The sequence below is a fragment of the Bos mutus genome, chromosome 2 (genome assembly GCF_027580195.1).
Source record: "Bos mutus isolate GX-2022 chromosome 2, NWIPB_WYAK_1.1, whole genome shotgun sequence".
NCBI classification, from domain to species: domain Eukaryota; kingdom Metazoa; phylum Chordata; class Mammalia; order Artiodactyla; family Bovidae; genus Bos; species Bos mutus.
The window spans coordinates 64,112,781-64,371,587 of record NC_091618.1 but is presented as its reverse complement, the minus strand read 5'-3'; the positions used below and the strand labels follow the sequence as shown (position 1 = coordinate 64,371,587).

Here is a 258,807-nt window from a genome sequence, read left to right as displayed (position 1 = left end):
GAGAACAAAGAGGGGGCAGCAATTCCTTGGTGGCTTAGACGATAAAGAGTCCCCTTGCAATGCAGGAGACCCGGGTTCAATCCCTGGGTCAGGGAGATCCCTGAGAGAAGGCAATGGCAACCCACTCCAGTGTTCTTGTCTGGAGAATCCCACGGATAGAGGAGCCTGGAGGGCCACAGTCCATCGGGTTGCAAAGAATTGAACATGACTGACTTAACACTTTCACTTTCTTTCCTGCCACTTTGTCAGAGTGACCTTGAACAAGTGACTTCACACTTGTGATCCTGAGTTGCCTATCTGTAAAATGGGGACATTAATATGTATCCTACAGGATTCTCCTGACAGTGAAAGTAAAACTTGCAAAATGTGAATCAGTTTTTAGTAAGCTTTAAGAGAAGATTGGTTCCTAAATGTTAGGGGTACGGATAGTAGGGTGTTCAGGTCTTGGGGTTGCTGTTCAGATAAGAAGTTTCTTGAGGCTGGAACCCCTTCAGGGACACTGCCTCACACAGGGCTTCACTCACAGCTCTCAGAGCCCGGATGGGGGCATGTCCTTACATGGCTCTCAGTTGACACCTTTTGGGAAATTAATTGGCAGCAGCTGAAAGCAAAGGCCCCAGGTGGCCCTGGGGGAAACACCAACTAGAGAAGAAGTCATTAAAATAGGAGATGGTCTTTTACCGCTGCTGTACAGGTAATTTCTAAATCCTAGAACATTCTGGGTGGTTGAGGTTGTGGTGAAGTTGGAGCAATGTGTCCTGGGGCAGCCTCCAGGATGGCCCCCAGTTATCCCTGCTCCTGGTGTTCTCAGCCTGTGTCATCTTCTCCCCTTACTTCTCTTGGTTCAATACAACAGAATAAGGCAATTGTGATTATTACACAAGACTTTGACTTGTATCTTACCAGCAGACTGCTCTCTTCTCAGATGCATGCTTCGATGAAGCATCCTACCTTGTTGGAGAGGCCGACAAGGCAGGGAACTAAGTGCAGCCTCTGACTCACAGCCAGCTGAGCACCAAGGCCCCTAGCCCCACAGCCCGCAGGGAACTGACTCTTGACAGCACATGTGAACTTGGGAGAAAATCCCTCCCCAGTCAGGTCTCAGATGAGACCCCAGCCTCAGCCGACACCTTCCCTGCAGCCTGTGATACCCTGAAGCAGAGGACACAGATGAACCATGCCTGGGTCACCAGCCCACAGACACAGTGAGACAGGAATTGTAGGTTATTTTAAGCCACTTCATTTTATGATAATTTTTATGCAGCAATTGATAACATACACATAATGTAACTGACATAATATTTTTAGAAAGCAATGGAGCAAAATTTGACACAATCACAAAACTATATCTTTTGATCCAGTAACTTCAAACCTAGAAGCTTATCCTAGAGCTGTAATCCAGCAGAAATTAAAGTCATGTATGTCCAAAGATATACATGCAAGTGTTACCTATAATACAGAAGAAAATAAGGATAATGGAAATACTGGAAAACAGTGAGTTAGGAAATTTTGGTACATCCATTATGAATATTTTTCAGTTACTGAAAAGCATAATTATGAAAGCTGTGGTAGAAATGAGGAAATATTCTAAATATTGAATATTTTAAAACATATGAAGTATAATATGCATGAGAATTGCAATAATGTAGTTATGGTAAGACCTGGAAGGAAATTTGCAAAATTTCTGAAATTCAGAATTTCATAACAGAAAATAATTCTATAATGGTGAAATTTTGAATGACTATTCATTCAGTATATATAAGGACTTACCACTATATATATATATATATATATATATATATGTATGTATATATATATATATATATATGGATGTGTATGCAGTCTCACTCAGAGGGGTCCATGGGCCCACCCCGCTCTCCCTGCATCAAGGTGACAGATCCTGGCATCCCTGCTTTTGGCCTATATCCTTGGGGTGTGGCCGACCTTCTGCCTGTCAGTTACTGTGGCAACCATGATGCTCAGATCTGCTTTGGAAGCAAAACTGACTGACAGTCCCAGCTGTTGTTTGTCTAGATCCACCACCATGCTTTCACTGAAGCCAGGCCTCTTGTAGGCTCCCTTCAGGAAGGGATTGATCATCATGCAGTACTCACACAGGCCCATTCTGATGAACTGTGGGACTCCTCTAGTCAAGGACTGGCTCAAGGATGCCCCAGCAGGCTGGGCAGATCTATCTTAGGGCAGGTCTGAGGCCTGAGATGCCAAAGAATGCTCAAACTACCACACAATTGCACTCATCTCACACACTAGTAAAGTAATGCTCAAAATTCTCCAAGCCGGGCTTCAGTTCGTGAACCATGAACTTCCAGATGTTCAAGCTGGATTTAGAAAAGGCAGAGGAACCAGAGATCAAATTGCCAACATCCGTCGGATCATCCAAAAAGCAAGAAAGTTCCAGAAAAACATCTGCTTTATTGACTATACCAAAGCCTTTTACTGTGTGGATCACAACGATCACAACAAACTGTGGAAAATTCTTAAAGAGATGGGAATACCAACGACTTGACCTGCCTCTTGAGAAATCTGTATGCAGGTCAGGAAGCAACAGTTAGAACTGGACACGGAACAATAGACTGGTTTCAAATAGGGAAAGGAGTTCGTCAAGGCTGTATATTGTCACCCTCCTTATTTAACTTACATGCAGAGTACATCATGAGAAACACTGGACTGGATGAAGCACAAGCTGGAATCAAGATTGCTGGGAGAAATATCAGTAACCTCAGATATGCAGATGACATCACACTTATGGCAGAAAGTGAAGAAGAACTAAACAGTCCCTTGATGAAAGTGAAAGAGGAGCATGAAGAAGTTGGCTTAGAACTCAACATTCAGAAAACGAAGATCATGGCATCTGGTCCCATCACTTCATGGCATGGGGAAACAGTGGAAACAGTGACAGACTTTATTTGGGGGGCTCCAAAATCACTACAGATGGTGATTGCAGCCATGAAATTAAAAGACGCCTGCTCCTTGGAAGAAAACCTATGACCAACCTAGACAGCATATTACAAAGCAGAGACATTACTTTGCCAACAAAGGTCCATCTAATCAAAGCTATGGTTTTTCCAGTAGTCATGTATGGATGTGAGAGTTGGACTATAAAGAAAGCTGAGCACTGAAGAATTGATGCTTTTGAACTGTGGTGTTGGAGAAGACTCTGGAGAGTCCATTGGACTGCATGGAGATCCAACCAGTCAATCCTAATGGAAATCAGTCCTGAATATTCATTGGAAGGACTGATGCCAGAGCTGAAACTCCAGCACTTTGGCCACCTGATGCAAAGAGCTGACTCATTTGAAAAACCCCTGATACTGGGAAAGATTGAAGGTGAGAGGAGAAGGGGATGACAGAGGATGAGATGGTTGGATGGCATCACCGATTCAATGGACGTGAGTTTGAGTAAAATCCGGGAGTTGATGATGGACAGGGAGGCCTGGTGTGCTGCGGTTCATGAGGTCGCAAAAGTCGGACACGACTGAGCGGCTGAACTGAACTGAGGTCTGAGATCCTTCTACCCAGACCTCCTTCCTTCCCCACCTCCTTCACACATGTCAGACCTACCTTACCTTGTGGTTTGAAGGCTCTCCCCACATTCTTCTATTCCCGCCTGCTTTGACCTCATAGGCATGTCCCTTAGCACACCTCTTACTCAAGTAATCGTATTTCCAGAGCATCTTAACTCACCCCTCCCTCAGTAAGGTGCTGTGTGAGGCCCTGGGGACACGCCCTGCCCTCATCAAGATCTGCAGAATTAAACCTGCAGTGACAACAGGGTGACATCAGTGCAGTGAGGGTGTGAGGGCCGGATCAGTGTGGAAGCACAGGGGAGGGAGCCTAACTCAGCCTGGGCTGGGAAGTAGCCAGATACCTTCTCAAAGAGGTCCTGGTGCTGAAACCCTCAGTGTGAGTCAAAAGAACCTAATCCTGATAATATAAAATACTTACATAACGCTGATGTGCCAAATCCTTTACATATGTTAATTCACATAATCCCGCCCACAGTCCTGTTGTCCCCATTTCAAGATGGTTAGATCCAGGCATAGAGAGATGAAGTAGTTTCCACCAGCCAATGCTAGACCTGGTCTCTGAACACAGGCAGTCTGGCCCTAGAGTTTGTGCTCTTAGCCACTGAACCCTGTTAGCCAGATGAGACAGGCTGTGGGACTGGCTTATACAAAAGCCAGAAACAGGATAATTTGTGTGGTTTTCGTGTCAGTCACGGCCCAACTGGGAGTCTGAAACCACATAGTGATTTAACAGGGAAAGCTTAATATGAAGAACTGTTATCCTGTAAGGAATTATTACAGCCATAATGGGTTTGGCATGATGAGGGAATTGCTTGTAGGAAGTCGGGAGAACTCTGATAATAGTTGAAGGCAGCTATGAGGAGCAGCCAACATCCCTGCCCAAGTAAGACCTGGTCTCGCTGCAGAAGGTGTCAGCATGGCTCCCTGGTGCAGAGAAGTGGCTCCGTTAGGTGCCACATGGCAGAACTGCCTGGAAATGCACCCTCTGGGGTAACAGGGAAGCCACGCTTGTTAGGTTCACCACCCCAAAATTTGATGCACACCCACCTGAGGAGATGCTGAGAAAGTGGTCTGTGAGCAGGGTCCTCCCTGGCAGCCTCTGTGACAAAACAACCAGAAGGAAGGGGGGCTGCAGAAGCCTGACAACAGGGGGTCACCCTGGAGGAGCCCATCTCAGAGAACCTGCCCCGCAAGAACCTCTCCTCCTCCAGTGTCCTTCCAGGGCCTCAGCCAATGAAGTTCAACATTGTGATGGCTGCAGAGAAGTGTTGCCAGGGTCATGTCTATTCTCTCAAAACAGTGTCTGATTGTGCCACCTTGAAAAGGCAGTTGTTATTACTGATGGTGGTGGTGGTGTGATGGTGATATTGGCGGTGATGGTGATGATGGTTATGGTGGTAATGGTGATTGTGATGGTGATGATAGTGATGGTGATTGAAGCCTATCAATGCACTGGGAACTTGAGAGTTCCAGATTGGGGCAGAATGAATAAGAAGAACTGAAACATGATCCTTAAAGCACCCACAGATTGTTCAGAGCAAAGGCCAATGGGGTAAGTACCTCTGCCCACAGGCTTGATCTTGGCAACTCCTTCCTCAGCTATGCCCCTCCCTCTGCCCCCTGCTCCTCACACCCCTGACTCAGCCACACTGAACTCCAACAGGCTAGGGAACACAAGTTTATCTTTTGCAGTGCTTGGAGCCACCTGGACTCCAGGCTGTCCTGGTTCTGGGCTTCTTCCAGTCCCAGCCTCCTAGAGCCTTTATTCTCCAGAAGGCCTTGCTCCCTGCTGCAAGTCAGAGGTAAACTGCATCAGTGGGCTAGACTCATGCCATCACCCTCCTCCATGTACCTGTCCTCCACCTGCTGCAGTGGGGGAAGGCGCTCAGCTGATGCCAGAACCCACGTTGAGGGAGGGCTAGGGCCGGGCACGACTGAAGCGACTTAGCAGCAGCAGCAGGGCCAGGCATCCGTACACAGAAGCAGTGTTGTTACTTTATAGTCAGACCCTCTGTATTGATAGACTTTACTACTGTCCCCAAACAAGACCTGCCAAGGCTGATACCTTAGCGCTGAGCCACTGACCACTTAGTTCAATGGCCATAATTATGCTTTCTCTGTGTGTGTGTGTGTATTAGTCACTCAATTGTGTCCAACTCTGCGACCCCATAGACTGCAGCCTGCCAGGCTCCTCTGTCCATAGGATTCTCCAGGCATGAATACTAGAGTGGGTTGCCATTTCCTTCTCCAGGGGATATTCTTGACCTAGGGATCAAACCCAGGTCTCCTGCATTGCAGGTGGATTCTTTACCACCAGGGAAGTCATGCTTGCTCTCATACAGCACAATTCTGTGGACACTCTTGCTCTGTGGCTCAGTTTTCGAAGAACTAAAATCAGTATCAGCAGTGCATTTTCCCTAACATTATCCACACATGAAAAGACCCAGATCCTGAGCCTTTTCCTAGGTAGAGGGTCTCCCTCACTTTACTGGGTCGCTGAGATTCTGCGCCCTGAGCTGGTCCCCTTCAGAACTAAACACAGTGATTCGAGGTCCCTTCTGGTTCCCACTGCTTGTGCGCAGCCCTGCAGCCTGAAGTATGTGTGTCTTTGTGGATGTGCTAAGGGAAGGAAAAAATGGGATTTAGGGTCCCGGGAGACTGGGGTCCACTGGGGGCCCTCAGCCAGGAGCTGACTGCAGGTGAACTTTGGCCTCAGAACCAGACTGGTTCCTGGTTGTACAGCTTACCACCCCAGGCACAGGACTCACCTTGTCTGTACTTCAGCTTCCTGTCTGTAAATGACAGTGCCCATCTCCTGGAGGTGATTTAGAGGGTTAATAAGTTGATATTTGTAAAGCACTTAGAACAGTGTTAAAGCCTGTGGAAGTCGATAACCTGTATTCACCAAAGCGTGGTTGTGGGGCAGTGGTGCTGTGCAGGCACCTCTCGGGCAGTTGTGATGGGAATCAGGACTGTGGTACTGCTCTGTGCAGACTCCTTAACCCCCTGCCCCTGCCCCATTCCTGCATCTGACTCGTCCTCCAGCCTGGGGCCTCCTGGGGCAGCCACAGGGCCAGCCCCATCCTCTTACTCCCAGGACATGATGCCGTTGGGGTTCAGGAAGTGTTGACTGAATCCATGATGAAGTCGTGATGTGAGAGGCCTGTGACATGCAGGCAAACCCCAAAGGTGCAGGCCTGTGAAGGTCTGCTCAGCTCACGTTTTTCAGGGGTTTGCACGGAGGAGAGGCTGCCGTAGCAAGGCCTCTGAACCCCAGTCTTGTCCCCTCTGGATAAAACACCTCAAAAGGGGCCCCCAGCACCTCTGATATGGCTCCCAGTAACAGCTGGAGACCACCTGGGCATCAGTCCACAGGTCTGGACCAGTCTACTGGCACACTGGCTGTCCCTGGGGAGGAAGGGTGTCCCAGCCTTCAGACCTGGACTTGGCCCCTGTGGAGGAGGAAGCATGCACAGACGCCCCAGGCAGCAGAGGGGCACAGCATCTCAGAGCCCCAGTGGGAATCAAGCCATGGCTGCCCCCCACCCCACCCCACCCCACCCCTCCCCTCCCCTCTGGCCTGTTGGTGCCTCCTTCTCCCAGTCATAGTGACTGCAGACCCAGAGCTTCCTGTCTCTACCTCCTGTTCGACCTGCTTTGGATGCAGGCCCTGAGGCTCTCCCTGCCAGCCAAGTGAGTGTCAGGAGCCATCTGCTGCCTAAGCCAGCGGCAGCTGCTTAGAAAATGCTTGCATACATATGAATTGATTTTGTTGTGCCTCGTGATGAGCTCTTCAGTTGAGCAAGGGAGAATTTGCCAAATTATTCAGAGGTTACATTAACCTAGGGAAGGCAGAGCTGACAGCCCATGCAAAGGTCAGGGGTGACAAGCCCAGAGACAACTGAGGAGGCCCAGCAGGCAGGAAAAGACTCATGCTGGGAAAGGTTGAGGGCAGGAGGAGAAGGGGGCGGCAGAGGGTGAGATGGTTGGATGGCATCACCAACTCAATGGATGTGAGTTTAAGCAAACTCCAGGAGATGGTGAGGGACAGGGAAGCCTGCTATGCTGTAGTCCATGGGATCACAAAGAGTCGGACACAGACACGGCTGAGTGACTGAACAACAAAGCCGGCGGGAGGCCCTACGAGCCAGGGAGAAGGCTTCAGCGGGGGTTGTAGCCCCAGGCAGGAGGCTTGCGAGGCCTGTGGCCCCCTGCCTGACTGACCTTGGTCTGTCCCTCCACAGAGCTGGTAGAGATGGCTGTTATGCTCACGGGCTGGGCCAGGCAGAGCCCTCACAGTCCCTCAGGCCCTGGTGGGGAGTCACCCCCTTGGCCTTCCTTGCTTGGTCCCAGGTGGACCTCCCTCCACTCAACAGTAGGGAGCAGTGCAGGCAATTTCCTTATATTATTTTCTTAAATTACAGCAAGCCCCTGTCAATTAAAAAAAATGAGAGTTGCAAATTAAGTTTTATTTGGGGGAAAAGGGCTATAGCCCAGGCTTCCCCAGTGGCTCTGCAGTAAAGAATCTGCCTGCAATGCAGGAGACACCAGTTTAATCCCTGGGTCACAAAGATCCCCTGGAAGAGGGCATGACTACCCACTCCAGTATTCTTGCCTGGAGAATCCCATGGACAGAGGAGCCTGGCGGGCTGCAGTCCCTGGGGTCACAGAGAGTTGGACACGACTGACGCGACTGAGCATGCAGGCACTCAAGGACTACAGCCCAGGAGACAGCACCTCACACAGCTCTGAGAAACGGCTCCAAAGAAGTAGGGGGAAAGGTCAATATATATGTGATTTAGGTGGAGGCGGAATACATGCAATCAAGCACATTTTATTTTTCATTTGCCCCAATATTTGTTAAGTAACTACTACTTCCTGAGAAACACATATATTTTTCCAGAAGGCTTCTGTTGGTCATGGGGAGCAGACATCACCATGAAGAATTTTAATGCTTTTCTAAATGTGAAGAAATACCAGAATTGAGCTCATAAAATTGGTTCCTGAAAATACTTATTTTGCCAGTCCCCTTCTCCCCCAACGCAGAGCACCTCACTTCTGCTCTCCATCCTGAGCTCCTTTCAAGGGGTATTGAAAGTCAGCAACTGTAGCAGCACGTGATTTAATTCTTGTAGAGGCAGAGAGCCAGTGCCCACGACAAGTGCCAGTGGATTATGCCCTTGGTCCAGATGGGAAGCAGCAGCTCAGAGAGTAACTTGCCCACGGACACACAACTGTTGCAGATGGGGCCAAGATGGGACCCCTGGAAGCCGCAAGGTGAGACCTGTGCTGTTTCCTCTGGCGAGGCTGCAGCCTCCCTGGGAAGCAGGGAGCACCCTGGGTTTCCACTGCTGGGACAGCAGCAAAGCCTCCTGCAGACCCCAGGGAGCCCCAACCACTTCTGGCATATTCTTGGTGAACAGACTTGAAGCAGTAGCCTGGGGGCCACCCAGGAGCCCCAACTGGAGCATTTCAGTCACCAAGTCACTGTTTTGTCCTCTGAGGATGTGATGCTGGCCTGAGGTCTCACTTTGAGACCAAGTCCCCCCAAAAGTGAGTTCCTCTGCCGAGCTTATGAGTAATCTCTCTGTCCAGAACCTTTCTCGTCCCCTCTGACCTCGGTCCTGTGCTCACTGAACACTGATCAACCAGAGTCAGCTGATGTCAGTTGCTGTTGTCTGAAGTGTGGAAACAAATATAGTGAACTAAAGTAGTGTCCCTCGTGTAGACGTCATCCCTGATGTACACACAGGTGGTTTCTCCAGGTCAGCTCACACACCCGTCCCTGCGGGGTGGCTTGTGCTCTGTGCTCTCGTGTAATGTGCCATGTAACGTTGGGCCGAGGCTCTGCCCCTGCCTGCTCCCTCCCACGTGGAGGGCAGGTGTGCGCTCAGACCTGCTCACTTTCCCGGAAAAGTATCTGACAGCCTGGGGTCTCCATCCCCCCTTCCTCTAAAGGGACACATACAACAGCAAAAAATAAACCCATGTGGTTTTATAACACAGATTTGGGGCTTACTTGTTACCATCGAATTAGTTCCTTCCTGCCACTGGACCACATGCCGGAGCCAAACTGCAAGAGTCAGACTCCCTCAGCTTAGTTCATGTCATTCGGTTGTGAGGGACTCATTCAAAGGAGTGAGACTTCATAAATATATATATACATGTATGTGTGTGTGTGTGTGTGTGTGTATAAAATTACAAGTTTAATGTTTCATACTTAGTGAGTTCATGGAGTAACAACTCCTTATGTTGGATTAATAACAAGCTCATATATAAAATTATCTAGTAAACTTTGTTTTCACTTTTAAAAAAATTTATTTATTTCTCATTGGAGGACAATTGCTGTACAGAATTGTGTTGATTTCTGCCATACATCAACATGAATGTGCCATAGGTAGACACACGTCCCCTTCCTCTTAACCTCCCTCCCACCTCCCACCCCATCGCACCCCTCTAGGTTGTCACAGAGCACCAGGCTGAGCTCCCTGAGCTATACGGCAACTTCCCATTAGCCATCTGTGATACACATGGTGATACATACATTACCAGGAGTGAAGCTTCTGCTCTCCGAGGCAGCCCTGCAAATTCTTCCTGCTCAGCCCTCCGCAGCGTGGTGTCAGCTGACCCCGCAAAGCCATTCTGAAAACAAACATCAAGAAGTGATTGTGCAAGACACCGCTGCTAGAAATGCTTCTTGTATGGGTGTGTAAGAATGTCTTTGTGTCTTTTTTCCCCCCCACTAAGAAAGATTAAGCTCAACTAAGCTGACAGCCCTGGAATGCCAACAAAACGGGCCTGGAAAACACCATTCCTTGATTTTCTGTCCCCCACCCCACCCCCGCCCTTCACACCACCTCTGAAAAGCTGAAAGCAACACGCAGATGTAAGGGGCTGTTTTCCTGCTTGCAGCTCGACCCCTCTGTTCCCATGGCAGCCTGGCACACTCATGCGCTGTTCACACCACATCTCGTCTGGTCTCTTGTCAGCCTCTCCCAACTGGGCTGTGAACGCCGGGCGGATGGGGTGGGCCTTCTTGCCTCTTGGCCACCTGGCTGAGCACCTGGCAGCCTCTAGGTGAGGGGGTGGGGCCGGGCAAAAGTGGAGAGGCTGGGAGAAGCCCCACAAGGCGGGGGCTGAGGGCCAGGTGACCCAAAAGCGTTTACTGAGCACCTCCTGGGCACAGTCACGTGCATGGCTCTGGGGAAAAGACCAGATTTGTAAGATGCACTTTCATATCCATTATTTTCTCTTTAACGTCCATTGTTTTTTAATTTCACATGCTATGATAAGTAACCTGTACACAGTCAACCTTTTACCTGAGAAGAGGGTGGGTCTACAGGGTTCACATGAGATATAACAGAGGGACAGTGGCCTTGGTCACACATGCAACGTGTTTTGAGTCCTCAATCAGCCTGGGACCTCGGGGAGCTTCATCTCCTGGTTTATAATGGGGAGCAGGCTCTGCAGCCACACCTTCTTACAATACCCCAGCCTGGCCTGAAACCTCTGACTGCAGCATTGTTGTTTTGGCAAACAAGATGTGTGTGCAGGTGCCTTGAGTCTGAGGGCAGGCTCAGGCCTCCACCACCTCATCCCCATGTCCATAGAGCATCCTACAGGGCCTAGCCAGAGTCAGGCAGTGAAGAAATGCAGGAGCAGGACAGCCTGGATGGGGACAGTGTCCTGGGAGCGTGTGGCTGGGTGGTCAGTGGTTGAGGTCAAAACAGGGAACCACAGCCTTGAAGGGACTGAGGTCACAGAGGGGCTCTGCCCTGGCTCCATCCCCTGACCTGGCTTTGGCCTGCCAGCTCTATGGAACCCCAGCCTGGTCTTCATCTCCAGGGGTTTTTGTTCTGCCTGGAGCCCCACAACCCAGCATCCACTTCTTTAGGCCTGCTCTCTGTCCCCTGCCACACGCTGCAGTTCCCTTCTCTCCCCTGCCATCCTGGGGGGCTCCTCTAAAGGCAATTTCCTGGTTTCTCTCTCTCCTCCTGGTATGTCTGTTTCGTTCCCCATACGCAAGCACCCAGCATTGTTACACTGCAGGAGAGAATCTGGAAATTCTGAATGAACAGCAGTGGAGAAAAGAAGCTGCTGGTGGCTCCATGTTTCTGCTGACCTGACCTCAGGAGATGGGGACACAGGCCACGGAAGTGATGCAGGAGGGAGATGGACACCCTACCCCACCCCACCCCCAGCCCAGGGAAAGCTATTTGAGTTCCTTCCCTGTGGACAGAAACTCCAAAATATCAATAGCCAGGAAAATCAAGAGAGGATTTTCTCTTGATTTTTTTACCTGGGCCCAGTCTAGGTAAAAGATAAGAAACCACATATTTCTCATTTTCAAAGTCAAGGAAACCATCTCAACCAGAAAGTTTCTTGGAAGTCAAAAAGGGAGGGGGCGCCACCCCATAGTAAGTGATGTCAACAACCCATAGGCCTCTTCAGTGAAATCCATCTTGACAGAGATGTGCACGCACACATGGGAGGATATTGAGATAAACTAAATACTGATTCAGAACCAGGAAAATCAAAATGATTGGCCAAAGGAAACCCAGAAGAAATGCTGCATATAAGTGATTCAAACTACCATGAGGGCGCAACTCTCTCTGAGCTTGATCATATATGTGTCTCTCAACAAGTACTGTCCTCTTTTTCCTCCTAATAAACAATAAACACTTTACTTGCTTCACTACTTTCTGTCCTTGTGGGAATTCTTTCCTGCAAAGTCAAAGGGCCAAGCCTCACTGACCACTGGTCTAGTGGCTAGGATTTGGTACTCTCCCTGCCATGACCTGACCTCGATCTCTGGCTGAGAACCAAAGCCCTGCTTTCAAGCCACTGCAAGCTGAGGCCACCTGAGATGAGAAAGAGGGAGGGGACAGGAGGGGCCTGTCTGCAGGCTTCCAAAGTGACACATCCCAGGGTCCAGTGTTTCCCTGCACTGGCCCAGGCATCCCCAGACATCTAAACTATGGCTTGTCCACCTGGCGGGGTGCACATCTCCATCTGCCAGCAGGTAGCCTGTGGTCCCTGATCATCTGTCCTACTTAATCCTCTCAACCACATGCGATGCGGAGATTCTGATCTTCGCTTTGCAGATGAAGAAATGAGACTTCTAGAAAGGTTCAGTGCTTGCTTACATCACACTACCACCAAGCCAAGTCTCACGGGACAAGGTCAGCTGCAAAGACGAGAATTTCTTCTGTCTCCTGCCTCCTGGATTCAGTCGCCAGACCTGGCCCCGAGTATGACTGAAGCACTATATTCAAGGTCTCACTGAACGCAGGTCCCCAGCTCCTGGCAGCTTTTTCTCTCTGCCCTTCACTCTCAGTCCTTGCATTTTCTGGCTGTCTGATCATTCCTGGTGGCATGCATTGCCCCCACCCCTCAGTGCCTCCTCTCCCCTCTGGGAGGGGAAGTTCCGACTGCCCCCTCCATCCCAGCCCCCGACAGGAGGGGTGAGGATGGGTGAGGAGAGCAGGAATGTGGGTGCTGTTTTGGAAACAGAAAGGCTTTCTCTTCCACCCCCTCCTTTTCTCTCCTTCCTTTCTTTTCCCCATTTAGCCGCTGTGCACCCACCCCTCCACCCCCAGCCTCTGGGAAGACAGGAAGATGCACAGAGCAGAAAGCAGAATAAAAGCAGGCGCTTCCTGGCTTTTGTTTTTCAAAAGCTCTCCCTGACCATTAGGGGAAGAGAGTCACTGGCTGTGAACAAAAGATCTGGGAGGAAACCGCCAGGGAATGGAAGCTGATTCCCTGGGCTGGGCCAGGCCCAGGTAGGAGGGGGAGGTGCAAGGTGGACCCTGGGCCTGGCTTCCAAGCTGAGCCCTGCGGTGTGGCAGGATCAGGTGGCGCCCTCATAACCCGGAAGGTACTGAATGTGGGGAGGGAAGGAGTGGGAAAGAGCTGAGCTTTCTCTTTCCTTAGCTGTCCTTGCAGAAAACCTGGTGCCCCTGGAAAGTGTTGGGGCCACCGACAGAATCCAAATGTAACCAGGCAAGAAGTCAGCCAGCGGGAATGTGGGGCCTCTTGGTGGGGACTCCCTGGGTGCTGTCTGCAAGGACAGAGTGAGGCAGAAGGTAGAAGCTATTGGAGATTCTTGACCAATACTTAAAGGCAAGAATAGCAGAACAATTGAGAGAGGGGGCTTGGCCCTGCCCAGATATAAGATGAGACTACATATTGCTTCTTCTCGAAGTCTGGAGACCTCCGCGACTACACATGCACAGAAAGACTCCTTAGCAGTCAAAGGGGAATGATGCTAAGTGATGCCAAGCTACCCATAGGCCTCTTCGGTAGAATTCATCATGGCTAAGAGATGTTTGTGCACACATGGGAAGATCCTGAGCTATACCAAATACAGACTCTTAACTAGGCAAATAAAAATGGTTGGCCAAAGGAAACCCAGAAGAAATGGCCCATAAAAGTAATTCAAGCTACCACCAGGGCGTGACTCAGGGTTTCTCCCTCTTGATTCTGCCTTTGTGTCTATCCACACCTGCTGTACTCTTTTTTTTTCTCCTAATAAATAATTTGTTTCACTACTTTCTATCTTTGTGAGAATTGTTTTTCTGCAAAGCCAAGGGGCCAGGGCTTTGTCACTGTCCCCTGGTCTAAAGGCTAGATTGGGTGCTCTCACTGCCATGACCCCATCTCAATTTCTGGCTGGGAGCCGAAGCCCCACTTCAAGCCGAGGCCCCCCTGAAATCAAGATGATTAAGAGGCAGCCTGGTAGCTGTGCATTGCCTGTCTTGGCTTCATAAACATTCCTTCTTCCCTCCACCTGCCTCCAGGACGTAATCCCAAAGACAGGGCACAGAGAAACCCTGAAATAATTAAAATCAAGTTACTACAAATAGTTGGTGAAGTTGGGGTTCAAAATGAAAATGTAAACAATTAGAGAAAAATAAAGTTACTTTTCTTATTCAGCTGAGTCAGAGACAAGCAAAAATGCTACGGGGAAAAGAGAAATACAGATTAAAACTGGGATGTTGAGGCATGTGGTCATGGAAGTCTTCCTGGAGGAGGTGAGGCTGAATCAAAAATTTGAAGGTTCTTGATATGTATGCATATTTACATTTCCACCAGTGTCCAGGAGATCCTGTTCCAACCAATTCAGTTGTCTACCCCAGGGAGATGATCCCTCAGATGCTCAGAACCCTGTGAGAACTCTTCAGGGGGCTAGTTCCAGAGCTGATGACTGTGCTCAGGATGGCTGATGCTGAGGACTGTTTCTTGCAGATGCTTCGCTGACCGGCAGGGGGCGCAAGCTTGCCACATCCTGGGGCCCGGGAGCCCCAGGGAGGAAACCAGCGGGTGGAAGCCAGGATGCTGAGTCTCCCTGCGGCGTTTAATAGTCTTCGAGGGAGTGAGCACTTTGGGGAGCGTCAGCCCCTCCCGCCCCTACCCCCCGACCCCAGGCTTCCACCCGCCCTCCCCCAGCCCTGAATCCAGCCCTTATTTTATGAACAGTTCATCCAAGTGCTACCCAGGCCTCATCCTGACTCGTAACTGCGCTAGAAAGGTAGGAGGTGATGGCCCAGCATGATTTCCAGGGATCCCAGGATGGCTGGAGAGTGGGCCGAGCCAGTGGTGTTCCCACCGGGACTCCTCAAGCCTGAGGACTGTGGAGAGACCTCCATGACTAAGTTCCTTAACATGGCAAATGTAGAAAAATAATTATGGGCAAAGATGTCCATTGTAGTAATTGAACAGAGACCGGTCTAAGTATTGGTTAATGTTACTGCTGCTGCTGCTACCAATGCTGCTACTACTAAATAATAATAACAAATAATACACCTACCAAATGATGAAATAACCCTTAGCCATTGAGAACACTGTCTTCCATGGAAGCAACCTAAAAGTCCAACAGAGAAATGCATAAAGCAGTGGTACATACACACAATGGAATACTAGTCAGTTGTGAACAAGAGTGAAATAGTGCCATTTGCAGCAACATGAATGGACCTAGAGATTATCACACTAAGTGAAATAAGTCAAAGACAAATAATATGATATCACTTATATGTGGAATCTTAAATATGACTAAAACATATTTACAAAACAACAACAGACTCACAGAAGGAAATGGCAACCCACTCCAGTACTCTTGCCTGGAAAATGCCATGGACAGAGGAGCCTGGTAGGCTACAGTCCATGGGGTCACAAAGAGTTGGACATGACTGAGCGACTTCACTTTCACTTTCAACAGACTCACAGACATAGAAAACAAGCTTATGATTACCAAAGGGGAGAGGGAATGGAGGATGGATAAATCAGAGGAATTTAAGATTAGCTGATGCAAACTGCTGCTGCTACTGCTAAGTCACTTCAGTCATGTCCGACTCTGTGTGACCCCATAGACGGCAGCCCACCAGGCTCCCTTGTCCCTGGGATTCTCCAGGCAAAAACACTGGAGTGGGTTGCCATTTCCTTCTCCAATGCATGAAAGTAAAAAGTGAAAGTGAAGTTGCTCAGTCATGTTCGACTCTTAGCGACCCCATGGACTGCAGCCTACCAGGCTCCTCTGTCCATGGGGTTTTCCAGGCAAGAGTACTGGAGTGGGGTGCCATTGCCTTCTCCATGATGCAAACTACTATATATAAAATAAACAACAAGGTCCTACTGTATAGCACAGGGAACTATATTCAATATCCTGTGATAAACCATAATGGGAAAAGAGTATGAAAAAGAATATATATATATATATATATATATATATATATATATATATATATAACTGAATAACTTTGCTGTGCACCTGAAACTAACATGGCATTGTAAACTCTGTATGTCAACTATACTATAAGAACAGTGTCTTCAAGAACTGTCTGATAACATGGGATAATTCTCATAATATAATGCACTAATTCTCCACTTGTCCTTCAAGAATCACTTTCTGCACTGCTCTGCACCCCAGGATATAGACCCCAGGACAAGATGTCATCCCAAGTCCCTTTGCTTCTGGCCACAAGTTGGATACGCCAGTGGGAGATGGCAGCAGGAGGTAGAAGGTGGGTAGGAGAAAAGCTAGGATGAGTCTTCCACTACCCTCTCTTGCCTTGGTGCCTCTAGACAAGCGATCTCCCAGTGGGCAGCCCCCCTCTACATCTGCACCCTCTTTGGGCTGTGTTACCACCATTTTCTCCCCTTGCCCTTTTGGCTCTGAAAGTAGTAAGAGCTTCTTGCTCTGGGCAGCTCCTGGGTGCCTGGGCATCCTTCGCTGGTTCCCTTAGACTTGTCCACATCTCTGTATTGTCATTCACTATGTGGCTTTTCCTTTGAACCATCAGAGTGAATGCTTTTCCGGTCAGGTCTCTGGGTGACACACATGTGAAGTGAAGAGAGACAAATACAAAGCTTTGTGCAGAAAAAGAGGTCCAGTGCTCTGTCTGCATCGTTTCATTGAACCTTCACAGCGGCACGGCAGAATGCAGTCAAAAGGAGTGTTGATACCAGATTCAAATTTAGAAAGCATTGGAAGGAACATTCTAATCATGTCTTTATGGAAAGGAAGAAGATGCTGACAAGGGAAAAGTGAAAAATGCACACTGGATATTTATTTCGTTTTTAAATTGACATAAGTGTCTCCTAGAATGTAATTTTTCATGCTTAATACTTACCAGAATGTGCTTCTGAGAGGAGGAGGAGGACGAGGCCATGTGAGCGCAGATAACCTTATTTTTCCTGACGCCAAATTCTAAGCCAACTTGGAACAGGAGGAGCTGACTTAATTTCTTAGAATCCCAGCTCTTCCACTGTGTGATGTTAGTCTTTTAAATGCGTACGGTGATTAATACCTACCTCCAGGGTCATTGTGATGGCTGATGAGTCAGTGATGTGAAGCGTCTGGCCCTAGGCCAAGTCACTGTGGGGACTCAGCCGCTTTGTCTAGAGTGGACGTACTGCTGCAGCCGCGTGGTGATGAAGAAATGGGGTATAGGAGGCAAAAACTTCGTGCTGTGAGTTATGCCTGGCATGTGGCAGTGGCCCTTAATAAGCAGCTGACAAATCCGTGAATGAACAAACAGATGCTCTGCCCAGATCTGCCCTCCCCAGGCTGACTCCCAAGAACGCTGTGCAGCCTCCAATCTTTCTTTCTTTCTTTCTTTCTTTTTTTTTTTTTTTGCTATGCAGACCCTTTGTTGAGGCACTCAGGCTTCTCTGGTTGCAGCGAGCCAGCTTAGTTCCCTAACCACGGTTTGAACTTGCATCCCCCTGCATTAGAAGACAGATCCATAAGCACTGGACCACCAGGGACGTCCTCCTCCGCCGTCTCACAGAAGGTCGTTCTCTATCCTGCTTCGTTTGTTTTAATTACCGTGTGTGCAGGTTCCTTACCACTAGTGCCACCTGGGAAGCCCGAGGAATTTCCACAAACAGTGGCTTGAAACAGCACACATTTATTATCTGAGGTTTCTGGGGGCGGTCTCACTGGGTCTGCTACTCAGGGACTCGCAGGCTGTGTTCAAGGAGCAGGCAGGGGTGTGTTCTTATCTGAAGGCTTGACTGAGGCTAGGCTCAGAGCCTTGGCCCACGCTGTCAACTGGCCTCAGGGTCTCACAGACTCATTCTGGTTGCTGGCAGAGCTCAGCTCCTTAGTTGTAGGACTAAGGTCCTTGTTTTCATGCTGGCTGGCTGAAAGCATTCCTCTAGGCTCCTCAAGGTTGCCCCCACTTCCTTGCCAATGACCCCCTCACCACATGGCAGCTTCCTTCCTCAGAGTCAGCATTACTCACTGTGCCATAGAATGTAATTTATCAAAGGAGTGACAGCCTGTCACCATTGCCATATCCTATTGATTAGAGGCAAGCCCCAGGTTCTGTCCACACCCAGTGAATGAGTGGGTGACTGGGTGGGTAGGATTGTACAGTCTGTGATTCACTGGGGGTCACCTTAGGGTATCTGTGCCACACCTGTCCCCTCACAGTTCCATATTCTGTTGGGTGATAAGTACATTTATATCTTTTCCTCTTATGCATGCTATTTGCGTTTTCCCCTGGATGCTCAGGAAGTGTTCGCTTGTCACCAGATTATTCCATAATATTATGGCAGTGTTTGCAGCTGCTTTCCTTTCAGGCAGTGGAAGAGATGGACTCACTACCAGAAGCCTTTAAACTCTTCAGATTCCCTGCTCAGGTGGTCATGCACTTACCATATCAATTCACCCATTTATTGGCTTATATTTCTTGAGCACCTGCTGTGTGCTTAGCATTGTTCATAAAGATAATGCTAGTCTCTATCTAGGGAGCCAATTTCTTTACTTCTTTCTTTTCCTTCTGTTGAGTAAAAGCCAATTTCTTCATTTTCAGTCGAGATATCTCTTTAACCTCAGACCACAGAAAACCCAAAAAACAGTGACTTAAATAAGTAAGGGGTATATTTTAATCACCCAACAAAAAGCCCAGGGCTAGAAAGTCTTAAGGTTAATGCAGTTGCTCAAAGCAACTCCTTGCTCCAGCATTTAACTTCAGTCCTCATGGTCACAAGACTGCTACCACAGCACCAGCCATTGCATCCGTATTTCACACAGGAAGAAGCAGGTGAAAGAAGGAGACATGCCTTTTTTTCTGGAAGGATCACCCTTCCTCAGGATTTCCACTTCCATCACGTTGACCAGAATTTGACCACGTGGTCACCACTAACTCTGAGAGATCTGGGGGAGGTGCATTTTTTAGCTGGGCACATTGTTATGAGGAACAAAATTAAAGTTCCATTAGTAGAAAGATGGGAAATGGATTGGGGGTTGATCATCTGCAGAACCACTTAGGGCCCCAGACCAAATCTCCATGGCCTCTCAAAGCTCAGGAAACACGTCTACAGTTTCCTGCAATGACAGAGGCCAATTCCTTCTGGTTCTTCATCAACAGCCTATGTTGACCCAGGGGTTCCTACTTTATTTGCCAGGAGAGCATTATCCTAGCAACAGTTGTTGTTCGGTTGCTAAGTCATGTCTGACTCTTTGCAACCCCGTGAACTGCAGCATGCCAGTCTTCTCTGTTCTTCACTGTCCCCCTGAGTTTTCTCAGACTCATGTCCATTGAGTCAGTGATGCCATCCAACTCCCTCATCCTCTGTCGCTTCCTTCTCCTCCTGCCCTCAATCTTTCCCAGCATCAGGGTCTTTTCCAATGAGTCGGCTCTTCACATCATGTGACCAAAGTATTGGAGCTTCAGCTTCAACATCAGTCCTTCCAATGGATATTCAGGGTTAATTTCCTTTAGGATTGATTAGTTTGATCTCCTTGGTGTCCAAGGAACTCTGAAGAGTCTTGTCCAACACCGCAGTTTGAAAGCGTCAGTTCTTCGGCCCTCAGCCTTCTTTATGGCCCAAATCTCACATCCATAGATGACTACTGGAAAAACCATATCTTTAACTGTATGGACCTTTGTTGCCAAAATGGTGTCTCTGCTTTTTAATACACTGCCTAGACTTGTCATAGCTCTTCTTCCAAGGAGCAAGTGTCTTTTAATTTCATGGCTGCAGTCAGCAGCCACATTAATTTTAGAGACCAAGAAAATGAAATTTGACACTGTTTCCACATTTTCCCCCATCTATTTGCCGTGAAGTGATAGGACCGGATGCCATGATCTTTTTTTGAATGTTGAGTTTTAAGCCAGCTTTTTCACTCTCCTCTTTCATCTTCATCAATAGGCTCTTTACTTCCTCTTCACTTTCTGCTATTAAAATGGTATCGTCTGCATATCTGAGGTTGTTGATCTTTGGCAATCTTGATCCTGACAACAGCTGCCATAAAATGGAGCTCATGGCTCTTCTGCCCCAGGAGTCCTGCCATCCATGCTTTCTGGAGGCAGAAGAGGTCTCTGTGTCAGCAGTGCTTAGAGGGGAGGTCTCTTTTCCTTCTCTTTTGAAAAACATGCAGAATGTAAGGGGATTCCATGCAGGCCCAGTCTGTCCCCAGAGCAGACTTGCCCACCTCGCTCTGCCCTGTGTCCCCGAGGGTGACCCCAATGGCTTCATTGTGATCACAGCTTGGGCAGCAGGGTGACGGGTAGGAGGAAGAGTCTTTCTCTTCCCTTTCTACCTCAGGTGCTGTCCCCACCATAGCTCCACCGCCCCCCAAAAGGCCTGCTGATTTTCTACTTTGCTAAGTGATCCCAGCCTCTGGGCCCAGTGACACCACCTTCTTGTGTCACTCTCCAGGCTGCAGCTGTCCACACTGATTTTGGTTCTCTGTCGGCTTCCATCGCCTGTGTGACCAACACTCAGCCTCAAAGTCCCACTGCTTTAAATATTCAAGTGGTTCTCGCCTCCTGGCTAGATCTTGATGCAGATAACCAGTACAGTAAACACCCAAATAACCATCACTTAGGTTTGACAAAGATTGCAGTTCTGCCATACTTGTTTCATCTATTTTTGGTTTTGTGGGGAAAAAAAATCCCAGTCCTGCTGATGTTGCTTAAATGAGTTCAGTGTGTATCTCTAAAGAATAAGGATGTTTTCTTACATAACAAGTATATTTAAACAGCTCCTACCTGTATTCACATGTTAACATGCTCAGTCACTCAGTCGTGTCTGACTCTTTGCAACCTCATGGACTCTAGCCTGCCAGGCTGTCCTGTCCATGGGATTTGCCAGGCAAGAATACTGGAGCAGTTGCCATTTCCTTCTCCAAGGGATCTTCCAGACCCAGAGATCAAACCCGAGTCTCCTGCAATAGCAGGCAGATTCTTTACCACTGATCCTCCTGGAAAGTCCAACATACCTAACAAAACGAGCGAAAGTTCCTTGTGGTCATGTACCACCCAATCCACAGTCATATTCTCCCAGTTCTGAAGTTGACTATTTTACCACTGGGCTTGTTTGAATTAATGTTTAAACAAGGCCCACACATTGCATTTGGTACATGTGTTTCCCGAGTGTCTTTTTTTCTGAGTGTCTTTTGATCTGATCCGTCCTCCGGTCACAAGATGCACACACAGAGACTTTCCTGGCGGTCCAGTGGTTAGGACTTGGCGCTTCCATTGACAGGGTCCTGGTTCAATCCCTAGTTGGCGAACTAAGATCCCACATGCCATGCAACATGGCCAAAAACAAAAACCTGTCATACACACTCAGGGGGGCACTGCCACACTTAGCCCCCAACTTACCCTAGTTCTACCCTCTCTCCCTCACAGAGTCCCTTACACAGATGCTTTCTTTCCCAGGACATCTCAGGATGCCACAGCTAGGTATTGAACTCTGTCCCCATCCTGCCAACCTGCTGCAGGCAGTAAGGAGTGCGTTGTCTGTAAAGGATTTAGAAACAAATAGTAAAACCATTTGCTATGGACTGAATTGTGTCCCTCCCCACCAGATTCCTAAGTTGAAGCCCTAATCTCCAATATGATGGTACTTGGAGGTGGAGCCTTTGGGTGATTATGTTTTGATGAGGTCACGAGGGTGGGAAACCCAAATGGGATGAGTGTCCTCCTAAGAAGAGGTGGCAGAGAGCTTATTTCCCTCTCTCTGTCTCTGTCTCTCCCCTTCCCCTGCGGTCATCTGCAAGCCAGAAAAGGAACTGAATCTGACGGCACCTCGACCTTGGACTTCCGGCCTCCAGCACTATGAGAAGTAAATGTCTTTACTTAAGCCCCCCAACCTGTGGTATTTTGTTACAGCAGCCCGAGCTAAGATACCACTAAAAGTCAGTCAGCTCTGTTACCAGCATGCACCAGCAGTTCTAAGGAACGTCAGTGATAAAATGCTCCTTCCTGCAGCCTAGAGCACTCCCATCAACCACTCCATGTCTTGTCATTATGACAAAAAGATTTTACTGGGATCATCAAGGAAGCAGGGTTAGTGTGTTGAATAAGTGACTAAAATGTCAGTAGGTAGATCTGATGAGGATAGGTACCACAGGCTTCCCTGGTGACTCAGCTGGTAATGAGTCAGCCTGCAGTGCAGGAGACCCCGGTGAGATTCCTGGGTGGGGAAGAGCCCCTGGAGAAGGGAAAGGCTACCGCTCCAGTATTCTGACCTGGAGAATTCCATGGACTGCATTGTCCATGGGGTCACAAAGAGTTGGACACGATTGAGTGGCTTTCACTTTCTTTCACCACTTTATGTAAAGTCTAAAACACAAAATAATACTACATATTATTAATATTACATATTAATAATACATATGTAACCAAAGTGTTAAGACTTTCCTAGAAATACCAGACACCAAATTTAAGATAGTGGTTTTCTCTGGGAGAGATCGTAGGAGAAAGAAATAAAAGAGATCCAGAGACATAAAGGTAGATTGGGCTTCCCTGGTTGCCAGATTGTAAAGACTGTGCCTGCAACGCAGGAGACCCGGATCCAATCCCTGGGTCAGGACGATGCCCTGGAGAAGGGAATGGCAACCCATTCCAGTATTCTTTCCTGTAGATTTCCATGGACAGAGGAGCCTGGTGGGCTGTAATCCATGGGGTCACAGAGTGGGACATGACTGTGTGACTAACACATTCACTTTCATAGTTGATATATATATACACATATATCTGTTCTTTTTCAGATTCTTTTCCCTTATAGTTTATTACAAGATATTGAATATAGTTCCCTATGCTATACAGTAGGTCCTTATTTATCTATGTTACACATAGTGGTATGTATATGTTAATCCCAGTCTCCTAATTTATCCCTCCCCCTACCCCTTTTTCTGCTTTGGTAACCATATGTTTGTTTTCTGTATATGTGAGTCTTTTTCCATTTTGGATAAAAGCTCATTTGTATCTTTTTTTTTTAATTCCACATGTAAGCGGTATATTTGTCTTCCCATACAGTTTTTCTATGATTTAAATATTTTATTCAAAAAATGTCCAATGATTAGTCACATGCTGGGCAGGCCCACCAGCAGACTCAGTTTCCATTTCCTTTGACCTAGCTTCTCTCCTGGCGTGGAGGTGTGACCGAGCCTGGGGCCTCTGAGTCCAGAGTTGGACACCAGGCAGGGGTGTGGCTGAGCAGGTGAGCAGCTCCCAGAGCTGGAGGGCACTGGGCACCATACTGGAGAAGCCGGGAGTCACTGGGGTAGATCAGTGGCTGGGCATCAAGGAGACAGGTGACCCTGTGAGCACACAGGGGATGGTAAAGGTGGGTCTGAGGTAGAGGAAGACATGTGAGAAGAAGGGCGAGAGGGTAGATCCAGCCCCTCGCCCAGTCTGCTGTAGGAGGGTAGCCACGGTAAAAATGGAAGCAGCCAGTGATCACTGTTTATAAAAATAGCTACAAAGTCTTGACAACCCAGAGAGAGTTCTGGGAAAGTTAAATTGAGGGCTGTGGGGAAATGTTCAGGGCGTCTCATCTTCAAAGCATTTCTGAGACATGAGCTCATGAATCCTCCTTCCAGAGCCCTGAGTGAAGTATAGGGACGAGGAAAGGTGGGGACGACATGTGGATGACCTCCTCAAAGAGGAGTAGCCGGCAGCCGGAGGGTTCCTCGTGGGATGCCACTCGAATGTGCCCTCCTCCAGTCTGCTTCTCTGCCCAGTTCCTCAGACCCAGCCTGGGGACGGGCCTGGCTTTGCAGCCCCACAGGGTGGGGCAGCCACAGGACAGGCCATGCGGGACACTGGGCTGGGTCACTCCAAGCTGCTAAGATCGGGGTCCCGGTGATAAAGACCAGCCTGTGATGCTGGTTGGGGGTCGTGCTGGGCGGAGGTCCAGGTAGAGCCCTGGTTGAGACCCATGGGATTCAATACAGGCAAGATCTGATGCACAGACCCCAGGCAGGCAGAGGGTTTGGAGCAGATGAAGCAATAGGGAGGGAACGAGGGCAGAGGGAAGCCAGGATGGGTGTGCCCCCTACGCTTGGAATGGGGTTACCTAGGACTGAAAGCCAGGAGCCAGGTCCTTCAACTCCACTGCTGGGGATTCTAGGAGCCTAAAGTATGGAGGCTATGATCAAACTTACATAGACGGAGAAACCAAGAGTATGAGTGTCACACGGTGGCAGTGATGGGATTCGAACCCATGTCCCTTGGCACAAATCACCTTGCTCCTGGCCATCTCCTGCTCATTCCTCAAGTTTCCACTCAAGAACCTCTCCTCTAGAGGCCTTCCCGGCTGCCCCAGGGTGTCTCAAGCACTTAGAGCTGGCTCTCCCAGGGTGTCTCAAGCACTTAGAGCTGGCTCTCCGAGAGCACCCACCACACTGATCTGGAGGCGGCTCTTTGCGTGTCATCTTCTACCAGATGAAGGGTTCTCCCTCGCTGACTCCCAGCCCTGGCAGCGCCAGCCCTCTCTGCTCCCCTGTGATCTGCTTGCCCCAGATTCTTGCAGGGTGACCTCCAACTGGCAAAGCCTTTCCCTGGGTCTTAGGTCAAGAGGAGAAGATGGGGGTCAGAAGTGACTGCCCTGCAGCTGAGGGGCTGGGCGGCCTGACAGTCAGGAGCTCTAAGTGATAGTCCAGAGTTAAGACATGTGGTCCTCACAGTCAGGCCTGTCCTAGTGTGGATGGAACATCCAGGTCCTAGATGCCGGGTACAGGAGTCATGAACCCATGAACAAAACAGTCATGTTAATAAGAACCTTTACTCCAGGAAAAACTGTACCCAGACCCAAAAGCATTACTTCAATTTCATGGTTCAGCACACTCTCCTCCAGTCTCCGTGGTGAACGATGATTTCATTGCCTTCAACAGAAGGCGTATTTGTGTGTGTACATATGCTTGAGAGAAATTTACTGAAAAGATATGGGTACGAGACCAGCTGGCAACAGTTTCCAAGCCAGGATCCTCTTTGAGCAATCTGCTCAAAGTTCTTGTTTGCAATGCTCAAAACCCAGCAGGGGGAGAAGGCAGTGTGAGGAATATACAGGGGCAAATTTACACTCACCCCCCTCAAAGAAGGGAGGTCCTGACCTTGGAGGTAGGAATGGAATGGAGACTTTCCAGGGAACTTTAAGAGTCTTGAGTAATTCATTTGGTCCAGACCATAGACTTCACAATCAGAAGTGAAAGGCAGAAATGCAGTTATTCACAAGGACCTACTGTATAGCACAGGAAACTATACTCAATATTTTGTAATAACCTATATGGGATAAGAATCTGAAAAAGAATATACATGACAAATATCATATGGTATTACTCATGTGGAATCTAATTTTTTAAAAAGATGAAACAAATGAGCTTGTTTGCCAAACAAACAGACTTATAGATATTGAAAACAAACTTATAGTTACTAAAAAGGAAACGTGGAGGGGAGGGATAAATTAGGAGCTTGAGATGAACATACACACAGTTCTTTACATAAGATAGACAACCAACCAGGACCTACTGTATAATACAGAGGACTCTACTCAATTTTCTTTGATACCCTATGTGAGAAAAGGATCTGAAAAAGAATACAAATATGTATATGTATAACTGCATCACTGTGCTATATTCCTGAAACTAACACAACATTGTAAATCAACTATACTCCAGTAAAATTAAAATTTTTAAAAAGAATACATTTATGGTTCGTCCCAGGTTGTGCAGTGGTAAAGAATCTACCACCAGTGGAGGAGACGCAAGAGACACATGTTTGATCCCTGGGTCAGAAAGATACCCTAGAGTAGGGAATGGCAACCCACTCCATTGTTCTTGCCTGGAAAATCTCACAGGCAGAGGAGCCTGGCAGGCTCCAGTCTGTGGGTCTGCAAAGAGTCCGACACAACTGAGCACACACACACATAACTGAATCACTTCCTATATACCTGACATTAACACAATGTTGTAAATCAACTATACTTCAATTTAAAAATTGTCACATTAAAGAAGAAAAGAAATGCAATTATTCAAGGATCTTTCTTATATTCTCTTTCTAAAAGGCTTTTTCTAGGGCCTTGGTTCTTTGGCCTGCTCAATGGCTATAATTCCTATTACCTTCTCATAAGTAATTTTTTTAACTTTAAAATGTTGTTGATCTTAGAATATGTCAGAAACAGGAGTGCTGAAGGGAAATGGAGGTGGTAAAGGGAGTATGAAAATGTAAAATCATAAATTGAGAGGCTATCAAAATGTTTACCTCTTCCTTCCCCTCCCTCCCCTAGTTTTTTTTTTTTTTAATTATTATTTAAGCACAGTTGATTCACAAATTTTATGTTAGTTTCTGGTATAAGCTAAGTGATTCAGTTATATATATATATAACTGAATGTATACATATGTATGTATATATATATTAATATATATATTCTTTTCATATTCTTTCCCAATATAGAGTATTACAAGACACTGAGTATAGTTTCTGTGCTCTACAGTAGGTCCTTGCTGTTTATCTATTTTATATGGTACTCTGTATATGTTCCCTCTATTTGTCTCCTTCCATTTTGCATCAGTTTCTCCTTAAGGTTCATATGAAGGAGATTTATGAAGGAAAAAAAAATAGCCCCGAGCAAAAACCTGCCAAGGGACAAGATAAACTGGGGCCTCAGGTTGAAGAAAAAAGGACAAAGATACAGTAATGCTGCAGAACAGTAACACCCCCAGCCCCCCACCACTGCCAAAGTTGTCTATGTCCCAATCCCCAGAAGTGCTAATGTGTTAGGCTACACAAAGGGGAGTTATGGTCACTCATCAGTTGATCTTAAGTAGGGAGGTTATGCAGGAGAGCTGGACATATTCCTAGTGGTCCTTAAAAGTGGAAGAGGGAGGCCTGTGAGAAGGGCTCCCACCACCCCAACTTTGAAGATGAAGGAAGAGGCTGGAAACCCAGGTTTATATGGCTGATCTCTCAAGCTGGAAAAGGCAAAGATGCAAATTCTCCCCTCAGAGCCTTTAGAAGACTCTTTTAGCCCAGTGAGACCTATGTGCTGTGCTGTGCTTAGTCGCTCAGACGTGACTCTTTGTGACCCCATAGACTGTAGCCCACCAGGCTCCTCTGTCCATGGGGATTCTCCAGGCACGAATAGTGAAGTGGGTAGCCTATCCCTTTTCCAGGGGATCTTCCCAACCCAGGGATCAAACCCAGGTCTCCCGCTTTGCAGGCGGATTCTTTACCATCTGAACCACCAGGGAAGCCCAGCAAGACCCATATGGGATTTCTGACGTAGGGAAGGCCTGAAGCAGGGAGCTGGGAAACCTAAAGGCAGTTCTAGGGGCAGGAAGACAGAGGACCAATTGGACTGAATTCTTCACGGGCCACCAGGACCTCGGGGCAGGGAGGAGGCATAAGGCACCTCCCCCCGCTGGCCCTTCTCATTCCCAGGACTGGCTGCTGAGAGTGTGGAGCTCAGTGCAAAGTGAAAATGCAGGGCCCCTGTTCAGAGTTATGAAGAATCTTGAGAGTGGCAGGGCTGTTCTGAGCCTGGGGCCCCGTGTGCCTACACACATCACATGCCCACTCTGCTTGTAATTACTGGGAACCACACTGTCATCTGGCTGATGGAGTCCAGTTATTCAGAAGCTCTTTCTTGAGCCTCTGGCTGTTGACAAGCTATGTGCCTGGTCACAAGCCACAGCTTCCTGAACCTCTCCTAGTTCTCCCATGGTTGGCCTTTGCCCCTGACCAGAGACTTTAAAAGGAGGATGTGCCTGATAGATTCATATTAACAGAAGCTCCTCTCTTTGCTTCTGCCTGCCTGGCCACCCCTGAGCTGTTTCCTTCTGCTGTTGCTAAGGATGCTTCAGCACAGGTTGGGGCCCACCTAGTCTGAGAGAGCTCAGCTTGGCAGCAGGAATCATTGGCACAATTTGTACCTGAAATTAGAGCAAAAGGAATAAATGCCCATGCTTCTGGAGTTTAGGACCCTGTTTATATTCCTTCCATAAAAACCTATATGGTTACCAAACTCACATAAACTATAGCCATGTGTGACCCCATACACCCACCTGCCCAGGCTCCCCTGTTTTTGCCCACCCAGCAACTGGGGCTCTGTGTTCAGTCTGCTGGCCCAGCTGATGTGGGCCCAAGAAAATCTTGGTTTTCTTTTTTTTTTCCTTCTTTATTTACTTAGCTTTCCCAGGTCTTAGTTGTGACATGCGGGATCTTCAGGCCTCCTTGTGGCAGGTGGGATCTTTAGTTGTGGCATGTGAACACTTAATTGCAGCATGTGGGACCTAGTTCCCTGACCAGGGGTTGAACCCAGGCCCCCTACATTGGCAGCATGGAGTCTTAGCCACTGGTCCACCGGGGAAGTCTCTTATTTTGATTTTCTATTGCTGTTTTCCTTGTGCCTATATTTCTATTTATGTTTTTTTGTTCTTCCCAGGAGCAGTTTGCTGTGTCCCTGATATAAGCCATTTTTTTGGTTGTTGTTAAAAGAGATAGGGTAAAAACAAACAGACAAACCAAATTCTAGCTTTCTTTTTTTTTTTTAAGCCATTGAAGACGTATCAAGGCCTCCCTGCCACTATTGAGCAAATTCTTTCCCAGGCTGGTCTGAGTTGCACCCAGACTTTACATTAGGCTTTGTTCCAAGGGGGTGGAGGTGCCAGAGGGGAGACTGCAGCCTGAAAGACATCCAAGGAAAAAGGCTTCATTTACAAGCACCCGCATCACACAGTTGGCAGTGCTGAGCTGAGCTGTCTCCCAGCTTCCAGGGGAAAATGAGAGACATTTCCCCAGAGCTTCCCTTTCAAGCTCTCACAGCTGGAAGGGTCGCACAGCCAAGTTCCACCCTCTTCAATGCAGGTTGTCACTTGGATGCCGGGGTCTGCTGATCTATTAGTCAAATACCTAATGTGAGAAAAAGAGCCATCACACATCTTTCTGCTTATCCATCATTCAATGCTCCATTTAGCACAAAAGAACCTCTCTCCCCTTTTTCTCTTCTGCTGCAGCTAAAAGGCCCCTCCCAAGAGATAAAAATTACAAAGGAAATAAAAGAAAAAAACACGATTTCTGAGCCGATGCTCATTCGTAATTCCGTACCTGAGGCTGTTTGTTTCCTTGAATCTGAGAACAGGAAGGGGGCTTGGGGACCCTCTCATGTAACCCCTTATTTTACAGATGGAGAAGCAGTTGCCTGGTGAGGTCAAGTGACTCACCCAACACCATACAACTAGCAAGGGCACGGGCAGCATCAGACCCACATCACCTGATCCTAAGCTAGACTTTACCCGCTGCACCACTGATGATTTCTTATGACCACAGTCACAGACTCTTGTAAGATTTCATGATTCAACTAGACGCCGCCCTTGCAGAAGGACAACGTGAGAGGCAGCCCGGTGGCTTCTAGGCTATTTTAAACCAACAACCCAAACAGTCAAATTTAAGAACCCAGCTTATTTTTCTTGTCATGCGGAATCAAATGGTTTCAGGCAGACTTTCCCTAACTCACAAATAAGCTGTGTTCTAACAGTGTGTTTGGAATTTGCTATTTAGGACGCAGGATGTGTTTTCTTCCCAGGAAATCATGTGATCTGATGTGGTGAGAACCCCAGGCCAGGTCACAAAGGCTGACTTAACCAAGAAGTAACCACAGTGGAGTCAAAACAACCCTCCATCCTATTGTTTCCAAGCAGAAGCACATTCTAAGTTTCAAGTGGGACTAGTGGAACCAGCAGGACTTCCCTGCTGGCTCAGCAGTAAAGAATCCGCCTGCAATGCAGGAGACGCAGGTTCGATCCCTGGTTCGGGAAGATTCCCTGGAGAAGGGAAAGGCTACCCACTCCAGTATTCTTGCCTGGGAAATCCCTTGGACAGAAGAGGCTGGCAGGCTGCAGTCCATGGTGTTGCAAAGAGTCAGACATGACTTAGTGGCTAATCAACAACAGCAGGTGGAACCAGCAAGCTTACCAGGGCCCCCGGCAGGAAGAGGTCTGGCCCAGATAGCTAAGAGGCCCCACAAACCTATGAACTGGGCATGCGCTTTGGATGAAGATGGAGCTGGTTTTGAGTCACCTCTGCTAATTAATAACTGGGCTAATTCCTTAACTTCTCTGAGCCTCTGAAAAATGAGGATGATTCTAATACCCCACAGGTGACATACAAGCATGAAAGAAGACAATGCATTAGAAGGACCTAGTAAAGAATCTTGTGTCTGTAGCAAGCCATCATTTATTACTGTCGCAGCTCAGGAGAGGGGGCAGGGGTGGCCCTAGCAGTTTGAGGAACTGGGGTGCTCCACTGGGGGAGGGACTCTGAACTCTGAGGAAGAGTCCAGCCACAGCCTGCAGTGAGGGGGCCCTGGGCTCTCAGCCCCACCCCTGTCTCTTAGGCAGCAGCAGTGGCAGCTGCTGGGGCTCCACCCCTCACCGAGGGGAGCAGGGCCCTAGGGGGGCCCTCCACGGCCACTGCAGGTAACCCCATTATTGAAAGGGCTAGACTCAGCAGTGTGCAACTGTAACGCAGGCTGCCCTCCGCAATCATCTTTGCATCCCTGGGGACCATCTCCTGAACCTGCCATTGTGTGTCTGGGCCTTTTCAAGTCTCATTTCAGTGACTAAAATGTACCAACTAGTGTGATAACCAAACTCAAAACTGCATTAGATTTAAGCTCTGTGCTGTCCTGCTGCTGCAGGCTGAGGCCTACTTCGGGCTTAGAAGCTGCTGTGGCGAGGGTAGGGGGTCTGTGTCATCTGCTTCTTCTCTCTCCCAGCTCCATCTCAACCCCAGAGTCCTTCACTGGGTTTCAGACCACCTGAGGTCAGATTCCACAGACAAAGGGCCTGGGAGCTCTGGCCGAGTCTTCCGGGTGTCTGATTCACTGGACCTCCCTCTGGCTCAGGACTATGGCTCCAGAGTGGAACCCCAAAGCCTTTTGCCCATGTCTGGAGGGGAAAGAAAAGTGCCAGAACCCTCTCCTAAGAATCTGGTACCCGATTGTCCTTATCTGCCTGGGGCTGCAGAATTTCCAGTATGCAGGCTTTCAGCACTAGAACTGGGACAGCCCCAGGCAAACCAGGAGGCACTGGTCACCTTACTCAGGGGGGTGCACATGCCATCCTCCTCAGCTCCCTCCAAAGGAACCATTTCCTTGTGACTCTTCAGCCTGGGGTGACCAGTGGGTTAGAACTGGCAGACCAACTTTATGGTCTCTCAGCAGGTTCAGTATAGAGGGTCTACCTCGCTCTAAAGTGTAGATCCTTGGCATTTTCTAAGTGGTTGCCTCGGAGACCTCTGCCTAAATGGGAACCCATCCTCCCAAATGGATCAGAGAAATTTCCAGTGCTGCAGTGAGTCCTGAACTAAAGAGATCCACCCCCCTCCTCCCAGGTGCTTAAGGACATTTCAGTAGGGATTTTCAAGAGAGAAATTGTGCAACTGGATGTAGATCATGACCTGGCTCAAATTTTAGCTCATCCTTTCATTACCTCGAGCAAGTTATTTAGCATCTCTGTGCCTCAATTTCTTCACCTGTGAAATGGGTTGACAATGGTCCGTACCTCCTAGAAGACCTTAAGGATGATGAGTTAACCCACGTAGCACAGTGTCTGGGACCTAGAAATTGCATAATAAATGTTAGTTTTATCAACATTATTACAGCAATCTGGGATTGGGTAATAAAAACTATTAAAAGTTTCAATCTGTTGCAGGCGTATTTTCCTAAGCTATTTTCTCTACTTGAAAGCAGATTAATGAGTCAGTGTTGCAGAGGCTCCAGGGAAAGGGCACATATGCATCCACTGCTTGGGAGAGTTTAACAGTCTCTTTGGAAGATCGTTTAGCAATAAGTTTCCAAAGCCCTAAAAATGCCTTTGACCCAACAATTCTGCTTCTAGGAATTTATTCTGAGGAAACAAAGAACTGGCTAAAGATTAATGTGTGTTGTTATTCACTGCAAATATACTTAACATAGGAAACGCTTGAAAACAATCCAAACATTTTTTCAAATTGGGTTATAGCTGCTTTACCATGTTGTGTTAGTTTCTGCTGTACAAGGAAGTGAATCAGCTGTTCGTATCCATCTATCCCCTCCCTCGTGGACCTCCCGCCCCCAACCCCCACCCCCTCTATCTAGGTCGTCACGGAGCACAGAGCTCAGCTTCCTGTGCTCTATAGCAGGTTCCCACTAGTTATCTATTTCACACGTGGCAGGGTACGTACGTCAATCCCACCTCCCCTTTTCCCGGCCCCGTGTCTGCATGTCTGTTCTCCACATTGGCATTTCTATTCCTGCTCTGCAAATAATTTCCTCTGTACCATATTTTTAGGTTCCACATGTATGTGTTAATATACAATATTTGTTTTTCTCTTTCTGACTTACTTCACTGTGTATGACAGATTCTAGGTCCATTCATGTCTCTACAAATGACCCAATTTCATCCCTTTTTATGGCAAAGTAATTCCATTGTATATATGTACCACATCTTCTTTATCCATTCATCTGTTGATGGACTATTAAAAGTGATATCATAGATCTATATATATTAATATAAATATATATATGTTCACAATATGTATAGTGTATATATTTATAGAGTATACATTTTAAAATGTATTTTATACAATATAAAATAGTGTATATTCCAAGGTTTTTCAGAGCATAGGTATTATTAAAGTCCACCTGAAATGAGAATGTATACATAATTTTATAACTTGCTTTTTTTTGGCTTAACACTATATAAGCACTATTTTGCACCATATAACAAAGCTTCTACAACCTCTGATGCTGGGAGGGATTGGGGGCAAGAGGAGAAGGGGACGACAGAGGATGAGATGGCTGGATGGCATCACTGACTCAATGGACATGAGTCTGAGTGAACTGTGGGAGTTGGTGATGGACAGGGAGGCCTGGTGTGCTGCGATTCATGGGGTCGCAGAGTCGGACACGACTGAGCGACTGATCTGATCTGATACTCATCAAATTGATGTTTCATGATTTAGATAATCAGTCATTTATTATTAGAGCAAGTTATTCCAAATGTTTTTTTGTTAGGTATGTATTGTTAACATATGGGGCATAATATTTTTTGTTCATTTTCAGAAGTAGTATTTTCTTAAGAGCAACACCCCAAAGTCAAAGCAAAGTGTGTTTGAGAGGCATATAAATATTTTTAAGGTTTCCAATATATACTGCTTTCCAACTCCTTTATCCCAATTCACACCAAGCCTTGGTCTGAAGTCTATGTTTTCCATTTAATATAGCTTTACCACTCTTCTCTGTAAAGAAAGGAGATTGCGCTTCACACATAAAGCTTTCCAAAGCTTTCCTTTGAGCAGATCACCCTGAGAGTGATGCTTCTGTCATGATGAGCTCTGGTAGTTCACGATGAAGCTGTGCACCAAGTTACCACGGATACAGAAAAGAAAAAAAAAAAAGGAAAAGAATATTTCATGGTAACCAAACCCCTACACATACTCACCAACAGATCAGTCTATATAGAAGAGTAATTGATTAGGCAGTATTAACTCAATAGAAATTTCAGCAAGTTTTAAGTGCTTTAAAAATTTTTTTTTTCAGTTCAAACTATCTTAAGTGCTTTTGAATTGTTCTTGAGGAAGCCTTTATTTCTGATTAATTTTGTATATTTTTTTCAGAATTCTGTAAAAAATTTTTAAAAATCTATCCTTTTAATTTATTATTGTATTATTCTTTTTATTTTATTTTAAATTTTCTTTATTTTATTATCCTTTTTATTGATTTATTGATTGGCCATACTAAACGGCTCGTGGGATCTTAGTTTCCCAACCAAGGACTGAACCCATGCCCTTGGCAAGTGAAAGTGCTGTCTTAAACACTGAACAGCCAGGGAATTTTCTCAGATTTCTTGATTATACAAAACTCAAATGTATTTAGAAAAAATCTTAGTGGAAGCCTCAGACAAAAACTGACTGGAAGAAGCTCCAAAATGTCAAAAACTCTCTTGTTCTATCACAACAGAAGCTAAAAGAGTCTACTTGATAAAAGCATGAAATTAAGGGAAGGAGTCATAAAAAATCACAACTAAGAATATATAAATCATGAAAATGACAAGTTTATAAGAATCAGATCAGGTCAGAAGCAGTACTTCATTAAGAGGAAGAGATATGTTTTGACCATAAAAAATGATTTGAATAAATCCCAATCTAATGAACAAAAATGAATCATATGAATATATTTTTTAAAGATTTGCATTCTTTGTGATTTGACCACAAAATATTGACATCAACAGACTCATAACAGGCTGCTACTAAAAGTACGTTGCTCAGCTGGTCAAGAATCCTCCTGCAATGTGGGAGACCCCAGTTCGATCCCTGGGTTGGGAAGAGTCCCTGAAGAAGGAAATGGAAACCCACTCCAGTATTCTTGTCTAGAGAATCCCCATGAACTATGCAAAGAGTTGGACACAACTGAGAAAGTTTCACCTAAAAGGACATTGGCCAAACAGTGTAGAAAAATAATCTAGCAAAAAAAGTAAATTATATATAATGTATTATAGCAATTTGTCGTTCAGTTAAACACTACAAATACTGTTATTTTCCTGGATTTTGTGATTTTGGGGGGGTATCTATTAGCTTTTAATAAATAAATTTAATAAAATTTTAATTAAAAAAATTTGTAATCTGTTTTGATTTCCCCAAAATTAATGTTCATGTTTATGCCTAATTTTGACTTCACCATTTGATATTCTTTTCTCAGAAGGGTTCCAGTTTATATAAGCCTCAGGTTCCCTAAACCATGGTTCTGCCCCGGATGAGAGTATATGTGCGTGTGTGCTAAGTCATTTCAGTCTTGTCTGACTCTGCGACCCCATGGATTATAGCCTGCCAGACTCCTCTGTCCATGGGATTCTCCAGGCAAGAATATCAGAATGGGTTGCCATGCCCTCCTCCAGGGGATCTTCCCCACCCAGGAATTAAACTCATGTCTCTTTTGTCTCCTGCATTGGCAGGCAGGTTTTTACCCCTAGCTCCACCTGGGAAGCCCTGGCTGAGAGCATATGCCTTGGAAACATTCTCAGAGACGATCTCAGATCCAGAGCTCACCTCTATCATCGCACCTGGTGTGTTTTGTAACAAGAAGGCTTAGCACAGCCAAATAACCTTTGGGAAGGAGTATACAACCCCAGGAAAACCCTCTATAGCTTCTATGGGTGAAAAAAATGGGTCAATTCACTGAATTTTTTACATTCAACACTCAAACATTTACTGAAGATCTTCTATATACACCAGGCACTGGGATGCAGATGAATAAGAGGACACAAGAGAGAGAGATGGATGCAAACGAGAAATCCATTTAGAGCCAGCACCCCCAGCAAGGCACACCACAAGGCAACGCTAGTCTTTCAGTCACTGTCATTCAGTCTGGCTCCGGGGTCCACTTCCTTCCCCTTCCCTGCATGATGTCTCAGGCAGGCAGCATCTCTAGGTCCCTTTAAATCACAGGAACAGTGACTGGAAGTCTGATCCAGGTAATAATCCAAATGCTCAATTTCACTCCAAGTGTTTCTGTCCACTAGTTCTGCGGGGGTGGAAGGGAGAGGTTGGGAGTTATCTCCAGGGACTCTCCCTCCCTTCTTCCATCTCCCACTCATCAGCCGGGGTAACTGATGAGAAATTTGGAAGGGGAGGGGTAAGGAACAAGGATGAAGGAGCAACAAGAATCTTATTTGATTGCTTCAGTAGTTATCTGACATTAGGGTCCAATAGCTGACTACCATTTGGGCCACTTCTGTGGATTTCTTTGAAAACCCACAAGGATTTCTGCTGCAAAGCTTCTGACTTAGGGTTGCCAGGTAAAATGCAAAATGCCTAATTAAATTTGAAGCTCGGATAAACAATAAATACTTTTTTTAAAGTGTATCTATTTGAGATATTACATGTGACACACTGAAAACGTACGAGAACCCATTCATTGTTTACCTGAAATTCAAATTTAAATGTCCACCTTGTATTTGTATTTGTTAATTCTGGTAGTTTTCACTGTGAGGTTAGGGTATGTGTGTTGGGGAAGGGGTTGCAGTAGCCCTCAGCCTCTGGTTTTCCAGCGGTCCATTTCTTTCTGCTGGGTCCCTTTGTCAGCCGTCCCCAGGCAGCTCTCTTGGGTGGGGTCCCTTTCAAGGAAGTCTCCCCAGCTCATGAGCCTCATCAGGTCCCTGGAAACCACACACCTTTGTCTCACTGCCTTCGGGAACAGGGTTGCATTGGCCCCCACTTCTCCAACCCATCCTTACATTTCCCCAGACACTTACAGGTACAAGAAACGCTCTCCTTGAAGTCCTTCTGGTTCACCTGGAGGTGAGGGGAGGCTGCTGTTCCCCCTCCCCAATGGAAGGGCAACAGGGATATATGGACCTAGCCTCCAGCCAACCCTCTCTCTCCAGAGAAACCCTCTGACTTGTCCTTTGGAGGCTAGAAGTGGGGAAGGACTGAAGCTGACAGAGGAAGTTTCACTTTCTCCAAGCTTGACCTACGTGGGGTCTTGGCACCTCACTTGGAAACGGGGCTTCTCTGACTTTGAGGCCTCTGCTGAAACTTCTGTGTCACAGGGAAAAAGTCCCTGTTAACATCCAGTTATATGACCTTCTTATGAGTGACGGGCAAATGGGGTACAGTGGGAGCTGGGGAAGAACTCATTTAGCTAAGTCTGGAGCAATCAGGAAGGGCGTCCTGGAAGAGGAGCCCCCCAGCAAGCCCTCATCCAGTGCTGCTCAAACTTTAAAGTGCCTGTGATCCCCGGGACTGAAAAAAAAAAAAGCAGATTTGAACAGATATACACCCTATATATAAAATAAATAAACAACAGGATTCACTGTTGTTTTACTGTAGCACAGGGAACTACGTTCAATATCTTGTAACAACCTATAATAGGAAACAACCTGAAGCTGTACAGCTGAAACTAACACAGTATTGTAAATCAAAAAAAATTTTAAAGAGCAGATCTGACTTGAATAGGTCTGGGGTGGGGCCTGAGACTCTACATTTCCTGCAACTCAGACCCACTCTGAGCAGAGAGGGGATTGCTCAGCTCCTGACGGGGAGGGCTGGCACTGCAGGCAGGATGGCAAGTGTGAACACGGAGGAGGAGTTTAGGGTGGGTCAACGTGCCTTTGTAGATCCAGCCTGCAGGTCAGAGGCTGAAAGGGACCCAACCACACTGGTGAGAGGGGGATGCTGGGAAGGTCCAGAAGGGTCCCGACTATACCTGGCAAGGCTAGAACAGGACAAGCAGGCTGAGAGGGTTCTATCTGTCAGATCCTGTAAAAAACCACTTTATGAGCAAGCCTACATAACTGCATTTCCCAAAGCTGTGTGAGCATTAATTATGCAGTGAATCTGATGGCTTGACCACAAAGTGCCTGGGACACATGCATTCAAGTCTTTGCCCAATGCCAGCTGGCCCTGGCTCACTGTAGCTCACATACATCTGTACCTCTCAACTCGCATAGGAGATGTGAGTCACCTGCTAAAGGTCTACCATCGTAGTGTGACTTCTAGCAGAGGGTCAGCAAATCATATTGCCTCACCTTGACTGTGGGAGGCAGAATGTGGGTCCCTCACCAATGCAATGCAAGAGATATAAGAGTCGTGGTTTCGATCCCTGGGTTGGGAAGATCCCCTGAAGGAGGGCATGGCAACCCACGTGAGTATTCTTGCCTGGAGAATCCCATGGACAGAGGAGACTGGCGGGCTACAGCCCATGGGTTTGCTAAGAGTCGGACATGACTGAAGCGACTTAGCACACACCTACAGATGTCCATGCCCTAATCTCCAGAACCTATGAGTGTTACCTCACATGGCAAAAGGGACTCTGCCAGTGTGATTAAGTTAAAGCTTTGAGGTGAGGGGAGTCACCTGGGTTATCCAGCTGAGCCCAATCTAATCACATGTGTCCTTAAAGGTGAATAACCATTCCCAGCTGTGGACAAGGGGAGAGAAGTCAGGGAGATGGCAGGAGGAGGGGCCCTGACACTGGCTTTGAGATGCAGTGGATCAGGTGTAAGAACCAGAGAGAAGCCTCGAATTGCTAAGGACAGCTCCCAGCTGACAGCCAGCCGGGAAGTGGACATTCAGTCGTACAACCCCAGGGAACTGAGTTCTGCTCACAGCATGGCTAGGAAAACAGAGGCTCCTCTAGAGCCTCCGCAAAGGAACACGATTCATGTCAGTCTCCTGACCTACAGAACTGTATGTAAACTGTGTTGTTTGAAGCACCAGATTTGCTGCAATGGCCTGGGAAAACTAAGGCCCTGCCAGGAGACTTCTCCCCTTCCTGGTGAGGGGAGAGCCTCTGGCCTGATGCTAGGAAGAGCTTCCCTGTGCTGTCACACCCAAATGCTAAAACTCCCCAGATGCAGCTGTTTTCTGAGAACAATGAGTTGCTTGTCAGCCTGAGGGAATGGGATGACAAATCCACTTTGCAAAAGCCCTGAGTGCCATGGGCAGGCCCTCCTCCCTACATGGCACAATGATCCTTGAAAACCGGCCTTCAGTCCTGCTCCCCATCTGGCTCCTGTGTCTTCTAGCTTTGTCCAGAAAGCCCTCTCAGTTCTGCGTAGGGAGCAAAGCTGTGTGGACACAGCGTATGGAGTACCCACCCATCTCCGTCAGTGGTTTTGGAGAGGGACCCCTGCCTGGGTATGTCCATGGCGCCTTCATTAAACCCATGGGCCAGTTAGAACAGCAAGGATTTGGAGCTGATCCAGCCCAATCGTGTCATTTTACATGAAAGGAAGGAAGGGGGAGAAGGAGGAAGCTGGAGTGAACAGCCAGAAAAATCCCTCTTCCAGTGGCAGGATTCCAAGGGATGGCGTGACATGAAAATTAGAAGGCGAGGAATGTTGAGAGCTACCGGACGCCCGCGGTGCCATCATCCAGGAGGGCATCCCTGAGGGCTAACGAAACCACAGAGCCCCAGGACCCCCCAGGGCTCAGAGAGTGCAGCAGCCCGGATGGGCACTTAGTGAGCGGGGGTGGGCTGGAACAGGGCTTCAGTGGCCTCTGTCACCTCCCCAGCAAGAGACCATGTGACCAAGGTCACCCGCCAGATAAACAGAGCTGCCTGCACCTCAGAGTCCAGCTTCCGAGAATCATCAATCTGTACAAGTTACTAAATGGACACACTGTTTCTTCCACACTGCTGATTGTTTTCTAAAGGTTGACTTAACCTAAAATAATTACTTCAACCAACAGTGACTGTCAGTCTCCCTTCTGCCAGGCACAGAGCATTCTGACTCTCCCCCTTGAACCCTGTCCCCATGGGCTCAGGATGCCGTCCCCCTGGACCTCAGTTCCACAACCTCCCAGCCTGACACAGGAAGCGGCCTCTCTTGGCCTCTGACCTCTTCTTTCTTCCAGGATCTATTTTTGATTGTCCTCCTTGGCTCAGTAAATACGTGGAGAATTCCAGGCCGGCCTCATAGGCAGACACCACCCCTCCCCCACCTTGGCCTGGGATGAGGCCGGATCTTGGCCCCGGAATAAAGCTGCAGGCCAGGCTCTGTAGGGGAGGGCAGCAGACGGTGAGATCCACGAAGACTGAGCGCAAGCACTGCTCTCTGGAGCAGTCAGCCCCCAACTAGACTGGGATGACAACCTTGACCTCTCATCATGAGGGTCCCCAGTTTTCCTAAAGTAGCCTCCGGCCCCTGCAGGCCACTCCCTGCCACCCGGTGATGATTCATGCCATTAGTGCCGGAGCTCCTCTGACATGCTTTTTCACGGTGTGTTCAGAGCAAGGCCTCTGCCACCTGCAACGGGCCTGTGCGGAAATTCGGGGAAACCGCAGAGAGTTTATTTCTGTCACCCATTGTTAGCTAAGAATATCCAGGTGTTCTAATAACGGAGGGACCAGCACAGGAAAGCCTATCAGATGGTGGAAAGGATGCTGAGCTCGGGATAAGGAAAACAAGCCCCTGGACCGAGCTCAATGGTCTCAGCAAATCTCTTGTACGCAGTTCATTGGCCTCACTTTCCCCCTTTAGGGAGAAAAATGAGCCTGTGCGTAGTTGCTCTGCAGACCTCAGAGGGCTGCGAGGACAACCCAAGAGGAGAGAGTGTATGTGTCCCACCTTCTCTCAGGCCCCAGCGGCCAGAGGACAGACGAATTCACGGTACAGGTATGGCAGCTCATGCCTCCAGCAAACCCCCCGCCCCCCACCCCATCATGGGAGTTTCAACAGAGATATTTGGGGAGCTCCTGGTGGCTCAGATGGTAAAGAATTTGCCTGTAATGCAGAAGATACAGGTTCAATCCCTGGGTGAGGAAGAGCCCCTGGAGGAGGGCATGGCCACTTACTCCAGTATTCTTACCTGGAGAATCCCATGGACAGAGGAACCTGGCAGGGTGCAGTCCACAGGGTCACACACAGTCAGGCACGGCTGAGGCGACTAAGCAAGCACGCATGTGCCAGGCCATTAGTTTAGGCATGCAGAATGCTTATCTGCAGCATTTGGGATCTAGTTCTCTGACCAGGGATGGAACCTGGGCTGCACTGGAAGTACAGAGTCAGCCATTGGACCAGGGAAATCCATTGGATATATTTAATACTTATTCTATGCTTTCTTCTATAAGTTTTATAGTTCTCTTTTTAAATTTATACTGTTGAGGTATATTAGTTTACAATGTTGTATTCATTTATGCTATACAGCAAAGTGATTCGGTTATATATTGTATACATATATACATTCTTTTTCATATTCTTTTCCATGATGGTTTATCACAGGGAACTATTGAATATAGTTCCCTTTGCTGTACTGTAGGACTTTGTTGTTTATCCATTATAAATATAATAGTTTGTATTTGTTCACCCCATACTCCCAATCATTTCTTTCCCTACCCTCTCCTCCTTGACAACCACAGATCTGGTCTCTACCTCTGTGAGTCTATTGTGTTTCATAGATAAGTTCATTTTTCTCTTTTGTTGGCTGCCCTGTGTGGCTTGTGAGATCTTAGTCTCCAACCAGGGATTGAACCCAGGTCCTTAGCAGTGAAAGCCCAGAGTCCTAACCGCTTAACTGCCAGGGGATTTCCTGCGTCATATTTTAGATTTCATATATAATGATATCATGTTATATTTTTTCTTTCTCTATCTGATTTATTTCACTTACTATAATAATCTCTAGATCCATCCATGTTGCTGCAAATGACATTATTTCATTCTTTTTATGGCTGAGTAGTATTCCATTGTATATGTGTACCATATATTTACTCGTTCTTCAGTTAGTGGACATTTAGATTGTATTCATGTCTTGTCTATTGTAAATAGCACTGCTATGAACATAGGAGTGCATGTATCTTTTGTTGTTGTTGTTGTTTTTTGGCTGGACTGGGTCTTTATTGCTGCAAGAGGGCTTTCTCTAGTTGCTATGCAGAGGCTTCTCATTTTGGTGATTGTCTGTGAGCACAGGCTCTAGGTTTGTGGGCTTCAGTAGTTGTGGCACAAGGGCTTACTTGCTCTGTGGTTTGTGAAATCTTCCCAGACCAGCGATCGAACCCATGTTTCCTGCTTTGGCAGGTGGGCTCCTATCCACTGTACTACCAAGGAAGTCCTATATTTTTTGAATTATTGTTTTGTCTGGATATATGCCCAGGAGTGAGATTGCTAGGTCATATGATAGTTCTATTTTTAGTTTTTTTGACGCACCTCCTTACTGTTCTCTATAGTGGCTGTACTAGTTTACATTCCCACCAAGAGATAAGAGGGTTCTCTTTTCTCCACACGCTCTCCAGTATTTATTATCTGTAGACTTTTTAATGATGACCATGCTGACTGGTGTAAGGTGGTATCTCACTGTAGTTTTGATTTGCATTTCTCTAATGATTAGCGATGATGAGCATCTTTTCATGTGCCTGCTGGCCATCTGTATGTCTCCTTTGGAGAACTGTCTTTTTAGGTTTTCTGCTCATTTTTCAATTGGGTTGTTTTTTGCTATTGAATTATATAAGCTATTTGTATATTTTAGAGATTAGGCCCTTGTCAGTTGTATCATTTTCGTTGTTCAAAACTTTGACCCTTGAGGAAGACAAGCCAGGACACAAGGTCCATAAGAGGTTCTATGAAGTGGCTTGAAGTGCTGCGACAAGCACGTCTCCCTCCCCCACCAGGTAGCTGGTCCCCAGGCCACCTCTTGAGGTGCCTCTCCGTCTCTGGTCCTGGCCCAGCCAGCACCTCCCAGCACCCAGTGATTCTGTGAATTACCCATTGATCCTCATGTAAATTCCCTCCTGCTTACCTTAACCAGAAAAGTTTCTATTTGCATCTAAATCCCAGACTGCTACAATGCTGAATTCAAACCCTGGTATCTCTTCCTGAAAATCCCATGTACTTTCTAAAATACCATTCATGATATCCTACTAAAGATCATACAAATAAGACATCACTGTTATTACAGTGCTTTACACTGGACAATATTCTCATGAAATAAGTGATAGGGTGGTGGTAACTCTGGGAAAAAGCAAGCTCAAACCAATTACAGCAAGTTTTGAAAGGGAAAGAGCTACTCAGGTCAGGAAAGCAACAGTGTAAATAGGAACCACCCAGCTGGGTGGTGGGATTCTACCGTCTGAATTCAGCTGTAGTTTTTAAAAACTTCCTTTTTGGTTTGTGTATGGTCATTGTTATGGAACCTTGAATTTGTAAGCCAGAAAAGACCTTAAAAATCATTTAACTTATTCACATCATTTCATAGTTAAGGAAGCTGGTACCGAATCAAGTTACAAGACTTATGTCACCTTATACACCAAGGTAGTGACAGAACCAGAACTACAAGGCAGGGCAGCGGGGTGGGGTGGGGTGAGTTCTCTCCTCCTTGACACATCACCGTACTGGAAAGGGTGATGAAAATAACCCTGAAATTCAGAAGGTAATCCCCATAAAGAGTGGAAAATAGAGTATTAGTTTAATTATCTAAGAAACCAAATTGGACATTTGAGCACATTACATTTACAATAAAAAATGAAACAATTTTTTTTTTAAGGTCTGGTTTCTGAGGTATTATCCCCAGATCTGGGATTGGTGTGGCTTGGAAAATACTTTTTATGAAGTATAGTCGATTTACAATGTTGTGTTAGTTTCAGATGTAGGGCAAAATGATTCAGTTATATGTATATAACTGTATACATATATGTAACTGAGCATATTTATATTCTTTTCCAGATTCTTTTCCCTTATAGGTTATTACAAAATATTAAGTATGTTCCCTATGTTATATAGTAGGTCCTTTTTAAAATCTATTTTGTACATAGTGGTGTGTATCTGTTAATCCTGAACTCCTGATTTATCCCTCCCCTCACCTTTCCCCTTTGTTAACTACAAGTTTGTTCTCTGTCTGTTGAGTCTCTTTCTGTTTTGTGAATAAGTTCATTCCTATTATTTTTTCAGATTCCCATACAAATAAAATCTTTTAAATAAGTTCTCCGTATGATTCTCATATGAAACCAGAATGGAGAACCCCGGGTTAAAGCCTTAAGGGTCCCCACCAGTGTATTAACTGGGAGAAGTGGTGTGATTTGCTGTTATTGTTGGATGAGTCACTCTCTCAGATTAGCTCCTGGGGGACAAGGAGGCTGACAAAATTCAACAGAAGACCTACTTGGTGTGTTTTAGGGGACAGAAGTGAGTATCTCAAGAAGGGTGCCTCAGGGACAGCCAGAGGGCCTGTATTAGTTAGCGAGGGCTGCCAGAGCAAACCATCGCAGACTGCTGTGGCCTGAACAACAGAAGCTTATCTTGTCACAGTTGTGGAGGTTGGAAGGCCCAGATTAAGATCCAACAGGGTTTGGTTTCTGCTAAGAGCTCTCTTCCTGGCTGGCGGATGGCTACTTCATTGTCACATGGCCTTTCCTCTGAGTGTGTGTGGACAGATAGAGAACTCTCTGCTGTCTCTTCCTATGAGGACCCGAATCTTATGGGATCAGGCCCTCACCCTTAGCACCTCATTTTGCCCTAATTACTGCCTTAGAGGACCCATCTCCAAATACATTCCCATGGGAGATTAGAGGTCTAACATGTGAATTCAGGTATTGAGGGACACGAAATTCAGCCCTTAACAACACCCAAGAAGTGGAAAAGAGAGAAGAGGAAAACAGGCCAGCCCAGGGACAGCCTCGGAGGCCTCACTTCGTCTCCAGAGCTGGCCCTATTTGTTCTATGTCTTCTTTTCTCCCCACCACCAAGCAAGGACTTGTAACTTAGGAACCCGCAGGCAGTTAGGATATTTGTTTTATTTGGAAGCCCCCAAATTATGTTTAAAAATAATTCTGGGTTTCTTAAGAAAGACAGGTTGGGGAAAAACATCTGGAATGAAATACATCCACAGACCGTTTACATAGACCAAAAGAGAAAAAAAAAAACCCACTCCAAATTATGCTATTCTTAGCAGTGCCAGGAAAAGCATGAACCCAAGGAGGTGGGCAGGAGATGGGCAGGGGAAGCAAACTAACCAGCTGTAAGAGAACGTGGAGGAAACTGGTGTGTGGGTGAGTCTGGGAGTCTTTGCTCTCACATTATGGAAAGAAAGAAGTTTCATTTAAGTAATTTTGAGCCTTTCTCAAAAAGGTAATTTTTATGTGTGGTTCTAAATTACAGACTTGAGTCAACTCGGAGGAACTTCACACAAGTTTGGTATCCAAGTTTGCCTCCTCCCCAAAGACGGTCTTTGTCCATGGTCTTTGTCCTGTCCCAACTAATACTGGTTGTCCTCTAAGAATACGTGTGTTTCTGGAAGATGTTTTTCTCAACAACTGTGTCACTGTGTGATGCTGTGATATAATAAGGAATATATATCTGGTCTTTGTCCCTAGTTCCTGGCACAAGAGCATCTAAAACCCTTGGAATTTCCTGAATGATGGGTGGTGCCTTAGGTAAACTAATGAGTTACTCTTGGATGAGGGTGTCATAGACAGCTTCAGGATGGACCAGCCATGGATTAGAGGGTTGGAACTTGCAGTCCAGCCTGGCACCTCCAGGAAGGGGAAAGGAGATGAGGGTTAAGATAATCACCCCTAGTCAATGATTTAATCAATCATACCTATGTAATGAAACCTTCATAAAAACCCCTAAACCACAAGGCTCGGAGAACTTCCAGGTTGGTAACCACATTTAGGTCCTCAGAGGGTGGTGTGCCCAGAGAAGGCAGGGGAGCCCCATGCCTCACCCCATATCTTATTCTATGCACCTCTTCTATTTGGCTCTTCCTGAGTTGTATGTAGCCTTTGTACTAAACTAGTAACAGTAAATAAACTGTTTTCCTGAGTTCTGTGAGCCATTCTAGCAAACTATCGAGCTGAAGGACAGAGTCATGGGACCCCTCTTTATGACCAGTGGATCATAAATACAGGAGGCTGGTGACTTTGGATTTGCAACTGAGTGTAGTCACTTCCCTGGTGGCTCAGACAGTAAAGTGTCTGCCTATAATGCGGGAGACCCAGGTTCAACCCCTGGGTCAGTAAGACCTCCTGGAGAAGGAAATGGCAACCCATTCCAGTATCCTTGCCTGGAAAATCCCATGGGCGGAGGAACCTAGTACAGTCCATCAGGTCGCAGAGTCAGACGCTACTTAGCAACTTCACTTTCACTTTGTGTGACTGAGTCCTTAACCTGTGGGGTCAGACACTAACTCTTGGTAATAAGTGTCAGGACTGATTTAAATGGTGGGACACTCAGTTGGTGTCCAGGAAAGCACAGAACAGAGTTTTGTCGGTGTCTGAGTAATGGAATGTGAAGACAGTCTTTACTGTTTCTGCATGTCCAATGTACTGAATTGAGGACCGAAACCTGCAAGAACTCTTTCAAAAGGACCGATGAAGGACCTGCAAGATGACAATAGTGATTCCTCGTTGCAAATCAGTTCACCAGGAAATGGCCTTGGGGATAAATCCTCACTGAGAGCCATTGCCCTAACAGTCTGTATAGATTCCTTTAGAAGCGAAGACAGCAGGAGGGAACCTGTGTTGCCAGGCATCTATTAGGGGCCTCATAGAAGTTATGTCTCATTCTAGATCAGTTCCATGAGGTTGTTATCATTGTGCACGTTCCACACATAAAGAAGTTGAGTCTCAAAGAGTCTGGACTCCAGAATCAAGCCAATCCAGCTCCTCCACCCACTGGTTGTAATTTTGAGAAGTTACTTAACAATCTATGTCTTGGGCTCTTCATCTGTAAAATGGCGAGAACAACACATTCGCCATTATAGGGTACCCCAGGGGATAGAAGGAATACATTGTGTTTAGCAGAGAAATAAGCAATCAATAAATACTAGTTACCACTACTGTCATTGCTATGATTAAAAAGATGACACGGTTTGTTCAAATTCAAGTTGCTATTAAGAGTTGAAGCTGGGATTTGCATCATTGCCTTGATCCAAAGTATACATTCTCTTCATGACTCAGCACCGTCTTCCTAAACTAAGGGTGAAAGACAGACGGAGACGCCTTCCCCCAAGGAGTGTCACAGTAGCTAAGGGTGTGGATTTGGTTGATGTTACCTTCTGGCCACAGGGTTTATTCTGTGGTTTTTGGTCGGATATGGGGGCTGGTTCCCTGGCACCTGCTGTAACATAGGAAGAGGACTGGGAAAACCTGGCTGACTGTGCAGTGGGCAGGGCCAGTAGATGGGAACCAGGGCTGGGGACGCTGGCTTGCCCAGTGCTGGAGGGGGTACAAGGTCTGAGCACTGTGTCTGTGAGCTCAGTGGGCCAGCAGCCCAGGACAGTTGGGGGAATGTAGTCAGAAAGGCAGGCCAACAACCCTACAGGCTGCTCCAGACTCACTGCGGAGCTGGTGAAGCACGGATTATTCATTTACCAAAAGGTTACCTTGGGTTAGGGTTTATTAACTGTGATTTTTTTAAAAGAGCATATTCATTGACTCTCATGAAAACTTGAACCTCATGACATAACGTTGTTGGCACAATGTTCTAATCAAAGTTTCCCCTCACTCCTGTCCCCCGCCTTTTATTCCTGTCGCTTCCCTTATTCAGCGAAGCTCCTTGCAACCTATCTTCTTTCTCTCTCCTTCCCACTCCTTCTTCACTGACATCTGCCTTCCACCCCCACCTCTTCCTTGAAACTGTCTGGCAAAGGTCATGATTGAATATTGAATTCTCAATTCCGGGCATCCTTTCCTACCCACCGCTTACTCAGTCAGCTCCAGGGCACTTGGCGCCGTCAACCTCTATGGCAGTCTGGAGGGGTTCTCTTCCCTTGGAGCATGGGACCCTCCTCTCTCCCCACCCCAACTGGGCCACCATGGGGGCCTATTCCCAAATGATGGTGCTCATTCCCCAGGATTCTTTCCTTTCCTCCTTCTCTTCCTCCTCCAGACACTGTCCTTATGACCTGTGTTACCATCACAAACCGCTAACTCCAGAGCAAGTTGGAGACCTGGGTTGCAGATCCATGTCTTTAATTGAATTCTGGGTAGTTCTACCTGGAATCTCACAGGTACCTCTAGTTCAATTTCTTCTAAACTGGATTCATCCTCATCATTTTCAAACCCACCCTCTTTTCTCTTGTGCTGCTGATCCTGGTGACTGATTGTGCCACCCGTCCAGCCACCTGGGCAAGTGAGAAACCTGGGTCTCACCTGGATCACGTAATAAATGATTGAGTTATGTTCCTTAATATCTCAAGGATCTGTGTTCTCTTTTATATCCACAATTTCCACCCTGGCTCAAGCACTTATAATAAACTTCTGGGTTATTACAATGGTCTGAAACTGATCCCTCATTCCACCCCCAGTCTATGCTCCCCTATCATCACAATGGACTTTATAAAACATGAAGGCAATCACATCTCCTTCTGTGGTTCTCCTCTGCTGCCAACACCATCTACGGCACAAAAATGCAAAGGTGATACACCTCTCCATTCTAATTCCTGTTCTTTCTTCTAGATTATACCCTCCCTATGCTGGTTGCAAACAACACACTGCTGTAGCTTTGATGACGTGGGTGGCTTGCATTTATGTATAACACTTTCAATCTTTATAGCTCCATGGTGGGAGGCCAATATTAAATGTGGCTGGGCTTGCTGAAACCTCCAAATTCAAATTTCCATATCTGCAAAATGGAGACATATGACTTATTCAGAAGGAAGATGGGGGGAGTAAATTAATAGACATGGCACATGTTCAGTGTCCAGTCAGTGGTAATAATTCTAAGTGCTTCATATTTGCTAGTTCTCTTCATTTTCATAATAATCCTTTGAGGTAAGTACATATTATTAGTCCCATTTTGTGGAGGCAGCAGAAAGCACAGGGGGTTTGAGTAGCATAATGGTAAGCTAGGACCACAGACTCAGTGGCCTAAACAACATAAGTTTATTTTCCCACCACTCTGGAGGCTATCTGGGCAAGATCAAAGTGCAAGCATTTTGTTTTCTCTTGAGGTCTCCCTCCTTGGTTTGCAGATGGCCACTCCTGCAGTGTGTTCATGTGGTCCTCTCTGTGTGCATGTGTCTACATTTCTTCATCTTGAAAGAACTTCAAGAAAGAACCGGGGACTTCCCTGGTGGTCCAGTGGTTAAGACTCCACTCTTCCAAAGCAGGGGGTGTAGACTGAATCTTTGGTTGAGGAATTAAGATCCCATGTGCCATGCAGTACAGTCAAACATAAAAATTAAAGAAGAAGGCAGTGCCGGCAGCAGTCATGGCGGCTTGGTGCGTGCATCTGGCCCGGGGCAGCCTCCCGGCTTTCGCGTTGTCTCTCAGGTCTTCTCCTCGGCTGCTGTGCACAGCTGCAAAACAGAAGAACAACGGCCAGAAAAAAGAAAAAAAAAAAAAATTAAAGAAGAAGAACACTAGTCACACTGGATGAGAGCCCCTCCTTAATAATCTTATTTTAATTTACTGTTTAGAGATCTCCATCTCCAAATACAGTCACATTCCGAGGTATTATGGATTAGGATTTCAACATACGAATTTGGGGGAAGACGTAATTCGGCTCAGAACAAGTACCTCATCTAATAACACCCCGATTGTTTCAAGGACGGGAGAAGAATCCTGGCAGGGCAGCACAGGACACCCTGCCCTTAACTGTGGTGCAAACCTACCTCCTCCTGACTGCAGGTCTTTCACATTAATCCATTTGCTCTAACTATATGCACCAGAGTTTCTAATAAGCATGTTACAAATTACTTTGCGGCAGACACAAAAATCTAAGAACTAATTTCTAGAATTTTAGTATAAGGTCAATAACATGTCCTCAACCATACCAGAATACCTCCACTTCTTCTTCTTCTTCTTCTTCTTCTTCTTCTTTTTTTTTTTTAAAAAAAGGCTCTCTTTCTCCACTGAATTGATCCAGTAACTAATTGGTTTGACATCACTGATACCCAAATAATTCAGAGCAAAGTTAAATCTCTTACCTTGTACATGAAGGGGTTTGGAAAGAGCTTCAAAGACATTTTGACAGTTTTTGCTCTTTCCAAAACTGCCATTTTATGTTGTCTTCACTTCACAGGAGCTTTAAAACAGGACCACTTGTGGCTGCCCATTTGGTTAAACTTGGCTTTCATCTGGAGCAACGTGCTCCACACTCACAGGATTTATCTAGTTTTTTTCCCCCATTGGGTTCGATTTTAGCCAACCTGTCAACAATCCAGGGGCAGCTTTAAAGGTATATCCCAAGAACTGGAGTGTGTACCTTATGTCAACACTCACAGGTCTCCCATACTTGGTCTCAACTGTATGAATACCTACAGATTTTCTCCTCATAGAGGAAGAATGAGTGTACAGGCTTTTAGGTCAACCCTTTCTTCACTGGTCTGAGAAGTTTTTGGGGGCAGGTGCTGTGTTGTCTTCATCTCTGCAAACCCCAATCCTAGCATGATGCCCAGTACACAGGCACCAGAAGGCATTGAACTAAGTCAAGTCCTCAGTCCTGCTGATGGGGTTAGAGGTCCTTGGATCCCTTCTGCTTCAACCAGGATTTAGAATAGGGGTGGGGTGGCAGAATAGCCCCAAAGGACCGGTCAAAGCATCCTCTCGTAAAGGAAGTTGGGTGGTAGAGATGAACTTAGATGAGGGTTGATGGTATTTGAGAAATAGTCAAATTGTTGGAAAACATATAGCTTCCCCGAATGACTGAGTTGGAGGGTGGTACCAGTTTAAATGTGTAGATTCTGATATATACTTGTAAAAGAAAGATCACCTTACAGTTATGCTTTATAGTGATATCTGCTCCCTCTTCATACACCAAATGAAGATACAATTGCAATTGTCTCCTGTTGGGTTTGTTTCTCCTCTTTTCCCCCAATGATCGGATCAGTGTTCCTGTAAAACCCTTCCTTCCCTTCTGCATCCCCTAAGCATAAACATTCATATATGGGAAGATTCTGATACGTATGATCACTCCAAACGTCATATGCCCAAAACAGAAACAAGGCACAGCCTTGGAAAAATTCTCAATTTACTACTGTGATTAAATTGGGATATCTTAAAGCATTAAGAAAAAAAAAGCTTAGGACAAAGACCCAGGTGTAGAAGAAGTGGTAACAATCTAGGGTGTTGAGCCTGCCTGCAGGAGGTGGGGAAGGACAGAGGTACAGCTAGAAGTGTGACAGCTGTCAGTCTGATGGTGGTTATTTATTACTGTCTAAGAGAGAGACACCTGCATGGGGTGGGTGTGAGCATCACATTGCTGGACGGAATGCTCCATCACAGGGCAGGGCTTCACCCCCTGTTCCCTAAATAATCGTCTCGGGCCTGAAGACCTTCAATCTGGAAGGAGGTTATCCTTATAACAAACATCAGTGTCTGGCTCCTGGAAAGGGGAGTGATTTGCTTTTAAATTTGTTTTAAAAGGAGAGTGATATTTGCTTTATAAACCAGTTTGCAAAAAAACATTTAACTCATAGGTGGTACCAAGTGCCTGATCATGTGGATGTTCTGATAAGATCAGAGTTTAGCTCTGGAGAGCTGAGGCCTGGGACCCTGGCCCTGTGGCCCCACAGGGCTGTGACTGAGGGGGCAGAGGTGTCCACAGGCCTCCTGCTCAAATACACAAGAACAACCTGTGTGTTCTGTCACTACTGCACTGGTGTGTTTTTGGATCTCCTGTCTTCTTCATGCCCCCACCTTCATCCAGAGCATGACAAAGTGCTGCCCTGCAGAGGGTGTGTCACTAGCTCACAAGTACAGAAATTCAGATTAAGCAGTTAAAACCTTTAAGAGAAATAAAACAGAGAAAATCATTTCTGCTGAACAGTGGGGCTTGGATTTTATTATATGTCTTTGTCTCATTTAATTTTCTCAGAATTTCTTTTTATTTGTATTTAAAAAAAACGTGGGTCCATGAAGACTAGTCCTTCCACCCCAGGCAGTTTGAGAAGCGCTGATTCAGGGAGTCCCATTTTCCACCGATGTTCTGTTACTTCCAGTGCCTGTCCAAATGGGAGCTGTGGGTCTCAACCCTGTTGCACTGTAGGATCACCCTGGGAGCTGAAAAAAATACCTACATCCATATCTAAAGAGAAGTCTGGGATCCACCCCAATCAATTAAGTAAGCATGCAGGAGGGGTCAGGGTAGGGCAAGGCTCCTATATTTATTAAAAAATGCCCTTGATGTTTCTAATGTGTGACCGGGGATGAGAATCCTTAATGTAGGCCATAGCTGATCAAGGAGCGCAGGTTGAATGAATGTTTAAACGTGTCGGCCAGCCACCAGCAGGCATTTATTACACACCTGAACCACACCTGAAAGTGCTGTCCCAGGTGCTGAGTAACAGACTACAAACGCACAAATGTTAACCCAGATTTTCTAATGTGATGTGAAAGCCTCTTTGGACAAAGCCAGCATATATTAAAAAAAAAAAAAAAAAGATAAACCTAGTAAACCCACAGGATTCATCTACAAATTCATCTACACTCCATGCAGGAATGGAGTCCCTTTTCCCCCCATTAAGGCAGTTTATGCAATAATACTCCACCTAATGGGAGATCACTGAGGCTGGGGCTGCCATTTGGTCCAAAATGCCACTAGATGTCACTCAAGGTCCCTCAGGCTTCCCGCTGCCCAGCCTTCAATTCCTCACTGGATCATTTTCCTCTCCGGCCCTGTGCCTGTAGCCCACAGCTCTCAGAGTGAGCCATGGACAGGTAAGGACAAAATGTTCTCATCCTCCGATCTGCTTTCCTGCTGTCCCTGGCACCCTAGGCCCACCTCGTTCATTAATTGACTCAAGAAGAATAACCAAGGGCTGATTATATCTCAGACATTAGGTCAGGCTATGATGAAATAATGGTGACACAGCCAGGGTGCCCCCCCTCATAGGGTTTAATCTGAAAGCACGCCTCAGACTAATTAGTATTGTTGGTGTGCTTATTCATTCTCCCTCAACTAGAGGATCTCATACCTTTTTGACCACCACATCCAAAATAGGAAAGAGATTTCACATCAAAATTCACATACATACAAGCATAAACTGAAAGTTTCACAGTCCCATGTTTATCTTCAGTTTGTGTGATACATTCTGTTTTCTTGTCTACGCTAGTTCATTTGTCTTTTCAAAATCCACTAAATTGATTTCAAAACCCTCTGATAAGTCACAATCTAAGAATGAAAAATTCTTGCCTTGAGGGCAAGGGCCACCTTTTACCAGTGCCTCTCAAATAGTATGTGAGCAATGCATGTGTTTTTAAATAAATGAAAATTATGAGAACTAATTTGCTTTAATATTTCATTAAAAAGACTTATAGGTTAAGCGACTTATGGATGATCAGTGTCCTATGAATGTACCTATAAAGATTATATTCACCTACATCTACTATACATCTACAAATAATTTTTTTCAGATAATATATAGATCTTAAATTAGACACACCCAATATGCTATTAATACAATTTAATATTTTAGTCATGATCTGGGGCTTGTATATTTTATTATTTTTCTTTTAAAAAAATTATTTTATTGAAGTATAGTTGATTTATAATGTGTTCATTTCTGTTGTACAGCAAAGTGATTCAGTTATACATACATACATCCTTTTTTATATTCTTTTCCACTATGGTTTATTGCAGGATATTGAATAAAGTTCCCTGGGCTATACAGCAGGGACTTTGTTGTTTATCCATTGTATACATACTAGTTTGCACCTGCTGGTCTCAAACTCCCCATCTTTCCCTTCCCCATACCCTCTCCCCCTCAGCAAACACAAGTTTGTTCTTTATGTCTATGAGTCTGTTTCATAGATAAGTTCATTTGTGTCATATTTTAGATTTCACATATAAGTGATGTCATATGATATTTGTCTTTCTCTGTCTGACTTACTTCACTTAGTATGATGACCTCTAGGTCCATCCATGTTGTTGCAAATGGCATTATCTCATTCTTTTTTATGGCTAAGTAGTATTCCATGGTATATATGTACCACATCTTCTTTATCCATTCACCTGTCAATGGACACTCAAGTTTCTTCCATGTCTTAGCTTCTGTGAATAGTCCTGCTATGAACATGGAGGTGCATGATGCCCATAATGGGATTGCCAGATCATATAGTGACTCTATTTTTATTTTGCTTTTAGAAACCTCCATACTGTACTCCATAGTGGCTGCACCGGTTTACATTTCCACCAACAGTGTAGGAGGTTTCCCTTTCCTCCACATCCTTTCTGGCATTTATTGTCTGTAGACTTTTTAATGATGGCTGTTCTGACTGGTGTGAGGCAGTATCTTCATTGTAATTTTGATTTGCATTTCTCTAATAATTAGTGACATTGAGCATCTTTTCACCTGTATGTCTTCTTTGAAGAAATGTCTATTTAGGTCTTCTAGGGGGCTCAAATATTTTAAAATCATACAAGTAAAAGTATGTTCATTTTGGAGAAAAGTTAGAAGAAATTCATGCTTTCAGATATTATAACTTATTAGAAACTTTAATAGCTTAAAAGTTTGATATTAGACATGGTGACTCATAGAGTAATAGTTTTCAAAGATGATCACAACCTCATGCACAGGGTCACTGTCTCAATACATAGCTGACATGGTGAAAGAGACTTTGCCAATGTGATTAAATGAAGGCTCTTGAGATGGGGAGATGGTCTTGTGTTGTGTGGGTGGATCCAATGTAATCACAAGGGTCTCTATAAGAGACTTTATCAAGGGCTTTAGAAGACAGAGAAGGTAACAAGACACAGAGATCTGAAGATGTTAGGCTGCTGCTTGTGAAGATGGACCAAGGGGCCATGTGACTTCTGGAAAAGAAGCTGGAAAAGACAAGAAAAGATTCTCCCCTGGACCCTCCAGAGGCACAGAGCATGTTGATCCATTTTAGATAATTCTTATGTCCAGAACTTCCCTGGTGGCTCAGACGGTAAAGCATCTGTCTACAATGCGGGAGACCTGGGTTCGATCCCTGGGTTGGGAAGATCCCCTGGAGAAGGAAATGGCAATCCACTCCAGGACTATTGCCTGGAAAATCCCATGGACAGAGGAGCCTGGTATGCTATAGCCCATAGGGTCACAAAGAGTTGGACATGACTGAGCGACTTCACTTTCACTTTCAGTTTAATAACTTTGTGTTTTAAGTCACTAAAGTTGCAGTAATTTGTTATAGTATCAAGAGGAAACTTATACGGAGGAAAGATAGTTAGCTCTGTGCAGTAAACTAAAAAAATCACCAATTCAAAATTTTTAATTTAGTATCTGAAAAGAAATTTACTGTTTGTGTGTGTGTGTGTAACGGATTATTCAACAAGGTAATAGTGAGACAGCTAGAAAACCATTAAAAAATTAAGCAGGATGCCCCACCTCACCCCCCAAAATTAAGCAGGATCCCTATTTCCTTACACCAGAATTATTTCTGGATGGGTCAATACTTAAGTATTAAAAAAAAAAAACCTAAAAGTAGTAGAAGAAAATGTTTTCTTTTCTTTTGTTGTTGTTTATTTTGGACTGAGGAGAACACAAAACCTAGAAATGATAAAGAGATTAATGATAACTCACACATAGTTGATGGGTGCAACTCGTAATCAAGTTGGCAATACTTGTCAAAATTGAACATACTCAGATACTTCAAGCCAACAATTGTATTTCCAGAAATTTGAAATAAATGCTTTTATTTATGTACAAAGCTTTGTCATGAAAATGTACTTTACAGCATTGTATGTCATAGCAAAGAACCAGAAATGGCCTAAATGCTCCCCACCTTCATTTTTGACTATGCTGGATCCTAGTTCCTTGAACCTGTGCCCCTCTGCATTAGGAGCTTGTAGTCTTAACCACTAGACCACCAGGGAAGTCCCTAAATGCCCAATAGAGAAGATTAAATACACTATGATACAGCCCTTTGAAAGAATGACGTATATCCATATGTTCTATTAAGAACATTTGTAAGTAAAATATAGTAAGTATGGAAAAAAGACATTGATTGTAGTTAGGGGGAAAAGATATTAAGCTTACAAATGCAGAGAAAATTCTGGAAGCACACTCAAGAAGTTGTGAATACTGCTTACCTTTGGACTCTGGAGCTGGAAGTAGGAGGAAGTCTTTGATTTTAAAAATTTTACATTTTTCTGTATAGTTCTTGATCCCAGGGATTGCTAACGTGGATCTTTTCCTGCTATAGAAAGGAAGGAAGGGAGGGAGAAAGAAAGAGAAGGGGAAGAAGGAAGGAAGGAGGGAAAAAGATTGAGAAAGAAAACATGGGGAAAAAAAGGAAGGAAGGAAAGGAGGAAAGAAGAAAAGAAAGAATAAGAAAGAATTTCTGGCAAGTGAAGAGGAAGCAGGTTATATCTAAAGAGTGACCAAACTGGGTCACCTGCCTTAGACATACATGTTATGTAATTTTTAAAAATAAATACCTATTTTTAAAAAGTACATTCAAAGGAGCTCTACGGGTTTTTTTTTTTTTTTTTTTTTTTACTGGAGTATAATTGCTTTACAATGTTGTGTTAGTTTCTGCTGTACAACAAAGTAAATCAGCTATGTGTATACTTATATCCCCTCCCTCTTGAACTTGCCTCCCACTGCCCCCACCCCTACCCCTCATACCACCCATTTAGGTTATCACAGAACACTGAGCTGCAAAGGAGCTACGATTAAAGCAAGCCCAAGCCATAGAATTCTAAACTTCTTGGGAAAATGTATGACACTTCAAAGGTTTAAGTCTGAATTTGTTTGTCTTGTTTTGCTTTGCTTCAAGTTATGTCTGAAGATTCCAGACAGATGAAAGAATGAAATTAATCCAGCTAAGGCAGACAGATATTCAGTTAAGGTCACATGTCAGAAACCAGGTGTTTGAAACCCTGTTTTCCTTGTATGACCCACCTCACCAGCTTAGGTGACAAAACCGGGTCACTTTAAGTCACGTGTTTTTAATGTTAAAATTCATACCACTCTGATTTCCACCCAGCAAGCCCAGTCCAGCTTCCTGAGATGTTGTCCTCCTCAGAAGTCCCCAGTGACCCAAGAGTTTATCATTCTTCCAAAGGGGTCCTCCTAAGTTGGTGATAGGGAGGCTGGGGTCGGGGGAGACAGTGGCTGGTGAGTTGGCCACAGGGCCTGATCAAAGCTCCTTCTCTGCTGCCTTGCAACTGCCAGAGGTCACTGCCTCAGCACAGGCAGCCTGGCTTGGCTGCACAAGCTAGAACGGATGCCTTTTCCATTCTGGCTATAGCTACCCGGGGTTGGGAGTCAGTCACACAGTGCGAGGCCAGTCCCTTCTGCCAACACCCTCCAAGTGTGGACACAACCCTTGCTCTTCACTCCCAAAGCACAGCCAAGAGCAGGCACAGACAAAGGGGAAAAGTCACAGTCAACAGCATTGTCTGCCAATATCTAGGAATGTTTGCTGCCACTTTGAACTGAAAATAAAAACTTGCTAACTCTCAATGTAATATTAAATTATTTAGATTATGTTTCTTTGTTTTGTGTAAACATAATATTAGGTATAAAGTCCTCATTCTCATAGCCCTTCTACATCTATAAAATGACAATTTTGAACCTTTGATTAATAAAGTTAAAAATTCAATTAATGTTAAGTATGTAATGTAAATGATGTTTTGCTGAAATTAATTTTTTTTTGTAATGAGACTATGAAACTCACTGCTGTTATAGGGTCTATTTTTTTTTTAATTTTTTATTTTTATACTGAAGTATAGTTGATTTACAACGTTGTTTTAGTTTCAGGTGTACAGCAAACTGATTTAGTTATACATATTTGCATATCCTTTTCAGGTTCTTTTCCCATATAGGTTATTACAGAGTATTGAGTATAGTTTCTTGTGCCTTACAGTAGGACCTTGTTGTTTATCTCTTATATGTATAGTAGTGTGTATGTGTTAATCCCCACCTCCTAATTTATCCTTCTTCCCCAATGGTATTGGCTTTTTTAGGCATGAATTTCTGTGAAACTTTTGCACAGTGTACCATGAGGAATATGAATAACCTCAGATATGCAGATGACACCACCCTTATGGGAGAAAGCGAAGATAAACTAAAGAGCCTCTTGATGAAAGTGAAAGAGGAGAGTGAAAAAGTTGGCTTAAAACTCAACATTCAGAAAACGAAGATCATGGCATCTGGTCCCATCACTTCATGGGAAATAGATGGGGAAACAGTGGAAACAGTGTCAGACATTATCTTTTTGGGCTCCAGAATCACTGCAGATCTTGACTGCAGCCATGAAATTAAAAGATACTTGCTCCTTGGAAGAGAAGTTATGACCAACTTAGACAGCATATTAAAAAGCAGAGACATTAGTTTGCCAACTAAGGTCCATCTAGTCAAAGCTATGGTTTTTCCAGTAGTCAGGTATGGATGTGAGAGTTGGACTATAAAGAAAGCTGAGAGCCGAGGAATTGATGCTTTTAAACTGTGGTGTTGGAGAAGACTCTTGAGAGTCCCTTGGACTGCATGGAGATCCAACCAGTCCATCCTAAAGGAAATCAGTCCTGAATATTCATTGGAAGGGCTGATGCTGAAGCTGAAACTCCAATACTTTGGCCACCTGATGCAAAAGAACTGACTCATTTGAAAAGACCCTGTTGTTGGGAAAGATTGAAGATGGGAGGAGAAGGGGATGACAGAGGATGAGATGGTTGGATAGCATCACCGACTTGTTGGACATGAGTTTGAGTAAACTCCGGGCATTGATGATGGACAGGGAGGCTTGGTGTGCTGTTGTCCATGGGGTTGCAAAGAGTCAGACACGACTGAACGACTGAATTGAACTGAACTGAACCATGAGGACGTTTGACCACCTCCTAGTTAGAAGGCTGTCGTGTCTACAAAGAGTATTCTATTTTTTTCTCATTAGCTCAAGAAAACGCAAGATATAATTCTTGGTGCCAAATACAAAATCAAATGCCAGCATTTGATGACAAGGTGGTCATCAAAATTATCCAGAATAGGCATTGATTAATTTTTTTAAAGATTATAATTTTAAATATAAACAAACATTTATCCTTTAAAAAAAATTTATTTATTTATTTATTTGGCTGCTCTGGGTCTTAGTTGTAGCATGTGGGATCTAGCTCCCTGACCAGGGATCAAACCTGGGCCCCCTGCACTGAGAGCACAGAGTCTTAGCCACTGGACCACCAGGGAAGTCCCACATTTATCCATTTTGATAGAGAATTTGCAGATGGTATGATTCAATGTATATGAAATGCCCAGAGTAGGTGAATACCTATAGGCAGAAAGTAGATTAGTGGTTGTCAGGGGCTAGGGGAGGAGGGAATGAGGAGTGACTGCTAATGGGTATGGAATTTCATTTGGGGCTGATGAAAATATTCCATAATTAGGTAGAGGTGATGGCTGTACAACTTTGCAGATAAGCACTGTAGTATATGAATTATAACTCAATTTTTAAAAAGTGACTTCACAGTTTTCCTAAAGAATAGTAGATAGATAGTCCATTTACCTAAAGGACTCATCCTGTGGAGTTTTCTAAAACAAAGGGCATCGCCCTCCTGCCTCTCCAATCTTGAGGCTCCAGTTATATTACAATCAAGATTTCTATTTGTATAGAAGGTCACTGTGCTTTATAGATGAGGGTAGGCAGAATGGGCTGAGGGAGAAGGTCTGGAGATATGAAGGTTAGCTGGAGGGCTAGTTACAAAGCTCTACAGGACATTAACAAAGACAAATTCAAATCAGGTGAGTGTCACTCAGAGTCACAGCAATTTACTAGATTTGGAGCTCAGTAAGAGACCAGTCTGTCTCAAGTACCTTCTCCAAATCCCACCAATTAAAGATTTAAGCATTTCATTCTCTTAACAAACTCTTTTGACACCGGGCAATGTCACTGTCTCCCGGCATGAGAGGGGATACAGCGATGACCAAGACAAGATCCTTGACTCCAGTAGCTCCCCATGGATAGTGGCGATAAAACCCGCACAGGGATAAGCATCCTATAATAAAAAGAACACTGTAAGAAAAGGGAGGTATAAACCTAAAAGTATCATGTCAAAGAGGAAGAAATTCTTACTTGTGGTAGAAGTAAGATCCATTATTGGAGGATGACTGAGTGTAGACAGGATGAAGGTGAAGGGAAGAGCATTTCAGCAGAGGGAACAGTATGAATAAAGGCACAGAGAACGGAGACACAGAGGCCGGAGAACCTGTCTGGGAAGGAGGAAGGAACCTGGCTGGAACCAAGCTGTGGGAAGGAAAGTCAGAACAACATGGACTGATGGGTTGTCTTTTTCAAACAGAAAAACTGAGCCAGGTGAAAGGGAGAAGAGAGTCCCTAGAAACTGCAGATTTCATAGATCTGTACAGATCTGCAAGGTTTTAGCTTGCAAAAACCATCCCTGATTAGTAAATAGGCCTTTTGTCGGGTTGGAGGGAAAGTGATTTTTGAAAGAATGTTTCAGAAAGGACAGCTCTGGTGGAGTCCTGAAGCTAAGAGCAAGGAAGAGCAAGAAGGTATCTGATGACAGAAGAGGACTCTGACAAAAATGAATGCAAAAATTCCTCCCGCCATAATTTCCACTATTATCCAGCCCACATATTTGTCTCACCGCCAGTAAGTTTGTATCATCAAAAAGATTTTAGAATACCTGGCTAAAAACCCCAGCCTGGTAATAACCGATTCATACACTTGGTTAGCATGAATTAATTTCATATTTAACAGCACACCGTTCCCGGCACATAGAGGCACTCAAAGGCTATAAATGAACGTTATTTGTTCTTTGTTTCAGGGTCTATATTTGGGGGAGGAAATCATTCAAATCTGCACCCTAAAACCTGTATCCTTTTTCAGCACTGAAGTTGGGACAACCTGGGGCCAAAAGGTCCGGTTTCCCACTTTAAACTGAGGTTTTCCCCCTCTGTGGGGTCCCTCATGTCTCTAGGTCCAGCGGGGGGGACGGTCCCAGTTTCAGTAACCAATCACCGCGGAGCCACAGCGCCCCGCCCCTCCTAGTCCCTCCCACCCGCCCAGGTCCCTCCTCCTTCGCACCTGCGCTTCCCCCGCGCTCCCGCTGGTGGGGCCGCTTCCAGCCCGCGCCGGCGGGGAGGGGGCTTGGCCTCACCTCTCGCGAGATCGCCTCCCGTGGTCGCGGCCCCAGCTCCGGGCGGCTGACTGGCGGCGTCTGCGCAGCCGCCATGTTCGGTTGCTATGCTGTGGCCTGGGAGACGGGGTGTGCTTGAGGGAGGAGGAGACGGAGTAGGAGGAGGAGGAGGAAGAGGAGGAGGCGGCGGCGGCGGGAGGGACTGAGCGCCCATTGCAGTCTCACACACAAACGCTGCTTAGGATTGTCGCCCGTTCGCTCTCGCCGCGCCGTTCCGCTCCTCCTCCTCGCGGCCCCACATTGTTCTCTCAGGACTCCGGGGTCCCCGGGGCTGGATTCTGGGCCCCGTCTGGGGCCCCCACCCCCTCGACACCGCTGCGGGGCTGGATTAGCTCATCTCCGCAGGGAGGTGCGGGAGCGCGCGGCAGCCCCGCAGTATGAGGTGGTGCCGGCGGCTCGGGGCCGTGGCGCGGCCGCTGCGGCGCCGGCTGCTGGGCGGACGCTGACGGAGCCCCGGGGGCGGCGCGGCCGGGCCTCCAGGCTTTTCTTCTCCAGCCCGGAGGACGCGGCTGGGACACGAAGGTAAGAGGCTCCGGGTCCCAGCCGCCTCTCGGCCCTGCGTGGCACGCGAGGCTGTTACCTGCGGCCCGCCAGGTGGGGCCGGCCGAAGGCGTGAGGCTGATTTCAAGTCAGGGGGAAAGGATGCTTTCTGCCTACTCCCTTTCTTCGTGGGACCCCTGCTCTCAGCCTCCTGGTGTTTTAGTTGGAATCTCTGTTCTGGGGGAGTCAGGGGAGAAGGGATGGAATAGGTGCGGAGATGGAATGTTCCACGGCCCCTAAACTCTAGGTGAGGTTTTAGAATATTCAGTTTTCTACTGCTGATGGGATTCCTTTAAAAAAAAATTGGCTCCTTTGAAAGCTTCCTACTTGCTGCTTGGGCATACAGTCCTATCCTTGAAGTTTTAAGCCTTTTATGATTCTGCCTTTGCATGTTTGTGTTTAGGAACCTGTAGTTGAGCCAAAAGAAAAAGTTGAGATGTAGCAAAATAGACGTACGGATGCGCTTCCCAGGGTTTCCTTAACATGGAGTAGTTTACAGTGGCACATACATACGCACGGATGGTTCTGGGAAACTTAGAATGGGAGACTTTATGCCTGGAAGGCATTATACAGTGAACCACAGCGGAGGACGATGTGTATGGGTAGGGTTTTTCAGGCGCTTTTTCTAGGACAGTCTGTGTATCTGCAATGTACCAACTGCTGTTAGAATCAGAGATTGGAGTAATATTCGGTTTATGTAACCAAATCTTGGGCCCAGTTGAAACATTACAGTTTAAACCATGTTTATGGAGAAAAAAATCAAAACGCCAAAGTATCCGACTTGTAAAGAATGGTTTGAGTAAAAAGAAGACTGTGGAACAGTTAGGCCAGGATATTTTTTTATCCTGATTTTTGAACCTTAATCTTTGTTGCCAGAGGGGAAAAAAATACATTTTTAAGGGGAAGGAGATGACCTTAAAATAAATGATTGTTCAGAGCCCAAAATGTGCTTAATGGAATAGAGCTAGATAGTACATCAGTTAAATCTTGAATTTGAGAAATTCAACCTATAGTTTTTTTTTTTTAAAGGCTTTTTGTAAGCAAAAGTTTTTCTCTACAGAGCTTCTTTACTAACTCATAGCAGAAGAACGCAATCATTTTGTGGATCCCACCATTTTTTGTCAGAATAAATTTATGCTCCAATTACCACAGAAGCTATTTTTATGTTTCTCTCTCTCTCTCTCCTTTTTTTTTAATGGCACACATATCTTTGTCACCTCTTTTCTTTGAAACATGTGCATGGTCGCACAATATCATGATCTTGAGTAGTTTTTAAGAAGAGACTCATGACCTTATTTTTGTATATGGAAGTGTTTGTAAAACAGACTTAGCCTATTTTAAACATTTGGCAAGAGATTTTGAAAACAGGGAGCCATCACTGTTTTGCAGTTTTATTAATTGAGTAGGTTAAAATTAGAAAATCATAGGTTCCTCAGAAGTAGTTATGGATGAAGATGTGGCTTTCTTATTGCCTGTTTTCCTAGAACCTGTTTAGATTATAGGCTGTGCGTATTGAATTGTTTAAACTTTGTGGTTTTTTCTGATTTTCTAATTGAATATCTTTAAAAATATCCCTAGTAACTTCGTTACTTTAAATTTGTGGCACCCAATTTCTAATTTAGACTAGGCATAAACCAGCATTGATTGAACACACTTGCTAAAAATACTTTCTGGGTCAGATGTACTTAGAATGCAGCCTCAGGAAAATTCATTTGAACTATTCTCCTGTGACCAGTGTACACTTCATTATTACAGAAGGACTTAAAACATTATAGACTTACGATTAGATTTCATCAGTTCAGGCATAGAAGCCTAACTTTATTAATATAAAATACTTCATGTGGGATAGTAATGAAAACTTTTTACAGTGCCTTTTTTTTTTTAACTTATATGACTCCCGTAGACTTATTAAACTCTGATTTGTATATTTGAGATACTAATATTTTAATTTCATCTACTAAACATAATTTAAATTGTGTGATAGTATAGTGTGCAATGTTATCTAGTTAGTATTATGATTTATTCTGAGCTCTTTAAGGGTAGGTGGTCATGTTTTTAAGTAAATTATCTTTAAGGAACGAAGTAAGAATGACAGATAATTTCAAGGAGACATTCTTACTGTTGCTGAGAGGACTCCCTCCTCTCCTCCCCCCTTCCCTGGATTAATATGGTCAGTTTTAAACAACAAGGAAGCTTTAAAAATATGTAGAAACCTTGTTTGGTGGATGTTTAAAGACATATTTTAAAGCTGTCCTTTAATTGTTAGTTATTAAAAATGTAAAGTTGGAGACCTCACTAGAAATGGCAAGTCTGTGTGACTTAATGTGGCTAAGTATGATTTGTTGCTTCTAAATAAAATTTAGTATTGGCAGAAATTCACTGGTTCCAAGCTGAGTTGAATTTTGTTGTTTTTCTGGGTAATAACATGCATGTTATGAAGTTTTTTATATTCAGTAGTCTAGATTTGTCAAATTAGTTTACTACGCTAAGCTGTGAAGCTTTGAAGATTGGCTTAGTATTCTGGAAATCTTTTTATTGTTTGCCAGAAAAGTACTGTAGGAGGAAGGTGTTATTTCTTCATTTAATATTCGATTAGCACAGATGGTGAGAAGGAGTATAGTGAACAAGTATTGTAGAATCTTCTCTTAATGTGGAAGTATGGTACCTAGGAGGAATATAATTTATTTCTTTTTTTGTGTGTGATCAGTCAGTACAGTCGTATTTAAAATGGAATGGGAAACTAGAGGGGAAATTTATTACATTCTCCTCCATTTCATTAGAGGTGATTTCCCCCACGTTCATTCTTCATTCTTCCTAAGCAGAAACACTGTAAGAGAGGTGCAAGTGCTTGAAGGAATTGAGGGGAACAGAATGAAAATTAGGCACTGTGGATTATCTTGTGGGAAAGATACTAATTTGGGTGAGTTATTGCATTATTGTGAGTTATTGTATCTCTTAAGAAGGAGGTTTTTATAGAGGAATATAAAGGGAAAAAGGATCCAAAATGGACGTGTTTATTGTCTGTTACATGCCAGACAATGTAAAGGGGCTTTTCATGCTATCCCACATAAGCATCAAGTATACTTTGGAAGGTAGGAATTATTAATCCTCTACTTCTCCTCCCCTCTTCCAAATGGGAGCATGAATAACTTGTCAAGGGTCATACTGCTAGTAAGTAGAATTTGACTGGGTTTGTCTGATTCTGAAGCTTATTCTTTAGATCATGTTGTTCAGTTAAACTTTTTGCAGTGGTGGCAGAATTCTTATTCTGCACTGTCAGATGTGGTAGCCATTAGCCGTGTATGGCACAGATCGAACACTTAAAATGTGATTGTTGTGCCCGAGGACCTAAGTTTTAAATTGTATTTAATTTTAATCAGCTTAAATATAAATAATCAGATTTCACTAGTAACTATAGTATTGGGCAGGACAACTTTAGATCTTGCTACCTAGAAAATCTGAAGTTTTGTTTGTTTTTGGTTTGGGTGTTCTTTTCTTTTTTTTTTTTTTCTTTGCCAAGCCTCACTATTCATCTTGCAGGCTATTAGTTCCCCTACCAGGGATTGAACCCTTGCCTCCTGCAGTGAAAGCCTGGAGTCCTAACCACTGGAAAGTGAAAGTGAAAGTCGCTCAGTGGTGTCTGACTTATTGAGACCCCATGGACTACACATTCCCTGGAATTCTCTAGGCCAGAATAGAGAATACCCACTGGAGTGGGTAGCCCATTCCTTTCTCCAGGGGATCTTCCCAACCCAGGGACTGAACCCAGGTCTGCTGCATTGCAGGTGGATTCTTTACTGGCTGAGTCACAAGGGAAGCCCAAGAATACTGGAGTGGGTAGCCTATCCCTTCTCCAGGGGCTCTTCCTGACCCAGGAATTGAACCAGGGTCTCATGCATTGCAGGCAGATTCTTTACCATCTGAGCTATCACGGAAGCTCCTAACCACTGGACCACCAGGGAATACCCGAAAATCTGAGTTTTGATATTGAATCTACCACTAGCTTATATATGATGTTAGTTAAGTTACTTAGTTCATGAGCTTCAATTTAATCCCTTGTGAAAATGAAGATGTTATCACTAAAAGATTATCTCTAGTATCCCTTCTTGCTCTAAAGTTCTTTGATTCTTACTAAAATATGCTATAGCATTTCATATTTGCAAGCATTATATCTGAACGAATCCCTTCCTCATATACTCACTCCTTATATAAAAACTTTTGTTTGTTTAGTCACTTTCTCTTTGGGAAAAGAGTTATGTTTAAAGCACATAAAAGATAATGGATTATTTTACCCTCAGTTGTTTGGTGAAAACACTGTGTAACCAAAGACAGTACTTACTTTGAAACAAATTTTGAATCTTTAAAGATCTTATTTTCAGCATGCCACTTGGTGGTGGTTTAGTTGCTAAGTTGTGTCCACCTCATGGACTCTTGGAACCCCATGGACTTTAGCCTGCCAGGCTCCTCTGTCCATGGGATTCTTCAGACAAGAATATTGGAGTGGGTTGCCATTTCCTTCTCCAGGGGTTCTTCCCAACCTAGGGATCGAACCCAGGTTTCCTGCATTGCAGGCAGATTTCTTTACCAACTGAGCTATGAGGGAAGCCCAATGCCACTTACCATTTGAGAATATATTACAGTTCTTGTTGCTTATCAGGTTAATTCCAAACTTTGGAATTAATTTGCTTGGCCTTACAGGTTTCCTGCCAACTTCATCTCACTAACCCTGTTTCTCATTTTTGCTTAAAAAGAAAGTGTTCTTTTTTCCTCCCCCTGCCCTCGTTTCTTCAGTTTAAACATTCCTGTCTCCAGTCCACGGGGCTTCCCAGGTAGCATTAGTGGTAAAGAACCTGCCTGCTAATGCAGGAGACGTAAGAGATGCAGGTTTGATCCCTGGGTTGGGAAGATCCCCTCGAGGTGGGCGTGGCAACCCACTCCAGTATTCTTGCTTGGAGAATCCCCATGGACAGAAGAGCCTGGCAAGCTACAGTCCATAGGGTCGCACAGAGTTGGACACTACTGAAATGACTTACTAGCACACATGCGCATCTCTAGTCCACAAGTCTTTCACAGAATTCACCTTTTAAGAATGGTGCTTAATCCTAGTAATGAGTACCCTGGTGTTACTATATGATTATTTATATATAGTTTCTTGAGTTCTTCCTTCTCTTTAAAAAAAAATAGTTTTATTATATTTTTGCTGTGCTGGGTCTTTGGTTGCTGTGGGGCCTTTTCTCTAGTTGCGGTGCTCGGGCTTCTTCTTGTGGTTTCTTGTTGTGGATATGACTCTAGGGTGCAATGGCTTCAGTAGTTGTGGCACATGGGCTTGGTAGTTGTGGCTCCCAGGCTTTAGAGCACAGGCTCAATAGTTGTGGTACATGGGCTTAGTTGCTCTGTGGCATGTGGAATCTTCCTGGATCAGGGATGCGTGTTTGATGTGTCTTTCCTACATTGGCAGGCAGATTCTTTACCACTGAGCCACCAAGGAGGGCCCTAGAGTTCTTCCTTCTTAAGTTTTTATATGTTACCTACTGTGTGTCCTTAATAAACATGTTAGAAAATAAAAAATAGGGGTTGTTTTGTCTGTATTGCTTTATGAGTTTAGACCATTTCTCAGCAATTATGCTTTTAAAAAGTTGCTAATAAAAAAATTATAAATACTATAACAACATTCACCCATAATCACTACTCTAAAAGATATTTTTGTTTCCTTCCAGGCCACTGTCTTATTATATTTTTTTATACAGTTGTAGAGATAACAGTTTTGGAGTTTAATATATTGGAAACGTTGCATTGGAATGTTGTAAAGGAAGAACAATACAGGGAAAAGGTGACAGACTTTGGAGTGAGGGAGATATGGGTAGGAATCTGGTCTTATACACCTTGGAAAAACTATGTAACCTCTGTGCTTACTTTCTTGTCTGTGAATTTAGGATAATGGTACTTGCCCTTGAATTGTTGGGAGGATTAGGATAATATATATAAAGCATCCAGCATTATTCTTTAAATAGAAGAGATGATCAGTAAATGGTAACATTATTTCCCGTTTTCCCATTCCCATCTTCATGAATATAAACAATTGCTTAGACATTCAGGTGATTTATCAATCAGGTGGTTTAGTCTTTTACCTTTTGTTGAATATTTTGGTTGTTCCTAAAGTTTCCACTGTTAGAATCTGCAGTGAAGATTTTTGTGCTTATAGCTTGTTTGTAGGTTTGTTTCCTCAGTCTAAAACTTAAAACTCTAGGACTAGGATAATGGTTTGAATATCTCTCTCTGCCAAATCTCTTATAGAACAATGGGTGTTCTTGTTTTGGGAAAAATACTAATTTTATTATAAAATTATACTTTGTTTTTTAATTAATGTAGTTTGAAAATTTTGGCTTATTGGGAAATGATATAGTGAACATTTATTTGTGTGTAATTAAACAGACATTTGAATGTCTGTTATAGAGATCACTGGTATACCAGTAAATAAGACATGATTTTTGTCCTTGAGCTCAAATTCTAGGGTGGTAACATATGTCAACAATTACAATTCAGAGTGACAAGTGTAATAAGATCTGTGGAATGGAGAGTGGCATTTGAGCAGTGTCTTGAAGGATGAGTAGGGATTGATCTCTGGGTAGAGAGAACAGCATGTACAAAAAGGCATGCATGAGAGGATCCATGCGTTTAGAGAAGTGGTCTATTAGATGGGCGTTGGTGTCTGATTTTATGTGTGAATCCATGTGCTTATATATGTTTGTTGACTGTGGTAGGAGATAAAACCTTGTGAGGGTCCTTGTTTGGGCTGTGAGTGCAATCATATTAAGACCTTTAGAATGGAGCTTCCCAACTGGGGTGCCCTGAATGGCTTACTATTGTGCCAGAGAATAAGATGGCTGTCAGTGTATGTGACCAAAGCACATTGGACTCACCAGGGTGGTTTCTTTTGACCTAGAATAATCTCCTTGGCTTGTCCCAGAGAGCTAAAAATTATTTTCTTTGGTGCAAGTTGTGAAAAGCATTGGGAACAGCACTGTTAGTATTGGAAAATTTATGGTACCCACACTTCTCCTGGCATTCTCAGTGTATGTAATAAAAAATAAAACCAACACTAAACCTTAATATAAAAATGAAGGAAGTCCTGTCAAAGTCCTCATCTTTTCTCTCCTCTCTCCTCCTCCTCCCCCCAGGGATTACTAGTTGATTATTTTATGTGTGTATCTGAAATATCTTTTTGGTGCTTCTGCATTGCTAGTGCCCTACAGGAGTCTTTTGTCTGCCTGTTGGGAAATCAGCATTTACATTGGGAGCAATTACAGGTATTTAAATAAGGGAAGATAAACCTTGACTTCTAAACAATGATGCAAAGATATAAGGATGGTGCAAAGATAAGGTTAGAAGGAGCAGGGAAACCGGTTAGGATGCTCTTGCAGTAGCCCAGGTGAGAGGTGATAAGAGCCAGAAATGAGGAAATAAAGATGAGGGTGTCAGCCTGGAACTGAAAACTGATGCAGCAGTTTCCTGAGAACTGAGAGTCCATTTGGTTGTAGTGGAAGAGGAAGAGTTGGTGCTGCTGCTAAGACTTCTCTTTGGGCAACTGGAAAGGGAAGGCCAAATAATTTTTATTGAGTGCCTATAGTGAACCAGGTGTTTTGCTAGGCACCGGCGTTTGTCATGAGTTCTCACTGAATGTTTAAAATTAATTTATTTTGAAATAATTTCAAACGTACAGAAAAATTGCAAAAATAGCACAAAGAGCTCCAGAATCCCCTTCAACCAACTTCCTTTTCCTTGAACTATTCTTGCCTCTTAAAAAAATACTTTTTGTAAGACTTGACTCTTTATAGCACTTTTAGTTTCACAGCAAGATTGAGGGGAAGGTACAGAGATGACCCATAAGCTCTCATCTCTCCACATGAACCTCAACCAGTTTTGGACACAGTACTACATATATATTGTGTGTAAACAGAATATAAACCCGCACATCTTATACTTGGCTCACTCTAGGGGTTGCAGTGAAGCCTTCCCTTTCAGGTGCCCAGAGAAGGAACCTTGAGATTGTCGTCAACCCTTTCCTTCTCTGTTATTGAATTCTCAAATTTCAGTGAAACTACCTAATCATCTTATTTTTGGTTCCTCATTTTCATCTCTGCTTATAACCATTCCAGAGGAATGTACCATTTCTCATCTAAATAGACTTTCCTGAACCATCTCAGAGCAAGTTGCAGACGTGATGCCTATCATTCCTTAATAATCTAGTGTGTTTTTACCAGAACATGGGCAGTCTCTTACAAAACTCCCAAATCAGGAGATCAGCATTGACACATAGTACCTTCAAAATCCCAGATGCCTACAACTCAATATTTTTTAAAAAGCCCAATCAAAAATTGGGCAAAAGACCTGCATAGACCTTCTTCTTCAAAGAAGACATAGAGATGACTGACAGGCATGTGAAAAGATGCTCAGCATTACCAGTTATTAGGTAATGTGAATCAAAACAACTGAATACAATGAGATACTACCTTTCACCAGTCAGAATGGCCATCATCAAAAGGTCCATAAATAATAAATGCTGGAGAGAATGTGGACAGAAAGGATCCCTGCTCCATTGTGAAAATGTAAATTGGTACAGCCACTATGGAGAACAGTATGGAGGTTCCTTTAAAGGACTGAAAATAGAGCTACCATATGATCCAGCAATCCAACTCCTGGGCGTATATTGTGGAGAAAACCATAATTCGAAAAGATACATGCACTTCAATGTTCATTGCAGCACTATTTACCATAGCCTGGCCATGGAAGCAGCCTAAATGTCCATTGACTGATGAATGGAAAAAGAAGATGTGGTACATATATATGATAGGATATTACTCAGCCATAGAAAATAAATAAATTAATGCCATTGGTAGCAATATGGATGGACCTAGAGATGGTCATACTAAGTAAAGTAAGCCAGACCGAGAAAGACAAATATCATTCAGTATCACTTATGTGTGGTTAGTGTTATCAAAAGGGAAAAGGAGGCAGGGAGAGGGATAAATTAGAAGTTACACACTGTAGCACTTGTTCAGTCTTAAGTTGTGTCCTTTGCAACCTCATGGACTGTAGCACACCAAGCTCCTCTGTCCTTTACTATCTCCTGGATTTTGCTTAAATTCATGTCTGTTGAGACGGTGATGCTATCTAACCATCTCATCCTCTGCCTCCCTCTTCTCCTTTCCCTCAGTCTTTCCCAGCATCAGGGTCTTTTCCACTGAGTTAGCTCATCTCATCAGGTGGCCAAAAGTATTGGAGCTTCAGCTTTAGCATCAGTCCTTCCAGTGAATATTCAGAGTTGATTTCCTTTAGGATTGACTGGTTTGATCTGCTTGCAGTCCAAGGGATTCTCAGGAGTCTTCTCCAGCACCACAGTTCTAAAGCATCAACTCTTCTGTGCTCAGTCTTCTTTACGGTCCAATTCTCACAGCCGTACATGACTACTGGAAAAACTATAGCTTTGACTATATGGACCTTTGTCGGGAAAGTGATGTCTTTGCTTTTTAATACGCTGTCTAGGTTTTGCATCTAGGTCATCTGATGTGAAGAGCTGACTCATTGGAAAAGACCCTGAGCTGGGAAAGATTGAAGGCAGGAGGAGAAAGGGGCGGCAGAGGATGAGATGGTTGGATGGCATCACTGACTCAATGGGCATGAGTTTGAGCAAACTCCAGGAGTTAGTGAAGGACAGGGAGGCCTGGCCTTCTGCAGTCCATGGGGTCACAAAGTGCTGGACATGACTTAGAGACTGAACAGTGGCAAGGTTTGTAATAGGTTTCTTTTCAAGGAGCAAGCGTCTTTGAATTTCATGGCTAGGGTCACTGTCAGCAGTGATTTTGGAGGCCACGAAAATAAAATCTATCACTGCTTCCACTTTTTCCCGTTCTGTAGGCCATGAAGCAGTGGGACTGGATGACATGATCTTAGTTTTTTTAATGCTGAGTTTCATGCCATCTTTTTCACCTCTCCTGTTTTGCCTTCATCAAAAGGCTATTTAGTGGTATCATCTGCATATCTGAGATTATTAATATTTCTTCTGGTAATCTTGATTCCCACTTGTGATTCATCTTGCCTGGCATTTCGCATGATAGACTCTGCATAGAAGTTACATAAGCAGAGTTTCAATATACAGCCTTGTCATACTCCTTTCCCAATTTTGAACCAGTCAGTTATTCTGTGTCTGTTGCTTCTTTATCCACATACAGATTTTCTTAGGAGACACGTAAGGTGGTCTGTTATTCCCATCTCTTTAAAAAATTTCCACAGTTTGTTGTAATCCACACAGTCAAAGGCTTTAGCAGTCAGTGAAGCAGAAGTAGATGTTTTTCTCAAATTACCTTTCTTTCTTCATAATCCAATGAATGTTGGCAATTTGATCTCTGGTTCCTCTGCCTGTTCAAAATCCAGCTTGTATACCCAGCTTGTATATCTGGAAGTTCTTGGTTCACGTATTGCTGATGCCAGCTTGAAGGATTTTGAGCACAACCTTGCTACCATGTGAAATGAGTGCAATTGTACAGTAGTTTGAACATTCTTTGGCATTGCCCTTCTTTGAGATTGGAATGTAAACTGACTTTTAAAAAAGTCCTGTGGCCACTGTTGCATTTTCCAAATTAGTTGATGTATTGAATGTAGCACTTTAGCAGCATCATCTTTTAGGATTTTAAATGGCTCAGCTGGAATTCCATCACCTCCACTATCTTTGTTCATAGTAATGTTTCCTAAGGCCTACTTGACTTCACACTCAAGGATGTCTGCCCCTAGATGAGTGACCACACCATTGTGGTTATCCAGGTCGTTAACACCTTTTTGTATAGTTCTTCTTTGTATTATTGCCACCTCTTCTTAATTTCTTCTGCTTCAGTTAGGTCCTTACCGTTTCTGTCATTTATTGTGCCCGTGTTTGCATGAAATGGTCATTTGATATCTCCAGTTTTCTTGAAGAAATCTCTATAGTCTTTCCCATTCTCTTATTTTCCTCTATAACTTTGCATTGTTCATTTAAGAAGGTCCTATCTCTCCTTGCTATTCTCTGAAACTCTGGTGGAGTGAGTTGCCATTCCCTTCTCCAAGGAATCTTCCCCACCCAGTGATTGAACTTGGGTCTCCTGCTTTGCAGTCAGTTCTTTACTGATTGAGCCACCAGAAAAACCCCTTTGTATAAACTACTGTGTATAAAGTAGGTAACTAACATGGACCTACTGTGTAGCACAGGGAACTATACTCAATATTATGTAATAATCTGTAAGCGAAAAGAATCTGAAAAAGAACAAAGGGACTTCCCTGGTAGCTCAGAGAGTAAAGAATCGTCTTGCAATGCAGGAGACCCGGGTTTGATCCCTGGTCGGGAAGATCCCCTGAAGAAGGAAATGGCTACCCACTTCAGTATTCTTGCCTGGAGAATTCTATGGACAGAGGAGCTCTAGCAAGCTACAGTTCATGGGGTCACAAAGATTTGGCACAACTGAGCGACTAACACACACACATATATAAAACTGAATCACTGTATTGTACACTTGAAACTTACACTACATTGTAAATCAGTTGTCAGTTCAGTTTAGTTGCTCAGTTGTGTCTGACTCTTTGTGACCCCATGGACTGCAGCACGCCAGGCTTCCCTGTCCATCATCAACTCCTGGAACTTGCTCAAACTTATGTCCCTCGAGTTGGTGATGCCATCTACCCATCTCATCCTCTGTCGTCCCCTTCTCCAGACTTCAGTCTGTCCCAGCATCAGGGTCTTTTCTGGTGAGTCAGTTCTTCTCATCAAGTGGCCAAAGTATTGGAGCTTCAGCTTTAGCAGCAGTTCTTTCAGTGAATATTCAGGACTGATTTCCTTTAGGATTGACTGGTTTGATCTCCTTACAGTCTGAGGGACTCTCAAGGGTCTTCTCCAACACCACAGCTCAAAAGCATCAATTCTTTGGTGCTTAGCTTTCTTGATGGTCCAACTCTCACATCCATACATACTACTGGAAAAACCATAGCCTTGACTATATGGACCTGAGTTGGCAAAGTAATGTCTCTGCTTTTTAATATGCTGTCTAGGTTTGTTATAGCTTTTCTTGCAAGGAGCAAGTGTCTTTTAATTTCATGGCTGCAGTCACCATCTGCGGTGATTTTGGATCCCAAGAAAATAAAGGCTGTCACCGTTTCCACTGTTTCCCCATCTATTTTCCATGAAGTGATGGAACTGGATGCCATGATCTTCGTTTTTTGAATGTTGAGTTTTAAGCCAGCTTTTTCACTCTCCTCTTTCACTTTCATCAAGAGGCTCTTTAGTTTCTCTTTGCTTTCTGCCATAAGGGTGATGTCATCTGCATATCTGAGGTTATTGATATTTCTCCTGGCAATCTTGATTCCACCTTATGCTTCTTCCAGCCCGGCATTTCGCATGATGTACTCTGCATATAAGTTAAATAAGCAGGGTGACAGTATATAGCCTTGATGTACTCCTTTCCCAATTTGGAACCAGTCCATTGTTCCATGTCCAGTTCTAACTGTTGCTTCTTGACCTGCATACAGGTTTCTCAGGAGGCAGGTAAGGTGGTCTGTTATTCCCACCTCTTTAAGAATTTTCTGCAATTTGTTATGATCCACACAAAGGCATTAGCATAGTCAGTGAGGCAGAAATACATGTTTTTCTGACATTCTTTTGCTTTTTCTATGATCCAGCTGATGTTGGAAATTTGATCTCTGGTTCCTCTGCCTTTTCTAAGTTCAGCTTGAACATCAGGAAGTTCTTGGTTCACATACTGTTGAAGCCTAGCTTGGAGAATTTTGAGCATTACCTTGCTAGTGTGTGAGATGGTGTGCAATTGTGCGGTAGTTTGAAAATTCTTTGGCATTGCCTTTCTTTGGGATTGGAATAAAAACTGACCTTTTCCAGTCCTGTGGCTGGAAAATCAGCTATACTTCAATAAAAAAAAATTAAAAAACAACCCAGAGGCCATTCAGTGTTTTCCAACTCCCTGAATAGTGTCTTTCTTTCCCTTCTGGTCCAAGGTCCAGTTCAGGATCATATGCTGTGTTTAGTTGTCATGTCTCTTTAGTGCCCTTTAGTTTGGAATGACACTGAATATTTGGGGCCCTTGATATTTCCCTGTCTTTTGATGGCCTTGACTCTTGTTCTTTGAGATGTTCCTTAACTTCTGTTCTTTCAGTAGTTGCTTGTGTGGGGAAGGAATACCATGGAAATGGTGTGTTCTTAGTGTGTCTCTAGGAGGCACAGTGTGTTGTCCCACCACCGACTGTTTTTAACCTTGAACACCTTGTTAAGTTCATTTCTGCTGAGTTTATTATACAATCATTATTTTCCCTTTTGTAACTGGTAAGCCTTTTGTGGGAAGATTTCCAAGACTTTGTTGATGTCCTGTTCCTCCTGAGATCTCCGCCCACCAGCCTTTGGGTCCACTGATGACTTGCTTGGATCAACCACTACTATGAAGGCTGCCACCTGCATTATTAATTTTTTTTTTACCAAAAATTTCCTTTCTTTCATGTATTCATTCACTTGTAAATAAATGAATTTATTTATTTACATCAACATACCTATGGATTTATATTCCTATTCAGTAGATTTTATTAGTTATTAAAATTTCAGATTTTATTTTGATGCTTAAATTGTCTTATATTTGAATAGCGGGAGCCCCTTCAAGATGGCTCCCATCTTTTTGACACATCCCACCCTTTGAGTATTTCCTTACTTTCTGGCACATTAATGAGTTTTAAACTCACTTTGTACTTTTCCTGACCCAACTCTGGAATCATTCATTTTCCCTAGGAATCCTGATTTCTTTTAATGGAGGTGGTATCAGAAACCAAGATTTCGGTACTTAATATACTCATTTCTGCTGGAGTATCATCACATTTAAAGCAGACAGAGCTAGAAAATACATATATATATGCATTTGAATATACATATACATATTTGTATACACATTTGAATCTCTTTCATCATCTAACTATGTATATATATTTAAAAGAAGAACTGACTCATTTGAAAAGACCCTGATGCTGGGACATACTGAAGTCTGGAGAAGGGGACAACAGAGGATGAGATGGTTGGATGGCATCACTGACTCAATGGGCATGAGTTTGAGTAAACTCCGGGAGTTGGTGATGGACAGGGAGGCCTGGCGTGCTGCAGTCCATGGGCTCACAAAGAGTTGGACACGGCTGAGCAACTGAACTGAACTGATATTCAAAAGTTCACACTGATAATCCATTTCCAGTCCAACACTCCAGAGTTCTTTCCAGTTGTCCCTTTTCTATATTTTTAAGTCTTGTCTTCAGCAATGAGAGATTGGCTCCATTATCCTTAGTACATATACTTATTTGCTCAATCCCCTTGTAGGTGCCAGTTTCTCTGCTCCAGGCTGGTTGTTTCCTGCCCGCCACCTCAGGCCCATGGCATGGGGTCCACAGGGCATGCTGTCAAGTCTGAGCTAGGAAGGGAAGGAAAATTCTCATTTAATCTTTTTATTTCCCTTATTTAATTCAAACAAAAATTGTCAGAAAGGTGTTATCTCTAGTTTTAAAGGTGTTATCCCATACGATAACAATGATGAAATTCAGAAAGATGTGTGACTTTGGATGTATTACCATGTGAATAACAGATATTTTGGATTCAAATGTGCATGATGTTGAAGCATCTTCTTTCTCCTGTACTGACTGCATAACCTCCAACTTCCTGAAAATTCTTGGGAAATCAAAGTGTCAGAATTTAGTGTTATACAGATGGTAGTTGAAGCAGTGGATGTGACTTGTACTGCTTATGAAGTGTGTGTAAAGTTAGGACGAAGGCCACTGTGAGAGCCCCTCCAACATCATGTAAAGGATAAGGGCTCTCAGAAAAGAGAGGAGAGTGCAGTTGTGTGGGGGAAGGTGATGGAAGAAAAAGTTAGTGTAAGGTGTCAGATGCTACAGAGAGAGAGATGAGATCCAAAGGGCTTTGAATTTGGGGGAAGGTTGTTATGACCCTAGACTTCCCTGGTGACTCAGTGGTAAAGAACCCACCTCCCAGTGCAGGAGATGCAAGTTTGATCCCTGGGTTGGAAAGATCTGGAGAAGGAAATGGCAATCTACTCTAGTATTCTTGCCTGGGAAATCCCATGGACACAAGAGCCTGTTGTGCTGAGATCCATGGTGTTGCAAAATAATTGTACATGACTTAGTGACTAAACAACAGCATATTATGCCCTAAGCTAATTGGTTTTCAGGTGTTCAGGCAGACCACCTGTATCAGAATCAAGTGAGCTACTGAATAAAAATATCAATTCTGCAGGTTTCTTTTCAGACTGCATAGAGTTTTTAAAGGGTGGGTGAAGAATGTGGAGGTTACCGCACAGGAAACCTGCTTAAATGCCGTGCTGCTGCCACTGCTACAGTTATTCTAAGGTACAGTAAAGTTCGAGATTCATTGTAGCAGAAGAGTTACAATAGAAGGGTGTGATGAGAAAGTAAATAGAGGAAACTAGACATAGCAGTGAATGTAGACTAGATGACACTAAGAAATTTGGTCATGAGGGGAAGAAGGAAGAGCTCTTAGGTCATAGAGGAATCGGGAACAGAATCAAGAAAAATATCTTATTTTTTGGCCGTGCCACTTGTCTTGCAGGATCTTAGTTCTCCAGTCAGGGATCAAACCCAGGTCCTGGCAGTGAAAGTGCCAAATCCTAACCACTGGATGCCGTGGAATCCTGAAAAAATACCTTTTTTTTAAGATTACATGCACCTTAATATTTTGGGAGGATTAAAAGAAAGAAACTGTAGTAATTATTTGAAAGATAGGTAAGAGAAACTATATAGCAACAGCTACTATCAAAAAAATGTCCTGAATGAACTTTGGTAGACATCTGAGCCAACTCCCTACACCCATTTCAAATGATTGCCATCTTATAGTGAGTTCTGGAGTTATTCAGGGATCATTGTTAGTTTTGCTATTAATTAAATACGTGTACTGCCCTTTTGTTAGACAATTGTTAAGTATGGCTACTTCATTCAAATTTCAAAATAATATAAAAAAGCATATAATTAGAAGTCTCAGTACTACTCTTATCTCTGTCTCTCCCAACCCTGCTCTCTATAGGTAACCACTTTTGTTTTTGTATATTTTACCAGTATTTTTGCAAAGAGAAATAAAATACAAATGTAAATTATTATTTTCCCCTACCTTTGTATGTAGATGGTAGCCCACTATATTAATGTTTTCTGTAGTAATTCTTTCATTTAAAACATACCTTGGAGAGCCTTTGACTCAGTATTCAGAGAGCTTCCCACGTTTTTCCTTCCTAATTTAAATACAGTGACATGTTCTATTGTGTGGGTATACTCTTAGGCTGCTAAGTTGCTTTAGTCGTGTCCGACTCTGTGCAACCCCATAGACAGTAGCCCACAAGGCTCCCCCGTCCCTGAGATTCTCCAGGCAAGAACACTGGAGTGGGTTGCCATTTCCTTCTCCAATGCATGAAAGTGAGAAGTGAAAGTGAAGTCGCTCAGTTGTGTCCGACTCTTAGTGACCCCGTGGACTGCAGCCCACCAGGCTCCTCCGTCCATGGGATTTTCCAGGCAAGAGTACTGGAGTGGGGTGCCATCGCCTTCTCCCACTCTTAGGCTAGCTAATCCTAATTATTTAAACTTTTACTCTACTCTAGTTTTTTAGATTCTTTTACTTGTGTAACTCATTTACTTTCACCTCAGTATGGACTGGAGCTCCTGTGAGGCATTTTGCATCAGTGACCAACCTTACTTTCTTTACCTGAATGAAGTCCTCTAATGCCTCCTTGGGCTTCCTTGGTAGCTCAGCTGGTAATGAATCAGCCTGCAGTACAGGAGACCACAGCTCAATTCCTGGCTTTGGAAGATCCCCGGGAGAAGGGATCAACTACCCGATCCAGTATTCTTGGGCTTCCCTGGTGGCTCAGATGGTAAAGAATCCATCTGCATTTTGGGAGACCTGGGTTCAGGCGCTGAGTTGGGAAGATCCCCTGGAGGAGGACATGGCAACCCACTCTAGTGTTCTTGCCTGGAGAATCCCCAGGGACAGAGGAGCCTGGAGGGCTCCAGTCCGTGGGATTGCAAAGAGTTGGACCTGACTGAACGGCTAAGCACAGCACAGTGCCCCTTTGGGTAAGCTTTCAGACCTTGTGGCCAAGCAAAAGACTTCCTTATTTCTGTATCTTAGATGAAAAAAACTCAGTAATGTATCTTCTTATAAGAAGAAAAGGACAAAACTAGTATTCCTTGAACTCTACCAGATGTTTTAATGTATGAGGTCACATTTCGTTCTCCTACCAACCCTGTGCAATAGGTAGTGTTATCTGCTTTTTATAGATAGAGAAGCTGAGGCTCAAAAAGCTGAGTTGTCTAGACCTTCACAGCTAGAAAATAACAGATTTAGGTTTTGAAAGTAGGTTAATTTGAGTACTGAACCTGTGTCTTTTCTGCTGCTGTCCTATTTTCTGTCTCCTGTTCTTGAATTCGTGAACTCCAGTATTATAACTGGAGCTCTGTACTGTGCTGTAAGCCTTTTCTCAAGAACCATGAAATAAGACACGTTTCCCTAATGTGTCTTCTGACGGCTGGGGTACCACCTGCTTATCTGCTCTCTGCAGCTTGGGCTCCGCTTGCCTGGGTCACTGCCTATTGCCTGGCACTCTAAAATGGATATCTTTCTTATCGCCTGTCTGGATTGCCTTTCATCATCACTGTTCAGTTTCCCTTTCTGCCCTCATGGTGCTGTCTTATAGCCCTATCACCACTTGGCAGGATGATGCTTGGGCACAACTTACGGGTGATCTTTTTTGAAAGGTCATTGTATCTTATCTGGACTTTTTTAATAGTCTACTTAAGGTGCATTCCACTATTGGTGTTGCCCTTTTAATCCATCCTCTGTATTACTACCAGAGTGATTTGACATGCACATCTGACCACTTGATACCTCTGCTCAGAATTTTGTTATTTCCTTTCCATCTGCTTGTAAAGTAAAATCTAAACCCATAGTCAGCCCCTTGTCTAACTATTTAAGCCTCTCTACTGGTATTACGTGGTACTTACAAAGCCTTGAATGTGATACGTGCTCGTTAATATAGACTACTGATGGCTCAGACGGTAAAGAATCTGCCTCCAGTGTGGAGACGGAGGTTCGATCCCTGGGTCGGGAAGATCCCCTGGAGAACGGAGTGTCCATCCTCTCTAGTATTCTTGCCTGGAGAATTTCGTGGACAGAGGAGCTACATAGTCCTGGTGGGCTACATAGTCCATGGGGTTGCAAAGAGTCAGACACAACTGAGTGGCTAACATTTTCACTTTCAGTTTTCACTCTTTGAGTGAATAGAATTTTCCAAGGAGATTAGTATTTGGGAAATTTCAGTCTTTAATATAAGTTGGTATTCTTTTTTTTTTTTTTTCTGTTTTCTTTTTAAGATACTTCTTATTGAATGGAAGTATTATAAAATATTTCACAAACTTCAAGAATTTCCAAATTGTGTAGTATGCCCAATCCATACTCATGTCAGTCCCAGTGACTTACTACACAATCTAATAGGGAAATGGGGAATCTTCAGTGGAAAGGGTTTTGTAGTTTGGAAAAGTTCCCCCAAGTGATCTGATATTGTGACCCACCTTGCATCTGGTTATTTTTATGGTTTTTGAACTACAAAAGTTTTTGTAATTAATTTGGCAGTCATACTTGACCTGTACTAATGTTAGGGTGTTTATACATTATTTATTCCCCATAGAGTGAACATTCTCTTTTAAAAAAATATTTGTTTCACTGTGACGGGTCTTAGCTGTGGCTCATGAGCTCCTCGTTGTGGTGTGTCCGCCTCTTTAGTTGCAGCGTGCAGGCTTCTCGCTAGTTGTGGCGCATGGGCCCAGATGCCCACCCTGTGGCATGTGGGATATTAGTTCCTTGACCAGGTATTGAACCTGCATTGGAAGGCGAGTTCCTAATCACTGGACACCAAGGAAGTCCTTAGAGTGAACATTCTTAAGGTTTTCCAAAGAAATTTTAATAGCAGTGTGGCTAATACAGCCAGACCCAACCAAGAATGTTACTTAATCTAAGGTAGCTGTGCAATATCACCTCTTTATAATTTAACTATTCTGAAATTCAAAACACTTTTGAAAGTGTTTTGAAACCAGAGGTTTCGGATACAGGATTGTAGACCTGAAGCAGTTTTTATTACTACCAGTTTCCCTGGCAGACAGTGATAAATGACAGTTTGTTTTATTTTGTTTTAATAGTTAAACAATATTTAACTAATTTAAGTATTTAAAATAATTTTCTATTTACACTTTACCTAATTAAGATATCTTTAATTAGAATATCTTTTTAGTGATAGTGTAGCTAGGCTTTTAAAAAAAATTACTGATTTCATTTCTTATTGGAAACATTAAGTTTTTTGTTCATTTTTCTGATAGGGTCTTAATTTTTTTTTCTTGCCCATTTGTAATATTACAGACATTAACTGATTTTTCTGTTAGTGCAGTAGCATGCTTATGACATAGTCTAAGGTTTTTGTATCCAACACATCAGTAGGAAAAGAAGCAAGGTGAAAATTCATGAACTTGTCGTGTAAGAGAGGTGACTATGTTCTTTTGCCTAATGTCCTGTCTTAGAAGTAAAAAAGCTGAGGTTTTTTACCACGGCCACCAAAGCCCTACAGTGCCTGTAGCTCCTGCTCTCTCTCTGACTACTCTCCTTGTCTACTTTTCGCAGCGTGCACTGGCCTCTTTGCTCTTCCGGGGACAGGCCTGTGTGCTTCTACATCAGGTCTTCGTGCTGTTCTTCCTTCTGCCTGGAACACATTTCAAGGCACGTGCTCCAAGCAGAGTATTCATATGACTGACTCACTCTTGCACTGCCTTTCAAGTCTGCCAAAAATGACCTTCTCAGTCATGCCTCCCCTGAGTACTGCATCTAAAATTGCTCTCTGCTCGCTCGAACATTCTCTGCTTTCTACCATGTAACTTTTTTCTTTCCTTATTAGAAAGAAGCTTCATAAGGGCAGGAGTTTTTACCTTCTTATTTGTTGATATAGTCATGTTGCTTCTCTGTATCTGGCAAATTATGGGACATTCAGTAGATAATATGAATAGGGAAGGGTTGGGGAAAGTAAAGAGTAACATTAATTAACATATAGATATTTAATTTGAGACTTTTATTTTTTATAAATTTCACAAAGTTTTATTGGTGAAATCAAAATACAGTAATTGAATATAATATTTTGTTGTATTTGGTCTAATAATGAGAAGAATATAATTCTTCTTTATAGGATAATATTTACCTTCGGTAGAGTTCAAAGTTAGTGTCCCCTGTCATTGGATCAATTGAGAATGTTCATCTGTAAAAATCATTCCTACCTTGTGACCCCAAAACAGTGAACAGGTTTGGTCTGTGGGCCATAGTTTGCTGACCTCTGGACTATGTGACCTTTGCCCAAATTAATGCAGATTCCTCCACAGTAGTCTTTAGTATCTTTTCACCTTCAGTGGTTGCTGTTCCTCTGATGAATTGTGTTCCATTCAACTGGATTACTGTTGTTTCTTGGATATTGGTTTCTGAGGCTTTTAATAATACTGTTTTAATTCTGGTGTAACTAGAATATTTTAATAAAAGCATGTGCGTTTCCAAATTTCTTCTTAAAAGTCAGTTTTTAGTATTTAGAGAGTTATTACCTAATAATGATGATGATAATATGGCTAACACTTATTAGATACTTCTGAATGTCAGGTACTGTGCTAAAAGCTTCTTGTTATCTCATTTAATCCTCATAGCAGCTCATTTTATAAATGAGGAAACTGAGGCACAGCAGTTTGGCAGCTATCAAGGTCATAAAAGTAATAGGGATTTGAGCCTTGAAACATTCTGATTTCTGAGCCCACAGTCTTACCTGTTAATCAGTGTTACTTCCCATAGTTAGTATTTTTTAGTCTTGAACTCTTTGCAGGTGACTTTCTCTTTTAATCTAACTTTATTTGTGAAAGACTAATAATCAGTTCTTTACAACAAACAGAAAGGACCCATGAAAACATGAGAGAATAAATAGGATTGTATGGTGGTATTAGGAGATGTAAAGTCAATAGTTTTCTAACTATTTGCACTTTACCTAATTAAGAGGTACCTTTTATATCATGCTCTTGATAGCTTCTCTTTTATGCTATTCTATTTCATTAAAAACATTGGTGTTTGGTCCACTAATTTGATTTCATAGCCAGTGAGTTTCAAATTATACTTTGAAAGATTTCATTAAACATTTATATGCTATCAACTCTATTGTTTGTGGTCAGTTACAAAGAAAACTACTTTCCTGAAGTAGTTGCTTTCTAAAGGAAGGATCAAAAGTCTAGAGCGCAGCATTCTCTCTTTTTTCCATCTAAAAATGCTCTACATTAAACCCCTATTCATTCATTTTGCTGAATGAATAAGAGGGGAACACCAGAGCCTCCAAAATGATACCACGTAGGCTACATGACTGGCCCTTTTTAGACAAGAAAATTTTTTTTTTCATTGACTGTTGGTACTTAGGAAGGATTGGCTTTATTTTTGGAAATTTACAAAATGAAGACGGGAAGAGAGGGAGAGAACTAGTGGCTGTTGAAGTTGTTTCTGGTACTTAGGTAATGAGCTACAGACAGAAGAGAAGTAGTTCTTGGAGTCACTGGGACAGCTTGTTTATATCTTTTTTTAGTATTACTGTTTCACTGAGTTATTTAAAGTCTTTTTCCCAACTGGACTGTGAGCTCATTGAGGGCAGAGATCTAGATATATATGTGTGTGTGTGTGTGTGTGTATCTAGCATCTAATGCTGTGTCTAGTAACTGGGGCTGCTGACATGTTTACATGAGTAAACAGGTGTATTGAAGACACAGGATTAGGGAACTCTTTAGGGGCCTTAGTCCCTTATGTGCTTGTATCTCACAGACACACAGGCACATAGTACTTTAAATGCTACAATGTATAAATAGGATAATGAGATGTAAAATATTAAGTAGCAGAAAATGAAAAGCCTCAGAGAAGTAAATTTGATACACAGAATGGTTCCAATTCAATTCCTGTGTTCATAGTTCACAATGATATCATATTGTAATTCAGTCTTCTTAGCAGGTCAGTAGCAGTTGAATAAAGGATATACAAAGCATGTGTGCATGCTAAGTCGCTTTAGTCATGTCTGACTCTTTGCAACCCTATGGGCTGTAGCCTGCCAGGCTCCTCAGTCCATGGGATTCTCCAGGCAAGAATACTGGAGTGAGTTGCCATGCTCTCCTCCAAGGGATCTTCCTGACCCAGGGATTGAACCCGTGTCTCTTGCGTCTCTTGCGTCTCTTGCATTGTTAGGCAGGCTCTTTACCACTAGTGCCACCTGGAAAGCCCAGCTACGCAAAGGACATTTGGAAAATGCTGCCTGTACATCAGTGAATCAGTGTGCATGTCCAGTGCTCACGTCTTGGGTCATTGGTTTGTACATGGTTATCTGGGATACTTTTTTGCTGTACTATATACCATTTCTTAAATAAGCTTCCTGTGTAAGTTACTATGTAATAATTACTGTGCAGATATGTTTGGTATATTAAATATAGAGAGAAATTTTAGATCAAAACTATTGTTAAATTTGATTTTTTTTCTCCTACAGAATATCAGTATTTTAGCTCATAGTTTTGATAGCACTGTCCTAAGGTAATCAGTTTTATATTACCAGCTTCAGTTCAGAGGACTGAGTGAGCCTTCACTGAATACAGTATTACAGCAGTAAGCTAAGTTATTCCAGTCCAGTACTTACAACACCAACATTTTAATTTATAGTTATATCCAGAGCATCATATATAAGAAATTAAGATTGTAATAAAGCATATGGTTCATTGGAGAACATTCTGTAGAAAATGATAACTGTAAGGGATTGTCAGCTATCCAGATAACTTTTTGTGAGTGGTTAATTGCTTCATAATTTTGGATAGCAAAGGTGTTAGTGTATCTGCTTCTTTTTATAAGTGTGAAAACAGAATTTGGAAGGCATTTCCTTTTACTTTTTCCTCACAACTTTTTATTTTGGAATATTTCAAACTTAGGGAAAAGTAGCAAGAATAGTATATTGAGTACCCATGTACCATTCATATAGATTCACCAATTGCTAACAATTTGCTACTTTGCTTCTGTATTTATATATTAAAAATTTATGAATTATTTGAAGGTTGCAGATATCATGATCATAACACTTTACTTCTAAAAATTCTATAGCGTGCAAACATTGATCTTCTAGAAATCAACACATTCTATATAACCACATGATCACACTTAAGGAATTTAGCACTGACACAATACTATAGTCTGAAATACATTCCACATTCAGATTTCTTCAATTATGTGCATATGTAATATGTGTGTGTGTGTATGTCTATATACACACACATATATGACTTTTTTTTTCTAATTCATATTTGGATCAAGGACTGCACATTGCATTTGGTTGTTACATCTCTTAATCTACAGTGCTTCCCCACCCTTCTTCTACATCCTCTCTTTCTTCTCCCTTTTTCCTCACCCTCTTCACAGTTTTGAAGACTCTAGCGGGTTGTTTTGTAGAGTGTCCTCAATTTGGATTTGTCTGATTGTTTTAATTTTTTTCATAAGTAGATTCAGCTTAAACATTTTTTGCAGGAATATTACATAGGCGCTGTGTTTTCAGTGTGTAACATCATGATGCCTGTGACAGTAATTTTGGTGAGGATAAATTTGATCATTTGATGAAGGTGGGATTTGACAGATTTCTCCATGGTAAAGGTACCTTTTCCCTATTGTAATTAATAAGGAATCAATGGGAAAATACTTTGCGATTGTATGTGTATCTTGTTCCTCAATACACCCAGTGATTTTAATATTCATTGATGATTCTTGCCTGAATCAGTTATGGTAGTTGTAAATGGCAGTTTTCTTTTTGCATTATTCAACATTTATCATTTGACATTATTTTACTAAGAACAGTTTTTTCCTCCCTCACTTAAAAAAATTAGTATCAGTTTAGACCTGTGTGTTCTTTTGTTATTCAGAGTATTATCTATTCATATTATTTATTTTGAAACTTATGTTGTCTCATTTGACTGGTGGCAGCCCCTTTTAATTTCCTCTCATGGTTTTTCATTTTTTCCCATCAGATTTTGAGGACTTCTTTACTTACTGGCACCAAATATTGATATTTTAGCCTGATATTGTATTTTCTTTGCTCCAGTTCTGGAATCAGCCATTTCTCCCAAGAAAGCCTGGTTTCTTTTAGTGGGAGTAGTACATAGGGCAGTATGTATGTTCAGTGTTATTGGAATATTTTTGCTTCTAGGTTCTAATAGTAGACAGAGATAGCAAATATATGTAAATTAATTTTTTGGGAAAAAATTTAATGGAAGTATAATTGATTTACAGTATTGTGTTTCAAGTGTACAGCAGAGTGATTCAGTATATTTGCAGAGTATACTCCATTATAGGTTATTACAAGATTATAATTATCTATCCTTGTTGCCTATCTATTTATATACAGTAGTTGGTATCTCTTAATCCCAGAATCCTCATCGTTGAATTTGTAAGCTATGGTTTGTCATAATAGCCTTTATTATGTTGAAGTGTGTTCCCTCTATACCAACTTTGATTAGTTTTTATCATAAATGGACATTGAATTTTGTCGGATGCTCTTTCTGTATCTGTAGATGATCATGTGATTCCCCCTTCTTTTTGTTAATGTATTACACTGATTGATTTGTGGGAATTGAGCCATCATTGCATCCCGGGAGTGAGTCTCACTTGATCATGGTATATGATCCTTTTTATGTATTGTTGAATTCTGTTTGCTAATATTTTGTTGAAGATTCTTATATCCATATTCACCAAAGATATTGGCCTGTAATTATTATTATTTTTTTTGGTAGTATCTTTGTCTGGTTTTGGTATCAGGGTAATGGTATCCTCATGGAATAAATTTAGGAGTAGTCTCTTCTCTTCAGTTTTTTGGAATATTTTGAGATGGCTAGGGATTAGTTGTTCTTATATGTTTGGTAGAGTTCCTGTGAATCCATTCAGTCCCGGGCTTTTGTTTGCTGGGAGTTTTTAAACTAATTGTTTCACTATTAGTGATTGGTATGTTTGCATTGATTCAGTCTTGGAAGATTGTATGTTTTAGAGATTGTATTGTATTTAGATTGTATTGTATTTAGAAATTTATCCATTTCTTCTAGGTTGTCCAGTTTGTTGGCATATAAATATCTGCAGTGTTTTCTTATGGTTTTTTGGTATCTCTGAGGTCAGTTGTAATTTTTCCTATTTCAGTTCTTATTTATTTAGGCTCTCTTTTTCTTGGTGAGCCTGACTAAAGACTTATCAATTTTATCTTTTCAAAAAATTAAAAAACGTGGCTCTTGGTGTCATTGATGTTTTCTATTGATTTTTATTTTGCTATTTCCTGTGATCCTTATTATTTCCTTCCTTCTGCTATCTTTGGATTTTGCTCTTTTTATAAGTAACTTAGGTTGTTTATTTGAGGGTTTTTTTTTGTTTGTTTCTTGAGGTGTTTGCCCTAAACTTCCTTCTTAGAATTGCTTTTCCTGTGTGCTGTAGATTTTGGAAAGTTGTGTTTTTATTTTTATTCATCTGCAGGTATTTTCTGATTTCCTCTTTGACTTCTTCATTGACTCAGTAGTTTTTTTTAATAGCATGTTGTTTAGTCTCCACATGTTTGTGTTTTCCCATTTTTTTCCCCCTCTAATTGATTTGTAGTTTAATACTGTTTTGCTCAGAAAAAATGCTTTCTCTAATTTCTGTCCTTTTAAATTTGTTGGGACTTATTTTGTGGCCTAGAATGTGATCTCTCATGGAGAATGTTCCATGTGTACTTGAAAATAATATGTATTCCACTATTTTCAGATGAAATATCCTATAGATATCTATTAAGTCTGGTCTAATGTGTCATTTAAGATGACTGTTTACTTACTGATTTTCTGACTGGTTGATCTGTCCATTGATGCAAGTTGGGTATTAATGTTCCCTACTATTATTGTATTATATTGTCAGTTTCTCCATTTATATCTGTTAATATTTGCTTTTAGGTGTTCCTATATCAGTGGATATATGTTTACAAATGTTCCATCCACTTACATTGATCTGTTATTGGTATATAATACCCTTCTTTGTCTTTTGTTATAGATTATTTTAAAGTCTAGTTCCCCCAGCTTTCTTTTCATTTTGTTTGCTTGGGATACGTTTTTCCATTCCCTCACTTTCAGTCTTTGTGTGAGTACTCTTGCCCGGAAACTCCCATGGACGGAGGAGCTTAGGCTGCAGTCCATGGGGTCTCCAAAAGTCAGACACGACTGAGCGACTTCACTTTCACTTTTCACTTTCATGCATTGGAGAAGGAAATGGCAACCCACTCCAGTGTTCTTGCCTGGAGAATCCCAGGGACGGGGGAGCCTGTTGGGCTGCCGTCTATGGGGTTACACAGAGTCGGACATGACTGAAGTGACTTAGCAGCAGCAGCAGCAAGTCTCTTATAAGCAGCACGTAGATGGGTCAGTTTAATCTAATCAGTCACCTCATCTTTTTTTCCTTTTTTTTTTTTTAAATTTAAAGTAGTTTGTATTGCATTATAGTTGCTTTGCAATGTCGTGTTAGCATCAACTATATAGCAGAATGAATTAGCTATACATATACATATATCAACTCCCTTTTGGATTTCCCTCCCATTTAGGGCACTGCGGTGCATTAAGTAGAGTTTCCTGTGCTATGCAGTATGTTCCCATCAGTTATCTATTTTATACATAGTATTGATAGTGTATATGTGTCAGTCCCAATCTCCCAATTCCTCCCATCTCACCCCTTTCCCCCTTGGCATTTGTTCTCTATGTCTGTGAGTTTGTTTCTAATTTGCAACCAAGGTCATCTATACCATTTTTATAGATTCCACATATATGCCTTAATATACTATATTTGTTTTTCTCTTTCTGACTTATCAGTGACCTTCACTCTGTAGGTCACTTTCTGCCTTACTTCACTGTCTAGGTCTATCCAACACCTTATGTCTTTTGATTGGAGTTTTGGTCAGTTGACGTTTAAAATGATTATTGTTAGATAAATACTTCTTGACATTTTTGTTGTTTTCTGCAAGTTGTTATTCTCTGTTCTTCTTAGTATAATTTCTTCCATTGTGATTTTATTTTATTCAGTGGTATGCTTGTGTTCCTTTCATTCTGATTTCCTGTGTCTATTGTAGGTTTTTGATTTATGGTTACCATGGGATTCATATGTGTTGACATATAACTATCTACTTGTTTTAAACTGATAGTTACAGAAGTTCAAACACATTTTAGAAGATCTACATTTTTAACTCCCTTTCCCTACATTTTGTGTTTTTTTTTTTCATTTTGTGTTTTTGAATTCATATTTTACATCATCATATTTATCCCTGAACAGTTCTTTGCAGTTATGATTGATTTTATAATTTTTGTCTTTTAATCTTCATAATAGCTTATTTAAATAGTTGATCCACAACCTTTACTATATATTTGGCTTTTCTAGTGGGGTTTTTCCTCTCCTATAAATTCTTCTTGTAGCTTTATCTTTTTTCACTTAGAGAAGGCCCTTTACTACTTCTTTTATAATTGATTTAGTGTTGATGAATTCTTTTAGTTTTTGCTTCTCTCTTCTTCAATTCTCAATGATAATCTTGCTGGGTAGAGTATCCTAGGTTGTATTTATTCCCCTTTCTGCACTTTAAATATATCATGCTACTCTCTCCTGGCATGCAAAATTTCTGCTGAAAAATCAACTTAAAACCTTATTGGGGGTTCCTTTGTATGTGACTCTTTTTCTCTAGCTGCCTTTAGAATCCTCTTTGTCTTTAACTTTTGCCATTTTACTTACGATATGTCTTGGTCTCTTTGGTTTTCTCTTTTTGGGATTCTGTGCTTCCTGTACCTAGATATTTGTTTCCTTCTTTAGGTTCAAGAATTCTTCAACCATAACTTCATCAAATATTTTCAACCCTTTTTTCTCTTTCTTCTTCAGGACCTCTATAATGTGGATAGCATATGCTTAATATTATCTTAGAAGTTCCTTCCTCATTTTTGAAAAAATTGTTTTTGTTTTGCTCCTCTGATTGAGTAATTTCCATTATTGTATCTTTCAGAGTGCTTATGGTTTTTCCTGTATCACCTGGTCTGCTGTTAATTTCCTTCTAGTCTATTTTTCATTTCAGTTATTGTATTCTTCAGCTCTGATTGATTCTTTATATTTTCTGGTTCCTTGTAAGATTTCTTACTGTGTTCATTTGTTCTTTTCCCAGTTTCAAGCATCATTCTTACTATGAATGCTTTATCCAGTAAATTATTTCTTTCATTAGTTTTTTTTTTTTCCCCCTTCTTCTTTTCCAGGGTTTTCTCTCATGTTCTTTGATTTGAGGCAAATTTCTCTCTTCTCATTTTGGTAAACTCTCTGTGTCTATGAAATTGGGTGAAGCACATTTATCTGTCCTGGTCTTGAAGGTATATTTACATGGGAGTGTCCCTATACACTCTGCAGATGCCCTGTGACTTTGTTAGGAGATCTGGATCTGAAGTGAGCACGGGTCACATGTTTGCTCAAGGTGGACTCACAGCTATCATCTTGGTAGGAGGTGAGACTGGAGATGAAGGTGCTGGAGCTATTCTCAGGTTTGAGCCAGAGCTGTGCTTAGTGGTTGTCACTGCCCTCTTGGGCACAGAGTCATGTCCTAACATGCTGGAGCAAAAGCCTTGAAGTCTGGGTCCAAGGTGGTTCTGTTCCCTTTAAGTGTGTTCTCTCTCCCCTCTCAGCAATGGAACTATCGTCCCAAAGGGGAACAACACTAAAACAAGAGGAGCTGGTACAGGCCAAGTCGTTTGCATGGATGGTCACAGCATGCCGCCCAGAGCTCAATACAGCTCCTCATCAGTTGTCTCCGTTAGTATCAGCAGTGGTTGCAGTCTCCCTATTCAAGTGCAGTGTCTTGTCCAAGCCAACTCTGTCCCCTCCAAGTGTGCACTATCCTTGACAATGCACACTAGCCTTCACACTGCTGCTGGAGCTGTATCTCACAATATTGTGTGAGTCCTGGTATGACTGCCCCCCACCCCCACCTCCTGAAGTTTTTAACTTTTAAAATTATCTACATTGAGCCTCAAGCAATTTATCAGCTGAATTCAGTCTTTCCTACCTGAGTGCTGGTTTCTGTGGCAGTTTCTGCTTCAGATCTCTGCTCCCATAAGCTGTGATTCTTTGTTTTTACCTGTCTCTTCAATCTTTGCAGTTTGCCCTGTGTCCTCTCTTATGGATCTAGGAACGGTTGCTGATTTTCCAGTCTGTTCTGCCTTTTTTTTTTTTTTTTTGCTTGTTAGGACAGAATGAGGACTTCTGAGCTCTTTACATGTGGAACTGGAAATCACTGCCAGCCACTGTCTTTTTTTTTTTTTTTAATTCTTCCACTTCATTTTTCATATTTATTTACTTACTTATTTTTGGTTGTGTTGGGTCTTAGTTGGGGTGAGTGGACTTAGTTGCCCTGAGTCATGTGGGATCTAGCTCCCTGACTGGATATCAAACCCACCTTCTCTGCACTGGAAGGCAGGTGCTTAACCACTGGACCACCAGGGAAGGCCCAGTCAGTCCCTGTCTTTTAATTGTGAATTTTACTTGGCTAGCCCCTCTCTGTCAACGTGCCAAAGCTATTTTCTTCTATACAATTTTTTATCCATATATAACATTGACATTTACTCCTAGCTTTAATCATTTTGACATAAGCAGTATGATGTCAACAGCAGTTATTGAATACCATCGATTTGAATTGCAATTTCTTTTTATTATTAATTTTTACTTATTAAATTTCTTAGTACTTATTGCTTACTCATATTTAAGAATTTTATAGAGTTGTGTTTATTTGTAGTGTAGTTTGTTTCGTTTATCCATTTGTCTTTTGAAAGAGGGAAGTTTTATGGATTTTAAAATGCAAATTTTTGAATGTCTGAAAATGGCTTTAGCTTTATTCTTTCACATGAATGCTCATTTTGAGGGAATATAATTCTGTTTCATATGATTTTCTTTCAGAACTTCAAAGCTACATTTCATTGTCTTTTAACATCATAACATGCCAAAAATGATACGATACCAGTTTTGGGGGGGATTTTTTGGTAGGCAGTTTTTGTTCCCTGTTAACTTAAAAAGTTGAGAAGCAAAGGTCTGTAGTCTTAAGATTTCTAATTTGCTTTTGTTTTCCTAAGAATAGTTCTATTAGAATTAGTTTGAATTTGAAGATAGGTAAGATGAAGGGTATAGTTATATTTAAAAAAATCCCAACTAATAAACTCCCATTTTCCCCCCCATATCTTAAGCTTGAATAAAAGGAAAGACCCTCAGAGTCAAATAACCTTCCCTCCTGTGGTCATCCTACAATATCTTTTTAATGCTTGTGTCAGTGAGTAATGCCCAGTTGCCTGGGGTAGCATATTCTCCTTCCTTCTTTTTGACTACGCCTGAATTTATGTATTTTGAGTTGGAATATAGCTTCCTCAACAATTTGTTTATTGTCTTCTTAATGGACAGTTCAAAATAAAGCTCCTCCTCCAGGCAGTTGTAATTTTAGTTTAGATGATGAGCTAAAGATGGTGTCTTCTTTTATACCTACAATTCCTATCCAGGTGTTGCAAAATTTGTAACTGCTTTTTAACTGATTGTTGAAAAGTATGTAATAACTTTGTATCTTTTTATATAAATAATTTGTATCTTCAACTGTCCCTTTATTTAATTTTTTTTTTCAACTTAGACCTTGTGTGGACAGTAATGACCTCACGTTTCCGATTGCCTGCTGGCAGAACCTACAATGTACGTGCATCAGAGTTGGCCCGAGATAGACAGCATACAGAGGTGGTTTGCAACATCCTTCTTCTGGATAACACTGTACAGGCTTTCAAAGTTAATGTAAGTATTTTATGTCTTTTTAAATTTTGATATTTTTGTTATGAATCTGAATTTATACTAAGTTTTAAAGCTAAAATTGTTTAATTATATTACAGTTTGAAAAGCCTTATTCAGTGAGGAAAGTCTTGTTAGTTTGGGTTTGTAACTGTCAAATACACATTCTAAATTCAAATTGGGTCTATTAAGAGGTTGACAAGCCAGCAGTGGATTATTAGTAGAGCACATCAATAGTATGTGGGTGCATGCGTGTGTGTACTCAGTTGTGTCTGACTGTAGCCTTTGAAGCTCCTTTGTCCATGAAATTTTTCCAGCAAAAATACTGGAGTGGGTTGCCTTTTCCTCTTCCAGGGCATTTTCCCGACCCATGGATTGAACCTGCGTCTCCTGTGTCTCTTGCATTGGACGCGGATTCTTTACCACTGAGGTTTTTGTAAATGTGTTTGAAAGTATGAACAATGGCATTCCTCTTTTTTTTTTTTTAATTTAAAATGATTTCAAACCTACAGAAAGGTGAAAGAATAATATTATGAATACCCACCTACCCTTTTCCTGGATTGACCTGTTGTTAACATTTTGCTTGTTTCTTTTATCTTTCTTTTTCTGTCTGTATTTTCCTAGCTTTCTGAAAGTAGGTGATACACTTTACCTGTGTTTCAAGAGCCTATTGTGTCTGTCATTCAGTCGAGTCCTACTCTGTGACCCCATGGACTACATACAGCCCATCAGGCTCACCAGGCTCCTCTGTCCGTGAAATTCTCCAGGCAGAACACTGGAGTGGGTTGCCACTCCCTTCTTCAGGGGATCTTCCTGACCCAGGGATGGAACCCGGGTCTCCTACATGGCAGGCAGATCCTTTACCATCTGAGCCACCAAGAAAGGCAGCCTAAGAATCTCATAGATGACTGCTATGCCATTATCACATCCCCAAATTTAACATTATGAAAACAGTAGTACCTAGTACATAGTCCATATTGAAACTGGAATTCCTCATTTCCACATCTCCAGGATAACACTTTGGTCTGCTTCCTGCTGTGTTAGCCAGGTATTTCTAGACTTTTAAATCTTTACATAATATAGAATATTAATCTTCAGAATTCCTCCCTTTTGTAACAGCATGGATAGATGTCACACTAAGTGAAATCAGTCAGACAGAGAAAGGCAAATATGGTATGATTTCACTTATATGTGGAATGTGAAAAAAACCTGAACTCAGAGAGTAGAATAGTTTTGGCAGGGCCAAGAAATGGGCAAGATGGGGAGATTGGGTTAAGCTTTCAGTTATCAGATAAGTAAGTTTTGGGGAGCTAATGTACAACATGGAGTCTAATGGCAACAGTACTGTGTTACGTGGTTGAAAGTTGCTAAGAGAATGAATCGTTAATTGTTCTCACCACATACTATGCCTATGTTACATTTCCTATCTGACATAATTTTCTTGTTGTGTACTTTAGTTGATAATAGTTCTATATTTTTCAGTGTAGTAATCAGCATGCTATCTACTTATTCTTTCAGGAAGATATATGTTTACTATATTTATTTTATATATGTTTATATTTATATCTTTTAATATGTTTTGTATAGTTAAATATCATTTCTAATAGAGTTGAGTATATTACTAGGAACTTTCTCTATCATTACTTTAGGATACCAGCAAACTTATGGGAAACAATATGAGAAACTGACTGTTGGATATGTAATATATTTATTCCTCTTGGTGTCAGGTCTGGAATCATTCAGAGTCAGAGTTGCTTTGCACTTCTGTTATTGATGCTGCATATTTTAATCTATGTGAACAGTTCCCTATTTATGCAGCTTACAGTCTGTGCAGTGGTTCATGGTAGCCTGCATACTAGTAGAGGAGCTTAAACTTTACTAGTTGTTCTTTCATGTCCATTAAGTACCTGTAAGTCTCAGAAATCCCCATTGTGGACAGTTCCTAGATTCTCCAGCATCTCTTCACTGGGAAGGAGAACCACTCAGTTTCATTTGGAGATTACCAATGAGTGATTTGTAACACCTTAGTTGTTGGAGCCATTACTCTCCCTAAAGATTTTTGTATCATAGGTAAAATATTCATTGTTGCCAAAGCCTGCTTTTTTTTCCATCTGATATTCATCTCATCAAAGTTTTTCCTTTATATTTTTCTGAGAGAAAATGTTGTGTTAAAGGAGTTGATAGAACTTTATTAGTTCTCTCTCTGTGTGGACATAGGAGTGACATAAGCTCATTACTGTTACTTCAGTTTCAAGTTCTTTTTTCATGGCCGTTCATTTTACTGTAGTCGGCCTATAGATCTGTCTCTGTCATGGCCTAAATTATCATCAGTTTACCAAAAACATGTTTCTACTAGAAACTTTAAAATACATAGTATCTGTACTATAAAAGCAGAGACAACTTTACCGACCAAGCTATGGTTTTTCCAGTAGTCATGTATGGATGTGAGAGTTGGACCATAAAAAAGCTGAGCACCTTAGAATTGATGCTTTTGAACTGTGGTGTTGGAGAAGACTCTTGAGAGTCCCTTGGACTGCAAGGAGATCCAACCAGTCAATCCTAAAGGAAATTAGTCCTGAATACTCTTTGGAAGGACTGATGCTGAAGCTCCAATACGTTGGCCATCTGATGCGAAGCCCTGACTCTTTAGAAAAGACCCTGATGCTGGGAAAGACTGAAGGCAGGATGAGAAGGGGATGATAGAGGATGACATGGTTGATGATGAGTCGGTTGCATCACCGACTTGATGGACATGAGTTTAAACAAGCTTCAGAAGCAGTCCATGGGGTCGCAAAGAGTTGAAATATGGCTGAGTGACTGAACTGAACTGAATTCGTATTATACATGGATTGATTTCAGTCTATGATCATTTTCCCCTAATTTTTGTTTTTATTTTCACTTTGGTTAGAGCTGTTTAGCAGTAGCCTGTGTGACAAGGAAGGGTTTTATAGAACCAGCCTGTTGCAATTATTAGGGCTGTGCAAGAAATTACCCCAAAACTTCATGGCGTGTTTATTATCCTCAGGGATTCTGTGAGTCAAGGGTCCAACAGAGATGATTTATACCCGCTGCTGCATATGTTGGACCTCAGCTGGAAGACTCAAAGTCTGGAGGCTAAAATTCTTTGAAGTCTAGCTCACTCGTATGACAGTTACCTGAGACCTTAGATGGTCACCTGTATGTGACCTCTTATGGAAAAAAAAGCAGCACCAGGATGTGGCCACATTACCTTTTCTCATCTGGCTTTGAAAGGCACGTAATGTCAGCTCCACCATATTCCATTTGTCAAGACTATCACAAAGTCATACGTGGGATCAAGGAAAGGGGAATAGACTGTCTGTTGATGGAAAGTAGCAAGGTTCTAAAAGATCATGTGGGGTCAGACAACTGCTGTAGACTCTGGGGAAAGTATAATCTGCCAGTGTGTCCTCTGGTGGGAGGCTTCCATCTAACACATTCTCTTCACACAACTAAACCTATGTTCGCCTTCATATGTTCTTAAGAATGTTCTCCCACAATTGTCTCCCTTGCTACTTGAAAGATGGCTTACATATCAGAGGTCAGAGATAAGAGGGAGATTTAATTTTTACTGTCTACCTACCTTTTATATCATTTAAATTGTTTTTCTGGGTTTTATATATTTATTTTATATGTGAATGTATGTAAAATTGACATATATAGTTATATTTGGAAAAACTGAAACAATACTCAAAATATATGATCATTTATTTAGCACACATGATTCAATGCACAGTTCTGAGGCACTTCATAGGTAGCAGTACTTAAAGACAAAACAAGAGTCATGCAGTGAGGATTTATGTTTGTTTCTTTTCATTTTTGTCCACATAGCATTATTCCCTCAGTTTCCTTTTTGTTCTCTTTGTTATGTATCTCTGATGTACTCAATAAAGAATAACTGATAATTTTTTAATTGAAGTATTGATACAATTAATTTATAAAATTATGTTGTTTCTGGTATACAGCGTAGTGATTCATTTTTGTTGTTGTTGATTATATTCTACTATAGTTTATTATAAGATACTGGGTATAATTCCCTATGCTGTACTGTAAGTTCTTGTGGCTTATCTATTCTATGTATAGTAGTTTGTTAATTCCATACCCCTAATTTGTCTTTCCGTTTGGTAACCATGTCTGTTTTCTGTACCTGTGAGTCTGTTTCTGTTTGCATATGTATTCATTTGTATTATTTTTCAGATTCCACAGAAGAGTGATGTATAGCATTTTTCTTTCTGCTTACTTGGTATGATAATACCTAGGTACATCCTAGGTAATATGGTAAATGGCAATAATGCAGTCTTTTTTATGGCTGAGTAATATTCCATTATGTATATATACCACATCTTCTTTATTCATTCATCTGTTGATAGGCACTTGGCTGAGTTCCCCCTGGAACTCCTCGAGCATCTACCCCCATAACCAGAGCCTGCCTACTTTACTACTTTGTGCTCACCTACACCTCTGATTTTACGGGGAGCTGTCCCCCACCACCTCTTTCGGAGAAGGAGTTAACTTAGAGCTCCAGTTAATAATAATTCCTGGGCGTGATAAGAGTGTTTTAACCTACAAACTCCTCTGAAGGTTCTCTGGCCTGCCTGACAGGCTTGTCCGGCCACATGTGATCGCTCACAGCCTCCCAACCGTGAGAGGCACAAGATGCTTTAAACCTTCTAAAAATAGGTTCCTTAGAAAAGTTAGAAAACTATAAGTATAGTGGGCTGATTAGAAATTGTATTGGTGAAGGGTTTTTCATTTGTTGAGTCAATGTTTGTTGCTAAGTCTCCACATCCCCTGCCCTTACACACATTAATGAATATATAGAAGGAATAAGTATTAACCTTTGATATTAATCACGTTAGACCTTAGGCTAAGTAAATTCTTTCCTTAACTAAAACCCACTACACCCTCACCCTGTAGGAATGTAACTTTATTTGGGTGGCGTCTGTTTTGAGAATAATCAGCCCTGGAGAAATAAGTGTCCTGGTTGACTGACTGCTGTCACAAGGAGAGGGTCATAAATTGTCAGCAGGCCCCCCTGGCCAGAAGATGATGTAACACTCCTAAGACCTCTGTATACATTTGTATGAAGCACCTGACTTTGATAAAAGTCAGGACTGCTGACCCCGTGTGACTTTTGCATAACATCTCAGTGTATAAAAGTAGACCATGGAAAATAAAGAATTGGGATCAGTTTCTCAAAATACTGGTCTCCCCATGTTTCTCTCTCTTTCACTCTGGCTGAGTCTCCATCTGGAGCGCGGAACCCACCATGCTTACTAATTATGCCTGGGCTTCTAAGATCCGACCGGGGAGGCCTCAGTGTCTCCTCTCCTTCGGGAGAACGGAAGGACGCCTGTGGCCTACGTAAGTGGTGCAAACTTCTTGTTTTGAAGTTTTATTGGTCTCCCTGTAAACCAAGCCACTCAGCCTCTTTTCTCCACTGAATTTTCCTACTGAGCTATCCTCATTCTATTACTCTTTATATCTTTAATTAATATCTAATTGAAGCTATTGTATCCTGATCCTCGCCTATGCCGTCTCTCCTTCGAATACCCTGGATCAGCCAGGGCTGGACCCCGGCATGATATGACTGAAAAGGGGTTAATATGTAAAATATACAAACAGCTCTTATAACTCAATATCATAAAAACAAACATTCCAATAAACAAATGGGCAAAAGACTTGAACAGACATTTTCCCAAAGAAGATATACAGATGACTAATAAGCACATGAAAAGATGCTCTGCTGCTGCTGCTGCTAAGTCGCTTCAGTCATGTGCGACTCTGTGTGACCCCATAGATGGCAGCCCACCAGGCTCCGCCTTCCCTGGGATTCTCTAGGCAAGAACACTGGAGGGGGTTACCATTTCCTTCTCCAATGCATGAAAGTGAAAAGTGCAACTGAAGTCGCTCAGTCGTGTCCGACTCTTAGCAACCCCATGGACTGCAGCAGGCTAGGCTTCATTGTCCATCACCAACTCCCAGAGCTTACTCAAACTCATGTCCATAGAGTTGGTGATGTCATCCACCCATCTCACCTTCTGTTGTCCCCTTCTCCCCGCCTTCTGTCTTTCCCGGCATCAGGGTCTTTTCCAATGAGTCAGTTCTTTGCATCAGGTGGCCAAAGTATTGGAGTTTCAGCTTCAGCATCAGTCCTTCCAATGAATATTCAGGACTGATTTCTTTTACGGTGGACTAGTTGGATCTCCTTGCAGTCATCAATATCAGTTCAGTATCAGTTCATTTGTTCACTTGTGTCCGACTCTTTGCGACCCCATGAACCGCAGCACTCCAGGCCTCCCTGTCCATCACCAACTCCCGGAGTTTACCCAAACTCATGTCCATTGAGTCAGTGATGCCATCCAACCATCTCATCCTCTTTTATCCCCTTCTCCTCCTGCCTTCAATCTTTCCCAACATCAGGGTCTTTTCCAATGAGTCAGTTCTTTGCATCAGGTGGCCAAAGTATTGGAGTTTCAGCTTCAACATCAGTCCTTCCAATGAACACCCAGGACCAGTTTCCCTTCGGATGGACTGGTTGGATCTCCTTGCGGTCCAAGGGACTGTCAAGAGCCTTCTCCAGCACCACAGTTCAAAAGCATCAATTCTTCAGCACTCAGCTTTCTTTATAGTTCAACTCTCACATCCATACATGACTACTGGAAAAACCATAGCCTTGACTACATGGACCTTTGTTGACAAAGTAATGTCTCTGCTTTTTAATATGCTATCTAGGTTGGTCATAACTTTCCTTCCAAGGAGTAAGCATCTTTTAATTTCATGGCTGCAGTCACCATCTGTAGTGATTTTGGAGCCCAAAAAAATAAAGTTAGCCACTATTCCCACTGTTTCCCCATTTATTTGCCATGAAGTGAAGGGACCGGATGCCCTGATCTTAGTTTTCTGAATGTTGAGCTTTAAACCAACTTTTTCACTCTCCTCTTTCATTTTCATCACGAGGTTCTTTATTTATTCTTTACTTTCTGCCATAAAGGTGGTGTCATCTGCATATCTGAGATTATCGATATTTCTCCCAACAGTCTGGATTCCAGCTTGTGCTTCATCCAGCCTAGCGTTTCTCATGATGTACTCTGCATATAAGTTAAATAAGCAGGGTGACAATATGCAGCCTTGATATACTCCTTTTCCTATTTGGAACCAGTCTGTTGTTCCATGTCATAGTGTTTGAAATTTCCAACATTGTAGTATGTGATAGATCATTAAATCTTTTCTTTAATTTGAATGTTTTTTCTCTAAGCTATATAATATTAGGCACTAGAAAAGTATCAATTAGATTTGTAGTTGTGCATAAAGTCACCATATTTCTTGGTTTATTCTTTGATTGTTTTTTATTTTTATCAGGAATGTGTAGTTCTTAGGTCTTGTATCACATTTGTCATGTATAAGTCTTTACTGATAAAGACATTTACTTCTTTTTTAAAAATAAATTATAGATACTATTTTAAAAATGTATTCTTTTAATTTGTGTCAGGTCTTAGTTGCAGTAAATGGGCTTCTCTGTATTTGTGGCATGCAGACTCAGTGGTTGTGATGCATGGGTTTGCTCCACGGCATATAGGATCTTAGTTCGCCAACCAGGGATCAAACATGAGTACCCTGCATTGAAAGGCAGATTCTTAATCACTGGTCCATTAGGGAAGTCTCAAGACAGTTACGTCTGTTTTAAAGATTTCCTCGGCAGTTATGCAGTGATGAATTTAAAAGTTTTTATTTTGATGATTTACTAGTTCTATGATTATATACAAGTTGTTCCTGAAAGATGATGCTGTGAAAGTGCTGCACTCAATATGCCAGCAAATTTGGGAAACTCAGCAATGGCCACAGGACTGGAAAAGGTCAGTTTTCATTCCAATCCCAAAGAAAGGGAATGCCAAAGAATGCTCAAACTACTGCACAATTGCACTCATCTCACACACTAGTAAAGTAATGCTCAAAATTCTCCAAGCCAGGCTTCAGCAATATGTGAACCGTGAACTTCCAGATGTTAAAGCTGGTTTTAGAAAAGGCAGAGGAACCAGAGATCAAATTGCCAACATCCGCTGGATCATGGAAAAAGCAAGAGAGTTCCAGAAAAACATCTATTTCTGCTTGATTGACTATGCCAAAGCCTTTGACTGTGTGGATCACAATAAACTGTGGAAAATTCTGAAAGAGATGGGAATACCAGACCACCTGATCTGCCTCTTGAGAAATCTGTATGCAGGTCAGGAAGCAACAGTTAGAACTGGACATGGAACAACAGACTGCTTCCAAATAGGGAAAGGAGCACGTCAAGGCTGTATATTGTCATCCTGTTTATTTAACTTCTATGCAGAGTACATCATGAGAAACACTGGACTGGAAGAAACACAAGCTGGAATCAAGGTTGCCGGGAGAAATATCAGTAACCTCAGATATGCAGATGACACCACCCTTATGGCAGAAAGTGAAGAGGAACTAAAAAGCCTCTTGATGAAAGTGAAAGAGGAGAGTGAAAAAGTGGGCTTAAAGCTCAACATTGAGAAAACTAAGATCATGGCATCTGGTCCCATCACTTCATGGGAAATAGATGGGGAAACAGTGGAAACAGTGTCAGACTTTATTTTTCTGGGCTCCAAAATGACTACAGATGGTGACTGCAGCCATGAAATTAAAAGACGCTTACTCCTTGGAAGGAAAGTTATGTCCAACCTAGAGAGCATATTGAAAAGCAGAGACATTACTTTGCCAGCAAAGGTTCGTCTAGTCAAGGCTATGTATGGTTTTTCCTGTGGTCATGTATGGATGTGAGAGTTGGATCGTAAAGAAGGCTGAGCGCCGAAGAATTGATGCTTTTGAACTGTGGTGTTGGAGAAGACTCTTGAGAGTCCCTTTCTAAGGGAGATCAGCCCTGGGATTTCTTTGGAAGGAATGATGCTGAAGCTGAAATTCCAGTACTTGGACCACATCATGTGAAGAGTTGACTCATTGGAAAAGACTCTGATGCTGGGAGGGATGGAGGGCAGGAGGAGAAGGGGATGACAGAGGATGAGATGGCTGGATGGCATCACGGACTCGATGGACGTGAGTCTCAGTGAACTCCGGGAGTTGGTGATAGACAGGGAGGCCTGGCGTGCTTCGATTCATGGGGTCGCAAAGAGTCGGACACGACTGAGTGACTGATCTGATCTGATCTGATACATGATGGGAAAAAGTTTCAGAAAACAGCTGTAGGCCATTAAATTTTTGGTGAATATGATGGATTCTATTTAGAAAGATTCTGTAACTTAGTGCCCTCTACTTTAGAAATAATGTATAATTTTCTTGTTTATTTATTATAATATGTATAATACATGTTATACAGTGTGGTGCACAGATCTTTACAACTCAATGAATGCTTATCTCTGTATGTATCTGTGGAACTACCATGCAGAGATTAGATACCAAATACTTCCCTCAGCAAGAAAGATTCTTGTGTTAAGTATTTCTTACTCCATTTTATCTTTGCTAGGTTAATTTTTGGTTAACCTTTTAATGTTATGCTTTCAGTTATTCCCTTAGAAATTGCAAAGTTTGTCAACTTACAAAAGCCTACCTTTATTTATACAGTTGACTCTTTAACATAACATGTTTGAAATGTGTGGTTCCACTTGTACATGGATATTTTTAATGAATGCATACTGCAGTACTACACAATTCACATTTGGTTAACACTGCAATCATGGATATGGATATGGATATGGAATTCCATGGATATGGAATCATGGATATGGAGACTGTTACACACAAATTCTCTACTATGCAGAGTATCTGTACTCCTAATCCCCAGGTTGTTCAAGGGTCAACTGTACTTATACCATGTTTACCCCAAGTGGAAAAACTTAAAGCATTTTGAATCTATTTACTTGTGTCCTGTTTTTTTGTTTGTTTTTTTTTTGCTATCATTCTTATGTTTACCATTCTCTTCATATGTTTTGGGGCTTCCTCCTCGTGTTTTCGGGCTTCCCCGTTGGCTCAGACAGTAAAGAATCTGCCTGCAAGGCAGGAGACCTGGGTTTGAACCCTGGGTCAGGAAGATCCCCTGAAGAAGGAAATGGCAACCCACTCCAGTATTCTTGCCTGAAGAATTCTGTGGACAGAGGAACCTGGTAGGCTATAGTCCATGGGATTGCAAAGAGAGAGGCAGGACTGAGCATTGGATCAAAGTGGTCCACTACCAATTTAACTGGCTGTCAGAATAAAATCCAATACTATTTAGAGGAAGATAATACTCCAGAGCTTCTACACTAGGGTTAAATAGGGGTCAGCAAACCTTTCTCATAAGAAGCCAGCCCTATAAGACATCACTTTAAACTGTCAATATTCTGTTTATAAATATGAACACTATATAAATATAGTGTTTATATTTACACTATTTGCATCTATTCACTTCTTATATATCCGTGCTTTTATTTAGAATCTTTCCCTTCCTAAAGAATCTCTTTTATTATTTTTTGAAATAGAGTCTATTAATAACAGTCTTTCAACTTTTTGTTTGTCTGAAAATGCATTTAGTTACTCCTTATTTTGGAGGATAGTTTTTCTGGGTATAGAATTCTACATTGATAGGCTTTTTTCTTTGTAGTTTAAAGGTATCATTTCATTGGCTTTCATAGTTTCCCTCGAGAAGTAATTTTTTATTATTGTTTTCAAGCAGGATGAGACATAAGTCCTTTCTTCCTCTGTTTTTGAGTTCTCTCACTTTATTTTTGATTCTAGTCTCTTGTCTGTAATATACATAGATATGGTTTTGTGTTTGTGCATTTGCCTTGCTTGGTATTCACTGAGTTTCTTGAATCCATAGGTTGATAACCTTATAAAATTTGAAAATTTCTTATTCTTTACAGATTTAAATATTGCTTCTGGCCCATTTTTACTTCTCTCCTTCTTGACTCTAGTTACATCTGTTAGACTGTTTGACTATATCCCACATCTGACATATGTTCTGTTTTGTTGTTTAATAATTTCTTTCTGTGTTTTGAATAGCTACTAACTTGTTCTTGAATATGCTGATTTCATTTTTTGCTGTGGTTATTCTGCTGTTAAAACCATCCAACCAATTCCTGTTTCACATACTGTATTCTGCAGTTTGAGAATGTCTACATGATCATTTTTATAGATTATAACTCTCTTTTGAGGTATTTCATATTTTAATATATTTTGTCTATTCTGCCTCTGTTGTCCATATGTTAATCATAATTTTTTTGAAGCCCTTACTGACCGAGACCAACATATAGATCCCTCATAAGTCTGTGTATTTTTGTTGACTGCTTTGTCTCTTGATTATTAGTCACTTTCCCTGCTTCATCTATATGATTGATATTGTGAGGGTAATGTAGAGTGTGTTTGTGTGTGCACGCGCGTGTGCTCAGCTGTGTCCAACTCTTTGCAGCCACATACATTGTAGCCCTCCAGGCTCCTCTGTCCATGGAATTTTCCAGGCAAGAGTACTGGTGTGGGTTGCCATTTCCTACTCCAGGAGATCTTCCCAGCCCAGGGATTGAACTCCATCTCTTGCATCTCCTGCATTGGCAGGCAGATTCTTTACCACTGTGCCACCTGGGAAACCATAATGTGGAGCACCAGATAGCAGATTGACCACTGGGCTAAATCCAGTCTAGGGACAATTATTATGTGGCCCATGAAGCTAGGAATGGGTTTTACATTTTTAAAGAGAATGAGCAACAGAGATTATTTATGGCCCTCAAAGCCTGAACATATCTACCTGCTGGCCTCTTATGAGAAAGGTTTGCTGACCCCTATTCAGCCCTAGTGTAGAAGCTCTGGAGTGTTATCTTCCTCTAAATAGTATTGAATTTTATTTTGACAGCCAGTTAAATTGGTAGTGGACTACTTTGATCCTGTGGAAACTTAGTTTTAGCTGTTGGTAAGTAAGACAGATCTGTTTTAACTTTGTTTTCTTTCAGAATTTGGGCGTGGGTTGTCTAGAGTCTCAGCTCAATGCTGGGCTGTTCATCAAGGTTCTTCTTTTCTGATGAAGGCTGAGCTCCATTTCTTTGGAAGTGTGCGACCTTTTAAATTTTCATTTAGCTAACAACCTCCTAACAGCTGTTCTCTCTTAGGCCTCTAGGAGCCTCACCCTGCGTGTGTGCAGTCTAGGAGGCAGATGAGGACCTGGAGGGGATTTTTATATAGATTTCTATAGCTTTTTTCCCCCACTCTTTCCTCTAATAACCTGCCCCCACCCCAATCTAGCTATCTTAGCAGTCCCAAACTTTTTTCATCCCAGCAAGACAGCTACTCTGCTTAGGCTCTGTTTCTCTATATCATAATTTGGAAAATGCCATTAAGGAGAAAGCTAGTGTGAATGTAGGATTTGATTAATCTGGATCTCTTCTATCTAGGATAATAGTGTTGTGTTGGTTGTCATCTAATGCTTACAAATAGTATTCTCTCTGTTTCTCCATATTTGATCCAGTTTCTGTAGATGGTTTATAGCAGAAGGGTATTCTAACACTAGCTGCTCCATCACGACAAGACCAGAATTCTGATTGTTTTGAAATGGGAACTATATCTCATAATAGTGGACTTTGATTTGAGAACACTTAACATACTGCTATCAAGACAATATAGCAATCAAGATTGCTGGGAGAAATATCAATAACCTCAGATATGCAGATGACACCACCAGTATGGCAGAAAGTAAAGAAGAACTAAAGAGCCTCTTGATGAAAATGAAAGAGGAGAGTGAAAATGCTGGCTTAAAACTCAACATTCAGAAAACTAAGATCATGGCATCTGGTCCCATCACTTCATGGCAAATTGATGGCGAAACAATGGAAACAGTGACAGACTTTATTTTTTGGGGCTTCAAAATCACTGAAGATGGTGACTGCAGCCATGAAATTAAAAAACTCTTGCTCCTTGGAAGGAAAGTTATGACCAACCTAGACAGCATATTACAAAGCAGAGACATTACTTTGCCAACAAAGTTCCGTCTAGTCAAAGCTATGATTTTTCCAGTAGTCATGTATGGATGTGAGAGTTGGACTGTAAAGAAAGCTGAGTGCCGAAGAATTGATGCTTTTGAACTGTGGTGTTGAAGAAGACTCTTGAGAATCCCTAGGACTGCAAGGAGATCCAACCAGTCCATCCTAAAGGAAATCAGTCCTGAATATTCATTGGAAGGACTGATGCTGAAGCTGAAACTCCAATACTTTGGCCACCTGATGCAAAGAATTGACTTATTGGAAAAGACCCTGATGCTGGGGAAGATTGAAGGCAGGAGGAGAAGGGGACCACAGAGGATGAGATGGTTGGATGGCATCACCGACTCAATGGGCATGAGTTTGAGTAAACTCCTGGAGTTGGTGATGGACGGGGAGGCCTGGCGTGCTGCGGTTTATGGGGTCACAAAGAATTGGACATGATTGAGTGACTGAACTGAACATACTGCTTTCTCTGTTCCTTCATTCGTTGTTTACTTGAGCCAAATAGAAGGACTTGGATCTCAGTGTACAATGGTAAATATGTGCATCTTACAAAATCAGGTCATTCTAAGATACATAGATTTGGGAAAGGGTATAAAATGATACTAGGACATTCTGTTGGCCCAGTGGTTAAGAATCTGCCTGCCAGTGCAGGGGACATGGATTTGATCACTGGTCCAGGAAGATCCCATGTCTATGGAGCAGCTAAGCCCATGCACCACAACTACTAAGCCCATGCATCTAGAGCCTGTGCTCCAGAACAGGAGAAGCCACCGCAATGAGAAACTTAAGTACCACAACAAAGAGTAGCCCCTGCTCGCTACAAATAGAGAAAGCCTGCACGCAGCAACGAAGACACAGTGCAGCCAAAAATAAATAACTAAAATTAATTAATTTTAAGAAATAAAATGGCACTTGCTTTCCAAAGAATGTGGCCCTAACCAGGTGAGCCAACAGCTTGCTCTTTTAGAATATTTCAACTCACAAATTATTTGCCACATTTAAGGTACACCTTAACCCTAGATGAGCTGGGCTCAGCATCAGAGAAACTTTCTTTGGCTGATCAATTCTTAATGATTATTTAACAATTTTGTGTTTGTCATTTACATGTCCAGCATCTTTAAAACAATTTATTAATATTTTAACCCATAGTTTGTCTCTTAACTGCCATATTCACAGTGTGCATGGAATACAGGGCTGGTATGTACTACTGTATGGCTTGTTTAATATTCTTTGAGGGAATAGTCATTTAAGTGTTTTTGCCATCATATGGAGTTTTTATATTGTACTGCATGTAAGGACTGTCTGTCTAGGCACTGGTTGCCAAGATTAATTTGATGAACCTCAGTGGTTAGCTGGGAGTCTGCTTTCTTCCTCTTGTTCTATGTGTGTCTCTTTTGAAGTTGAATGGCATGCCCTTCTCAGATGTGACCTGTTCTTTGGAAAAAGATATATGTCATAGCTTTGTTTCTCTACTAGAATTAGCAAACAACCTGTCAGTATTCTTTGGAGTGGTGCTGGTGACCACAGAAAGAGATGGAGTTTTTTGTCACATAAGAGAGCTACAGGACTCTCTGAGGCCCCACTGCCTGTGATACCTGTGAGAGCACCTTCCCTGGGAAATTCTGTCTTGAGTCCTTTTTGGAGCTAACATTCCCCCAGAGGAAGCCCAGTGTGACCTTTTGCACAGAGGCTGATGTTGGTGCTTGTGGTTGGAGTCTCCTGAGTACTGTACTATAGAAAGGAAATTCCTTTTCAGCTTTGTACCCATTTAGGAGGTTAGGTAGTTAAATATTTGTATATTAGAAATTTGGTTTTATATTAGAGATAGCATCTGTTTAGCCTTATTGGAGTCTTTGCCTTTATTTAACATTATTTTTAATTAAAAAAGACTTAAAATAATTTTGCTTCCAAAAGTTTAAAATAAAACAACACTGGGAGTGCATTGCATGTACACATGCAGCAAAATTGATCACTTTCAAAAACTTTTACTTATCCTGAAACTCTTTTCTCCTCCTGTTTGGGAATTCAGTATAGTAATATGTCTTCCTCTTAAATATTTTTCCTAATAGCTGATTTTTTGACTTTTTTGTTCATCTTTTGAATTCTACACGTAATTTTTAATGTAACAGTTTGTTTAGTTTCCACAAAGAAAAGCAACAGCTGTAACATATGAGGAATTAGTAGTACTGTTATGACAGACATTTTTCTGAATGTGCATATACTCCCTTTTGATGCTTCCTTTGATTTGTGTAAACTAAACTTGAAAGTGTATAGTTTTTGCTGTTTCTTTTGCAGTTGTTTAACTTTTTTCCCACGATAAGGAAATCTGGAGGAGATAAGGCCCTTAATTACATTGACTAGGTAGGTACTCAAATTTAGTATTCGATTAATTTACAACTTTGGATTCACTATGTATTCTTTTGATATCACTTTACTTTGAATTGCTATGAGGTGACTTTTATTTTCCTTCATCAAAAATAACTTGGGTGGGAACTATGATAGTTCTACAAAGAACATACTACATAAATCTGGTCCTGGATTCTAGGTATTGGACTATCACAGACAGATCATTTAAGCATATAGTGATGTCAAAATTAAGATCCTAAGCCCTGTATGAATTGTTACAGGAAGCATTGTGGTATGCTGTATTACAAGGAAAAGTGCACAGGCCTGGGAATCCCAAAGACTGGAGTTGTATCCTGGACATACTGAGTACTTGCTCCGTGGCATCGTTCCACTAAGTTGACTTTTATATATAATTTCCTTATATTTGAAGTAGAAAGATTATCTTTAATACTAGGGTTGTCAGGGTTAAATGAATGTGTATCATGCACCCAATAAAGATTCTAGTAGATGCTCTAGAAATATGACACCGTCCTCACCCTTTTCCTTTGTTTTCTCTTCTCTTGTTCTTCCTTATTTGCTCAGAGTTAGCCAAGGCACAGCTCAGAGGAGGGCACAGTGATCCCCAAAGTGCCTGCATTTCCGACAGCAGTTGCACGCTTGGGAGATTCTTTTTTTTTTTAATATCTCTAAGATTATTCCTCATTTTATTTTATTTTAAAAATATTTATATATTTACTTGGCTGTGTCAGGTCTTAGTTGCATACACGGGATCTTTTTGCTACAGCGGCACACAGACTCTCCAGCTGCGGCATGCAGGCTTAGTTGCTTCTCAGCATGTGGGATCTTACTTCCCTGACCAGGGATCAAACTCACATCCCCTGTATTGCAAGGCAGATTCTTTTTTTTTTTTTTTTTAATTGCAAGGCAGATTCTTAACCACTAGACCACCAGGGAAGTTCTGGGAGATTCTTAAAGTCACCCTGAGTTGCAATAATTTGTTAGATGGACTCAACAGAACTCATCACAAGCTTTAATACTTATATGTTAGATGGGCTCAACAAAACTCATTGCAAGCTTTAATACTTATATGTTATGGCTTACTACAGGGAATGGATACAAATGAAAACCAATCCAAAGAACTCCAAAGTCAGAAGGAGTCTGAATGGAGAGGTTCTTCTAGTCCTCCTCTCCCTGTGGAGTCAAGAATGACATTGCCACTTCCTGGTCACTGCGTGTGGCACTTACACTCAGAGCATTTCCAGCCAGTGAAGCTGCCCTGAGCCTTTGGGTCCAAACTTTTTACTGGGACTCAGTAACGTACTTCTTGTGTGAGTTATCCAGTCTCTGTCCTTTCGCAGAGGTCAGGCTAATACCCTTAATCTCCATTCCTCTGAAATCAGAACTGATGTGATGTGGTCCAAAGCCTCCATCATAAATCATATTGTCCATTGACCAAAGTCCCCAGGCCAGACAAAGACAGCCCTATCAGGTAGGGCATTCTGGAGGCCTAGAGATCACCTCCTTCAGTAGCTGAGGACAAAGGCCAGATCTCTCTTTGGAAAAGGTTGTTTCTTCACTGTACATTAGTGCTGTATTTTTGTAGTGGTTAATTAAATTGTTCAGTACTTAATGTTTTGGTTGTTAATTCCTATCTAAATAACAGTTGGCTCAGTTGGTAAAGAATCCACTTGCAATGCAGGAGACTGCCTGCAATATAGGAGGCCTGGGTTTGATCCATGGGTCAGGAAGATCCCCTGGAGAAGGAAATGGCAGCCCACTCCAGTATTATTGCCTTAAAAATCCCTTGGACAGAGGGATTTTTATCTAAATAATAGTGTATAATAAATACTAAGTAGTTTTTTAAAAGCCAAGAAGATAAATCAAACTGTAAAAGCCTAATGAAACACGCCCTCCCTTTTCTTTCAGTACTAGCTTCCAAATAGGTTTGGAGATTTCCTTTACACATTCGCTACTAGTTTTCTATGCTGGTTTATATTTTCTGTTTGGGGCATTAGCTATTGACTACCTATTACGTGGGTTGAGAATTTCATATTAGTACATTTTACGCCCTCACTCCCTCTCCTAAAATTCTTAGGTCATAATTTTTAGTTAAATCTCTGTTTAGAATTGCATTTGGCTCTAGTAAAAGAAACTGGAAATAGCAGTAACATAAATGAGTGATGTTCATTTTCTTCTCACATAGAATTCTAGAGACTGACAGTCCAAGGAATGGGATAGCAATTTCATGGTTATCAGGGAACCAGGCTCCCTGTTTTTCCTTCACTTTGCTGAGAGCATTGCTGTACATAAGATCGCTTCATGATCCAAGATAGTTATTAGACCTCTAGCAATAATGTCAGTTTTCAGGCAAGTAGGGCAGGAGGGGAGGGGTGATGGAGGGTGGAGAGGGGAAGGATGGAGAATCAAAAAGGGCATATGTGCCAATTTCTTTCCCAGTCTTAAGAAACTTTGCTTAAAAGTTATACCCTGTAGCTTCTAGTTATACTTTATTGACCTAAATTTAGTCACAGGCCCTCATTTGGTCGGCACATTGGGTATTTTATGTTCTGTTGCTATCTCAAACAATATTGAAATTTTATTTAAAAGAAATAATAGAAAATGGATATGACAGAAGCAGTTAGTGCTTTCTCCCTTAATTGGCTTCATTGATTACCTTTTTGTGACTATGTAAGTTAATTCACTGCTAAGCCATGTAGTGTAGTATGGTTACATGATATTTTGTTCTTCTAGAATTATTCATTGCATCTTTTTAAAAGTATGATTAATTTTCTTTTTTTAGTTTTTTTCCTTTTCCATTTGTATTTAAAGAGTTAGCTAGTCCTACCTCTGTTACAAGTCCTATCTCTGTGTTACAAAGTAGCAGTCATCTGCCCCTGTCCTTACAGTGTGCCTGCTTGAGTGTGTGCTGAGTTGCTTCAGTTGTGTCCAACTCTTTTTGACCCTATGGACGGTAGCCCACCAGGCTCCTTTGTCCATGGGATTCTCCAGGTCAGAATACTGGAGTGGGTTACCATGCCCTCCTCCAGGGGATCTTCCTGACTCAGGGATTGATCCTGAATCTCTTACGTCTCCTGCTTTGGCAGACGGATTATTTACCACTAGTGCCACCTCTGAAACAACCAGCTTAATCTTTTCAGTAGATTCTTTTGATACTTGCTTATATATCTCTAAATACCATGTTTGTGTTACTAATACTTAATTTTTCAGTTTTAGGCATCATATATTGATTCCCCGTTTAAAAAGATGAGAATTTGATTCTTTACCCCTAACCCTTCTCATTTTATCAATATAATTGACTTTTATAATGTGTTTGTTAGTATTCAGTAGGTAGTATTATGTCATGAAAATGCTGTTCATAGTTGAGCCACATAGCACGTTATCCTTTTCTTTTGTACTAAACTTCTTGGTTTTCACAGTTGGTACTTGTCGTTTCTCTTCGTCTCTCCCTCCCTCCTTCCTTCTTTCTTACCTTACTACCTTTTCCTTTCTCTCTCCCCTCTTAGATTCCTGTATATATTATTAATTAACCCAGACTCTCTAATAGTTGTCTGAATCTTCTCTTAATATGTTCTTTGTGTCAGATACTCTATCAAATTCACTTTCTTGGAGAAAACTAAGAGCCTTCTGTTATGCCCCTTTTTGGCTTGGTTGCTCTATACACTTGGTGTATAACTAGAATCACCCATTGCTATCATCTTGTTTTGAAGGTTCATGTAGATTATTCACAAAATCCACTGGTTCCCATTATGACACTCCTCCCTATCCTCCACTATGCCCAGTGTCCCTAGGTTTGCAGCCACTTGTGTTTATCTTGGAATGTCTCGGGAATTGTATAGTCACTTAGCTTTAGCAAATGGAGTTGGAAGTTGAGGGATGTTACAGTTCCTGACAAAATTTTTTTTTTTACCACTTTCTTCCAGATTTTAGCCTCATGCTTTCTTCTCGCCTTTTCTGATACACATGCCTTCAATTTCCAAGCTTTTGCATGCCTTTGACTTCCTTTTTGTTGGATCCTTCTATCTCTGGTATTTGGTGTTTAGCTCTACCATCTCTGCCTTATGCTCTCATTTTTATAAACATGTTCATATTTCTTTAACTGATGTCTACTCTCTGCTGTGTCTTTGTGATGTTTATGTTTTCAATGCCTATCCTTTTTTTTTTTACTTTTATTTATTTTATTTTTGGCTGCACTGTGTCTTTGTTGCTGCTTTCTCTGGTTGAGAAAAAGCCCATGTCTGTCTTATTTTTTCCCTTCAATATAATGAGTTTTTCAGGAAGAAGCAAAGGTAAACACATGTTCAGTTATCACATTTATAGTAAGCCTAAACATTTTTTAGAAGACCTTTTTTGGAGCAGTCTTAGATTCACAGCAAAATTGGGCAGAAAGTACAGGGATTTCCCATATATCCCTGCTCTCACACATGCGTGGCCTCCCCCATTTTCAATCTCCCCACCAGAGTGGTATACATGATGATGTACACATTATTACTGTAAGTCCATAGTTTGCATTAGGGTTGACTCTTGATATTGTGCGTTCTGTGGGTTTAAGCATATGTAAAATGACATGTATTCACCGTTTAAAGTATCATACAGAGTAATTTCACTGCCCCCCAAATCTTCTGTGCTCTGTTTGTTCAGCCCATTTCCTCTCCTATAAGCCCTGTAACCACTGAGCTTTTTACCCTCTTCATAGTTTTGCATTTTCCAGAATGTCATACACTTGGAATTATACAGTATGTAGCCTTTTCAGATAGACTTCTTTCACTTAATAATATGTACTTAAAGTTTTTTTCATCTTTTCATGGCTTGATAGCTCATTTCTTTTTAGTGCTGGGTTATTATTGTTGATTGTTCATTCTGTTTTTTGAATGTATCAATACTCAGTTTAATCTCTTCACCTACTGAAGGGGATCTTGTTGCTTCCAAGTTGTGGCAACTGTGAATAAACCTGCTGTAATCATTGTGTGTGGGTTTTTGTGTAGACATACATTTCTGTTCTCTTTGGGCAGGTACCAAGGAGCATGATTCTGGATCTTATGGTGGGAGTCTTTCTTTTTGTAAGAAACTGCTGAAGTGTCTTCCAAAGTGGCTGTTCCATTTTGCATTCCCATAAGCCTTGAAAGAGAATTTCTGTTGCTCCCCATCCAGCATTTGGTGTTCTCAGTGTTACGGATTTTGTCAGTTTTATTGATGTGTTGTGGTATCTTACTGTTTTAACTTGCATCTGCCTAATGCCATATGATGTACAACATCTTTTTCTATGTGCATTTGCTGTCTGTATATCTTTTATTTATTTATTTTTGGCTGTGCTATATCTTAGTTGTTGCGCAAAGGCTTTCTCTGGTTAAGGTGAGTGGGGGCTACTCTCTGGTTGCGTTGTGTGGGCTTCTCATTGTGGTAGTTTTTCTTGTTGTGGAGCATGGGCTCAGTAGTTGTGGTGTATGGGCTTAGTTGCCCTGCAGCATGTGGAATCTTCACAGAGCAGGGTATAAGGATACATTATTGATTTAGGATATTTTTTGTTTTTTAATGTAAACATCTCAAAGCACTGATTTAGCTGTATCCTACAAAGTGTCAAATGTCATTTTTCTTCATATTCAGTTCAGTTCAAAATAGTTACTAATTTCCCATAAGACTTTCTCTTTGCTCTATGGGTTGTTTACATGTATATTAGTTTTCAGATATTTGAAGATTTTTCAAATATCTTTCTCTTACTAATTTCTATTTTAATTCTTTTATGGCTACTAAACATACTTTATATGACTTTAGTTCTCTTGAATTTGATAATGTTTGCTTTTATAAGGTTTATTTTAAATTTGGTAAGGTTTATGGCATATTTTGGTGAATGTTACATGTACACTTGAAAGTGTATTCTGCTCTTTTTGTGTGGAGAGTTCCAGGACTGGGGCTAGCACTGGGGCAGTGGACAGCCTTCCCTCCCCTCCCCCAACCCACTCCAGTTGATAGAGCTCCTTTTCTGGTCTTCTTACCAGAAAATAGCATTTCCCTTGTCTCTCTTGCTACCTATGCCTGCTGTGCTGTTCTTCAGTGTAACCCACCTTGGAGTCACAGTAGAGGGACAGAAAGTTAAAAAAAAAGGTAACAGAAAACTCATCATACTTCAATCTGTAATTTTTTTTTCTCTATAATATATGGCTTTCTATAATTTGCTGCTTGGATTTCTCATATAACTGCTTTCTGTAATCTTATCTGGAGTCTTAGCTGTAATCAGCGGGAAAAGCAGCCTCTGGTATGCTTATGTCATATTGGTCTACACCAAAATTTAAAGATAAATCTTTTTTTAGCTACAGTATACTAAAGTAAGTTTATCTTTGGCAGTTGCTCACAACCCTTCCTTTAGTATTTTGGATATGTTTCTGCAGAAACAGGTTTTTTTTAATGTATCCTAGTTAGTAGTACATTGGATAATTGTACTGGAATCTGTCTCTCAGTTGTACCTTTGTATTCATATCTGTCCAGTGATACTAATCTTTCATATAGGTGCTGTGCTATTTCCTCAGAGCTTTCATATCTGTATTTGGTTCTTTATATCAATATTAATGTGGTACAGCAATTTTTTCGTTTTTACAAATAGAGACTTCAAACCCAGGGGTTTTGTGCCTTGCTCATAAATACATGCTGTTAAGTGACAGAACTGAGGCTAGAATCCTGGACTTTGTTCACACTAGTGTTTTATTTTTCATACTATCTGCTATCAATTGAACAGTCTATTGCTTCTTTGTATATTTAAATTTGTGGTCAGTGACACCAATTTGAAACGTATTACCAATGTGGTCTGGAAGAAGCACAAGCTGGAATCAAGATTGCCAGGAGAAATATCAATAACCTCAGATATGCAGATGACACCACCCTTATGGCAGAAAGTGAAGAGGAACTAAAAAGCCTCTTGATGAGAGTGAAAGAGGAAAGTGAAAAAGTTGGCTTAAAGCTCAACATTCAGAAAACGAAGATCATGGCATCTGGTCCCATCACTTCATGGGAAATAGATGGGGAAACAGTGGAAACAGTGTCAGACTTTATTTTTTGGGCTCCAAAATCACTGCAGATGGTGACTGCAGCCATGAAATTAAAAGATGCTTACTCCTTGGAAGGAAAGTTATGACCAACCTAGATAGCATATTCTAGACATAGCAGAGACATTACTTTGCCAACAAAGGTCCATCTAGTCAAGGCTATGGTTTTTCCTATGGTCATGTATGGATGTGAGAGTTGGACTGTGAAGAAGACTGAGCGCCAAAGAATTGATGCTTTTGAACTGTGGTGTTGGAGAAGACTCTTGAGAGTCCCTTGGACTGCAAGGAGATCCAACCAGTCCATTCTAAAGGAGATCAGTCCTGGGTGTTCTTTGGAAGGACTGATGCTGGGGCTGGAACTTTAATACTTCAGCCACCTCATGCGAAGAGTTGACTCATTGGAAAAGACTCTGATGCTGGGAGGGATTGAGGGCAGGAGGAGAAGGGGACGACAGAGGATGAGATGGTTTGATGGCATCACCGACTTGATGGACGTGAGTTTGAGTGAACTCCGGGAGTTGGTGATGGACAGGGAGGCCTGTTGTGCTTGATTCATGGGGTCGCAAAGAGTCAGACACGACTGAATGACTGAACTGAACTGAACCAATGTGGTCATGGGAACTTCCCTGGTGGTTCAGTGGTTAAGAATCTGCCTTCCAATCCTGGGGATGTGGGTTCTATCCCTGAGCAGGAAACTAAGATTCCATATACCTCTGGGTAACTCAGCCCATGCACCACAACTACTGAGCTCTAGTGCCCATGCTTCACAACAAAGAGAAGCTCATGCACCTCAAGGAAGATCTATAGCACAGCCAAAAAAAAGTGTGATCATGAAAGATTGGAAATAAGTAGTCTCTTGTGCTGTTTTTCTTACATTTTTATATTTTGTAAGGATTTAATGGTGAGATCTTAAGGAAGACTTACTGGAAGTTCACATTGCTGCCCCCACACCTCAATTTCATAGATCCACTGGGGCTCAAGAGTCTGTATTTTAAATGTGAACACAAGATGGTTACTGATGCATGTAGTCTCTAGCCTTGCAGAGAAACAGTTGGGAGGGATGGAGACTGCCGTGGCCTCATTAACATTCTATTATTAGCCATTATTTATAGAGCACATTTTCCTGTTTGTTCATTGAATATACTCAATGGGACAAAATCAAAATCCATGTTAAATCCCAGCTGTATTATACTTCTCGTTGCTATCACTCATAGAGTAGAATTTTCTGTTTAGTGTTTTTCTAAAACTGAATGAGAAAGTAATCTTATTTTACTAGGGTAATCTCTAGCAGGAGGTTTTGTGCCCCTCTGCAGAACTGTGAATATACCTCTACAGCAGGGATACTGAAATAGGACTGAGTTGGCAATGTCATAACATTCCTGGTTGTTAAAGTCCATGCAAGCTACTGGCATCTAGTGGGTAGAAACCAGGAATGCTGTGTAAAATCCTAAAATACACAGAACGGTTCCCCCATACCTTTACTCCCTGCATGGAGATTTATCTGAAAAAAATTGTCAACAATGCCAAGATTGGTTGAGAAACTGTACTCTATAAAGTTAGTGTTCAATAAATATTTTTTGATGAATAAATTAATTTTTAAAAGAATCTTCTATTAGTTGCAGTTTTCTGCCAGTTAGGAGTTTTTACTTTTGAAAGTTGAAAGAGTTAAAACATTTAGTTTTATCCCCTTCGCACCCCTATACACAAATATTTTCTTCCTAAGTTGATAGTTTGCATTGTATATTTGTATATTAATCATGCTCTATAAATAAAAGTGGCTAAATTAAGACAGATCAATGTACAAATCTGTCTTCTTCCTGTGAAAAAATCGATTTGAGTTCAGCTTTAAAAGAAGGCAAAATGGGAAAGTAGAATGTTCCCAGTATTAATTTTGAAGTAGGGAGTTTCTAATATGCAAAGAGTAAAATTGCAAGTTTTGTGTGCATCATCAGTAAATGAGAGTTCCCATTTACTTGCTAGTTTTCCTTGGTTAAACAGAAAACTTTTACCAGTTTAAATGAGTATGAGCTGGTATTTCATTGAGGGTTTTGATAGTAGATTTTGGGTGAAAGTAACTTTTTATTTGAAGTATAGTATGCATACAGTAGAAATCAAATCTTAAATATATGTAAGATTGGGACTTCTCTGGCAGTCCAGTTGTTAAGACTCTGTGCTTCCTATGCAGGGGATATGAGTTCTACCTGTGATTGGGGAACTAAGATCCCACATGCTGCACAGCATGACCAAAAATAAATAAATAAACATAAGATTGATAAGAATTGCAAAGCATAATACTTTGTGAAAACACCATTAGCTCAAGATGAAGAATATTACCAGTATCTTAGAAGGATAGGGGCTTCCCTCATAGCTCAGTTGGTAAAGAATCTGCCTGCAATGTAGGAGACCCCGGTTCAATTCCTGAGTTGGGAAGATCCGCTGGAGAAAGGATAGGCTACCCACTCCAGTAGAAGGATAGCTGTACTTTCTCCTTTTTAGTATGTGTTCCTGGCCTAAAGTAGTTAGCATTCTACTTCATCTATCACCATAGATGAGTTTTGCTTGTCTTTTTAACATTATTAGAATAAACTGTATAATTGTTATTTATATAGGTCATAATATTAACAGTTTCACGTATGGCTCAATGCAAACATTTCTTTGTTTCTTCATTGCTGTATAGTATTACATTTGTGGTAGCTAGTCTCCAAAGGTGGCCTCCCTCCACACCTCTGCTACTAACACCCATGCAGAGTCCCTCTCCCCTGAAGCTTGGTCTTTGTGACGCCTAGTAAAGTAAGAAGTCTTCCTTCCACCTTCTAGTTGGGTCTCTTAGGACACTCACTCTGGAACAGTTCAGCTCAGACTCCTAGTTGTCATTCTGTAAGAAGTCCATCCCATATGGAGAGACTGTGTACATAGGTTCTTTGGTTAACAACCACAGCTGATTGTCCAGCCAGCAGTCCACATTGGTTGTCAGCTACACCAGTGAGCTATCTTGTGTGTCAGGTCCAGTCAAACTTCAAGGACTCTAATCACTGCCATCTAACTGCAGTCAAAAGTGAGAACTGAAGCTAGGCTTAGTCAAGCCACTGAAACATGAGATATATTAATACTTCAAAAAAATTCTTTTGCGGTGTGTTTACCATATTAGCAATGGATAGTGAGACGTTCTTGCATGAGTATATCAAAATTTATCAAATTTACCCTTGGTTTCTTTATAGTTTTGGGGTTTCTATGAATACTGCAGCTCTAAACAAGTCTTATACATGTGTATATTGATGTGTATATCAATATATACTTCCCTAGCGGCTCAGCAGTAAAAAATCTGCCTGCAGTGCTAGAGACGTGGGTTCATTTGCTAGGATGGGAAGGTCCCCTGGAGAAGGGCATGGCAACCCACTCCAGTATTCTTTGCCAGAAAAACCCCATGGACAGAGTTGCCTGGCAGGCTGCGTTCCATAGGGTTACAGAGTTGGACACAACTGAAGCGACTGAGCATACGCATAGTTCTGTTGAACAGATATCTAAGGGTGGAAATGCTGAATCAAGTGTTATGAAAGTTTTCTGAATTGCTTATTTGTACGTATATTTTCACCAGCAGTTTATGAGATTTACATTTGTTCTACATCCTCATCAACACTTAGTATATAACATATTTTGGCCATTCTGATGCTTGTGTTGTAGTGTCTCTTTGTGACTTTTTCTTCTACTAATGAATTTTTCAAACGTTTGAAAATAATGTTATTCTCACAGCTCTTCCAGAGAATAGGAGGATGCATAACTCATTTTATGATGACCAGCATAACCTTCATACTAACAGCTAATAATATCATTATACAAAAAAGAAATATTATAGACCAGTTTTTTGTGAACAAGAATTATAAAATTTCCAAACAGATTATTAGCAAATTAAATCTGTAATACACACACACACACACTTACTCATATAAATGTGTTAATACCAGGTTAGGTTTGTTCAAAGAATGTGAGATGTAAAATAAAGGGGAAAAACCATATAATCTTTTCTTCAGTGTATTAAAAACAAACAAAAACTTAGTGCAGTGGAAATAGAGAAGAATTTCTGTTAACTTATGAAGAGTATTTACAAATACCCTAAAGCAAACATTATACCTAGAAATGAAATACTGAAAATTTCTGCCTGTAGACTGGAAACAAGAATGTTCACTATCACCACTTCATTTTGATGTTTTTGTTATTTATATTTGTATCATTCTTCCATATAATTATTGGTCATTTAGGTTTCTAGCTCTTAACCTCACTCTGTAGTTTGTCAGTAATTTGGTTCCCCTTTGCTAAAATCAGGATTTATCAGTTTATTCTTACAGGACCTTTCAGCTTTTTATGCTGTGTATTTTTTAATATTTTTATTGAGATGTAATTTACATTTAAAATGTACAGTTCATCCTTTTTAAGTGTATAATTCAGTGGATTTGGAGGTATATTTTTGTGTGTTCACATTAATTTTTCACTGTTGTACATACAAAACAAAATTTATTACTAATTTCACCATTTTTACATGTAGTTAAGTGGCATCAATTACATTCACACAGTTGTTCAGTCATTACAATCACTGTCTATTCTAAAACTTTTTCATCACTCCAAACTAAAATTTTGTAAATATTACGCAATAACTCCCTATTTTCCCTGCTCCCCAAATTTTATGATTTTACCTGTTCTAAATATCTCAGAAAAGTAGAACTATATAATATTTGCTCTCTTTGGAAGAATGTCTGTTCAAACCCCTTGCCCATTTTGTAATTATTTGCCTTTTATTGTTGAATTATAAGAATTCTTTTTATATTCTGATTCAGATTACTTATTAGATACACCATTTGCAAATATCAGTCCATAAGTTGTCTTTTCACTTGCTTGATGGTATCCTTCAAAGCACAAGTTTTACTCTTTGATGAATTCTAATTTATCCTTTTTTCGTTTATCACATGTGCTTGTGGTATCATATCTAAAATATCATTCCCTGGTCTATGATCACAAAGATATTTTTTCTGTAAGACTTTTATAGTTCTAGCTATTAATTTTAGGGCTTGATTCATTTGGAGTTCATTTTTTTTAAATAGGGGTTCAGTTTCCTTCTTTTGCAGGTAGATATCCAGTTTTCCTATAGATTTCTGCTCTTACCTGTATTACTCCCTTCCTTCTGTTTATTTTGCTCTTTTTCTGGTTTTTATTAGGAGGGAGCTTAGACCTTAGACTACTGATGTGTGAGATCTATCCCTTTTTTTTCCTTAAATTTTCCTGAATCTTCTTTATCCCATAGATTATTTGGAACTGTGTCCCCGCCCTTGCCCCCTACCCCCCACCAGGTGATTAGTTTCTAAATTTTTCTTCTTATCTCTCTGCAGTTTTCTATTTTCAATTAATTACGATTATAGAACATGCTCTGTATGATACCAGTTTTCAATTTGGTAAGGTTTGTTTTATGACCATAGACACTTGAAATGAATGGGTATTCTGTTGTTGAGTAGCATGTCCTTTAAATGTCAGATCCTGTTTGTTGATGTATCATTGAGTTCTATATTCTTGCTAATTTTCTGTTTAATAATTCTAGCAATTACTTAATTGTTGACATCTTTAGTTATACTTTTGCCTTTAATTTTTTCTAATTTTCTTCTCATTCTTTTAATTTTTGGTTCATTAATTTTCCAACTATATTCTTTTGTGTAGAAATATTTTTTAATGTCTTTTTTACCCTTGGTAAAGTTACTTTCTCTCAAACCTACTTTTTAAAATTAATGTTTATAGGATATATCTTTTTCTTATCCCTTTCCTTTCAAAAGGGATAAGAAACAAAACAGTATTTGAAATTTTCTGTCCATTTGCTTACATATATGTTATTGATATTATATTTGAAGTAAATTTCTTTTAGGTAGTATGTAGTTGGATTATGGTTTTTCCCCTACTTTGTCAATCTCTGCCTTTTAGGATAAACAAGGTCCTGCTGTATAGCATAGAGAGCTATATTCAACATCCTGTGATAGACCATAATGGAAAATAATATTAAATAAATACATACGAAATTAACATAACATTGTAAATCAGCTATATTTTAGTATAAATCTCTGCCTTTTAATTAGTGTATTTAGACCGTGTACTTTCCTATAATTATTATGTTAGAGTTTAAGTTTGCCATTTTTTACTTGCTTTCTGTTTTTTATGTTTTTCATTTCTTTTTCCTGCCTTTCTAATGGATTATGTGAGCATTCAAAAGAATTTTCATTTTTTTTATTTCAATATTTTTTAGTATCTCTGGGTAGGTTTTTTTGTTTGTTTTTGGTGGTGGTTGCTCTTGTTACTACATTTTACATATATAAATTATCATAGAATATTGGTAATACCATTTTACCACCTTGAGTGGAGTGTAGAAGACTTATCTCCCTTTAGGTGTACTTTTACCTTCCCCCCCTTTATAATTGTCTAGGTTTTTTTTTCTGTACATTTGGGAGCATATCAGATAAAGTTAAATGTTTTGCTTTAACCATCAAACATAATTTAATACTGAAGAGGATAGGCTTTTATGTATTTCTCAGTTTCTCCTAGTCATTGCTTTTTTATTTTTCTGCATTTCTTCATGTTATTATTTCCTTTCTGGCTAGAGAGCTTCTTTTAGGCATTCTTTTAGTGGTAGTCTATTGATGATAAATTACTTTAACTTTTTGTTTTTCCTGAGAATGTCATTATTTACCCTTCATCTATTGTTGTTCAGTTGCTAAGTCCTGTCTGACTCTGCAACCCCATGAACTACAACATACCAGGCTCCTCTGTCCTACCCTATCTCCTGGAATTTGCTTAAATTCATGTCCACTGAGTAAGTGATGCTATCTAACCATCTCATCCTCTGCTGCCCTCTTCTTTTGCCTTCAATCTTTTCTAGCATCAGGGTCTTTGCCAGTGAGTCTGCTCTTCACATCAGGTGGCCAAAGTATTGGAGCTTCAACTTCGGCATCAGTCCTTCCAGTGAATATTCAGGGTTAATTTCCTTTAGCATTGACTGCTTTGATCTTCTTATAGTCCAGAGGACTCTCAGGAGTCTTCTGCAGCACCACCATTTGAAAGCATCAATTCTTTGGTGCTCAGCCTTCTTTATGGTCCAGCTTTCACATCTGTACATGACTACTGGAAAAACCATAGCTTTGTCTATTCAGACATTTGTTGGCAAAGTAGTCTCTCTGCTTTTTAATACGCTGTCTAGGTTAGTCATAGCTTTTCTTCCAAGGAGCAAAGCGTCTTTTAATTTCATGGTTGCAGTCACCATCTGCAATGGCTTTGGAGCTCAAGAAAATGAAATCTGTCACTGCTTCTACTTTTCCCCCTTCTATTTGCCGTGGAGTTATGGACCTGGATGCCATGATACTTGCTTTTTTAATGCTGAGTTTCAAGCCAGCGTTTTTACTCTCCTCTTTCATGCTCATCAAGAGGTTCTTTAGTTCCTCTTGACTTTCTGCCATTAGAGTGGTATCATCTACATATCTGAGGTTGTTGATACTGCTCCTGGGTGTCTTGATTCTAGCTTGTGATTCGTCCAGCCTGCCTTTTTGCATGATGTATTCTGCAAGTAAGTTAAATAAGCAAGATGACAATATACAGCTTTGTCATACTCCTTTCCCAATTTTGAATCAGTCAGTTGTTCCATGTCCGATCCTAACTATTGCTTCTTGACCTGCATATGGGCTTCACAGGAGGCAGGTAAGGTGGTCTGGTATTCCCATCTCTTTAAGAATTTTCCACAATTTGTTGTCATCCACTCAGTCAAAGGCTTTAGTTCAGTTCAGTTCAGTTGCTCAGTCGTGTCCGACTCTTTGCGACCCCATGAATCGCAGCAAGCCAGGCCTCCCTGTCCATTACCAACTCCCAGAGTTTACTCAAACTCACGTCCATCGAGTTGGTGATGCCATCCAGCCATCTCATCCTCTGTCGTCCCCTTTTCCTCGTGCCCCCAATCCCTCCCAGCATCAGAGTCTTTTCCAATGAGTCAGCTCTTCGCATGAGGTGGCCCAAGTACTGGAGTTTCAGCTTTAGCATCATTCTTTCCAAAGAACACTCAGGACTGATCTCCTTTAGAATGGACTGGTTGGATCTCCTTGCAGTCCAAGGGACTCTCAAGTGTCTTCTCCAACACCACAGTTCAAAAGCATCAATTCTTCAGTGCTCAGCTTTAGCGTAGTAGGCAATGAAAAGAAAGTAGATATTTTTCTGAAATTCTCTTGCTTTCTCCATGATCTTGTGAATGTTGGCAGTTTATCTCCTGTTGCTCTGCCTGTTCAAAACCCAGCTTCGATACCCATTTTGTATATCCGGAAGTTCTTGGTTCACATACTGCTTAACCTGAGCTTGAAGGATTTTGAGCATAAACTTACTAGGATATGAAATGAGCACAATTGTACGGTAGTTTGAACATTCTTTGCCATTGCCCTTGTTTTGGATTGGAATGAAGACTAACTTTTCCAGTCCTGTAACTTCTGTTGAGTTTTCCAAATTTGCTGACATATTGAGTTACAGCACTTTAACAGCATCATCTTTAGGATTTAAAATAGCTCAGCTGGAATTCTGTCACCTCCACTAGCTTTGTTTTTACTAATGCTTCCTAAGGCCCACTCGACTTCACACTCCAGGATGTCTGACTCTAGGTGAGTGGCCACACCATCATTGTTATCCCATCATTAAGACATTTTTTTGTATAGTTCTTCTGTGTATTATGCCATCTCTTCTTAATCTCTTCTGCTTCTGTTTGACCCTTACAGTTTCTGTCTGTTATTGTGACCATCCTTGCATGAAATGTACCCTTGATATCCTCAATTTTCTTGAAGAAATCTCTAGTCTTTCCCATTCTGTTGTTTTCCTCTGTATCTTTGCGTTGTTCATTCAAGAAGGCCTTCTCTCTCCTTGCTATTCTCTAGAACTCTGCATTCAGTTGGGTATATCTTTCCCTTTCTCCCCTGCCTTTCACTTCTCTTCTTTCCTCAGCTATTTGTAAAGCCTCCTCAGATAACCACTTGCCTTCTTGCATTTCTTTCCTTTGGGATGGTTTTGGTCACTGCCTCCTGTACAGTGTTACAAACTTCTGTCCATAGTTCTTCAGGTATTCTGTGTACCAGATCTAATCCCTTGAATTAATTCGTCACCTTCACTGTATAATCCTAAGGTATTTGATTTAGGTCATACCTAAATGGCCTAGGGATTTTCCCTACTTTCTTCAGTTATTCTTCTTTGCTGTGCAGTATTTTCGCTTAATAACAAATTCTGGGTTGATAGTTCTTTTCTTTCAGTACCTAGAGAATGCTGTGCCATTTTTTCTGGTCTTATGGTTGCAGATGATAAACCTATTCTAATTGAGCTGTCATTCCCTATAGGTAAATTCTTACTGCCTTAAAGATTTTTCCTCTTCATTTTGTTTTCAGTAGTTTGATCATAATGTGTCTTGGGTAGATTTGTTTGGATTCAGTTTGATTAAAGTTTAAAGTAATTTTATTCATTTGGCTGTGCCAGTTCTTCACTGCTGCATGGGGCTTTTCTCTAGATGTAGTGAGCAGGGACTACTCTCTAGTTGCAGTGAGCAGGCTTCTCGTTGTGGTGGCTTCTCTAGTTGCAGGGCACGGGCTCTGGGGCTCGCAGGATTCAGTAGTTGTGGCACATGTGCTCAGTAGTTGTGGCTCCTGGGCTCTAGAGCACAGGCTCAGTATTTGCAGTGCCTGCACTTAGCTGCTCCACGGCATGTGGGATCTTCCTGGATCAGGGACTGAACCTGTGTCTCCTTCACTGGCAGGTGGATTCTTTACCAGTGAACCACCAGGGAAACCCTCACTTGGATTCTTAGTTCTGTGTTTTTACTTTTTGCCAAATTTGTGAAAATTTTAGTGAATTTCTTCTCAAATATTTTATCATCCTGAAGCTCTTTCTCTTCTAAGTACTCTAGTGCCATGACTGTTATATCTTTTCTTGTCCCATAGGTCTCTAAGGATGTGTTTTGGTTTTTTTTTTTTTTGTAATCTATCTTCTCTGTGTTGTTTAGATTGAGTAATTTTTAATCGATTTGTCTTGAAATTCATTGATTATTTTCTTTCTCATCTTCATTCTTCTATTGAGCACATCCAGTCAGTTTTCATTTCATTACTGTATTCTTTAGTTATATAATTTCCGTATGGTTCTTTTATACCTTATGTTTCTTTGCGGAAATGTTCTATTTTTTAAACAACATTGTAATGGCTCATTGCAACATTTTTATGATAGCTGCTTCAAAACACTTGTTAGATAATTCCAACATCTGAGTCATGTCAGTGTTGGCATCTGTTGATTTTTTTCCTTATTCTAGTTGCCATTTTCCTGGTTATGATTACTGAGTTTAGTTAGTAAATTTTCCTGGACATTTGGGGCAATATATTATGAGATTGCAGATTATATTTAATCTTCTTTGTAGCAGAGAGTCAACCCGGTAGTAAACAGGTCCTGGCCTGCTCTTTTGAGTTATGTTTCTAATGACAATCTAGTTTCCAGATCCTTTGCAATACTGTTTCGGTGTAGTTTTGTGTGTGTGTGTGTGTGTGTGTGTTTTATCTAGAGATGTTACTCAAAATTATACATGTATTCCACACTGTGAGTTTTAAACGTTTGCTGTTTTAATTTTGGTTAGTTTTACATATGGTTCATTATTTGAATTTTTATTTCAGGATTTAACTTTCTCTTTTTCTAGCAACCTCCCCTCCCAGATCGTCCTGTTTGTTTTTGTTTGGCAGATGCTACCTACTGCAGCTGGGTGGAGGTGGGAGTAGAAGTCTAGGCTTCCCTCTCAGCTCCTGCTGTCACCACCCCGATGGGGGAATCTGAGCACTGCCTATTACCACTAGTCAGAGGTTTAGCCTGTGTCCTCAGCTTCGGCTGATACCATGGCTGGGGAGAGACTATGTATTGCAGCTTGCTATTGATTGGGAAAGAGTAGAAGACCAGGCTTCCCACTTGATGCGGCAGTACCAGTAGGCAGATAGAACTCCAGGCTCCTTACTTGATTTCCATGGTGCTGTTGGAGACAGGCGCTGTGTTTGCTGTGTTTTTCCATTGGGTTTGGCAGGATTTGAGTCAGAGTTAGCAGTAAGGTTTCTGTCTTGCTTTAGGTATCCTTTTCTTGGTCATTTGCTGGAGAAAACAGGTTTACATGGCCTCTTTCCTATTGGTGGTGTTTCTGGGTTATAAGAGTCTCTAGTACCAAGTCTTTGGTATGTGGGAGGTAAAAAGAAAACTTGAGAGTCTAGAAATAAACTCATATATCTGTGGTCAGCAGATTTTCAACAAAGTTATCAGGAGTATTCAGTGAGGAAAGAATAGTTTCTTCAACAAATGATGCTTGGACAGTTGGATATCCACATGCAAAAAATGAAATTTCATTCCTAGGTATATGCCTACCATAAACAAAAATAAACTCAAAAAGGCTAAAGGAACTACATGTAAGATTTAAAACTTTAAGAAGAACATATATAGATAATTGTTTATGATGTTGGGTTTAGCGATAAGTACTTAGATATGACACGACACTGAAAGCACAAGCATAAAAAAATGAATAAATTTGGTTTCACAAAAGTTTAAAACTTCTGTGTATACAAATATGATCAAGAAAGTGGAAAAACACCTATGGGAAGGAATAAAATATTCACAAATTATGTATCTGATAAGGGTCTAGCATCTACAATATAAAAAGAACTTAACAACAGAAAGATTATCAATCCAGTTTTGAAAATGGGCTAAGGATTTGATTAGACCTTTCTCCAAAGATATACAAATGTCCAACAAGCACATGAAAAAAAATGCTCAACATTATTAGTTACTATAAAAATACAAATCATATCAAAACCACAGTGAAGTACCACTTCATACCCAGTAGGATGGCTATAATCAAAAGAATAGAAAAAACATTGGCAAGGCTGAGGAGCAATTGGAGCCCTCAGGCATTGCTGGTAGGAATGTAAAATGGTTCGGCTGCTGTGGAAAAGTGTTTGGTGGTTCCTGAAAAAGACAAACAATTTCCATATGACCCATTGATTCCATTTCTGCCTGTGAACCTAAAAGGGTTGGAAGTAGACACTCAGATACTTATCATTCAGTTCAGTCGCTCAGTCGTGTCCGACACTTTGTGACCCCATGGACTGCAACACGCCAGGCTTCCCTGTCCATCACCAACTCCTAGAGTTTACTCAAACTCATGTCCATTGAGTTGGTGATGCCATCCAACCATTTCATCCTCTGTCATCCCCTTCTCCCGCCTTCAATCTTCCCCAGCATCAGGGTGTTTTTTCTAGTGGGTCAGCTCTTTGCATCAGGTGGCCAAAGTATTGGAGTTTCAGCTTCAGCATCAGTCCTTCCAATAAATATTCAGGACTGATTTCCTTTAGGATGGACTTATTGGGTCTCCTTGCAGTCCAGGGGGACTCTCAAGAGTCTTCTCCAACACCACAGTTCAAAAGCATCAATTCTTCAGCACTCAGCTTTCTTTATAGTCCAACTCTCACATCCATACATGACTACTGGAAAAACCATAGTCTTGACTAGATAGACCTTTGTTGGCAAAGGAATGTCTCTGCTTTTGAATATGCTGTCTAGGTTGGTAATAACTTCTCTTCCAAGGAGCATGTGTCTTTTAATTTCATGGCTGCAGACACCATTGCAGTGATTTTGGAGCCCAGAAAAATAAAATCTACCACTTGTACATAATGCCAGTACACAGAAGGTGGAAACAACCCAAATGTCCACTGACTGATAAACAAACTGTTATGTATCCATATAATGGGATATTATTTAACCATAAGAAGGATTTAAATGTGATTATGTAGTACAGCATGGAACCTTGAAAACATTAGTGCTGAGTGAAAGGAACCAGATAAAAAAGGTCACATATTGTTCAGTTCCATTTATATGAAATATTCACAATAAATAAATCCATAGAGACAGAAAGCAGATGAGTGGTTGCCAGGGCTAGGATAAGAGATACTCTTTAATGGATATGGTATTCTTTCGGTGTTGATGGAAATGTTTTGATACTAGGTAGAAATGGTGGTTGTACAATACTGTGAATATAGTAATGCAACAAATTGCACACTTTTATTTATTTGTAATTTAACTAAAAAGCCTCTTGATGAAAGTGAAAGAGGAGAGTGAAAAAGTTGGCTTAAAGCTCAACATTCAGAAAACGAAGATCATGGCATCCAGTCCCATCACTTCATGGGAAATAGATGGGGAAGCAGTGGAAACAGTGTCAGACATTATCTTTTTGGGCTCCAGAATCACTGCAGATCTTGACTGCAGCCATGAAATTAAAAGACGCTTACTCCTTGGAAGAAAAGTTATGACCAACCTAGATAGCATATTCAAAAGCAGAGACATTACTTTGCTAACAAAGGTCCGTTTAGTCAAGGCTATAGTTTTTCTAGTGGTCGTGTATGGATGCGAGAATTGGACTGTGAAGAAAGCTGAGCGCCGAAGAATTAATGCTTTTGAACTGTGGTGTTGGAGAAGACGCTTGAGAGTCCCTTGGACTGCAAGGAGATCCAACCAGTCCATTCTAAAGGAGACCAGCCCTGGGTGTTCTTTGGAAGGAATGATGCTGAAGCTGAAACTCCTGTACTTTGGCCACCTCATGCGAAGAGTTGACTCATTGGAAAAGACTCTGATGCTGGGAGGGATTGGGGGCAGGAGGAAAAGGGGACGACAGAGGATGCGATGGCTGGATGGCATCACCGACTTGATGGACGTGAGTTTGAGTGAACTCCGGGAGTTGGTGATGGACAGGGAGGCCTGGCGTGCTGCGATTCATGGGGTCGCAAAGAGTCGGACACAACTGAGCAACTGAACTGAACTGAACTGAGCTATTTACTTGTTTGTTTATTTTTGGCTGCGCTGGGTCTTTGTTGCTGCATGCAGGCTTTCTCTAGTTGTGGTGAGCAGAGGCTACTCTTCATTGAGGTGCACAGGCTTGTTATTGCGGTCGCTTTTCTAATTGCACAGCCCAGGTTCTAGAGCCTGTGGGCTCAGTAGTTATCATGGGTAGGCTTAGTTGTCCCATGGTATTTGGAAGCTTTGCGGACCAGAAATTGAACCTGTTCAGTTCAGTTCAGTTCAGTTGCTCAGTCGTGTCTGACTCTTTGTGACCCCATGAACCAAAGCATGCCAGGCTTCCCTGTCCATCACCAACTCCTGGAGTTCACCCAAACCCACATCTATCGAGTTGGTGATGCCACCCTACCATCTCATCTTCTTTCATCCCCTTCTCCTCCTGCCCTCAATCTTTCCCAGCATCAGGGTCTTTTCAAATGAGTCAGCTCTTCATATCAGGTGACCAAAGTATTGGAGTTTCAGCTTCAACATCAGTCCCTCCAGTATCCCCTGCCTTATCAGGCAGATTTTAAATAACAGAACCATCAGGGAATTCCCAAAAGTGCATACTCATAAATGGTTACTTTTGCATTGTGTGAATGTTATTTCAGTAAAAAGAAACAGAAAGAAAACACTAGGAGTTCCCTGGCCCTGCTGCTTGCTACTTCTTTTCTTTCAGAGTTAAAAAAAAATTTTATGTTTTGTTGTTGTTGTTTGTTGATTTCACTCAGGTGGCCGGGAAAAATGCATCTACTCTTTTTTCTAGACAAGCGCATTAGACTCACCTTATTAGCTTTTTAAAAACAGTAATGTTCAATTAGTCTTAAAGACTAACCACAATGACAGAAAACTAACCAAACTGTTTACTTGGATCTAACTCAGTGAAACTATGAGCCATGGCATGTAGGGTCACCTGAGACAGATGGGTCATGGTGAAGAGTTCTGACAAAACATGGTCTACTGGAGAAGGGAATGGCAAACCACTTTGATATTCTTGACTTAAGAATCTCATGAAGAGTATGAAAAGGCAAAAAGATATGACACTGAAACATGAACTCCCCAGGTGCAGAATATGCTACTGGAGAAGAGTAGAGAAATAGCTCCAGAAAGAATAAAGAGGCTGAGCCAAAGCAAAACCAATACCCAGTTGTGGATATAGTTGGTGATGTAAGTAAAGTCTGATGCTGTAAAGAACAATATTGTATAGGAACCTGGAATGCTAGGTCCATGAATCAAGGTAAATTAGAAGTGGTCAAACAGGAGATTGAAAGAGTGAACATTGACATTTTAGGAATCAGTGGACTAAAATGGACTGGAATGGGTGAATTTAATTCAGATGACCATTATATCTACTCCTGTGGGCCATAATCCCTTAGAAGAAATGGAGTAGCCCTCATAATAAATGAGAGAGTCCAAAATGCAGTACTTGGGTGCAGTCTCAAAATGACAGAATGATCTCTCCTTGTTTCCAAGGCAAACCATTCAGTGTCACAGTAATCCAGGTCTGTACCCCAACCACTAATGCTGAAGAAGTGGAAGTTGAACGGTTCTATGAAGACCTACAAGACCTTCTAGAACACCAAAAAAAATGTCTTCTTCATCATAGAGGGCTAGAATGCAAAAGTAGGAAGTCAAAAGATACCTGGAGTAACAGGCAAATTTGGCTTTGGAGTACAAAATGAAGCAGGGGAAAGGCTAATAGAGTTTTGCCAAGAGAATGCATTGGTCATAGCAAGCGCCCTCTTCTAACAACACAAGAGCTGACTCTACACATGGACATCACCAGATGGTCAATACTGAAATCAGATTGATTATATTCTTTGCAGCAAAGATGGTGAAGCACTATACAGTCAGCAAAAACAAGACAAGGAACTGATTGTGGCTCAGATCATGAACTCCTTACTGCAAAATTCAGAATTGAAGAAAATAGGGAAAACCAGTAGGCCATTCAGGTATGACCTAAATCAAATCCCTTGTGATTATACAGTGGAAGTGACCAATAGATTCAAGGTATTAGATCTGATAGACAGACTGAAGAACTATGGACGGAGGTTCATGACATTGTACAGGAGGCATGATCAAAACCATCCCCAAGAAGAAGAAATGCAAAAAAGCCAAATGGTTGTCTGAGGAGGCCTTACAAATAGCTGAGAAAAGAAGAGAACTGAAAGGCAAAGGAGAATAGGAAAGATATATCTATCTAAATGCAGAGTTTTGAAGAATAGCAAGGAGAAATTAGAAAGCCTTCCTAATTGATCAATGCAGAAAAGTAAAGGAAAATAGAATGGGAAACACTAGAGATCTGTTCAAGAAAATTAGAGATACCAAGGAAACATTTCATGCAAAGATGAGCACAATAAAGGACAGAAACGGTATGGACCTAACAGAAGTAGAAGATATTAAGAGATGGCAAGAATACACAGAAGAATTATACAAAAAAGATCTTCATGACCCAGATAATCACGATGGTGCGATCACTCACCTAGAGCCAGACATCCTGGAATGTGAAGTCAAGTGGGCCTTTGAAAGCATCACTATGAACAAAGCTAGTGGAGGTGATGGAATTCCAGTTGAGCTATTTCAAATCCTAAAAGATGATTTTGTGTAAGTGTTGCACTCAATTTGCGAGCAAATTTGGAAAACCTAGCAGTGACTATAGAACTGGAAAAGGTCAGTTTTCATTCCAATCCCAAAGAAAGGCAAAGCCAAAGAATGTTCAAACTACTGCACAAATGCACTCATCTCACATGCTAGCAAAGTAATGCTCAAAATTCTCCAAGCCAGGCTTTAATAGTATGTGAACTGGGAACTTCTGCATTTTCAAGCTGGATTTAGAAAAGGCAGAGGAACCAGAGATCAGGTTGTCAGCATCCGTTGGATCATTGAAAAATCAGGAGAATGCCAGAAAAACATCTCCTTCATTGACTACACTAAAACCTTTGAGTGTGTGGATCACAACAAACTGGAAAATTCTTCAAGAGATGGGAATACCTGACCACGTTACCTGCCTTCTGAGAAATCTGTATGCAGGTCAAGAAGTAACAGAACCGGACATGGAACAATGAACTGCTTCCAAATTGGGAAAGGAGTAAGTCAAGGCTGTATATTGTCATCCTGCTTATTTAACTTACATGCAGAGTACATCTTGTGAAATGCTGGACTGGATGAAGCACAAACTGGAATCAAGATTGCAGGGAGAAATATCAGTAACCTCAAATATGCAGATGATACCACCCTTATGGCAGACAGCAAAGAGGAACTAAAGAGCCTCTTGATTCAAGTGAAAGAGGAGAGTGAAAATGCTGGCTTAAAACTCAACATTCAAAAAACAAAGATCATGGCATCTGGTCCCATCATTTCATGACAAATAGATGGGGAAACAATGGAAACTGTGAGAGACTTTATTTTCTTGGGCTCTAAAATCACTGCAGATGGTGGCTGCAGACATGAAATTAAAAGACTCTTGCTCCTTGGAAGAAAAACTATGACCAACTTAGACATCATATTAAAAAACAGAGACATTATTCTGGTGACAAAGGTTCATCTAAAAAGGTATGGCTTTTCTGGAAGTCATGTATGGATGTGAGAGTTGGACCATAAAGAAAGCTGAGCGCTGAAGAATTGATGCTTTTGAACTGTGAAGTTGGAGAAGACTCTTGAGTATCCCTTGGATTGCAAAGAGATCCAACCAGTCCATCTTAAAGGAAATCAGTCCTGAATATTCATTGGAAGGACTAATGCTGAAGCTCTAATACTTTGGGGACCTGATAGGAAGAACTGACTTATTTGAAAAGCCCCTGATCTTGGGAAAGATTGAAGGCAGGAGGAGAAGGGGATGACAGAGGATGAGATGGTTGGATGGCATCACCGACTTGATGGACATGAGTTTGAGCAAGCTCCAGGAGTTGGTGATGAACTGGCATGCTGTAGTCCTTGGCGTCACAAAGCGTTGAACATGACTGAATGACTGAACTGAACTGTCTGCTCCCCTCGCCATCCTGGGCCAGTTTTATGAGAATGGTAGAGGGGTCAAGGAGCTGAGTTGCATTAATGTAGAAAATGTATACAGGTTATTCAGTTGGGTCCTTCATTGTGAAGCACTGTTTGAAGCACATGCTTCCTACCATTGATGAAACTATATGAGGCCCTGAAACAGGAAGGGAAGCTCTTTACAAGGAAGATTCTCCTTTTGAACATTGTTACCTGTGGGTTTTAATTTTAAAATTGCTCTGACCATCTTACTTACAGCCTATAAATGCAACATCAGGAATGCAGATTAGAGAGATGAAGAGAAACTTGGTGCTTGATGACCCTTCTCGTCTGCTGTTGCTTTTGCTAATGTTTCCAAAGTGCTTTCCGGACAGATATACCTGTCTACAAGGTTAACAGCATCAAGTGACTTTTACCTTGCTCCTTGTATTTTACTTTTTGGTTGATTGTGGGAAACCTGGGCTTGATCCCTGGTTTGGGAAAATCCCCTGGAGAATGGAAAGGGCTACCCACTCCAATATTCTGGCCTGGAGAATTCCATGGACTGTATAGTCCATGGGTTACAAAGAGTCGGACACGACTGAGTGACTTTCACTTTTCGCTTTGCTCATAATGTGTCATTATGCTTTTCCACTTTGATTCTTTTATTGCTGAACGTGTTAGTAGTTTCTCCATGTTTTATTGATTAGTTACACTTTTCTTTAGAGAGTTATCATTCTGTTTGTTCCACAGCTTAGTAGCTATGGGACTTTGGAAAGTTGGAATTAACTATTACATTACTACAACAGTAGTAATGCCTACATGATAAAATTGGTGTGAGGTTAAAATGAGATATTTTTCTAAAGTTTCCTGTGTACTTGTATAATTAGAATAGTATCAGTTTGCTACAAATCAGTTTCTCTGTTTTTATTTCCCTTTTTGTGACATTATTTATTCTACACATGCAAATTTTAAATTGTATTTAGTCAAATATGTTACTTTCCTGTCATAATTTAAAGGTAAGACTAGGACAATAAGACATGGATTAAATACAGGAGTTAATGTAGCAACAGGTCAAGAAGCAGCAGTTAGAACCGGACATGGAACGACAGATTGGTTCCATATCGGGAAAGGAGTACGTCAAGGCTGCATATTGTCACCCCGCTTATTTAACTTCCATGCAGAGTACATCATGCAAAATGCTGGGCTGGATGAAGCACAAGCTGGAATCAAGATTGCTGGGAGAAATGTCAATAACCTCAGATATGCAGATGATACCACTCTTACGGCAGGAAGCGAAGAACTAAAGAGCCTCTTGATGAAGGTGAAAGAGGAGAGTGAAAAAGTTGGCTTAAAACTCAACATTCAGAAAACTAAGATCATGGCATCCAATCCCATCACTTCATGGCAAATAGATGGGGAAATGATGGAAACCATGAGAGACTTTATTTTCTTCGGCTCTGAAATCACTGCAGATGGTAACTGCAGACATGAAATTAAAAGACGCTTGCTCCTTGAAAGAAAAGCCGTGACCAACCTAGATAGCATATTAAAAAGCAGAGACATTACTTTGCCAACAAAGGTCCGTCTAGTCAAAGTTATAGTTTTTCCAGTAGTCATGTATGGATATGAGAGCTGGCCTATAAAGAAAGCTGAGCATTGAAGAATTGTGCTTTGAACTGTGGTTTTGGAGAAGACTCTTGAGAGTCCCTTGGACTGCAAGGAGATCCAACCAGTCAATCTTAAAGGAAATCAGTCCTGGGTGTTTATTGGAAGGAGTGATGTTGAAGCTGAAACTCTAATAGTTTGGCCACCTGATGTGAATAGCTGACTCATTTGAAAAGAACTTGATCCTGGGAAAGATTGAAGGCAGGAGGAGAAGGGGACGACAGAGGATGAGATCGTTGGATGGCATCACTGACACGATTGACGTGAGTTTGAGTATGCTACAGTAGTTGGTGATGGACAGGGAAGCCTGGCATGCTGCAGTCCATGGGGTTGCAAAGAGTCGGACACAACTGAGCAACTGAACTGAATAACCTGAAAGCAGAAGACATTTGCAAAGTTCTCCTAATATCTTCTATCTTCATTTTAATTATATACTCTTTGAACCAATTTGCCCCGAGTCAGACTTTTTAAATTACTGTATGATGTGTGGAGTTCTTATGCTCAACCAAGTCATTGACATGAAAATAGTTGCAAACTTACTATGAGAGAAGAGTCCAAGAGTTTTAACAATCTGTAAGTATATAGCCTGTGAGTTTGATTTCCTTTTTGTTTTTCTTCCAGAAACATGATCAGGGGCAAGTTCTGTTGGATATAGTCTTCAAGCATCTTGATTTGACTGAGCGTGACTATTTTGGTTTGCAGTTGACTGATGATTCCACAGATAACCCAGTAAGTTTAAGCTGTTGTCTTTCATTGTCATTGCAGTTTTTCTGTCTTTATACTAGGTCCTTTCTGATTTACATTGTTCACTGATTTTGTGAGTTTTTTAAAAAATTTTAATTTGAATGATTAGAGGTAATTTGTTAGCCTCAAACTTCAGTTTCTTATGTTTTAATCTGTTAGGTTATTTCCTTGGCTTTCATGATCATAAGTCATTCTTCTAATCAAATGCCTGTTTCTCTCTCTATATGTCTTAGACAACTGAATGGCAAACCTAATTCATACTTTTTTGAGAGAAATATTGGGCATAAAAGTTATAATGTTAACATTAAAATTTTGAAGTAAATACTTTTAAAATATTGATGTATCTTGAGTCTTTCATAAATCAGGCTGTATTAAGAGGAAATCCGTTTTTTGTGGCATTCATGGCAAGCTATTTCTCACCAAAATTCTTAATATGTTAATTGTAAATTTTCCAAGTACAGAGATTTACAGGAGATGCTTCCAAATGACAGAGGTTAAATTTCAGAGGTCTACAATTCTTGGGCATTAAGTTCCTTAGATTATTAACTAATTACTTAGTAAGTGCAGTAAGGATTGTTTTTATTAGAAAGATCACATGATAGAAATAGAAGATACCATGTGATGAATAACAGAAATAGTGAATTCTTTGTAAATTTATATGGTTATACAGTGGGGGTTTTTCACAAAAGAATATGATATCTTTTTCATTAGTAAAGGAGAATGACTAGAAGGAAATGTTTTGTATACAGGGGTGGCTGAACTTTAGAAATCAGTTTGTGAGGCCTTATTAATAGAAGGACTATGGAAAATATGAATAACTCTTGTGAGAAAAGTAGAGTTTCTTTCTATCTCTTGTTCTCATTTGCTCTCATGGTTAGGTCCTGGATGTCTGAATGAATGGTTAGTGGGAAGTAAATATGAAATGTTAAATATTACTTTTTCTTGGCTTTGCTTACTGATTTTGTGTGAAAAACTTGAAGAAAATGTGGATGAAATAAAGCAAGATCCAGTTAGTCTCAGTGGAAATAAATCGTTTTGTACTGAACTGAAATGAGAAAAGTATGAGAAAAACAAACTTTTCTCATACTTTCTTGACTTCAACAGATGACTTGGGCTGCTCCAAGGGCCTGGAAGAAACAATGTTATTTCTTGATAAATAAATGCATGTGAGAATAGAAGTGAGGAGAAATGACAGTAATGCTACCTTTCACTGAAAGATAAATTGTTAACCAGGCAAACACCTGAAAGGTATCTACTACAATGTGCAATATTGAGATTTAAAAAAATAGATAATTCTTACTTGATCTTACTGACACTCATAGGTCAGACTTTCTAAATATAAGCCTGTCTTCAGATAGATTGAAGAAGTGATTAGTAAACAGAGGAGAAAGAGATAAACTATCAATACTTAACCAGCATGGTCACTAAGAAAGTGTTCCAGAAGGACTTGTATGTGAGACCACATGTATTACAGGAAGTTAAAATTCTGTCACATAAATTTATACACAAGAAGACATTTGTACTGTAAAACAATTACAGCAGGATGAATGTGAGGAAGCAGAAATATTTTGAGCTAGGTTGGTCTTTTTGCTGTCTCCTACTTTTTGGTGGCTTAGTTGTAAAGAATCTGCCTGCAATACAGGAGACTTGGTTTTGATCCCTGGATTTGGAAGATCCCCTGGAGAAGGGAATGGTAACCCACTCCAGTATTCTTGCCTGGAGAATTCCATGGACAGAGGAGCCTGGTGGGCTACAGTCCATGGGGTCGCAAAGAGTCAGACACGACTGAGCATTAACACACACACTTTTTCTTAATTTGTTTTACTTTTCTATCTTGAGCATTCCTTCTGAAATAAGATACATTCCCAGGGGCCAGTTGCTGATGATCCAAAAGAATTCTACCACTCCCTGTGGACCCCCCCACCCCCACCCCGCACCCTACCAGCTTAGAATCATACAGTTTCAAAGAAGAGAACAAATTATTTTGTCTACCACCTTTAATTTTCATGAGAAATACCCCAATCCAAGGACATAAAAGAGATAAAGCCCAAGCTGAAAAAGAACATTAGTCGCTCAGTTGTGTCTGACTTTTTTGCGAGCCCACAGACTGTAGCCCACCAGGCTCCTCTCTGCATGGGATTTTCCAGTCAGATTACTGGAGTGGGTTGCAATTTCCTTTTCCAGCAGATCTTCCCCACGCAGGGATTGAACCTGTGTCTCTCAGATTTCAGGCAAATTCTTTATTGTCTGAGCCATCAGGGAAGCCCTAAAGCCCAAGCTACATGAAATTAGACTTGAATCTCCTAACTCCCCCTGCAGGTCTTTTCACAGCACTACAACTTCAGTATTTAAATATTCAGAGGAATCCGTGTAATGGGAAAACATGCCTGAGGAGGAGCCTTTAGAGTACAAATCTCATTATTGTCCCATTTCTGATTGTCAGTATGAAGTGTATCAAGCCTTTAAGGATAATTAACGGACTGAAGGAGAAAAATGCCATTTTTAAAAAGAGAAGGAGTAAGGGCGTAACATTTATGAAACATCTATTGTGGACTTGTTAGTAAACCAAATTCTCACAATAATCTTATGAAACTGTTATTAAAATTTTCCCGAAGATGAAAAACTGAGGCTTACAAAACTTGTTTATTTACAGAGATAATTAAGTAGCTGAGAAAGGATTTGAAGTCATATTTATCTGACTCCAAAGCCTTTGTTTCTCTACTGAAAAGTATTGCTTCCCAAGAGACAATGATATAGATACACAGGACTTATAAAAATGAACATACTGAGGAGAGGGGGTGATCATGCCATAAAATTACCAGCAGTGATCAAAAGGAATTTGGTAATATTCCTAAAAAATGAATTGTTGTCAATTCTTATTAGTTAACAGCTTTTTTCATCTTAAAGCTTATATATGTTATTTATACATGTACGTGTATAAATGTATGTTGCGTGTGTATATATATATATATATATACACACACACACATATATACACACTATATACTCACTTTACGGGATCAGAATTAATATTGTCTAGGCACATAGCTACTGATATCAGTTTAACTGATAAACTAAAAAAGCACTTAGCATTTGATTTTAGAGTTATATGTGGAAATACAGAATCATAATTGACTATCCTTTGCTTTAGAATCTCCCCTGGCAACGAGTTCCAGTGCAGCAAACAAAATTACTTAAAGGCTTTGAATTTTGAAATTTCTTCTGCTTTGATTTAAAACTTATTTATCAGAGCTTTAGCTGTCAGCATAATGTCTTATATAATAATTTTGTTCAGTAAATATGTATTGAATGAGAGGGCAAAATAATGAGTAAATGGCTATAATTCATTATCCATGATTTCTTTAATTTCATACACACTTAATGGTGATGTACCTTGGTGGCCTTTAGCAGCATGATTTCAATAGAGCCTTGATCCTTATATTACTTGTGTGCATCAAGGGTAATGTATTTACTTTTTTGTTTCCCCCCAGAGTGAATTATAGTGCCTTTCAGTGAGACAAAGAGTGGACTAAATTGATTATTCTTACACTTATTCTTTCTTCAGTTTCATCCTTCTGATGATAGTTTTGTTATGGTTATGATATTTTACTGGTTTATTACTATTTCCATATCCCCTAACCTTGTGACTTTGAAATTTGAACCTATATCAGAAACACCTGAAGGCTTTTCACAGTTCAGGATTTCTGGACCCTATGCTTAGAATTTCTGATTCAAAAAGTGTGGGGTGGAGCTCAGTAATTCACACTTCAAACAAATTCCGCCATAATGCTAGTGCTGCCAGTTCAAGGAACCACATTTTGAAAACCACTGCTCTAACCCAGTGGGCTGTTAATTAAGTAAGAAATGATTCATAGAAAATAATTTAGTGTACTATTTGAGTTAATTTTACCATAACTCAGTATTCTTGAATTATTTTATCCAGTTTGAGGAAATATAGCAGTTACATTGAGGATGATTTATTTTGACACACCACATTTTAGTACGACATGATTGCTGAAATGCTTTTATTTTCTGTCATGTTCTTATAGTATTTCTCTCACGTTCCATCTGTTTCTACTGTGTACCTCAATTCAACTCTTACTACCTTTTGTATAAGCCTCTTCAGTAGTCTGCCAAATGGTAGATCTTTTTTTTTTGTTCTCTCCTGGTTTCATTTGCGGAGGGAATGGCAGAGGGATCTGGGGTGCAGAGAAGTATTTCACAGAGAATCAGTAACATATACAGAGTTCCACAGTGAAGAGAGAGGATTGATTTTTCTTTTTCAGTTACCAACTATTTATTGAAATGGTTTATTTTTTATTGTGCAACCTTCCTAAACTCACTTACTGATTCTAGTCACTGTTCGTAAATTCCCTAGAATTTTCTACAGAGATTGTCATGTAAACATATGGTCAATTACGTTTATTTAAAAATTTTTAACCAACTCTGTATTCAAGAAAGAAACCAGGATACACGATTGTGTATCAACCTGGTATCATAAGGCCTTCCTAAATTCACTTATTACTTCTGGTATCTTTTTCTTCATTGATTCCTTAGAATTTTCTGTGTAAATCATGTCATATGTGAATAGCAACAGTTTTACTTCTTCCTTCCCAGTCTTTATTTATTTATTTTTTTGCCCATTATTTTTTCATTCTTTGTTTCATGAAAGCTGAGACTATGAGGATACTGATGAATAGAGGTGAAGGGAACAAACTGCCTCGCCTGTTCTCTGTCAGAGGAAAGTACTCAGTGTCTCACCATTAAGGATGCTTTTACCTGCTGGGTTTGTTTTTTTTAAAAAACAGTATAATTAAGGCATAATTGGGTAGTTTAGTTGCTAAGTTGTGTCTGACTGTTGCAACTCCATGGACTGTGCAGCCTGCCAGGCTCCTCTGGCCAAGGGATTCTCCAGCAAGAGTACTGGAGTGGGTTGCCATTTCCTTCTCCAGGGGATATTCCCAACCCAGGGATTGAACCCAGGTCTCCTGCATTGCAGGCAGATTCTTTATCACCTGAGCTACAAGGGAAGCCCAAAGGCATAATTTACATAGGATAAAATCCAACATCCGTTCATAATGAAAACTATCAGCAAACTTGGAAAGGAACATTACCGCTGTGATAAAGGACGTATACTAAGCACAGGTGCATCAGGTAACTGTAGAGTAAAAGCACAATGATATGTCACTGCACATCCATTGGAATAGTTAAAAGATGAGAGTCTCACAGTACCAGGTTTTGGCTAGGATGTGGAGCCACTGGGACTTTAAAAGGATACAACCACTTTGGAAAGTATAGTTTGGCAGTTTCTTATAAACTTGAACATAGGTTTAATACATATCTCCAAGCAGTCCTACCTTTGGGGTATTTATCCAGGAGAAAATGAAAACACATTCTGTGAAACTTTGTATACAAATGATCATAGTAGCTTTATTCATAATAGCTCATTCCTGAATTAATTTCAGCATCTATCAGTAAGTGAATGGATGAAAAATAATTGTTATGTTTTTACATAGTGGAATATTATATGGTATATACTCGATTATTCTATTCATAGTAAATTGTAGAGCAAGCAAAACTTGTCCATAGTGACTGAAAGCAGATCAGTGATTGCCTGGGGGGTTGAGGGGCTGATTGCGAAAGGATACAGGGAACTTCTCAGCGTTGTAGAAAGAGGTCGGTAGTGAGGCCCTGCATGACTTGGACTGTGGATGGAGAATGAGTGCCGTCTGGCTGGACCCACATCCGTATTCTGCTTCCCTTTGGGTGAACGGTTATCTCAGTTATCGGAAATGAATATCATTTCCTTATATTTCCAACTGCTTCTTTTTCCTGGGGTTTTGGGATCTTCCTGTGCATGCACAAGCTGAACCGTCAACCAGAGTTGTGATGGCTTTTATATCTAGACTTGAGTTAAATGCTTCTACTGTTTCCTGTCTATCAGGATTTCCTCCTCAAGGATTTCCTCCGCCTGAACTCTGTCCATTGACACCTCAAGTTAGTGAGACTGTCCCCTACCTTGTGCTGGATTTGAGGTTGCCCTCAGGGAAAAAACTGCAAATGTATAAATCTCACCCATTGCAGTTTTTCTGTTTTTCAAGATTAAACTTGGGTACTGTTTCTTCTGCCTGATTTTGGTTGCTTTCTAATGTCAAATATTGTACATACACACAGAATAAAAATGAGTGCCATGAGCAGACAAGAAATTTTAAGGACTTCTTAGATTCTGTGCTTACAAGGATTAGTGGAAGAATCAAATAGAGGGAATCAAAAAGAGAATGTAGAAGAGAAATATGGGGGAAGTGGGAGAGTTTTCAGGGTGATGCAGTACAGTTTGTCAAACAGTTCACTGAGAAACTGTTTGAAACATCTAGGCTCTTAACCCCTCAGGCAGCGTGTACTGTTCTTTGTAGAATAAATATATTTGTATGTTTGGCATGAAGGTGCAGAGAACTATCTTCTTAGCGATATGATTAATCTGCCTTGAGAGTCCAAATGAATCTTTTGGAAAACGTTTTACAACTAGTAGGACTTAAAACTGAACAAACAAGTGTCGATCACTTTCTATGTACTGATTAGGGAACATAATCCAACAAAATAGCAAATTAAATAGATTTTCTTTTGAAAACCCAAATCCATTAAATATCTATGAATAAACTTTTGATATTACAGGTATCAGAACTTATAGGAAGAAAACCATAAAACTTAACAGGAAGAGATACTAGACGACATGAGTAAATGAAGAAATAGCCTGTTCAGGATGAGAAAGAATGTTATGAAGATTTCACTAACAATTGCTAGTTAGAATCTGAACTGAATTTTTGGGGTGGAGTGAGTGAAGTTGACCCCATCACCCTCAAGTTCATCTTGCTCCATCTTCATGGTTTAAGTCAAGAGTATACCTTCTGTCTAATTGCCATCACTGAGGAAATCTGTGATATTTCCCAGTGCTTGTTAGTGTACTTCTCTAAGCTGTGCCAGCCTCACATATCTTGTATATTTAAACATGTGGATCTATGATATCAGAATGTTTTGAAGGGGAACTAAGTGAGGAAGGCAGGCTATGGGGAATTAAATGGTCCCAAATTTTGATTTTAGACAGACAGTAAAATAAATATAATTTATGCTTTTTTTCTAGAAAATGTGCAGGAAAAAAATCACTAGATTAATAAATACATGGGTTAGAATGTGGATAAATGGGTGGATACCTAGGGGGAACAGATGTGTTAAGTAGGGATAAAACCATCTGATTATTGGCACAGAAATAAAAACTGCTGAGTCATTCAACAGGGTTAGTTAGCCCTTCACCAGATAATTTTAGTAGATGTTATATGCTATATTTTGTGCCGGGTACTCACCCTTTCAGCTTTGAATAAATCAGATATTATTCCTTACCTTAACGAGTTCATAATCTACAAAAGGAGATAGGCAATAAAAAGTAAAACAAACACATTGCAATTAAAATGTTACAAAGGAATTTAATGTTCCTTACCAGAAGGAAAATAACTAAGTAGATAGGAGCTTTGTGATATATTTTTGATAGGGCAGTCAATGAAGGCCTTTCTAATGAAGTGAAATTTAAGTTGAGACAGATAACAAAAGACATCAACCATGGTAAAAGCTGGGAAAGGACATTCTTTGCATCAGGATGCTTGGAATTGAGGCATCTTGGAGAAACAAAAAGGAGGCCATTATGACTGAAGCTAGGAAAACTTCAGTGGAAGAAGTTAAGGAGACAAATATATCATTTAAATATGAAATCTAAAAAAAGGATACAAAGGAACTCATCTACAAAACAGAAATAGAATCACAGATGTAGAAAACAAACAAGAGTTACAGGGCAGGGAAGGAAGGGGGATAAATTGGGAGATTGGGACTGACATATACACACTACAGTATATAAAATAATTAACCAATGAGGACCTCCTGTATAGCAGGGGAACTCTACTCAATACTCTGTATTGGCTTATTTGGGAAAAGTATCTAAAAGAGAGTAGATATGTGGATATGTAAAAAAAAATTTGACAGCCACAGATCTGGAATTGTCAAATCTGAACTGGACACCTATTTTGATGGGTATTGTAAGGCTTCTAAAACTTAGCAGGAGTCTAGAATTGCCTCTTTGAAATATACATTTTTTAAATTAACTGAGGCAAATAAAACATTAAAGAAATAAAAAAAGAAGAGGTAAGGAGAGACCATGTAAGCCATAGTAAGGCCTTTGGATCTTACATTAAGAAATTATCAACAGATACCAAGCAAAGGAGTGACACTTTTAAAAGACTATGCTAGGGACTTCTCTGGTGATCTGGGGTTTGGGATCTTCCTGTGCATTCAAAAGCTGAACCGTCAACCAGAGTTGATCCAGGAGGCCTGGGTTCAATCCTTGGTAAATTAGATCCCATGTGCTGCAACTAAGAGTTTGCATGCCACAACGAAGGTCAGAGATCCCAAGGGCCACAACTAAGACCCAAAAAGAAAAAAAAGTAGGACTAGCTTCTGGAGGATGAAGGATGAGAGGAAGAGAAGAGACAGACTACGATTATTAAGAGGCTAAAGGATGGTAGCAGAGTAGGTGGAGAAGAATTGTTAAGTTCTAGGGATGATTTGGAGGTAGAATTACTTGGATTTGATGTGTTGGATGTTTTGGACAGTGGAAAGAAAAGACTTGTGGATTACTCTCAGCCACTTGTTGTGTGCACTTTATTGGGTCAACTGTGGGTGGTAGCAGGATACTTTATAAGTAACAATATATAAGCTTATATTTTTCTAGTGCTTTGAAAATACTGCTGTATCTATGACCTCGTTTTGTGTTTAATTTTTTTAACTGAAACATTGGCTGTTGAAATGTTTTCTGAATTTATAGTTTTCCTGAAATAGAGCTTAAGTGGTATTCAGAAGTGTTTAGACTATTTGAAATTTTCATATACAAAAAAGCAGTCTTTCTCTAAACATTGTCTCTTAAAAAAATTAGTGTGGGATGTTTTTAGGGGGAGTGTTTTGTTTTCTTTTTTGAGGAATAGAGAAGGAGTTAACTTTTTTTCATAAGAGTAGATTTTCATGATTTGTAAATTTTGTCTGAATGAGAGCATAAAGCCAAGAGTATTTTTATGAGAGATAAAGAGAATTTTTAAAAATTGATAGGCTGTTAATACTTAACAGAATCAATTCATATTGTAGTGATGAAGCATTTTTATTTTTGGAATAGAGGTTATTACACACTATAACTTAATGAGAAATTTAAATCAAAATCTTAAATCACAAATATATTCAGTACTTTCTTGTAGAATTTTGTTACATTTGATATGAGTGTGTAATTTAGTGATTTTTTCCCCCCTCACCTAGTAGGCCTTTTCAAAAAATGCAATTTTTAGCATTAATCTTCAAATGGAATAGATTTGCAAGAATTGATGTATTAGTTCCTCAAGGAAAAAACAAATCAGTCTTACTTATTTATCTTTCAGAGGTGGCTGGATCCAAACAAACCAATAAGGAAGCAGCTAAAGAGTGAGCAAACATATTTACTTGATGTTATACAAATATACTTTATAAAGATAAAGGATTAATATAATCTGATTAATTAGAACTGCTTTTATTAATTCTAGGAGGATCTCCTTACAGTTTGAACTTTAGAGTCAAATTTTTTGTAAGTGACCCCAACAAGTTACAAGAAGAATATACAAGGTGGGTTTATGGAGCATATTTTTACTTGAAAATATTGTCAAAACTCTTACAAAATTTTGAAATTAGGCAAAAATACATGACCATGACATAGTTCTGAGCTTCCCTGCCAGCACACAGAATAGGTTGTGGATGTTTTAAGATAAATTTCCTCCTCCACTTTTAGATGGCTGGGAGAGATTTAGGAGGTTGTAACCCTAGGGCCAGCTCATCCAGCCGTAAGCAGCTTCCTGAACCATGTAAATACTAACTTTGTGAAAAATGGTTCAGAAGCACTGCTGTCACTAATTGTAGTAATTAGATGATGCTGCAGTTGTATTCCAGGGATTCTGCATAGTGACAGTTATCCAGTTTTTTTTCTCCCCCTTGTGAAAGCATATTCTGTATTTTACTTCCGTTGAAGAGAGCATAGACTTTATTAAATGCATAACCATTGTGTGTAGGAGTGATGGTCAGGAGGTGTCTTTGTAGAGCATGCTGGCAGAGAGTTCACTAGCACATTCAGGCTGAAAATCCCCACATCACTGGCCATTTTAAGTTTGATCTTCATTTACAATTAATCCTGTTGTCCCTTCTACTTGACATAATGTACACAAGAATGACCCAGATAAGCATTTTGACATCACATAAATGTTAGGTGAACTGTTTAAGGTAGAAATCATGGGGAATAATCGCAGTGTGGTAACTGTCATTATTAAAATAACTTGAATGATAACCTTACATATTGCTTGAAAGACAGAATTAGTAGTTTTTGTTTTTAAAGACAGAATTAAAAATTAGTATATTATACCTTCCACATGATATAAGAATATAGGTCATTGACTATATTCAGAATTACTCTAAAAGATAGGTGACAAATTAAATATCTGAATCCCATGGACAGAGGAGTCTGCTGGGCTACAGTGCATGATGTTGCAATTAGTCTGAAAACACTGAAGCGATTTAGCACGCACACACACCCCTAAAGCTATCTGTAGGTAGGCTGTTAGATGTTAATGTTTTCATTATCCTTTAGAATACTTTGGTAAAGTGGAGAAGCAAAGCACTGTTGAGAGTCCTTTGCTATGTGTTTGTTGTGGGGCAGGGTGTTACCGTTTTTATAACAACTCAGGAATATAGATCCAGGATTAGGTAGTCCTAACCTTTGACACTAATAATGTCCAACATAATTTATCTTGAAAGGCAAAGTTGTATCATATGAAAGCCTTAGTTTAATATTGTAACTCTTAATCAGTCAGATTTTGTTGTTGTTAAATAATTAAAATAATAGGATCTTTTGTCTTAATAAATAGTTCTCAGTATAATAAAACTTTCCCAAATTTTGGATGAACTTCAAGGAAACTGCTCTGAATTACTGAAAATTGGGAATTATAAAGCATTTTAAAATGCATTTTTTACTGGTACATGGAACTTGAAATCAAATAACCAAGTATTCCATAATATGTATTTATGTAACTAGTTTTTAAATGTATATGAAAAATAAAAGACCAGTAATTTTTAATTGGATTTCTAATGTGTTTAATGTTTATGAAAACATTGTTAGCATAAACAATTAAAATGTCAATTTTAGCTATATTCATAATTTACTTCACTCAAAACAGTGTCTTTAAATTTCTTAATAAGCTTGATGTGTTGGTTCTTTTATAGCCTGTGTTGAAACATAACCAGGGAATAAATGTTTCACTGATAATTAAAGTCAAACTATCTTCATGAAGTAGAATAAAGTAAAATCACGTTTGGTAGTAGTAGTGGAATTGTGCTAAAGTTTATCAGTCTAAAATATGTTTTCCCTAGAAATAATGCATTATTTTAAAAATCCTTTATAATGTAATGTCCTGGAATCTTGTAACTGGTGCTTTTTGGTAAAATGAGTAAATGGCAAATTTTAATTTTATTACCATTTGTACATCAAGGATTTTCTACCCTATTTACAAGTTAGAATCACCATAGGGGAGCTTTAAAACATGCTGATACCATGGCCAGACCCCTAGATATTCTGATTTAATAGGTATCAGATGAGACCTGGCTTCCAGGTGGTTCTATTAATAATATGCAGCCAGGGTTTAAAAAAAAAAGACTCCTTTAAAACTTTAGTGGTTATGGTCATGAGTAGGGTAGGACACCCTTAGCCACAGTTGCTCAGTTTTAAGGACTGCTTTAAACCCCACAAAAAGGAAGTCTGCTGTGCTTCCTTGCCTTGAGATTCTTTTTTGTATTAGTGGTTAAAAAAAGAAAAAAGAATTACAGACCTTTCATCAGGTTAAATGTCATTTGTATTAATAGGTGCTGGCATAACTAGAGTTGGCATTTTCTTAGGAGTCATTACAGTACACTGGAGAAGGCAATGGCAACCCACTCCAGTGCTCTTGCCTGGAAAATCCCATGGATGGAGGAGCCTGGTGGGCTACAGTCCGTGGGGTCGCGAAGAGTTGGACACGACGGAGTGACTTCACTTTCACTTTTCACTTTCACACATTGGAGAAGGAAATGGCAACCCACTCCAGTGTTCTTGCCTGGAGAATCCCAGGGACAGGGGAGCCTGGTAGGCTGCCGTGTATGGGGTCGCATGGAGTTGGACACGACTAAAGCGACTTAGCAGCAGCAGCAGCATTACGATACAAACGACATTTCTTTCATACCTTTTTAGTGCTTAGTATATTCAGTACATAGTAGGTGTTTAGTGCATGATATGTTATTATATTATTTTTACAACTTAAACAGATTGTCTCTACGTTTAGGTCAGTCATTATTAATCTATCTTAAAGGTCTTTAATTGTCTTTAAAAATTGGACTTTTATCACCATATTTAGGGCCCCTCGGATACATATACTAGGCAAGTGATATTACTTCCTTTTTACAAATAGAGAAACTAAGGCTCCACCAAATTTTAAGTAATTTGCCAAAGATCATAGGCTGGTTTAACTTAGGACTTTAATTCTGGTTTCCACTCCATCAGTTCTTACTGTTCAGTGTGTAAATCAAAATTCAGGAAGCATAGATGTTATTTGTATAGGATTTACAGTATTATATCAAGGATATACACATTTCAGTCTTAACTATAAGACTGTTTGCCACCAGAGATCTTTAACTTTTAATTATGAAATTAAGTAAACCAGATAGAAATATGTTGTCTTGGGTTGAGTACATGGATAATATTGTAATACTATATATTAAGCCTCACAAGGAGTTTATGTACTTCATTAATATATGAAGCCAGGATATTTGTATCAGCTGTTTTATATCTGATTCTCTGAAAAATCTTAATTACATTCTTTGGTAATTTGATTGTCATGGAACTCTTTAATAACTGGAATAGCCAAACAACTAAAATTTTAAATAATTTTGAGTCTGTGGTGTACTTTTTTTAGTGGGGTGAAATGAAAGTCTTAATTCTCTGTTTAAACATTAAAAGCCACACAATTTTATCTTCTGCCCACATGATACAGCACAGGTGCCTTTACCCAGGCACCAATAAACCCAGTGAGGGAATGACTGTACCCACCAGAAGGGACAGAAGGGCAAGGCCATCTTGTGAGCAACCTTGGTATTCTTAGTATAGGATACTTAAATTTTTGTTGGTTTTAAAGGAAATTGGCTACTTGGCAATTTTAATAGTAGAGCAACAGTAAGGAAGGGAACTCCACCCCCCCCCCCACCCCCGCTGCCCCCGATCAAAGAGAACTGTCTTAACTCAAATGAAGATGGAAAAGTGCTTTTCTACAGTTAGCAACTTCTTGTTGCCTGATGCTGTAGTGAGCAACATAGGCTCACTATGTTGAGCTGGCCTCCTGGCTCAGCAGAAAGAGTGACTTTCTTCAGTTGATCGCTAGTATGTTGCTACTGTCAGTTCTCTGTGTCTCTTGACTTACATTTCCTGTGCTTTCCAGTTCTACTTTTGGCAAACACCAATCTTCAGAGTATTTCTCCCTCATCTTCTTCAGTCATGTAATTCTTAAAATCATGAGAGTTTTATAATAGAAGCTAGGAAACAAAATATTTGAAGTATAAAATTTCATTTATCAAAGAATTCTAAATATTTGGATTCATGAATTTATGAAAGTTTATTTTAAAATATCTTTACATGTGCTAATATGTTCATTATAAAAGCAAATATTTCAGTTTTATTTGTTAATGTAAATATACAGTTTTTAAAACTCTAAATTTTGTAATTCCAATAAATACTAATTTTCTTTTTTTCCCCAAGGTACCAGTATTTTTTGCAAATCAAACAAGACATTCTTACTGGAAGGTGGGCTATTTTAAATTTTTAGTAATGGGCTTTAAAAATACTTTTAATTCTGCATTTAGTAGTTTGTGATCATTGCAAACAGATTATCTATTGAAAGATGGCTCTATGTAGCATGAATTCCTTTCATCAGATAAGTTCATTACTTAATAGTTAAACATGTAAATCACCTGGAAACTTCAAGTGTGAATAATATAATTTAAATTATAGTGCTTTTAAAATTATTGTGTTTAACCTTGGGTTATTTTCTGTTTTATTTTATTAGATTGCCCTGTCCTTATAATACTGCTGCTCTTTTGGCTTCATTTGCTGTTCAGTGTAAGTATCAGCCCAGTTTTTGGCCAAATAGCATATGATTGCATGGTTTCTGTTGATAGAGCATTACCTTTAATGTATGAGTTATTCAGACGTATGTTACCATACAGAAAAAAGTGACTGCACAGAAAACATAATAAAACATCCAATTAGCAATTACTTTAGTTCCTGGAAAGACTTTTCCTGAAGTTGTTTCAGACCTAGAAAAATGTTAAATGTGTCATTATAACTTGCTTAAATGGTAACAGTAGAAACAGATATTTTACTTCCAGAAATATAATGGAATTCATGACATTGTTGATTTGGCAGTAAAACTTGAATATTTGTTTATAAAGTGTTAATATTTTTTCCATTTATTAGCTGAACTTGGAGACTACAATCAATCAGAAAACTTGTCAGGCTACCTCTCAGATTATTCTTTCATTCCTAATCAACCTCAAGATTTTGAAAAAGAAATTACAAAATTACATCAGCAACATATGTAAGAATTTATTTACTTTTCTGCTTACTTAGTAAACTTCTTGATGATATCTCTTCTAGAGAAATGTTTTAAATTATTTCTAATGTGGTTTTATTTACTTTATATAGAACAGTTACTATTATATAAAATAGTATGATTACTATAAAGAAATGTAGGTAATTTATACTAAAAAATATCACTTATTTCATAGAATGCATGCATGCTCAGTCATGTCCAACTTTTTGCAACCCTGTGGACTATAGCCTGCCAGGCTGCTCTGTCTGTGGGATTATCCCAGCAGGAATACTAGGGTAGGTTGCCATTTCCTTCTCCAGGGGATCTTCCTGACCCAGGGATTGAACCCACCAGTCCTGTGTCTCCTGCATTGCAGGCAGATTATTTACCTGCTGAGCCATCAGCGAAGCCCATTTCATAGAATATATGAGGCTTATTTTCATGTCTGTTAAGAAACATAAAGCTATATGTAAATAGACATAGCATTTGCTATTCTACAAAGTTGCCAGTTCTTTAAAAAGGAATTTTAGAATATTAATAATGTACTCATAATATACAGATCAATCTACTTAGCATTCTTTTCTAGTTTTTAGCTGTGTGAAAGAAATCCATTCTGTTCGGTAATGACTCTATGTTAGTCCAACTCTTTGCAACCCCATGGACTGTATAGCCCACCAGGCTCCTCTGTCCATGGAATTTTAAATGAATAAAAAACATTCTTTTGAAATAGTAACATTTTTCATTCATAACAATATTCAGCATTGATATTTTGTGAGTCTAATTTTCTGTGACATGAGTTTTCAAGAAGAGATTCATTGCTTTGAATAGAAAGTTGTATTGTTTATTGGTTCAGAGTTCAGTTTTGCTTTACCACACTTTTCAAAATACTCCTGGAGTATTTTGCAGTGTTAAGTATTGATTGAAAGACTAGATTCTAAGAGCCTGAATCAGACTCATTCAATCTGGTTTGAAATTCTAATGAGGCAGCTTACTATCTTAAAACCTTGGCCCAATCACTCTATTTCTCTGTTTCCTTATATGTAAATTGGGGATGATAAAGTGATCTACCTCTGGTGTTATTTTACGGATCAAGTGAGTTTATATATACAAAATACCCAGAATAGTGCTTGGCACATAGTAAGCACTGAAGAAATATTAACTCTTAGTAAAAAGAAACTTACTTTCATTGAGTAATGGCCCATGTGTCAAAAACAGGTTAGCAAACTATGACCCCCTGCCGCCTTTTGTATGGCCTACAGGTTAATAAAAATGGTCTGTACATTTGAAATGGTTGAAGAAAATCAAAAGAAAAATAACATTTCATGGCACATGAAAGCTTGAGAAATTTCACTTTTCCATGTCCATAAATGAACATTGGCACACAGATTCCCTCATTGTTCTACATTGTTAACAGCAGAGCTGAGTTGTTGAAACAGAGACCTCAATGGCCTGAAAGCCTGAAGTACTAGCTGTCCAGCTCTTTCCAGCAAAGGTTTGCTGACCCCTAATCTAAAATAAGACTGATGACTGAAAATTTTAATAGATTGGCTTCATGAGGTGTGGGGGCTGTTTTGTTCTAAAAGTAAATGTCATTTATTATAAAAGTTCTACACATAGCATATCTGAACTAAGGGTTTGAAGATAAATCAGATTTTTAAAAAATTTACCAATAATGAAAAGCCTCTTCTGTTAGAAGAATGTTTGTACATTTTACAAAGTGTTGGTTATTTTGCCTTTAAGAAATGATTCTGCAAACTTTTAAAGAAAAAAAAAATGGAATCAACCAGTTTAACTGTGGGGCTTGGAGAAAAAGTAGAGTATTTACTTAACTTAATTGAATTTTATAGAAAACTGAAGTATATCTGCTTTTTTTTTTTTTTTTTTTTGAGGAGTCCTATTTTTATGTTCATACATTGGCAAGCTGCTTACTCCCTTTTCTGGTATCATTAATGAATGGTTATCTTTGCATTTTTAATTTGGTGCTTTTGCTCTGCTAGAGCCTGATATCAGATAACCAAAGTTGTTAGAACTATATATAATAGAACCTTTTTAAAGGCTTTGCATTTACAGTAGTAGTTCTCACACTTATGTTCATAAGAATCACTGGAATATGTCTTAAAATATAAACGATTTGAACCCCTTTTATTCTAATACTGGGTTGTATAGAACAGTACTTCTGAAACTATCTGTGACGGAAGGCCAGTTTTCCCCACAGTCTCTCATGGAACAGTACTTCTGAAAAATATAATAAAAATGAATCACTCGAAAAACAAAATGGAGAAATAAACAAAGGCTTTAAAAATTACAGTTGCTTTTTGTTGTCGTTAGATGCAACAGATGTAAAATAACTCTGCCAAAGTGCTACGAAAGGCTTTGACGCTCTTAATTTCTGTCCTTGTTACGAGTCAACACCTGTCTGGGCACCACACCCTGAGAAACCCTGCTCTGGAGCTCGCCCCAAAGACTGCATATGTCAGAAGTACCTTGTGTGATTAAAATGCACATGTGGAGTGTAGACCAAATTTTGAAGAATACTTGTTTTGGTCTGAGAGTGACTTTGTAACATACATAAGTATAGCTTGGAACTTTAAAAACTTGACCCATTCTTGTGTTTCTGGAAAATAAGAACATATTCTACAAAATAGTTAGCATTACTGAAAATGTACCCTCCAGAAAAGGTAGCTGTTACTGTACATAACTAAGAGGAATAGTCGTACATTTTGTATTTTGTAAAAGATTTAATTAGAATGCTGAAAATTTTCTAAATAACCTTTATGTAACTTGGTCATATTGTGATTGTTACAGTTTTTAACCTAGTGATGTTTTTACAGAGGCTTATCTCCTGCAGAAGCAGAATTTAGTTACCTGAACACAGCACGTACCTTAGAACTCTATGGAGTTGAATTCCACTATGCAAGGGTAAGTGAAGAAAACATTCTGATGTTGAGTTAAGCATAAATATTCAGTAAAAAAAAAGTTTTTAATTCCCTGATAGGATTAGGCAACAAATGGAATAGTGAGTGCCACCAACATTGCAGTGACAATGTCCTTTGAATATAAGTAATTTTACTAACCCAGTCACTCAAGATTCATTACCTGACAAGAACCATGAATTTTACATATTATTTTTCTTCAAGGTAGTGTGTTACAAGGATAATTTTTGCTGACCATAAGAGACAGTGCCTTTAGAATTTTTATTTTGCAAACTAAAAATTGTTACAATAAAAGTAGTTATTTGTAGTTTTCATTTTTATGGAAATCATTATTATAAAAGATGATTCCACCTCACTGAGGCCTGTGTTACTACATTCTTTTCATCATCTAGTGATATCATTATAAATTTTTACTTATAAAGCACAAAATCAATTGTATTTGCATATTTTGGTTTTCCCCCTACACCATCCCTTTGTTAACACGAAATTTTATAATTACTGGTTTTTCCTGTATAACACCCTAACTTCTTGTTCACTGTGTCAATTTGATGCTTCCAGAAGACTGTTATCCTCCTACTGTAAGCATACATGTATGTAGCTGTCCTTTGTTTGTGTGCCTCGTCACCTCGATTCCTTTTTATGATTGTTTTATCAAGAGGTTATATTCCTTTAGAAGTAATTATCAAGAGGTTATATTCCTTTAGAAGTACCTGAAGTACAGCTGTTCTCTATACCTGATGAAAAGTGGGATTATAGGTAATCATCAGTTGAATTGGTAAATAGGTTTATGTTTTCTTGGGACAACTACTAAGCCTCATAAGGATACCAGCTTGAAAGGAAGTTAAGTTTTCCTTAGGTAATTGTTCTGAATTTATTTTTGTATACAGACATACACATACCCACAGACAGATAGTAGTTTGAGAACTCAGAGTCCTACTCCATGTAATGGTTTTATATAGGGCTTCTTTTGGCCATTTTCTCGGAAAGGAGGATTGATTAGTTCTTACTTTTCGCAAAGCTTGTGTCAGTCATTCCTTTAAAAAAAATCAAATGACTTGCTTTAGTCACATGACTGTATTTGGTAATTCTGAGCATTTGTGACTTGAAAACCTGTCTGGTTTTCAGACAGGTTTACCTTGAAGTGTTTAAGTAAGTTCCTCTTGAACTTTTTATATTCTTTAAAATGGGCCCTTCACCCTTCCTCTCTCTTTGTGGCTATTACTTTTGGACACAAGTTGTCACTAGATTTTGTTTTTTTATTATAATACAGCTTAAAACAAATGGAATTGTAAATATGTATACTAGTCTGTGGTTAACAGTAAAAAGACCACTAAAGTCAGTCATTTTAGTCCTGAACAGTTTTCTAAAGGTAGTTTAGACTGCTGTCTGCTTTCTTTGACTGCTGTCAGTGAAGTACAAAGAATGTTTGTTGTTATTCTTCAGTCTCTAAGTCGTGTCTGACTCTGTGCCACTCCTATGGACTGTAACCCACCAGGTTCCTCTGTCCATGGGATTTACCAGGCAAGAATACTGGAGTGCCAGTTTCTTCTCCAGGGGATCTTCCTGACCTGGGGATTGAACCTACATCTCCTGCATTGGCAGGCAGATTCTTTACCACTGAGCCTACCAAAGAATGTTAGATACTCCTTTTTTAAATTAAGTGACATGGTTGGATCTCATACATAATTAACTTTTATTTTTTATTGATTTGTTTTTTTGTTGTTTAAATTATTACATTGTAAAAAAAAACTCAGAAAACCATAAATGTGGAGTACCAAATTAAAGGAATTTTTAAGTATTTTGTACAGACTCCAAAAAAAATGAGCTAGGAAAAGGTGTTTCTATTGTATATGGATATGGAGAACTTAAGAAGATGTGCAGATGTTAAGTGAACATGAAGGGAAATTTTCAGCATCAGGAACAAAAAGGGACAAAGGGAAGAGGGAAGAGGACACATAAAGAAAATACTTGTTTTAACTGAATAACAATATTTAATTGAATATAAAATAATACTTTATTTTGAAAAGCAAGGTAAGATCTTTTCTCTCTGCCTCTAGACTGTAGGCTGAAAAAAGATCAGGGTGGAACCAAGTTATATATAGCAATCTGCAAGATATGAAACATCTTAGAACCTTCTTTGTGGTGCATCTGTTACATGCCTTGTACATTGTAGGCACTGAGGATGACTCAGTGAACAAAATATCAGTCATCCATGCCCTCGTGAAGCACACTAGACAGTGAGGGGAAAAAGTTAGACCTGTACAAACAATTAAACATTTGAGAACATGAAAGGGAAAGTACAGAATACTGTGGGATCCTATGGCAGGAACTTCTAATTGAGCTTGGGAGCAGAGCATAGGGAAGGCTTCTTAGGAGTAATTCACTGAAGCCAGAAAAATGAGTAAGAATTAATTAGCTAAGATAGTAGTTCCCATCATAGACCCATCAAGATGAAGGAAAACCTGAAATCAAGAGGGAACATGGCTTGGTTGAAAACATGAAGACATTTGGTATGCCTAGAGGATTATATGAATAAGAGAAGTGTAGAAAAGTAAAGAATGAATGACAACTTCACGATTAAAGGGAAGGAAAAAAGATTTGAGGGGAGGGAGCATGGGAATATTTGTTTCTTAAAGTAACACAGTAAATACAGTTTTTCTTGGTGTTCAGTTGTATGAATTTTAACATGTGTAGATTTGTGTAACCACTGCCACAAGCAGAATACAGAACGATTCCATCACCACCACCCCTGCCTTGCCCCTAAAAAACTGCACTCCTGCTCCGCCTAAGTAGTCCAGCCTCATTCTTACCCGCAGTTTCTAGCCACAACTGGCCTATTCCCTGACTCCATAGTTTGTCTTTTCCAGAATGTCTTATAAATGGAATCATACTATAGTATGTAACCTTTTGATACTGGTTTCTTTTACTTAGGGACTTCCCTGATCACTCAGTTGGTAAAGAATCCACTTGCAATATTGGGAGACTTGGGTTCGATCCCTGGGTTGGGAAGATCCCCTGGAGAAGGGATAGGCTACCCACTCCAGTATTCTGGCCTGGAGAATTCCATGAACTATGTATGGTCCATGGGGTTGCAGAGTCGGACACAACTAAGTGACTTTCACTTCACTGCACTTCACTTCACTTATTTTAATTAGAGTAATGCATTTGGGATCGATCTGACATACTGTGCTTCAATAGTTTATGCCTTTTATTGCTGAAGTGTATTCCGTTGTGTGGATGTACCATGGTTTGTTTCTCCATTTACCCATTGAAGGATATCCTGGGTTGCTTCCCTAATTTTTGTTTCTTTTTTTTTAATAGGCCTACTGCAAAAAATCATTTATAATTTCTATATGGGTTTAAATTCTCATTTATGTAGAGTGCAAATCCCAGAAAGGTCTTTCTAGATCATGCAGCAAGTGTATCAGTTCAGATCAGTCGCTCAGTCGTGTCCGACTCTTTGCAACCCCATGAATCGCAGCACACCAGGCCTCCGTGTCCATCACCAACTCTCGGAGTTCACTCAGACTCACGTCCATTGAGTCAGGGATGCCATCCAGCCATCTTATCCTCTGTCGTCCCCTTCTCCTCCTGCCCCCAATCCCTCCCAGCATCAGAGTCTTTTCCAATGAGCCAACTCTTCGCATGAGGTGGCCAAAGTACTGAAGTTTCAGCTTTAGCATCATTCCTTCCAAAGAAATCCAGGGCTGATCTCCTTCAGAATGGACTGGATGGATCTCCTTGCAGTCCAAGGGACTCTCAAGAGTCTTCTCCAACACCACAGTTCAAAAGCATCAATTCTTCAGTGCTCAGCCTTCTTCACAGTCCAACTCTCACATCCATACATGACCACAGGAAAAACCATAGCCTTGACTAGATGGACCTTTGTAGCTTTATATGAAATTACCAAATTGTTTTCTAGAGTACCTGAGCCTCATTGCATCCCCACCAGCTTATTTACAAGTTCCAATAGTTTTTTTTTTTTTTTTTTTTTTTTAGGTTACTTTTTATTTTTATTTTTATTTATTTATTTTTATTTTTTTTTTTTTTTTTTTTTTTTTTTTTTTTAATTTTATTTTAAAAAAATATCACATGCTCCCCATCCTGAACCCTCCTCCCTCCCAACCTCCCCATACCATCCCCTGGGCCTTCCCAGCGCACCAGCCCCAAGCATCCAGCATCGCACTGAACCTGGACTGGCATCTCGTTTCATACATGACATTTCACATGTTTCAATGACATTCTCCCAAATCTTCCCACCCTCTCCCACAGAGTCCATAAGACTGTTCTATACATCAGTGTCTCCTTTGCTGTCTCGTACACAGGGTTAACGTTACCATCTTTCTAAATTCCATATACATGCGTTAGTATACTGTATTTATGTTTTTCCTTCTGGCTTACTTCACTCTGTATAATAGTCTCCAGTTTCATCCACCTCATTAGAACTGATTCAAATGTATTCTTTTTAATGGCTGAGTAATACTCCATTGTGTATATGTACCACAGCTTTCCTATCCATTCATCTGCTGATGGACATCTAGGTTGCTTCCATGTCCTAGCTATTATAAACAGTGCTGCGATGAACATTGGGGTACACGTGTCTCTTTCCCTTCTGGTTTCCTCAGTGTGTATGCCCAGCAGTGGGATTGCTGGATCATAAGGCAGTTCTATTTCCAGTTTTTTAAGGAATCTCCACACTGTTCTCCATAGTGGCTGTACTAATTTGCATTCCCACCAACAGTGCAAGAGGGTTCCCTTTTCTCCACACCCTCTCCAGCATTTATTATTTGTAGACTTTCTCTTCTCCGGCAGACCTTCACAACCCAGCAATAGAACGGGGTCTCCTGCACTGCAGGCAGATTCTTTACCAACTGAGCTATCAGGAAAGCCCGTCAACATTAGTTATTAGGAAAATACAAAGTAAATACAAACTTGTATCGTTCCAAGTTCCAATAGTTTTACATCCTTTTTAGCATATGGTACTGCCCGTTTTGTTTTGTTCTTTTTAAGCTTTTCTGATAAGTGTGTTTTATCTCATCATGGTTTTACTTTGTATTTTCCTAATAACTAATGTTGACGGGCTTTCCTGATAGCTCAGTTGGTAAAGAATCTGCCTGCAGTGCAGGAGACCCCGGTTCTATTGCTGGGTTGTGAAGGTCTGCCGGAGAAGAGATAGGCTACCCACTCCAGTATTCTTGGGCTTCCTTTGTGACTTAGCTGCTAAAAATCTGCCTGCAGTGTGGGAGAACTGACTCTACGCTTGTGCATGACCAGATGGTCAATACCAAAATCAGGTTATTGTATTCTTTGTAGCTAAAGATAGTGAAGCTCTATACCGTCAGCAAAAACAAGACCAGGAGCTGACTGTGTCTCAGATCATAAATTCCTTATTGCAAATTTCAGACTTAAATTGAAGACAGTAGGGAAAACCACTAGACCATTCAGGTATGACCCACATCAAATCCCTTACGATTATACAGTGGAAGTGACAAACAGATTGAGGGGACTAGATCTGATGGACAGAGAACATAGTTCTTCAGAACTATGGACAGAGGTTCATGACATTGTACAGGAGGCAGTGATCAAGACCATCCCAAAGAAAAAGAAACACAAAAAGGCCAAATGGTTGTCTGAGGAGGCCTTATAAATAGCTGAGAAAAGAAGTGAAAGGCAAAGGAGAAAAGGAAAGATATGCCCATTTGAACGCAGAGTTCCAAAGAATAGCAAGGAGAGATAAGAAAGTCTTCCTTAGTGATCAATGCAAAGAAATAGAGGAAAACAACAGAATGGGAAAGACTAGAGATCTCTTCAAGAAAACTAGAGATACCAAGGAAACATTTCATGTGAAGATGGACACAATAAAGGACAGAAATGGTATGGACCTAACAGAAGCAGAAGATACTAAGAAGAGGTAGCAAGAATACACAGAAGAACTTTACAAAAAAGATCTTCACGATCCAGATAACCACTATGGTGTGACCACTCACCTAGAGCCAGACATCCTGGAATGCAAAGTCAAGTGGGCCTTAGGAAGCATCACTAGGAACAAAGCTAGTGGAGGTGATGGAATTCCAGTTGAGCTATCAGGTCTGTTCAGTTCAGTTGCTCAGTTGTGTCTGATTCTTTGCGACCCCACGGACAGCAGAATGCCAAGCCTCCCTGTCTTTCCAATGCCCGGAGTTTACTCAAACTCATGTCCCTTGAGTTGGTGATGCCATCCAACCCATCTCATCCTCTGTCATTCTCTTCTCCTCCTGACTTCAATCTTTCCCAGCATCAGGGTATTTTTAAATCAATCAGTTCTTCGCATCAGGTGGCTAAAGGATTGGCATTTCAGCTTCAGCATCAATCCTTCCAGTGAATATTCAGGATTGATTTCCTTTAGGATGGACAGGTTGGATCTCTGTGTTGTCCAAGGGACTTTGAAGAATCTTCTCCAACACCACAGTTGAAAAGCATCAGTTCTTTGGCACTCAGCTTTCTTTATAGTCCAACTCTCACATCCATACACAACTACTAAAAAAACCATAGCTTTGACTAGACGGACGTTTGTTGGCAAAAGTAATGTCTGCTTTTTAATATGCAGTCTGGGTTGGTCATAACTTTCCTTCCAAGGAACAAGCTTCTTTTAATTTCATGGCTGCAATCACCATCTGCAGTGATTTTGGAGCCCAAGAAAATAGTCACTCACTCTTTCTACTCTTTCCCCATCCATTTGCCGTGAAGTGATGGGACCAGATGCCATGATCTTAGTTTTCTGAATGTTGAGTTTTAAGCCAACTTTATCACTCTCCTCTTTCACTTTCATCAAGAGGCATTTAGTTCTTCTTTGCTCTCTGTCACAAGGGTGGTGTCATCTGCATATCTGAGGTTACTGATATTTCTCCTGGCAAACTTGATTCCAGCTTGTTCTTCATCCAGCCCAGCATTTCTCATGATGTACTCTACATATAAGTTAAATAAACAGGGTGACAAAATACAGCCTTGACATATTCCCTTTCCTATATGGAACCAGTCTATTCATGTCCAGTTCTAACTGTTGCTTCTTGATCTGCATACAGATTTCTCAGGAGGCAGGTCAGGTGGTCTGGTATTCTCATCTCTTGAAGAATTTTCCACAGTTTGTTGTGATCCATACAGTAATGGCTTTATCCTAGTCAATAAAGCAGAAATAGATGCTTTTCTGGAACTCTCTTGTTTTTTCAATGATCCAGCGGATGTTGGCAATTTGATCTCTGATTCTTCTGCCTTTTCTAAAATCAGTTTGAACATCAAATATTGTTGATGCCTGGCTTGGAGAATTTTGAGCAGTACTTTGCTAGCGTGTGAAATGAGTGCAGTTGTGCAGTAATTTGAGCATTCTTTGGCATTGCTTTTCTTTGGGATTGGAATGAAAATGGACCTTTTCCCGTCCTGTGGCCACTGCTGAGTTATCCAAATTTGCTCCATATTGAGTGCAGCACTTTCACAGCGTCACCTTTCAGTTGAAATAGCTCAACTGGAATTCCATCACCTCCACTAGCTTTGTTCATAGTGATGCTTTCTAAGGCCCACTTGACTTCGCATTCCAGGATGTCTGGCTCTAGGTGAGAGATCACACCAGTGTGATTATCTGGGTCATGAAGATCCTTTTTGTGTAGTTCTTCTGTGTATTCTTGCCACCTCTTCTTAATATCTGTTTCTGTCAGGTCCCTACCATTTCTGTCCTTATTCTTGCCCATCTTTGCATGAAATGTTCCCTTGGTATCTCTCATTTTCTTGAAGAGATCTCTAGTCTTTCCCATTCTGTTGTTTTCCTCTATTTCTTTGCACTGATCACTGAGGAAGGTTTTCGTATCTCCCCTTGCTCCTCTTTGGAACTCTGCATTCAAATGGGCATATTTTTCCTTTTTTCCTTTGCTTTTCACTTCTTTTCTTTTCACAGCTATTTGTAAGGCCTCCTCAGACAGCCATTTTGCTTTTTTTGTGTTTCTTTTTCTTGGGGATGGTTTTAATCCATGTCTCCTTTACAATGTCATTAACCTCCGTCCATAGTTCATCAGGCACTCTATGAGATCTAGTCCCTTAAATTTATTTCTCATTTCCACTGTATAATCATAAGTGAAAGTGAAAGTCAAGTCACTCAGTTGTGTCCAACTCTTTGTGGTCCCATGGACTGTAGCCCTCCAGGCTCCTCAGTCCATGGAATTTTCCAGGCAAAAGTATTGGAGTGGGTTGCCATTTCTTTCTCCTGGGGATCATCTCAACTCAGGGAACGAACCCGGGTCTTCTGCATTGCAGGCAGATGCTTTACTTTCTGAGCTACCAGGGAAGCAGTGCGGGAGGTATAATCATAAGGGATTTGATTTAGGTCATATGGTTTAGTGGTTTTCCCTACTTTCTTCAATTTAAGTCTGAATTTGGCAATAAGGAGTTCATGATCTGAGCCACAGTCAGCTCCTGGTTTTGTTTTTGCTTACTGTATAGAGCTTCTCCATCTTTGGCTGCAAAGAATATAATCAATCTGATTTCGTGACAATTTTGTAAATACTACCCAGGTCATCCTTAGACTTCTGCCAGCCATTCCAGAAACCTTCTTTACACCCTGTCCCAGCTCCTGCCCACCTTATGTATTTTTTTGTGGTTTTATCACCCAGTGTGTCTTTCTAGATACTATAATTTATTTTGCTTTGTGTTTTGAACTGAATAACTTTAAATGTCTTTTAATGCCTTCTTCCTTTACTGTATAGAATTTTTTTGTTAAAGAACTGGGCCATTTCGCCTTTAGTTTCCCACAGTCTGGACTGTTGATCACATATTCATGGTATAATTCAGTACATTCTGAGGTCTAATGAAGTTTTCACAGAGAAGTTGGACTTGATGTAGACTTTGGTTAGGTTTGATATGATCCATCAGAGAGACATTAAGAAGAGATGCTGCTAAGTCACTTCAGTCGTGTCCGACTCTGTGCGACCCCATAGACGGCAGCCCACCAGGCTCCCCCGTCCCTGGGATTCTCCAGGCAAGAACACTGGAGTGGGTTGCCATTTCCTTCTCCAATGCATGAAAATTGAAAAGTGAAAGTGAAGTCACTCAGTCGTGTCCGACTCTTCACAACCCCATGGACTGCAGCCTACCAGGCTCCTCCATCCATGGGATTTTCCAGGCAAGAGTGCTGGAGTGGGGTGCCTGAGAACAGTATTAATAGAACATATAATTATGGATATACAAAACACATGGAAGTGACCTGATGGGAAACAAGTTTTTACTCTAGTAATTAGAAATTATTGAAACTACATTTTAGACATTTTTTCCTACAGAGACAGTTATAAACTCTTGGTTATATTTTCATCAGTTAGTTCTATCTTCTGATCACATGAATGCTAGGGATAAAAGCATTATTGCTATATTAGTTTGCCTGTAGTATGTCTCAAATTAAGCACTCTTGCATGCATGCACAGTTGTGTCTGAATCTTCACGACCCCATAGACTATAGCCTGCCAGTTTCCTCTGTCTATGGAATTTCCCAGGCAAGAATACCGGAGTGGGTCTCAAGTTAAGCAAAACTATTTCAAGACTTTTTAGCAAGTGAGGAAACTTTTAATTCTACTTAGTTTGTTAATAGTTGCAAGTCAGTTGTTCAAGTTGAATCAGCATGAAAACTCACTCATGAAAGCACAATTCAAATTTTCTTCCACACTCTCCAACAGTGTTCCCCACTCTGTTTTCCTGTGATGTTTTTATTGTATTATGTTAGTTAAAGAATTTCTCCTTATATTGGAAATACTGTTTTATTACAAATTGCCTTTCACTATGCTCTGAACTACAGGTTTTATTCACCTTTGCAATCCTGACACCATATTTACACAGTGATTGGATTGTAATAGTTTTAGAAATGGAAAGATGGATACTAACTTAACATTCTACAAGATGTGGTCTTGGATTTTCTATCCCAAAGAGTCCAGTTATAAACTATGGAAAAGCCTAAGATTATTTTTGCTTTACATTATTAATAAATTTTAATAATGCAACATTTAAATTTGATTTGAAGTATGTCTTATTTTTATGATTGTAATAGTTACCATCTGGGTTTATATATATTGCGCAGTTAACTGCTGCCTTTGATATAATGTCACATTGTGTAAAATAACTAATCATATTTAAAAATTATATCTTTATCAGTTAAAACTCATTATCTTAGATTTCCCATTTTTTTTTGTTTGTTTTTTGAAGGATCAAAGTAACAATGAAATTATGATTGGAGTGATGTCAGGAGGAATTCTGATTTATAAGAACAGAGTACGAATGAATACCTTTCCATGGTAAGAACTTCCGTCAATACTTTTCACTTTTACTATTGTATTACCAAATATAGTTCATATTTTTGTTGAACTATTTAATGTTATCATACAACTTTATCCCACTTACTTGGAATCTACTAGAAGATACAAAAATAGTTGAATTATTTTTTTCAAAAATTTCTTAGCTTAAAGAAAATACTACTTTGCAAGTTTTTCCTCTTAGACAGTCTCTCAATTTGTACTGTAGTACAATAGCTAATATCATCATGTACACTCTGTGTCTTGCACCTTGCCAATTGCTTTGGATACAGTTGTTGTTTAGTTGCTAAGTCGTGTCTGACTCTTTGTGATCCCATGAACTGCATCGTGCTGGGCTTCCCTATCCTTCACTATCTCCCCGAATTTGCTCAAACTCATGTCCATTGAGTCAGTGATGCTATCCAACCATCTCATCCTCTGCCACCCCCTTCTCCTTTTGCCTTCAGTCTTTTGCAGCATCAGGGTCTTTTCCAGTGAGTTGGCTCTTCACATCAGGTGGGCAAAGTATTGGAGCGTTGTACAAAGTATTGAATACAGTACCTCATTTAAATGCATTTGATGGGTGCTAGTTTATTAGTTGGAACACTGGCATGGTTTAGATTGGTGCTGGGAAAGTAAGGTGACTCCATGTGGTTTGAAACTCATGTTTCTTTTGTCTCATTGCTCTACTGCCCTTAGCATTGTTGTCCTTGTCCTAACTGTCCAGTGACTTACCAACCATCACTTTAGCATCCCAGAGTGAGGTAGAAAGAGAAGTAGCATCTACCACTACCCTCTAAGGGGATAGCCTGAAAATTGTAAACACGACATTGATTTTTGTGCATATGTCATATAAATATCTTAGGTTTTTGAAAAGTAAAGACAATGATTTTCACTAAGGGAAGAAAGGAAGAAAGTTAGTCGCTCAGTTGTGTCCAACTGTTTGCAAGCCAATGGACTGTAGCCCACCAGGCCCCTCTGTCCGTGGATTCTCCGGGCAAGGATATTGGAGTGGGTTGCCATTTCCTTCTCCAGTGGATTGCCATTTCCTTCTCCAGTGGATCTTCTCCACCCAGGGATCTAACTTGGGTCTCCTACATTTCAGGAAGATTTTTTACTGTCTGTGCTACCAGGGAAGCCCTAAGGCCAAGCCCAAGCCCTTTCTAAGGAAGAAATAAATACAAAAGAAATATATTGGATCAATCTGTTTATTTATATATCTCTGAAATGAGATGGCCAGGCTTTTCAATATCTGTGATTATTATTAATAGATTTTTGTAATTAGTCACTTATATAACACTTAATAGAAATATGATAACTGACAGAAGCTATTATTTTAGAAAATCACCACAATTATGTTGAGAAAAGAAACATAAATTTCCCTGGTAGGTCACTAGGAAAAAATTAAATATAAAATAAAAAGCTGATGCAGTGAACCTCTTCAAAATTAAATACTTTTGTTCTCCAGAGGACACTGTAAACAAAATGAAAAGGTAAAACTCAGTCTTTTGTAAAGTATATATTTGATAAAGGACTTATCCAAAAAATGTAAAAGACTCTTAGGTACTTTAACTTTTTAACTTAATTTAAAAGAATTGGAAAAATTTGTGAATAGATACTTCCACCAAAGGAGTTATATAAATGACAGATAAGTACAAAAAAATGCTCAGTCATCAGTGAAATGCAAATTAAAACCACAGTGAACTATTTCCATTCACCCACTGGAATAGCTCCAATTAAAAAGAACAACAGTGGGACTTCCCTGGTGGTCCAGTGGCTAGAACTCCATGTTCCCAGTGCAGGGGACTTGAGTTCTATACCTGCTCAGCAAACTAGATCCCACATGCCCAAGTAAGAGTTCGCATGCTGCAACTGAGACCTGGTGCAGCCAAATAAATAAATATTTTAAAAAATGATAGTACCACGTGATGGCAAGGAAGCAGAGCATCTAGAAACCTCATATATTGCTGGTGGGAATGCAAAGTAATAGACCAACTTGGGAAAACCGGCATTTCTTAAAGATTAAATTTAGATTAACCGTATAATCTGGCAATTCTGTTCCTAGATATTTGCCCAAGAGAAATGAAAACGTAAGTTTGTATAAAGATGTGCACACTGTGTTTATAGCTATATTATTCATAATAGCACAAAACAGAATTTCAAATGTCTATCAGTTGGTGACTGCACAAGCAAATTACATCTATGCAATGAAATATTGTTTAGCAGTGAAAGAAATGAACTGTTTGACACACTAAACAATATGGGTGACCCTACCTTCAAAACATGATGTCAAGTGTGAAAAGCCTGACACAAAAGATGACGTACTCTGTTTCTATTTATATGAAATTCTGGAAAACACGTATTATAGAGACAACAGACCACTTGGTTGCCAGGGATTAAAAATGGGAGGAAATTGACTGTAAAAGGGTGCTAAGGGGACATTTTCAGGTGATGCAAATTGCTATATGGTGATTTTGGTGGATGGACATTATATAACTCAATACATTTGTCAAAACTCATTAAATTGTTCATTTAAAATTGGGATATTTCATTTTATATATAGATTATACCTCTCTAAAGTTCATTAAAGAAAGCCAAAGATCATTTAATGTTTCATGTCATATCTTTAAATTCTTCTGTGTAATTCAACTTGTGTTATGGTTAGAGGAAAGTACAAAACAGCTTGAGACATGGTCCTTGCCTAAAAGTGAGCACATAAAAATTAATTACAAAACATAAGAAGAAGATTGGTGAATTAAGTGTTTCAGAAAAAACAGTTATGATTGTTTATTTTCATAATGGTAAATGTGTATCTTTAATTTTAATGCTTTTCTGATTTACTGAAGAGAATTAAACATTTTTTATTAACTTTACATATTATATAAATGTCAAAATCAGAAATTCTTTTCAGATAATATGGGTTAAAATGATAATCTAAATTTTTCTGTATTTTCAAAATTCTTTATGCATATATATATATTTATTATTATAAAATAAAGATTCTGGAAGAGTTTTTGACAAATTACTTTGGAAGTACCAATGATATAATTTTACCAGGGAAAATTTTAGTGTCTTCATGATATTTAAGGTGGTTTTTTGTTTTGTTTTGTTTTGTTTCAGTTGGAGGATAATTGCTTTGCAGTATTGTGTTGGCCTTTGCTGTATTTGAGGTGGTTTTTAAAGGATGAATAGAAATTTCCTCAATGAAGAGGGAGTATGGAAGAGGAATGTGTGTCTGGAAGGTTCAGTCAGAATTTGGGGTAAAGGTACCAAACATTTGCAGAGGCCTCATAGTAAGAATCTGGAGAAGGAAATGGCAACCCACTCCAGTACTCTTGATTGGAGAATCCCATGGAGGGAGGAGCCTGGTGGGCTACAGTCCATGAGGTCGCAAAGAGTTGGACACTACTGAGCGACTTCACTTAATTTCTTTCATAGTAAGAAAGGATGTGGCAAGTTCAAATGATGGGATATGTGGTTTGATTTTTATTTATTTATGTTTGGCTGTGCTGGGTCTTCGTTGCTTTGCAGACTTTTCTCTAGTTGCAGAGAGCTGGGGCTACTCTTCAGTTTCAGTGCATGGGCTTCTCATTGTGGTGGCTTCTCTTGTTGAGGAGCCCAGGCTCTAAAGCACATGGGCTTCAATAGTTGTGACATGTGGGCTCAGTAGTTGCAGCTCACAGGCTTTAGAGCACAGGCTCAATAGTTTTGGTGCTTGGGCCCAGTTGCTCTGTGGATTGTGGGATCTTCTGGATCAGGGATCAAACCCACATCTCCTGCATTGGCAGGTGGGTTTTTTTTACCACTGAGTCACCAAGGAAGCCCCTGATTTTTTTTTTTTTTTTTAAGTTATCTTCACTGAGGACAGAAGCAAGGGAGTAAGATTTTAAGATGATATTGCTTAGAAGAGAAATTGGATTCAGATTTTAAAGGATCTTATATATTCCATCTGCTGTTGTTCAGTTGCTCAGTCATGTCCAACTGCATGATCTCAGCACACCAGGTCTCCCTGTCCTTCACCATCTCCTGGAATTTGCCCAAGTTCATGTCCATTGCATCAGTGATGCCATCCAGCTGTCTCATCCTCTGATGCCCCCTTCTCCTTCTGCCCTTAATCTTTCCCAGCATCAGGGTCTTTTCCAGTAAGTCAGCTCTTCACATCAGGTGACCAAAATATTGGAGCTTCAGCATCAGTCCTTTCAATGAGTATGCAGGGTTGATTTACTTTAAGATTGACTGGTTTGATCTTCTCACTGTCCAAGGGCCTCACAAGAGTCTTCTCTAGCACCACGGTTCCAAGGCATCAATTCTTTGTCATTCTGCCTTCTTTACGGTCTGGCATTCACAGCCGTATATGACCATTGGAAAGACCATAGCCTTGACTGTACAGACCTTTGTTGGTAGAGCGATGTCTTTGTTTTTCAACACACCACCTAGGTTTGTCATAGCTTTCCTGCCAAGAAGCAATCATCTTCTGATTTCATGGCTGCAGTAATCATCTGCAGTGATTTTAGAGCCCCAGAAGAGGAAATCTGTCACTGTTTCCACCTTTTCCTCTTCTATTTTCCATGAAGTGATGGGACTGGATGCTGTGAACTTTCTTTAATATTTAGTTTTATGTCAGCTTTTTCACTCTCCTCCTTCACCCTCATCAAGAGGTTCTTTAGTTTCTCTTTGCTTTCTGCCATTAGAGGGGGGTATCATCTGCATATCTGAGGTTGTTGATGTTTTTCTCCTGCTAATCTTGATTCCATCTTGTAACTCATTCATTCTGGCATTTCTCATGATGTGCTCAGTGTATAAGTTAAATAAACAGGGTGACAACAAACAGCCTTGTTGTACTCCTTTCTCAATTCTGAACCAGTCAGTTGTTCCATACAGGGTTCTCACTGTATGTATACAGGGTTCTTGACCCACATATAGGTTTCTCAGGAGACAGGTAAGATAGTCATGTATTCCCATCTCTTGAAGAGTTTTCCACAGTTTGTTATGATCCACACAGTCAAAGGCTTTAGTGTAGTCGATGAAACAGAGATAGATGTTTTTTTGTGACCCCCACCAAAGACTGAGCCAGACTTGCCAGTCAGTGTCCAGGAGTCTCCAGTGGAGGTGTGGGTCGACAGTGGCCTGTCATGGGGTCAGGGTCACTGACTACAACAGTCCTGGGAGCTGTGGTGGGGTGGCCTAAGTCCTTTCAAAGGAGGTTAAGGCAAGGAAGAAAATCACTCATGGATTTTAATGCATTTTATCTGTACCTTATAACCCTGCAACTTGGATGTCCTTAGCATTGTTTTGTGGATAAGGAATAAGAAATGCCAGAGAAGCTAACTGGGCCAAGGTTAATAAGTTTGATAAATATGAAGTGGAACCTTAAACTTGGGTCTTTCAGATTCTGAAACACAAGCTTCTCATTTAACCTCTTCTTTGAAAAGTAGAGCTATGTGTAGAATAAAATTACTTCCTCATTTCTTTCTATATATGATTAGCCCTAAATTATCCAGTTCAAGTTCATGCTTTAAAATGTTGAGTACTGGATTGGGAATTACTTGGATTCTGTAAATTAGACTTCATTAAAATTACTGCTCATCAAAAAACATCATTAGTAAAATGAAAAGGGAAGGGGACAGTTCTGGTTCCCAGTCTAGCAGGTAAAGATTTTGCAGCTTGTTACTCCTATTCTCAGAAGAAAAAAAAAAAAAAAAAACTCTGAAAAAACTCAAATCAACAACTCTTTTTAGATCTTCTAAAGAATTGAAAACACAGGGCATACTGCATTTCTGAAAACTGAAGAAACAGATGAATACAAGAAATGACAGCTTACCAGGTCTAGAAACCACCGCTACAGCAGTACCTGGCAGGAGTACATAAAGGGTGGTTGACAAATTGCTGGAGACAGAGCAGAGACTAGCTTGTCAGATAAACACTCCCTCAGGCCTTGCTTACTTAGGAAGGGCCCTTTGCTACCAGTGATCTCAGGGCCAAGATTGACAGAAAATCCACTTGTGATTGAAGGGCAGGATATAGGGGTTGAGCAGGAAAGTAGTTTGAAATATGCTCAGAGCCTTCTTTTCTCATTAGCAAAGATCTGTCCTTAAGGAAGTCTATTTATACTTAATCAAAATGGGTATTACCAGGGCCTAACCGAGGTGGAGGAAGGGAAGCCCTCTCTCTGCTTTTTGTTTCAGCTCTGGAAGGGTGAGTTGCAGAGCACTGAAGGGTGCAGCCAAGAGGCCCAGACCACTAACCCACTGAGACCGGATCACAGGATTAGAGACTGGCATCTGCCCAACCCCAGACTTAACTGCCACATCACCAGGGCTCCTGTATAATAACGAAGGTTCAAAATTTAACTATAAAGCTCAGACCAATTAAGAAGGACTCTCTTGGGAAACCCAAAGGCAACAGAGGAGACAAAATCAAGGACAGTAGAAGAGATAGCCTCAAATGCTTACCACAGAAACTGTTCTTCAGAATAGCAACAATTTGAATTGAATTAGTTTCTAAAGGAATTCATGACATAGGGCACTGTTGAAAATAATAGACCAGTGTGTTGGCAGTTAGAGAAGTTCACAGCTGGGTGTGGTTTTTGAAAGGATGGGGTGACTGGTACTACCGTCATTTCAGTATTACTTTGGGCACACCCAGGGCTGTGCCTTCCTGAAGAGCAATAGCAGAAACATAAACTGAAGATTGGGGTGTAGAGTTCATGCAAGTAAACTGCCAAATAATAATAAGCTGGGAAGATGGGATTTTCCAGGCAGGAGTACTGGAGTGTGTTGCCATTTCCTTTTCCAGGGAACTTCCTGACCCAGGGATCAAACCCATGTCTCCTACATTGCATGAGGTTTCTTTAGCACTGAATCTCAGGTTCAGTGGGAAGCTCAGGTGTGTCATGTAGCTAATGCATTACAGTAAGCAAATAACAAGGCTCAAGATCCACTGGAAATCAAAGCTTCCATCATCTTGGATCTAGTTGGTTCTAACCAGTTTTTGTCATGTCCTGTGGCTGTGTCATTCTTTTAAAGGTTGCGCCCTGCCCCCTTCCCTCGTTTCAATACTGTGCCTAGCAATAGCAAAATACATATTCCTTTCAAGGATACATAGCTTATTTATTAGAAGAAGAAATATATTAGCCATAAAACAAGCTTCAACAGTTTTTTTTTAATGAGTTATAATTAGTGTAACATTAGTTTCAGGTATACAGCATAGTAGTTTAGTATTTTGTATACATTATGAAACAATCACTACAATAAGTCCAGTTTTCGTCCGTCACTATATAAAATTATTATGTGTTTTTGACTGTATTCCCTCCGTGTGTATTACACTCCCATGACTTATTTTACACCTGGAAGTTTGTGCTCTTAATTCCTTTCACATATTTGTCTTTATCTGCACTGAAGCCTCCCCTCAGCAACCATTCATTTGCTGTTTATATCTGTAAGTCACTTTTTTGTTTTTTAGATTCTACATATAAATAAAATCATAAGGTATTTGTTTTTCTCTTTCTAGTTATTTCATTTTCATAATACCCTCCTGGTCCATCCATGTTGCCACAATGACAAGATTTCTTTTCAATGACTGAGTAATGATGCTTTTAAACTGTGGTGTTGGAGAAGACTCTTGAGAGTCCCTTGGACTGCAAGGAGATCGAACCAGTCCATCCTAAAGGAAATCAGTCCTGAATATTCATTGGAAGGACTGATGTTGAAGCTGAAACTCCAGTACTTTGGCCACCTGCTGCGAAGAACTGACTCATTTTAAAAGACCCTGATGCTGAGAAAGATTGAATTTGGGACAAGGAGATGACAGGATGAGATGGTTGAATGGCATCACTGACTCGATGGACATGAGTTTGGGTAGACTCTGTGAGTTGGTGATGGACAGGGAGGCCTGGTGTGCTGAGGTTCATGGGGTCGCAAAGAGTCAGACACGACTAACCGACTAAATTGAGTTGAACTGAACATCCATACACATCTACACACATACATCACATCTTTATCCCCTCATATGGACACTTAGATTGTTTCTGTATCTTGGCTGTTATAAATAGTTCTGCAGTGAACATTGGTTGTTCAGTTGCCAAGTTGTGTCTGACTCTTTGCAACCCCATGAACTGCAGCACTCCAGGCTTCCCTGTCCCTCACCATCTCCTGGAGTTTGCCCAGGTTCATGTCTGTTGAATCAGTGATGCCATCTAACCATCTCATCCTCTGTCTCCCCCTTCTCCTCTGCCCTCAATCTTTCCTAGCAGCAGTCTTCTGATGAGTTGGCTGTTCACATCAGGTAGCCAAAATATTGGAGCTTCAGCTTCAGCATCAGTCCTTCCAATGAGTATTCAGGGTTGATTTCCTTTAAGATTGACTGGCTTGATCTCCTTGCTGTCCAGTGGACTCTTAAGTCTTCTTCAGCTCCACAGTTTGAAAGCATTGGTTCTTCAGTGCTCTGCCTTCTTTATGGTCCAGCTCTCACATCCGTACATGACTACTGAAAAGACCATAGCCTTGATTATACGTACCTTTGTCATCAAAGTGGTATCTTTGCTTTTTAATACACTGTCTAGGTTTGTCATAGCTTTTCTTCTAAGAAGCAATCGTCTTTTAATTTCATGGCTGCAGTCATCATCCACAGTGATTTTGGAGCCCAGGAAGAAAAATCCACCTTTTCCCCTTCTACTTGCCATGAAGTGGTGGGACCAGATGCCATGAACTTAATTTTTTTTGAATGTTGAGTCTTAAACCATCTTTTTCACTCTTCTCTTTCACCCTCATCAAGGATTTCTTTAGTTCCTCTTCTCTTTATGCCATTAAAGTGGTATCATTTGCATATCTGAGGTTGTTGATATTTCTCCTAGCAATCTTTATTCCAGCTTGTAACTCATCCAGCCCAGCATTTCGCATGATGTGCTCTGCGTAAAAGTGAATAAATGGAGTGACAATAAACAACCTTGTCATACTCCTTTCCCAATTTTGAATCAGTCAGTTGTTTCATATAAGGTTCTAAATGTTGCTTCTTGCAGTGAACAGAAGGATACATAAATCTTTTTGATTCAGTGTTTTTATTTACTTTGGATAAATACCCAGAAGTGGAACTGCTGGATCATACAGTAGTTCTGTTTTTAGTTTTTTTGGGGCCCCCCATACTGTTTTCCATGATAATGGCACATATTTACATTCCCACCAACTGTGCACAGAGATTCTCTTTTCTTCACATCCTTATCAACATTTGTTATTTCTTGTCATTTTGATAATAGCCATTCTGACAGGTCTGAGATGGTATCTCATTGTGGTTTGCATTTCTCTGATAGTTAGTGATACTGAGCATCTTTTAATGTCACTGTGGGTCATGTGTATATCTTTGTAAAAATGCCTCTTCTGGTCTTCTGCCTAATTTTTTTAATCAAAATTTTTTTGTATTGTGTTATATGTTGTTTATATACTTAGATATCAACCCCTTACTGGGTGTATCATTTGCGAATATCTTCTCTCATTTGGTGGGCTATCTTTTCTTTTTGTTGGTTTCCTTCACTGTGCAAAATCTTTTAATTTGATGCAGTCCCATTGTTTATTTTTGCTTTTGCTTCCCTTACCTGAGGAGACATATCCAAAAAATATTACTAAGACTGATGTCAAAAGGGGTTACTATTTGTGTTTTCTTCTTGGAGTTTTATGTTTTCAGGTATTAACATTTTTGTCTTTAATCCATTTTGAATTTATTTTTGTATATGGTGTGACAAAGTTGTCCAGTTTCATTTTCCTGCACGTAGCATCCAGTTTTCCCAACACCATTTATTGAAGAGACTATCTTTTCTCCATTGTACATTCTTTCCTTGTTGTCATAAATTAATTGACCATGTGAGCATGGGTTTGTTTCTGGGCCCTCTATTCTGTTTCATTGATATTTATATCTATTTCTGTGCCAGTGCCAGACTGTTTTGGTTACTGTAGCTTTGTAATATATAGTCTGATGTCAGGTAGCCTGATACCTCTGGCTTTATTATTTCTGAAGATTGCTTTGGATATTTGGGTCTTTTGTGGTACCATACAAGTTAGATGATTATTTGCTCTAGTTCTGTGAAAAATATCTTTTATACTCCTCCCCTTTCATATTATATGTTTTTAATGTTATATTTTGCATCTTTTAATTTGTATATATCCCTTAACTAGTTGGTGTAGTTTTAGTGTTTTCCACAAGTGGCTGTACTAGTTGACATTCCCATCAACAATGCGTGAGAGTTCTCTTTTCTCCACATTCCCACCCAACATTTATTGTCTTTCTGATGCTAGCCATTCTGACAGATGTGAAGTGGTATCTCTTTGTGGTTTTGATTTGTATTTCTCTGATGATTAGTAGTATTGAGCATATTTTCATATGCATGTTGGCCATCTCCATTTCCTCTTTGGAAGCACATCTGTTCAGTTCTACTTTTTACTTGGGTTGTTTGATTTTTGTTTTGTTTTCATGTTGAATTGTAAGCGCTGTTTATATATGTTGGATGTTAACCCCTTATTGGTCATATCATTTGCAAATATTTTCTCTCATTCAGTAGATTTTCTTTTTGTTGTTGGTTTCCTTTGCTATGCAAAAGCTTTTAAGTTTAGTTAGGTCTCATTTGGAGAAGGCAATGGCACCCCACTCGAGTACTCTTGCCTGGAAAATCCCATGGACGGAGGAGCCTGGTAGGCTCCAGTCCATGGGGTCGCTAAGAGTTGGGCACAACTGAAATGACTTAGCAGCAGCAGCAGGTCTCATTTGTTTGTTTTTATTTCATTTGTTTTAGGATATGGTTCTCAAAAAATGTTGCCATGATTTATGTCAAAGACTATTTGCTTATGTTTTCTTCTAGGAGTTTTATGGTATCCAGTCTTATATTTAAGTCTTTAATCCATTTTGAGTTTAGTTTTGTTTATGGTGTTAGAGAATTTTCTAACCTCATTTTTTAACATGTAGCTGTCCAGTTTTCCCAGCACCAGTTATTGAAGAGACTGTCTTCATTGTATATTCTTTGTTCCTTTGTCATAGATTCATGACCATAGGTGCATGCATGAGTTTATTTCTGGACTTTCCATCTTCTTCCATTGATTTCTGTGTCTGTTTTTGTGCCAGTACCATACTGTTTTGATTTCTGTAGCTTTGTAGTATAGTTTGAAGTCAGGGAGCATGATTCCTTCTGCTGTTTTTCTTTTTCAAGATTGTTTGGCTGTTTAGAGTCTTTTGTATTTCTATACAAAATTTGAAATTATTTGTTCTAGTTCTGTGAAAAATGCATTGGTATTTTGATAGAGATTGCCTTGAATATGTAGATTTCTTTGGGTAATTGGTCACTTTAACAATAATAATTCTTCCAATCTAAAAATACAGTGTATCTTTCCATATGTTTGCATCATTTTCAGTGTCTTTCATCAGTGTGTTTCAGTTTTCCAAGTACATGTCTTTCATTTTCTTAGGTAGGTTTATTCCCAGGTATTTTATTCTCTTTACTGTGATAGTAAATGGGATTGTTTTAATTTCTCTTTCTGTTAGTTTGTTGTTAGTGTATAGAAGTGGAACTGGTTTCTGAATATTAATTTTATATTTTGGTACCCTTTTTCATGATTTTCATTTCTGTGCTTACATTGCCTATCTTTTCTTGCTCTCTACTTTATCCACTGGAGCTCTTAGCATGTTAAGTAAGTTGTTTTAAACTCTCAGAATGATAATTCCAGCACTCCTTTCACATCTGGTCCTGATACATACTGTGTCTTTATATTGTTTGTTTTGCCTTTTGGTATCCCTTGTCATTTTTTCTTGATGGGCCGATCTGATATCCTGGTAAAAGATTGTTATTCAGTCACTAAGTTGTGTCTGATTCTTTGCGACCCTGTGAACTGCAGCATTCCAGGCTTCCCTATCTTTCACTATGTACTGGAGTTTGTTTTAACTCATGTCCCTTGAGTCAATGATGCCATCTAACCATCTCATCCTCTGTCACCACCTTCTCCTCCTGCCCTCAGTTTTTCCCAGCATCAAAGGTCTTTTCCAGTGAGTTGGGTCTTCACATAGCATAGCCAAAGTGTTGGAGCTTCAGCATCAGTCCTTCCAATGAATATTCAGGGTTGATTGGTAACCTTGGTAAAAGGAACTGCTGTAAATAGGCTCTTAGTAATGTAGCCATGAAATTAAAAGACGCTTACTCCTTGGAAGGAAAGTTATGACCAACCTAGATAGGATATTCAAAAGCAGAGACATTACTTTGCCAACAAAGGTCCGTCTAGTCAAGGCTATGGTTTTTCCAGTGGTCATGTATGCAAGTGAGAGTTGGACTGTGAAGAAGGCTGAGCACCGAAGAATTGATGCTTTTGAACTTTGGTGTTGGAGAAGACTCTTGAGAGTCCCTTGGAAAGCAAGGAGATCCATCCAGTCCATTGTGAAGGAGATCAGCCCTGGGATTTCTTTGGAAGGAATGATGCTAAAGCTGAAACTCCAGTACTTTGGCCGCCTCATGCGAAGAGTTGACTCATTGGAAAAGACTCTGATGCTGGGAGGGATTGGGGGCAGGAGGAGAAGGGGACGACAGAGGATGAGATGGCTGGATGGCATCACTGACTCAATGGACGTGCGTCTGAGTGAACTCCGGGAGTTGGTGATGGACAGGGAGGTCTGGCGTGCTGCGACCCATGGGGTTGCAAAGAGTCAGACACAACTGAGCGACTGAACTGAACTGAATGTAGTGATGAGGTGGGGGTTGGGTTGGGGGGAGTGGGGGGTGTAGTCTTGTGATTAGCTTTGTGTTTTTCTGAGCCTCAACCTCTGGATTGTGAGCTTCACAAGTGTTTCTTAATTTTTTCTCCCTCTTTGGGTGGGACAAGATTTCTAGAGTGGACTGAAATCGGGTATTTTCTTTCCCTGGATCATTTAAGGCTCTTGTTAACTTGTTTCCCCCCTAAATGCAGACCTTGTTAAGAGCAGAGTGCTCTGGCCTATTTCAACATGGTTTCTTTTCCCCTTTCCCTGTTGGAAACCTGAGGGTATTTTCCTCTGATATTTACTGTTGGAATTTGTTTGAGCTTCTGGAGATAAATCTTAGAATTCTGTGAGGGCCTTCCTATGACTGGGTCCTCTTGGAGTTTTTCACTCTCATAGTTAACCATGCTGAGCTTTCAACAATTCATGAAATACAGTTCAGGTTTTCCTACCCTGGCACTGCTTCCTCTGATGGTTTCTGCTCCCAGTTCTCTTCCCTGGGAAGCTCTGATTCCCTGTACTCAGCTGTTCATATCTCAAATCTCAGAGGTAGAGTTTGCTCTGTGCTCTTCTCTTTCTTTCGGATCCAAGAAGAATTGATGATGTTTAAGTCTGTTTAGCTCTTTACTTGTTGCTAGGATGTAGTGGTGATTTCTAAGCTCTTTGCATGCAGAACAAGGAAACTACTTGTAGTTTTAAAGAATAAATAAACTATATTTTTGGTATTCTTGAAATTTTAACTTGTAATATGTGTTTTTATGTAAATTTTGGATACAAAATTGAAAAATGGATAAGTTCTCAGTAAATGTTCTGGTAAAATAGCTCAACTTAGTGTATAAATTCTAATTATTTTTTCATGACACACCAAAAACTTTTGATTTTTTAATGTATATATGTATATATATATTATTTGGTGTATATGTACATATAGTTAAATAGATATTGCTAAACATGCAATTAAAAGATTATTTTTAACTACTCTTTGGTTGATACTTTTATATTTGTTCAATATTTTAAATACTTCAATTCATTCTCTTTTTATCCAGGTTGAAAATTGTGAAAATTTCTTTTAAGTGCAAACAGTTTTTTATTCAGTTAAGAAAAGAATTGGTAAGTATTGTTCTTATTAATATAAATTGTTTATAAAGAAATAAATATTCATTACAGAACTTTTAGTGTAAATAAAAGTGTTATTAATACTATTAATAACTGCCAACTAAGTTAATTTATAGTTTGTGACAAATTATTTCTCCAGTGTTTCTGTGGTTCTGATCTGAGGTTATTCTAGATAGCTGTTCTGCTGTCTCTTGAACATAGAAACTAATTTCAGTTGTGATATTCATTGTCAGTCCCCGTATTCTATTCATAAGGTCAGTAATTGAGGATTTATATGTCCTTTTTCTTTGTACCTTTCTTTTTTTTAAACTAAATCTGTAGCACTTCCTTTTATATGTAAGTTCATTTCATTGTAGGGAATCTGAGTGTTTAGTTTTCTTTGTAGTTCATGAACGTGTAGTACATTTCCTGCCATTGTTAGAAATGGTAATGTCCTTTTTTAATATTATCAATAAATACAACATGTTGAGTTATCGTAGAAAGTACAGTATTGTAAAGAGTGTCATCTTATAAATAGTTTTTATCTATTTCACTGAATTAAATTAGCCTTATCCTTTGACATTATTAGAAGTCTTGACAAATTAACACATATTTTAGGGTGTTTATATGTGTGCAAAATGTATTTGAATCAAATGCATTTTATAGAGGATCTTGATCTATTAAGTATAATTCATCATCATTTATATTCACAAAATATGGAAGTTTTTTGAAGAGAGTTTTTGAAATAAATCAGGCAGAAATTAAGTATAGTGCTTGATAGGTATATAATATACAATGTTATTATATAGAACATTACTACCACCTCAGAAGCTAGTATTATTGCTAACAGAGCTGATGCAGTAACAGTTGTTAACTCTCCCAAAAGCTGAATATTATTCTCATTTGTAGCATCATGAATTAGTTTGTCCTGTTTTGAGCTTTTAAAATATGAAATCACACAGAATGTTTTTGTCTGCCTTCTTTCCCTTAGCATTGGGAGATTCATCTGTGTTGTTACACAGAGCAGTATTTTGCTCCATTGCTATTTGGAATTCTACTGACTGAATATACTATCAATTAGTTATTCATTCTTAATTATTTTAATGGACAGTTTTGCCATTTCTGAATGTGGCTATTATGATTAATGCTGTTAATGAACACTATTGTACATGTTTAAATGTTTAGAGGAATAAAATATATTAAATCATGTCTGGAAACTGGAGAACAGACATTTTATTTTACTTTTGATAATTATATTTGTAGGAGGTGATACTGAAGCCAATTTTTCCATTGGCTTCCTGTGGTACTCTTGTTATTTGTAATAATAATAATATAGTATCTAACATTTCTGGAGATCTTACTATGTGCCTGATAATGTGTATCAACTATTTTCATATCATTTAGTCTTCACAACGATTCTCTGAGGTAGTGTTAGTACATACAAAGCCAACTCTTATGCATAATTAAGAATTCTCTGATGATCAGTAAGTAATATTTTAACATATCATTTTCTAGCATCACTATTTAATATTTATACATGGACATTTTACTGTATTTTAGTTACAGAAAAAAATCTTCATGACCTTTTGATAGGCAAAGATTGCCTTAATAGGATGTAGAAGGAAAATGAACATTAAAGGAGAAGATCGATAATTTGGACTGTGTTAAAATTAAGAACTATGGCAAATAGCATAGAATATGTGTATAATAAACACACACACCATGTCCTTCGTTGTATATCCAAGCCAATCCAGAAATACATTAGTGACTTGAACAGACACTCCAGAGTTGAGAACAGAACTGAGAGTATCTCCTCATCCAGTACCATGAACCTCGTTAAACAGCAGAGAAATACAAATTATAACCAGAATGTGATAATTCCTCACAGCCATCAGAATAGTGTAATGAAAAGATTGGTGAACCCAGTGATTTGGGAGTATGTGGAACATTCATTGCTTGTAGGAAGAAGTGAATATTGAGCTAATCATCTTGGGAAACTGTTGGGTGGTATCTACTAGAGGTGAGCACATGACATCTATGATCCAACAACAAAAATTCACACCTACATGCATTAGACAAAATACAGGAATATACATAGGAGCGATATTTTTACATTACCAAGCTATAAACAGTAAATGTCTGTCAAAAGTGGATAAATAAACTGTGGTCTTGTCATACAATAGAATACTGTGTAGAGTGAAAATGAGTCAATTACTGCTTCACAATTAAATGGAGGAATATAGAAACATAATAATGAACAAAAGAAGTCAAGATACACATGAATGAGTCCATGTATGTAAAATTGAAAACAAACATAACAACCTGTGGTCATAAAGTCAGAAGGGTAGTCACCTTTACAGAGGTAATCTGGTAGAAAGGGAGGATGAAGGATACTCACAGGTGCTGCTAATGACACATTTCTGAATCAGGTTGGGAGGGTCAAAGGTTACAGTCACTGAAAATCAGAGCTCTACATTTATGACGTGTCTGCCTTGCTATAGATTTAAAAAAACTGTTTACTTAAATAGTAAAAAAAAAACTGTTTACTTAAATAGTAATTGGTGCCAAATGTTTTAAAAGTTAAAGGAATGCTTCTGTTCTGTTGCTACTTAGTTTTAAAATGAGTTTCAAAATAGTGTTCTGAAGTGCTGAATGTTTTTATTTACTTATTTACAATCTAGACAGATTTATAAATTTAAAAATATTGTTGAAAGGTATGTTGATGTATCTTAAAGTTTAATTTGTGGGCAAGGATTATATTTTAAAATGATTATAGCTATTAAGTTTTGAAAATAGGTATATATCAAGTTTTAAATTTATTTGTGAAAGTTGCTCAGTTGTGTCCGACTCTTTGCGACCCCATGGACTCTACAGTCCATGGAATTCTCCAGGCCAGAATACTGGAGTGGGTAGCCTTTCCCTTCTCCAGGGGATCTTCCTAACCCAAGGGATCGAACCTAGGTCTCTCGCATTGCAGGCGGATTCTTTACTAGCTGAGCCACAAGGGAAGCCCTAAATTTATTTCTAACTGTACTCTAAAGTAAAAGTTCCTATGATTTGTAACATTGCCAAATAAGGTCCACATTTTGCCACCTATTTATATTACTGGTTCTCGATTGGATAAGCAGAAAAGACACAAGAAGGATTAGTGTTTGTAGGACTAGACTATTTATCTGTAAAAAATAAATGGAGCATTAGATTCTGACATTTTCATGATATTCTCTGCCTTTTGTCATTTATTACAGCATGAATCTAGAGAAACATTATTGGGATTTAACATGGTGAACTACAGAGCATGTAAAAACTTGTGGAAAGCGTGTGTAGAACATCACACATTCTTCCGTTTGGACAGACCACTTCCACCTCAAAAGAATTTTTTTGCACATTATTTTACATTAGGTTCAAAATTCCGGTACTGGTAAGTATTGCTTATGCTTTGATTCTTTACTGTTGATTTTTCCTCCCCTTAAATAAAGGTCTAGTTTATTGAACTAGAGAATCTCTTACTCATACATGCCAACTGGGTCAAAATCTCCGTGAAATGTGGCCTCCTTAATTTATATCAGCAAAAAGTTCTGTAGGTTCTCAACATATAAACAGACTTAAGAAACTTGTTCCATTGACAATTCCAGGTCATTGTTTTCTAAAGAATCAACCATATTATTTACAACCTACTCATGTTATAATTTCCATTGTATCTTTGTTAAATATTTACAAGAAAACCTTTTCATGAGGAGAATATTCAGGTGTGGCCCAGAAAAGATTTATAAACCTCAAGCATTTATAATTGCCCTATATGTAATCAGAAAAAACAAAACACAGCATGTAGTGTAGTACAGGATATACCATCAAAAATACATCTTCTTCCAAATAAGTAGTAAAAATAGCCCAAAAACTCATTATCAGCACTTAACTAGAATTAAGGAAATTGTAATCACAAAATAGGCACAGAACATTCTTAACTGGCTTGATGTTATAATTGATTCCCTGTCACCATCCTAAAAACAGTATTGGGAAAAGTAAGGTATTAGTACTTGTAAATTTAAAGGTAATTAGATTTAGATAGTGAGTATGACAATAGTTCGGAGAAGGCAATGGCACCCCACTCCAGTACTCTTGCCTGGAATATCCCATGGACCAAGGAGCCTGGTGGGCTGCAGTCCATGGGGTCGCTAAGAGTCGGACACGACTGAGCAACTTCACTTTGACTTTCACTTTCATGCATTGGAGAAGGAAATGGCAACCCACTCCAGTGTTGTTGCCTGGAGAATCCCAGGGACAGGGGAGCCTGGTGGGCTGCCGTCTCTGGGGTTGCACAGAGTCGGACACGACTGAAGCGACTTAGCAGCAGCAGCAACATGACAACAATTGTGACAGTCAAGGAAAAATCAAACAGTCTTATCTATTGGTGCTAAATCTTAGTAGGGACAGACGAGAGCCCCATGAGAGAGCAGTGCAGACCATAACGGTGTTCCCTCGATAAACTGCATCCCTAACCTAAAGACCACCAGGCTTGTTATACAAGAACTACACTTTTGCGGCATTTTTTATTCCCTCTCTTCTTGAAAATATGATATACACAGTAAATATATACACACCACTTCATTTAGGCAATAAAAATATTAATAGGTCATAGTAACCAGTCTTTAACCAGATTTAAACCAGACTCAGGTGAAAAAAGAAAAATCAAGTAATTTACCCTGACTGTACCATAGAAAACAAAATCTAATCATGATGACTATAGATACAAAAGATAGTTAAGGAAACCACTTTGGGAGAAAATCATCCCTGAAACAGGATGAAATTTCTACCTGGATATTAATTTGAAAAAAAGTAAGCTCAATGGACTTCCCTGGTGGTCCAGTGGTTAAGGCTCTGTGCTTCCACTGCAGGAGGCACAGGTTCGATTCCTTGTCGAGGAACTAAGATGCTGCATGCCACGTGGTGCAGCCAAACAAAACAAAAAAGAAGGAGGCAGATTTCTCATCATGGAAATTCAAGTACTAAATAGTAAATTAAATAGTTCTTTTTGAAAAATGAGCTTAAGAACTATATAATTTAAGAAGAAAATACTGGTTCGCATGGGAGCAACACTTGCCCTTCAGGCTGTTCTTGCCCCTGGGGGAATGTGGACCTAGTCCTGGCAGATTTTACATTTTTAAAAGCTTTATTAAGATATAATTGATATACAATAAGCTACCATTTTTAAAGTTTAAAATTTTTTGTTTGGAATATATAATGTATGTACATCCATGAACCCACACCACAATTAAGACAGTAAGTATATCCACCCTGGGATTTTCCTCATACTCTTCTGAAACGCCCTTTCTCCCACCTCTCTTTGTCTCTGTGTAGCCACTGTTGTGTTTTCTGCACCTAAATATCAGTTTGCATTTTCTAGGATTTTATATAAATTGAAGCACACATTTAAAATATTCTGTGTTTATTATATACTCTTTTTCTCAGCATAATTATTCTGAAATTGATCCATTTTGTTGCCTGGATTGATAGTTCATTTCTTTTTGTTGCTTTCGGGCTTGGACTGTTAGGTATAAAGCTGCTGTGGACATTAGTATGGAAGGATGTGTATGGACATTTGCTTTAAGTTCCCTAGGAGTGGAATGACCAAATCATATAGTAGATGTGTGTTTAACTTTCTAAGAAACTGTTGGTCGTTTTCCAAAGAACTTGCATCATTTTATGCACCTGCCAGCAGTGTTTGTGAGAGTTCCAGTTCCACCACATTCAGACCACTGCCTCCTGGTATCTTTTCATGTGGCTAGTTTTCTGAAAAGCATATAAGTTTGGTAAGTTCAGTTTACCAGTTTTTTCTTTCATAGATCTTTCTTTTGTCATATTTAAGAAATCTTTGCCTAACCCACAGTCCGAGAGATTTATTCCTCTGTTTTTTTCTGAGTTTTATAGTTTAAACTCTTATATTTAGGTCTGTGATCCATTTGAAAGTAGTTTTTGTATATGATGTGAAGTATGGATTGAAGTTTATCTTTTTGTATATGGATATCCAGTTGTTCCAGCATTTTTTTGTTGAAAAGCTTATTCTTTCTCCACAGCATTGCCTTTGCACCTTTGCTGAAAATCAGTGTAGTCCATATTTGTGTGGACATATTTCTGGACTCTTTTTTAAATAGTGAGTCTTAGTCCAGCTTTCCCAGCAGATGAGATGTTGGGGACCATGGCAGGTCTGGGTGGCCTCACAGCCTGCTATGCACTGAGCCCTGCACCTGCACCTCTGTCTTCGGTGCCTGTGGCTGGAGGTGCGCCCAGGGCCCATAGGACAGATGGGCACGGAGGTCGTCTGTGCTTGGGGGGCTGAGTGAGGCGAGGTTCTGGTGCCCCTCAGGGTATCGTGGGGGTGGGGTAAGGGGCCTGCACACTGCTGTGCTCTCCATCCTTTTCCAATTCTGAAGCATCAAGAACACCATGAGGTAGCAGTTGTTCAATGGGGAGTTTGTCTACTATGAACTAGGGGCCTCCTGCTAGGGTCTCAGTTCTTGGCTGGTCCCAGAACATGAGGTTGCCTTATGTGTGACAGCAGCAGGTACAGTTATGGGCAGGAAAGGAAGGACAGTGACTTTTAGCCTGTGAAGATAGGCAAGAATGGTCAGCCATCAACGACCCATCTGTGGGTCCAGCTCAGTCCTGTGCGGCTGCTCAGTGGAGTAGTCCTGCGCATGTGGCTTTTGTCACTCCAGGAGTTACTTCAGGACAGAAGTACTCTGCGGTCCTGAGTTTCCCACCCAAAATGGGTGTCCTGCTACGGAGTCCAGGGCCCCATCCTCAGCTTCTCAGGAGAGTGCACCAGCGTGGAGCCAGAGGGGCTTGCCCAACTCACACAGCACTGGACACGCACAGCCAGCCTTCTCACAGTGGTGCCGCAGAGTCGGAGAAACTCACAGCCTTGGGAATGTCCTCCAATGAAAAAGAATCTGCAGGCTTAGGAAAATAATTTTGTGTGGAATGATGCTATGTTGAAAAACAGTTCTGTGTGTCTTTCCCCCCTTGGTGTGGGTCACCAGGGCTGAGGCAGCAGGTGTATTTACAGAGATTGCCTGGAATCCAGAAACTCCAGGTCACAGCATATGTGGTGAAGAGGACAAGAGGAGTTGGGGTGCCATTCGTGTTGGTGGCAGGCAGGTGCACCCAAGACAGTGGTGTTCCACCGCTGGTGGCCACAGCCCATTTGGGGTCCTAATCCTGAAATCCTCCAGCCAAGTGGTCAGGGAGCTGCAAAATCTTCTGGGCCAGCCGAGCCTACAATCCTAAGATGTTCTTCACTGTGTTTTGATCATCTCCCCCGGACCCATGGGGAGAAATCTAGATGAGACTTAAGAATTAGTGTTGAGAACTTGAGTCTTATAGTTAAAACCTTGAAACACAGTGTTTTCAGCACAGGGTGTTTAAGTGAATGGAAGGATTTTAGTGCCTTTTTCTAGGAGGGTGTCTCTATATTGGCAAAACTAGAGAATAAATGGGTGTTAAATAAACAGTCTTAAATCCAGTAGTATTTGTCTTCTACCTTTGTTCTTTTTAAAAGTTGTTTGCATTTCCATCTGAATTTTAGAATTAGCTGATCAGTTTCTACAAAAAACACTTCTGGAAATCTAATTGGAGTTGTGCTGAAACTATAGATCAGTTTCAGGAAAATTGACATGGTATTGAGTTTTCTGAGTCATGGAACATGGTATCTTTTTATTTAAATCTTATTCCTCTGTTTGTAGTTTTCAGTATATAGCTTTTTCACATCTTTGTCAAATGTATCCTTAATTATTTCATGTTGCTGATGCTATTAGAAGTTGTCTTACTATGTTTTAATTTCAGATTGTTCATCACAGTTAGAAATGCAATTTTTTTTTATGTTGCTCTTGGATTTTCTTAAACTTTGCTTTACCTTGTGTCTTCTAGGAGCTTTTAAAAACTCTTTTCCAGCAGATTTTCTTCCTGGAGGATGAAGACAGTTTTAATTCTTCCTTTACAGTTTGATCTTTTTTCAAATTATTTGTTTTATTTTTGGCTGTGCTGGGTCTTTATTGCTGCATGCAGGCTTTCTCTGTGTTCGGGCTTCTCGTTGCAGAGTTCAGGCTCTAGGGCATGTAAGCTTCAGTAGTTGTGGCACATGGGCTCAGTAGTTGTGACTTGTGGGTTCTAGAATGTGGGCTCAGTAGTTTGGCACACCATCTTGATCTTTCTGGACCAGTGATTGAATAGGTGTCCCCTGCATTGGCAGGTGGATTCTTAACCATTGGACTGCCAGGGTAGTGGTGATCTTTTTTATTTCTTTTTCTTTACTGATAGCTCCAGTATAGTGTTGAGTAGAAGTGGTGAAAGCAGATATCATGTCTTGTTCCTTATCTTAGTGGGGGACACTCAGTCTTTCATTCTTAAGTGTGCTATTGGTTTTGGGCTTTCACAGATGCTGTATATCAGGCATGTTAAGGAAGTTCCTCTATTTCTCATTTGTGGTAAGTTTTTATTAGGATTAGATGTTAATTTTTGTCAAAAGCTTTTTCTTCACCTATTACAATGATCATATGGGTTTTCTTTTTATTTATGTGCTGAATTATATTGATTGAATTTTCAAGTGGTAAAGTAACCCTACATTTCTGAAACCCCACTTAGTTATGATCTGTTATACTTTTTATATATTATTTTATTCAGTTTGCTTGCATTTAGTTTAGAATGTTTGCATCTATGTCCATGAAGGATATTTCTCTTCAGTTTTCTTGTAATATTGTTGTCAGATTTAGTGTCAGGGTAATTTTGGCGTCATTGAATGAGTTGGGAAGTATTGCTTCATTTTCAGTCTTCTAAAAGAGTCTCTGTAGTAATATTATTTCCCTTTAAATATTTGATAGAATTTTCCTGTTCTGTTCTACTAATGCAGAAGTGTGATATACAGGAGGCTTTTGAACAGCACATTTTTTTCTTTAACACAAATGAAGCAGTTCAGGTTTTCTCTTTCTTCCTAGGTGAGCTTTGACAGTTCATGTTTTTTCAAGGAATTTGTTTTGTCTAAGTTCTTTAGTATTTTGGCATAAAAGTTGCAATATTTCTCTATTATATTTTCAATATCTCTAGAATCTACTACTGTCATTTCTCTCATTCTTGTTATTGATAATTTGTCATTATCCCTTATTAGTCTTGTTAGAAGTTTATCACTTTAGATTAAATATTTTTAAACATTGTAAATGCTAAATAAAACCTTGCTTCAAGTTTATATGTAGCTTATGGGCCACCCTTTGTCTACAAAGTCTTAAAGGAAAAAAATAAGCAGAAAATATTACACTTAACCAGGTTCCCATTCAGAACAAGGGCCAGTAGATAGGCATTATCACATATACAAAACCTCAGGGAATATAACATCTCTGACCTCATTTTGAAAAAAAAATTTTTTTTAATGGTAAGTTTAAGTCATCCAAGAGAAATCAAAATGACTCTAGAATAATCTTGATGAGCTAATTAAGAATAAAGATTAAAATCTTTAAATATGGAACCAATCCTTACCAACTATGATAATTAAAACTATAGCATAGTATTAAAATATTATGAACTTCCTTGGTGGTACAGTGGATAAGAATCCACCTGCCAATGCAGAGGACACAGGTTCTATTTCTGGTCCAGGAAGATTCCACATGCAAACAAATAAAGTCCAAACACCACAGCTACTGAACCCTTGCTCCAGAGCCCACGAGCCGCAGCTACTGAGGCCCCATGCTGTAAGTGCATGTGCCTAGAGCCTGTGCTTCGCAATGAGAGACACCCCCACACTGAGCAGCCTGTGCTCCACAGTGAAGATAGCCCCTGCTCACCGCAGCTAGAGAAAGCCCATGTGCAGCAACGAAGACCCAGTGCAAACCCCCCATAAAATATATGTTGTAAACTTTGACAAAGTACAAGCAATAATAAAACTAAGAAGGCAAGAGAAAGCAGGGACTAGTGAACTATGAGAATGCATATTAACAATTAAATGTTAATATGCTAAGTTTTTAAGCTTTTCCCTGGCCTTTTTATTCTCCTTTTCCTTTTTTTTTTTTTTTTTAAATAATGAATGGTAGCATTTTTCTTTCCTTTAATTCAAAGGAAATCCATTTAATATTTTTATTGTGACGTATATAGCATAGTGACATTGTAATAGCATTATGTCCATATTTATAGCCTTTCCTATGTATGTACAGAGTTTCAGAATGATTTTTGCCTACTTATAATGGGGTTTATTTCTTAGGGGTATGGCTGTGGCTAAATCTGTTTACTTTTTTGTTGTGCTTATATATATTGTTTGCATCACGTAAAATAAACCTGTATTCTTTCACCAACTGGTATTTTCTCATTGTTCTAAAGACAAGTATCTTACTGTCAGAAGTTATTGTTCTTAGATTATGGTATAGTTTTTCACTGTGTTCTAATTATAATAACCCTTATAGAATAATATTATGGATAATATGATATATAAACAATTTCTCCCTCATATTTTAATTTAATCTTTATATATTTTTATTATGAAATTCAATTTGTTAATTAAGCCTTTTGAGTAGTGGTGTCCCATTTGAATCCTCTTCACCAGAAAAGTACCATATCAGTCAGGAATACAGAAAGCCTTTTTGATTTTTCAAATAAAAACAATTATGGCAGCTGGTTACACAGATGTTAGAAAGACTGAAAAATCCAAAAGGGAAGGGGGCTTTTGGAGAAGCAAACAAGAAGAATGAGTAATGCCTAAGGATTTGAAGCTTGTGTCACTCATAGGCTATAGAGCCCACAAATCTAGACCTGCTGCTACACTGTTGAGCACTGTAGGTTGCTTCTGAACCTGTCAGGGAGGTGCCGCTTTGACTGCGGATGGCACCATCCACAGGGTTCTGTTTCTTTGTGTGTTCTATCCCAGCAACTCCAGCATTTGACAGTCCTCAGCTTCTGACTTGCTCCACTTTCTGGTCTCCAACCAGAAAAAAACAGAACCTAACAGAAAGCCAGCTTGCAGAGGAACCTCCAGCCTCCCGCAGAGCTGAGCTGAGCAGAGAAGGACTGGATTGAGGCCTCTGGCAGCTCAGTTAACATGGAGTTAAATGAGTGTATAAGTAAACCATGTATGTCTATAGTTATAAAAGTTAGGTTTTATTTTTCTAGTCCTTAAGAACTTTAAAAGACATATCCAAAATGTCTTTAATCACCTAAATGATTAATAGTATTGTAAATGATATAGGAATGGCAGCAGGACAAATGTTTGTCTGGACACAGTCCTACGCCTAATGGATACACATTAGATAAATGCTTTTTTCCCTCCCTCATAACAAGCAGTGGTTAGGAATACTAGGGGGGCTTCCCCGGTTTTCAGCGGTAAAGAATTCGCCTGCAATTCAGGAGTCACAGGAGATGCAGGTTTGATCTGAGGGTTAGAAGATCCCCTGGACCAGGGCATGGGCAACCCACTCCTGAATTCTTGCCTGGAGAATGCCATGGACAAAGGAACCTGGCGGGCTACAGTTCATAGGGTTGCAAAAAGTCAGACACTACTGAAGTGACTTAGGACGTAGCATGTACACAGGAATACTAGAACTATTGTCATACTTAAAATGTTGAAATATTATGAAGACTGAGGGATGGAATTTGGAATATCGGAGGATTTAGTACTTCCTCTATCAACTTCCTCATACACATACCCTTATTATCTCTGTTCCAAAATATTCAGGGCATTATTGTCCTTGTTCTAGTGTGGAAATACAAAGCAATAGTGAACCTAAATCTGTTACCTTGTTCACAGTTGGAAGTATAGTTTATCCTTAGAGGAAATATATTTTCTCAAGAAACATCAATTTATCTAAATTTTAAAATCATGATAATTTTTCTGACTTTTCCATTAAAACTTCAACAAACATGCCATTCTGTTCACATTTATCTATACTTGTCTGTAGAAGATGATCTTAAAATTGCTTGCTTAGCTTTGGAAATCTGTATTTGGCTGCTTTTGTATATATTAAATTTCTATATGTAAATGGTTTTTTATTTGGTATTCTAGACATTTATGTTTATTCACTTAGGTATGTTACATGTCAGGTAATGGGTTTTCTGAGAACCGAGTTTTTAATAAATTTTCTATGAACTATTGGAGTACCACAGAGGAATCTAAATTCTCATACATAAATGGTGTGCTTGGAGACAGATCAGCTCCAAGACAGTACCCAACTCCCAACCACATTCTGTCCTTTGTTCCTTCTCTGATAAAAATTTCTGGAGTTGCCTATATCTGGACATGAAGAGATTTGAGGATATATCTATGATCATTATCAGTAGATTAGGAAGAAAAGCTTCCCAGGGAAAGAGCAGTTAGTTTTTGAAGATGTCCACATGTATCAGGCCCTTGATTGTGCTCTGTTGTGCTGTGCTAAGTCACTTCAGTTGTAGTAGTAGTAAAGACACTAGCCAAACCGCAGAACTGGGGAGTGAGGGCAGGGCTTATATGAGCTGGGACAGAGCAGCCTATTTCTGAGTCTAGAGGGAGTGCCTTTCCAGGGCATAGCAGAGAGGGTTTCCTCTCACACAAAATTACTTCTTTCACACTAACTTCCAAATGAAAGAGTACCTGAAAACAGTGTCTTTGGAACAAGTCCTTGTTCATTAATGGAAGAACTGTAATTAAGTTTCATCCATCCAGATTGAAGTGGAGTATAGTCCATTCTTTTTAACCTCTGCTCTGTTTTCTCCACTAGAAATATCGTCTCATGTAATTGTAATCTCATCATGTTGTGTATTGTCATTTTATCTTGTGGTTCTCTTTAAGGTTTTCTTATTGTACATATTTATATATATGTACATATATATATATGTACATATATTATTTTTATATATTTCAGTGGGCGAACTGAAGTTCAGTCAGTTCAGTATGGCAAAGAAAAGGCAAATAAAGACAGAGTATTTGCAAGGTAAGTGACATCTAATTCAGTGTCTTGAGTTGTTTTCAAAGCAAGATTAAAATTACTGAAAACTCTTTTCCCACATATGATCACAGAGTTACCACATGATCCTGTCTTTAGTTAAACAATAAATTATGTTGAGGAAAAAAATGCTACATTTTGTTGGAAGTTTTTTTTTCCTTTTGTTAACACTTTTGAAAAACATAATAACTCATTTTATGTATTATCCAGCCCATTTACATCTTTCTTTAAATCATATTGTTAAGAAGTTGCTTTTTATTTGGGTACTGTTTTGTTATCTTCATTTTTTAAGATCTATAAATAACCAATTTGGTTTTTAAAAGTGAGATGACATGATCAGATTTGTGGTTTAGAGAATAGTTTTATGAGTAAGGACAGAAAATGATTTGGAAGTAAAGACTGGATACCCAGAGACCAATTAGGCAGTAATCCAAATGAAAATAGCCAAGGCCTGAACTAAAACACTGGCAATGAAATGATTAATTGGGAACAAATTTGAGGAATTTACTTTGTGGGTAGAGCTAGCACAAATCCTTGACCAGTTGGTAGAGGTATGTGAGAGACAGGAGTATCTGGAAAAGACTACCAGATTGGAGTGATGCAAATTGGACAGGAGTTACAGGAGAAAACGGATAGTGATAGAAAAGTTAAACTGCACAGGTCTAGTTTGAGATGTCTGAGCAGTAATCTAACAGTATTATCCAGTAGATGATTACATAATTAGAGCTGATGAGGGAGAATGACCAGATTGGTGGCAGCAAATATTAAATTGAAGACCTACTGTGCTGAACATTATTTCAGGCCCTGGAAATACAGTGAAGAACAAGATAGACATCTTGAGTCTAATGAAGTTTAAACTCTAATTGGTGCACAGAGACCTACAGTAGGTAAAGGACTGTGGCAAGGAAGGCCGTGAAGCTGGAGCCCATAATGGGCCAGAGTGTGCAAGGCCATAGTCAAGGAAATGGTCAAAGTGGCAGGCGGCAGCTGGAGTCTCTGTGGCCCTGTGCTGGGAATGGTAAGGACTTAGGAGTCTTAAGTAGGAGCCACGGGGACTGAGAGCGTGGGAGGGATGTAAACTGACATATTTTTAAAAAATATGGTAGCATTCTCATGCTTTGGAGTGATAAACTGAAATATTTCCAAATATCATATATGGTTTCTAGGATTTGCTTCAGAATAATTGGTGGGAAAGGCAAAACAAGATTCTCATGATGATGATTGCTAAACCTGGGTCCTGAGTACATGGAGTTTATCAAACTTTTCTTTCTACTTTGTTTATGTTTGAAATATTCAAAATAAAAATATAGGGGAGGGTGGAAGATTATCCTGGCTGCTGGGGTAGGATCACTGTATGGGGTGTGAATGGAAAGAGGGTGATCAGGTAATTGCATAATGGCTAATACTTATTTTGTACTTATCTGTACCAGTCAGGTTTTATATGTTAACTCACAGTTTTCAAACTCAGTGAATTACTGTAATAAATCTAATCCAAATGAGAAAACTGAGTAAGTTTGAACAACATACCTGAGATTGTTATATAGATAGTGAGGGATGCAGACAAGATTCTAACCAGGTATCCTAGGTTCTAACCATACTTTTAACCTCTTTGCAGTAGTTTTTGCTGTTCTGCATCAGACAGGTGAATGTTTGATTCCTTCCCTGCCACAGATGTGAACGATGATCCTATTTATTGTCTGTCTCCTGCAGTAGGATGTCAACTCTAGGAGGATGGCAGTTCCTCAGTCTTATTCACCGTAGTAGCCACAGCTCTTTAAAGAGTTCCTGTGCTGAGAGTCTGCTGCCAGTGGAGGCCTGAGAGTTTTAATAAATGAGAATTAGGCAATTTTGTTTTTGACTTTAATTTTCTTCTTAGTCTTTATCCAAAAGACCTCCCTGCTTTGTGTTTCTAGAGTAAAAAGTTTTTTGTTTCTTTTTTCTTTCCTCTAAAAGTATAAATTGCTTTATTTTTTTCTACTCATATAAATGATAGTTCAGTTTTTTCCAAAGTTCCAACAATGTCAAATAATGTAAAGAAAAAATTTGACCCCAAAACAGTGTTTACTGTTCAAAATTTTACCATATATACACTCACCGAGATGTTTCTATGTATGTCTATATTTGTTTCAAAAATTGTTTCATGCTTTTTCTTGCTTGTTTTTCTGCAGCGTATCATAGGAATTTTCTTCAGTGTTGAAAAATCTGCAGTCATTTATGTCAGTAAATCTTAAACAGCTAAGTCCTTTTAGCCTAATCTGTAGCTTTAACTCTAAGATTCTTCCCTTTGTTCTGCCACTTATCTGCCTCCAGAGTCAGGAGTCATTACTTAATCTGAGGCTGTGCCAGCAGTATTCCTGGAATGCTTGTAAAAATAAATAATATTACAAGTGCCTTTGAGTAAGGACATTTGAAACAAAATAAAATCATTAAAACATGATTTTTGTGTGTTCGAATAATAAAATTTACTTAATTTTTTTTTTCTTCTTTCCTGATTTACCTTCATCCTGATTTGTGTATGAATAATCTACCCAACTGGAAAATTGTTGGTGAAAAATGCCTTGATAGGAAAGATTTAGCTGGTCAGGGCTATAGGCATTTTGCTGTGATAAGTTTAACTTGAATTGGAATGATATAATTCATTTTGGCATTTGTTCAAAGAAGTTTTGAAATTTTTTTTTTGCTTTTATTTTTAGATTTATTGGTGGAAATATTGTCTATTTCTCTATTAAATATAAATCTTAGTGTCATGTTAGTGTTTTGGTTATTCAGAAAGGAGAAAAGAAAGTAAGAACACTTAAGTTATCTACCCTAATAGATATGCCTACTGAAATTATTCAAATTCCTCCTTTCTACAGTCATAGATACCCTTGTTTCCAGTTAGAAAATTCTAAGGACCTGTATAAAGGTAAAATGAACAGCAGAATGTTAATTTGAAATAATTTTCCTTGAAATTGCTCTTGAGAAAGAAATAATTTACTTCCTATCAATTCTGCTTTAACTTAGAATGTATGTGTTTATTCTAGTTCTTAGTACTATAACTTTTTTGCAACACTCCTTTCAGACTTGTTAAAATCAAAATAAATACTTTCCTGATTCTTCTTTGTTAAAACTGCACCATAACAAAATACTTATATTTTTTTATTCTTTTCCTAACAAGAAGCTTAACTATTTTGCTGCTTGATATTTATAAAAACACTGAACATGATTTCATAACTGGTTCTATTGTAATATGATATTCTAATATGAATACCAAATCATAGATGTATTATATGTTAATATCACATGCAAGTGACTTCCTTTATTTGTATGTGTTAATGCTTTAATATTTTGAGCATATCAGATTTTGAGAAATATGCAGATAGTTACATCTGCATCTTAGTTCTTTTTTTCCCAGAGTGGTTCCCAATATGTTTTATTTTTTCAATTTTATTTAAATTTTTTAAAAAATTTTATTTTATATTGGAGTATAGTTGATTACGGAGAAGGCAATGGCACCCCACTCCAGTACTCTTGCCTGGAAAATCCCATGGATGGAGGAGCCTGGTGGGCTGCAGTCCATGGGGTCCCTAAGAGTTGGGCATGACTGAGCGACTTCACTTTCACTTTTCACTTTCATGCACTGGAGAAGGAAATGGCAACCCACTCCAGTGTTCTTGCCTGGAGAATCCCAGGGACGGGGGAGCCTGGTGGGCTGCCGTCCATGGGGTCGCACAGAGTCGGACACGACTGAAGCGACTTAGCAGCAGCAGCAGCATAGTTGATTAACAATGTTGTGTTAGTTTCAGGTGGACAGCAAAGTGATTCAGTTACATACATACAAGTATTAATTCTTTTTCCATTTCAGTTATTACAGAATCTTGAACAGAACTCCTTGTGCTATACAGTAAGCCTTTCAGTTCAGTTCAGTTCAGTTCAGTCCAGTTCAGTTGCTCAGTCGTGTCCGACTCTTTGCGACCCCATGAATTGCAGCACACCAGGCCTCCCTATCCATCACCAACTCCCAGAGTTCACTCAAACTCATGTCCATCGAGTTGGTGATGCCATCCAGCCATCTCATCCTCTGTCATCCCCTTCTCCTCCTGCCTCCAACCCCTCCCAGCATCAGAGTCTTTTCCAATGAGGTGGCCAAAGTATTGGAGTTTCAGCTTTAGCATTAGTCCTTCCAATGAACACCCAGGACTGATCTCCTTTAGCATGGACTGGTTGGATCTCCTTGCAGTCCAAGGGACTCTCAAGAGTCTTCTCCAACACCACAGTTCAAAAGCATCAATTCTTCGGCACACATCCTTCACAGTCCAACTCTCACAGCCATACATGACCACTGGAAAAACCATAGTCTTGACTAGATGGACCTTTGTTGGCAAAGTAATATCTCTGCTTTTGAATATACTATCTAGGTTGGTCATAACTTTCCTTCCAAGGAGTAAGCGTCTTTTAATTTCATGGCTGCAGTCACCATCTGCAGTGATTTTGGAGCCCCCAAAAATAAAGTCTGACACTGTTTCCACTGTTTCCCCATCTATTTCCCATAAAGTGATGGGACCAGATGCCACGATCTTAGTTTTCTGAATGTTGAGCTTTAAGCCAACTTTTTCACTCTACTCTTCTACCTTCATTAAGAGGCTTTTTAGTTCCTCTTCACTTTTTGCCATAAGGGTGGTGTCATCTGCTTATCTGAGGTTTTTTGGTTATCTATTTTAAATATAGCAGTGTGTACATGTCAGTCCCAAACTCCCAATCTATCCCTGCCCCTCAGCTTTCCCCATTGATAACCATGTTTGTTCTCCTAAGTCTGTGAGTCTGTTTCTGTTTTGTAAATGAGTTCATTTGAAGATTCCACGTGATAAGGGGTATTGTATGATACTTGCCTTTCTCTGTCTGACTTACTTCACTTAGTAATAAGATCACTGGTCAGATAGTTCTTTGTTTTATATATACATAATTAAAGTGTGAAATTATTAAGTGTGAAATTATTTTAATTGGTTATCTTATAAAACAAATACGTATTATTCAGTGACTAATAGAACTAAAATTCCAATATGATGGGCTCCAAAGAAGTGTCATGTTTCTTTTGTTGTGCTGGAATTATATGAATCCTCTTTGAAATAATAAGTCCTCACTAGGATGGGGTTTTTATTAGTACTGTTTTAATGATCTTACTAGCTCTGAAAGACTAAGCTTTTCTGGGATTGTGGTAATCTGATGCACATCTATCACAATACCCTGGAGGTTTTTAGCAATTATTTAATTATTCTGTTAGCGTATTAGAGAATTCTAGAGTCCTTGCCTACTCCTTGGGATTTCAGTTGGCAGTATAAATAGATAGAAAAGGTTTCTCCTTACACTTTTTTATGTAAGATTGCTTTTTCAGCAATAATAAATATTAATTTATTTTATTTTTCTGATACATCAGTTCTTTGAATTGCTTCCAGACTTTTTCAATTGTCATATAATATCTAAGAAAAAAACAAAAAAATGTTCCCATGCAACAGAAAAATAAGGTGCCATGGTCAGAAAATAAATTTACCACATTGCAAACACTGATGAAGTGTGGTATTTTTTTCTCTGAAATTTCCACACTGAACAGGAAACATAGACAGCAAGCTTGAGTGGGTGGGTCCCTGAGGTTGAAACTGTTAATAAAATAAAATACCTTGAAATTTAGTTTTAAATGCAAAGCATTTCCATCCATGTTTAGTTTATTAACAACAGTAAAGTGTTCTATTGCTTTACATTAGGTGAGTATAACTAGATTTTTTTTTCCTCCTTCAAGTAACTCTTTCCCTCTTTTAGAAAATGAAAATAGGTGATCTCTGATTGTGGTTAGTGGACTCACTTAAACAGTTTACATTTAATAATCTTAATATGTGAGTAATCTATTTATTACATTAAGAATTAGCATTAATAGAAAAGCTATAAATACTATATGTTATAATAATCTTTATTTCAGTTTAAAAAAATCTAATACATGAGATTATTTACTTTTTTGTGAGTGATGAGGCAGGCTAAATAGTATACCGAGTTATTTTCAAATCAGAAAAACCTGTAATTTAAACTCATGATAATGGGAAGTGTTTATGTTTAGATTACTTCAAATTCACTTATGAAAAGTGAAATCTGAGTCAATGATTTTTTTTTTTTATTGATAACATTACTTCTCTTTTAGAAAACTTTTAGTGTTCTTAAGGAGATGTCAGTCAACTATATTTCAATAAAAAGAGAAAAAAGCAATGTCATTGGCCAATGTAAAAATATTTTGGCTATGAGTACATGAAATGATAGAGCATTTGTGTGGTTTGAATTCAGAAGTAAAGTTATTTGTGATTTAGTAAAATTAATAAACTAAAACATTGCACTGAAAATTTACATACTCATAGGTCATTTCAGAAGGTAGGGAAGGACCTTGGGAGCGTATATTTTACAAGTAAATTTAGGTATTTAGATGTAGAAGCCTAAGTGGTTTGTCTAAGGGAAGGTCAAAGCTAGGATTGATGGTCCCCACTCATTATTTTAATGTTTTCTACTATGTATGTAAAATTTCTTGGGTACTCTTGGTCAGTATTACCATGCTTTTTAAATCTGGTATGGGTGCATCAGTGAATTTATTACTGAAATATAAAACTATCTGAGTTTAGAAGATGATATAGTATGTATTTTTATGTAATTTACTTAATTCATTACATTAATCTTCATATGACTCTGCATGTCAAAAAGCTAGGCATTTAAATAGATATCATGTATGTTTCATAAACTTTGGCCACTTTTTGAATATGTATAACAAATGACTTCAATTGTTAATTTACCTAAAATTCTAAGGTTTTTTGTTCTCTGCAAAGATCACTTAGTCTCTTTATCACTATAGTAACTGACCATATAAAGTTAAGAAACATATGCTGTGCCCCACCGTGAGACAAAATAGTTAACTTTCTAAATGTTTCCTAAAGAAGAAAAAAAATCCACTAGCCTACTGTATTTAAAAGGGGAAATTTTAAATAAAATATACACAGCGTTTTTGTCCTGTCCTCATTGAGTCAGAGGATCAGGGTTTCAGTTTAAGGACACCCAGGAAATGATATGTTAGGAATTAAAACATCCCAAGATAAGAGTCACAGAAACTGTGGAAAAGAGACAGATAATGCCTATAATACTGATAGTATCTGGGAAAACTTGCTAACCAGCTGTTCCATTGTTTTTTTCTTTACTGTCCTTGCTTTGTTTCTTTTTTCTCCTCTTCCTTCTTCTCTTTCCTTCTTTTTCTTAGCCTTCTCTCTTCATGTAAACAGATTTACTATCTTAAGAAATTGTTTGGTAAATAGTTTCCAAATGCATTGATTTCTTACAAGTAAAAGCATTATGTTTACTCATCTAAACTATAGTCTATTAAGATGATTTCTAAAGTTTGATACATAGTTTGGGGTTTACAAATAAACATTTTTACATATTATTTAAATTGTTACTCCAGATCCCCAAGTAAACCCTTGGCACGGAAATTAATGGATTGGGAAGTAGTCAGCAGAAATTCACTATCTGATGACAGGTTAGAAACACAGAGCCTTCCTTCACGATCTCCACCAGGAACACCTAACCAGTAAGTACATCAGGGGTACGTTTTGCTAGGTTCTAAATTTTTGGCTCTATGTTTCTAGGGGCTAAACATCATAATATGTAAAATTTAAATTGTTCATTCAGGCATGATTGTCATTGCTCCAGGGCATTATTTTCTCTTATCTTGAAACTCCCTATGTAAGCAGAACAGGAAATAAAAATGCTCCCTTAACTACAAAGCTGACTTTCATAGTCAGATTACTGACCAATAAATCAAGATCTCTTAGTAGACTTAAAATCTGGGGGTATGGTTGTTGATGACATAATCCTTTTCCTTGTGTGTCTCCAACACAGTTTCTAGGGGACCACATATTACTTGAATATGCTAGGTGCTGTGATTTTCTTACTTAAGCTCCTACCCTGCTCCTGGGTTGCGACTGTCTGTGTTCTAGGAAACAGTGGTCTCCAGCCTCAGTTCCCACAGGCGCAGCCATAGCTCTGCTGAGGAGCACAGATATTCAGTATTTACTGTGAATATGTTTCATCCTAGCATTTCTCACAAAAGCTGGATGCTTGGGTGTAGGGTGTAATAATAATACATTTGTTCTGGCCAAAGATGTTATCTTAATTTTATAGAGTTAACAGATGTGTTGTATTATATGTATGTGATTAAGATAATGATAACAAAACGAGTGTCAGTTGACTGTTGAGTGTCAGTTGAATGTTGACTGTTCTTGTTAACCCAAAAAATATTTGAAGTTTTGCATGGAATATAATATTTAAAGAAGTTCCTTTGGACGTACTTTATGCACATTAATGTTCAATAAATGTGCTGCTGCTGCTGCTGCTAAGTCGCTTCAGTCATGTCCGACTCTGTGCGACCCCATAGACGGCAGTCCACCAGGCTCCCCCGTCCCTGGGATTCTCCAGGCAAGAACACTGGAGTGGGGTGCCATTGCCTTCTCCCAATAAATGTGCACTAAATCCTAAAAGCTGTTTTGCTGATGAGTGTCAGTTTAAGAGTAAATTTCTACTGTATTGGATGTAAAGTATGGTCATAAACAGTTTGGTTCATAGCATGTTGTCTTCCTTACTACTAGAAATAAAATAGACTCAAAAGTTTCTCAGTATCTTGCTAAGTTATCTTTTTTATAATAGACTGCGTATAAATTCAAAGGCTAATCAACTTGCTTGAAGAAGATCCCGAACCTGGTCTCTTTTCCAGCCAGCCTTTCTTGTTTCCAGTATCCCTCTAAACAATTACAGAAAATTGTAGAAAACACAAGAAATTTAAACCAGACAATTGAGTTAATTAATTGTCACTAACTCTGGTCAAACTTTCTGGTAATAAAACAATTTTAGGTATGATCTGAAAAAAAAAAATATTTTCCCCTAAATTTTAAAGTGACTGCGTCTCTTATGAGGATGGAAATGTTGTGTTCAATATCTCTATTCTTAGAAATTATAGAAAGCCCCATTTACAAATGAAAGAATTTATTAAAGGATTAAAAAAGAGTTCAGACCAAATATGAAAAAATATTTCTGAATTATTTATTCCTTTTATTTTGTAAATGCTGCTTAAGATGCAAATCTGTAGTGACTAAAACCCAGAAACATTAAGGTTGGTAGAGATAACAGATGATTGAAACAGATAAAATCCCCATGGCAGATTGCTAACTATAGCTCAGATCTTTGACTTCCTATTCTGTGTTCTTTCTGTTTACCCCATACTGTCTTTGTCAGAGACTCAGCTTAGTAAAATGTGGTTAGTCTTAAAACACATACCCACTTTCTAATGCAATCATATAATTAAGAAACTTGAAAATACTGAGGTAAAGCACATTTTCACTCAGTTTCTCTTCCTCTTCTCATAGTCGAAATTCTGCGTTCACCCAAGAGGGAACCCGGCTGCGGCCATCTTCGGTGGGTCATCTGGTGGGCCACATGGTCCACGCTTCCCCGAGCGAGGCCTTCGGGAATCATCACTCTCCATCTTCCACACAAGCTAATAGCATTGTTTTGGAATCATCACCGTAAGGCTTTTTTTCATTTAGCTTCCTTCTTATAAATAATAATGCCCCAAATTATTTCATTTGAAATAATCTGGGAAATTATGGTATTTGATACAAGATTTTATTTGTACAATGTTTTAAAAATTCATTGTAAATGTGCTTATATGTTCCTGAAGGTCTTGGTGGCCCCTCACTTCACAGAATCACTGTTGTTATTATTTTTGACTCTATATATTCTTGAACTTTAGTTTATACCATTACATATTTCTGTAGTTTAATGTATCACTGTGGTCCGGCAGTAAGGTGATGAAAGGTAGAATTTTCTTAATATTTTTCAGGAAGGGAGCCATAAGAATAAATAGGCAGTATTGAGGGAAATTAAGTAGCAAGGGAAAAGATCACACTGACAATAAGTTGTAGAAAGCATGCATGTACCATTTCTAAAATTTATTTCTATCTCATTACAAACTGCGTAAATTAAACTTCATAACTCAGTATGTCAGTTTAATGCCAACATGCTTACCTCATATTAATAGGCAGTTTCCTGATTTATTGGTTCATATAATGCAGCTAATTCATATGGAAGTAAAAATACAGTGTACAAATTAGGAAAAAGATACTTTGTAAGATAATAGATAAGATGATCCATTAATTGTTGAGAAGGAAAAAGAAGTTTAAAATATTGTAAAAGTGATCAGGGTTGAAGGGTGGGTCTAAATGATGGAAAGATGGAGAACAGGTGGAGTGTTGTGCTCCGGGAAAGCCTGCCTGGTCCAGAGGAGCCACTGCTGTCCTCAGTGCATGGCCAGCAGGGAAGCAGCCAAGCTGTCAAGACCACTGGGTGGTTAGTCTGGCTAATGTACATCTGCATGAAAGATCTTGACTGTGTGTGTACTTTATAAAGGATGGAGGAATAGAAAGATACACACTGCACACCGTGGAGTGTGCCCTGTGTGCACTGTGGATGGACGAGAGTTAAGATTGGTGGAAATTTATAATGTTTTATCACTTTAAAAATTATAACTGTAACCTTTTTGTTTGATTGTAAATAATAAGCATGTATTTTCTATTTCTGAAATTTTAAGAAGTGTACAATAATTAAGGATGTGATTGAAATGCCAACTGATTAAATTTTAGAATGACATGCTTTCAGCACATGAAAGCTGACCACATAGAGGAATGACAAAGCCCATCTCATTATAGACAGATCAGTGTCACTCCCGGGACCTGACCACATGGTCTCAGTCTGGTTTTTGAAGGGCTGTTTTCGTGGAGACACATACACATCTGCATACACATACAGTTGAATATTTCCTTTTGTGAATTGTATAGATACACAAATCCCCCAAATCACTTACCCTCTTCAGAATACCTTTGTTGTCTTTTCCTGACCTGAAATGGAAAAGCAGGTTTGGCATAGACTGGAACCATGCAGAGTGTTTGCTTCCCCTGCCCAGTCCACAAGAATTTCAGATGTTTTGGGCTTTCTCTCTGGATATGTATTTTATGAAGCCTATGTGTTTGTATTCAGTTTTGAATCTATAACTGCGTCTGAAATTCGGCCAATTTAATGAGAGAGTTCTGAAAAGACAAGCATAATGGTAAACTAATAATAGTAACTAACATTAGTAGCTTACAGTCAGCTTTTTTCATAAATTATCTCACTATTCTACTCAAGAGAACTCAATAAAATAGAAAAGGTATATAACCCCACTTTATAGAAGAGAAAAAGCCACACTTACAGCATTTGTTCCAAATTACAGAACTAAAACTCAGATTTTCTTACCTGAGCCAGTCTGTAGAACTTTGTATCCTGGACAAGGCTTTGTTGATATTTTTTTTTCCATTTAGAGCAAATATTTTTCAACTTGGACTCCATAGATTTTAGTTTTACCTTGGTCAAATGTGAAAAGAGTTCCAGCAATATGTTGGATTAAGCACAGAGTGTCTCAGTGTAGTGCATGGAAATAGATGTTGAGCTAGCTCACCAGTTGCCTGGTTTTTAAATGAGTCCATGGGAGTTAAGGTGAGTCCTGGCTTGGGGCACTGGGTGAGCTTGCCTGCTTCACAGGAGAAAATGCTATTAACTCACAGGTGTGTTTATTGTGGAAACAAATAGGAGGCTGTTTTATTGCTTAGAATAAAGTTACCATTTAAAGGCAGGGGTGATTGAAACTACATCCTACCATTTCCTTCCTTTCTTTAAATGTTCCACAGAAAATCAGACTATTTTTAGTTTGTAATTTTTCTAAGATAATCATTAGCCCTAAATTACTTTAAAAATAACAGATTTTTAAAAAAATAAATTCATACCACAATACCGATATGTAACAGGGAAGTTCAGTTATTTCTAAAAAGTAATCAGCAGAGCATGTGAATGGGAGATGGATAAATTTTATTTTTATTATGATACAGATTGCTAAAGGCTGCAATAGAGAACTGTTTTGACTGCAGAGTAAGCAAATCAAATCACTGCTGTTGTTGAAGCATTCATGAGGAAATTTAAAACTGACTGGATTGAAAGTCAGGAAAGTTTTTACTCACTTGGCTTGATTGACAATTTTAACAACTCTTTTGCTGCTGTTTTAGAATATGCCTGTAACAGCAAAGTGCACTTAAGTATAATATTTTCATTTTTTGTTCTTCACATAACATTTTCCAAAATGTCAGAGAATAAGATAAGCATATTATTGAAAGTTGGGCATTGGAACACTTATAGAATCACATTCCTGGTTCTCCTTTTTTCTTTAACATCCAAAAGTTAAGACGGGTGGTAATTTGTCCATAAATTTTTTATGTGGATAAAATTTGAACAGTATGTGTTTCAAGTCCTTGTTCCCATCTAGCCCCCACTTTGGATCATTTTAGGCAAGTTATTGATTTCAGATATATCAAAAACCTTTGCATTAGGAATATATTATCAATTAAAGTAAATATGGATGTTGTTAGAGCCCTGGTCTTGTATTCTGTTCATTTTAAATATAAACAGTTTCTGGTAGAATTTAAGATGCTACCATTATAAGCAAAATGGAATGAAAGAAAATAGTCATGTTCAGCATTTGCTCTGACAAGGTCTGTTGAAGCCTCAGATACTAGTAGATAGGGTTGCTTAGTTTTTGTCTATCTTAAAAACTGGCTTCTGAGCAGCATTTCATTTAAAGAAAAGGGTCCACTGCTACAGGTTTGCATGCATGCTAAGTTGCTTCAGTCATGTCCAACTCTTTGTGGCTCCATGGACTGTAAGACTGTCAGGCTTCTGTGTCCCTGGGTTCTCCAGACAAGAATACTGGAGTGGGTTGCCATGGCCTTCTCTAGGGGATCTTCCCAACCCAGGGATCGAACCTTGGTCTCTGGCATGTGGGTTCTTTACTGCTAGCGCCACCTGGGAAGCCCTTAAAGTATGTGTACCATGTGTGCGTGCTACAGGTTAAGAAACCCCTGATTTAAATTAAGTTTCCTCCTGCTTTTTGCAGTTGTTTTCTTTGAGGTGCAACTATAACTTTGTGTTAAGAGCACAAGCTCTGGATTCAGACTGGGTTTAAAACTTGGTTCCACCACTTCTAATTTTGTGACCTTGGGTGAGTTGTTTTATCTCTGTAAGCCTTAATTTCCTTGTTTGTAAAAGCAGGACGATCATATCTACCTCATAGGACCTCTGTGAACATTTAATGAGATGCTTATTAGTAGTTCAGCAGGGGAAAATGTACTTAGTATATGTTAACTATAATAAATACAAATACATCTTTCATTTAATTTGAGGGGGGGCAGTGTATACCAGCAGCTTTTAAGTATATTATCAACCCTTTATCTGTCTGCATGTCTGAAGTATGGATATCCGGTTGAACACCATGAGGAATTCCCCAGATTCTCAACTTCATCATTCAGTTCCTAATCACCAGAGACTGCAGATTTCATAATTCTCAAATGTTAAATCTAGTTCCCTGAGCTATTCTCTCCTAGACTGCCCCATTCCAGTCTTGTCTAATGAGTCACTGTGTCTTTGTCCTACCTTTTCAATTCCTTTTGACTAGTCCTCAAAGCTTTGCTTTCCCTTTGCTTCTCTGAACTACTGGCACTGATCACTTTGCCTGCAGGCTCAGTGCAACCCAGCTCCCATGCCAGTCTTGATCCAGTCTAACCTGCAAATACTGAACTGCTCTAGGACAAGGAAATAAAAGAACCAAAGAGGGTTCGATGTAAGAGTCTTAAGTCGCGGGGCCTCAGAGGATTCACCACGTGAGATGCTGTACCTGTGAGAGCAGGACTAAGTGCAGGTGTAGGCTGTTTCACTGAAGTATGGTTACCTGCCATCCAGCTCCGGCAAAAGTCTCCAGGACTTGCATTTGGAAGTGAAGGTCGGAGACTTGAAGTTTGGTTGAAACCAGAAATCTCAGGTCTGCGACCTTGGTTCCGGACTAGATGCCTACTGATAAAATAATATGACATTTTCAAGTGTATTCTTCTGTTAATCATATCCTATGGAGAAGGAAATGGCAGCCCACGCCAGTATTCTTGCCTGGAGAATCCCAAGGACGAGGAGCCCAGCAGGCTACGGTTCATGGGGTCACAAGAGTCGGGCATGACTTAGCGACTAAACTACCACCACCAATCATATCCTGGGGAGTTTCTAAACACTTGAATTGTCTTGAGCATAAATTAGTAACCAGTCTGAAATGGTTATTTACTTTGAAATACTCTAAATGTTACTATAAATTAGCCAAAATATCAAGAAGCCTGAATTCTGAACCAGAATTTTGTCTGTATCTCACAGAAGTGTGGCAGGGGTAAATGCCTAATGAAGACAGGTGACACTAGTGATTGTAATTGAATGAGACAAGAGCTCCTGGTGTGTATCTTAAAAAATGAGAGTTTTAATGAAAAAGGAGCCATCATTTCTGTTAAGTTTGTATTAGTGTCTACCAAGAGTATGGTTTTTGTTTTCTACTCTTAACTTAGAATAAACTTTATACTTATATGTATGAAAGATGTATTGGTACGGTTAAACTTTTGGCAGCATTTTTTTTTAATTTACAGTTTTCAGGGTTTATCCTGTTTATTTTTATTTTTTATGAGTAATTATAATCATCTCTTTGAGATTATATTTTCTATACTGTCTGTATGACCAATTTTTTCCCCAGCTCCCATACTTAAAGCCAGCTGATTACTTCTCCTTGTAAGACCCCAGCCACAGCCCTGATCCCTCTTCTTACTTTGTTCCTATTTCCCAAGTCCTGTCTAAACTACCTGATAGTAGATGCTGGTCTTCCTGTAAGTTATAGATCCCTTCTTTCAGATGCTAGCTGTTATTCCTTGTAGGGCTTCGTTCCACTACACTGCCTGATTGTCCTTCCAGAGTATGTGATGTCTCTTCATTCTGTTTTCCTTGGCAGTTTTTGTTTGTTTTTGCTTTGGCCTAGAAATAGAAGCTTTTTAAAGAACTGGCCTATTTCATGATATTATTTCAAATGTATTATAATTTTAAATTACAATACATGGTTTACCTATGAAAGTCATCTTCCGGTGGAGGCTGACTTCCTGTTGCTAGAGGGAGGGTGGGAGTGGGGCGGCTGGCTCGTCCATGTGCGGTTTTGTGGGGCAGCCTGGGGCGGCCCCGGAGTGGCTGACCCTTTGCCTGCAGAGACCGGAGTCACGAGGCGGCCACCGTGGCAGGGTCGGAGAGCCAGCTCAAGAAAATGGTGTCCAAGTACAAATACAGAGACCTAACTGTATGTGAAACTGTTAACGTTATTACTTTATACAAAGATCTCAAACCTGTATTGGATTCATACGTTTTTAATGATGGTAGTTCCAGGGAACTAATGAACCTTACTGGAACAATTCCTGTGCCTTATAGAAGTAATACATAGAATATTCCAATCTGCCTGTGGCTGCTGGACACATATCCGTATAATCCCCCTATCTGTTTTGTTAAGCCTACTAGCTCAATGACTATTAAAACAGGAAAGCATGTGGATGCTAATGGTAAGATACGTCTTCCTTATCTACATGAATGGAAGCACCCACAGTCAGACTTACTGGGGCTTATTCAAGTCATGATTGTGGTGTTTGGAGATGAACCTCCAGTCTTCTCTCGTCCTACTGTTTCAGCATCCTATCCACCATACCAGGCAATAGGGCCACAAGATTCTTCCTACATGCCAGGTATGACAAGTGGGATTTCTGCATACCATCCGGGTACCCTCCCAATCCGAGTGGTTACCCAGGCTGTCCTTACCGACCTGGTGGTCAGTATCCTGCCACAACAAGTTCCTAGTACCCTTCCCAGCCTCCTGTGACCACTCTTGGTCCCAGTAGAGATGGCACAATCAGCAAGGACACTATCCAAGCCTCTCTCATCTCAGCAGTCAGTGACAGACTGAGATGGCGGATGAAGGAGGAAACGGATTGTGCCCAGGCAGAACTCAATGCCTTGAAACGAACAGAGGAAGACCTGAAAAAAGGTCACCAGAAACTCAAAGAGATGGTTACCCAAGAAGTAGCTGAGGTTGATAAAAACATAGAACTTTTGAGAAAGAACTCAGTTCTGCTCTGGAGAAAATGGAAAATCAATCTGAAAACAATGATATTGATGAAGTTATCATTCCCACAGCCCCACTATACAAACAGATCCTAAATCTGTATGCAGAGGAAAATGCTATTGAAGACACTATTTTTTACCTGGGAGAAGCTTTGAGGCAGGGAGTAACAGACCTAGACATCTTCCTAAAGCATGTACGTCTTCTGTCCCATAAACAGTTCCAGCTGAGGGCACTAATGCAGAAAGCAAGAAAGACTGCTGGTCTCAGTGACCTCTACTGACTTCTCTGATACCAGATGGAGATTGAACTTTTCTAAAGTATTCTTTTCTTCTCTTACTTTCTCTTATATTAGTAGGTGTCCCAAATAAGTTATTGCCGTTTATCATTCAAGTGTAAAATATTTTGAATCAATAATATGTTTTCTGTTTTCTTTTGGTAAAGACTGGCTTTTATTAATGCATTTTCTATCCTCTGTAAACTTTTTTTGTGCTGAATGTTGGGACTGACTATGCTAAATAAAATTTGTTGCTTTAAAAAAAAAGTCATCTTCCTAGATAATTGTTTAAGTAGTAGATTGACTGCATGTAATACTTCTGCATTAAATATGAACACGGAAGTTATTTCTTAAAATAAGATGAGTTAATATGGGTATGTTTTTAAAATGTAATTGATAGCTTTTGCCCAGAATAAGAATTTTAGGAGTCTTTGTTTATATTCTTAATTACTTTTATACACTGTAGAAAGATAGGTAGAAAGAAGAGAGAGTGAATGTTTGGTTATTGAAGTTGAAAAAATAGAAAGGGTAATTGCTACCAGGATTACTGGGAGAGCACATAATTAGTTTGTGAAAGTTCCCCAGACAAACTATAATAACCCTCTGCAATAATCAGACTTGTGGAGAGCCTGTCTCACTCTCTGTGAAGTTACTTTAACAAAAAAGTTACATAAAACAATGAAAGACGACAGATAGTCCTATCCTGAAATCCAAAATTGTATTGTCTTTCCTCTCTGAGATCTTGCCTAGTCCTTCCAGCCTGCACTGTATTCTCCTTACCTTTTCTTTATAGAGTTTGACTCAAATCCCAACTCAGGTCAGTACACTTAAAGTCTCTTCCTTCCTGTGTCTTCTTGCAGACTCTGAATAAGTAAAGGAGAAGGTATATTCAGACACCCACCGAAGTGTGGGTGGGATTCATGTGGACTGGAATGCCCATGGTCACCTAAAGGCAGCAGCTATCACTTGGCTTTGTTCAGTTGTTAACAACTTGTAGTGCTGGTCCATTTTTTCCAGAGCTTCCAAGTTTTTCATTCTGGAAATCCAGATTTGTAATTTTTTAAATGTAGTCAACTCACAGTTTTACAGTGAACAGGCCAAATGTCTGTTAGCTAAAGTTGGCCCACAAGCCATGAATTTGCAGCCACTGTTCTTGGACAATAATTTCTAATCAAAATGAATGTTAGTTGTTTAGTTGTGTCTGACTCTTTGCGACCCAATGGACTATAGCCTGCCAGGCTCCTCTGTTCATGGAATTCTCCAGGCAAGAAGACTGGAATGGGTTGCCATTTCCTTCTCTAGGTACTAATCAAAAGCACATAATAAAAATCACGTCTATAGTTTTTTGGACCATATACCCCTAGTCTCTAACCCCGGAAATGCAGATTCAGCAGTCAGCAGAGTGTCCCCTCTTGTAACTGAGTGCTGCTGCCGTGATGCCCCTGCCCACCAGGCATGGCTCACTTAGACACCGTGCTGCCTATCAGGTGTATGTTTGTCCCTGTTGTTTGTCTTGGCACTATGTTTAGACAGTTAGCTGAACCAAGGATAAAGAAAGTTGCTCTGACTCCATTCCCACCTGATCTTAACCTTATAGTTTTGCCAAGATCTTTAGTTTTAATATGAAATGCTTCCCAGGTGTGATAGCCATATGCAAAACTAAAAAAAAAGCTTCTCTTCACCTTCCCCACATGGTAATACTTAGTCCTAAAGAAGAGATGAGACCTATTGATTAATCCATGTGAGATCCAGTGACTTCTGGTTTTCGTGAAGTCTTAGAGTATTTTGATAACTGCTTTTTAGAAATTTCATATCTGAGGCTCTGCCAAGGGTTGCCTACAGTTACCTGTCCTAATCCCCTACAGCAGGCCATAGTGGAAACATACATCTCTATTGTAATCTGTGAGGACATTTTCTTGGACCACCAACCCTTGAATGTATTAGATCTCAGAGGCTTGAGTTCTTGGCAATTGAAATTAGCAGAATAAAAACTAGTATGTCTGGGACCTGGAGTCTCTAGCCATCAAGATAGACCTCAGAGAAGCTTTTGCTGAAATGGGGAGATATGCTCTCTGATGCAGTCTTTATAGACTTACCAGAATTTAGAGCATTTTGAGCCCTGAAGACTTCGATGTAGACCGCTGAGTGGTTGTTATTGTTAATCTGCGTATTTAGCAAGTATAATTTATACTAGATTAGAAGAGCTGTATTTTCTCTTAGGAGAAGTTAGATCATTCACTGTTAATCCTGGCTGACTACCTCGGCACTAAGCAGGTTTTAGTATCACTGCCATATCTACCACGTGTCTAGCAGCAAGTCTCAATAAGTTCACAGCTTCTCTACCAAGAGCAGCATGTCTCCAAGAACCACTCTGGCAATAACCTGTGTGTCAGTTATCTTGGGCCAAATTATTCCATGGTAGCAGAGTCTCCCCACTCACAGTAACGTACAACAAGGGTTCTTTCTCCCTTACATTCCGTATACTCATGGATCACCTGTGGCTCTGCTCTATGTCATGATCATTTAAGGCTCAGACTGATAGCAGCCCCTGTTGGGACATGGCTGGTTTCCTGCCTGAGGGAAGAGAGAAACACAAACACAAATACTCCCTTCAGAAGTGGCTACTCATATTTCATTGCCCAGAGCACATCATATAGCCAGTCCTGATGTCAGCCAGGGAGGACTGAAGGGTACAGTTCTGCTTCTTGCAGGCCTTGTAGATGTGCAGCATCTGTCTGTAGCCTGTCCTAATTACCACAGCAGCAGCCATGAGGTTGACACAGCAGCTGTCAACTCTCTCTCACCTGTCCTTAGGCAGTGGGATAAAAATTCTTTTATTTTCCCAAAGGATCTCCTGCGACCTCTGAGATAAATAAAAACCCCACTGATGGTCAGTTTTCCCCTTCCGGGTCCCTTCAAGTCCAAGACTTCTATGGACACAGGCTTTCTGGGGTCCAAGTTGAACCACTGGTTCCCCCTTCTGGCCTTTGTGAAAAACTCAACTTTTACTGCATGCACTGTGCTCCTTCCTAAAAGGTGCATTTTTAACCTTGAGGTTTCCCCTGTCAGAGTCAGCTCATCTGCTCCTGCTGCTTCTGCCTAAGGCATCTGCTTTCTAATGTTAATTGGGTTCTTGCATCCTCACCTAAAATCAGGTTTTCCAACACTGTCTTCTCTAGTTTTGTCCCCTCAGTGAACTCAGCACTCTTGCCCATTGTGTTCATCACTTCCATAGATTGCATTTTATTTCCAAATAAAATGAACAATCCCTTGATTTCTAAGGTGGCACCGAGTATCTGTGTTATAGCTTGGTATCTGTGCACAGCTTGGCTCTCAGTTATCTCTCTGCCTGCCCATAGAACTCCACTGAAGACCTTAGAAAGGGGTTTTTGGAAATGTATATACATTGTTATGGTAGATCAATAAATCTCTTCATAGGGGTATCCTTAAAGTTATTTTATTATTTATTATATAAACAATCTGTAGAATTGTTTACAGATTTGATAAATTAAGAAATTAGATTTATTACTTTAAACTTCAAAGTTAAGAAAGTTTTCATTAAACAGTGGCATTTGCAAATAAATATGGTATTCAAAGCTTGTCTCCTACTAGACATAGTAAATATCTGAGTTGCTTGACCCCAGCTTTTAAAATAACAATTCTGAAAAAAAAATAAATAAATAAAGTAAAATAAAATAAAATAACAATTCTGTAAGACAGCTTCCAAAATACTTAATTTTTTTCCCTTCTTTTCCTAACTAGATCACAAGAGACTCCTGGAGATGGGCAGCCTCCAGCTTTACCACCCAAACAATCAAAGAAAAACAGTTGGAGCCAGATTCATTATTCACATTCTCAACAAGATCTGGAAAACCATGTTAATGAAACATTTGATGTTCCATCGTCTCCTGAAAAATCTACTGTAAGTAGTTTCTTCAGATACTCACATTTCTTTGAAAATGTTTAATTGTAAATGAAATTTCTTTTGTACCCTAGCCTGTTTTATCTGTAAATTATATTACAGTACTTTCTCTTTTTCATCATATGTTTACTCATAAATTGTGCCATCATATAACCCAATTGTGGAATTTTCTTTTATCATCATTTATAAAACATTGCGCTAGAAGTTAATTTTTGACAGATTTGTTGGTTTCAGTCTTGCAAAGCACATTTCCAGAACAAATGCTGATAGCCTATTAAATATCATTAATTTTATTATATAATTAAGTGCAGCAACTTTATCATTTTAATCAACCTTTTGAAATTGAATGCAGGTCTTTGGAATATATAATTGCTGTGTTCTTCAAAATATATCCATGAGATATTTTAGTACATTGTACCAAACAAAAATGGTAAATTTTTAGAATCCCCTGATTTGTGAATTTTCATTGCTTTTTCAAGTAGATGAATCAAAGGTCAGATTGTTGTTAATAAATTTTAAGGATACATTGTGTTTATGAAGAAGTATAGGACAGACAGAAATATGGGTGTATTTCAGGAAACTTAAAGGGATATCAAGGAATAAAATGAGATACAAGGAGAGGAGGCCCCACAGGAGGTGTGGGTGATGCCAAATGGCCTGTTGGCCATTGCTCACTTACCCTCTTGTTCTTCACCCATGATCCTCCCTCACTGTCTAAAAGTGAAAAGCCAGAGGCAGCCATTTAAAGTTCTCCCACACTTACTGTACCACCACAGACACATCATAGAGATCAAAATCCTTATTCAAAATGAATGACAACTTTAGTGCTACCTGTGTGGTGATTCCTATGTATCATTCATTGGTTCATAGTTAACTGAGGTCTTTCTTTACCTACTAAGGTAGGTAGTGGGCATACAAAGATAAATCAGACATTGTCCCTGCTGTTAAATAATCTACAGTCTAGTTTGTTTTTCCACTCAAGCAAAAATTACTTATTGAATACCTGCTCTGTGCCATGCATTGTTATGGGCTCTGGGAATATAGTAGAATAAAATTTAAAAAACTCTGCCTGCAAGGAACTTATATTCTAAGGATAAGGATGAGACGAGCTGTAAACAAATTAAATAAATTTATAGCCTATTAGATAAATGCTACAGAGACAAGGCAGAAAAGGGCTAGGAAATTTCCAGAGTGGAGTATTACAGTGTGAGCCAAGGATGAGTTTGGTGATAAACTACATGGATACTTGACAAGAGAGCAGATAAGCCCAGAGGACAACAGTGCAAAGACAGGGTGTGACTGATACTGTCAGAGGACACCAAGGGGGTCAGTGTGGCCAGAGCAGAATGAGCAAACTAGAAGGAACAGGAAAGGGCCAGATCCTAAATACCCGGTCTTGTAAAGGTTTTGTCCAGTCTCTAAGTGAGATTGGAAGCAAATGGACATAACGGAGGAGAGAAGCAATGTGCTGTCACTTAGGTTTTAATGGTTTCACTCTGGCTTTTATGTTGAGAAAAAATCAAAAGCAGGGTGGCAGTAGAGAAACTGGCCATGAGGTGTCATCCTGTTAAGCAGTGGTGATTGGACCAACATGGCTGTATTCTGGGTGGAGTTTTAGAGTAGAGCTGACACAGTCTGCTGATGGACTGGTTGTAGCGTACTAGGGAGAGATAATCAAGGATAATAGGAAGATTTGGGGCCTAAACAACTAGGAGGATGAAGTTGCCATTTGCTGGGACGTGAAAGGTTCCAGGTAGAACCGGTGTGGGGGGGAATATCGGGAGCTCGATAGGGGCACAATGATATGTCTACTAGGAATCCATTTAGAGACATGATTCTGGAGTTGAAGGGAGGGATTGAAGCTGAAGTTATAATGTTGAGAGTTGATGGCATGTAGACAGAATATTTAAAACCATGAGACAGGAAGTGTAGAGTGTGCAGATTACCTTAATAAGAGATTCTGAAATTTTAGTCCTCCAAGCTATAAACATGAGGGAGACGGAAAGCAAAGGAAACTGAAAAGATGCAGACAAAATGGTAGGAAAGAAAACTAGCCAGCTAGCTGATGAGAAGAAGGTCACGGAGAGAGTAATCACCTGTGTCAGATGCTACTGGTGCATTGAGGAGGATGAGTTCTGTAATTAGAAGTGACTTTAGGGAATTCACAAGTATATAAATACAACTAATTCAGCTGTGGATTTAAGGGAAGATTTCCCAGAAATGATCATCTCAGACCTGTGTCTTGAAGGATAAGAAAGAATTAGCCAGATACTTACCTTAAAGAATAGGCATAAAACATATAGTGAAAGAAGCCTGCTACAAATGACCATATATTGTGTAATTCTACATACATGAAACGTTCAGAATAGTCAAGTATGTATATATAGAGGGAGAGAAAATAGATGAGGGGTTGAATAGGACTTGGGGGATGGGGGCAAGCAGAGGGGTAGTGACTGATGATGGACACAGGGTTTCTTTGGGGGATGAGGAAAAGGTTCTAAAGTTAAATAGTAGGGGTGTTGGTACAATTTTGTCACTGTAGCAGAAATTTTTGAATTATACTTTCTGAATGGGTGAAGTGTAGTAAATTGTGTCTCAATGAAGCTGTTTTTAAAAAGCAGAGGGAATCATGAATTCATGTAAAACTTACAAATACTTGCTCTGTGCAAAGCTTTGAGCCAGGTTCTAGGGACACTGTGGTTAATTAATTAGGTAATTAATAAAGGCCCTGTTACTCTGGCGCCTATAGTCCAGTATACAGTGGTAAGGCAAGAGAGAAATTTGAATTATGATTCTTTATACACTTTAGATAATATCAACATACACAAAGCATGCTTCCTGTATATCTGAAAGTAAGTAGCCTATAAATGAAGAGAATGATGAGTCATCTATTTTTGTCTTTTTAAGCCTAACGGTGGTATTCCACATGATAATCTCGTTCTAATCAGAATGAAACCTGATGAAAATGGGAGGTTTGGATTCAATGTAAAGGTAACTTAGAATTTGTATTGCACTTATCTTTTAAATAAGGTGTTTCTATATCTGTTATGCTGACTAATGCTTGATTTACTCTAATGTGAAGGGAGGATGTGACCAGAAGATGCCTGTGATCGTGTCCCGAGTTGCGCCAGGAACCCCTGTGAGTTCAACAGCCTTCTCAGTGATCCTAGCTTCAAGAATACATACTTATTTTCTTAGTATAAATAAAACAATGAAATGAATCATTTAATTTGTCAAGTATCACATGTTGTTTGCTGAATCTCCTAAATTGCTGAGAAGTTAATTTTTATTTCTTCCCTATCTTCTAGAACAGTTTTTCAAATACTTGTTTTTACAAAGACTCTAGATTCTATCAAAATAACCCCTCTAAATAGCAAAATGTAGACAGAGGTATAGTTTGTTTGCTTTTTCATTGACTTCTTTTTTCATTTAGAATCATTTATTTACATTATATTTGTCTACTTTCTGTTTAAAATATTTATTTGAAACTCTTTATTGTGAACATGCTAAGCAAAAGTAAAGAAAATACTGTATGTACCCATGATGATGAAAATCCCCCTGCCCCCCTGCCCTTTCTTTCAGCTTCAGCACTCATAAACTTTCTGCTTGTGAATCATAAGGACAATTCTTAATAAATTGTGGATACATCATTTTTATTGCTCATTATATAGTAAATACTGCTTTCAGATTCCCGTTTCTGTTGTTTATTCTGTTTAACTGCATTTTTCTTAAAAAACTTTGAGTCAGTACCCATTATCATTTAACTGTCTCTGTCCTGGGAAAGGTAGGAACCTGCAGCCTGAGAGAAAGAGACCAGTTATGGGATTTTGGTGCTTTGCAGCAACCTCAAAGTTGATTTGAAGATCACAGTCAAGATTGATCAAGGATATCATGATATATAGTTTTGGTTCTGGTTTTTAAGAACTTGTTGATTGCAAATAACAGAGTACTTGTGAAATTTTTGTTGTTGTTAAGTTGTGTCTGAGTCTTTGTGACCCCGTGGCCTACAGCACACTGTGAGCCTATGGACTGCAGCACTCCCTGTCCTTCACTGTGTCCTAGAGTCTGCTCAGATTCATGTCCATTGAGTCGGTGATCCTGTCTAACCATCTCATCCTCTGTCACCCCCTTCTCCTCTTTAATTGTTCCCAGCATCAGGGTCCTTTCCAGTGAGTCGGCTCTTTGCGTCAGGTGGCCAAAGTATTGGAGCTTCAGCATCAGTCCTTTCAATAAATATTCAGGGTTGATTTCCTTTAGGATTGACTGGTTTGATCGCCTTACAGTTCAAGGGACTCTCAAAAGTAATCTCCAGCACCATAATTTGAAAGTATCAATTCTTTGGTGATTCCAAAATCTCTACTGAGTAGAAATTGTGTAGCAGCCTTCTTTATGATTCAACTCTCATATCCATACATGACTATTGAAAAAAACCATAGCTTTGACTATGTGGACCTTTATCAGCAAATTGATGTCTAGGGTTTTGAATACACCATCTAGGGTGTACACCATCTAGGGTTTGTCATAGCTTTCCTTCCAAGGAGCAGGTATCTTTTAATTTTATGGCTGCAGTAATTTTGGAGCCCAAGAAAATAAAGTCTGTCACTGCATACCCCTGGCTTAATTATAAATACAAAATTTTTCGTACACCTGTAGAGGTGTATCACAAAACCCCAAGACAGGAATATAATCAGACTTCTAGAAAGAATTTTACAAATCATCAGAACTACTTTTCATGTCCATTTCTTTTTTTGTGAATTTTTCTTTCTCGGTGTAAACCGGTCTGTACTGGAATCAGCTTAATCTCTCAAGCTACAATAAAATACATTCTAAATGAAAAGTGTACTTAGTAGCAGCTTCAAGCCAAGTTCCTGTAACATTAGCACCACAGACACACTCTTTGTTTAGATATGATGGTGACTCCAAAATTTCAACTAAATAGAAACTGTGTAGCTGCCACTATTATGTCCCTCAGTTCTTTTGAAGGGATGTGCCTACCAGCAACTTCTGGGTTTGTATTTTATGTAACCAGCTTAGCACCCCAGAGTCATTAGACTCCTCACTCTAAATTATAGACTCAGAGGAAGCAAAACCTCATAGATTCAGCTTGGATCAAATGTCCTCTTTTAAACAAATCCCTTGTGATCAGAAGTGACAAGACAGGGATGTGATGTATAAAATAAACTTACTACACATGTGAAAGATAAGGGAAGTAGTCCAAAATTATTTGTTTAGTATGTATAGGAAAATATGTATTGGGGGACAGGGCTACTGCAAGATGAGGTGAGAGGTGGCTGTATTCTCATTTATCAAGTAGAAAGATAATGTCTAAAATAAAAACTAAAAAATGAAATTGCAAAGTTACATAGTGATACTAAGGTAAATACAAAAGCTGTAGCTAAAATGTTGAAACTAGTTGCCTCAAATGAGGTGGTGGGGGGATGAGGAGAGCATAGGGAAGAATGCAGAAAATGGTTTCTTGTCCTAATAATCTTACAGACCAAGTCAGCTTTTTAAACTGTGCAATGTATAGCTTTCCCCAGTACAAAAGTTTTAACTAAAAGTCAAATATATGTCTTTTGACCTGATAATTCTACTTTTAAAAATTACCTCTTATGAAACAGAACATAGGATACACAACAATGTTCATTGTAGTTTGTGAAAATTAAAATTGGAGGGAAGATCAAAATGTACATCATTAGAGCTGACTAAATAAATTATGCTTTGGTTTGCGGCTATTGAAATAATAGATGATGTAGTATTATGTAAGTATGGAAAGGTTTTCGTAAGATAGTATTTTGAAAAATATTTTACAATGGAATACTACTCAGCTATAAAAAGAATGAAATAATGCTATTTGCAGCAATGTGAATGGACCTAGAGATTATCAAACTGAGTGAAGTCAGTCAGACAGAAAAAGACAAATATTATATGGTATTATTTATATGTAGAATCTAAAGATAATACAAATAAATTTATTTATAAAACAGAGACAGACTCAGAGACATAAAAAGGAAACTTATGGTTACCAAAGAGGGAAGAGGCTAGGAGGGGTGAGTTAGGAGTTCAGGATTAACAGATACACACCACGTATATAAAATAGTTAAGTAGCAAGGATTTACTTTCATTGCACAGGGAACTATATTCAATGTCTTGTAATAACCTGTAATGGAAAAGAACTGAAAGACATACCTGTATTAATATGTATAACTGAATCACTTACCTGTACTTCTGAGACTAACACAATATTATAAATCAACTAAATGAAAATACATATTATAATTTCATATGTGTTTTATCCAGTTTTTTTAATTGAGTTATGTTTTAAAAATCTGGAAACATGCTGAAATCATTAACAGTATTTCACTGTGGTGGTGGAATTACTGATATTTATCTCTTGCTTCCTTTTTTTAATTGTCTGAATCATGATGGTGAGCATGTATTGCCCTTACAATTAGGACAGAAATCTTTTTTTATTTGTATGCCAGGTAAAGTCATAAAACAAATATTGATTTTTTCTGAGCAGTGAACGTGGATAGTTTGCAATTCAGTCAAGGATGTTCAGGGAGCACTCTATAGACAGGTTAATTTCCAAACAGAACTGTATGATTCTAAATTTTTTTTAGGCTATACAGATTACTATATTGGTAATTTTTCCTTTCTGCCAGAACGATGTTCTGTAAATAGTGGCTGACTTTAGAATCAGTTAAATAAATAACAAAATAAATATTATTAACTTAGAGACCATCACAGTGTTTAGAAACCTCATTTTAGGTGATTGGTAGAAAAGGGCAGTGTTTAAAATAGTTTAATGTCATTTTCTCTATTGGACACCTTTTGAAACAGAGTAATTTTCAAGTTATTTCCAAGCCTGGCGTGCTGCAGTCCATGGGTTTGCAAAGAGTCAAACATGACTTCGTGACTGAACAACAGCAATTTCCAAAGTCGTGTATTTCTTCCTGTCTGATCATATTCAAGCCAATAGCTGTTGTCCCAGCAAAATTCATCTGATGTAGACTCCAAATCAGAATGAAATGCAAGTAAGAAATTATACCTGACAAAGAGCAGAAGATGATTAAGTGTAAGAGGGTTCCCTTCAGTTATAATAGGTAACTAGTAGTGTGCTATAACATGCCGAGAAATAGAGAAAGAGCACCTCAAGGAAATGGTCTGAACCTTAATTTTGAATTTTCCCAGGTTTTAATTCTTTACATTGAAATATCTCATTTTTTAAATTTTACAACTATGCATAATTAAAATAGATACCTGTTCCATTTTCAGAATTTCGGGTGTCTAAAATCACACATTTCATAAGCAGCAGTGGAAGAACCTGACTTCTGGATCAGTGCTCTTTCTGTTAATGACAGTACCTTGTTGGATTTCGTTGACTTTGTGTTATATAGTGAGTTTAGTCCTGCTTCCATCTTTCAAGCCTTTGCCACAGCCCTTTCTGTAAGGCCCAGCTCCATCATCCTGCAAACTTAATTCTGTTGTATTCTCATTACTGTATTCCTGGAACAGGCTGTCCCTATTTCTGTTGGTTTCTTTTACCTTATTTACTTGTTTGTTTTCGCACAGTGGTGCAGGGCTATAAATATAACCATATGGCCTGAACCCGTACTGAGTCAATGGGGAAAATTGTGTTTTTTTCCATGACCTTTAAATTTTTTATCAGAACGTTAAAATTTCTAATGCTTTCTTTTTTAAACGTATTGGGAAATGAAGAAATAATAAACTAATACTGATTTATTATCCTGTAATTCAGAACATTAGAAACATTGAGAATCAAAGTATTTTATTTCTTTGTGAAAACTTACCAAAGGTAATTTGTGAACAGTGCTTTTCTTTTTCTTGTCATATACCCTAAATTACAGGGTGAGCGTTTTTCCTTATTTATCTCAACAAATAGTGATAATTCTATCTAAGTTTGGATCCCACGTCCCCTTGCCCTTTGCACTTTCAGTGATATGAAATATCTTCCAGGACTTCCTGGATTGAGTTTTTGTTTTTTAAAGATCTGTCCATTTTTATTTCCTCTCAATTTTTTATTTTTATTTTTTGCCACACTGTGGCATGTGGGATGGTATTTTCCTGACCAGGGATAGAACCTACACCCCCTGCATTGGATGTGTGGAGTCTTAACCACTGGACCGCCAGGGAAGTCCCAAGAAGTTTCTTGCCAGCATCACTTCCTTGGACATCTTCATCCTTCTTGTCACAGCCACTTTCATCATTTGTGAAAGTTCATCTTCTCTAAATAAGTTCTTCTCTCTAATAAGTTCATCTTCTCTAAATTCCTTTCTCTGCATATCTAGGGTCTCTCAAACAATAGAAATGTTGATATTTACATAGTCAGTTACTTCTATAACTCCATTTATGTTCACTTTGAATTTCACCTTCAGCACTGTCCCTTTTTGTTTCTTTGCTGCTCTCGTAACTTTTTGGCCAGTTACTCCTTACTCAAAATGGGTTTATCTTTGGGAGACAAGGAGACCACACAAGTACCTGCTTTGCTATCTCCATATGAACTGAGTAACTGATGCATAACAACAAGCCATCAGTACATTTGGAAAGAAGGGATGTGATTGGTCATTGATCATGCTGCATATTTATGATTTATATAGTGATTTTTGGACTGTCGGGCTAACAGCGAGTTTTGAATTTTATGCAGTTACTTGTAATTTATGCAGTAACTGAAATTCGCACCATGTTAGGAGTTTGGTGTTATTTAACTCAACTGTGCAACTGAAATTGTATGTATCTGGACAGTGCAAAGTGAGAGCTACCTTGATCTATGCACTTGAGAGCATTAGTCTTACTTGTATGTCTGGAATTGTACTAGGGCATCAGGGGGAAAATTATTAATAAAGAAGGAAAAAAAGGATGTCTTTATAGGAAAGTGAGTTTTGTTTTTAATTTCTTATTGTTTGCACTGAGTTTTCATTGCTGCATGCAGGCTTTCTCTAGTTGCTGCAAGCAGGGGCTACTCTAGTTGTACATGGGCTTCTCATTTTGGTGGCTTCTCTGGTTGCGGAGCACAGGCTCTGGAGCACAGACTCAGTAGTTGTGGTGCCCAGGCTTAGCTGCCCCATCTTCCTGGACCAGGGATTGAACCTGTGTCCCCTGCATTGGCAGATGAATTGTTCACCACTGGACCACCAGGGAGGTCTGAAAGTGAGTTTTCTATTTCTGTTTTTTTAATAGATGAGTGAATGGATAGATGATTTCAGTATGTAATTTTATTTCTGCTCTGGAGTCTATAAAAGTAAATTGCTGTTCCTTACTTCCAGAAAGCTACATGTGAATTTGAAACCTTCTTTGCATCCCTTGACAGGCTGACCTGTGTGTCCCTCGATTGAATGAAGGGGACCAAGTGGTACTGATCAACGGTCGGGACATTGCAGAGCACACCCACGACCAGGTGGTCCTGCTGATCAAAGCGAGCTGTGAGAGACATTCTGGGGAGTTGGTCCTTCTAGTTCGTCCTAACGGTGGGTACTCTATAATTTACTGCATGTTTTTAATAATTCCCTCATGTTTATTACTAGACACAGCAGCTAGAGTGGACTTCTTAGAACTTGGTCACACCAGAGTGTGTGACCTGTGGCTTCCATTCAGAGTGGTGGTTGTTTAGTCGCTAAGTCATGCCCAATTCTTTTGAGACCCCATGGACTGTAGCCCACCAGGCTCCTTTGTTCATGGGATTTTCTAGGCAAGAATATTGGAGTGGTTTGCCATTTCCTTCTCCAGGGGATCTTCCCAGCCCAGGAATCGAACCCACGTTTCCTGAATTGGTAGGTGGATTTTTTTTAACCACTGAGCCACCAGAGAACTGTTCACATGTAGAGTCAAATGCAAATTTTCAGCCACCTTGCCTGCCCCTCTGCCTTACTCACTCTCTTGTTGTCTGTAATGGCCTTCTTGGTGGTCCTTCTGCTTAAAGCACTCCTCTTGACGTTTGTACAGTGTATACCTTCACATCGTTCAGGGCTCTGCTGAGATGTCAGCCTCAGGAAGTTCTCTCCAGACCACCATGACTGAAATTGCCTCTCTCACCCCCAAGGTGCTCAAGGAGTCCTAGGTACTCAGATATACTTGCTGTTCCACCTGTAGAAAACCAACAAGCTAGAGTTTAGTTTCCATGACAGCCTCAAGAATATCCTGCCATGTGTGGAGTGCTCAGTGGCTCCTGAAGCAGTTCATTCCCCCTGTGGACAGTGTGAAATTATTAATTGACCTAAAAGTCCATCTTCCTTCAATCCCAGTGTTTCTAGTGCTGTCTCTTTGTGCTATGCAGTATGCAGACTAAACATAATACAGATAAGTTCAATCCCTCATCAGTGTTTTGCAGTGAGTTTTACTAGAAGCTGTCCTTTTTTTTTCTTTTCCAGTTATACAATCCCAGGTCCTTCAACCTGTGTTCATAATGGCATAGTTTCAAGTTTCCTCAACATTAATCATTCTCCTCTGAGAAAAAATTCTTAAGTGCCTGTACTATCTAGTGTTAGACATATTCTTCTAGTTTTGTTCTGAACAGTTTATTGTTAATCATAGTTTTAGTCAGAAGAGTAATTATTGGTTAATGTCACATTGTTAGTTGCTGACTACATACCATAAGGAGCAAAATGTAATTAGAAATATCTACTCCCCTACACACCCATTTTGCCTCTTGGGTACAGACATTTTCATTTTATCTTCTCTACAGGCAGACCTTGGAGATATTGCAGTTTCAGTTCCAGACCATCACAATAAATATCACAGTAAATAAATAAAATACTACAGTAAAGCAAGTCACATATTTTTTTTATTTCTCAGTACATATAAAAGTTTTGTTGATACTATGCTGTAGTCTGTTAAGTATGTAATGTACATACCTTAATTTAAAAATACTTTATTGCTAAAAATTGCTATCATCATCTGAACCTTCAGGGAGTCATAATCTTTTTTGAAATACTAAATCAAAGATCATTGATCATAGAGCACTATAACAAATATAATAAAAACAAAAAGTTTAAAATTTTTGGGGAGAATTACAAAAATATGAGAGACACAAAGTAACAAATGCTGCTTGAAAAGTGATACCAGTAGGCTTGCTCAACACAGAATTGCCATACACCTTCAATTTGTTTTAAAAAAAAAAAAATTAGCTTTCTAGGAAAATTTAGAAGACTTCAACAGAATGTTACATTTTTGACTTTTAAAGGAACTCATTTATTTAGATTGGATATTTTTAGGCATTTTCTGTCACATAAAGCAACTTAATTTTCATACTAAGAGTTGTCTCTGAATTTGATTATTTTTTTCAATTTTCTCTTGATAACAGATCCTGGAGAACTTAATAATCATATTAGCTAATAATTCTTAAATGCTTTCCATAGACCTGGCTCTTCCATACCTTCTCATTTAATGTTTACAGCCATCCAGTGAGACAAGTGAATTAACATCGTATTATAGTTGAAGACATTTATTCACGAAGACGTTCATTACCTGCTTGCAAATTCATGACTAGTACAGAGAGAGAATATGAACAAAAGTCTATATAATGGAAAAGGCATGGTCATTTTGCAATTCCAAGTTACCCCATTTATACTTTAGGAGAGGAACCCACCTGGTACCTACTTCTTTTGGCAAATATCTTTCTAATACTGTTTTATCATTAAAATCTGTACCAGGATTCACTTTCAGTGTAGGTGTCATATCCATTTTTTTAAAAAAAATAATGTATAATCAAAAATTTAAATTATGTTTGTCAAAAATATCAGTTTTCTGCTTGTTTTTCCTGGTCTTTTCCTCTTTAAATCTTATTTCTTCTTAGACAAAACGCATTCATATCTTTTTGTCTTTGCATTCTTCATTTCAGAAATCTGTTCTCAAAAATGCATTTGTATCTGAGCGGGAACAAAGCCTCTTAAAGGCAGGAGCTTGACTCTGTCCTTTAGAAGGTTCTGTCCTTCTTCAGCTCTGCTGCCCCCATGGGGGTCAGGATTCTGCAGGACCAAGGGTGCATGCAAGCCAGCACCTATGGCCTCTCCTTCCTTTCTAGACCACTTTTTTCAACTCTCAGTTCTCTGACCAAATAGCTCTGAGCCTGCTTCCTGGGTTTTTGTGGCCAGTTTTCCCAGGTCCGTTCTCCCAAGGGTTGGTGTCAGGATATAGGCCAATAAGGTATCATAAGAAGCAGTTTCCACAGGAGTGTAGACTGAGCTTCTGTGTGGACTGAGATGTTGTTCATGGTATGTTTATAGGCCCCTGAATTACAGAGTGAAGCTGAGGGTGGAAAGAAGAGGAGGGCAGGCTGAGACTGGGCTAAGGATTACAGCCTAGAGTTTGGCTCTCCTCACTCCCATGACTATGAATTCTGGCCTAGAATTCTCCTTGGAAATTTGGTTTCCTGGGACTTCCCAGTGGTCCAGTGGTTAGAACGCCACACTCCCAAGGCAGAAGAGGGCCTGGTTTCCATCCCTGGTCAGGGAACTAGATCCCAAGTGCCTTACTTGTGCAGCCAAATAAAGAAATATATTAAAAAATAAAAAAACTAGTCCTCTAAGTTGTTTAATAAATATGTCGAAAAACAACAATAGAACATATTTAGTGTAGCATTCTGTTCAGTTCATGTGTAACTCTTCCTGTCTACATGTGTGGTGGATAGGTCTCCATTGGTGCTGTTGCCCAAGATTCTACAGATTAAGGACAGATATGTTCAGAGCAGATCTTCTTGACATTCCTCTTTTTCTTACTGTCTCTGCAAGTTGCAGACATTTTCAGCAATAATGGCCAAGAACCCTTCTTTTCCCCAGAGGTACTTTTTCAACTCTACAACATTCTTGGCCCATATACAGTGACCCCAGACTCAGATCTGATGAGTGACAAATAAGTGAATATTTTTTTCACTTTAAATTAAATAATATCTGATAAATTCCTTTTGCCAGTTCATTAAGGTTTCCATATTGGTTTTGTGTTTGTAGCTGTGTATGATGTAGTGGAAGAAAAGCTAGAAAATGAGCCAGACTTCCAGTACATTCCTGAGAAAGCCCCTCTCGACAGTGTCCATCAGGATGACCACTCCCTACGAGAGTCGATGATCCAGCTGGCTGAGGGCCTTATCACAGGAACAGTACTGACACAGTTTGATGTAAGTAACATGATATAGAAAAGGTGTTTGCCCATATTTTTTTATTAATTTCATGACTTCTTAACTGCCTAATCTAGTATCAGTTATAATGTATTAATAAAATATTACTGAGAAATATTGGCAAAAAGAGCTGTAAAGTGTAAAGTTTTAAAAATTACTCCCCAAATTCTAGCTGTGGTTTCACTAATAGGTATCAGTTTAAAAGAGGGAGAAAATATTTTATAGGTCTATGTCATCAAACAACATTTTTTTCTATAATTAAATAGCTGTTTTTATGAAAGGCTGCAGATGAAGATAGACTATTATAGACTTAAAAATCCTGAATTAAAGAATAGTTTTTGTGCCTTGTCATATTTAATCCTTCTCTAATTTTTTTCAACATAGTTAGCCATCATTAATATCTGTTGCTCTGGAGTATATGTTATAGATAAATGATGATAAAATATTTAGGGCACATCAGTTTTCCTTTTAAACACCTCTAAATGAACGCTACCTAAATGGGAAGAAAAATCTAACAAAGAGTGGATATATGTTAAAAAAGAAATAAAGGAGTACCTTTAAATATAAAATAAATGAAATAAATATTTCCTATAGATTTGCTATTTAAAACTTCAGGTACTCTTTCTGTAAGCAAAATTGTTTTTACATGTTTTACCATTTTTCAAAATGTTTATAATTCAAATTAGAAATTTTGCAGAATTCAGCTTTGCAAACCTGGTTTAATACTTTACTAACCTAAGATACATCATTGTATAGATGAGGTATTCCAAGGTAAAAACCCATTTCTTGATAGCATAGAATCAAGTCTAAAAAAGTAAAAACTCTCGATGGCTTTCTGAACCTGTCTTATACTTTCTTTTTTTAGCAACTATATCGGAAAAAGCCTGGAATGACAATGTGTTGTGCCAAATTACCTCAGAACATTTCCAAAAATAGATACAGAGATATTTCGCCTTGTAAGTATCTATTCTCTTTGTGTGTTAAGTTTAATCTTCTTAACATAACTTTATTAAAATATTCTTTCTTTTAAATTTTTTCAGATGATGCTACACGGGTCATTTTAAAGGGTAATGAAGACTATATCAATGCAAATTATATAAATGTAAGTTTTTTTTTTAATTATACCTTTGTCGTTTGTAATAAGAGGGGCTGATCTAAACTTTGAGGTTTGTTCTCGAATCCATAATTAATGAGGATCAACTTTACTTTGTACCTCTGATGAGGACTTTTTTTAAAAGTTGATTTGTTTCTTAATTGAAGGATAATTGCTTTACAGAATTTTGTTGTTTTCTGTCAAACCTCAACATGAATCAGCTGTAAGTATTATACATATGTCCCCTCCCTCTCGAACCTCCCTCCCATCTCTCTCCCCATCCCACCCCTCTAGGTTGATACAGAGCCCCTGTTTGAGATCCATGAGTCATACAGCAAGTTCCCATTGGCTATCTATTTTACATATGGTAATGTAAGTTTCCATGTTTCTCTCTCCATACATCTCACCCTCTTCTAATCCACTCCCCGTGTCCATAAATCTGTTCTCTATATCTCTTTCTTCAGAAATAAATTAATCGGTACCATCTTTCTAGATTTCATATATATGTGTTAGTATACGATGTTTATCTTTCTGTCTCTGACTTAATTTCACACTGTATAATAGACTGTAGGTTCATCCACTTCATTAGAACTGATTTGAATGTGATCCTTTTTATGGCTGAGTAATATTCCATTGTATATACGTACCACAGCTTCTTTGTCCAGTCACCTGTCGATGGACATATAGGTTGCTTCCATGTTCTAGCTATTGTAAATAGTGCTGCAGTGAATATTGGGGTACATGTGTCTTTTTCAGTTTTGGTTTCCTCAGGGTATATGCCTAGGAGTGGGATTGCTGGGTCACATGGTGGTTTTATTCCTAGAATTTTAAGGAATATCCATACCATCTTCCACTGTGGCTGTATCAATTTACATTCCCACCAACCGTGCAAGAGGGTTCCCTTTTCTCTGCACCCTCTCCAGCATTTATTATTTGTAGACTTTTTGATAATGACTGATTACAGAATAATGACCTATAGCTTGCAAGGAACATTACTTATTACATGGTGTGTGCACTGAAGAACCTTTCAAAAATCCCCCAAATTCTGAATTCCAATGCATATATGAACCTGTGGTTTCTGATAAAGGCTACATATGCGTATATGGTATTATCAAATTTTCTGATATTTCAATCTAGTAGGTAAAAAATGGTAATTTCTTACAGTTTGATTTGTACTTTTTGTGAATAATTTAAGTGCTTGTTGTTATTATTGTTCAAAGTGTTAACAACAGTATGGTGAGTGAGGTGAAAGTCAAAGTCGCTCAGTCATGTCTGACTCTTTGCGACCCCATGGATTATATACAGTCCATAAAACTTTCCAGGCCAGAAGACTGGAGTGGGTAGCCGTTCCCTTCTCCAGGGATGTTCCCAACCCAGAGATCGAATCCAAGTTTCCCACATTGGAGGCAGATTCTTTACCAGCAGAGCCACCAGGGAAGCCCAGAAATAAACACATGCACCTTTTGAATTCAGTGTTTAAAATGTAATAGGATGATAGTTTATCTTCCCCAAATAGTTACAGTCTTAACTTCTGAAAATAATGAATTTAAAATACTTGCCAATCTTTTCATGTTATATGTATATTATATATAATTATATGCATATTACATAATATACAAACACATATGTAATATGAAAAATCTAAACTAAAGCAAATGGCAGAATTTTTGCTCCTCACAAAATTTACTAATAAGCTGTTTAGAGACATTTTTTTTCTTTTCCATTTTAACTTAAAAGATATCGAATATATTCCCTGTGCTTTATAGTAGAACCTTGTTGTTTATTTTTATATATAGTGTTTGTTTCCTATAGAGAGAAATATTTTTTATTTCTATACCAAGTCCCTGCCTGTGAAACAGGATTCTCTATATAGATGCTTTTAATTTCATAAGAGTACTTTGGAAAATATTTAAATTTCTGTTTCCACTAATTGAAAGATAAGTATATATAGCTACTGCACATTGCCAAGAAACTTCTTCAAATAAAATAGTTGATAGAGATTTGTTTTACTGACTCTGCAATTTATTGAGATTAATTCAGTTATCATTTAGTAGATGATTTTCCTATATTTGATCCTAAGAAAAAGTAATAATGCAAAGCAATTTTGGTTTTGTGTCTTTTTCTTTTTAGATGGAAATTCCTTCTTCTAGAATTATAAATCAGTACATTGCTTGTCAAGGGCCATTACCACACACTTGTACAGATTTTTGGCAGATGACTTGGGAACAAGGCTCCTCCATGGTTGTGATGTTGACCACACAGGTTGAACGTGGCAGAGTAAGTCATACTTGAATCTTACACATTGCTCAGACATTTTTCAAATTACGTTACATCTATAGTTAAAATATTCATATTGATTTACTCTCTTTTGTAATCTTTAAACTTCCTTTCTTATGGTGTCATGATTAAAATCATCATGGTTAAATGCTTAAAACTGCAACTAACACATACTGTGTTAAAAGAAATGTGATGTTAGCTGTTATTATTATTATTTAAATGGACTGATAATATGTTTGAATAAGTGATTTGTATTTATAATGTGTGAAGAATTCATACAACTTAGCCATGAAATAACAATATCCCATTTAAAAATGGCCAAAGGATCTAAATAGATGATTCTCCAAAGAAGACATTCAAATGACCAATAAGATCATGAAAAGATACTCAGCATCATTAGTCGCCAAGGAAATGCAAGTGAAAGCTACAGTGAGATACTGCTTCATAGCTAGTTGGATAGCTAAAGTAAATATGACAGAAAATAATCAATGTTGGTAATGATGTGGAGACAGTGGAACCTACTGTCTTGCTGATGGATTTGGTAAATGATGCAACTACCTTGAAGACACCCTTCATTTCTTCAAGCGGCTAAACATTGTGACTGCAGCTCAGCAATTTCACTCATAGAAATACCCAAGAGAATTAAATACATGTCCACACAAAAACTGGTGCACAGATGTTCACAGCAGCGTTATTCTTAGTAGCCCATAGGTAGAAAGAAGCGAAATGTACCAGATAAAATATGGTGTAGTCATACAGTTGAATATTATTTAGCAATAAGAAGGTATGAAAAGTGATACATGCTGCAACATGGATAAACCTAGAAAACATTATTCTAAGTAAACAAAGCCAGTCACCAAACACTGCCGGGGTCCAGCCCCGGCTGATCAAGGATATTCGAAGGAGAGACGGCTTAAGTGACCTATTCAAATGTTAATTAGAGATATAAAGAGTAATAGAATGAGGATAGCTCAGTAGGAAAATTCAGTGGATAAAAGAAGCTGAGTAGCTTGGTTTACGCGGAAAATCAATATAACCCGTGACACCAGGTTAGCTCTGACCACGGAGGCCGCAGGCGCCCTCTCGAATAGCGGAAGGTGCCCCACCTTAGACACCTTCTCTAGTGGGTCTTAGAAGCCCAGGCAAATAAATGGTCGCAGAGGATATCCACGCTCCAGATGGAGACTCTGCTGGAAGTTAAGGAGTAAAATGACATGGGGAGACCAAGCGTTGGTGAGCAAGGCCCGTAGCTTTATTTTCAACAGGGGTTTTTATACCCTAAGTTACACATAGAGGATAATAGGGGATGCAAAGTCAGCAGTCTTTGATCCTTATCAAAAACCAGGGTTTCTTTCCTGCAAATTTATCATATACAAATGGTTTAGGTGATTTACATCATCTTCTGGCCAGAAGGCTTATTAACATTTTATGACTCTTGACAAGGACTTATCAACAAAGACTTATTTTCTCTAAGAGTAATTATTTTAAGGTTTGGCGCCATCTTCCGAAGATAAAATTTCATTCATATAGGGCGGATGTGTAATGGGTTTACAACAAAGGAAAGAATTTATTACCTTAAGGGTCTAAAGTTACTAACACCAAGGCCACTACTTATTTTTTCTACATACCAACTTTATTAATTAATACACATTCATGGATACAATACAGGGGATGTGGAAACTTGGCAACAAACATTGGCTCATCAATGAAATCTTTTACTAGATTTATTCTGACAGTTTCTAACTCTCTGAGAGGCTCTAAGCTATTTGAATATCTTAAGCTTCCCGTGCCTCTGGAGGCTGGGAGACTGTAAACAATCGTATGCATAGCTGTAGGAGTCCGGGTAAACTTGTCAGGCGAGTTAGAGATTTAAACACTCCTAATTGCCCAGGAACTTTATTAATTGGAGCTGTAAGTTAACTCTTTGACAGAGAGAGCGAGATGGTGGTGGGGGACAGCCCCCAGTAAAGTCAGAGGTGAGAGCACAAAGCAGTAAAGCAGGCAGACTCTGGTTTTTGGGGGGTAGATGCTCGAGAATATCCGAGGGGACTCCTGAGGCTCGAGCCCGCCTTTGCGTATGCCGAGCCTCCTTCCTCATGACCTTTGTCACGAGTGGAATGTCTCTCGCGGGCTCCCGGCAAAACACAACATATTTTATGGTTCAATTATATGTGATGTCCAAAGTAGGCCACAGGGGACAGAAAGTAGAGCAGTGGTTGCCCAGGTCTGGGATGGAAGGAGACAGGTGGCTTAGAGGAGTTGCATGGTCGTTACCGATGGATGTGGGCCTTCCTCTGGGAGTAATGAATGTATTCTAAAAGTGATTGTGGTGAGGGTTACACAGCTCTGTGGATATTCTAAAAATGATAGAGTAGTGTGTTTTAAATGGCTGAATAGAATGTAACAGAATTGTATGTCATTAAATCTTATTTTTTTAATCCTAATTTATGAAAGTAAATGGATTGCATTTCCCATTTTAGTTGAAGAGTCTTTCTTACTATTAAATCTAAGAAATATAGCGATTAGTATACCATTTGCCACCCTCGTAGTAATAATTACTTAAGGTTGGAAGCTTGTTGTAAACAAGATATTTGAAGTTTCGAAATATATCCAAACAGACTCTTATTACAAAGAGAAGAAATGACCAAAAAAAAATGTTGCTTGTTGACAGATCTCTGTGAAGGGTATATGTTCAGTTCAGTTCAGTCGCTCAGACATGTCCGACTCTTTGTGACTCCATAGACTGCAGCAGGCCAGGCCTCTTCCAACTTGCGGAGATTACTCAGACTCATGTCCATTCAGTCAGTGATGCCATCCAACCATCTCATCCTCTGTCGTTCCCTTCTCCTCCCACCTTCAGTCTTTCCCAGCATCAGGGTCTTTTCCAATGAGTCAACTCTTCGCACTAGGTGGACAAAGTATTGGAGTTTCAGCTTCAACATCAGTCCTTCCAATGAATATTCAGGACTGATTTCCTTTAGGATTGACTGGTTGGATCTCCTTGTAGTCCAAGGGACTCTCAAGAGTCTTCTCCAACACCACAGTTCAAAAGCATCATTCTTCAGCGCTCAGCTTTCTTTATAGTCCAACTCTCACATCCATACACGACTGCTTGACTAGATGGACCTTTGTTGGCAAAGTAATGTCTCTGCTTTTTAATATGCTCTCTAGGTTGGTCATAACTTTTCTCTCAAGGAGTAAGTGTCTTTTAATTTCATGGCTGCAGTCACCATCTGCAGTGATTTTGGAGCCCCGAAAAATAAAGTCTGCCACTGTTTCCGCTATTTCTCCATCTATTTGCCATGAAGTGATGGGACCAGATGCTGTGATCTTAGTTTTCTGAATGTTGAGCTTTAAACCAACTTCTTCACTTCCCTCTTTCACTTTCATCAGAGGCTCTTTAGTTCTTTTTCACTTTCTGCCATAAGGATGGTGCCATCTGCAAATCTGAGGTTATTGATATTTCTCCCTGCAATCTTGATTCCAGCTTGCGCTTCTTCCAGCCCAGCGTTTCTCATGATGTACTCTGCATATAAGTTAAATAAGCAGGGTGACAATATACAGCCTTGACGTACTCCTTTTCCTATTTGGAACCAGTCTGTTGTTCCATGTCTAGTTCTAACTGTTGCTTCCTGACCTGCATACAGATTTCTTAAGAGGCAGGTCAGGTGGTCTGGTATTCCCATATCTTTCAGAATTTTCCACAGTTTATTGTCATCCACACAATCAAAGGTTTTGGCATAGTCAATAAAGCAGAAATAGATGTTTTTCTGGAACTCCCTTGCTTTTTCGATGATCCAGCGAATGTTGGCAATTTGATCTCTGGTTCCTCTGCCTTTTCCAAAACCAGCTTAAACATCTGGAATTTCGCGGTTCACGTATTATTGAAGCCTGGCTTGGAGAATTTTGAGCATTACTTTACTAGTGTGTGAGACGAGTGAAATTGAAGGGTATATGAGAATTCATTAAATTATTTTTGTCATATTTCTTTAAGCTTGAAAGTTCTTAAAAATTAAAATATTAAAAAAATTGGAGAACCTAAATTATGTCTATTTCTAAAATTTATTGATACCAGGTTAAGTGTCACCAGTATTGGCCGGAACCCACAGGAAGTTCATCCTACGGCTGCTACCAAGTCACCTGCCACTCAGAAGAGGGGAACACTGCATATGTCTTCAGGAAGATGACACTGTTCAACCAGGAGGTAGGGGAACCGGGGGGCCTACTGATTAGAGCTGTTATGTTTAAGGTAAAGGCTTTGAAAGATGAAAATGTTTTTAATCTTGAGTCCTAGTTATTAGGAAATACAAAAAATTATTGAACTATTTGCTTCATTAGGATACACTGGAATCTTATAAAATATGTTCTCTTAGTATAATATTTCCAATTTCTGTAGCTAAGTATGAATGATCAGTAAAAAAATAATTGAGTAAATAATACTTATTACTATTAATATTTTCCCTATTCATAAAAATCATACCAGGGTGTTAATTATACATCTCTTTCTCCAAGTAATATCAGTAAGGTATTGAAGTACATCTCCAATGGAAATGGAGATGGAAATGGAAATAACAACAGACAGCTATTAGATTATTCCCCCTTTTTAATGAGCATTCTTGCCTTGAGGACTCTATGAACAGTATGAAAAGGCAAAAAGGTATGATACTGAAAGATGAACTCACCAGGTCGGTAGGTGCCCATTATGCTACTAGAAAAGAGCAGAGAAATAGCTCCAGAAGGAATGAAGAGACTGAGCTAAAGTGATAAAAACACCCAGTTGTGGGTGCATCTGGTGGTGAAGGTAAAGTCTGATGCTATAAAGAATAATACTGCATAGAAACCTAGAATGTTAGGTCCATGAATCAAGGTAAATTAAAAGTGGACAAAGTGGTCAAACTAGAGATGGCAAGAGTGAACATCGACATCTTAGGAATCAGTGAACTAAAATGGACTGGAATGGATGAATTAAATTCAGATGACCATTATATCTACTACCGTGGGGAAGAATCCCTTAGAAGAAATGAAGTCGCTCTCATAGTCAACAAAAGAGTACAAACTGCAGTACTTGGGTGCAGTCGCAAAAGCAACAGAAGGAACTCTGTTCATTTCCAGGGCAAACCATTCAGTTTGGCAAACCATCACAGTAACCCAAGTCTGTGCCCCAACCACTAATGCCAAGGAAACTGAGGTAAAATGGTTCTATGAAGACCTACAAGACCTTGTAGAACTAACACCAAAAAAAAAGATGTCTTTTCATCATAGGGGATTGGACTGCAAAAGTAGGAAGTCAAGAGATACCTTGAGTAACAGCAGGTTTGGCCTTGGAGTACAAAATGAATCAGGGCAAAGGCTAACAGAGTTTTGCCAAGAGAATGCACTGGTCATAGCAAACACCCTCTTCCAACAACACAAGAGATGGCTCTGCATGTGGACATCACCAGATGGTCAATACTAGAATCAGACTGATTATATTCTTTGCAACCGAAGATGGAAAAGCTGTATACAGTCAGCAAAAACAAGACCGGGAGCTGACTGTGGCTCAGATCATGAACACCTTATTGCAAATTTCAGACTTAAATTGAAGAAAGTAGGGAAATGACTGGACCATTCAAGTATGACCCAAATCAAACCCCTTATGATTATACAGTGGAAGTGACAAATAGATTCAAGGGATCAGATCTTACAGAGTTCCTGAAGAACTATGGAGCGAGGTTTGTCACATTGTACAGGAGGTGGTGATCAAAACCATCCCCAATAAGAAGAAATGCAAAAAGGCAAAGTGGTTGTCTGATGAGGCCTTACAAATAGCTGAGAAAAGAAGAGACATGAAAGGCAAAGGAGAAAAGGAAACATATACTCATCTGAATGCAGAGTTCCAAAGAATATTAAGGAGAGATAAGAAAGTCTTCCTAAGTGAACGATGCCTAGAAATAGAGGAAAACAATAGAATGAGAAAGAGTAGAGATCTCTGTAAAAAAATTATAGATACAAAGGGAACATTTCATACAAAGATGGGCACAATAAAGGACAGAAATGGTATGGTCCTAACAGAAGCAGAAGATAAGAAGATGTGACAAGGATACACAGAAGAACTATACAGAAAAGATCTTAATGACCCAGATAACCACGATGGTGTGATTACTCACCTAGAGCCAGACATCTTAGAATGTGAACTCAAGTGGGCATTAGGAAGCATCACTATGAATAGAGCTAATAGTGGTGATGGAATTCCAGCTGAGCTATTTCAAATCCTAAAAGCTAATGCTGTTAAAGTGCTGCACTCAATATGCCAGCAAATTTGGGAAAGTCAGCAGTGGCTACAGGACTGGAAAAGGTCAGTTTTCATCCCAGTTCCAAAGAAGGGCAATGTCAAAGAAGGATCAAACTGCCACACGATTGCACTCATTTCATATGTTAGCAAAGTAAAGCTCAAAATTCTCCAAGCTAGCTTCAACAGTGTATGAACTGAGAACTTCCAGGTGTTCAAGTTGGATTTAGAAAAGGTGGAGGAACCAGAAATCAAATTGCTAACATCTGTTGGATCATATAAAAAGCAACAGAATTCCAGAAGAACATCTACTTCTGCTTCATTGACTATCCTAAAACCTTTGACTGTGTGGGTCACAACAAACTAGAAAGTTCTTCAAGAGATGGGAATACCAGACCACCTTACCTGCCTTCTGAGAAACCTGTATGCAAGTCAAGAAGCAACAGTTAGGACTGAACATGGAACAACAGACTGGTTCAGAATTGGAAAAGGAGTATGTCAGGGCTATGTATTGTTTTCTTGCTTATTTAACTTATATGCAGAGTACATCATGTTAAATGCTGGGCTAAGTGAAACGCAAGCTGAAATCAAGATTGCTAGGAGAAATCAATAACCTCAGATATGCAGATGACACAGATGACACCACCCTTATGGCAGAAAGTGAAGAGGAACTAAAGAGCCTCTTGATGAAGGTGAGATAAGAGAGTGAAAACACTGGCTTAAAACTCAACATTCAAAAAACTAAGATCATGGCATCCGGTCCCATCACTTCATGGCAGATAGATGGGGAAACAGTGGAAACAGTGGCAGACTTTTTTGGGGGGGGCTCCAAAATCACTGCAGATGGTGACTGCAGCCAGAAAACTAAAAGATGCTTACTCCTTGGAAGAAAAGCTATGACAAACCTAAACAGCGTATTAAAAAGCTGAGACATTACTTAACCTACAAAGATCTATGTCATCAAAGTTACGATTTTTCCAGTAGTTGTGTATGGATGTGAAAGTTGGACCATAAAGAATGCTGAGGGCCAAAGACTTGATGCTTTTGAACTGTCATGTTGGAGAAGACTCTTCAGAGTCCCTTGGACAGCAAGGAGATCCAACCAGTCAATCCTAAAGGAAATCAATCCTGAATATTCATTGGAAGGACTGATGCTACAGCTGAAGCTCCAATACTTTGGTCACCTGATACAAAGAGCCAACTCATTGGAAAAAACCCTGATGCTGAGAAAGATTGAAGGCAGGTGGAGAAGGGGACAACAGAGGACTAGATGGTTGGATGGTATCCCTGAATCAATGGACATGAGTTTGAGCAAGATCTGGGATTTAGTGAAGGACAGGGAGACCTGTTGTGCTACAGTCCATGGGGTCACAAAGAGTTGGACATGACTAAGTGACTGAACATGAAATGAGTGGAGAAGATCAGTTTCACAATCTCCTCATTATTTAGGAGGGTAAGATTGTAGGCAGGACACTGTAACATCAGACAGATTGCTGCTATTGTTTAGTCAGTAAGTCATCTTCACCTCTTTTGTGACCCCATGGACTGTAGCCTGACAGGCTCCTCTGTCCATGGGATTTCTCAGACAAGGATACTGGAGTGGGTGTCTTTACAGCTTTTTAATTGTTAGTTTTCCTTACCTGCTCCCTGAGTCCCTCCATTTGGCTTCCAGATTAAAGCCAGAAGTGCAAACTGATGAATAAATGCCAGCTCAGTAACCCAACTGGAAGATGTATGTGGAGGCAGAATCTGCTTGTCTTGTCAGGCTGCCAGTGCCTACACCAGCCATGTTGGGGCTAAGGGGCTGTAGGAAGAAAGGAGTGATTGCTGGAGAAGAGCCAACATCACAGGCATCCACAGTGAAGCCTTCGGAGATGAGACCACATCTCCCCTAACTCCACTCACACACCACTCCTAACGCACCCCATCCCTGAAAGTGACCAGAAGAGTCCAGTGAGATGGGACCTTGCTGACTAGAAAGGAAGGGAGCTAGAAGTTTTGCTAATGTATACTGCAGGAATCTGGCACTGAATAAAACTGAAGTTACAAGAAAGTACAGTTTCAAAACCTTATGGGCTGGAGATACTATCAGAATGAATTTTGGGTTTGGGCATGTGTGCTTGTTTATATGTAACAAAGCAAGCCAAGAAGCTGTTTTTTTCATTTTTGAGCCAAATATAATTGGGAAAATTAATTTGCTGCCATAAATACATATGTACATGGATGGATAGATGGACAAACAGATAAACACTTCCCCAAAACTTAATAAAGTATGACTTTAATTATCCTTCTTGCAGATTACTGGTACCATTAAGTTCTTTTGTTAACAATAATAGTCAAAGGTATTCTGTATTAGATGCCTTTAATTATCTGTAACATTAGTTCCCAGACTAAATTGAGGTCTCTCTGGGAATTCTTTTTTCTTAAGTACCTTTACATTCATGTTCTTTGGAAGTTCATCCAATGTAAGTGACAGTAACCAGATTTCACAGTGTTGGAATCTGACTATGAGTATATGATTCCAAACAGCTGTGATTGGGTGATTTGCAGGTCCTTGAAATGAATCAGTTGTAACGTAAGACTATCCCTTTTAGGTGTAGATGTTGTTTCATTTTTCAGTTGAAGAAAATGAGACCATGAAATACTGTCTTAACTGGCGAAATTGAGATTTGAACTAAGATGTATACATTCAATACCTTACTTTCTCCATTATACCAATGGAGAAATTGATTCCCAAAGAAGAATTAAATATTGATTTGATTTTGTGTTTTATGGTCTCCAGTTTTTAATCTGCATTTACTTTGAGATTTTATTTTCTTGGTGTCCATAATTTCACTTGTTCTTATCAGGATTAGCCCAACTTCGTTCATTAAAAAAAATTTTTTTAACCTTTTTTGCTCACCTAGTTTTTATTTTGTTTTAAACATTTCTCTGGAATCTTAATCTATTTTTGTCTGTTTACCTGATTATCATCCTAAAAATATAAATATAGAAATTTAGTTATAAGAAGAGTGATAATCCAGGTGACTGATTCTTAAATGGATGCAGCTGTTTCTATAAAGTGGTTTCTTCCCTTTTCCTTAAACTTTTGAGTTTTATTGAATTTATACATTACTTTTGGGGCATAACGAAAGTAGTTTCTTTTGCTTCTAAAATTAAAATGACATGAATGTTTACATATATTTTAAGGATTATTTCTAAGTCAGTTGCATAATCTTTCATTTATACGTAGAAAAACGAGAGTCGTCCACTCACTCAAATCCAGTACATAGCCTGGCCCGACCACGGAGTCCCTGACGATTCAAGCGACTTCCTGGATTTTGTTTGCCACGTACGAAATAAGAGGGCTGGCAAGGAAGAACCTATAGTTGTTCATTGCAGGTATTTTATTTTCTGTCTTTTATGATTGAGTAACTGACTAGATTCCGTTTGAGCCACCAGGGAAGCCCGGAAGGGAGTGGCAACCCATTGCAGTATTCCTGTCTGGGAAACCCCACCAGAGAGAGGAGCCTGGTGGGCTCTGACCCCTGTGGAGTCGCAAAGAGTTGGACACTACTGAATGACGTAGTGATTAAATAGGTCATTTTTTAAAGGGAATATGTACTCTTATTTTGCCCTTAAGTTGTGATTGTCATTCTGGTAAATTAGAACTCAAAGCTGTGTTCTGAAGGTAGAAAGCAAAGAATATGACTTAACATACAATTGGCAGAAACTTTATCATAAAAAGTAAAAATAATACTAGTTCTTAGAAGTTTATCTTTTTCATAGTCAAACATTTCTGAAATTGGGTTATGTCTTAAATTTAATGGTATTATAGATTTGAGAAATAACAATATTGTAAGAATTAGATTGTATCATAAGGTTTGGATTTCCCCCTCCAGCAAGGTACTCCATCCTGGCCCCTCCTAAGACCTTTGATTGGCATTTCACATCCTTGGAGTCAGTTCAGTTCAGTTCAATTCAGTTGCCCAGTCATGTCTGACTCTTTACAACCCCATGGGCTGCAGCACACCAGGCTTCCCTGTCCATCACTAACTCCCGGAGCTTACCCATACTCATCATGTCCATTGAGTCGGTGATGACTCCACCCAATACTACCTCAGGATGTGCCACTTCCAGGAGCTCCAAGTGAGCAGTAGTGGACACCCTCCTTCCTTTCATATTCAGGCGCCCATCTGCCCTCAAGGGACTGAAATCAGTGACTCCAGCCTCACTGCCACAGACCCAGAGATTAGGAGCCAGGAAATATTTTCTCCTTCTCCTTGTTACTTCTGTTATTAAGTGATTTGATTCAGAGGATGTATTAAGGTATCTCTTTATCCTTATACTTTCCAGCACTTTTTAAGGGTAGACTTTCACATTCATTAAAACAGATTTTAGCCTAGTTATTTGAGAGGCAGATGACAGGAATGGTGGGCACATTCGGCTGTTGGATATCCTTAGTTCTCAGTAGCTGCAGAATGCTTCACAAAGTTCTTAACCACCTCAGTGGTAAAGTTTAATGAAAATTAAATTTGGCTTTAAAAGCTAATTTTTTTAGTGTTTTAGTTGTCTTTTTTGCTTTTGTTAATGATTTATTATTGTAATTCTCTTATTTTGCATTTTAAAGCTATTATGTCACTAATCTTCTATTTGTTAGAAGTTCAGATTTTAAAAACTGAAATGTAACACTTTTAAAGTTGTATATTGGCAACTAACAGTGGGGGAGAGGTGGTTATAAACCATTTAATCTGTATTAAGTGAAATTTTTTTTTTGTTTTCAAAATGGTTTCCAGTTGCTTTGCCACTTTTGTTAAAATATTAAAATCAAATTGTTCTTCTACTGTAATATGATTCAGTTCTCTAAGTTTCTGCACAAAAGGCATAAGGAGTTTAACAGAACAGTATCAGTAAGACTTTGCCCCATATTTATCCTTTTTAGTGCTGGGATTGGAAGAACTGGGGTTCTTATTACTATGGAAACAGCCATGTGTCTCATTGAATGCAATCAGCCAGTTTATCCACTAGATATTGTGAGAACAATGAGAGATCAGCGAGCCATGATGATCCAAACTCCTGTAAGTACTACATAGCTCATGTGTAAGTGTATATTCTCAACGTCATGGTTTTTTGTTATCAGTGTATGTTCCAAACTATACTTTTCTCTTTTTAATTCTCTTCCAGGAGGTAATAACTCTAGCTTAGGGATTGGCAGATACTGTCCATGAGCCAAACCTGGCCTGCCACTTGTGTTTATAAATAAAGTTTTATTGGAATCAGCCACAGCTATGTATTTACATATTATCTATGGCTGCTTTCACATTACAGTAGCAGAGCTGAAAAGTTGCAGCAGGCCACCATGTGATTGCAAAACCAAAAATGTTTGCTATCTGGTTTTTTATAGAAAATGTTTGCCGACACTACCCTCGCTTGCTAGTTTTTGACTGCTTCAACAGGTGCAGAGGAGCAACTTATCCTGTGTTACTTAGTCAAATGGAATGCTGAGAACCATAGTGTCCCTAGACTGGAGAATCTTGATAGACTGCTTTCTGTGAAACAGCTATGGGGAAATTGCCTCTCTTTTTTCCATAAGAACTTAAATTGCAACAGCAAAAATCATAGAAATTAAGCTATTAACTTACTGTTAATATTAAGTTAAGCTATTAACTTACTGTATTTTATAATGACTCTGAATTATGTTCCAAGAATCAAAAGAAGAATCATGAAAATTTAAAGTTAAGATTATTTTTTATATTAAGCCATTGTGGAATGTTTGCATTGTTGGCAGCATTAAGGTTACTCAAGTGAACTGACGTATGTGGTCTAATAAATGCCTGCTATATTATTAGCATTTAATTATAGAGAATTTCAAACTTACACAAAAATAGACAATGTAATGTACTGAACACTGTGTTGCGTACTCAGCCCTGGCATTGGCCATCACGTTTCCTTTATACGGCTACCTACTCTCCTCATATTTGAAGCAAACCCTGGATACCATATCATTTTGTCTATATGTATTTCAGTATGTTTCTCTAAAATATAAGGAGTGTTTTTCCTTCTAAACAAAACCGTAATACCATTATCACACCAAATTATAATTAACAATAATTCTCTAATATTAGCAATAGCCAGTATTCAGATTTCCAGTTGTTTCATATTAATCATGTCTTCTCAAATTTTAGAATAGCTTTATATAATTCACGTACCATAAAATTCACCTTTATAACAAATGTGCAGTTCACTGGTTTGTAGTATATCATGGTGTTTGGCAACCATCATTGCTATCTAGTTTTAGCTCATTTTCTTCACTCCAAAAAAGGTTCCCTGTACCCATTTTTCCTAGTATCTTCCCCAGCCTTCCCCAACCTAGTCCTAGGCAACTATTAATCTACTTTTGATTTCCATCGGTTTGCCTATTCTGGACCATTCATGTGAATGGAATCCTATAATTTGATCTTTTATAATTGGCTTCTTTTAGTTAGCATAACATTAAAAGGATATACATTCTGTAGTATAATCAGTACTTCATTCCTTTTTCACTGAATAGATACATATTCTTCTGGATTGTTTCCACTTTTTCACTATTGTGAATAATGATACCATAAGCATTTGTATATATGTTTTTGTGTGGAAATGTTTTCATTTCTCTTGGGTATATACTCAGGAGAGAAATTGCTAGGTAATGTGAGGAACTGTTTAAAGCAGATGTTACCATTTTGCAGTCCCCTGGCAGAATGTGAGCGTTCCATTTTCTCCACATCATTGTCATTGCTTGTCATTATCTTTTTTTTTATTTTAGCCATCCTGTTAAATATAGAGTGGTATCTTATTGTGGTTTTGATTTTCATTTCTGTAATAAGTAATGATTCATGTGGTCATCTATCTGTGTATCTTTGTTCAAGAAATATCCAAGTCTTTTGCCTGTTCTGCAATTTGGGTTTTTATCATTGAATTGTTAAGAGTTCTTTATATTTTCTAAATAAAGTCTCTTATAGATCTGTGATTTGCAAGTGTATTATACTGATCTTTCACTTTCTTGATTAATTTGAAGCACAAATTTTTAGAATTTTGATTAAGTCTAGTTTTCTTTTTAATCACGTATACTTTTGGTGTCATAGCTAAGAAATCACAGCCTAATTTAAAGTCACAAATATTTATCCCTCCCTTTTCTTCCAAGAGTTTTATAGTTTAGGTCTCACATGTCTGATACATTTTGAGTTAATATTTACATATGGTTTGAGGTAGCGTTCTAACTTGATTCTTCTCTGTATGGACCTCCAGTTGTCTCAGCCCCATTTGTTGAAAAAACTATTCTTTCCTCATGAATTGTTTCTGGGTCCCTTGTCAAAAATCAGGTGACCACAAATACAAGTGTTTATTTCTGGAGTTTCAGTTGTAGTCCGTTGATTTTTATGTCTGTTCTTATGTTAATACCACACTGTCTTGAATACTAAACATTTATAATAAATTTTGAAGTCAGGAAATCTGTATCTTGCAACTTTGTTTTTTTCAAGACTGTTTTGGCTGTTCTAGGTCCCTTGCATTTCCATATGAGCATTAGAAACAGTTTGTCCTCTCTTCAAAAAAAGCAAGATAGGGATTGCATTAAATGTATAGGTCATTTTACAGAGTGTTGCCATTTAATAATAATCCATGTTCAAAAGCGTGAACACAAAATGTCTTTCCATTTATTTATGTTTTCACTGATTTTCTTCAGCAGTATTTTGTAGTTTTCAAAGTGCAAATCTTGTACTTCTTTTTGTTAAATGTATTCTTAAGTTTTTTTTAATCTTTTTGGTCATATTGTAAGTGGACTTGTCTTCTTAATTTTGTTTTAGGATTATGCATTGCTTAAATATAGAAATAAGCTGGTTTTGAATATAGACCATGTAGCCTGCAGCCTTGCTGAAATCACTTATTAACTCAATTTTTTGTATGTGTGAAAGTAGATTCCTTAAGATTCTCTCTCTATAAAATTGTGTCATTTGCAAATATAGTTTAGTTCTTCCTTTCCAATATAGGTATGGTTTTCTTTTTATCTCATTTCATATCTTCTCTTCATCTTGCCCAAGTGCCCCAGCAGGAACCTCCAGTATAGTGTTAAGTAGAAGTGATGAAACTAGACATCCTTGTCTTGTTCCTGGCCTTAGAAGACAGCTTTCTGTTTTCTACCACTAAGTATCATGTTAGCCATAGATTTTCATTAATGCTTTTTTATCAAATTGAGAAGGTGCCCTCACACTAGTTTATTGAGTGGTCTCATGACAAAAGGGTGTTCAGTTTTGTCAAATGCTTTTTCTGTATCTGTCGAGATGATCATGTGGTTTGTGTCTTACTCTATTAATAGAGTGTATTAGATTGATTAATTTTTGAGTGTTAAACTTACCTTGCATTCCTGAGCTAAATCTTACTTAGACATGGTATATAATTCTCTTTATGTGTTGCTTGACTTGATTTGCTGGTATTTTCTTGAGGTTTTTATATCCATATCCATACATAATAGATTTATTTTTAATTGTTGTAAAATACAGAACACAAAATTTACCATCTTGACCATTTTTAAATGTACAATTCAGTAGTGTTAAGTATATTCACACTGTTGTATAACCAATCATTAAAACTTCTTCATCTTGAAAAACTAAAACTCTGTACCCATTAAACTATGACTCTCCATTTTCCTCTCTTCCGGTCCCTTGGCAGCCATCATTCTGTTTTCTGTTTCTGTGAATCAGACTGCTCTGGATATATCATATACATGGAATCGTACATATATGATTTTGCGATTGGCTTATTTCACTGAGCATAATATCCTCAAGGCTCATCCATGTTGTGTGGCAGAATTTCCTGTCTTTTTAAAGCTGAAAAATACTTCATAGTATGTGTATACCACATTTTGCTTATCCTTTTATCCGTTATTGGACATTTATTTTCACCTTTTGTTGTTGTTCAGTTGCTAAGTCATGTCCAACTTGTGTGACCCCGTGGATTGCAGCACGCCAGGCTCCCCTGTCCTTCACTATCTCCCAGAATTTGCTCAAACTCATGTCTATTGAGTTAGTGATGGTACTTTTAGGTTTTGTTGACTAATGTTGCTGTGAGCATGAATGTCTCATGAGTGTGAGCATGAGTGTCTTTTAGACACTGCTTTCAATCTTTTAAGATATATACTCAGGAGTCAAATTGCTGGATCATGTCATACATAATAAGTTTTTGATTTTGTTCTTACAGTTTGTGTAAAGCCAAGATTCAAATATGGTCCACATATTTTGATTGGTCTTTGTCTCCTAAACCTCTTTTAATCTGTATCTTCTTCCTACCTCTCTCTCTCTCTTTTTTTTTTTTTGTGGCTGCACTGGGCCTTTGTTGCTTTTGTGCAGGCTTTCTCTATTTGTGGCGAGCTGGGGCTACTCTTTGGTGCAGCGAATGAGCTTCTCATTGCAGTGACTTCTCCTTGTTGCGGAGCACAGGCTTTAGGTGCTCTGCCTTCAGTAGTTGCAGCACGTGGGCTCTGGAGTGCAGGCTCAGTAGTTGTGGTGCACTGACTTAGTTGCTCCACATGTGAAATCTTCCTGGACCAGGGATCAAACACATATTCTCTGCATTGACAGGAGGATTCTTATCTACTGCGCCACCAGAGAAGTCCAATCTCTCTTCTTTATCTTGCAGTTTATTTGATGAGCAAACCAGGATGTTTGTGCTGCATGTTTTCCCATAGTCTAGGTTTTGCTGGTTGCGTTCTGGTGGGAACAAGGTGGTGTTCTCTGTCTTATCTGGTAAATGGATCTGTAGCCTATAGCACCTTCGTGGTGTTATGTTCTTCCTTCGAGAGGCACATGATGTGTCTGCCTTCCTTTTGTGATGGTAGCAGCCTTGAGTGATCAGTGTCTGCATCATTTATCCATTTGGCTTGCAAAATGATGATATTCTATTACTCCTTTTTTTTATTTATTAGTTGGAATACTTCTTTAAAAGAGTTGGAATACTTCTTTAAAACTTCTCATCTGCTGTTTGGTTAACTGGTGATACAGTCTGCATAGGAAAGGCAAGATAAATACTTGATGCTTTCCCTTTACTTACAAGTTTTTAATGTAATGAGTTGGTTCATTGGCCTCTCCCAGTGGCGACCACTTACTTTTGTTTGTTTTGGTATTGTTTTGAATTCATGTATTTAAACTTATGTGTGATATGTTTCAACCCATTGCAATTATTTTTCTTAAATATGCATAATTTTTTCCATTTTTGGTTCCTAGGAGACTGTTCATTCTAGCTCCTGAGCCTTTATGTTAAGACCTAGTGACTTTGATAGCTTATTGCTATCAGTATAGATGTCCTGCTTGTACATTTCTTGTCCCAGACTTAGCATTAGTAATTTCTCCATTAAGTTCTGGTCCTTTTTATTGGGGAATTATTTTAGGGACCACCTTCTGAGGGATTTTATTGCTGTTGGCTAAGTGTCAGTATGTGTCTCTGAAAATCTTCGGTTGCCAGAAGAGGGAAAACAAACTTATCACGAGTTAACACTGGTGCTTCCGCTACAGATTCAGACCACAGTGTTTTCACTTACCATTTTCTACTTAACATCTTTGTCCCTTTTTTTTTCTTCTTTAACAAGAGTGCAGGTTCTCCATGGTACTGGAAATGGAAGACGTAGGAATTATTTTAGGGACCACCTTCTGAGGGATTTTTATTGCTGTTGGCTAAGTGTCAGTATGTGTCTGAAAATCTTCGGTGGCCAGAAGAGGGAAAACAAACTTATCACGAGTTAACACTGGTGCTTCCGCTACAGATTCAGACCACAGTGTTTTCACTTACCATTTTCTACTTAACATCTTTGTCCCTTTTTTTTCCTTCTTTAACAAGAGTGCAGGTTCTCCATGGTACTGGAAATGGAAGATGTAGCATGTCACAAGTACTCATTTGTTTTATTACACAATACCCAACAAAGTCTCAGAATAACAAAGCTAACACCGATTACCAAAGAGAATTTTTAGTTCTTTTCCACAGTTATTTTGTTTTGGAATATATATTCTACAAAAGATATATAGTCAAATTACTGTTTCAAAGTCCTTTGAAATAGCTCCTTTCTGTGTGGTTATGCCATCAACTAGATACACACATGGATATGTTATGTATTTTCAGTTTATAGAGGCTTTTAAAATTCATGTTCTAATTACGGAATATCTTTACATGATTCCAAAGTGAAATTTATGAAAGAAGGAAGTATATTCAATAAAGTCTAATCTCTCTCTCTCTCCTTCACCCTGTTGAGTCCTTTCCTTATAGCAAGCCATAATGATTTATCCTTCCTTCTCTGTTTTCTTACACGTTGAGTTAGGTACATATTTATATCCCTGTCCCGTTTCTCTTATAAAGATAATATATGCACTTTTCTCTGTCTTGCCTTTTTTTACTTAGCAAAATATCCTGGAATCATTCTGTAATATTCTGTAGACTTTTTTCCTTTTCTCTCCATTTCATAGTACCCACTTTGAGAATGTACCTGATTACAGACCCAGCCCTTTACTGATGACAATTTGAATTGCTTCTACTTTTTTGTTTTTATAAATCTGCAGTGAATAGCCTCATTTATGAATAAATATTTTCAGTTTCTTTTTCTAGTTTATCTTTTGGATAGAGTCCTAGAAGTGGGATTGCTGGGTCAATAGATACATTAATGTAATTTTGTTAGATACTGCCAGGTGTTCACCCATAAGGCTTGTAGTATTGTACATTCCTATTAGCAATGTATGAGTGAGTTTAGCCAACAAAATATGTTGTCAAACTTTTTTTGCCAGTCTTAGTGAAAAATTATGTATCCGTGCAGTTTTACTTTGTATTTCTTGTATAAGCAAGCCAGGTGAGATGTTGGTCTTTTTTGTTTGTTTATTTTCTAGTCTTTCTGATCAAGTCTGTTTTTTATATTTTATTTTTCAGAGTCAATACAGATTTGTATGTGAAGCTATCTTGAAAGTTTATGAAGAAGGATTTGTTAAACCTTTAACGACATCATCAAATAAATAAGAAAGCAAAGGTCTGGGAAATGTATTGGAAATTGCTTTCCATTATAGTCACTGTGCCATAACACTGCTCACAGGAAATGGTATCTAAACAGACGAAAAAGAAGAAGAAGAATTAACAAAAACTGAAAACTTCAGCACTGTTGCACTTTATGTTTTAAAGAAAAAGTCACTCTCTCAAAATCTATAATTCATGTGTTTGAAGACTATTTCATTCTTTGCTCCAAACAAATAGTGAATAACTGAGTATGTTCAGGGTAATTTATGACATCTTGTGGTGGTGCCATGCCGTCCCCTTCTGGTAGAATTGCCACAAACAAGGCTCAGAATTCTCAGCATCTCTGTTGTATACCTGTATCTTGAAAGCAAAAAGCATTCAACATCAGGAGTCAGCTCTGGTGTCTCCCAGTGATTCGTGTTCTTACTATACTGATGACCAGATGTTACTTTTTAAATGTTAGCAATATCATTCTCAATATTAGCCAATACACTGCCTATGGATGCAGCACATCTTCCCCTACACTCCCCCCATAGAGACCTGCTGTTTGGAAGAAGAAAGTGGAATTTGCTTTTCCCAGGAAATGCTGCACATTGTCCATTTACCAGCATCTTATAGAAAGTATAAATATGAATCTACAAATTTTCTTGAATTTAACAATGTAACTTAACATTTATCATAAGGTTGGCTTATTCCAAATCATGTGATTTCACATACTTGATGTAAAGGAATGCATGCATTGTGTCTTAACCCCTTAAGTGCCTTGCGACGTCTTTGTATGTCTAATGAAAAGGCACTCCTTTGACCCTACTAGGAGGTATGTATGTATATTGTACATTTACAGTTTTATGCATTTTGAATCAGTTCACCATTTTTAAAATGGCTTCTCGTATTGAGAGTTATGCAGTCAAAGGAGGGTAATGAAATTCTGTTTCTTACTCAATTCCTGTATTTTGCCACAAGAAGCCAAGATAATTTGTGACCTACTGAGTGAGTGCTCTGCTGCTATGGAATTATTCAAAACCTGCACATTCCTTTCCTGAGGGACAGGGGTTACAGTTTAGCAGCTGAAGTTAAAAGATGCTTTATTCTTCAAATTTCATATTTATTTTACCCCTACCTTTAGAAATGGCACCTAATATACACTTTGAAGTTAAACATATGAATAAGCTAAAGTTAAAGCAGCTAATTGTGACTTGTTTCTATCACTAACTAAATTATCCCTTTTTAGCATTCATTTCAGTTCTTGTTAAGCTTTGTTCACACTGGTCTGTTGATTGGGATACTACAAACAAGGAATATAACATTATTGAGTTATTTCTAAATGTAATCCCTCAACAGCTAAGATGAGGACTTTCTTGTCATTTTGTGTACAACTACTCCAATTTATATATACTTATTAAGTTATAAGCATGTTAATATGGAGAGTTTTGATTGTCCAGCCTGATGGAGGACCTGATAAGAGTGTGTATATTATCCTCTTCAGGTTTTTTCGTTGTTTTTTTCTTTTTAAGTCCTCAGAGAGATAGAACTTTAAAATTATCCAGTTTTAATATAAGTGGGAATTTTCTTGGCTATTGAAATGTTACATTACAAAATTACTTTATATGGATTATGGTTAAAATAGATTCATTTACCAGTGGTTTCTGAATATTTCTGTATAGTCTTGATAAAATTTACAGTTGAATGGTAGATATTTTGGAACGTCATTTAGTGTGAGCGGGAAAATGTACATTTTTAAATTTTTGGCATAATCTAAATGATGTTATTTCAAATGTTAAAAATCCATAATAGTAAATCTTATGAAGTTAAGTCCTAAACGTTAATAGCCAAAATACCAAATACATTGTTGTATTAAAATATTTTACTTTTTTTTAAAAGAGAAAAGTAAGCATAACCTTTATGTCAAAGTGAAATTCTTGTATCTGTTTCTGAATTTCACAGTCAAGACAGTATAAGATAGTAAATAGCCACACAGTCTTATTTGAACATTCCATTCTCTGCCAACAGATAGGTGTGATTTAGACTGCTGTATGACATCATGGTAAGGTGAAATGTGAAAAAGTAAAATGTTGGGAGTCTACATAATTAGTAACTGTTTTGGCAGTAGTTTTTTACCTGAATTAAAAAGAAAACCTATCCTAACTGTATGGGCAGAATATGACAACCATGGACAAAAAGGTAAAGTTGTATAGATGTAAGCAGATCGTGGTGTCATGTTTTTTGACTTAGGGTTACATTTACACTTTGGAAAGTAACTAATCATTTATTGACAATAAGCACTGCTGCCTTTGTAAATCATTAATGCCAGTTTTTAAATGATAATATATTAAAAATTTTAAATTACCTTTAAATTTCTCATATATGAATTTTTCTTCTGGGAGCTACACCCTGTCAGTATTTTTATGTACAGAAAATATCCTTTTTCAAAGACATATTTATTAGTAACTTAAACTTAAATTATCCCTACAGCTTTTTAAAGTAAACATTGCTAATTATGATTCCCTGTTCACCTAACAAATAAGAGTTTATGCCTGATATTTTTTGGCCACGCCTTGGGATCTTTGTTCCCCAACCAAGGATCGAACCCATGTGCATGGCAGTGAAAGAGCCAATTCCTAACCACTGGACTTCCAGGGGACTCCCTGCCTGGGAATGTTTTTGATCTGTTCATAAATCTAAGTAGAGTTCTAGGAATAATCGCAGTTTTTGTACACTTAGTAGTTCTAGGTTCCATTCATATCAATGTAATAATGTGTGACAAAAATGCCAAATTCCTTGTATCTAAACTACTCCCCTCTCCAGCAGCCAACCCTGCCTCCCCCAAACAACCCACACGTGCAAGAAATCAATGTTGCTATTCTCACAACTGGAAATAGGTCCTGGTGAATCAAAGGACTTTTGTAAATGCTAAGAATGTTTGTAAAAAACCTTGCCTCTGATTCAGGATGGTTTTACCACGTTCTTTGAAGGTGTTGTGTTGACCATCTGACTTGTGTCAGCACTGTGTACACAGGTTGAGGAATATTCTGGAATAGACTGCATTCATAAGAAGAACACTTAGTATTTATTAAATCAGTGCATAATTCAAAATAAAGGCAGAGTAAATAGCATAAGAATTCACTTCCTTTGTACAGCCTGCTGGCACAAGTAGGAGGGCGGAAAGGGTTGACCATGTTGATTAAGAGTAAAGAGAAAATTTATATATAAAAACTGACTTCGAGTGTATAAAAATATTTTAAGCCATTATGACAGCTGCTTGAAGATTTCAAGTATTAGTATATACACATAGAGATGTTTTATGCGATTATGCATTTGTGTATTTCACCAAGGCTGATACAAACAGGGGTAAAGGATTATGTTAACTATGGGAGTTGTTTATAATCTGTTGGCAGGTGATTAGCCAGGTCTAATCAGCTATTTGAACAAAAGTCTCCCGTCTCCACTAGATGTACCACAACCTGAGAGCTGAAAGAAACTTGAAAGATTTTATCAAGGCTCACCTTCTATTACTATAGGTAACTTGTGAATATCATAAATTCTTGTGAAGTTTATAGTCTATTTCAGCTCAAGAATTATACTCAGGCAGTATTTTTACTTAATTTAGAAAACAAGTAGGCTTTAAAAAGCAATCTAATTAGGGCTCCACTCTGTCTGCTTGTCATGCTTCCCTGACTAAACAATAGCTTTTGTCAAGTATTTGGGCTGATGTACATGCAGTGTGAAAACATTTGAAAAAGCAAATTAGAAGACTGATTTTTTAAAAGCACTTGAAACATAGAACGAAGATTTCGAATGTATGTCCACTTAAATAATTTATGTTCATAATGTGAACATGTAGAATTAAAGCATTTATATTTGTTTTATAATCTTAAATCAGGAAGGAAGAAGGAAATAAGGATTTTTAACAATGTTCTGTGTAATATCTGTGTTTTGAATATTTAAAGATATTCTGATGGTAAGGTTGCCAAAGTAGTTTGAATTCATAAAAATTATTTATACCACAATAATGTGGGATATGTTTACACCTCTTTTATTTTGTAGTAATTATTTTGTAGTTCTGATCAATTTGCATTTAAGTCATTTACATTAAGGAAAATATTTGTTAGAACAAATACCTTTTAATAATACAAGAGAAAGATAAATTGTGCCACAACTTCTGTATGTAAATGACCACATCAACAAAGTAACTGCTTTATATTAATATAGCTTATTGGTTCTCAATGTGTGCTTCAGCTAGCCAACTACAGTTTCTGCAACCATTTTTTTTCCTGGTATTTCCTCTAAGTAAAATACCTATGTTTTAAAACCCATTGGATTAATTTTATCAAGTATCAGAATTACTGATCTGTTGGCAAAGTTTTATTGGTGTCTCAGTGTGATCACAACACAGCTTGTAGCAACTGTTTTATAAAGTTTTTAGAGAATTGTATAGCTCCAAAGGAATTTGTATAATAGCAAAATTTATTTGAGGGCTAACTGCTATTAGGCAACTTCAGCAATTTTACAGAGAGCTCATGAAGTTAATCTCAAAATTGTACTTTTGGGGATTAACTTACTTTACAATATCTACAACTATTTTCAACACATTTTACTATACATAGACTTCATTTTTCTCAGTAGCAATTCCTACAGTAAGCCTTACAATGTTATCAAAAACAATCCCTATTTCAGTGAGAAATGACACATTTTATTTTTATAATCTGGGTGAAATTGTTGTGGGTAGACACCAAATAGTTATTTTTGTTCCCATATCTAAATTTGCTGCTACTTATTTGTATGCTTTTTCTACAGTTTATTGTTGATTTCTAAAGTTTGGTGGTTATTGTTATCTTTATTGTCGTAATCTAAGCTGATTGGGCAGCCAGGGGTACTGGGGTACAGTCCATCAATGCTGACTAGGCAGGGTTCAGTGAATAAATAAGTAAACCAGTTTTTGTTTGTTTTGTTTTTTTAATTTACAAAGTGAAAGGTATTAGCAATATTGCAAGTTTAAGACTATAGTTTTAGGAAGAGGTTCTAATGTGTTCCTAAAACCAGTATAAGAATGAAAATGTTTGAAAGCCTTGTTTTGCTCATAGAAAGTTTCAGTTAAACACTGTAGAATTTTCCTACCTATTGTTGTGTAAATGATATAGAAAATATTTTTCTATGGACAAAAGATTGAAACTGTTAACTTCTTTTGCTTTGTTCTTTAAAAAGGAAAAAAAATAATATTTGTATGTCTTTCATGCTGTAAAGAAATGAATGTATCTTTCAAATGTTACTAGAATTAAGACTTGATCTTAAGGGTAAGGATACGCTTTGTTTTAAAAAAAAGTTAGCAAGGAATTGAAAAGGAAAGAGTGTTTCCCATTTCATTATACAAAATGCAATTTTAGAAGAAAATGTCACTTTATTTATAAACAATGATCATTACTGAAGCATATTTCAATATTTCAAATACTTTCCTTCTTTTTCACTTTGCTTTGTGTTAGCTCTAGAATAGAAATTTTCACAAAAAATGTGTGCATACTGTTTTTAAGTATAAGATCATTAAATTGTAGACCTCTGGTTTGGGGGAGTGTGTGTGTGAGGGTAAGCATTCTGCTGCATGTGTTTACTGTGAAGGAGAGTTCTCAGGCTCCGTCCCTGTCTCAGCCGCAGATGAGGACAGCTGTCTGGAGTATGTGACTTCGGTGAAGCCAGAAAAGTGTGGCTAACACTCACCACAGTAAATCAGTGCAAAGGCCCTGACAGATAGTTTGTTTTTTATTCTCAGTATTTTGGACAGGTAAAACCACTGAGCCCAACTCTGACCTATAGCAGTGGTGTCTTACATGGCTGAGGGTTTATTAATTTAGCTGAACAGAAGACAAAAAAAGCTCTACATTTTAAACCAACAGGTATGATTAATTTGTTCAACAATTTCTTTGAAAGGTAGTATTGATTATTCATCATGCACTGAGCTTGACTCAGCGGGGCCTTTATTATTTGGGCTCCTACTTCCATTTCTCCAAGGTAAAAAAGGTTTTTAAACTTCCATTTATCGTAGTCTTTATGATGTAATATTTTCCTTCATTAATTTTTGTTATAGTTGTTAAAAGATTAATATCAGGCCCCCTCAACCCTGAGAGTTTCCAAAATTTAGCAGATAATCTGATAATCTTAACTAAAATGTCACATTGCTGCATGAAATTATCACCGTAAAATCATTAAGGAGACTCAGCCCTACAATCTTAGGCTAAAATAGGTTCTGATTTGTTTTCCCTAAATTCACTGTAGGCACGCTTGAACCCATTTTACCTGTTACTAAAAGAAGCTTCTTCATTTCTATTCCTGAATTGTGTTCCAGTTTTTTGCCAACCCTTCAGCTAGTTGACAAGATTACTCAAGCTTCCTAGTATCCAATAGAGTAGGTCATATTTCATTGCTGAAATTGATTTTTTGAATTTCAAATAGCACTTTATTTCAAGCTTACTACTGACTTAATTTATACATTTAAAGATAAAATTTATCCTAGAGTCTTGTAAATATGGAAACATATAACATTAGCACGTAGAGCTCATTGGATTAGACCCACGTTTAAATGCTTTACAATGATCCCTTGATCGTTTGATATTTAAAAGGTAACTTGTGTGATTTTAGCTTTGCCACTCTTCTGTAATTTATTTGGTACAATAAAGGCTACCCAGTTGACAGTCTTGCTGGACTCTGAGTTCTGTCAGCTAGCTTCAGCCACATTTGGTTCACTAAAATCATTCTGCTTTGCATTTTTGTACATTACATAATGAACACCTGGAATCCATTTGTTTTGTTTTGAGTTGTAATTAGGTGATAAGTCAGTGCTTCACCACCAGTAAGTTGAAAGGGGCAAAGTTCTGACACTTTGTATACATGTTGAAGGGCAAGATTTAAGAGACTAAAAGTTTACATTAAGCTGTTTTCCTTTTCTGTCATTAGAGTATTAGTGCTTAGGCAAATAAAAACTGTCCAGCCTGGTGTTCCAACAGCATCAGGATGTTGCAATTACATCCCATATTGTAATCTTTTCAAATAAGAAAAGCTAGTCTTTATTTTCTACAGTGTAGGCTTAATTTTTAGGACAGATAGTATATGATAGACTCATCAGTGATATTTTTAAGTAGTAGTTTTAAAAATAGTATTTCTATGTAGAGACTGTTTCAATTTGGAATTTTTTTTCTTGTCACAGGTGCTATATGTAAATATGAAGGGCAAAAAGTCACCTAGTTAAAAGTCTAGTTAATTTTCTAATTAGATTATGATTTTACATTGTTTGCTGCCATTTCACGTTTGGTTGTACTGAACTAGTAGCTAAATGGGATTAGCCCCTTAACTTTTTAAATTCTCTTCCCCTATTTCACAAAAATACCTCTTTCCCTATGGTTTTCCGTAATTAGGAGACAAAGAATCATATAGTTCATTTAAAATCTGTGAACTTGAATTTGGTCAACACTGGGTTATTTGAAATCATCACTATGCATTCTGTGCATTTGTCACTGCAGCTTACTGTGTGCTTGAAAGACCTTGTGGATTTGTCTTAATTTCCGTGAAAAATTAGAATTCCTGCAATGAATTTTATGTACTAACAGCAAACAGGATAAAAATGTTGGTTTGCATTGAAACTGTTTAACCCTGAAAGCAATTTTATGTGAAATGCAGTCATTATACGTATTTTCTTGGCCACGATTCATTTTGACTGAGAAATAGTTGTTCAGGTTCAACGTGAAAAAAACTCTAGCTGTGACTTTAAATTGTTCAATTGCAAAATAAAGATGTGCTTTAGTAATTTAAATATAAGAGTTTTAAAGACTATTTTATGGGAGTTTTCATTGTTGGGCTTTTCAAACAATGGTTATTTTCATTATTGGGTGATCATAGACTAGGATAATGCTAAATGCAAATTTTATTTCTAGAATTACTGATGTAGTGGTTGTATTTGCGGGTGAGTGGGTGAGTCAGGAACTAAAAGGGGTTTAGAAGATTAAACCATGTCTGATGAGACGCTCCTTCTTCACTGGCCACTGCTGGATTCCTCTCTTCTCCCAGCATTAGCCTCTCTGCTCTGGTATTCCTACCATAACACCTTGTCAGTCAAGGTAAATGACCTTTTTTTATGTGTCTGAAGTCCACTTGCCTCATATCTTCCCTAAGTACATTTAGGTATGCCATTTCTCATCTATAAAAAATTTTCTTGGAGAAAATTAACATTTAATTTTATCTAGAAATAAAGTGAAAGTGTTAGTTGCTCAGTCGTGTCTGACTCTGTGACCCCATGGACTGTAGCCCACCAGGCTCCTCTGTCCATGGTATTCTCCAGGCAAGAATACTGGAGTGGGGCTAGTCATTCTTTTCACCAGGGAACCTTCCTGATCCCGGGTTTTCCACATTGCAGGCAGATTCTTTACCATCTGTGCCACCGGGACAAAAGTAAATGCCATGCCTCTGTTCTTACATGCATGATACTAAAGCTTCAAATAGTATAATGAGGACCCATGAGGAGTTATGAAAGCCTCTGTCCCATACCTTTGCCAGGGGATCTTCCCAATGAAGGGATCTAACCCGAGTCTCCTGCATTGCAGGTGGATTCTTTACCACTGAGCCACTGGGGAAGCCTGCCCCTAAGAATAGTCCCCCTCAAATCAATGACAGCCTCTTAATTTCTTGTCTTCTAGCGGAAAATATTGCACAAGTATTTGTGTGTACATGTACATTTTGTTAAGGCTGAAGGAATTGTACAATATATTCTGCAGCTTGCTTTTTCATCTTTAAAACATTTCCATATCAACACACTCAGGTCTACTTCATTCTTTTTAATCACTGCCTTGACCTCCATCATACAGATGGATATGCTATAGTTTAATTTCTTGATTTGTTTGCAGTTTATACTGTATGAACAGTGCTGCAGTGAACATCTTCAGGCAAGTATTTTCATTAAAGATTTGCAAGTCTATGCATAAGGTAAGTTTCTAGCAGTAGGGTTGTTAAGCCATTGGGCACCTGCATTTTTAAATGTTAATGATTGCTCTCAGAGAAGATTTTTTTAGCTTATGCTTCCACCAAACTTAGGAAAATATCCGTTTCCCCACATTCTAGTTAAGACTGATACCAAGCAATTTATTTGCTCATCTCATACATGAATTATTATCTTATTTTGACCTACAGTTCACTCATAAAGAGGTTGAATAGATCTTTATATCTTTATTGATCTCTTTATTTCTTGTTCTCCAAATTCTATATTGATATCCTTTGCTCACTTTTATATTAGGTTGTTTAATGTTTGTTTATATGAGATGTTGGAAATTAATTAGTCATTTGACAGTCATATGTTGCAAAATGTTTTTTCTTATGGTGTTCTTTGACTTTATTTGGGTCTGGGGAGGACATGATATTTTTAATAACTTTTATAAACAAATGTATTAATCTGTTCCTTTATAAATTCTGAATTGCATATACTTGCACAAAGCTTGCTCTAATTCCTACTAATATTCTCTGTGATGGAAGCTTTCTTAACTAGCATCCAAATACCCTACTCAGTGTACTAGCACTCTGCTTTCTGCTCATGTTCTCCCCTTGCCACCACTGACTGCTCTCAACTATGTGAGAGCTCTGCTAATTCTACCAATTCTGTTGGAAGCTTACTAAAATCAGTTCTATTTGCTAACCTACATATGCAAATATATTTATCTATATTATATCATTTAGAATTACCTGTTACCTAAACCAATGAAATGTGCGTGTGAAAAGGGGTAGCATTTTTCGAAAAGCTTCTTAAAGGTGTCACTGAAACTTTGTGAAAGCCTGAAAATTACTAAAAATTGGTATGAGCAAGACAGTTAGACTCAGGAAGCAATAGTTAGAACTAGACATGGAACAACAGACTGGTTCCAAATAGGAAAAGGAGTATGTCAAGGCTGTATATTGTCACCCTGCTTATTTAACTTATATGCAGAGTATATCATGAGAAACGCTGAGCTGGAAGAAGCACAAGCTGGAATCAAAATTGCCGGGAGAAATATCAATAACCTCAGATATGCAGATGACACCACCCTTATGGCAGAAAGTGAAGAAGAACTAAAGAGCCTCTTGATGAAAGTGAAAGAAGAGAGTGAAAAAGTTGGCTTAAAGCTCAGCATTCAGAAAACGAAGATCATGGCATCCGGTCCCATCACTTCATGGCAAATAGATGGGGAAACAGTAGAAACAGTGTCAGACTTTATGTTTTTGGGCTCCAAAATCACTGTAGATGGTGATTGCAGCCATGAAATTAAAAGACGCTTACTCCTTGGAAGGAAAGTTATGACCAACCTAGACAGCATATTAAAAAGCAGAGACATTACTTTGTCAACAAAGGTCCATCTAGTCGAAGCTATGGTTTTTCCAGTAGTCATGTATGGATGTGAGAGTTGGACTCTAAAGAAAGCTGAGCACCGAAGAATTGATGCTTTTGAACTGTGGTGTTGGAGAAGACTCTGGAGAGTCCCTTGGACTGCAAGGAGATCCAATCAGTCCATCCTAAAGGAGATCAGTCCTGGGTGTTCATTGGAAGGACTGATGTTGAAGCTGAAACTCCAATACTTTGGGCACCTGATGGGAAGAGCTGACTCATTTGAAAAGACCCTGATGCTGGGAAAGATTGAGGGCAGGAGGAGAAGGGGATGACAGAGGATGAGGTGGTTCGATGACATCACCAAATGAATGGACATGGGTTTGGATAGACTCCGGCAGTTGGTGATGGACAGGGAGGCCTGGTGTGTGGCAGTCCATGGGGTCGCAAAGAGTCGGACACAACTGAGCAACTGAACTGGAATTGGAACAGAAAAAAAGATGATATACTTGGGGTCTGTTTTTTGCAACAAAAACTAAGGGATTATAACTAGGTTCAAACATTAACATGTTCTCAGAGCTGGGCCTGCACATAGCACTGTGCACATAAGTAGACTTCAAGATTCACAGAAATGTATCAGAACTTTTCAAAGCCCCCTCTAGACACCTTATGGAAATGGCAGCTGACTCCAGTATTCTTGCCTGGGAAGTCCCATGGATAGAGGAGCCTGGCAGGCTAGAGTCCATGTGGTCGCAAAGAGTCAGACAAAATTGAGCAACTAACATTTATTTAACTGGACATCTTATTCCCAGCTTTTCATTTTGAGCCATGAGTTAGGTCAAATAAAGTAACAGTTCTCTGAGGACAGGGTTTGAAGGAACTCTTGACTCTGTTCTGCTCCCACCAGGGCCCTTTCGCTGCTGGTTTTAAGGCTGCAAAGGAACTGGGGAGAGAAGATGAGACTCAGGCCAGTCAAAATGCCATAAAACTCACTGCTCTTACCAAAATTCAGCTCTTTTTCTTGAATAAACACCTCTGGATTGTTGCAAAGCTTTGGTTAACATCCAGAGTTTTAAAAAGTTAATTCTGACCATGTTTTATTGTTTGGTGTTTGCTGTTCTGAAGGAGAGGATTTTCCAAGGTTCTTAACACTGCCAGTTTCATGGACTCTGCTACTAAGTCACTTCAGTCGTGTCCGACCCTGTGCGACCTCATAGACGGCAGCCCACCAGGCTCTCCCGTCCCTGGTATTCTCCAGGCAAGAACACTGGAGTGGGTTGCCATTTCCTTCTCCAATGCATGAAAGTGAAAGTGAAGTCGCTCAGTCGTGTCCGACTTTTAGCGACTCCATGGACTGCAGCCTACCAGGCTCCTCCGTCCATGGGATTTTCCAGGCAAGAGTGCTGGAGTGGGGTGCCATTGCCTTCTCCTTCATGGACTCTATTTAGCCCATTACTTTCAGACTCCTTGTTTTTCAACACATTCACCGACCATGTTCTGGTTGACTCTCGTCTGTTGCCAGGAATGGAATCCATCCTTTGAGAATAAAGATTTGCTATCACTGAGAAAACCTAGAAGCCTATGAAGTGGTTACTGCCTAAATAGCCAGCTTCACTTCCCAATACCCTCCCACTGCTTTCTCTGGGATTAACTGTGCTAAGAATGAGGTTCAGTGCCCCTAAAAGGCACATCTCCCACCTTTGTATTTGATCCTCAGAGCTATATTTGAGGATCTCCATTTTACAGGTGAGGAAATTAAAACACAGTTTATTCTTTGGAAGTTAAGTAGCTAGTGAATGGAGGTGTCTGATTCTACAGCCAAAGTTAATATTCTCTGAGAAATTATTTTTTAAAAAATAGTACCAATTTATATGTTTGAAGTTGTTTGAACAATCACTGTCATAACTTTAACCTGACCTCACATTCTAAATCAGTGTTTGGAAAATAAGCATTTAAAATGGATGATTCTCTTTTTTTCCTCCAAAATTAAACTTTTTTTTTTTTACAAATTGGAGTTTAGTTGCTTTACAATGTTTTGTTAGTTTCTGTGCGTGCGTGCTCAGTCACTTCAATTGTGTCTGATGCTCTGAGACCTTATGGATTGTAGCCTTCCAGGCTCCTCTTGTCCATGGGATTCTCCAGGCAAGTATACTGGAGTGGGTTGCCCTACCTTCCTCCAGGGGAACTTTCTGACCCAGGGATTGAACCCGTGTCTCCTGTATTGCAGGCAGTTTCTTTACTGCTGAGCTACCAGGGAAGTCCCTCTACTAGTTTCTGCTGAACTGCAAACTAAATCAGCCATATGTGTATATATAGCCCCCTCTTTGTCACGATAGCATTGCATGGAGTTCCCTGTGGTCTATAGTAGGTTCTCATTAGTTATCCATTTTAAACACAGTATCAACAGTGTAAATATGTCAGTCCCAGTCCTAATCTCCCAATTCATCCCACCCCTTCTTTCCTTCCTTGTTCTCTACATCTGTGTCTCTATTTCTGCTTTGCATATAGGTTCATCTGTACTACTTTCTAGATTCTAAATTTATGTGTTAATGTACAATAATTTGTGTTTCTCAATTCTCCTTTCAAAGGAATTTTGAGGTTTGGTTTACGTAAAATTAAATGAAATCCTCTTATGTATTGAAATAGGTATAGCATCACTGATTTTAAGATCTGAAAGAGACCTCAGGAAGTATGTGTCTTACTCACCTCATTTTATAGATAACCGACACCAGGAAAGACAGGTGCTTGTCCTTGTGAATTCAGGGCAGCATGGTCCTGTGTGACAAAATCTCCAGGTGACTCAGGTGCACAGTAACTTCTAGAAGCTCTGTGCCTTGGCTCCACCCCTCTTCTCTCAGTCTCATCCTGGTTTCACCACTAGGCAAATCTGATGGGAAAATGCTTTCACTTCCGCCTCTCTGTTACTCAATATTGTGAACTTGCCTGGAGCCATCCAGGGTTTTCTAAATTTTTTTCCCTAACAATAAACAAGGCGTGTCTACCACCAGATCAGCAGTGTTCTGTTCCAGATAATTCTGAACAAAATGATGCATGAAATATGGATTCATGGAATATGAATGCTCAGGTTTATTGCCCTGAATCTCCAAAAGTATGGAAAAGCCTGACTTTGTGCTTTGGAGGAAGAAGTGATTTGACTTCAGTTTATTTTGCATGTCCCATCTCTGCACAGCTCTACCCCAACTCTCCCCATTCTTTTAAGGTGTCCTTCATTTAGCCTGTGTGGCTAATACTTTAGTATAAATTAGTTTAAGATCTTACTCCTGCCAGGAATACTTGGAAAGAGAGGAAGGGTGAACTTGCAGACATGAGATTCTGGCTCAGGAAAGACTTAGCTGAGTAAAGGAAGCCACGCAAGTGCATGAACCCAGGTCCAGGCTACAGACCCTGCTGCACTCCTGACCCCGCCTCTGCCACTGGCAGTGCATAAGTACCTTTGTTCCTTGGACAGTAACATTTACATTATATGTAGTGTTGTGTGCTTCTGAAAACATTTTCAGATAAGTTATTTTATGCCAGTCTCATAACTGCCCTGTTAGGAAGGTGGTATCAATCTCATTTTACAGACTTAAAAGTTATTTTGGATCTTTTAGCTTCTGAATTGAAGTCTAGACTCTGCTGTATGCTAATGAAACTCTTAGTGGTATTTCCTGATGAGTTTTTGTGTTCTGTTTT

The 258,807-nt window shown here is 39.5% G+C and overlaps 1 protein-coding gene, 1 long non-coding RNA gene and 1 pseudogene across 8 annotated transcripts; 2 read left to right on the top strand and 1 right to left on the bottom strand.

Annotated features, from left to right (window-relative positions):
* Nucleotides 1-47,952: 47,952 nt before the first annotated feature.
* LOC138992079 (uncharacterized) lies at nt 47,953-56,035 on the bottom strand. The gene is made up of 2 exons (XR_011467928.1): nt 55,775-56,035; nt 47,953-49,058 (listed from the first exon to the last, which is right to left on the bottom strand). It is a non-coding gene; the product is annotated as an uncharacterized lncRNA (long non-coding RNA).
* Nucleotides 56,036-60,878: 4,843 nt separating this feature from the next.
* Nucleotides 60,879-251,470, top strand: PTPN4 (protein tyrosine phosphatase non-receptor type 4). 7 transcript variants are annotated; one of them, XM_070389259.1, is made up of 28 exons: nt 60,879-61,360; nt 92,215-92,369; nt 134,899-135,006; nt 144,486-144,528; nt 144,606-144,705; nt 148,907-148,951; nt 149,214-149,266; nt 149,624-149,744; nt 152,570-152,657; nt 162,884-162,972; nt 176,736-176,799; nt 180,030-180,202; nt 189,651-189,719; nt 197,194-197,319; nt 199,151-199,309; nt 209,864-210,023; nt 212,931-213,014; nt 213,106-213,162; nt 219,355-219,511; nt 222,986-223,152; nt 224,018-224,108; nt 224,193-224,254; nt 224,540-224,617; nt 226,376-226,522; nt 230,598-230,726; nt 236,023-236,171; nt 237,712-237,847; nt 244,707-251,470. In XM_070389259.1, exons 2-28 carry the CDS (start codon nt 92,232-92,234, stop codon nt 244,791-244,793), a joined length of 2,880 nt encoding a protein of 959 aa, XP_070245360.1. In that variant the 5' UTR covers nt 60,879-61,360; nt 92,215-92,231; the 3' UTR covers nt 244,794-251,470. The 7 variants fall into 7 exon arrangements, with proteins under 7 accessions (XP_070245360.1, XP_070245366.1, XP_070245371.1 ...); XM_070389265.1 differs by having other exon boundaries at nt 60,881-61,360; nt 144,627-144,705; XM_070389287.1 differs by lacking the exon at nt 60,879-61,360 and adding an exon at nt 92,718-92,815 and having other exon boundaries at nt 92,237-92,369.
* On the top strand, nt 204,919-206,436 carry LOC138990449 (tumor susceptibility gene 101 protein pseudogene; annotated as a pseudogene).
* Nucleotides 251,471-258,807: the final 7,337 nt, after the last annotated feature.

Bases quoted from the DNA above. Each gene is read 5' to 3' on its own strand.
- PTPN4 (XM_070389259.1), top strand. From the start codon at position 92,232: ATGACCTCACGTTTCCGATTGCCTGCTGGCAGAACCTACAATGTACGT. The intron at 176,800-180,029 runs GTAAGTATTGTT...CATTTATTACAG, and splicing joins TTCAGTTAAGAAAAGAATTG to CATGAATCTAGAGAAACATT. The intron at 224,109-224,192 runs GTAAGTATCTAT...AAATTTTTTCAG, and splicing joins ATACAGAGATATTTCGCCTT to ATGATGCTACACGGGTCATT.